This window comes from Vanacampus margaritifer, chromosome 5 (genome assembly GCF_051991255.1).
Source record: "Vanacampus margaritifer isolate UIUO_Vmar chromosome 5, RoL_Vmar_1.0, whole genome shotgun sequence".
NCBI lineage: Eukaryota > Metazoa > Chordata > Actinopteri > Syngnathiformes > Syngnathidae > Vanacampus > Vanacampus margaritifer.
Window position 1 is genome coordinate 17,651,183 of NC_135436.1, and position 245,141 is coordinate 17,896,323.

A 245,141-nucleotide genomic window follows, 5' to 3' on the forward strand; every position below is an offset into this window, starting at 1 on the left:
CCGTGCGCTTCCATGCGGTCTTTGTGAAACGTTAAAAAGATGCATTTTGGAGGGTTGTTTATGCAAGTCTCTTACTTTCTATTGATGCACAGCATGTTCTTCATAACGAGCTGTCTTTCCCACAGCCCTAAGCTTACTAACAAGGTGTTCGTACTCAACTGCGGGTGAAAAGTAGTTCAAATGAGGAGAACCTGGAAAGAATAGAAGTAGGACAGGCCAAACAACACACGCACCTGCCCATTTTCTGCTAACACATTATCTCATTCCTAACTGGTTCTCATTTATTCCTCATTTACTGTCTCTTGTCTTCCCAAGTAAACACTGCCGCACCTGTGAGTCTCGCAGTCTGGTCAGCGGTCACACAAACACACCCACCCCATGATAGTGCTATTGCATTTGTGCTGTGTATCTGTATCTGTTTGTTCATTCATCGGATAAGCATTAGTGACATGAAGATGAGTCATTGAGGCTAGCGCCATAACACGCCGCCATGGGAGTCAGGATCGCTGCCACCCTGCTGCTTGTTGCCTCAAGGCACTACTCATGCCCTCACCAGCATGCCTTGTTACTGTAATGCTACGCACAGGCACGCACACACGCGCGCACATGCCATCTGTGTTTGTTCAGATGCCCACCTGATGCGTTGGTTGCCTCGGAGCAGATGTTGCTGTGGTTGTGGACCGTGAAGCTGTGACTGTCCTCATTAGGGTTGTCTGCGTTAGTGCTTTAGGAGCAATGTCTGCATTTTCTACATGAATGAGGCTCTTAATGTATTTATGTAGAAAGGCCTGCATGTCATTTTGTGTGGCCCGCAAAAGAATAACAAATGGTGTTATTAGTGTTTTTAGAGCGCAGTATTTTCTGCAATCTTCATTTAATTTGACAAAGAGTAAAGAGGTTCGTAGCCCAAAAATGTACAGTATTAAAGACACCTGACAATTTATTGGCTGAAAGTCGACTAAACTTTACACCTGTGGAACCACGTCTAACTATTGGTGCTGGTAGCTTAACCCGATTTTGGCGAATTTGATCAGGGTACACAGGCAGAGAGGTTCTGAGCTCTGCGTAATGGATGTTGTATTTTAGTCATAAATATAACAATAGTGTGCTTCGAACCCTCTGAATCATTGTAGAAATGAATTCATTGAATGCATTATTATTATCATCGTCATATTTATTATTTTACAGTATTATCACCAGCATAGCCGTTGCACAGCTAGAGGGGGAGAGGGCACATAAGGACACTATGTGGAAGGCAGTCTCCAAGCTCCCACTGTGATCTCCTGGCCAATATTACATCATTCGTAAGGACTGCACCTCTCTCCCACAGTTTTTTAAGAGAATGAGAGGAAAGCTTCAATTGGCGGTGAATCAAGTTGCATGTGTTCACGCCCACAACGGCAGAAAATATATTTTTTTATTTTTTATTTATTTATTTATTTTTTAAATCTGTGCCAAGCTGCTTGCGTGTGCGAAAATACCAAAACTTTGTCTAGCCTGTCCTGGCGGATTTCGACTGCGCACGAAAATAATGTCTCACCATACATCTCTGTCACAAAAGCTTACAAACAAAAGAGCCTTGCAATCTGTCGTCCCTTGTGCACTTTCTTTTGAGCTAAGAACGGAATTTTCAGTGTACATTACGACAAAATAGTTTTGGCTTCGTTTTAATTCTTATTTAGTATGATTTGATTTGTGTTTTTTTTCTCAAATTAACTTTAAAATATACAGTGATGTGGCTACGTATTTATTTACTGCGTGTAGCCTATGATTACATTTTAATTACGTTGAGCTCCTTGTGAATTATCTCTGTGAAAAGTGCTATGTAAATAAAATGTACTTAAATGCTTACTCATACTCCCCATCGTGATTTTCGTTTTTTGTTTGGTTTTTTTTTTTCAGTTTTTTTTCTGGAGAGCTCAGTATTATTCATTCAGTAATTTTACCGATTTGACATGTCATCATCATTGCTCTCCCTTTTTTTTTCTTTTTTTTTTTTTGTGATTTTCAGGTGCAACTCCTGGATTTCCCCCCACTCATTGGGACAGAGGCTTCAAGGCAAGGGCAAATTACAGAGGCTGGATCTGGCTCCATAAGGACAAATATCGATAGAAATCCGGTTCATGTCTTACTAGTACTTTCATAAAAACACTCCATTTGGGAGAATGGCTGCAAGAGCTCACCTTGTATATCACAAATCTGTCCTCTCACCAGTTCCACTCTGAAGTAACATTTTTCACCAGGGCTGATTCTTCAACTCACCTTGCAGTGGTACATGGTCTCCTTTGCGCTTGAGTGTTTCCCTCTTTTCTTATACTTATCTATCGGTTTCATGGCACGCGATCTTCATCCTTCTCCTTCCCACGACCACCCACCGGTGCTCTTTCTGTTGTGGTACATATGAATTGTTCAACTGCATAGCACATGGGCATGTTGTGTTTTTAGCAAAAGGCTCAAGTGTGTGAGTCTTGGCCCTCCCTCATAAAAAGAAGTAATAATAATAATAAAAAAAAGAGGGCGCTGGAGGGCAGATAAGAACCAGCATACAGCTGCCATGACAGGGGTAGAGGGGGCTTATTTCGTGGCTAGATGCGCTATGGTGGGGGAGATAAGAGCTTTGAGGGTGGTAGTGTTGTTGGAGGAAAAGCTGCGCAGGAGCTTGAAGGAACGAGGTTCAAGACAAGGCAATGGGGAGGGGGGTTCTTCTTCATACATTTTTATGACCACATAGATAAGGTCAGTATTGTGCTATCGTTACTAGGCAACGCTGCAACCCCGAGTCAGATTGAGTTGTGAAGCCGAGAAGTCCGATATCTTAACGACAACCCTGATTCGATTCTTCAGCTCATGGTGTCGTTCTCATGAGCAAAAGGCTGAAAGATGCGGAAAGGACGGCTATAAAACAATAATGCATTTGGGTTATGACATTGCAGTATGCATAACAGTTCAGAAATGTGATAGTGATAAAATTGATGAAAAATTATGTTTTGGATGTCTTATAATATATTTTAAATGATGCAGTTCATGTGGGAATAGCATTCATAGCACTTATTGATTTTTCTACTTTTCAAGAGACCATACAGAAAATGGAGACCAGGCTTTATATGCAGCTAGAGTGCAAATCACCAAAACCATTTCACTTCTCTTCCTTTCTAAATGTTCTCGCCCTTTCTCTTATCCATCAGCGCTCAAGCCTCCAATCTTCTTTCTGCCACTCCTCCAAACAGCCTTTTGTTATGTTTTTTTCTCTTCCTGCATGCTATTTCTCTTCTCTCCCCTAATGCTGTCCTCTTCAGCATTCTATAGTTTAGCATGTCAAGGTTGGCTACAGATATTCTCCACTGGGCCTCAGGGTTAACCAATGGGAGTCTGACTGGGTTTGCTTGAACAAGGGAGTGCTCCATGGAGAGGGAGGTGGGAAAAGGTTACTGGATGGATGCAGTGTATTTGCCAATTCTATGAAATGGCAGTCATGCGCTACATGGAAGATATGCTTGTGTGGCTTGCCAATGTGGCTCACATTACATCCTGTCATAAATAAGTTGCCTTATTCAGTTTAATATTGTCTTATGTTGTAATTAGATACAAAAATAAATGAATGGTCTTAGACATCTATAATTTATCTCAATATACCTATTTTACGCTGATCGAATCACACAGTAAATTTTGTAGAGTAAATTTTACTCAAAATATTTTTTTTACTGTGTACGAGAGAACTTAATAAGCCCTGGATGCAGAGTGCAGTTCGAGGCATGGCCACACGGGGTAGACTTAAACGTTTGACTCAGCCCACACGGATTTTCAACCTCAAAGCGCCTTCTTATTTCTTTCTTTGTAAATAAACTACTGCCCTGGCGGCTTTGTGTGCTATCTTATGACATCATGCTTACAGTATTGATTGAACACTTTATCAAACAACGAAAATTATGAACGGACCGAAACCCAAATACTAACCTCAACCGTCCAAGGATACGCTATCTGCTGGGGACATGCAGTACTGCACTTCAACCTCTTCCGTCAAACCGTTTAGTTAGCTCTGCCTGACTAACTGAGGGTTGAGTGTCATTTTCGATGCTCCATAATGCGTTTTGAAAAAATAACTTTATGTCATAAGACGGTGTGTCATTAAATCTGCAAATTTTGTTGGGAAAAAAAATAGTTCAAAGCATTTTGTAAAATCCATGTGGGCGGAGTCAAACGTTTAAGTCCACGTCTCAAACTGCACTCTGCATCCAGGGCTACCTAAATAATCCTATCCCATCACTCAGAAATTCTTAGTAAAATTTGCAAGGAGAGATTTTGACTAAATTTGACTACTTTATTTAAAAAAATAAGTCACTCAAGGGTTGAGGAACAAATCTACATAACTTCAGGTTGGGAGACTACTCCGTGAACCACTACTACAGTGTTTTAGTATATTGCTGGAATCTTCTGACCTCCAAAAACATTGTTTTTGGTCTCCTTTTAGATATTAGCAAAAAGTAAGAGTATATGCTAATAGTAATAAGAGAATAGGCTAGTTCAGAGTCTCCCAAGCTGAAGGTTGTTAGTTTGTTCCTCAACTCTTGTGTAAATTTCTTATTATTATTTTTTATTTATTTATTTAAATTAACTAGTAAAATGTACTCAAACATTTCCTTTAAAAAAACAAAAAACCCAAAAAAAACTACTAGGTTTATTTCACGGGATAGGCCAAACAGTAAAGATACTAATATTTTACTTTCTGCCATGTGTAAATTTTACTCTGTTTAGAGTGGGACCAAATAGACTCTTTAGAGTAAAATGTACTCTACAAAATTGACTGTGTACTCAGATTGTCTCTACTCTTTCACACATCATTATTTACAGTAATAATTTAAAGCAGAAAACTAACTAAGGAGAACACAGTACTGTGCAGTAGAAAAATCAACACAAGAGTGTAGTTGTGCTACTGAATTAGAAAGTCATTAAATTGTGTTTCTGGTTGACCAAAAATGTCATACGAGGGAAACGATCCAGGACTGGTGTAACCTTTTTCTACTCTTTGCATCATTTCCCCCTGTATGAATCGATAGATGGATGTGCTAATATATGCAATTTTGTATATTTTTGTCCAAGCTGGATGCATACTGAAATTGCTAAATATTTGCTATTTCCTCTGACCCCAACATGAACCTTGTCTTGAGATTCTATAATTCTGCTGTTGTTACAGTTGGTGCATTCCACCCTTCTGATGAAGCCGTTTAAAGAGCACGCCTGTGTCTTAACGTCGATTGATCCTCAGCTTCTTGCCTACAACTGGGACCAGTCCAAGGTAAGTTAAGTGAGCACCTCACTTCTGTGTAATCAACATGTAATCCTATACATACTTCTATCATAAGCCATGAGCGTGCCTCATCACTTACCAATGTCATTGTCTTAACTAACAAAGGGTGTCATTATACCAGAGCTGAGATTGTTTCTATTCTGAGCTAATGGGTCGCATAGTGTATGGGCAACCTGATCCTCCTTTGGGTGACCAAGAAGTGAGCTGAGGCCTCACCTTTTGCTGCTGATAGGCCAGTCTGTGTTTTGTTGTAAGAGACACCAGGCTTCATAAAAGTTGTCAAAACAAGAGGCTCCATCCTGAGGGATTACTCGCAGCCGGTCAGCACACACGCCAGGGATGGGGTGCGCTGGAGGGACTACAGAAAATGTGGGGTTGCTCGAGCTATGATTGAACATGTGTGACTGCAGAGAAGATGTTTTTTTCAGAACTAAAAAAAAAGTACTCCTTTACTATTTTGCTACATCCAATAGTGGTTAATAGGATTACATGCAGATTTAGCTGCAGCAATAAATAAATAAATGACAGGCAACACTTGATTTGATTCAGCTGATGAAATTAGTATGACCACTGAAGCACACTGTGCATTATTACCAATCTTTTTCAAGGGCCTTACATTTTATGCACGTTACATGCAATCTATTATTAATATAGTAGCAACAGTGAACACCCATATGCCCATATAAGGAAAATGAGGGGGCTACACATTGCAGGTTGTAGAAGTATTGCACAGTGTAAACATTCAAGTGAGCAGAAATACAAAAGTCAAATATTGCAGTGCGATTGACAGATTGATTGATAGATTGTGACGCCATTTGTTCAGGAGGCTGATGGTGTGTGGGTAGATGCTGTTTTTTAATCTCATTTTTCTGGTTGTGATGTTCCTGTCGCATCTGCCAGATGGCTGAGTTGTTTATGTTACCATCAAAACCCATTCCCAACTTGGAAGTATGGTGGCGGGGGCATCATATGGTTGGTCGGGTACTGACGGATCGTTATCACAGACGAAAAAAAAAAAATCACAATTTTATCAAAATTTTTTGGGGAGAATTTACCTATTTGCCAACTGAAGCTAAAAGAAGAAGGACATAAGTAATTCCGCCTGACCATTATGCAGTTTGGTTATTGGTTATTTATAATATTTTTTTCCACACTGTACTGTAAATGTTTATACTTTGTAAGTTGTGTTCAATAATAACTTGAAAAACATAATTGTATGTGATTGGATTATTTGTTACAATAGGAATGGAATATAACGGCCTCTAATGTAATGGCTTCTATGGCGTGTATTTATTTTTGTTTCCTGCCAGTCATGCTATTCAGATAAAAGTGGAACAAATTGTGATATGTGTACCTGGTTTCGACATTGTCTTACATTTGACATCTGTCTGGATAAATCAAATTTTTATTTCATTACAATGACAATTCTCATGCTAGATGACTTCTCACCCGCAGACGTATTACTGATTTAAATTTTGCACGTGATCATATTGATGGATGACAATCGTTGTCATGCCTCATCCTGCTGCAGCATCTGTGATGAATTTGGCAGTGAAATGAAGAGCAACAGAGCCATGCCAATGTATGCTTTACACAACAAGGAGTTGTGGCCTTGTGTGTGTGTGTTAGTTTCATGAATTGTATCATATGTGCTCTACTTCTGCACACGCGTGTGCGCACACACACGACCACACAGCAAGTCCAAGACTGTGCAGTAGCCCAAGGGTCTCATTGTCACATTCACTTATCATGGTTTGGGCATCCTGCTGGGGGGGTAAAATGAACTTCCCTGCCTACCCCTCCCACCCACACAGCAAACTCAAGCCCACCCTAAAATCTATTCTGCTCATGTTTAAAATATGGAGAGAAACTGAATCATTTTTTTTTAAAATTATTATTATTATTCATGCTTGTATCTTGTGAGTGTTTTCATATATTGCAGCACCCATGTTATTTATTATCTATTATCTTTTTTTGTCTGGGATCTGATGTCAAGAAATTACGATTGTAATAATGTGAACAGCATTGCGTTACTGTGTGTGTTATTGTGAGGCACAAAGAAACACTCAGTCTGAGATATTAATGGAATGTAACCAAATTGACGGAAAAGGTGTTAAGCATTTATTTATTTAATATTTTAGAAAAGTGCTGCTTTTTTCCCCAATGAGGATAACAGTCAATGAATCAGAATACAATTTGACCAACGTGGTAAAAAATAATAATAATAAAATAAAAAAATAAAACACATTCTAGGTGACCCCCAAATGTTTGAATGGTAGCGTATTCTGCATATATAACACTGTGTATTCATGGAAAACATGAATCAGTCTGAGCTCAAACTTTTGAAAAGAATTGTATGTAACGTAAAAAGAATCAACTATTTACTCTAAACTTTGACAGTCCATGCCATAATATTGAATGAGAATATAGCTTGTGCCTGTATGAAGAATTTAAAATTTTGGATTTTACATTAATTTTTTCGGCTTTTCTTGTTATTGTTGATTCATCCATATTGAAGGTCTGCTAAGGATATATATATATATATATATATATATATATATATATATATATATATATATATATATATATATATATTTATTTTTATTTTTTTTTTCAAAAACATGAATAGTCTTGGAACGTGTTTCAAACCTAAGGCATCTCTCGTGCATGTCTGAAAATTATCGAATAGGAGTTACCACGGAATACCACCGCCTGCTGTTGACCAGGTCAAAGGTCTTGTTTTAGGTATGGAAAGTGTAAGGTATTGTCTTTCACATCACAAGCACCGGTAGTCTATTGTGTTGTCCAGCTGTCCTCCTGGTGTAATTGATGAACTCAGCACCTGTTTTCCGTAGGGACAGAAGAGCTTGTGTGTGAAGCAATGGATAGTCATGTAATTTTGCGAAGGGATAAGAAAGTAAAATCTTTGCAATGTCAATGACGGGCCTACCATTCTCTTCAATATAGCTCAACCCAGAGAGCAGTCAAACATGCTCTCGTTTGTTCATGGTTACACCATGTTTGTTGTCAAATACACATTGTAAAAGTGTATACCGGGCAACGTATGGCGTGTGTGTACAGTGGCGTAGATGTGTGTATACACTGTACACAAGTACCCCCTTCGAAATGCAACCATTATTGCAGCTTGTACTGAAGTGCAACAAGACTGCATTGCAGCCCACAAATAGCATGCAGCGTAACCGTAAAGGTCACACAAAATCCATTATTTGATGCGTGTCACCCTCCATTATATTAGGATTTTAAAAAACAAACAAACTGAAACGCAATCAATCAGTTTACCTGTACACACAGTGCTGTATCTTTAGAACATTCATAATTGTTATATGTGTAAAACTAAGTAAACCATTATGCTATTAGTAACACTCTTAAACACTCTCTTAACTTTAATGACAAATGACCAAGGTGTCTCATTTCAGTCACACTAGTGTACTAAAAGTTAACAACTGTAAAATCTAAAATCAATACAGTAGTCTACCTTTGGTAGCAGTAAGCTAGACAACTAGACAGCTGCATAGTGAGCATTTAGCTTAAGCAGCTAACATTAGCAGTTTTTTGTTAACATTTAAAATTAAATGTGCTTCGTAGTGCTTGAATTTTGATGTACTGCTTAATTCTGTTCATTTTTCTTCACAGCTTGTCTTGCATTTCAGCGTCTCACATGATTCTGTTTACTGAGCTGGATTATAGCAATGCCTCATGTCCCCCAAAATGTCAGATGGCACCTTGTAATTCCAAAGACGCCTTTTTCAATCCCTTGAATCCACAGTTGGTGTTGTTTTCCCTCGTTGGATTATTATTATTAGCTTATAATGCCACATTCCATAGTTAAAATATATATTTTTTTAAACGACCCAGTCGGTCCCAATTTTAGTTATTTAACCCAAAAAGTTTGTTCAATTTGGTTTATTAGTTAAAAGTTAAAAGTTGGATCAAATTAAACTAATAACCCACAGAGTTCCCTATGTTTTTTGCTGTTGTTTTTTTTTTAAATGGTTTATTCGTTTCAGACCATTTTTTTGGTTAATTGAATAATCCAAGTGAATTGGGTAAACACATTCGTTGACCCAACTAGGAGTTATTTACCCAAAAAGTCAAATTCAATTAATTAAATGAATAACCAATAAAGCAACACAGTTTTCGATTGGATTTGATCAAAAAAGGAATCGACCCAAGTTTTAATTTATTTAACCCAAAACATTGGGTCAAATTAAACGAACCCACAAAACATCCAAATTGTACGTTTTTTTTTGTGGGTTATTCATTTGAACCAAAATAATGGGTCAAGCCAATAGCCCAAAAAGGTCCCTTTTGGATCCAATGTGAGTTATTTTTGACCCAACTGTTTTTAGAGTGAACTGAGGGCTGCTGGTACAAGAGGGCGGGGACTGCAAATGTTATGACGAATGGGGCCTGAATACACGTTACCTTTGGCTTTCATCCATCCATCCATCCAAATTCTATCTATTTTCCTCCATAGGATCAAAGATACGAGAGCCGTGATGCACCAATAACTGGTCACCAGTCAATTGTAGGGAACCAATTGAAAAACAACCACCTTGCCACATACAGACAATGTAGAGGCTTCAGTGGACCTTACATGCATATTTTTCATAATAATATAATTTAGCAATAGAGGGGTTTTTTTTTTGCATTAAATTCAGCGCTCTCTTCCCCCAGTGAATAGCTGCAGTAGTAATAATAGATTTGTTTCTGTCCGTGCTCTTTTTTCATCCAATCCAACTTGTTGTTGTGCAAGTGAATTAGCTTGCAATGCCAAAAATATAGAGCTAAAACAACAGCACTGTGCCTCTAATCTATTCTCAATGATAGGCAGGAGGCAGGATCCTTGACCCACTGCCCTGATTTGCCCAGGTTTCCTTTTTTCTTCTCTACCGGTGGGAATTCAAGCTGTTTGGCTTTATTTAATGGCTTAGGAATAATTTGTATTTTTAAGGTATTCAAAACAGCGGTGGACATAACCTCCACAACACGTCTAAAAAGTCTGGGCAGGAAACATAAATATGAGCTCCTTTAAACCAATGCATATGTTTCTTTGTGTACATCAGAACATGCAAGGATGGGACCAGAATGAGGGCAGACAATGCTGTGAATTTGTTTACTATACATCCTTTGTTTATTTTTCTTTTAGAGCACCCTTGCCTCAGCCTTAAAGTGAGTTCAGACCGTGAATATCCTGCAGTAAATAAACATGACTCTCCGTATATTCTGTCATGTGGAATAGAGAATGAGATGCAAGACTACTACCCTGCTGGTAATATCACATCGAGTGTAACCCAGCTCTGTGGACAGGCCCCGCGGGCTTCTGCGGCTACTACAGCTACACCCTTGACTTCAAGGCAGGCATTAAAATGGAGGGATGGTGGCGTTGCCGATGCTGGCTGGATTATGGGGTTTGAGCGAGGCAGCGTGGAGCATGCATGTGTGCATGATGCGTGTGCCTGACGGGTGGGGGATGCTTCGGTTTAACCCTGCATTTTATGCAACCATTACTACTGTATACATGCTTTCTTTTTGCTAAATTATTTACCACTTTCATTAAATGACTCCAGGATATCATTTTAAATAATTTTATATTCTTCTTCACATTTGTATTAAAATGCACCTCATTGGATATTTGACATTGGATGTCCTTGTAAAATCTCTGCCCAGGATCACGCAATGTTAATATTGCCATTGTGTTAAATATCTTGTAACCTTTAAGAGGACAAAAAAATATATTTATTTGTAATCATAACAAAATGTTTTGGCTATCTGGTCTTTAAATTGTGTTTCGAAGACTAGATTACGTTGGTAGCTCTTGCTTGCTATTAAAATATATTGTTTCTACCTTGAAATCAACCTTAATTCACTTTAGAATTTTCTAATCCAGTGATCCTCAACTAGTCAGACCTAAAACGCAGAGGTGAGTCGATTTAAGACTTACTTCGACTTTGACGTGACATTCATTAGACTCGATTTGACTTGAACTCCATGGGCCCTATTTTCGTGCCCAAGTCTAGCGCAAAGCACAGACTAACTGTGTGTATATGGGCGTGTTCTTTCTTTTGGGATTTTGCTAGACTCACGCAGAAACAGGCAGCGTTCGTGCCATTGTGGGAGGGAACACAGCCGACTCCTGGCCGATCGAAGCGGCTCCTCTCATCAAAGGGGAAGTCAACCCCCCCAAAATTCTTTACAATATGTTATATCGACGCCTTCTTAAAATAATCACCTAAGTCATTTTTTCAGATTTTTCAGGAAACACAACAAATTAAACCAATTGCATCATGAGGAGATGATTTAGGCAAATATATATATATATTTTATTTTTTTTTGCAAAAAAAAAAAGACTTAGGCAATTATTTTAAGGGGGTCTAAATATGCTAATCTGGTTAAAATCTAGCCGTTTTTATCAATATCAGAAGGCATCCATTTTGCCCCTTGCTGTCAACTGAAGATGACATCAGTGTTGCTCCGGTCTCAGGTAACAACCAATCACAGCTCAGCTTCAGACAACAAGTGAGTTGTGCTTGGTTTATCTTCTGTCGACAGCAAGTGGCAAAGCGGCCGCCCCGTGACATGGATAAAAATGGCTGGATTTTGCTTCATAACTCATATTCCACAAATGTAATATTAATCAGAATGTCATGTTTAGACTAGTGAGGTCACTTATGACATATGATTGTCAAGAAATGTATGAGGTTGGCTCCTTTTGTAATCGATTTAGGTTCAGTGCAGAGAGAGGCGTGTGGTCTTGTAGTCCATGCAGGAGAACTATAACAATGTGATACATTTCCTATAGCTATAGGATAAACAAATACATAATAACATCAGCTAACTGCTACCTAACAACGTAAACAATGAGTTGCGATTAAAAGCAACAACAAAAATGAGGAATGATTAGGATTTTAGTGTGTTGCTACTTGGTAGATGTTAATAAATGCTCCACATCCTGTGGATCTTCCACCATGAGCAGGCAGTGATAAAGGTTCAGTCAAATTTGTTTATTTAAACTCTTAATGAACTACAGTAGCCTACAGAAGATCGCGTGATTGACGAGGAGGCTTTTGAAAATATGGGGTTTAATGTCGCCAAATATGATGATTTCATTCATGAATCTACTAATCGCGAGGCACTTTATTCTCGCCTGTAAAAACTTTTCTGTTCTGAGCACAGCGTCAGGTGCAGCCGCCGTCTTTAATGCAAATAAGTGTCGTCTCCAGTGGCGTGTTGCCCTCAGGACGCGACCGGTATCCGCCTCTGCTCCTTTAAGGCAATGAGGAATTAAAGCGTCTGCAGGGGCAGAGCGGGGGAGGGGGGTGGGGGGGACAGAGGGTTTTATTCAATGTAATGCTCCCAGAGTCCGTGCGGTGCGATTACAGAGAGCGGCAACGGGGAAGATGCGCTTGCTCGCCTCTTGCTGGACGCACAGAGGCGATGAAGACGATTTGACTTTGGAATCCCTGCACAAAACAATTATCTCAACACAACACCTTATTCTTTCTAGTTTATTTATAGTCCTTTAATTTCATCCCCAAAACATAACCTGTTAGTTAATTGAGGTAATTAAAGCGTCGGACTTTTTTCCTTTCTTTTTTTTTTTTTTTAGTTAAATTGAGTTTAGGCAGTTGAAGCGTTTGGTGTTAAATGATCTGTTCGTGCACGCCTCTGACTCAGCATCACACGTACACTCTCACACACGCGCGCGCGCACACACACACCTGGGCTTCACCCCCCTCAGCATCCTTTTGAGAAGCAGCAAGGCGCGGAGCAGAGGAGAGTGTTTGCACAGCTCTCCCCGAGACAATCACCGGGCACGTTGATGCTCCAAAAGTGGGGCAAAAACAAAGTAGCAAGGAGAAATTAAAAGTACAAGACTCGGGGCGGCTTGCTTGAAGACAAATGTTTGACATCACCCTAAACGCTCTGAAGAGAACCCCAGGAAGGCACCGGTGTGAGGAAGAAGAGAAAGCATAGCTGTGGGGGGATTGAACGGAGCAGGGCATGTGGATATTGGCTTTTACCTTGTTCCAGAGCATCTTGAATGGTAAGTTTCACCCTTTTCATTTTTATTTTATTTTAAATGTTTGTTTCTATTATTGATGCGTATGACACATTTAGTGAGGCATGATGAATGTGACCCACATGAAATGGATTTTGCATGGCTGTCAAAAGGCTGACACCCTTGATAAAAAGGAAGGTGAAGCAGGCGCAAGATGCAAATAAAACCCTTCAAGCTGGCCACTAAAATGCACCTCTGGCCTATAGATGGCCTAATCAGACAAATTGTATCTATATGGGATCATCATAATCAATAGTTGGGTTTGAATCATGGCGTAATTTTACATTTATGTCTGGTCTTCTTCATGAAAATAATGCATTTTCATGTCTTTCTCTATGGTGAACTGTTGATGCTACATATTTTCTCAGCGCCACTGTGGCCCTTAGTAATAGGTGACGTACACGATATAATGAACATTTGATTTGCCACTGTTCTTTCTAAAGAACATTTACTCAAATTTGCATTTAAACAACAGAGAAAAATGTCAGCACATAAAACAAACAACAACTAATAGATAGTGGCGTTTATAGAACATTTAAATAAGATCCTAATTTACTGTTCCGTTTTTTTCTCCATCAGTGACGTTTGTCAATGTTTATATTTTTCTATTTGAGGGGGGAAAAACAGCCCATTTTATTAGTATTCACAAACTAAAGTGCCTTGTCTTACAAAGGTCACATTCATCTGATTTTTAGGGCAAGTTTGAAACACACACTAAACCTGCATTTTCTATTCAAATGGCCAAAAGTCTCCCTCTCCATTGAAATGCATTCAGCTTTGCTTGTTGTTTTCTTAGACCTGCATATTTGCGTGAGGACACACATGCATGTGGCGGATGCCATGCACACTTATTTGTGTCAGGAATTTTCATTTCTAAAATCAATAGAAAAAAATTGATAGTTTATTGCATTCAGTTATTGGCCAGCGTCCTTTCTACAAGGAAGGGATTATGGCTGCCTGGGTGTGTACGAAAGGCAGGGTCGATGAAGGGGAAGAGCAAGAATGCTAAAATGTCTGCGCGAAAACACATTGAGGCTTAGATTTTCACATAATTGCACACAATCAAAATGGAGGGTCAAGAAAAGCTGAAGGCACAAAGCTGACTTGTGGTGAATGGGGCATTTTACAGGTATGAATACATTTGAGCCGCATTTAGGAGCCGTGGTGTGATATGGTGTGTCCCTAAAATGGATTTTTCCTTCTGCCTGGGACGATAAAATAAGGCTTCGCAATGGATTTTGGTCTCGGCGTTGCCTCTTTTTTTTTTTCATGCAGTGGCGTATATATTGACACTGACAAAAATGGTATTTTGCTTCAGCTTGTACTGAAACTCATAAAAGAACAATAAGGAATCCTCATCAATCATCATCATCGGACTGTGACATTACATCACCTGCTATGCAAGATTCAGGATTTTATTGCATGAGGGATTATTGAACCAGCCTCTGGCAAACAACTGATAGGAATTTGGCTGCCATGTACTTGTCACAGTTTATTATTATTATTATTATTATTATTATTATTATTTTTATTTTTTTTAAAGAAGATCATGTTTCATCATTTGCTGTTGGTGTTGTCATTTTATTAGATTTCACCTTAGAGGAGATCTGCTTTATTGTTGATTAGCTTGAAAATGAGCTGCTCATTGGCTGAGCAGGCGTTGTCAGACTGAATGAATGACCTTGTAGACAGGAGGCAGCACAATGATTGGTTTCTAGACAATTCTTGCTGTTTCACAGTTAGGCCTATCACATGCTCACTGGCCCGTCTCTATGGTAACCTCCTTAATGGCTGTCCAACAACATTCACCATAAAGGGTATAGAAAACCATACTGTGATATATATATATATATATATATATATATATATATATATATATATATCACATTTGTTCCTGTGCACTGATTGTTGACATTTTTTCAGTCTTTCTACATCACAGAACTATACATTTTACAATACAAAACATCTTTATATATGTTAATATGTTCAATGTTTTTTTCAACATTGGATTTTGAGTTCAGTAGGAGGAGCTAATCTGACTTCTAAATGACTTCTCACAACAATGAGGAGCTTTTGTTTTTAGACCAAATTAAGACTATATCATCTCAATCCATTTATTGGATCCCACGCAGTGTACAGTATATGCACCACAAAAAATAAAAATAAAATCAAGTCCACACAGAATACTGTTTTAAAAATATTGCTATCCGCATGAACATTTATTCCCCCACTGTCAAGTGGAATTCAGACAATTACAGTATAAGACCGAAAGAGCGGCATTCTCCCCCCCAAAAATAAATCAGCTATTTTTTGTCCCTCTGATTAAAAACAGCAATGCTAATCGGGGGCACGTGTGACCTCAGGGAACATGTTTGGTTTTCTGTAAAAGAATAAATAATTGCACATCCACTCCAGTAGGTGGCAATGATGCTCTCTGCTCTCATCGTTAGAGAGTGCACAAAGAGTGTTAGTTTTTCTGCATAGGTGTACCTACAAGTATTTCTAGAAAAATGGGATAATAATAGTCAAAATATTTTCTTCTTCCTTGGCGGTAACTTTAGCCACGGGTGCTTCTACTCAACCGGCACCTGGGAGCTCATTTACCTGAGTAGATGCACATGTGGCTAAAGCCAAACTGTGGCAGGGTTTTTACTCTCTGGACCAGGATTTGACACCTCTGATTTTAGGTGAAAAGAAAAATATCTGTATTCATGTAGATGCGGCCTCATTTAATTGATTAATTAATTTTCAGCTTTCAAAAATGAATATGAAGACCTACACTATTTACCACAAAAAAAGTGTATTTCAGTTTTTTCCAGTCTTCTAATGATCTGATTCAGCCATCAATATTCTCCACGAATGAAAACAAATTCCATATTTCCCTGAGAGCTGCCTCAAGGCAAAACAGTATCAAGTTAAAATGCCACATTCACATTCTCGCTGCAAAGACGTAAAGAGGAGCAGCAATGAAATGTAGTCACACGAATGAGGCTTAATCTGACGCTTAAAGATTTAATCACATATGTGTTCGATAAGATAAGTTAGAGAGAGATCAAGGGATCATGCAATCACATTTTTATCTCAATTATCGCTGACCTTTTCTCCGAGCAAAAAAAAATATGAAAGCTCTCGCTGAGCATGCAGCTATCTTATAGTACCACAAGTTAGCCTGCCAATTTTGTCGTGACCTCATATTTGCAAGCCGAATCGCCATCTTGTGCTGGAGTGGATAGATGGAGTCAACTTGGCCAAGCAGCATGGCACTAATCTACAAGTAGCCAGGCAAGGGAGAGTAATGAGAGCCCAATTAGGTAGAACAGTAGAGATGTCTACATTGGTCATAGAGCAATAAAGCAAAACCTGACCGGCTGCACATTAAGGATGTTTACTAGCAAATAATTATGGCTTGATTGCAGACATGAGATCGCTGCCCATGAAATCTAATTACATGTTAAAAACACACAGTCAATTGATAGATCATCTTGAACCGCTTTGCTCCGATATGAATATCTAATGGACTGGACTAAGTATACCAACCCACTTAACTTGTGTGTGTTTTGAGAGGGCCTGTTGAGTTGCATTTTTTTACCACTGTGTGATTCCATCTGAAAAGGCTGCTAATGCTGGGTAATGGAGACCCTGATGTGTGATCATAATTGATATCCCTAGTTCATTGGTACTAGTGGGATAATGAGGGCTACTCTACTGTACGGCGCCTCCTTGAGCCCATCTAGCACTCCAATTAGGTGCAAGCTTTGGCCGCTAGCTTGCGCGCGTGCTTCATCCAGTGCTAAATCTAATTACTGATCATACTGTGTCTGTCCGGATTCCAGCAAATCGGAGGTGTAATTGCACAAGCCGGCGTGTAAATGTCTCTTGCATTAAAATGTTAACGATATCATTTAGCATCTGCGTGGAAAGAAGCTGAGGCAGAAAAGCCCTCAGCAGCCAGATGTAGGTGTTTGATCATGCGTGCAAAGTGAGGTTGTAGTACATCTGGCGGGGGTTCCCCCTCTCAGGCTGGCTTTTCAGCAGAGAGGATGCTTTTCATTCGTTCAGCACCTGTCAAAGTGACATATCATATTAGTGTGCTGCGCTATACTCGCAGGTACTGTAGTGGGGATCGAGAGAAAACGGCAAGAAGTCGGTTATGGGAAGTTGACGAACATTATTCTGCTCGATAAAACACTCCTAGCAAAACAGGAGTTAAGAATATTCAAAGCAAGGGAAGCAGATTGGAGATAAAAAAAATCTATTGAGTTAGATTTTTATGCAGATTAAAACAAAAATTGAGATGCTGATTCTAAAATTGCTGTTTTATCTCTACAGATAAGCAAAATTCTTCAGATAAGCGAAATTCCACTGATAAACTGTAGTAAGACTGTAGTAAGAAGAGCTGATTAACTGGAATTAGCTACGTACGTGGCAACTTGTTTGTGAAGTCACAATCGAGACCCACAAACGAGGTAAGCACTGTCAGTATCTGCAAACAGAAAGCTAGCACAGTACAAATTTAGAGGATTAGTTGTTTTGATTGTGTTTTCAGTTGGGTCACATTACGTTATGATGTAGGTGTTATCATTATGCAGTTACTATGTCCCTTATGAAGATAACGTGCTGCTGCTGCTATCTTGGCCATATTAGCTACTCTTAGTTTATCTAGTCTTATGCAGTTACTATGTCCCCCATGATGACGTTGTCCGTTGCTATGCAGTTGCTAAGGTCCAGTATTAGTTCTGAGTTGCTAGCTGAAGTTTCTTTGTCAAGTGTTTTCTCCAGAGCCGTCTGAATAAAGCCCTGCTTTTTGTTGTCACTTTGTATTTTTTTATATAAGGACTATTTCTCAACTCCTGTGTCTTTTCTGTATTTGGGTCCTAATCCGCACCTTACGTGACATTAGTGCTTGCTTTTCTCTGAACCTTGTAGCGACGCACACACCGTTTGTAAGTTCTATTTCGTCTATGCTTTCTTTTACCCTCAAAGCTAATTTACACACCTACACATTTGTTTCATTTTTAAGAAAACAGGGATCCTATACCTCATAAATTTGACGTGATAGAGAAAAACTGAGAACAGTTCTGGATCCCGCATCAAAAATGTATTAAAAATAGCTGTGAGACCCGATTCAACAAAGATTGTGTTCCCCAGTGTTCATTGTAATCAAATGTGAAAGTCAACCCCAAATGTTTCCTGCTTTAAAATAATATGTTGCTCAGCTTGTGAACGTCACATGACCAACTCAGAAAACTGGTGAACCGTGACTGGTTGAAACCTAAGCTCTGAGCAACTGTGATGTCATATTTAGTTGACAGTAAGCGGCAAAATGGCCGCACCCTGAGATGGATAAAGACAAGTGGATATAAGTCACAATGCCCTGTTTAGACTAGCAATGAACATTTTTGGGTCGTCTTCCAGTTAAGGCTCTAGTAAACTCCAAAATGAAAGTACCTAGATCAATTTACAAAAAGATAGTTATTGAAAACAATAGGTTACATCTTAGCAATAGTTCTCCTAGTTTAAAATGGAAAATCTGAAGAGTGATAATGTGTGCCAGGCCCACAGTCCTTGTGTTGTGTCTACGCACCAGATGAACTTTTGTTCATTATGGAGGACAGGTGGTGGAAGTGTGATGAGTTTGCCATCCATCACCCACCAAGACAAACATTGGAGCCAGACTTCATAAATACTGCCTCTTAATCCAGTCTTGCACGTACCACGGCACGGGCTTTGAACTCGACACACGCCGAGGCCCAAGGCTGAATTGATCTCGGGCCTGTGCGTAACGTGTGTGCCTGGGATGCTGCTACTCGTGCACGTTCACCGTCACATCAACAATTACACATGCACACACGCACGCACGCACGCTGTCCCTCTTTGACCTTCTAGTTTTCCACCAGTTCCAGCTTTGTAGGTTTCACTTTCAAATTCATTTTCGGGAGATATTTGCCTGCTTGGGTGTGTGATGCTCCACAGTTCAAGATAATGGAAGAGGCAAGGCTGGATAGACAGAGTGACACAAAGACAAATGGGTCCAGCTTCGTTTTCCTGACACTGCTTTTTATTTTTAAACCGTGGCACAGATGCTATGACTTAAAACCAAGGTAGTTCTAGCTATTTATAGCCCGTCATTTTTTAAAAAAACACTGGCATCTTATTGGCGTTATAGTGAGGTATGCACTTTTTCTATATGTGGTTGAAGTTAGCATTCTTATGTGCAGGTGTGCTTGTACTGTGAGTTTAATTGAGGAGCTTGGTGGGTGTGACATGCAGTAGCCGGGCGTCGAGGCTTGATTTATGTCCTTTCAGGCAGTCATTGATCCCCTCGCCTGGCGTGAGACTGAGTGCATTGTCAATAATCTTAGCACTTTGTGGTATTCCTCGATTTCACCGAGCTTTTTGCACGTTTCTGTTGTGGTGCTGCAGTAACTTGTCAACGGGTGATCTAATGCCCCGTTTCCACAGCATTGCACCTGCTACGGATCTACTCACATTTACATCTGCAAAAGAAGGTACTATTTCTAGTAGTTTTGTAACACTCGAGACCCATCTTGGGCTTGAGACCATTCTGGAGACCTCATTTTGTAGGTTTAGGAAATGTCTTGGTTACACAGTGGCAAAGCTTGGAATTTTCCGTTAAGACCGGTCAAGACGGGAACGAAACCAGCACTGATCTGCTATTTTTCAACTTCATTAAATGGTTTTATAACCATAATTCCTGTAATTCCTGACTAATGATAATAAATTATATGACATTATATTATATGCTTACTATATAACACTATATTTACTATTGCTTACCTTATATATAATTTTGAGTGAGTTCATTTTTGTGAAAAAATGCACAGAATGCGTTCTTGCACTTATTGTTGGTTTGCTGTTCAAGGTGTTCTGTAAAAGTACCACTGATTGTCACACCCACCTAAGGGTGGTGAAATTAGTTCTCCGCATTTGACCCATCCCCTGAGGGAGCGGTGAGCAGCAGCAGGAGCCGCGCTCGGGAATCATTGATCTAACCCCCCAATTCCAAACCTTATTGCTGAGTGTTAAGCAGGGAGGCAAATAGGTCCCATTTTTATGGTCTTCGGTATGACCTGGCTGGGGACTGAACCTACGACCTCCCAATCTAAGGGCGGACACTCTACCACTAGCCACTGAGCTGGAGTTTTGCACCTTGAATGGTAATTTTATGCACAAGATCTCTTTAAACTGGAAAATGTGTAAGGTGTAATTGTACATCCACTACAGTAGGTGGCAGCGGTGTTCTATGGCGCTTTATTATTTTTATTTTCTGTAACAGACTAAAAAAAAACTATGTGAATAATGTTTTTCTTTGACCTAAGTTGATCTATAGTTTTCTTTTTTGTTTTCTTTAATGTTAATAAGGATACAATGTAATGCAGAGATGCACTTACACTGCTTGTTTAAGTAGATACGTATCACAAGAAGTAAATACCGAAGAACCACAACTCCGGCGCTAGCAATTCAATATGACATGTTTTTTTGTAGTTTCCAGCGGCTCTGTTTTGAAGTGGAAAAGTGAGTGCCCAGAATCGAAGCGAGTAGAGCCACGTAGTGTTAAACCAAGCTGGTGCTGTGCAGCGGAAAAGCGACATAATGGAACAGGGTCATTTAACAGTAGAAGTGAAGAATGTGATGTAGTTAAGGGAGTAATTTGGTCCGAGTGGCGCCCCTGGAAGCATGTCACCATTTACATGGTGCTAAGTGTCCCCATACACTGTTGTCAGACTGTGGTCTATTATGTATTGCTCTGTGCCTCGCTATCTGGTACATCCATCCCCACCAGTGATTATGCTAATTACTATTTGATCAGATGATTAAATTAAGACATGATTCATTCAAGGTATTAAAATGCTCAGAATACATTTGTGTCTCTTTGGTCTCTAAGCGCCCCAATCACTTGAGGAAAGGATGACCGCAGAGCAGGGGAGAGGAAGTGTAGACAAATATTGCTCCTTTTTATTCAGCCCGTGGCACATGGAGAGCCGTAATAAACCAAGACGGGGGGCTGAGGGAGAAATGGAAAGAAATGAGGTAAAGGAGAAAATAAGGCACCGTGCGCACGGGGTGGGGGATTGCTGAAAGGAACCGTGCGGTGGTCCCCTAAGTGTTGAATAAACATGCTTGGTTTAGGGAAAATGGCTGCGATAAATGTTTAATATGAATAGTCCATAAAGACGGTCAAATGAGTCTGGAGTATTAAAATGAGCATGGCACGCAGAAGCAGCTTTGAAGGAGGGGGGGGGGGGGATAATGGCAGACAGAGCTAACAGGATGAGAGCAGCCAGCTGCTGTGACATCGACATTAACACACTCCACCAGCTGCTGGTCACAGACGTCTCTTGGACAAAATAGGGATGGCGGGGTAGCTTCAAAGGCCTGCCATGGCCTGATAATGATGTTATCAATGCAAAAAAAAAAAAGAAGACCTAAATGACAAATAACATGACTAATTGATTCATTTGTAAGGTGGTTTGCTTCAGGGAATGAAAGGGTCGTAAGTTCAAGATCCAAAACATTTGAAAATGGGACTGGTTGCTAGATAGATTTTGCTTTCAGGGCACAACCTTTACGGTCTTCCCCTTTACGAGCCAAATATAGCGATATTAAAGTTAAAAGTATTAAATAATATTACTGTTTGAAGTGCATTGGTTTAAAAAAGCACAAAACTACCTTCATTCCTTTCTAAAAATATTTAAACAAATACATTTAAAACACTATTTTAATGGGGAAGTCAACCCCCCCAAAAATGTTTACCAATAATATGTTCTAAGCAGCCCCACTAATCTAAACACAGCATTCTGATTCATTTTGCGTTTGTGGAATTGGAATTAAGCAGCAAAATCCACTCCTTTATATCCATCACAGGTGGCGGCCATTTTGCTACTTGCTGTCGACTAACAATTTCACCGCAGTTGCTCAGGGATCAGGTAACGAGCAATCACAGCGCAGCTTGATAATGTCACATGACCAAATTCAGAAAACAGCTTCGCCGTGATTGGTTGTTATGCCCTGAACAAACGTGATGTCATTTTCAGTCGACAGCAAGTGGCAAAATGGTCGCCTACTGAGATGGATAAAAATGAGTGGATTTTGCTGTGTAATCCATATTTCATCCATTTACTTAACCTCTAAACCGCCAAACTCAAAGTTTTGGATTGACATTTCCTTTAATAAAAATCACATCAGCATCATAGCAGTTTACATTACAGTCTCAAACAAATTACAACTCTGACAATAAAAGCGCAAGACATTTTTATGGCTCTGATAGGGAGCCTCTCAGCTCTTGTCTTTAGCTAGGGAAATAAGTAAGTGAGATAATTAGGCATGCTCAATAACATTTTAAGAAAGACCGGAGACAAAGATTTCCCTCTATTAGCTGCTGAGAGGGGCAAATAATATTGTGTTTATAAACCAGTTAATGAACGTTGACCGTGCTTGACACACACACACAAGCACGCACACACTCGATAAAGATTTTAAGGTCGCTCCATACAAGTGGCCTAAATAATTAGAGGTTCATTTTGTGTGCTCGTTAAGCACGGTGGTTTCCGTGTCATGTACATAACTGGATCAGGTCTGGTCTGATACCTGGCTTCAAGGGTCAGCGCAACCTGTGCTAACCCACCGTGCGCGTTAGCTCGCTTGCATGCAGGTGGACATTGGGCTAGCACAGCGACTCCTTTGAAGGCCCTTAACCTTAATGAGTGCTGACATAATAAGGTTGGCCGTCCAGGGTGCGCCGTGACCGACTGAAGTCAGGCCTCTGTCAGCAACAATCTGTGCGACGTGAACGCTGCTTTTTAATCATGTTATCAAGAGAGACGATGTACGCTGACCATTAGATTACTTGGGAAAGGATTAGATTATATCCACTCAAGTCTCAATCAGATGTCTTTGAGTATCACAGTGAAAGCACAGAGGTTCACTGTTTACCGGCTCACTAATGGTGACGATGCAGTGGATGAACAGTGGGCTTGGAATACATACTGTAGAAATGTATTATGTTGCATACCATGTTCTGGAATAAAACAATGCGCGAAATATGATCTTCATGTCACACGTGAGACTTTATGCTGAAAATGTTGCACCTCTGTAGACCAAATAAACCATGAATGACATTTACAATTTGTATTCATCCCGTTCTGTCTGTCAAAGGGATTAGCATTTGCATACTATAAATATGTCTATTTCCCCCCTCAAATTCTGGTTAACTAGGTCAAGGAAGGGGAAATACCACAACAAGGCCCTTTGCAGTTCTTGGGGAAATAAGTACATTATTCTAATTATATTAACTGCTAAAAGGCAACACTTTTATCTGCTGCTCAAGCTTTATTATTTTACATTAGAAAAATCACAAGGCACACCACTAAACACAAATTTCCTTTTCCCTTTTACTATCTAATGGAAGAGCGTGTAATTGTTCTGCCTGTCACTATAAGTCGCCGGCATTGATAGTAACATTTTAATTTATGGACCAATAAGTGAAATTGTGTAATTTTCCACGGCACATGGTACATTCATGCCTTCCTGTTTTTCCTTCTGATGAAATCCTTGTTTGTTTTGGCAGTGTACATTTTGCTTGATCAATGATCTCGCATTCATTTTGGTCGCATCTTTATTTAAGTTGGCAGACATAGGCCTGTTAAGTTAACACATTTTCAGGACAATATTATTTTCCCAGAAACTCATGATAAACGATAGTAACATTCTTTTTTTTATTTTAAGCCACTGACCTGGTATAGTAATATTAGAGCAAAAAATATTTAAGTAGGCTACATACTAAAAAAGAAAAGAAAAAGCAATTATCTTTCATTTCTCAAGAATATTGAACATAATCAATGCAATGAAATGTCTTACAAAAATAAAATTATAAAAATGAGCCCTGCTCTGTTAAAAAAAAAAAAAAGCTTCAACAAAACACAATCAACAGCAGAGTAAAATGAGATATTTTATCGGTATCAGAATGTCCTCTTTCATCTGATTGTACAAGAATATGATATATGTAAACAAACGCATTTATCGAGTCCAGAAAAAATCGTGTCCAGTTTATTGATCGAGAGGTAAGTATCGTGACAGGCCTAGGCAGACATGAGTAATTCGAACAAGTGGTGCTACTGTACTTTAGAAATTGTATATCAGATACAGATCTAATGTAGAAAAAAAATGGAAAAAAGATGACATGATCATCTGTTGTCTTATTCATCTTTTGATTTCAAAGCCAAATATTTTCCATCAACAGCAAATATAATGGCCTCACTTCTCCAATACTTTTGGAGGCGAGCGAAAATATGTTTTTTCTCAAACAAGAGCAGCAAAAGAAAAGCTCCTCAGCGTCTTCTCTCTCGTGAGCTCATATGCAGAAGCGGCAAGTGTATAATTTAGACATCATCGCTTAAGCATAGCCCCTTAAACATCACAGGACAGATCTGTCGGTGAGGATCAGCGGCATGCACGCAGCCAACCCTTTCTACTGTCACAGCGCTGCTTAATATTCATGAGAGCAAATTGGAGGACAGTCATTTAGCTTCGCCGCATGGTGTATTGCCTCTAGGCAGATCGCATGAGTGGGAGCGTTTACTCACTTCGGACTGGTTGGCGTCTGCCTGTCTCTGACATATTTTTTTTATTCAGTTGAATCTACAGTAGTGCCTTGAGATATGAGGGACTCGACTTATGAGGTTTTTTTTTTTTTTTTAGATATGAGCCGAGGTTTGGCCGACTTTTTGCTTTGACTTGGCAGGGAACACGACTCAACTCACTTAAAATATGCAACAAACACAGTTCTTCAAAATAGAGGCATCAAACTGTTCACTGCCACTCCCTGTTGAAGTTTAGTGTAAAATAAAACATGTATCAAAGAGAAATGCACATTGCATACTGAAAACAACAACATAATGTAGTTCATTATAAATGCTAACACTAAATAACATACATGCTGCTGTGCTATACTGTATAAAAACCTTTAAGCAATAGATTGGGCACAAACAGTGGCGCAGCCGGGAAATATAGCAGTGCTCACATTGTTTATTCTTTATCCTCTGCGAAGAATGACTGACATTAGTGCCACACTGATACCCTTGAGATGTCTCATTGAACAGTACAACTGTCTGTCTTATAAGGTACCTAAGGCAGGCACACAAGAAAAAACAAAACAGCAAAATAGTCTTTTAATTGATGAAATGCGACAAAAAAAATGAAATTATTTTTAACAATTCGATTTTTTCTATTTCTATGTTTGTATAAAGTACTTTATTATGAAGTGCTTTTTTTCCCTCATTAAAAATATTTTTGTTGTATTTTGGTGAACGTTGGAACGGATTAATTCATTTCAGTGTGACCAAAAGATCTGAGATTTTAAGGTAGCCCTACATTACATTTGCTTTTTAATAATTTTAACTCATTCACTGCCATTAACGGCTATAGACGTAAAAAAATTCATTTGAACTATTTCTATTAGTTTAACATTTTTTCCACTTTTGTTAACAAGAATATGAAAACCTAGAAAAAAGTTTTTATTTTACATTTAGAACAGATATAAAATTTGTGATTAATCATGAGGTAACTATTGAAGTCATGTGATTAATTACAATTAAACAATTTTATCGCCTGACGACCTAATTTTTAATAATCTTTTCTTTTTTTAAATAATCTTTTCTTTTTTAATCTAAAAAAAATAAATAAATCTTTTACTTTAATAAGAAAAGATTAGTACAAATTATTGTACTAATTACAATTATTATAAATTTTATATCTGGTCTAAATGTACAATATTTTTTCTCCTAGGTTTTCATACTCTTGTTAACAAAAGTGGGAAAAAATGTTAAACTAATAGAAATAGTTCAAATGAATTTTTGATGTCTATAGCCGTCAATGGCAGTAAATGAGTTAATATCAGTAATTGATAACATACTTTATTTGATGATTGCTTAATGTCCGTTTTATTTGCTATACACATGAGCTTAATGTACAAGCCTGCGTCTACATATTTTTTCCCCATGACTGTATTACGGACTGCAATGAAAAAAAAAATCATGTCAGTTTCATGTTAATTTTAAATGCCTGGTACAAGTAAAGGTGCTTTTAGGCATTTCATGTTTTATATTCTGTCTGCTAGTTATATAACACACATTTAATTATAAGAAATTAAAATAAACAAGGTGGTGTAAAAACATTTTTTTTCCATGACTATACATATTACCCTGACTGACTTCCTGTTTCTGCCATTTTTTTTGTCAATGCCGCTTGACCTTAGACTATATGCCGATTTTTTCATTGACCTCTGAAGCAGTCAAGTGTAAGCCCTATAAACTCTGCCTAAAACGAATGACTACTCAAATTTGAGACATGATTAGGAAAATCAATCAGTTATAGTTGGGGAAATTTTTGCTGTTGGTGCAAAAACTAGAATATAAAAGAGCACAAAAGAGTAATAGAGTCATGTTTGTATTGAGCCTTCCAAGGTGTTTCTGTTCTCTCCAGCATGTAGTGATGCTTCCATCTACAAACCTAAAGAGTAAAATTTGTAAGGGTGGAACATTGCACTATTGGCTTCTTTATTCTTGTATCTCAACGAGCCTCGTGTGATCTGCCGGTCCCTCACTCACTTGCCCTGAGGGGACAGAAAAGATGCTTTAATTACCCAAGGTTCTTTGCTGTCACAATGTCACTGTAAGGACCCCAGTGCCACACTGCCACGAATCCCCTTGCCGCAGCATACATGACAACGGAATGAACTCAACAGATGCCCTTTGAAAAAGAGGAGATTGAATCCTGCCTGCGGGTTAAAAAACAACAACAAAAAACTAAAACTTTGCTGCCTCTTGCTTGCTTTGTGCAGCTTTTTATTTCATTCTTCTGTCAAAGAATGTGAAATGTAAACATCTATAGGTTGTTTGAAATAAAAACACGCAACAAAAGATGTATAACAATATTGGTGTAAAAAGTAGGTAAACATTTTTTAGCTGTTGAATCAGCTTACGAATATCACATGACCAAACTCAGATTACAGGTGAGCCGTGATTGGTCGTTTACCTGAGCCCTGTCATTAGTGGGGTTTCCATCCACTCATTTATATTTGAATTAGCAAGAAATAGTGAAAATAAAACTGAATGGAAGCACTAGAAATTCAAAAAAGGGCCCAAAATTCGCAAAAAAGTTTTTACGCTTGGAGGGGGTGGATTTTAAAGCATATCGAAAAAAGGAAAATGCGAATTTTGGCTATGGATAGGTTTTGTGAATAAACGCTGACAAAACCGGATACACATCACACGTTTTGACCGGATGCTACGTCACACGTACGTTTGTAGTCACAAAGCAATGGCGGACGATAAAGGAAGGTATGTTTGGGGGGACAACGAAACAGAAATCTTTTTGGAAATAATTAAATAAGCAAATTTTTAGATGGTAAACAGCAAAGAAATGCTACGGTTTATCAAGAATTACAAAAGCAAACTCATATGACATCATTGCACGGCTCAGTTGCTTCCTGTTCTTCTTCTTTGAAATTAGTGGTGGATCACATCTCTATGGTGTATACCGCCACCTACAGTGAAGGAGTCCCCTTTGAATATTTGCAAAAATAAAAACAGATTGAAACGGGCAGCATTTTTTCGTTTTGCGCATTTTCAGTAAATTTGCGTAAAAAATTGAAACACGCTATTTTCAGTCGACAGGAAGTGTCAAAATGGCCGCCCCTGAGATGAATAAAAATGGGTGCAGCTTATGTCATAGTCCACAAATGCAATAATAAAGAACATTTTTTGGATTGACTTCCCCTTTCAAAAGAAAATAAAGCGAGAGCCGCTACATCGTGATAACTTACATTGATGTTTCTGCATTTGGCAATTTATTATTATATTATATTATTAGTATGGGATTTTTTTTAATGGGCTTTAGGTGAACTGATGAATACACACACGCTCGTACGCACGCACGCACACACACACGCACATACACATACTCACCCACATACAATAAATAAATAAATATATATATATATATATATGTGTGTGTATATATATATGTATATATATTTTTTTAAAAAAAATAAAAAAGAAAGAAAAAAAACTTTATTTATTTATTTATTTTTTAAAAAGGAGAGCAATGATGATGTCAAATCGAATGAACAATACTGAGCTCTCCTTAAAAAAAAGAAAAAAAAAAGAAAAAAGAAAATAAAGCTCTGTTTTTAATGAAATAATCAGTGTCACTGTGTTCAATCACTGTGTTTGTTGTTTGCAGTGACACTGAGAAGTACTTCAAATATTTTGCCCCTCCTTGATAAACAGCAAAATGAAGGAGTTATGTTGAGCCTTTTATTCGGTGGCACACACAAATATATTATTGCTTCCTGCACACATAGAATGCCTTATTTGTGGTTTAAACATGCTTTGCATTGTAATACAGTTGAAGATAAAAGAAAAAAAAAAATACAGCACACAGGATTTTTTTTTCATTGCATAGTGTGCCATGGCCTGAGCTGCATATTTGAAACAAAATCACTTTCTTTTGCTCAAAGACATCCTAGCAACCAGAGACGTAAAAAAAAAAAAAAATCATAGTCAATTATAAATGCATATAATACATAATTGAACAGTGTCACTTATTTCACCTTTACAGTTGGGCTCATGAAAAATGATGGCAATTACGCATTTCCTCTCGGGCCAAGTCGTAAGTGGCTGGACGTTTGTTGGGGCGTGACACGGTCCTCTTTGTGAGGTCTGAGCAGGCGATGTACCTGCGCCACTAGACCGTGCGCTCTGGCTGCTGGAAGCGTAGTCAATTAAGAAAACGAGCAGCGCAGTGAAACAGTCAATTTCTCTTTTTTTAATTAAATCAATTTGGCTTTTGCTCTCAGCCTGGCTGAAGTGCGTCACTCTCACATACTTTTCATATGTGAAACACACGAACATGAAAACAGCCAGGACATAAATCCTAATCCAATTTCTCCGATGCTAGAATGGAATAAAAGCTTTCACGGCAATCACATACGTCTTTCATCTACTTCTCTATCACCTCAATTAAGTCAAGTACCTAAATAGTTTTTTTTCTTCCTGAAAACCACTAGTTCTGCCAGTTGCACCTGTCTCAGGTTTTATAGAACAATGGAAATACTGTATGCCACTTGAACAAAATCCATGAGCCACCATCAACTCGCTTGGTACAAAGTGGCCGTGGTTTCAAAGTGCTCAGTACTAGGCAAGGCAGCATTAATAATGTAGCACATTTCATACATAACACAAGACAAATCAATGTGCTTCACACAAGCCAAGATACGGCACCTAAACACATTTACAAACATATCAGCAAGAATGTACATTGACAACATGTAAACACATTAAAAGAACACTTTGAGAACATTTAAAAGTAAAGAAATAAAGTTAGATTTAAAAAAAGAAAAGAAAAAAAAAGGTCTTAATCAAGGGCAAAAGCAAAGTGTTTAACTTAGCATTTAGACTTGGTACTGACTTCACTTCTATTAGCAGTTGATCAATTTGTGTGCAGCATAACAGCCAAGTGCAGCTTTACCATGTTTACTTTGAACTCTACTAACTCGCTTTACTAATTGACCCGAGTCTGAAACCTCAGAGCCCAAATGGGTTTCTATTCAAGCAGCATTTTTTGAATGTATTCAGGTCCCAAACCATTTGGTGATTCATAGACCAATAGTATAATTTTTTTAATTTATTCTACAGCTGACAAGGAGTCATTAACTTTGCTAACAAACTGGTAGTTACTTCTTCCATTTTTACCTCAGCCATATTTGTTAGTTGGTTTATTTTTCCCCTTAGTAAGCGTGCAGGATTAGGTAATTACCAAACAACCGAAACCTTAGCATAAACCCATCATCTAAATACAAATGTCAATAGAAAAAGCTTCTCTCTTGACAACATATTGTCCCATTTCTTGCAATCTTATGACTGTATGAACAAAATCATTATTGTCACAGAGTATCAATTTACAACATTTCGTTTGAACTAGCAATTACCACACATGGAATAACTCCAAATTATTCATCCATCCATCCATTTTCTTGGCCGCTTTTTCCTCACTAGGGTCGCGGGGGTGCTGGAGCCTATCCCAGCTAGCTTCGGGCAGTAGGCGGGGTACACCCTGAACTGGTTGCCAGCCAATCGCAGGGCACACAGAGACGAACAACCACACTCACATTCACACCTAGGGACAATTTGGAGTGTTCAATTAACCTGCCATGCATGTTTTTGGAATGTGGGAGGAAACCGGAGTACCCGGTGAAAACCCACGCAAGCACGGGGAGAACATGCAAACTCCACCCAGGAAGGCCGAAGCCCGGACTCGATCTCACGTCCTCTGCACTGGGAGGCGGACGTGCTAACCAGTCAGCCACCGTGCTGCCCCAACTCCAAATTATTAAATTACAAAATTATATGAATTGGTATTTCTAACCTGGTGGAAGTCTGTGCTCCACTGAGTGCCACAGTCCTTTCCATTAACTTTGAGTCACCATCTGTCTAAAGGTATATTTTTACCCGCTCATTACAGCTCCAGCGAGCATCTTCAACATTCTATCGACCAGAGAAAGATTGAGAGCGATGTCATCTGAGAAACAGAGAATGAATAAGAATAGGAGATGACTTTGATGTATTTGGTGGCTGGTGCCATGTTTTGTGGAAAACACTACTTCACTTTTATATTTTTATGCAGGATCGTGAGTGATCGGCGGCAACAATGAATACACAGAGACTGATATACTGTGCTAGAACAAATGTGCCCTTTTATTCCCCGCAAACAGCAATCAACACACTTCAACGCTAAGCAGCAGAATATAATCATCATCAGCGCTTACCTTGACACGAGACCGGAGAGCCGACGGTCCGGGTAGAACGAGCTGCAAAACGGCTGGGCGATCGTACGTATCCCACAGCTGACTCTACCCACACCGTGTGCCGCTCCGTTTTTTTATTCATTAACAAAAAGGGGTGAGCGTGAGAAACCGGACTGGCCAAGCCCTCTCCCAGGCACCCTCGAAAACATGTTTCCGAAGCAGGGAGGAATGTAGTATGAACAAGGCATTCACTCCCAGGCACCCTCGAAAACATGTTTCCGAAGCAGGGATGACTATAGTATAAACAAGGAAGAGTTCCCAGGTTGATTCCGCCCTTTATTTACAAATTGTTGGGCACCTGGATTTGTACAACAGTTCAGGACAACAACATATCCTTATATAAGAGGTTACATGAGGACATATCAAACCATGGTTATTTTCCCTTCATGCCACCAACCTGCATAGGGACCAGCTCCCCCTGAGATACTTTGACATTACATGCATGGAGCTAGAGTTCTTCTCTGCCATAGTAGACTTTGTTGCTTTTCGTGCCATCAGTCAGACGACTCTTGTTCAAAGTTTCAAATTTGGCAAAAATAATGACTACTGCCAAATGTGACAGTATGAGAGTGAGATATATAATTTTGGTCATTGTTTTTTGACATGCCCCCAGAACACTTCATAATTTAGTGGCTAAAAGTAGACTAAACTTTAGGCCTTTTGGAACCACGTCTAAGTATTGGCACAGGTAGTGTAAAATGATTTTGTTGAATTTCAACGAGCTGCACTCAAGTTAGATTCGGAGTTATGTGTGGTGGATGTCATCATATATATATATATTTTTTTTTATTATTGATTTTTATTTTGTATGTGGGTGAGTATGTGTATGTGCGGGTGTGCGTGCGTATGAGTGTGTATTCATTAGTTCACCTAAAACCTATTAAAAAATCCCATACCGTTCACCTAAACCGAACACTTCAGAACCCAGCCAGAGCCGTGAGGTCGTCAGGAGACCTGAGGAAGGACCAAAGAAAACAAAGGAAAGTGAAATCCAGCACTGACCAGACACCACCCACCACCCACCGGGCCACCAACCAGAGTCCTTCACCAGGATGTCATCATATTTTATTCAGAAATTTAACAGCAAGTGTTCATTGAACCCTCTAATTCATTGTACAAATTCATTAATTGATTCATTACCTGGCCAACTGATATATAAAATATATACATCTTACTGGTTGGGTTTTGTGAGTAAATACAGTGTATACAGCAGACACTAAATGTCCATAATGATGAGCATAAAACATAATTTGACCTCAACCTTTTTCCTTTTCATCTCAATCTGTCCACATTTTGGAAAAAGCTCTCTTATACAGTACATACAATTTAAAATATATACAGTACATAACAGTTTCACTTTGAATAAAGAGTTAATTTGATTTACTGAAATGTGTAGATTTGTTTGTCTGTGAGAGAGTGAAAGAGCAAGACATTTATGTCTGTTTTTTTTGTTGGTTTAAACCTGCACGAGCAGAGAAAAAGATGGGCAAAGTCTGCAATTTGAAACCTTGTTAGGAATTTATGAAGTGCTAAAATGTTTTCTCCCCAGGGAAGGTCCATGCCTGCTGTCAGTGTCACTGTAAGCCATTTAGAGCAGAGCTGTCATGCTCGTAGCCAGACTCAGATGGCAAGCTAGTACTGAATGTACACATATTTTGGTTGTTGCCTGTACTTGTTCACAGCTAATGAAAAATGCCGGCCTCATACAAACTAATGGATCCACGATCGACTCACTTTGGTTGTGTAGCATATTTGTCAAAGTGTATGGCTAGTTAGAGGAGGGTCCAGATTTATATACAAACTAGTGCTTCTGAGTAGAGGAAATGCGCTAAATGTGCGCTATGCTAACAGCTTGCATTTCTTTTCTGCCTCTGCAGTTTTCAGTGACGATCTCCATTCCAGCTTATACTTTGTCAATGCATCGCTTCAAGAGGTAGTATTCGCCAGCACCACGGGGACCTCAGTGCCCTGTCCTGCTGGGGGTGCAGCCCCTGCCTCACTGCGCTGGTACTTAGCCACCGGCGAGGAGATCTACGATGTCCCGGGCATCCGCCACGTCCACCCCAATGGAACGCTCCAGATCTTCAACTTCCTGCCATCCAGCTTCAGCAAGCTGATCCACGACAACACGTACTACTGCACTGCCGAAAACCCCACGGGCAAGATTAGGAGTCAGGATGTCCACATTAAAGCTGGTAAGAACAGAATGAAATGATGGGGATATAAGAAAAGTGTTCTCCGTTAAGGTGTTTTTATTCACTGTTTATCTGATGTAGTTTCACGGGAACCCTACACGGTCAGAGTGGCTGACCAGAAGGCTATGCGAGGCAGCTTAGCCGTCTTCAAGTGCATTATTCCTGCTTCTGTCGAGTCCTACGTCAGCGTTGTATCATGGGAGAAAGACACGGTCTCACTCAGCTCAGGTAAGACCGCCGCTTGTCGTGCATGCAAGTAGGCTTTTAAATAAGGAACGGTAATGTCTGTCTGGATTATGGATTATTAAAATCATCCAGATGGTTCACTGATTGTTAATGAACAGATCACCTACCTCCTCCTTTCAAACTCTGTCACTAGCTAAAATCAAATGTTCATAGTACAAAAAAATGGTTGTCACACACATTTACTGGCTTTGTTTTGCTCCAAATTATGCCTTGACTATGCTGCTGTCTATTCAACTTGCTTTTATTGTAAAGTGGCTTTTCTGTAAATTGGATGTCAGAAGGAATATGCTGTCTGGACTGAAAAGTAAGAAACCAGCCAGAGGCCGATGAAGTTGGAATATTGTGAAAATGAAAATGTAACTTTGTAGGAAAAAAGTTATAAATATACAGCAGTGAACTTAACACATTTATTTGGCACCCTGATATAAAGTGATTTTATGCGAACTGTTTCAGTTTCAGTGAGCTCTCAATATTTAAAATTTTTTGACAGGAATGACTGGTGTTAATTTAGGCACCTGTGATGTAAACCTTACATTACGTGTCCAATTAATTTGTTAAAGACTGTTTATTAAGAGAATAATGTCCTTCTATTACAAAAAGAACAAAGTCAGAAAATTATATACACACTGAGATGGCCTCTTTTTGTCTGTTTGTTCATCTAATGAATGTTAGGGGTTTACACAAATACTTAAAAAGAAAGTCAAGTCAAATCATTTCTTTACCCCAAAAAGTTGTATGCACCGCCGCTGGTGTAAACACGGCATTCTGATTAATATAGCCGTTTGTGGAATCTGAAAAAAAGCCGCCAAATCAACTTGTTTTTACCCATCTCAGGAGGCGGCCATTTTGCTACTTGCTGTCGACGGAAAATGATATCAGAGTTGCTCAGGGCTCAGGTAACGACCAAGCATGGCTCAGCTTGTAAATGTCTCATGTCAAAACGTAGAAAACAGGCGAGTCGTGTTTGGTTGTTATATATGAGCCCTGAACAACTGTGATGTTATTTTCAGTCGACAGAAAGTGGCAAAATGGCCGCCTTCCCCGGATGGATAAAAACAGGTGGATTTTGCTGCTTGACTCATATTCCACAAACTAGACTACTGCGTACTGCATAGAACATATCTTTGGAAACACAATTTTTAATATTACCCAAAAATGACTTCTCTCATAATATTACTTTTCTCCTACTACTACAACATTTTTATTTATTTTTTTACCATCTTGGTGTGTGCCAGTACTGAGACTCAACCGCATGGGATGCTGATAACTGTCTATCCACATTCTCAACCTCAGTTCAACTAGAAAAATTTACATGGCCTAACAGTGCTTAATTAGTAAATCCATGCCATTTAGCATGACAACAGGGCGTTGACTTTTTACTCAAGTTAAAAGCAGTGCTTATCTCCGTGATTGCTCCGTGTTCCGCCTACGGGCTGATTTCGCTTGGTACTGGGGCATTCAGGGACCTGTAAGTGAGCACTTGATGTTTATTTGACTGAGGGCAAAATCTGGGACGGTGTTTTGGTGGCATTTTAAATGTGTCTGCTCGAGCATGAAGATGTGTCCTCTGATCCATGCCGGAGACTTATTTATTCGCGAGCTTGCCTGACTTACTCACTGCAAGCTGCCAGTTAAAAGACATTGCCTAATGTCACAGAGATTTGGTGAAATATGCGGCACGCAGATATGATTTGGATGTGCAAATGGAGTGATTCATGCAGACAACACAAGGGCTGGTGTTCTTTTCATCATCAAAATATCAACTATTTCACATGTCTGAGATTGCTTTAAATAAAATAAATCACCTTTATTTTAGCGGCAGCAAATTTTTTTTTTTCTCCAGCTGATCCGACAGTGTTTATGCAATGAAGTTGAATGATGAATTACATTGTACGTGTGTGTTTCTCTTTTACCTTCTTTTGCAAGAACGACATTATTGGATTGCTTGTGTTTACTCCAATAAGTATTGCAGCAGGCGAGCGCTGTCAAAAGCATGAGCACACGGTCAAAATCACTGCTGCTCTCTGATAAATATTTGATGGTGGATTCTGATGCATGAGCAGATCCACCTCACACTGTTATGGAGAGCTTGTGTTTACTCCAAGGGTGAGGGGGCTGCACAAGGACACCAACAGAGCTTTGACACTGGCAACGTGCTGTAGTTTGACCCAGCCTGTTTTTTTTCCAATTCCTCCAGTTCACTTTTCTCTCTCTCTCTCTCTCTTGCTTTTTTCAATTCTTCATCAAAGAAGACCTGGTCTCAGTGGACATAAAATAAAGCTATCTCACAGCCACGTTGAATTATTAATCACTGTTTTTTGTTGGGGATGGGAACATCAAGCACACTTCTCTTGCATCAGGTGAAGGGAGGAGCAATCAATGCTTGGAGAGACACAAAAAAACTACGATGAGAGGGCTGATCGATCTTTGTTTCAGAATTCAAAAGCATTTTTCATTGTGTATTATGTAAGGCTGGAGCGGATTCGTTTTGATAAAAAACAATTTTAAGATACATTTTTGTAAAAATGTAAGACCCCTTTTTGACACTACTCGATCACTAATTATGAACCACCAACTATTTGATTAACTAGTCAATAGTATTATAAGCTCTGTCGCTGTCCTTATATTTATATTTTACATTTACATATGTCCCTCTGTGTGCAAATTTTTGAACATGATGACAATCCACTTGTTCTTTTTTGTTTCTCTCTCTCTTCGTCTTTGTTCTATTGTATGGGGGAGGGGGGGGGGGGGTCTTACATAATATATATATATATATGAAACATGTTTCATTGAATGTAATTTCAAATTTGACAAATCAGTTCCAGGCTCACATCATTACCATAACGTTATTAATTGTATAACATTTAAAGCAAAAATATTAACTGTCATACAGGTGTTCAATTTCAATACAGAGAGAATAAACCATCCATCCATCCATCCATCCATCCATCCATCCATCCATCCATCCATCCACGTTACGCTTACTGAATTAAATAAATTAATTACAAATTGAAATGGAAATGAGAGTTTTTTAAGTCGAGGTAACATCAGGAAGTTAATGATTAAAAATTGAGTACTTTTTTTAGCGTGACAAAAGTAAAGCGTTAGAGTGTGAGAATAGACAGAAATGCGTGAGTCTCACCCTCACGCCCTGACTGGCGTCTTCAGGTTGAACTTTAAACTATACAATTTAATAGCTTGTGTTGTAATTTGATAAATAGCAACATAACAACCGGAATATACATTGAAAAGCGTTCCAAAAATCATTGAATAACCGCTCATTCTCAATGGGTCTAAAATAGATGCATAATTACCGAGTAGGCCCTGTCTTAATTAATCAGCTGTGATTGAAAAGTTAATTAGAATATGAATTACCTCCTAGAATAAGGACTGCTTAGTAGTCATTTGAAGCGGCCCGTTTTGAATGTGAATGTGCACAACGCTAGTGCACCGGGTCCTAACGTTGCAACTAACATACCATTAACCCGTCATGAATTTTAAAACGGGTCTTGCATGTACACGCTTTCATATGCCCCGCTGCTGTCGTCTGCTGCTTTTGATAAACAATTGACGGAGCTAATGGAGAGATGAAAGAGACAAAGGGAAGAAAGGCACTGGACGAGGAAGGGGATGAGCTGCGCTGTGTTCGGCTGTATTTTACAGTGGAGCCTTGTTTTGAAGTGACGCCGTGTTGCCAAACGCATCGTTGTGTTTCAGCGTCCTGTGCGTTGAGTGGCTTGTTGTGTTTTCACATCTGCCTACTTACTTTTCTTATCATTCAAAATGTCAGCCCGAGCAACACAGTTGGCGGCCTTGGTATCAGGAAGAAGAGCCAACAAAGAATGGATATTGAAAAAGTAGCGTACAAAATGTCAGCGAGACCTTGCACACTTGGCTCGTGAATTTTAGCGAGGAAGAAAACATTCTTTGAGTAACTCGGGTATAATTTATTATCTTATACGTTTTTTTTTGTGTGTTTTTTGTTTGTTTAATGTATTAGTTGTGACCTATCAGCCCAGAGCTGGCACAGATCTGTACAGCTTCCGAACTTTTCTGTTCTCATTGATTTTTCATACTTTTTTTTATTTTTAGGTTTTTTATATTCACCCCGGGCTGCTTTTTTTTTTTCATGAAATGGTTTTCCTTGCCCAAACATTCTGCTGTAATTGTGAACATCTTGTAAAATACATTTTGTATTTAGAGGTAACATGCATTGAAAATAATTGGGCACATGGAAAATCAATGAGATATTTTCTTTACACTGTGCATGTGTCATTTCTGGTGTAACAGGTTCTATTGAAATGAATGCTTTTTACAGTACGTCCTTTGAACAAGCTGCACACTGAGTATACATACTACTTTAAAAATGTAAGAGGGTTAAGTGCATTGAGTTTGTATCCTGTAGAAGTGGTCAAGAGATGTCTAAATAATAGATGTTATTGTAACACGCAAAAAGCATGTAACCTTGTATAAATTGAATTAATAGGAATATTTATCATTAGGAAGCATGTGCCTCTAAATCATGCATCGAGTGAGACCCGATGTTTGATTACATTTTCCTTTATTATGTCTAATAGATTCGCTTAAAGGCTTAATTCATCTTTTCGTCTTTTCTGTTGCACAGAGGAAATCTATAACAGTGTTTCCCAACCTTTATTGAGCCAATGCACATAGTTTACGTTACAAGAGTCACACAGCAGACATTCAAACAAAAACGTCGCAAAAAGTCTGACTGCTAAAATAATGATGATATTGTCTCAATTGATTTGCAAATTGACCTTTTCAGTGTGATGTCTGGCAACAGGTTTCTACCTTCTGCCATCTAATACAAAACATTCATTCTTATGAATTTTTCTATACGTTGCTAGTGTAGATACATTTTGTAGTAAATCATTTTCAGAGAAATGAATTGAAAATGGATGATTTCATCTGGTACTCTTGATGATCTCTCAAGCGCATTAGTGTTGGGAATGACCTGTCTAAATCATAAGAAAACCAATACTGTATGAATATCCTAAGCCACTAGAGTATATACATTGTGTGTACACCAAAATTATCAAAGTTTTGGAATTTTCCTTATAATTAGTTTGTATTTTCTATGTTTATTTTTATGTTCGTTTCAATTAGTTTCTAGGGCGGTTTTGTTTTATTAGTTTTAGCCTTTTCAAAATGCTTCATTTTAGTTGACTTTTTATTGGTTTTAGTGTCAGTTTCAGTATAATAACCATAAGCGCAGAGCATAATGCTGCTTGTAAAGTTGACTGCATCATAATGGATGTGCTGTAACACAGAAATAAATACATTTAAAGTTAAACATAAGCACTCATGTAATGTATTAAATGAATTGCCAATGACGAAAATGAAGGACATTTTCGCTATAGTTGTAGTTAGTTTTGTAAACAATGGACGTTATTTAGTTTTTGCTTTTTTTAAAAAGCATTTTCATTTTTTTTAATGTAGTTAATGAAAATGTTTATTCAAGTATAGTTTTAATAATTTTGTTTGTTTCCTAAAATAACCTTGGCATACACTCATTTAAAGGTGATGAAAACATTACTTACAAGACTATTATCTTATTGAAAAGTAATTCATCATTGCTAGTTGCCTCTTCCCCTTCCACAATTTTCCCTATTTTCTTTTTCCTTATATTTTTCTTGACTCCATCCATCCACCTCCGCTGGCCTTCACCAATGCCCTCTTCTCTTCTCCTTCACATCTCATTGCATAACCTCCTTGGCAAAGCGCCCTAGTCAATTTCCTCTTGTGTGGAAAATGCTGCTTTATGCAAATGACTCCATCCAATACTCAGGGCATCTGTATAAAAAAATAAAAATCTCTTAGTTACAGTCACACTCAAGTCGGCATCTACCCAACTGTTCGTTTTAGCTCTTAAGGGCTGAAAGTGCCTCTTGCATTCCGTGCAGGCCTCCTAATGTCGTTCTTCCTTACAGAGCCTAATAAAACTGCTGGCTAACTAATACAGTCACAGCCTTAACCACACTTAGCAGCAGGGATGTTAAGGATGTCTTCAAATAGGCTACTATAGGTGTTGGGTTGTAAAGGATCACTGCTCCCTGGAATTTATCATGCCAGCGATGTGCCACCGCCTCCATTTTTCACAGAGATTGACAGTGAGGGCACTGAGCGGCAGGCAGAGACGGGGGGCTGTAAATCCAACACGCCCAAAGTCAGGCCAACCTTGAAAGGAGGCCACCGTGACAGAAATGAGCTCAGGAGGGAACAAAATGCAACGAAATGTAACATACACATTAGACGGGAGGAGGCAAGTTGTGGGAGCGAGAGAATAAGAAGGAGATGTGAAAGGTAGAAGGGAGGTGAGTGGGCGAGGCTCTTTGCTCGGTAAACAAGGGGCTGCGTCACGTTGGCCACATGATCTCTTTCTCACTTTCCCTCCCTCCATCTCGCTCTCGCCTTTGTAGACTCCATCTCTCTCCTCCTCGCACAAACATGGCTTGTTGTGCTTGTTGTTAGGAAGGCTGAAAATGGGTCAAGGCTCAAGCAGGAGAGTGCGATCCCTGCATAGAACAACACTGCAATCATGCCGAAACATGCATGCATGCACACAGTACAGATAAACCTGACGGATTTTCATTGCAATGAAAACACGTTTTATTTTTTTATTTTAATTATTTTTGTTTAATGTGGAATAATTGTATGTATGTAGACGCTTTTTCACAATGCAAGGAAAAGGCTTGTAACGCTTGGGCCTAAAGTTCAAATCGTATCGTGGTCCAAAATATTCGACAATTTGTCTGGTTGAGATGCTGGTTTGCTTCCTAAACGTTGCTGAGGTGCCCTTGATCAAGGCAGAAAGCCTCTGGCATCCCTTCAAGACCCGCTTTGTTTTTGTGTGGTATAAAACAGGCTCCGCAAAAGACATACCGTTATATTTTGATGGATAAACATTGAAACAAATAAAACCGAATTATTAAATATACACTAAGTCTTATCACGTTGCTACCCTTTTTGTCTTTGACAACCTGGTCCAATCTCTGGATAAAAAAATCCAAAAGCCTATCTTTTAATGCTGGGTGCTTGGGCTGCATGTGCTGAAGTAGCTGTGATGGCTTCATTGCCTCATTTGCGAGCCTGTCGCCACATATTAGGCAGAGCGAGTTTGGTGTCATGTGAGCAATAAAAGTAGGACTGCTGATATTATCTCATAGAAACAGCTTTCTTTTTTTTTTTTTGAAAGCTTCTTCTGTCTCATTATTATCTCATCACTGACCCATTCCCCTTTTTTGAGCTCCAAACACAAACCCTAACCTTTTGCTAGCTTACTTTTTCTGGTATCGCATGACTGAGACGAACATTGACAGAGACACAGCAGTTGAACCTGATAAAAAAACAAAATAACTTAAGACCTTAATAATCTGTAAACTATTGTTTAGTCTTCTCAGATGATGAAAAGAGTACGAGTGTTAAACAACAACCTGTTAAATTAGCTAGCCAAAATGTTAGCATTAAGCAGTTATAGTAGGCAGCATGGGTTCTGTTACTACTCAATTACAGTGAGAATGTGAGTTTTTGTTTTTCTATATGAGTGACCAATTTTTAGGCTACTCTAAGTCCGCTGGAATAGTTTCCTGTGATTCTGAACAGAATAAGCCGCATAGAGCAAAAATGAAAGGATCCGTATGAACTAGCCGTTAGGGTTCGTTCGAGGGTTAGGGTTTGTATCTTCTGAAAGGCACTCACTCACTCACTCACTGCTCAGGAAGATGGAGTGATTGTGTGTGAAGATGGTGTAGTTCCGCATTTTTGCATATATCATCACATATGTGACGTCATCTACAGTGTATAACCCAAACTGTCATATTGGAAATGCCCTCTGGTTTGTTGGTGGTTGGATGCACTCTACTGAAAGGAATTTAAAAAGGCACAGAAAAAAAATCAATAGCTGTGTGCATTAATTATGTTTCTGCCACAGAGAGTGATGGGAACATGAGCTGAAGGGTGTATTTTTTGCATTTGCAACATACGAGTGCAGTGTGAGGGGAGTTTGGGGAATTGGAAAAGGACGAGCCAAGACCCTTTTAGTGAAAAGTGACGTTCCACGAGCAATAGCGGCTTTCTTCACACGTATGCTTTCGCAGAAGAATAAGACCACCATATTTGAAAAAAAAAAAAAAAACAATAAGAAGCTTTTGATGAAGTTAGATTGATATTTTCATGTCATGGATCGCATATCTTGAGCTGATGTTTGGTTTCACGGTCTGGCCCGTTGAGGTTTAAGGGTTTGGGAAGAAAGAACTCTTTCCTTTGGCTTTCTGTTTGATTTGTTTGAAGTCTCTCTTTTAACTGTGGTGAAGGTTTGAGGACGTGATACATATTTGATAAGGGTCGATAGATAGAAGGGTTACTGAGATGGAGATGGAGGGAAATCGATCCGAGGCTGCCGTTCCCAAAAGCATCTTAAACCTAAGGTCATCTGTAGCTTGCTTCTTTCTTTTTTTCACTTAGCCAAACTAGTTCGAAAATACACCTTCTTATTCACTTTTCTCCTTGAGTATAAACTAATACAACATTAAGAGAGAACAAAATACCACAAAACAAAGCACATTCTTTTGGTAGCTTTACTTGTCTTATTCCAAATGTACAATTCCGAGCTTACGTCGCAAGTCAAAATGGCGTTCTTTTTCGGTGAAACGACCCTCTCCGTCCATTGAAAAGAATTGGACTTTAAATCTTTGTAATTTGAAATATGAAGATTTGACTACTATAATAATCAGCCAAGTTTTTATGATAGTCACAAAACAGTGTTTGTTTTCACAGTGTGAATGAAGCGTTTGCATTGCAGTGCATTGCGGAAATATCTACGCATCTTAATTGATAGCCCAATTTTTTTTAATTTTATTTAATAATTTCTTTTTACACTAATTGAACATAATTTGGCAACATTTATTCCTCCATCCTGTGTTGTGTAACGTTAAACATCCATTTAAAACATTTGCCAATACTGTCTATTATTAGTTCCCTTATTTCTAATGAAAACAAAATTCATTTTGGTATTGAATCAACCAGCAACCCTGAACAGATTGTGTTCAACCTCAGCGGTTCTACTGTATGATTTTTAATGGAGACTGTGTCTTAATCACTGTGCACATAAAACAATAAAGCGGTTTGTTTAGTGACGGGGGATTGAACAACAAGTAATGATCTGGCACGATGGCTGTGATTACCAGCTGATACTCCATACGGATAGACAAATTCAACAACAGTTGAAGCGGGCACTCTTCCATCAGTGTTTACTAATAAACAGTAGCAATATGGCAGCCATTAGACTGTTTGGGCAGGGGATGATTAGGGTGCTGATAGCTGCACGCTTTGGGAGGCTGAGCAGCCTCTCATCTTTAATAGGCAATTTGGCTTCCTGTGATGGGGATGCCCATTTTTTTTTATTTTTACCAGGACTGATGACAGATTTTTAAATGAGTCTTGGCTTTGACAATTTTGAACTATTACATACTGTATCTTCTGTGTGGCTTGGCCAGGAAAGCACGATACTTTACACGCTTAGATGACAGTGATTTTGCCGTCTCCCTGAATCTTTTATGTTTGAATTTGGATATATTGTTTGATGCTCTCTGTTAAAAGAACATTGTCCACCCTGTCGGACTTTATGAATTACTGCAGAGAAACACTGGTGAAAATGGACTGGAGTGGTGCCAGAATTAGCCTGGCGCTAGGCCAAAGCACAGATTAGGAATAGGCATGGTGTTGGCTAATTACAGGCGGAACAAGCAATTAATTTCTGTTTAGAAACTCTCCTGGATGTGGGATTCGGATGGCTGCTTTTTGTATCGGCTCTGTACTTGCTGCGTGCGTTGCTAACAGGTGGCAGGTTTTGAGCTCAAGCCTTCCCATATGCTCCCTACTGGGGGGAATGGAGTCAAACTGGGTCCTTAGTCACATCCCGTATGCAAAAGTGTCTGATCCTATTTTTAAAGCGACTGATTAAAGTTTAAAAAGCCACTTATAATTCAAATCACCCTGCTGACCCAAGACGGATTTTTCACCAGATTTTTATTTCTCTTGGCGTCGTCTTCCATCCAATCAAGGATTAAGACACGGCCTTATTCTGCTCCCAGGGTGGTAAATCTGGAAAAATACACTAAATCGCATTGAGCCTCTTTAAAACTTTCGCACAAAGCCTTGGTGTCTGCGGCCTCACGCTGGGCATCTGTAACACTGATTAGACATGATCCTGCTTTGAGAACACCTGCTGGACACCACTCACAAGAAGAGGACCCGTTCATTTAACTGAGCCCTTTATTTTATTTTAAATCACACTCACTATGATGCCAGAATATTTTTGATCATGTGGAAAAAGCAAGTTACAAGTGAATAGAACGTGCAATGGAAATATAGTGGAAGTCAATATACTGTACAGTAGAGTTCTCAAAGAATGTAATTGAAAAAATAAATAAATAAATAAACTAATAAACAGTCATTTAAATTTTCTGGAGAAATTGCTGGTGAAGGCTGCAAGCTGAACAAAAAACACTGAAGTATGTGGAATATTTTAGATTGATTTGGAATGATATTGAATGACATGGAATAAGATGAGTTGGGAAATGGAATGGGAAAGATTTTAACCGGTCAGTATATGTGGAAACTGGAGGTCAATATTTGGATTTTTGGGCTTTAGTAAATATAGTGAATTTTGTGAATGGGAGTAATAAATGTGATGGCTTGTTTGATCTGCACATTTTGAAGTTAGAATAATTTTAATTAGTTATGTAATGTTGAGGGATGAGTGAATACTGTAATATAGAATATGTCCTATATGGGAATTGTGGGGGGTAAAAATGTGATTTTTTTTTTTGTATGTTCAAGATTTTGGCATGTTGAAAATCATTCATAAGGTGAATTGAATAAGCCTAATGGTTTAAATTTCTAACGAGGACTATCTGAAGCTGTTATTTTGAATGTGCCAATGGAAATAAATGGCAAATCAGTTTTGGGGGAGATTTGGCCTGAATTGGAATGAATGGGGAATTTTTAGGTGAAAAATGTTAAATTATGGAAAAATGTGAATTTGTTGAATTAAATAAAGGCCTTCAGCCTTCACACAAATATAAAGTCAACTTGGTAGCTTAGTGGTCAGCACATCCGCCTTAGAGTCTTCTTTTAAGCACGAACCTTAGTGGTATAATCTTTTATGGGGAAAAAAATATTACAAGATTGTTGGCTTTCAGGCTACAGGACCAAAATAAAGCCCGTTTTCCCCTCTATGTATCCCATACAGTTTTTTTCCTCAGATCAACTTCCCCACCCTACAATCACCTGCCTGCCTCTGTCTCGGAAATGATCGGCTGACTTCACTACAAGGTGACCTTGTATCGTTTACTTGATATACGAGGCGATCGGCATCATTCTTTTTTCTTCAAGGCTCGTTTTCTCTCTTCTTAGCCCTTCTTTGTCGTGAGCCTTGAAAACTCTCACAGTTGACTGTCATTGGCCTCACCTTGCCATGTGCAGCGAGCATCTAAGATCCAACCACCCCAACTCCCCCGCAGGCTGCTGCTTAAGCATTGGTGAAAACAAGAAGCCAGTCAAATCCTGTCACAGTGCCACACACTGCAGACATAATTTCAAAGATGCCGACACCTTTTCTGTGATAGGCTCCTAAATGATGCTTCCGTAAAGGATGCGGTTTTCATTGTGACCCCCACTCGTCAAGTTATTTGCAGCAGCAGCGACGTCACGAGGTGACAGCCAAGGACCGAACGGCCTTTTTGACAGACGCACCCTGCAATCTGCACATCAGCGTAGGAGCAGAGCCAGCCAATCAGAGGCCAGCTCCCATTGCTGCACATGCTTATCACCTGCATGCAGCTGCGGTCGTCCCTCGGAGGAGACGAGGTGGTGAGGGAGGAGGGAGAGGAAAGAGGCAGCGAGAAGGAACGAGGGGGGAGATTTGTCTTGTAGCGTCGCACATCCACACTGGCATCTCTCACTCGCATCGTTTGAGAGGTTTGAATTTGAAGATATATTTTTCATGTGACTATATAATCCTCATTTGTCATTTGGGGGAATGAACAGAGGGAATCATTATTTGCCGAGATGAGAGCAGCGTCGGCCTCGCAATTGTTAAAATGCAATTCGGAGCCGAGACGTGCTTTGTAGCCCTCGTGAAATGAGAGGGGAGCGAGCGAGAAGCAGAGATAAGCTCAGTCGGAATTGATTTTCCCGTTACTTTCTGCTGTACTTGAGTTTCCATGGCAACGTGGTCAGGTTCCCACTGCCTCCTAGGGCAAGTGTAATTGTTGTCTTTCTCACAGCCAAACTCTCAATTTGTCTTTTTCTTACATACAAGTTAATTTTGTTGTGGCTGGGGATGCATTTCTCATTCTAAAAAAAAACATTTTTTAATTTGTTGAACGCCGACCAGTTTCACCAACACCAGACATCTAAATGTACTGCATATGAAGCCTTACTTTTGAAAATTTGTAACGTAAATGATTCATTTCTGCCTGGCTTCAAATCTATCGGCTATCCGTTCATCACTCATTTTCTATAGGCCTACCGCTTATCCTATTTAGCGTCGTAAAGAGCTAAACTTCTCCCAGATGACTTTGAAGGGCAGTAAATCAGCTCATTATTTTGTAACGATGTATAATTATAAATATAATTAATCTTAAAATGATGATTTTATCAAATATTTCAGTGGATTTTTATTTACCAGAGAAATAATATACTCATCACACACACACACAGCCACAGTGATATATATTGTGTTCAATAAATATAAATAACTCTCCAACAATACTTAAGTATTGAGTCTGTAAATCTGGCATGTCCAAGCTATGGCCCGGGGTCCATTTGCGGCCTGCTATCAATTCTTCAGTAGCCCGCGGCATCTTCTAAAAAATAAAATTTTCGAAGCAAAATTTTCTTTAACAGAATGCTGTTATGCACTTGCAGCATTTTTTCCCAAAAACTTAAACAAGATATCATTGTTTGCTTGTTTGATTGATTTCAGTGTGTTTAATAAATTAAGGTAAAAAAAACAACAATGTATGCAAACTTCCCTGCCCTAAAGGCACATTTTCTATGCACTGCAATTGTGTCTCAATAGATTAGGCAGGTGTAGCTAATATTGTTGGACCCGTGAATGTAAATTTTCAGTCATTGTAGACATCCATGCGGTTTCAAAGCTGTTGTCCTGGCCGATTAGCCATGTACAGGATTTGCTCATTACGTATGCAAATCACCGTATAATCATACTGCACCGATGCAATGTGAGCAAAACATAAATCAAACTGATATGTAAGGGAGGATTTGAGATATTTTCTTTGATTTTACAGGCTTCATTTTCACTTCATAGATCATCTAATGCGACAGCTTGTATTTTCCTTGAAAAAAGAGAAACGCGAGAAAGATACGGTGCATCATATATCTATCTTTGGGGGTTAGCAGCCTATGCAAGGAAGCCCGGACTTCTTTCTTCCCGGCTAATTGGTCCATTTTTCCCACAAGCAAAATGAACAATTGGCTTTCAGGAAGAAGAAATAGTCGTCCGGAGGGCCAAAATGAACTTAAACATACATTCTATGGCGTTTTTCCTCATTACGGTCACACGTGATCTGGAGTCGATCACAGCTGACTGTGGGTGAGTGGTGGAGTACCCCCTGGACTGGTCGCAGCCTTGCAGAAGTTCGATACAGTTTTTTCAAGTTATAGTTTTGTGTAAATTTCACAAACAACAAAAAAGTCAAAAGTTTGTCACATCAACTTCATCAACAATATAAGCAGTTGAATGTATCTGTCTGTTCCTGAGAAAAGAGTCACTGTACTGTAACTGAAATTGCCTGTTTTCTTTTTACAATACTTTAATCAGAAGTTAATTTAAAGTACTTCAGATATTGCCACATAATCCATGGCAGCTGCTGCTACCAGATGTTGCTTTTGTCGTTCAGTCATAAAATTCTAATGTTATTGTTTTAGTAAGATTTTGACTTTTCTTTCTGTATTTTTTTAATCTGATGAAAGGATATGACTTTAAAAAAATATATATATTAGTGTGTGTCTACTAACATTCTCAAGGAATGTTTTAAATATGTTGAAAGCAGAATGTGAAATGCATTTCTAAATAGTGTGCCCTCATTAAAAGCAAAGCAAAATATGGCATTGGATGCTCTCCTTTTCAACGGGTTGCCTGAATGATCGAGCGTGATCCATGTAACACGTAAGCTCCCACAGCCGCGATAGCCTTGGACCCGTCCCAATCCGAGTGTGTTTTCTTGCTCCAGATCAATGTTAATTAATACACCATATCGCCCTCAGGGACACTCAGGAGGTCAGGCGGCGAATCAGAAATCGCTGACAATCTAGACTTGAAGTATGACTTTTTTCATGTGAGACAAACCCTCAGCAATATTTTTGAACGCCACAAAGTACCTCACCTTGTGTGTTCCCCCTGACTCTGACACTGAACTATGTGCTGCGTACCAAATCTTATTTCTTCAGCACTTGTCCGGTGCATGATGATTAGCTGGTTTGAAGAAAGCAACACCTCTTCATGCTTCGTTGTGTTAAACTGCACTAGTCGGCATGGATACACTAGACGCACTGTTGCGCTAGTTCCTCCCCATATTCTTGTTAAAACAGTAGAAAAAGGAAATTGGGAGCCACATTTTTGTGCATGCCTGGCGGATAGATAGGCGCTGCATCACTAGCAGTTTCCTCTGAAGTAGGGAGAAATCTATTTGCTTGTAGAAGCTGCTTGCATAATCCTTTAGTTACACTTGCCAGCTGTGAGCAAAGATAGGGCACTGCAGGATTCGGCATGAATATCATTGGGAGGACAAAGAAATGGAACTGATAAGTGTTTGTGCACCGGGTCCTTTGCATAATCCAGGATAACTCATAATCTGATTTTTTAAATCATGCTCAAATGAATGAAATCATTAATGAGAATGTGTTGTTTTTGATATGCTACCTTTAAAAATAACGTCCTTAGAAGCAAAAGTCTGAGGTTTGTTGGATTTCTTTCAAGCCTTTTTAAGGAGGATTTTTTTCCTTTGTTTCAGATTTACAGTCAAAGGGAGGAAGTCTTGCCATGTTCTGTAAAATGTACCATCAGTGTCGAGTTATTTCAAGTTTCGCCATTCTTTGCCTTAGGGGAAGTCAACCTCAAATTTTTCTTTACAATAATATGTTGTATGCTCCCCCCACTAGTCTGAACAGTTTGATAACTATTGTGTTTGTGGAATATGAATTAAGCAGCAAACTCCACCCAGATTTATCCATCCGCGGCCATTTTGTCACTTGCTGTCGACTGAAAATGACATCACAGTTGCTCAGACTCAGGTAACAACCAAACACGGCTCACCTGTTTTCTGAGTTTGGCCATGTGATGTACGCAAACTGAGCTGTGATTGGTCATTTCCTGAGTCCTAAGCAACTGTAATGTCATTTTCAGTTGACAGTAAGTGGCAAAATGGCCGTCGCATGATATTGATAAAATTGGGTGGATTTTGAATTTGGATTGCACAAATATAAGATTAATCTGAATACCGTGTTTAGACTAGTGGGGCTGCATTAAACATATTATTGTAAAGCAGGGGCTGACTAACTCGAAAATGACCAACAGCAGCAGAATGTAAGTGATAAATTCAGAAGACAAATTTTCTTCTTCTTCATAGTTTATTTGAATTGACAGATGACAGTCAGGTTGAAAACTTGAAAAGAAAATAATATTGTCATTGATGAGTTAAATAAATTTAGATTATTATGGCAATCAGTTCCTAAACACACATCAAGGAATAGTACAGGTATTCAACAAACGTTAAACGCAGTCACCACATGGCAGAAGCACATGTTAGGCTAAGGCTAAGGTTAGGCTAGCATGGCTACATATTTCCTTCCTATCCGCCTTGTTGCTGTGTATGGCACATGTGAAAATATCTTTTTTTTTCTGTTAGTCATAAATAATGTAGGTCCTTCACCACACCTTGGTTTTTGTTCTGGAAATTATCCTTTATTGTGGCATGTGAGATTGAATACCATACCAGTGTGCGGTTAAAATTAAGTATTTTAAGAGTCTTGAATGAAACTAATCAAAATCCACTTATTTCAACTTTTTTTTTTTTTAAGATGATCCTCTCAGTCAGACAGCTTCACTTTTCTTGATTTTCACAAAATGTCTGCCATGACTATTTTGGATGAATGTTTACAGCAGGTCCCTCATGCCCAAGTGGCATTAACATTTAATTACGCAGAAGAAACAATAGAGATGTACAAAATAAAAAGGGGGAAGTCTTGACATACAGGCCGACTAAAATATTGATGTGTTTGTGAGGTAAATGGCTGAAAAATCTGAGAAGAAAGGGGTGAAAATGGGAGCTATATGAGGAGAGTGAGCATAGCATGGCGGGGAAGACGCTGCCGGTGTGGCGAGCCTCCGAGGAGCTTGGGCGCATATTCGGCGTAAGTGGCGTGTGTGTTGTATCTGAGGCGTTGAGAGGGCTTTACAGAGGCCAATCCTATTTTTACAGGAGAGACACGTCTTGTTGCTACGCTCGCTGAGAAGGTCTCTTGCAGGTTGAAGCAGACGGCGGCCATCCACTCAGGAATCTTATCACACCTTTAGATTGAACAGAAGACAAAATATTGGTTGGGAAAAAGCGAGGTGTTTCTCCTGTGTGACATATTCAATTGATTATTAATGATTTGATCCATTATACACTTAAAGGGACGTGTTGACACCAGCCAAAATAGGCTCTCGACTTATTCATTGCTTTTTGGGAGAGGTGTGAATGCAGTGTGATGCATACAGTCTGGAAAATAGGAGCAACACAATGAGGGCTCTGTGTTTGGTATACTGTGGAACATCTAAGTTTGGGAGGCTGGAAAGCATTCTGATCATTATGGCAGGACCAAGGGCATTTTCTTGTCATGACAAATTGGTGACAGAAAGAAGACTAGATTTTAGACCAGGTGTAAGTAGGTCTAAATTGTGGTTCAGTTGGTGTCAAAATTAATGCGATAATTTTGAGTTCATTTAAAGTTACTTTAATGCCACAAATTTTTATAACGTGCAATTAATGACCGCCCCGTACTTGGAAAGCCTATACTGGGGGAATTCCAGTGGCAACGCAGCAGACATGCCCGTGTAAAATAATTAGCAGTATTAAATGTAATAATAATGCATATATTTGTGAAGACTGGGGTCAAGTTGTATTCTACAATTTTAAAAATGTGCAGAAATTCACAAGTTACTTCATGTTAAAGATTAGAGAGCTCTTAATATGAAAAGAAAAATGCACTGAGCCGTCACCAATGTCTTACAAATGCAATTATGCCATAATGCTACATAGTGGCAGAAAAATGACCTCAACACAATATCAATATCACATATTATTTTACAGTACAGTACATCTTTTTGAATTGAACTACATTTTAAAAATTATTATGAAATTACTGTATCAATGACTAAAAGATGCAGCCATATTTCTATTATTTTAATCCCCCCTACACACACACACACACACACTTTTATATTAACACGAGTATGAAACTTAGGGGGAAAAAATTATATTTTATTGTACATTTAGAACAGATATAAAATTTGAGATTAATTGTGAGTTAACTATTGAAATCATGGGATTAATTAAAATTAAAAATTGTAATTGTCTGACACACACACACACACACCATATATATATATATATATATATATATATTGTCATCATAATCTGAATCATTGTAGAAATCAATTCAATGATGGTAGTGTGTCAGTTTTGTCTCAAAAAAGTGTTTTATGATGCTACACAGGCATATAAATGACTGCAGTGGACAGACACGATTACGGCGCCTGTGCAAGCCAACCAGATTGTCTTGGGGTCATGTTTTGCATGCCGTCTCATCCAGATGTCGTCAATTAGATGTCAGATTAAGAAGACTGGTGTCGGATTAGCCAATCCTGAGACAGAAACATTCTCGATTAGATTATAGTATATGGACATCTGGGTTGCTGCAATGGCTCTGATGATGCAAAATAGCATTAAGTCAGCGAGACAGTATGCACACTGTAATCAGCCGGCGGGCAGGAGGAGGATAGGGTGGGGGGAACGGGTGGATGAGAAAGTCTTACAGTCATTTTTACAACTTCCAAATTACACTAGCAATTGATGTAAAATAAATACAAAATAAATATTCTGTATAAAGCACCGTAACTGAGGTAAAATGGGTGTTGTGTGTATCTTGTCACTGTACCAATATTTTGTGTGAGTTTGTCTATGCAGGTGATCAGTCCTCGAGTACAGACAACCGTGCCTGCTAATAATAATGGTTATTTTTTTCTCTCTTTGCTCAGCGTTTGTGCACAGGCCTCCCGGCAGATAAATGTACAGAGATTACATTCTAATTGCAGCCTGCAGTCCAGCGTACTCAGTAGAGTTTAGTGCTGTGTTGACTGTTTTTGTAACGAGTGCGCTGTCTCGGATATGGCATAATAAGGCATGGCAAAATGTGATGTGGAACCTTTGCAGATGAGGGAAACCAATACAACATTTCAGTTTTTTTTTTCATTATATATTGTCAAAACATTGGTCAAAACACCAAACAATTAAACAAACAACTAAATAAATAAATACAATATTTAGACTCTATTTACCGCAGATGTTGGGTAGGCCTTTATTTGTAGAAACACATTATTAAACACACACAATGTTAAACTGTGTTTCTGATATATCACAATTTATATCAATTTAAACAAGAGTTTATAATAAAATACAAAGGACAATTATGGAGAAATGCAGAGAAACAGAAAAAAAACAGAGGCAGATAGGATGGGAAAATATGTTTGTAATACACCAAACTTATTACAACCGAGAGCTTAATGCGAAAGCTTTCCAGTTTGATACATACTTCTTAAATAACAAAATTGATCACATGAATTATTTGGTAAATCATCTCCCATTGCTATTTTGCCTGTAACATTTGCATTATACAAATTTTGTCATTTCCAAATAAACACCAATGCAAAAAAAAAAAAAAAAATAGCAGCCAAATGGTGTTTTTCAAACAGCTCCACCAGCTCAACGCACCATAAAGGCAACCTCTGCTCTAGAGCATAAACATGGATGCACACAACATTACATGTAAGAGTCGACATAAACTGTCTTTTTTTTTTTTTAAGACAAGTCTTTACATAACGTTGTTTAATTCATGTCAAATATTGGTTATGTGCCCTGATTGGTGCTGCTCTTTAAATCGCAAAAGAGTTCAAACGAGCTCAGAAGTAGCCAGTGTGAACGTTTATGAACTGAGAAAATTACGCCCATGGGAAAAGGGAGGCGTCTATTTATGGTAGGCATTTATTTGTGTTAAGTGGATGACGCATCCAACGTCTATTAGAGGGACGGCTCCTATATGAGCAAATGCAGTCAGTGGACATTAACTACTGTTCCTGTCAATTGTTTAAGCGCGTCAGCACATTTTGCATGTGGATGATTCAAGCCTAACAAACCCGCGCCACACCTCTTATGATGAGTGATGAGGATCCTAATGTGTGACATCATTGAAGGTGACAGTGTGATTTGCTGCGGATCGATGCAGGAGGCCCGGCTTGGCGACGTCGTCCCTGTTTCAGTCATTGATGGCTTCTCCGGCTTTTCATCCATTTGTAGTCATCAACAATCCAATCCCAAAACAAAAGTGCATACAGTACACGCTTGTGTGATTGTAGTTGCATTTGTCACAATTTTTCCCGAGGCGTGTGCATGTGTGCCACTGCTGATTCAAGTTAACCCCTATGAGGTGTCTGGTGCCCCTCTATGCGCCATCCCCCCCACTCCCTCCACCCTTCAATCACTCCATTTCTTTTCTCCTTCCTGCTGGCGTGCTGACAGAACAGGAGAATGCTCCCTCAAGGTCTCACATCCACCCCCCACCCCACCCGTTCCCACTCCCGAGGGTGGCGTTTCCTTGGAAACAGTGTCAGAGTTGACTGGGTGGTTGCAGATAGATGGCTGCCCTTTATCGGACTCAACCACTAGCTTATTTGAAAGCAAGCAGACTGGACCTGTGCAAACATACGCACCCCTCGGTTCTCACTCCGAATGGACTGTTCCACCCGACACAGCCTGACAGTCAGCCTGTTTGTATGCATTTCTTTCTTTTATGTATCCGAGTCCATTACAGTAGTTCATTGAAATGGACATTTTGGGGAGTTTCGCCGTGCAAAATCTCTACACGTCTTTGACAGAGAAACAAAATGGAGACGGAGCTTTTCTTTGCATTGTCTCCTGCCTCTTTGAAGGTACCATGCTCCAGTGAGACTGAATTTGATCTGTCATTTTCAACGACTGTATTACACCAGCCAGATATACGACTTCAGTAACTGCCTGTTAAATAATTGAAATGCAAACAGTCGCAGTGTGGTATTGAGGCCACACAGCAGCACAAGGCAAACCTGATGCTGTGGGATCAAAGTCAAGCTTCCTTATTGGTGGATCTGGTAATAATAATCATCCATCCATTAATCATGTCACATAAAAACACAAATACTCTAATTGTGTTCCGAAATCCAGATCCAATTTTTTCCATTTCAAATACCTTATGATAACAAGATCAATTTCATTTCACATAAATTAAGTCAGATTTTTGACATTGCTATTGAATGGGAAACTATCATATTTCTACTATGGGTGGGCGAGTAGCGATACCCGGCCTTATTTCAAAGTATCAATACTATTTGGCCGTTTTACGATCAAGAATATAAAATTTCATGGAATTCTAAGAAAAAAATGCTATATTGAGATACATACAGTCTTTCTTCAAAATGATCTGTCATTGTTTTGTTATGTATGAAAAGTACTTTTAGTATCCGAACTTGTTGCTGGGGGACGGGAATTATTAAGCTTCGGCTTCATCCCGTCAGCCCTTTTTCTTTTCGGGTGTTGTCCGAAAGGAAAAATTAACAAATAAAACAAACGTATTACTAGTACTCAAGAGTTGATACAAGAGTTGCTAGTATACAAACAAAACTGTATATTTTTTGTATTTGTCGTCCTTAATGAGACATATGAAAAGATTACGACACGTGTATCAATGGGCTGAACAAAGAGTGAGTCAAAACTGTCAAACTAAATCATATTATATGACTTCACTCAAAGCCATTATAGTGAAAATGCCCTGGAAAGGTTGAAGGTTTGATCTTGTCTATAAAACATCATTGCAGCAGGCCAGTACGCCAAAAGCACGCACATTCAAACACACATATGCAGCATTATATACAGTAAGTGATTACCTCAAGCTGATCCAGACTGACTTTAGTAGTATGCAATAATCCATCTAAGCAGCATATGGGCTTGCCAGGGGAGCAGGATTAGACATCCAGAATAAAATTAAGAGACGACAAGGATCTGCAGTTTTGCGGGGGAATTAAGGGGTGCTGTTTGTATGAGTGTCTTCTAAATGTTAATGATGTGGCAAAACATCAAAGGTCAAGTTTAGGTAAGTGGTTATGGTCATGTGTATTGTGCCACAGCTACACTAAAAAAGTAACTTAGTTACTTTACTAATTACTTGCTTTAAAAAGTAACCTCAGTTACTTTACTGATTACTTTATTTGAAAAGTAACTAAGTTAGATTACAAGTTACTTTAATAGCTAAACTGACCGACACAGTGTTATTGAAGCACAACAATGTGCAATGACGGAAGGAAAAAAAAAAGTATATATATATATATATATATATATATATATATATATATATATAGTGATTGCTCACTTTTCGCACTTTTCGCAGGCATCACTGGTCATGTGTCATTGAGTAACAGTGGTCTGAAGTGGTCACAATAATAGCATCAGCTGTTTGATAATGAGTGTATACAGATTGTCAGAGCCATTCCCTAATTTGGATCACACCCTTGCCTCAGAAGGACTTTTCGACAATTTTGTCAACATTTCATCTCTTCTTTGGCAGCGGGGTATTTTTTCCTGCTTGATTTACATCAATAAACCTCAGTAAGCAAGGCATTGTAATGCCTAATTGGGCGGTAATGAGCTGTCGCATTATGCAGAGTGCTGAGGTTCAAGCTTATTAGTTGCTTGGTTGCCCATAACATTTTCCTGTCTTCTTTCTGTTACTTCAGTGTTGCATGTTGTCAATGAAATCTCTCCCCTCTCTTCCCGGGCTGCTTCATCCCTTTTCTTCTCAGCCGTACCCTCTCACACCCGCACCCTCTCGCTCCAGGCTAAAAATAGTGTCCTATTATCCGTGAGGCCGAGGCCGCGTACAGTGAGGCGGCAATCAGCATGGCGGCCATCGCACATCAAGATTCGCAGTAGCTGTCAAGCCGCTAATGGCATTCTCTCTACTTTACGCAGAGCCCTGCGCGCCGAGAGGAGGCTTCTATTCCAGGATCATCGAAATCAAAAGTTATTACAACGAAACACTGCAATTGTTCTGCTGAAAATTGCTCACACAATCAGAATATGTGATCATTTGCAATCATTCATAAATGGTAGCGCCCGTGTCTTTAAATATGCAAATGCCCTCAGATTTCCCCCAAAGGACATCGTGTTTCACTTGTTTCAAGTTAAATGCGCCCATATCCTTTATAGACAAGTCTGCAATGTAAATATATTTGTCTGCGGCGCCTGTGTGCCAAGTAGCACCACGCCAGCGCCACATGACCTTCAGGCCTCCTTGTGATATCACATTTTCATGTGGCAGTCAAAGGCGGCGGCGGCGGCGGCGGCGGCGGCGCTGGCGCCGGGCTGCTCCCTACAACAAATGACTCTCAGCAGATAAAAGCGAACCTTTTCTGTGTCTGATTTGCAATGCTCAGCGTGGATGTGATCTAAGGGGCGTCACATTGCCGCTCTTCTCTTTTCTTCGCGGAATTATGCGCTTTGTTTCGGTCCCCCTGCACACGCACATTGTCAAAGGAATCCCCCCCACATTAGACAAAAGCAAACAGTTAGCAGCTGCTTGCTGTTTGATATTTTTGCCTGCAGGTGTTTTCCAGGAAAATTATGACTTGCAACACTGATGCTGCCAGAGGGTAAACACACTGTATTTGTACTAGAACCTTTCCCTTCGAATCATCTGAATTGATGACATAGGAATATTCACACTCCCTTTGAAAGTGTCAGTGTGATGATTCTTTTCACATGTTGTCACATTCTCAAACACGCCATAAAGGAACATCTGGAAGCGTGAGCCTGGCTGTCATTACCCTGCGTGAACGGGCGCTCCATCATTATCTTGTTGACTGACTGACTGACAGCAGTGTCTGATTAACATATTGACTGTAATTGACTGTCCGGCTGGCCTTCTAAATGACTGAATTAAGTGGAGACTTATGGCCTGGCTGGCTGGTTGGCTGGCCGGATGACCGGCCTGCTAGCTTAACACAGCCACAATGTCTGTGCACTGACTTAATCATTAACGACTGACCCACTGAATTTTTCGACTCTCTACTCCCGAACTGATTGACTCATCACAGCTCAAAGGAAGCACGTCACTGATATCAGCAATGACTACATTTCCATTTTTTTCCCATTAACTTTGATATCAAAGGAAATTGGGAAATATTAAAATTGCATGGGCCTAAGTTTGAAATGATATGCACTCTATTCCCAGAAATGTCCTTTCTAAAAGAGGTGCATTAATTCCTGTTGCCTCTTCTATTAATAACTGTAGCAAATAAAATATTTTACCTTTTATATTGTGATATTTGAATTGCACATATTTAACTTTTGGCTAAAATATAATTTTAATTGTATTTTAGCATAATTAAGATGGATTTGAACAAATATATCCGCTATAAATATTCTACAATATTTATTTGCTATGTTTGAGACCAACCATCCATGATTCTTTTCATTGTATTTTTTGTTCTTGTTCACTTTCAAGTATCTACTATTTTTCATCATCTACACTGCATAAAAAGGCCGTTATGACGGTGAAACCAAATAAATGTTTAACCGTCTCATCGTATTTTTACACACAACAGGTTGATGGAGTACTAGTTTTGAAAATTAGAAGTCAAGGAAAATAGTTTGTAAAATTTAAAAAAGGGTAAAAAAAAATAAATTCTTTGAAAATATCAGCATTTTTTACACATGACAGATTTTAGCAAGGATGGAAGTTGACACACATAATTTGCTTTCATGTTTCACATAAAATAATGTGGCGGACCGGACCTGCTCTATAACATTACATTGACCTGGCAAGGACACTGTCTATAATGTACAGTGGAACCTCGGAGTTCGAACGTCTCGGAACTCAACAAATCGGACTTTGACCCAAAAATCGGACTAAAAAATGCCTCGGAGTTTGACCTCATTCTCGGAGTTTGAACAAGCAAGCAAACCAAGCAAAGCCGAACGTACCTTAATCGCTTAGCCGAGTGAAGCCGAGTGAAGCCGAGTGAAGCCGAGTGAAGCCGAGTGAAGCCGAGTGAATGCTTACGTTGCGGCGGTGGAGACGAAGCGCTGCTCATTTCCAGTCAAAGTGAGTGAATACATTCGCGAGTGCATTTTGATTTTTCCACGACAATTTTCTTCAACGTGGGCCCAAAGAAAGACAGCAGTTCCAGTGGCAGAAAAGAAAAACATACAGTGTTACGAACCACTAGGATTTAGGAAGGAGATTACCGCGTCGTTGTAACTACTGTGACTACTTCTCTAAATACTGCACAAGGACCCCCCTTAGCTGTTCAACAATGTGCCTGACGCTAAACAGCGCACAAGAACAATAGGCCCAATGTAAAATACACTAACAAACTAAAGAATGCATTAACACAGTATTTTCCACTGATGCCATCACACCACAACAAAAAAGGTCAGGTATTTTTTTATTGTTTAAAATACTGTACATGTTTTTTACATAAATAGAAATTAAAATAGGAATTTTCTGTTTTTGGAGCTTGGGAACGGATCAATTGCATTTAGATTATTTCCTAAGGGGAAAAAAGTTTCGGAGGTTGAACAATTGGGACTTTAAACACTTCACAGGAACGAATTGTGTTCAAACTCCGAGGTACCACTGTATTACCGTAACCATATTAATTTGGGTTCTGAGTGGATCTCATGCTGTTGTTTTGGTGTTTTCCCACATTTTAATTAGCTTATTTCACTATATGAGAGATTAGAAATACCTCAGTAGGATGCATTACAGATTTACTTCGCTGCACCCAACAAACACATAATAACCCTGTACAAACTATTTATAAAAGCATTTTAGCACAAATCTGTTCTGTTGTTGATTGGTACTGCAGTCATGGTCAATTCAATTGTGAAAATACATTACGTTTTCATTTGTTAGTGGAATTTAGAAGTGAAAAGTAGTGATATTGGTGTTCAGTGATTTGCGTGACATGCCCCAGTGGGGACATTTGGTGGCAGTAGAGCACGGAGTGTAAATGTCCACTGCATCCCATTACTGTGTCTTGTCTCCAACAAGACATGGTCATCTCCAATCTTTCAAGTACTGAAGATGTTTCACAAAGTGTCCTAAGAAATGAGTTAATCAGTATTTCGATTCATGGTGACTTCACTGTGGTGGTGGTCTCCCAAGCGTGTTTGAGCATATGGAGCCATGTGGCTACATTTGTGTATGGATGTAACCATGCATGTGCATGCGCGTGGTGACTCATAAACCACAATACTGAAGGCTGTCTGTGGCAGCTGCTACATAATCAGATTAGTGTTTCAATTTGGGTGCGTTGTAGTTTTGTGTGTGTGCGTGTTAATGTCTGGTCATTTCCACTTAGAAAAGCTCTGCCATGTTAATAAAAAGAACCATTTAGCATTTTCAGGGTCAGACTGTTGTTGTCGTTAAAACTTATTATATATATATATATATATATAAATATATATACTGTATATATATATATGTGTGTGTGTACATTTACACACTCGATAATCTGAGGCCAATACAGATAAATTTAAGAGACTTTTTTTTTTTTTTACATATTCTGCTCCATTTCATAGACCCAGCATGTGCATCTGTTCCTTTCTGATACATCTGTCACTTTTCACCTTCCTCCACTCCCGTTTTACGCAAATGAATGTTCACAAGGACTTTGCATACTTTCTAGCTTTCCCCTGAGGCCATCTTATCACAAGGTGATTTTCTCTCTTTATTTCTTAATGCAAAAATGCCATCCTTTCATCGCCACTCCTTCAGGAGAGATAAAAGTATGATACATTCAGCCGACATACTTATGAAAATGACACTAGTATGTATTCAGGGCTAATACCTGCTTTCTGCCAGCTGCCATGTTTGACCTGCAGTCACACACCCCGCTGTTTGAAACGGAAATTGAACCCGTGACCTGAACCAAATGATATTTGGAGGCCAGTTGGTTGCCCCTGCGTGTATGTCTGTGTGCATGTGTGCGTGTGTGTTTTATGCTTCCCGTGTGGCCAGTGTGTCCACCACAAGGGCATTGTGTCACCTCCCAGCTGCTCTTTATCAAAGTCTTGCAGAGCTATGTGGCATTGCAAAAGGTCATCCACACCACAGGAGGCAGCGTCCACTTCCCACAGCAGTGTTTGCGTACTGCCTTTTTATAATGGCTTTTGGAGGTAAGCTCTGTTCCTTTTGTTTTTGCTTCATTTAATTTTTTTTCTTTAAGTTGTAACACTCAGACATTTAAAGTCAGAGGTCAATGTCACAAATGCAAAGCTTCAAAAACAGTTTTTTTTTGGTTGATTATGCCCTCATATAGTTGGCACTTCTTTACTGTAAGTAGACTATCGAAGGGCACAATTCCAATTGCCTCTACGAGAATGTCACTCACTCGGGTCTAATCTTAACTCCCCTCTAACAGTAAGCACATTTTGTGTGTCCAGTTCTCCTGAAATAGATGAGAGCTTTAATGGATGACCAACTCAATTATGTTCCGCTGTCTGTTTTCCACTTTGTTCATCTCTGGTCTGTCCAGTTGTGTTTGTTCTCTTCTTTTTATATTCTTGCATTTCCCCCTTTATGCAAACACCCATGACTCAGAATGCTTCAGAGTTTCTTGTCAAATTTTCTTGTCAAATTTAGCCACATTCAACACCGACAAACTACAAACAAACTTTAAGGGCCCTGTTAAGTCTAGCACAAAGCACAGTCTAACTGTGTGCATGTGTGTGATTTTCTTTCTTTTGGTCTTTTGCTTGATTAGCGCACAGAAGAGGGCATTTGCTCTGTTGTGAGAAAGAACTCAGCTGACTCCCGGCCAGTCGAACTGGCTCCCCTCATTAATCCATTTAAATTCAGCAGAGAAAGGTGTGCGCACAGTTTACATAGCGAAAGCACTAGCTCGAGTCGAGATTGTCGCAGGCAAAGTGCATTGACAATTAAATGGTCATGGTCAGGTGGTGTTACTTAAAATTATTTTATAATATATAATGATAATATAATTATATAAAATTGATAATAATTCATTTATTGAATAGATTTTTACAATGAGTCAGAGGGTTCAATGCACAAATCTCAGAATCTATCTGGGCCGCAATCAAATCTAACAAAATTGCGTTACATCATCTGCATCACCACTTAGACCGTTTATTTTTTTGCAAGTCTGAAACGTACTCTACTTTTTGACACCAAATTGCCAGCTGTACTGGGCCCATGCAAAATAATGTGCCGGAATGCCTATCGAGCCATAGTGTGGGCTACCAAATTCACAAAAAATAATGTTATAAGACTCAATTGAAAAACGGCATAAAACACCTTCAGGGGCAGCTATCATGAATGCGGTCGATCTCAAACACACACACACACACACACACACACACACACACACACACACACACACACACACACACACACACACACACACACACACACACACACACACACACAGGCGCATACAGCTCTCTGCCACTCCGTCAGTCATTCTCTGCTGTTGTCACAGTAACCATCTCACCTTCCCTTCACAGTCCCGCCCTAATGAGACCACTGGAGGACAGAGAAGGAGAGAGTAGCAAGGCAATGGAAGGGAAATGCCGGGTCTGGGAAAAGAAGAGCTATATCACAGGGGAGATAAGCAGGATGGAGGCAGCCATTGTCTTGTTTCTCATCAATTGACCAAAAAAACAAAAGCAACTGCCCTGAATACAACATTGCATGATTACCTTGTCCCCCGCGTGACCACGCTACTTTACTGCTATTCAGTTTCCTAATCTATTTGCGACATGACATTAAACATCTCTTGCTGATGCTCAAACTGAGTCATGGTTACGCAACTTTTTGAGTGCTTGTAAATACAATTTCATCAGCTTTCACGCCCACATTTATCGTGTCCAAGTCAAATTCGAGTCACCAAGGTTTGAGTCCAAGTCAAGAACGAGTTCACAAGGTCTAAGTCCAGATGAGATCAAGAGTAAACCTTAAGAGAGGAAAATAAAATAGAAATAGCTAACACTGGCTCTGTTGTTTGTTAGCAAACTGTGCTAAAGTTGTTGCGGCGAAGCTAGCGATATTCAGACAAGAAAATGATTGGTTCTCTGATACATTGAAAAACTAATGTTACCGATCTCCAAAAAAAGTCAGAGGAAAACAGGTAGGAACCGTATTATTTTCTTTCCCTAATAAAAAAAAAAAAAGGGAAGACCTAGAGCTTGCCTCTTTAAGAAAGAATACCAGAAGGTTGGGGCTCAGCTTTTTTTTGCTGTGCCTCTGCAAGTGTCAAACAAAGTTCGACGTGGTGCTTTATGTGTCAGAAATTGTCGATTGTTACAGAATCCGCAGGTTGTGTCATGTTTGTTTTTTTAAGACATTAATTGTGGCTAACGCTAGTTCTCGTTGATTGGTAAAAACAATTTTTTCAATCCTGCTGTTGGCTGACATGACTGAAAAAAAAAGACTGTGCTTTGGCGCTCACACTCAGGTTAACCAATCAGATGGCTTGGTCCCAGGTAGCAAAAACATACAGTAGTTGGACTCAGTTGAGTCGATAAAAATATTTTCCGAGTCCAACGGCCAAGTCCGAGACAACAAAAAACGTGTCGAGTCCAGACTGGAGTGCTACACCCCTGCAATTAGCTGGTGTGCACCAAATCTAATTAAAATCCATTTTCTACTATTTGTGTTAGCTTTAAAAACAAATAGATGCACCTTGCCAGCCAGGTCATTAACGAATTAATGGACACAGGATTGTGTGGACCTCACTTCGCTACCCGATGATCACCATACTGATGAAAAAGTAAGATACACTGGGAAGTTGAGGGAGACCAATCTGGTTAAGTGATTTTAACATCTGTTCTTTTATGTACTGGAAAAGACTCTCCGTCTGTCGCGCCGCCATAAAAGGCCTAAACGAAGTGAATGAGGCCTCAGGGCTTAGCACAGATTGGCAATTATACACCTCAACATTTCAGAAGACCTTTAGCTATGCAGGTATTTCATGTGGGAGCAGCACATCTGCCAAATGTTAATAGGCCGGGCTCTTAGCTTGGAATACGAGGCCGTGAAACAGGTGATAAGAGGCTCTCGAGTGTACATAATGTATGTGTACTTTGACATGGATGTACTGTAGTGTAGTCCGAGTCAATTCAATGCTGATGAATTATTAGAGATAGATACAGATATCAATACCAGAAGAGAAGAGTTTTCATTTGACATGAAAAAAACGTTGGACTTTCTACTGTATTGTCAATTCCCAACCACACTGTGGGGCGGCAGGGCTCAGTGGTAGAGTGGTTATCTCCCAACCCAGAGGTTGTTGGTTTTATCCCAGGCCATTGTTTTTTTGTTTTGTTTTTCCTGGAGAGCTCAGTATTGTTCATTCGGTAATTTTACCGATTTGACATGTCATCATCATTGCTCTCTCTTTTTTTTTTTGTATGTGGATGATCCCATGCCATTGTGATGACATTGAAGTATCCTTGAGCAAGATACTGAACCCCAAGTTTCTCCTGATGCTGCGTCATCAGTATGTGAATAGTCAATTGTAAAGCGCTTTGAGGGCCTCGTAAGGATGAAGTAACATTTAGTCATTCTGTTTGCAAAGTGCTGATTTTGTTGTTTGTATCATTTTCATATTCTGTTATTCATGGTTGTAAATTAATTCATACACAACACGTGCAGCCACTGTGCTCGCTACACGACAAAACGAAACACACCATTATCTGCGTAATGAATGACGAACACCCTGAAACGGCGCCAGACCCAACAGTCTTTCACCCCGCGATTCTGTTGGCTGCTCAACCAATAAACTTCCTTTGTCAATATTTACCATCGTCTGCCTCTGCCGTTTCATCTGCTGCCTTTGACGTGCTTGTGCTTCTCACCGTCAACTTAATTAGTCACATCTCTCCGCCTAATTAAATCAAGTGGAAGGAAGTTGCAATCTCAAGTAGATCAAATTAAGATCCATGCAAATCCTGGAGGGTGTCACTCGCGGTCTCTGTGGCAACCGCATTCCTGCCTGCCATAGTCATGTGCTGAGGAGTCAATTGAGACTTGTCATCATTTGTTAAATGAAATATTATGCTGAAAATCAACCCTATTAGACTGCTTAAGTGGGTGACTGTCTAAGTTACCAGTGAAAGTGTCTAATGAACACACACCTTCAGGCAAGTGCTCTTATGAGACTATACAAGGGAATTGTGTGTAAAAAGTATTTTTACGAAATCGATGGGAATTGGGTCCTGATCCAATCTGGAACACAGTTGAGCCACCGCCGCCCCAAGCAGTCATAGGAATCCCTCACAGTAACCTCATCTCCAGTCTCTGCATCATAACACCTGCGGTTGTTCTGTGAAAGATCTGTTGTAAATACCTGTATGGCCTGCATGCGCAAAGTTTTTCTCCAGGCTCCTACTATGCTCCCCTTCTGGAGCAAGGCTCGAGCCTTGTCTTTAGTTTCCTCCACCTACCTAGCATCTTTCTTCCTTATCTAAGATCTTGGGGTTCTGAAAAGCAAGTACCTGCAGTTCTTTCTGTCCTGTCTCCCACTGTTGGGTCCTTGTTTTTCATGTTTTGAGGACGGGTTTTTGCCTAAGTCAATTTCGCTGGTCTGTACATTAAAATTTGGTTTTTCCGTGTTGACTATTATCTACTGGAGCAGTCCAGAAAACATTGTCAATAGAAACTAAATATTTTGGTTGTTGCCTATACAGTATACAGTATAAGATTTTATTTTTGTGACAGTTTGATCCTGAATTTCAAATTTCCATTATTTCCTGTGTGAAAACACAAACAAATCTGAGGCTAACCAGCATCCCAGAACAGATTTTGTTTGACATTTCGATGTTACACTGTAAAGCATAAGTATAGATCATTAAGTGAACCTTAAATTGTTGCGTTAAACTACAGCTACTGTCACGTGAGGTGCGCAGCTTGGATCCCAAAGCAGACAAGACATAGAAGTTGAAAAACGTAGTCTTTGTAGACAAAAATACAAAGTAAGCGGGGCTGGATTCAGATGTCCTCAAAGAAAACACTTAACATGGAGAAACCTCGACTAAGAAACCTTGAACGTGCCTCAATGTACTGACAAAAGTGTCACTCAACTCCAGCTAGGACTGTGCTCAATTCCATATGACAGAATAAAGGCCTATATGACAAAATAAGAGTGACACATTTTTCACGTTCATTTTAACATATCTCAACTGACAAAAACTTAAAGAAAAGTACATGTTAAATGTCGAAAACAAGATGCCTGAAAGGGAGTGGGAAGAAGAAAACAGTTACAAATACATGACCATAGCAACTGCTTAGCCACTGACATCATCATCACAAGGGACACATCCACGACCATGACAACACAATGACCCAAACCAAAATAAAGCCACAACAGGCACAACCGTTTCACATGATGACAATCTCTCAATCATTGGAAAAACAGAATGTTCTACCTGCGCTTTCTAATGCATACCTCTTTTCTCTTTGCACTCATCTGTTTTCTCTCCATACTTGTGAGAAAGAAATGCATAAAGCATGCGATGGCGCGAGCACACAAAGCTCTGCTTGAAATGTGAATTTGGAAAGGGCAATAGCTTTGAAGAGCTTTCCTCGCCACAAGCTGCTGCTCTTTTGAACAACACCCTACCCTGCCTGTTTGTTTTCTCCATCCTTAGCGTTGCATTGTTACAGATGTGCATTTATCTTTGTGACGAATCTCACCTTTACAATGTGATATCTCAACTCCCTTTTCCCGTGTCTGCAAATAAAGATCATTGGAACATAAAAGGGCAACCACAATCATCATCCAAAATGATGGTTCGTCTGTGCAGTAAATATGCTCTTATGTTGAAAAGATCTTGCTTACATGAGCCGACTGTGTGCCACATAAAGGATTTCTAATCTTTAACATAACATGGTCTTTTAATCTGCTCCACTTACTTTGCATTCACAAGGAGATTTTCACGTTTATTCTTATATGTTAAGTCTATGTGGTCCTACTTCAATCCAATTTCCTGACAAGGCTTGGCTATTGTTCACCGTTGACCCGAATGATCCTCAAATATTAAATCATACATGATGAGGCCAGCTGTACAAAGCACCGCAGGGGTGCGGCAGTCTTTTTGTAAAGCACACAGACAGTACAAAGAGAGTTTTACTATTCTGCAAAATAAGGAAACAACAATCCCAATTCCAAGAATAATAATAATCCCAATACAAAACACTCATACTAAACATATTTCTTTAACGTGTCTTAAGAAATACTGAAAGAAACATTTAGACGTAGCTGCCAAGATGCAAAAAATAACACTCATGTAACATAATGACTTAGTAATTCTAACAAAACATAACAACAAAATTATACTAAAAAATACATATATTGTCACACAATTTATTTTTACATAAACCTACATCTGGGGAAAAAAAGATTTATTTATAAAAAAAAAAAATGTAAACCTAAGAAATTTACAGTAATCCAAAAATAGTGATAAACCTCCGATATGTGTTTTCCATTAAAATAATGGGGGTTGTCTCCCCCCCAAAAAACACACAAAAAATAAATAAAAAATATGTTAAAAATCATTAAATAGGTTTACCCCAGATTATCATAACAGTCTGGGTTTTGAAACTATTAAGGCAAAATGAAGTGTGTTTCTTCAGTCTCACCAAGTTTCAAAGTCTAGTTTAAAATAACCTGATCAGTTCAACTATATTAAATCCACAATATGGCACAGCTTCTTTTGTAGAGCATTAATCTACTCAGTACAACACTAGCATTGAATCAGGTGTTCAGAACAGTCAACAAACACGTCTTCCATCATTGTAAATAATTCAGATGAAAAACATTTGATAAATTGAACAATACATTTTCCCGTGCCAATAGATACATAAAGGAAATAAATGAATTATTGTTGCCCAGGTTCTTTGTTGTTCTTCAGTGTAGATGATGGGAATCCAAAAAAAGGGCTTTTCTGTGTGATTTCAGTGTGAAGTGTGTGTAGCAGTGCGTGTTTGGTTGACACATTAATGGCTTCCATTAATGATCAAAAAGAGGTAATTTGTGTCATGAGTCTGACATGAATGACGGGCTGCGTCTGGCTGCTCCCCACTCTGTGTATTCAGACAAGGCAGGAGGAGCAAAAGGGAGGACTTTGATGGAAGGAAAGGGAGTATGTTATGCTTCCTACTACAGCTGGTGATGTGCAGCTGTCTAGGAGGGTGGAGTTCGTCCTAAAGTCTCTGCTATGAGGTTGAGGCCAGGGGGAGAAGAAAAGACGAGGAGGTGTGGGGGTGCAGCGGATGTAACGACTGAAATGGGGACAGAGGCGGGAAGAAACAATGCCTGTAAAGAACAATAAAGGACTCAATATTGCGAAGGATAGAACAGCAAGGGAGGTTGCATGATGGAAAGTATCACACGGGATAAACGCAAGCAGCGTCGAGATCAAAACAAGCTTGTGTTCATCCCACGCACTTTGTCTGCATCTGCTGCTGACATGCACGCCGCATGAGCATATTGTTGCTGTCCATAGAAAATCAGGCATCTCCACTCTCCATTGATTTTTACAAATCACAAGATTCGGAGATGCATGCTTTACCAGCAGACATTTCCTGATTGTAAAGGAAGTACAGACGCAGGTCTACTCCACATTTGTGGCTGCTTGCCGCTGTTTTAAAGCGACACGAAGGAACTTTCAGTTTACATTGATTGTGGCGACACCGTATGGACAAAAGCGGTATTGTTATGCCTGAAGGAAAACCACATTTCCCATAAGGACAAGTGCATTGCGTCGTGAGCGAAAAGCCAAGCCAATGTTGATCCTTGACCGTCCATTTATTCGGGTAGCTTCCCTTTTTCTTTTTTCTTTTTGGTCTCCTCAGACAAAACTTTTCAGTTGTTTTGCAGCTTCTGCCAGGAAAGCACTAATCATGCGTCGACATTCAAATTCACTTCCATCTTTCTAACGAATGGGGAAAGGGTGGAGTGTTGTATGCCATAAAGTAGTCAGCACATTTGCAGTTTTCTGTAGTGTTTTGTGTTCCTACCATCCTCCTAAAAGTTGCTTAGAGCCAGAAAAAATGATACAGACCATGGCAAAGGTTTCATTCAACTATTTTTAAGTCGATGTTTCATCAAAAGAGTTATGAAAATATTTTATTAAGGTTGAAAAGTCCCTTAGTGCTATTTTAACTCCTAAAACGTAAAAAAAAAAAAAAAAAAGTTTAAAATGGCTTACTTTAACCAGGTACCTGCTCCACATTGTGGCCAAAGGCACAATCCAAGTTGGTTATTATTACGCCTATTGATATCGTACAAAAAAAAAAACTCCACACTGGCTAAGGCATAAACGGCATCTTAAAGCTACGCTAACTAGTTGAGGAGACATTCTAATTTAAGTTGCCACGAGTGACGGAGAGAGTGAGAGAGAAAAAAATGGTAGGAGCATTGTGTAGAGAGTGAGCTCAGCTCAATTCACAAGTAGCAGTTTGGCAGATAGGGAACATTTCAATTTCAACACAAATTGTGCATCAACATAAAGTAGACAGACAAAATAACAATACCTAGAGGCATATTTTGTTTATCCTTTGTGAAAATCGACTAATCTTAATGCAGTTTACTTCATATAGTTGTGAAAGTCTTCTTTTTTGTTTTCACGACTGTATTTAATTGCCTCCCCGATGGCCAAATTGCACATACCAGAATAAGTCACAATTAATTAATCATGATGCACATACTGTTTTAAATTTTTACATTCTATTTAAAGATGCTAATACTAAATGTTCAATATATAGGCTAAATATATAATAATATATAGGGTTTTTTTTACGGGGATGGCTGGACTGGAATAATCAAATTTTAATTAATTTCAATGGGGAAGGATGATTTGAGATATTTGTGATTTGAATTACAAGACATGGATGGAAGAAAATTACATTTGTTTTCTAGAGCACGTATTCAGACTAGTTAGGTGAAATTGGACATTGCACATTAGAGTTTTTTTTATTTATTTGAACTTCTGACACCATTCTGTATATCAGCATGTGACTCATGAACATAAAAAAAACCCTCTAAAGCTCAGAGGTGATAGCTAAGTGTGCAAAGCAGTAAAGCACGATGTTCGAGAACAGTTGCTGGGCGGACGGCTAATCATCACAATCTCTTGTGTTCCCCTCAGACCGGCCTAATATAGTTTGTGGTAGGCAACGATGCTGAGATGCAAGCTCACATTCCCCAGTAATTGATTCCGCGGCTACCGCCGTGCGCTAACGAGCTAAATGAGGAGGACAACTGGCGGGGAGAGAGTTAGAGAGGAATAGAGTCTTAACCAAGCAAATAGATGCATGTGGCTCCAACGAGGGCAAAGTGTGGGGAAAATCCTCTAAAACAAAGACAGTGGGGATGTCGATCTGTCATGGCGGCAGCGTGCCGTAAGGAGATCAAAGCAGGTGGTGTAAAATGGTTGAAGAGCGCCAGAGCTGCTTGAGTAATCACTTCCCTTTTATTTTGGTGGTGTTGCGTAGAGAACAAGTAGCGGTCGAAAGCACGAGTGAGCACGGCGCGCACTGCCTCTTTCATCTCTGACAACATCTGGGGGGGCTGTTGTGAATTCAGAGTGAAATGCTAAAATTGTTCAAAGGCCCGTTGGTCCGGCCCGGCTGGGCTCGGCTCGGTCTTCTCGCTTGTGTTTTGAGAGATGAAACGCACCTGGTTCTGAGACTTGCTCTTATTTGACAGCGGTTTGAAGCCGACGCCTCGGGCACTCACTCATGATGCTGGTCTTCATAGTAGTTACAGTATTCTCCTGAAAACTTTACTTTTAAAGGCAAACTCTACGGAGAAAGCCGAGACTCGAAGCCAGAACCTTTGACTGTGAGGCATACATCTTGCATTCTGTCCTGTAAATAAAATGTTACACCTGAAATCAATGCGATGCTCAATCAAATCCCAAACCCAAAAAGATGAGTTTAGCATTTGTTGTCTTTTCTCGGGAACAAACGCAAAATGCAGTGGCACACTGAGATACGATTTTAATTCATTTCTTGACCATGCTCGTAACTCAAAACACTCCTGTCTCAAATCATCTTCCCCATTGAAACAAATGTAAATGTCATGAATCCATTCCCTCCTCCAGAAAAAAACAACCCAAAATGACAATATAGTATTACAATTTTAAAAGAATGAAAATGTCTCTGTCACACTTTCTCCTTTAATTGTGCTGCTCATTCTTTTCTTTTTCTTTTTTGTGAGAGAGCTCAGTATTGTTCATTCGGTAATTTTACCGATTCGACATGTCATCATCATTGCTCTCTCTCTTTTTTTTTTTTATGTAAGTGTGTATGTGCATGTACGTGTGTGTGTGTGCATGTGTGCGTGCGTGTGAGTGTGTACTCATTAATTCACCTAAAACCTATTAAAAATCCCATACCGTTCACCTAAACAAAATACTTCAGAATCCAGCTAGAGTTGCGAAGTTGTCAGGAGACCCGAGGAAGGATCAAAGAAAAGAAAGGAAAGTGAAATCCAGCACCGACCAGACATCACCTACTACCCACCGGTTTACCAACTAGAGTCTTTCACCAACCCCAGAAACATCTAAATTCCAACAAATTAGGGAGACCTCAAGAGACCTGCTCATTCTGATGTGTGCACCTTGACCACGGCAACAAACATACAGCTATACTGTACGAGATATTCAGCTCCTCTCTCGTTGTCTCTGTTCAGCAGTGATATTAGTTGTTCTTTGCAGAGGAAAAAGAATATATGCCCACGCATTTTGTTGTATGGTCTGTGTACATGTGCTAATTTGATATTGTTTGCTAATTATACCTGCCAAACTGATGCTTGTTGTGAAGTGACCTGCCATCCATCCAACAGAATTTGTATCTCAAGTTGGCACTCACAAGCAAAAGAAAATCTGCAATTCAGGTCCATCATATCTCAAAAGCATCTCTTTATTTACACGCTAACATGGAACTGTTAGTGCAAATGGTGGAACACTTGACTGTGAGACATGCTAGCCGCATGTGGCACTTTTTTTGGTCTGTCTTTAATTGATATGTGGAAATGCAATTTTTGACAGATTTGAGTCAAAGTTGTATTTTCTGAAGAATACAGTCATCTGAAATCCATGTGATTACAATGTCTTGCTAAACAAATTTAAAAATAGAATCTAATAATTTATCTCCTTAATTGGTAAGGAACTAAGGATTTAAAAAAAAGCATTTTAAGCTTAAACTCATGCAGACAAATACTACAAAAATGTAGTTTTTGTTCTTGCTTTCTTGTGAATGGCCTTCCTTGTCTTTCTCCTCCATGCAGGTAAGTCTCATAAATAGCATGCACACTATACACCAGAAGTTTGAAAACTGCACTGCTGATTGCACTTTGGCATTAAATCAATATTTCTCATATATATGTTCTTTGCACTGCAGCAAAAGAGACAAATTAGCAAAACCCAGCAGAGCATAAACAATCCCAGGGAATGAGAAAAGGCATTTTCGACGTGTACGTGTATATGTGTGTGTGTGTGCAAGTAAATGTGTGGGCCTACTTTTCGTCCAGGGGAAGCCAATTCATGGTGTCTGCGTTTAGGCAGTGGCTGAGAGATAAGGCCTTTGTTGCTGGCTGGTGTGTGTGTTGCAGCGCGCGTGTGTTTTGTGTCAGCATAGCGGAGATGTGTCGACATCAGTGGTTTAATGGTTTGAATCTAACTTGGACCAATTAAAAGGCATGCCGCATGCGCCGGGGTGGGCTCCCATTCATTTCAGGGGAAATCGAGGTTGAAATGAGCCATTGTCAGGCCACACGGCTGCTGTGCATACTGAGAGGTAGGCCTGCAGCGGCTCCGCTAAACACTGGATAGAGCACAGAGGAGAGTCTATGTCCGAGGCAGGAGGCCGTGGACAAGGAGCGGCAGTGTTCACTTTGAGATGGAGAGGAAGGAGAGAGGCAGACAGATGCAGGCAGAGGAGAAGAGGAAGAAGATGGCAGTGAATGGCAAGAGGCCCGAGATGAAGGTGCAAGGAGAATGTTTAGAAGTGGCAAAGACAAAGGAGGTTAGGACTAACAAAAATTTGACCTAGAATAGCACCCAGTAGTCTGCTGGCCTCCGCCAAGGTGGAGCTGTTAAAAGAAGTGAAACCAATGCAGTATGGTTGCTGTTTTTATCCTGGCAAGATGTTATTTCTGTTCGGGTGTCAAAATTAGTGCACTCATTTTGAGTTAATTTAAAATTCCTTTAATGCCACTATTTTTTTAATCGCGCGATTAAAGACCACCCCTTATTTGGAAAGCCTGTACTGGGGGAAGCATGTCAAAATTTAGCGGTAGTAAATGTAATAATAATAATGCACATATTTGTGGAGATGGAGTCAAGTTGTATTTTACAATTTAAAAAATGTTACTTCATGTTAAAGATTAGATAGCTCTTAATATGAGAAGAAAAAAGATGTCACCAATGTCTTACAAATGCAATTATGCCATCTAGTGGCAGAATAATGACCTCAACACAAATCTATATCACACTCGTTTCTTTAACTAAATTTTCTGAATTATTAGGAAATTAATGTATCAATGAGTAAAAGCCATAGTTCTTTTAGTTTAACATTTTTTTCTCCACTTTAATTTTAACAAGAGTGTGAAAACTTTTTTTTATTGTACATTTAGAATAGATATAAAATTTGTGATTAATCATGAGTTAACTATTGAAACCATGTGATTAACTACGATGAAAATGTTTAATTCGACTGACACCCCTAATTTCTGCAAACAGCAGTGTGTGTTCTGGCAAGAATAACTTATTAGGATACCAATAAATAATGTATTTGCATGAAATATATAACAATCTAAAAATCTATTGTTTCAAATTTTGTTGGTCAATCATGGAGTGGTTTTACTTTCATATATCATATCAACTGCAACAACTACCATCAAACCTTTAGAAATATGTACTCTTTCCTTTTGACTTGAAAATAAGAGTAAATAGCAATTATTCGTTTAAATTAACTTATATTGAAGGTGAATTTTCACTTGAGTTTCGGCACCTCCAGAGTCCACAGCACCCTCAGCATCTGCCTATCTTGCCTAGTGGGCAAGCCGTTCTTAGTTGCAAAGCTGGGGTTAAGTGTGAGACTCAAACGGCACAAAGTTCATTCCTGTAATTCTTTTGAAACATTTTTGAAACACTTTCCATGTTTTACAGTAGATACAGTGTTCTTTTTCTTGCAGGCTTCATTTTTGCATTTGTAAACAAGGAGCTAGTGTGTCTTAGTTTTGTATCATCTTTCCCAAAATAAAGCATCATGGCTTCTGGAGAATGGCTATTGTGAGTTTTTCTTTCTTCAATGGAAGGGTCAACTACTACTACTACAACATCTGAATTTGCACCAGAATGTAGTTCCTCGGAATAGTGTACGTGCTACCCTGCCATAAGGTTTCAGCATGTAGTAAACAAAACAATACCTTGAGCTTTTGTGCTTGGCTTAGGTAAAAGATTCCGGAGAATATGTGCTGATGTGAAATGAAATTGCAAGAGCATGAAGCGATCCATATGGATGCGTAGAACCCTCATAAGGCGGGCTGGGGATTGCCTGCTACAGTAGCTCCCGCACCCCTGACGTCAGCTGGAAAGCACAGTGTGTAAGTGCTGACTTGGCCTCTAGACACACGCACGCACACACACACACACACACACACACACACACACACACACACACGTACACACAAAATGCCTGCCAAGACAATGCCTTCAAATTGTACACACAGCACATCATGCAAATGTGTGTGTGTGTTTCATAGACAAGAAGTAACTTTTAGCACATTAGATTCAAGTGCCTGCATTTTAATGACCGTCATCACATTCCCTTGTTTTGCTGACTGCTTCCTTATTATTCATTTTTGGGAGTCGTCAGCCTCTGCAACTTTGGAAGCCCGAGGCATTTGTGTGACGTTATCCAATGCGGACACTGATCCTGTGCGCTTTGGAGTGTATCACTTCCTGTTGGGCTCTCGCCTGCCGTGATCGGAAAATGGCATGTATCCCGAAGAGACTCAAAAGCAATGGCGCCCGTGGAAGGAGTCCACACGCGACCTTTGGTTAATGTCACATGTCACAAGCTTTTATGTCTGCTGATGACAACGTGACATGACAGCTATCTTCAGTGACTCCTTTTTGTTTTTTATTCTGGAGTGGGGTCTCCTTCACAGAGGGCCTCATCAAGGATATCTGAGAAATGAATTATTACTGTGGGGTTTGCTTTGATGGGAGGAGGGCGGTATCGTGAGGCCCAAGGTTTGGCCAGTGAGAACACTGACAGGCTAAGTACGGCACTGACGCACAACTTTCTCCACTTCAGAGGTCTTTGTCTTTTGTATTCATAAAAAAAAAATAAAAAAATGGATCAGTGAAAAAAAGTCTTATAAACACAAAGAAAGGATTTTCATTAAAACCATGGCAGATTTTTTTTCTAATCAAAGCAGAGCACATTCAAGAGTACTGACAATCACAAAAAGACATCATCAATATTTCAAACCTGAAAACTTTGCGAGAAAAGACTGAGTGGCCAACAAAAATGGCATACAAGGGCGAATGAAAAACTGTGTTAAATATTAAAAGGGAACATCCCTATCCCCATCCCTTCACAGGGCACAGGGCGAAGCAAGCTGACTCACTACCAGAATGTCAAATTTTGACTTTAAGTTACTGCTCAGGCAATTTCTGCAAATAGTCGCGCCCACTCAAACAGATGCCGTATCTCAGTCAATCGGTGTGTATGTCGCCCACTTCAAATAAATAAGTGCCTTCTACTTCTTTCTAACAGATTCCAACATGAAATTGAGTCTATTGAGCGGATCAGTGTATGAATTAATCCCACTTCTTCCCAAAAATTGTATATATATATATATATATATATATATGTGTGTGGGGTGTCAAAATTAGTGTGTTAAATTGGAGTTCATTTAAAGTTCCTTTAAGGCTACAAATGTTTTAAATGTGCGATTAATGACCGCCCCAGCCTGGGGGAATTCCATGTCAAAATTTAGCAGTAATAAATTTAATAATAATGCATATATTTGTGGAGACTCAGGGTATTTTACAATTTTAAAAATGTGCAGTATATATCACAAGTTATTTCATGTTAAAGAACAGATGGTTCTTAATATGAAAGGAAAAATGCAATTGTGCCATCCAGTGGCAGAAAAATGGCCTCAACACAAATCAATATCACCCTCATTTTTTACAGTACTCAATTTTATGAATTATTATGAAATTACTATATCAATGACTAAAAGATGCAGCCATATTTCTATGAGTTCAATATATTTTTTAAAACTTTTATGTTAACAAGAGTATGTAAACTACAATATATATATATATATATATATATATATATATATATATATATATATATATATATATATATATATATATAATTTAAAAATATATATATCGATAAAAATGAATGAGAGCAAACAAAAACGGCATAATAGCAACCATATTGCTTTTGGCATAAAAAAAATCCCAAAAAAATAAGTTCCCAACAAACTCATTTGTTCAATGTTGTCTTGCTCACTGGTTGATTGGCCTCAACTTGAAGGCAACATTGTAAGTATTATCGTGTTTTGGGCATAATCAGACTTTGCCCTTGAGCAGAACAGTTTAAAAACCCAAATACGTCAGTGTGTGTGGAATACATTTAAAATGTGAAAATTCATAAACTGTAAACTTGATGTTGGTGAGTTGAAGAGAAGCTAAGACTAGATGAGAATGTGATATTCCTGTGAAAATCTAGGAAAAATTGGAAGGAAAAGACTGGGCCGAACTTTATGGTTTATGTGTTTATAAGTTTGTGGCCGTTTACCATCAGTATTTGCGTGTGCGCGTTTGTGGTGAATGTATTTATGTAGCATGTCGTGTACATGAGTTTGAAAGGCTGCTTGGCATTCAGCCTCGGTGTGTTTATGATACTGTATATCAGCGTGTCATCCTACGTGTGCCTCTGCCGGTTGCAGAGCAACCCGAGGCATCGATTATTGAGGGGGCTGACAGCTCGACTCGCCGGATGCAGCAGAATACACACTGTCGCCAGGGAGCACCATCAGTTGCCCTGACAACACCGGCGCCTGTCAACACCTCTCTCTTAATAGTGACAAATTGTACTTATTACATCAGCGTTAATCCCCACCACCACGAACCCCCACCTCAGATGAAGATACTTAGCCATGTGCTGATCAAATTGTGTCAGCATAATTAGTGGGAAGTTGGAAGAGAGCCCTATTAAAAAGCATGCAGGGCCTCAGATGCATTGTACAGTCTCATCATGCTTATGGGTGGCGGTTGTGGGGTGTTTGTGGAGGTCACTGGAGGGTTGGTGAAGTGGGAGGGGCAAAGGTCTTCAGTATGCCTCGACTACTGTATAAATACTCAGTGACATGCATTGAGTATTTTAATTTAGAATGAATGTTGTGTTAAGATGTGATACAATCAAAGTGATATAGTATCCATCCTGCAGGGGACTTTTAGACAAAACACTGTTTTAAAATGTGGACAAAATACATGCAAATGTGCAAAAATGCTTGCTCCTAATATATTTCATTATAGATCATACAGTTCTCACTGCTTTCATTATAGATAATACAGTTCTCATTGCACGTACAGTATAAAAGATCCATTAATTGTCCTTACCAAACAACAAAATAAATAACCACATACTGTGATGCACTCCTCCCCCCCCAAGTGCAAAGGCCTCTCTTGCATCAAAATGACCAAGTTTAAAACTGCTGAGCAACTAACTAACATGTGCAAGAACTCATTTAGTACTCCCCCCCCCCTCTTTTTTTTCTTTTCTTTTTTACAAAAATAACTCCCTCAAAATTTTGGGATATTTTTTATTATTATATTTTAATATTATGCCTGCTTATATAGGTATAGGGCAGTGTATAACCCACTGTAAGTGCAACTCAGAAATATCTGCCATGTAGTAGTAAATAGTGATATTATAACTTTAAATTATTATTTTTTTCTTTAAAAAAAATTATTTCATGTTTTGAATTTTTCCCATATTATTCTGGAATTTTTATCCCTATTTCCTCCCACTTCCTCATGGAAAACATATACCAACTGTTTTGATTAAATGCTTATCAGCATTTTTTGAAGAAAAAAAAAATCGGGAAAAAAATAAGCAATGCTAGTTGCCCATCTCTGCCTCAGACTGACACCCTCTATATTTATGACAAGTTATTTTATTTTTTACTTTTATTTTCGATTTTCATCTTTTTCCTGTAAATCAGTGTTTCCCAGCCTTTTTTTTTATGAAGTTGCATATTTTACATGAGAAAAAATATCTCACTGCACATCACCAAACAAATATGTCCCAAAAAGTTGATACACAGGTTAATTACTATCTAGTAAAGGAATATATAAATGTTATGCCCTTCACTATATGTTACTGTAATAAATAAATGAACAAAGATCCAAAGACTTCAAATTAATAATAGAAGCACCAAATGTAATGTCTTGTAAATTTTTAGGGTGTTAAAGAACTTTAGAATGTAATTGAAAATATTATTATTATTATTATTATTATTATTATTATTATTATTATTATTATTATTATTATTATTATTAATATTATTATTATTAATATTATTATTATTATTATTATCTGTGCTGTGGTTACACAGTTCATGATGGTGACAGTTTGCTCATTATTTTCTATGGGAAAATAAAAATGTTTTGCACAAATGGAACGTTGGCGAACATCCAACCAGAATTAATTCTAGCATTAAAACTATATTTTGGTTAAAGAGCGAACAAATACTGTACTTTATTAAACAGAAACGGGAATTTGGTAATACCAATGGTTGTAATTTAGAAACGGGTGAGGAAAGAAACAAAATGAATGCAATTTTATTTATGCCTCATTTTAACAATAACAGCAATTAAGATATGCAATTTTCACAGCTCTGTAGATATGATTGACAATTACTAGCAACTACCCTCTGAACTAAGTCTCACACACACACACACGCACACAATTCACAAATTAGTGTCGTCTGATGGAAATGTGCTAATTGCTGTTGTTAAGATGTTGCAATAATTAGGTTATGATGGCACATTACTACAAGCAAGCGCACACACAGCCGCGTTCATTGACGAGCCAAAGCCAACATCCTCCCTCCCCTTTGGTGGAAATAGAAGGCTTATTCATTTCTGAGTACAATTTTCTAGACATGAAGTGCAACAGCTGACAATATCATCATTATTATCATTTTCTTTATTTATTTATTTGTTTGTTGGTTTATTTGTTTACAATTGTAGACTGAAACAGTCGTTTAAAAATACACAAAAATATCAAGGGGTGCCTCCAAATAATTGCATATTAATATAGTCACCATTTTGCTCGGGGAAAGTGCCGAGCAAATTTGAGAGTTAGGAGGAGGTGCATGTGGAATATTCTCCTCTGGATAGTTGCTGTGCGCATGTTGCAGCATTAAAATGCGCTAAGCATCCTGTGAACTGCTTACTCGGCAGTAAATGTATTAACATTGTTGCCATGACCACACATTCATGGGTTGTTTTTGGCCATTTTGGATCAGACAGGATTCTAAGATAAAAGCAAAACAAAAGATTCTCCCTTTTTTTTTTTTTATCAGTCTTCTTTGTAAGATATTATCTCCTTACTTGAAACAATTGAAATATTTTTTGTTTGTTGACAAAAGTGACATTGCTTAAATGTCAAGAATACAAATCCCCTTTTTCTCCTCCCCTTCTCCTGATTCTTCTTCTTTTTCTTCTCCTTCTTTTTCTTTTTCTTCTTAGATGCATACCGCCACCTAGTGTACAAGAGTGTGTTCCACTCATGTCCCCATCCCTTTTCCTCAATTTGCTATTGTAGCTTTTCCAGAATAAATTCAAGCTTCCAATTGGTCAAAATGTACACTTAGTTAGGGGTTATAGCGCCCCCTGTTGCTTTGGCATGAGAGGAGAGCCAATGATGTAGAGATTTGTTAAAAAATTGCTCATTTATGATGTTGTTTTACTTTTTCGTATACTTTTTTGTTGAACTTTTTGACCTGCATAGCAACACACTGTTTAACGGCAGCGGGTTTGAGCGGAGATTACTGGGTTGCTGACCTCATTAAAGACATAAACAACCCCATGACTCTTTAACCTGGGAGACTCAACTTTCCCTTTCAGCAGTTTTCGGAGCTAAGAGCGCGTGTTTGTGTGTGCTCAGCAAAGTGCTATACATTAGTGTGAAATTAATCCTTTCTCCGGTTGCTCTCATATTAGGTCGCTCCCTCTATGACATAAATCCGCAAGACTTGTCTTCTGGGATGCCAGAAAACACAGTGTACCCTATTTTAATGCCATAATACGAACACGACTGCTGCTTAATAAACAATATTACAAGTGCATTAGATTAGTGCAGTAGATCAAGGCTGCTTGGAAGCAAAGCTTGTTTATCTGCGGTCATTTGATCAAGACAGCATGTTTCCAGAAGTGCACCGAGGGTAGCTTCAATGAATCTTTAATTGATAGTAAATACACTTCCGTGTTTCTTTGCTTGGGTTTGACTAAAGAATGAAAAAGCCATGCCAAAAAGCATTTAAATGTTCTCACTCAGATGTTACAGTAATCCCATTACTGACGTGAAGCCAATCTGAGCGACCAGTACCCGTTTAAATCCGATGCGGTGGAGGGACGGTCTCATGATTTATTCACAATGACATCCCTCACTTGCTCTCTTGTTTATTAAATATGAATCGTTCATGGCAGTTGGACATTTTTTGCATGGATTACAATACAGCAATAATTTATGATAAATGAGAGCCCATTTTCAATATAAAAAAGTGGTTCTATAACACCACTTGTCACAATAGTTTCCGCTCTGAATTGTGTCTGCGTGTGTGAGTGTGGTCTTGTTTTTGTTACATAGTGGGGTCAACATTTCGGGTTGTGGGGCCCTCCCATCCATGTGGGGCCATTTTGTTAGGCCCCACAAGTTTAGACCTCTTTTTGAGGGTCAAGACTTGGTTTTAGAGTTTAGGTTTGAATTGGGTTATGGTTGAGGTTAGGGTAAGGAATGGTGGTAGGCAATCATTTTTGATGGTTGTTGTTAGGGGAAGAGGCTAGGAAATGCATTATGTCAATGAGATGGCCCCACAAAGATAGTAAAACAAACCTGTGTGTGTGTGTGCGTGCATGAGGAAGAATGAAATATTTGAATTCTTATCTGCTATTAAAACCTTATTTTATAGATTGAAGCAACACTATGTAGCGATGTTCAATAACTTTCTTGGTTCAAAACAAATTTGCTAAGAATCTGAATTTGCAATAGAACATTTGATTCTTGAAGTCGATGTCAGTTAAATTCAATGTTGATCACCAAAGCAAGCAAACAAAAGAAGTCGTCATTTTGTCATACCATCCACACACAGTCATGTCAAGTCTCTAATAATCATGAAATGCACATTTCAAAACACCAATATTTTGGTACAGCTGATACTATCAGTCCTTTGTTGAAAATCACTTCAGCTTTCAAAATATTTCATATTCTCTCATTCCCCATCACATGTATAAAAAGGAAGGTGTTTATGTGGGCATCTTGTAGATATCTTAGCAAACTAAACACGGCTTTAGCATTCAGGACACACACACAGCTGGATAGAACATGCAGGAGGCAGGAGAGGAAGTAGAATGAGCCAAACAGGAACACAGAGGTTTTTGAGGGTAAATAAGACACAGAGACTCTCTAAGCATTCCAGCATTAATGCCAAAACCCTCGCTTCAAACCAAGGACGCCTTCTTCAATGGGGTGTCAATGGCGGCTCTGTCATTCTCTTGCATTGCGAAAATCTATTCACGCAGCAGGTGCATTCACAGAAAGACACTTTTATAGGTGCAGGAGGCTTTTTTCAATAACGATTTCAAATTGTCGTAGGCATCCATTTGATACCGTTTTAATGAACGTTAATCTTGAGGATGGATCATGCCTCAAGGCAAATCTTTTCAGTACATTATTATTATTCCATTTCGTGCTTAATTAATGTTATTGATTCACATCATGATTTTCTATTATTATATTCAAACTCTGTTAATGGTTACTGACCTTCGTTTTGTCTGGGGGGAGGGGGGGTGTTTAGGGAATAATGAAAATCAAATTTTTAAAAATCCCAGAGTAAAACTATAATCACCATACAGACATTCATAACCGTTCAAGGGCCCTCACTAATCGTCTACTTACTGTTTTCCATTTATACCCTTGCCAATAGTAGTAGAGAAACAGCAAACATCACAGCTTAAAAAATTGTTAGTTTTTAGTTAGTAATGTTACTGATGACATATCGCATTACTTTGCTTTTCATTTTCTCATGTTCACTATTTATTTAAGGTATGTGGTACACCATTTTATTTTTACCTTTACACAGCCTTTGATTCCTAAACCTACTTATGTGCCTTATGGCATAAAGTGCCGTTTATGTCATCATGAAAATATAGCACAGTAATGAAACTCTATGGTATTATCATAGGTGGACAAACATTGAATTTATGGTTAAATAATATTAAAACATGTGACATGTTTTTACTGTCCGCAACAAGTTATTTGATAAAACGAGTCGTTTTCATCATGTTTATTCTGTTACATGATAATTGATCACTTTGAACAATTAATGTGGCTCTGAAGCAACATTTTATTCAATTAATCAATCAATCAATCTTTTTTTTTTTTTTTATTCAATAGAGGCTAACTGGCATGTTGCAGAGTGAATATTTACTGTTTCATAACTTTTCTTCATACTATGTGTAGTAGTTGGCTGTTGTCAAGCTTAACACATGTCCACCCTGTCAACGTGATACACTATCAAAACATTTCAGAAATTCTAAATATATTTCTTAAATGGGAATTAACCCCCGCAACATTTTTTTACAATAATATGTTCTATACAGCCCACTAGTCTAAATATGGTATTCTAGTTAATATTGCGTTAGTGGAATATGAGTTAAGCAGTACAATCCAGCAGTTTTTATCAATATCACAAGAGGGCCATTTTGTGAGTAAAAATGACATCAATGTTGCTCTGGTTTCAAGTAACAACCAATCACAGCTCAGCTTCAGAAAAAAGGTGAGCTGTGATTGGTCGTTGCCTGAGCCCTGAGCAACTGTGATGTCATCTTCAGTCGACAGCAAGTAGCAAAATGGCCGCCCCCTGAGATGGATAAAGAAGGGCTGGATTTTGCTTCATGTTTAGCCTAGTGAGGTCACGTGTAACATATTATTGTCAAGAAATGTTTAAGCTTGACTTCCACTTTAAACAATACACATTCAGCTTCTTGACTGCGTCATGTTTCTAAATGAAGGTCGACCATGTTTTAAAGATTTTCAAGATTTTCAACCTGTCAACGTCCGCCTTGTCAACAAGCTCACATCATTTGATGTGTTTGCAGTTCATTTATAAAAACAAAAGAGTGGGGACTTGACCAATATCCGTATCCAATTGCATAGCATCTACTTTAATACACAGAATATTAAGTTATGTGGGAAATCTTTTGGCTGAAATAGTGATGTCTCGTAACGACATTGACTCACAACTGACAGTCGCTTTAATTATGTTGACACAGTTAAGTAGCTTTCATGCGTAACACAATTTATAGTGAACAAAAGCATACAGTACTGTAGTGTCAAATTAAAGGTGCTTTGGCGGACATTATAGTAATAGTTATTTTTAAGTATCTCTGCATGTAGCTACCCTCCCCCAGAGATCTTGGCAGTCCTGCGTTCTGACCTCAATCAGCTCAGATTAAAGCTGCCATCCAAATGCCCGGCCCTTTGCGCCCCCGTTCAAGATACACCGCGGCAACACGATGAGCAGACAGAAATTAGCCTGCGAACACAACAGTCACTCCTCCGCGGGAGTCCGAGCAGACTTGTCATCATTGTCTGCTCTCTGAATGTGGCTGTGCTGATTTTATGCGAGAAAGATTTCAATCCAGTTCAACTGAATGACCACTTTATCTCAGTTTCAACTGAAAGCATTTGGCGTGGCGATTCATTTTTCTCAGCTGATGGATCTGGACTAGACAGATAGACTGTTTTTAATTTTAATGACTTGCTACACAGACATTCATAGGCCCATTTATCATGTCTGTCTCTGCTCACCTGACTAGAAATGTGGGCTGCGACAAACAACAAACTGCTCCTAAGAAGCTCCCATGATCAGACACATTTTAGTTTAGTCATGACTAATAGTTTACTACCTTGACTTAGACAGGAAGATCGGCATCATGGATAGCTAGCTGACATATGGAATTGACTGATTTCAAGGTCAAACTTTTGCCACGCTATAACCTCTTTTAAAGGGGAAGTCAAGCCCAAACTGAAATACACCCATTTTTAACCATCTCAGGAGACGGCCATTTTGTCATTTACTGTCACTTACTGTCGACTGAAAATGGCATCATAATTGCTCAGGGCTCAAGTAATGACCAATCGGGGGCTCACCTGCTTTCTGAGTTTGAGTCATGTGACAAGCCGCAAGCCGAGTCGTGATTGGTCGGTACCTGAGCCTTGAGCAACTGTGATGTCATTTTCTTCACTCAAAAGCAAATGGCAAAATGGCTGCCCTCACAGACGGATAAAAACGGGTGGCTTTTGCAGCTTAATTCATATCTCACAAACGTAATAATAATCATAATACTGTGTTTAAGATAGTGGGCCTGCATAGAATTTTTTTTTAGGGGGGGCCGAATTTCACTATGAGTCTCATTTAAGTGTAAAGTTAGTGGTAATGTAATTACAATACAAATCTAAACAATAATAATAATTTTAATATAATAATAATAATAATAATAATAATTCTCATGTTCTTCTCTTAGCACTGACAAAGATCTAAAGAAAAAGAAAAACATGTGTAAAGTGTATTCTTTGTTTAGCCTTCTGTTGTGCCCAAAATCAACATCACCTTTCAAATTGTCCTACCTCAAAGGAATGCAATTGTATTTTGTTGAGAAGGAGTGTCTGCTTCTTATTGGCAAAGGGTTGATGATTAGATAAAGTGCCTCCAGTGTAGTGGAGCTGCCATAATAATACCTGTGACCTGATTTATTAGAGCTCAGGTGGACGTTAATGATCACATTTATTAGTATGTATCTTCTTTTTTTTTTATGATGAAGCAGCAGCGTGAGCAGGAATTAGTAATGCGAGTTGTTGACAAAATCCATCTGACCACAATGCGCCTTATTTGGAAGCCCCATCCCCCTCTCATTCTGTCATAACACAATAAACTGAGCTCTGATGTCTTAAAAAGGCTGCAGTTGCATGGAGGTGCTTGAGGAGAAAATTGCGGTGGCTGGCAGCGGCGAAATACAATTTCGTCTCGCTCAAGATGGATTCCACTGTGAGATTTCCGAGGACCAGTACAGAATCAAAATGGAGAAGCCGGGAGGGAGGAGAGAAAAGAGGGAGAGAAGCAGCGGGGAGTGAACAGCTTCGGAATAGACGCTTGTCTTTTGTTGTGGCCGCTACATTATAGTTGAAATGTGTTTACCTTGTCGCCCTTATAACTGTCTTGCTAAATAATGTGAGGCATACACTAATTTAAATGAAATAATACACACAGCCAGCAAGTCTCCCAAATGGATATTTTGTTGTCTTTTTGCTTTTGCCCCTCCCCGCCTCCTCATGCCCTGAGAAGATGTCCTCCCACTATTGTCAAGCACGCTCACATGCACACACGCTGCCGGCACCTAAACACACACACACACACTTGCTCACGGTCACACCCTCCCTACACTTCCCCTCCACCTTCATAAATTTCACTTGCTCCGAGGATATTCCACAGCATGTAAACCAGTAAAAGCCCTTCAGGACATCAAATCCGAGGGATCTGTTGTCTATTCTATCTAGGTCAACGCTTACAATAGCTTTGCCGTTCCTTCGCCTCTGCCACTTTGCTCTTTATCCTCCCCACAAGGTCTCTTATCATCAAAAATGTAAGCATATTAAACATGTTTTGCTTTTCTTCCATACAAATGAGTCTCCAGTGGAATATTTAAGAAAAACTTGAGCCGTTTGATATAATTACTGTGGATTTGAATGCATCTTATTAACATTTTATAGCTAATTGCTGTGGACTTTGTTGTTGTTAACGTGCTGGTGTTGCATATGAAAATCTGAGCAGCAGCACAGCCATTTAGTGTGTGATAGTTTCATGTGTAAGGTATCGGGGTTGACATTATGTGACCTTAGGGAGGTGGCATCTAATTTGTTAAGCCACACAGAAAACAGAGCTCCATGCAACTGCTTGCACATGCATTTTTCATGGAAGCTTGAAGCAGCTTTAGCCATTTTGTCCAAAAATCACAATAGTAAATTTTCAAGCTGCACCAATTTGCAATCCAAATAACCGTATCTGTATTTTGGAGGCATTTTAGTTACTGTATCCACATAGTGCTCAGTATGCATACACAGTACGTCCTTTTTTTTTTTGCTAGACAAAATAACAAGAACACCCACTGTTCAATTTAATCAACTAAATTGAATCACCCCATTTTTATCTTTTTTCGCCCACAGAAAGCCTCCGTTTGTTCTACTTTTGTATAAATCACCCTCACTGCCTTCAGCCTTTGAGTGCAATCAAAACAACTCACTCAGTGGAATATAATCTACAGACGGAAACCTTGCATACTTCACAAATCACAATCAAAAATCGTTTGCAGGATAAGTACAGAAAACTCCTGTTTTTTGGACAAATTTTTGAGGGGCTTTGTTTTTTGGAGTATTTTTTTTTTCATTTTCAGTTTTTCTGAATATTTTTTTTCTGTCAAAAAAAATTCCGAAAAACAGGCTGAAAAAAAAAAATTCAGAAAAACACGAGGAAAAATTACTAAAAAAAACAGGGATTTTTTTTTTAACAGGAAAAAAAATTATTCCGAAAAACAAGAAAATATTTTTTTTTAAACAGAAAAAAATACTCAAAAAATAAGGGAAAAAATATTCAATAAAACAAAAAAAATACTCTAAAAAACAAAGCTCCCCCACCAAAAAAAATTAGTCAGAAAAACAGGAGGAAAAATTACTCAGAAAAACAGGGATTTTTTTTTAAACAGGAAAAAAATAATCTGAAAAATAGGAAAATATTTTTTTTAAACAGAAAAAAAATACTCAAAAAAATAGGGGAAAAAATATCAAATAAAACAGAAAAAAATACTCTAAAAAACAAAGCTCCCCCCCAAAATTATTCAGAAAAACAAGGATTTTTTTTTAAAACAGGAAAAAAAAATATTCAGAAAAACAGGACTTTTTTTTCTTCCTAGTACGCTCGCGTAGAACATAATATACAGTCTGACGATTCGGCATTTAGTGCAGTGGGAAAACTGACAGGCATTACACTCATTTTCACAGTCTAACTGTGCACATCAAGTGAGTTCTCTATCTTTCGGTATTGTGGTAGACGAGCACAGATAGAAAGGAGCATTTGCCTCGTGTGCTGTTGTGGGAGGGAACAGAGCCGACTTGTTTTGACATCCAGTGAAAGGGGTTCCCATCATCAATCCCTTTAAATTCAGCACACAAGACTCTGTGTAAGTATGGACGTAGATGACTCCATTCAGTCAAGTTGCACTTGAGGAATTATCATTTTATTATTTCACATTAGTGGTAAAAAGAACAGTCAGTCATAACCAACCATTCACACCAAAGGGCATTTGATCATAGCAGTACTAGTTATTATTTGATATATCAACTCTGATCACTTGGTTTTGCTTTCTTTGTTGGTGTGTTTGTTGCAGGACAAAGATATCTCATCACACCTACAGGAGCCTTGTACATTTTGGACGTCCTGCCTGAGGATGGGCTGAATAACTACCGCTGCACCACACGTCACCGCTACACTGGGGAGACTCGACAGAGCAACAGCGCACGTCTCATTGTGGCAGGTCTGTAATAAGTCACACTACAATAATTACGTATATATTGTAGTAGAAATGCGTTGAGACATAATGATTATACTGGCATATATTCTGTGCCAATATCATTAGTGGGTCGCTAGACTTTTTTAAACATTATGGTCAAGAACCAAGGTGGTCATTGCAATCCGTTTAACTTTGACCCTTTGTTCTTCAGTCCATTTTGGGTACAATTACAGTGCTTACGTTCTAGTTTTTGGTGACATGAGAGACAAACTCACAAATATTCATATTATATGAATGTTTAGACAAACAAACTTCAGTTGGTGTCAACCAGATTTGTACATTCTCTATTCTTTCCTCCCATGTAGCCCCACCCTGCGCCAAGTATTGAGAAAATCAGCTTGTAGTTTGGGTGTAATCCTGCGAACCGATAAGGGGACAAAGCAAGGCGTGTAAAAACAAAGTGTCCTTTGCCTAATATGCAAGATTTGTGTGTGGTACAAGTGAAGCTTAAGCAGTTTATATGGCTGTCCTCTGTATGATGATAGTTCGACAACTCAAAAAAGTCCCATTTAGGGTGGCCAGATTTTCCAAATTAAAAGCGGGACACTACAATTTTGCTGAAAATCAAGTATACACTACATTTTCAACAGGAATGATTGATAACAAATTTAAGTCAATCTGGTGACCAGTGGTTGTGATATTAATTTAGCTAATGCTACATGTTGTAACATTGGAAATATGCCGCCAGAAAAGCTCAGTTTACATTGGATCTAGCCAGTGACTGAAGTAGGAGTGTTAGAAAAAATCGATTCGGCAATATATCGCGATATTACAGCGCACAATTCTCAAATCGATTCGATATGCGGCCGAATCGATTTTTAAACATAATTTTTTTATGGGACTATTCAACAAAACGTCTTAGGGTTAGGATTCACACATTAAGCGTGGAAGAATGTTATATTAATGGAACATTAAGCCTTAATATTTTATTTCAGTGCTTTTCAAACATGATACAGTCTACAACCTGTTTGTTAAATGCAGTGGCTCAGTTATAAGCCTGAATTTTGAGAGAAATAAACACATTTCCGTACAAATCTTACAGTGTACATGTACAAGTTTACTGATTAGTATTTTCAAAATTTGAGTTAAAAAAATCGCAATAATCAATTTGTAGATTCATATCGTGATTAATCGGTATCGAATCCAATCGTGAGCTATGAATTGTGATACGAATTGAATCGCCAGGTACTAGGCAATTCACACCCCTAGACTGAAGCATTGGGCTAGTAGGACTATATTTCCCATGATTCTTAGGCATGGAAGCAGGAAGTATGCTGCATTCAAGGAGGGTCGGAAGTCGGACTTTCTAATCTCAGTTCCGACTTTAAATTTTGGTCCTCAAAACACATTTTGATGTCCAGCAAACTTGCCTTCTCGCAATTGTGGTAAATGTATGTATTTATCTTATTTAATAAACATTCCACACAGTTCTGTAGTTCACGGTATCATTTCAAGCAGGAAGATCGCGGCATACACGTACGTTGTGTTACGTGAAGTTATGTCGAATATTTATGAATGAAGAAAGCGATCTAGTTTTACACTCGAGTAAATTGTGTTTTACCATTCACAAAGGGGTCGCCATTGTAAAGTGACATCACAAAGTTCAAGGGGGCGTTCACGTACACGCTTCCTGGTTTGAAGTCGGATGCAACAGTAGTTCTAGTATGTCTAAAACTAGTGATTAGATGCGGAGGAGAATGAGAACACAAAGTGAATGTGAAAGTAAATAGGAATGGATTTAACAGTTAAATTCCATTTTAAGTGGTTTAATCTTATTTTTAGCTATGTCAACTGTGATTGACATACACATGGCCCAAACAACTGGCTTGCTGACGGGCTTAAAAAATAAACAAAAAATCGGGACACCGGGACGGGACATGCATGAAAGTGTAACGGGGTTGTCGGAATCCGCTGGGACTCGGGACACAAGGCTCAAAACGTGTCTGGTCACCCTAGTACTAATCCATGGTGCTTTCTTGAAGTTGATTGTCACACACATTGTCTTCCTCACAAAGAAACAGTTCACTTTTAAGCACAATATTCACCCACACAATCAACATTGTATCACTAATGAACTTTAACACTGTTTCCAGACCCCACCAATGCCGAGCCATCCATCTTGGACGGCTTTGACCACCGGGACGTGATGATTAATCACCGGGTGGAGCTGCCCTGCAAGGCGTCCGGCTACCCGTTCCCCAAATACCGTTGGCTCAAGGACAACAGCCCGCTGGAGCCCGACAGTCGTTTCCGCCAGACCATCACCGGTTTACTGATAGAGAGCACGCAACCCAGTGACTCTGGGACGTACGTTTGTGAAGTTTGGAACAGCTATGGCAACGCTGAGGTCATGGGTCACCTGCATGTCAGACGTGAGGCTTTTGATTCTTTCGAAAGTTGCGTTGGGCAAAAAGTTTGAAGTTGACCGTAAACCTCCGTTGTATCCTCAGAAACCTTGAAGGCGATGGTCAGTCCCCGGAAGGTGAAAGGCAGCGTGGGTAGCAAAGTGTCTCTGTCCTGTAGCGTGAGCGGCTCCGACGAGTACGAGTTGTCGTGGTACCGTAATGGAGAGATCATCTACCCCGGCAACAACGTCCGTTTCACCGGTCTCAACCGGGAGAATCTCATCATGGAAGGAATGTCAAAGAGCGATGGCGGGGCCTATCAGTGCTTTGCCAGCAAAGGCAAAATGTCCGCTCAGGACTTTGTGCAAGTCATCCTTGAAGGTACCCAATGCGCACACACACAACAAATTCACATTATAGCAATCAATGCAAGGTTTACATGTTAATGGCATCCTGCTGTGACTCTCTGCTACTGGCCACCATTAGTATCATTATCCCTGACTACACTAAGACACACAAAAAACACATGCACGTAATTTGGAGGTTAGCTCGGCAGTGTTGCTCAGGCAACAACAGTCTCCTGTGGCCATGGAACTGCAAAAAGAAGATATTGATCATCTATAATCATGTGCAGCAGAACCAGATTATCTGAGAATAATGGGTGGCAGATATTCCAAAAGGCAGTTACGCTTTTTGTTTGCCAACGGAATGAAAATGTAAAAGGTGTGGGCGTCATCATGTTAAAATTTAATAAATACAGAAAAAAAATGCTGCTCATATGTATCATTGTATTTGTATTAGTATTGCATTGAGTTATCTAAAATCAAGTTTAAGGGCCCCATTTTGGTCTAATTGTGCACATTTTTGGTGTTTTCTTAGTTTTGGTATTTTGCTTGACTATTTTTGCACCATTGAGCGCCGTTGTGGGATGGAACTCAGCCAACTCCCGGCCATTCAAAGCGGCTCCCCGCATTTACATTTAAAATCAGGGTGGTTGAAGTGCACACAGGCCTTGACGGTGGGGCAGCATGAATCAGTGGGTAGTGTTGTCCTCTCCCAACCCTGAGGTTAAGGGTTCGATCCCTGGCCCTTGTGACCATGTCGATGTGCCCTTGAGAAAGATACTGAACCCACCCCCATTTGCTCCTGATGCTTTGTCAGCAATAAGTAAATTAGGATGCCTTGTAGGTGGAAAAGCACTACATAAGTAAAAGCCCATTCAAGCCCATTTGATATTGTGGAAGCAGAAATTGATTCTCTGGGTTCCATGCATGAGCAATGAATTGATTTTTACAATAATTCAGAGGAATTGTTCCATGCTGTTGTCATGTTTCTGAATGAAATACAATGACATGCACCACACACGTCTGCAGAACGCTGAATCAGTCTGCCCTCACCTCGATCAAATCCAAATCCAAATGACACCACCTGCGCCACAAGTTAGACCTTGATCTAGCGAGTCTAAAATTAAGTCTACTTTTTACCACCCAATTGTCAGATCCGCAAGGGGCACGGCGGTCTACTTAATTAACAAACATGTTAAATTAGTCTTGCCCCAACATGAAATTGTAGATGTGCCTGTTTTTACGCTGAGCGTACCAAAATAGGGCCCTCGGATTTTGTTTTGTTCCAGCTTGAAAGTGTATCGGTTGAGTTTGGTATGAACAAAATATTGTAGTTTTGTCCAATTTTGCCTGCAGTATGATTTTTTTTATAAGAAAAACAATACCCACTGTGTGCTCTGTGGTAAATATTAACACATTCTAAAAATAATCAATGGAATATTTTTTTTAATATTTTCTATCAGCAAGAGTTACAGGTGGTGATTATTTCTATCCACCCAGTACCCTGGTAATTGTGCCCTGCAACTAACGGATAGCCTGCCTCCATGTTTTATTCATCAGCGCATCCCCATTTCGCCTTGTCATCCTCCGCAGATGGTACGCCAAAGATCCTCTCCTCCTTCAGCGAAAAGGTGGTGAACCCGAACGAGCCCGTCTTCCTGGCGTGCAACGTCAAGGGCACGCCGCCGCCCCGCTGCATGTGGTCGCTGGACGAGGACCCGGTTATCAAAGACAGCCACCATCACCTGGGACACTACGAGAGCCACGAGGGTCACGTGGTCAGCCAGCTCAACGTGACGCACACGCAGGTGCAGGACGGCGGCGTGTACCGGTGCACGTGCAGCAACTCGGCCGGCCTCGTGTACCACCAGGCTCGAATAAACGTAAGAGGTGCTTGTCAAATCAGCTCCTCCAAGAACAACAATACACATACTTGTCTGTCTTTCTGTATATATGTCTGGCTGGCTGAATGCTGCACACGTCTGAATGCTGTGAGAGAGACGTGAATTTAGTTTGTTTGCATTTGGTTTCACTTTTTTTTTTTTTTAGTCCAATGTAGCTTAACAACATTCGTTCATTCGTTTTAGTTGTAATTTTTTTCTGCTCTTGACATAATTTTTTCATTAGCTTTTATTGTGCTCGTTCGTATCTTCGGGTCAAATGGATTTTCCTGGTTTGCTGCACATAATCTGGATATTGCTTTCCAAAATGGGCGACTTAGCAAATAGCCAAAGGACATTTCGTCTCCTTACATGAATGTATCTGTTGTGTGCTTTTGTGTGTGTTTACAAGGGCGTTCATTTCTACAGTTTAAGTTCAGATACTCCACTTTAAAGCGACACAGAATGTATTATTGTTCTGTGGCCGAACAGCAGAAGCAGAATTAGAAGAATGATTTCAATTCTCCCCTCAGATGTTGAACACTTTAATCTGCATGTCATTCGGCTGCCTTCTGCTAAGAGGAAAAAATTGAGAGCTAAGTAAAACAAACCCCAATAATTCCACAATATGTTAATGGCAAGAATCACATGTGAAGCTGTTCTTTGTTTTATTAGCACTTCATTTTGTTGTTTAATATCCCGACAATGAAAATTTGACTGTTTTGTGTGCACATCACTGCAGCAAGCGTCACAGCTCTTGCAGCCTAACACCATGACTAGTAAATGTCCTCATAAGGAGTTCTTTCTGAACCACTCTCATTCTCAGGCCGCGCCAGCATCCGTTCGATGAAAAACGTCACCGCCATCGCAGGACGGGATGCCTTCATTCACTGCCGGGTGATTGGCTATCCTTACTATTCCATCAAGTGGTACAAGAACTCCGCATTGTTGCCGTTCAACCATCGACAGCGAGCCTTCGAAAATAACGGCACGCTGAGGCTCACCAATGTGCAGCAGGGAGACGCCGGAGAGTATAACTGCAAAGTGATGGTGCAACCCAACAAGATGGACTCCCAAAGTGTCCACCTACGTGTGAGAGGTAAGTTCGCCTAGTGTTTTCATGTTTTTTCTTGTTGTAAGCAACTTTTGAACAAGAAATTTGAACATGTTTCAAAACTTTTAAAGAATGTTCGCGAACCCTGACATGAAATCAACATTTTCTAGTGTTGCAAACGTTCGCCCCTCAGTGGGATACAGGCTTTAAAAAACAATTAATACAGAATTAAACTGCCAAATAACCTGGCATACAGAGGCGGTTCTGGCTAGATTTGCACCCTGGGCAAACAATCCCTTTTCTTAAGTTAAAATGAGAAACATGTAGGCTACTGTACTGTAAAAAACGAGTGTGAGATTGATTTGTGTTGAGGTCATTTTTCTGCCACTAGATGGCATAATTGCATTTGTAAGACATTGGTGACAGCTCAGATCATTTTTCTTTTCATATTAAGAGCTATCTAACCTTTAACATGAAGTAACTTATTTGTTAATTTAATTTTAAAAGTGTAAAAAACAACTTGACCCCAGTTTCCACAAGTATATGCATTATTATTACGGCTAAATTTTGACGTGGACGTGTCTGCTGCCTTGCGACTGGAATTCCCCCACAGGCTTTCCAAGTAAGGGGCGGTCATTAATCACGGGTTAATAAAATTAGTGGCGCTAAAGGAAGTTTAAATTAACTAAAAATGAACGCACTAACTTTGACACCCCTAGTTATTACTTTAGCTAATGTTAGATGATACCTTGGTTGACAGGTCAACAGCGCTAAACAAGTCAATGCACTCACCAATATCCAACCCTTTTTGTTCTTTCACGGTAGCTATTCGAAGCCGACTGTGCCGCTACCTTGCGCCGGTCTGCATTGTAACACTGAAAATATGCCGCCAGAAAAGCTCAGCGAGTATTAGGCCCGAGTGACCGACGACCGCAGCGTTCGGCTAGTAGGAATACATTTCCCATGATTCTTAGACACAGAAGCAGGATGTAGTTCTAGATGGGGTATGACAAAAACAGGCCTGCTAGAGATTAGATGCGGATGAGAATGAGAACACAAACGTGAATGTGATAGTGAATAGGAAAGAATGTAACAGTTAAATTCCTTTTCAATTAGTTTATTGTATGAATCACTATGACAACTGTGTGATTGCCGAAACTGGTTTGCTGACGGGACTTGAATGATTAATTAATTAATTAATTAATTAACATAAAATAAAAATAAAAATAAAAATAAAAATAAAAATAAAAATAAAAATAAAAATAAAAATAAAAATAAAAATAAAAATGGAGCACAACTTGGGACACAAGACTCAAACGGAACTGTCTCGGTTAACAGTGGATATCTGGTCACCGTGTCCAAAGTGCATCACAGAGAAAGGTAAAAGCAGACAGATAAACAATTAAGCTCACACAGGAAGGAAAGCAGCTGTAAAAAGATTGCATATTCATCTCAAACTAATAAATGAGTCTACCTGCTATTCGTCAGTTCATCAGGCTAGCTGATGAAGACTGTATCTGTGCTAATGATATCACGGAGCTGATCTCCACCGAGATCTCACAAGCTGTAATTGGAAAGACGAAAGAGGGCTTCCCCATTATGCTCCATTTCCTTCCGTCTGATCAGTACGCGAGGATGCCACCGCCACATTACACTTTGTCATGAAGCGATGGGAGCAGAGGGAGAGAGAGAAGAGTGAGAACGCAAGAGAGACCGATGATATAAAACAACGCTTCCCAGCAGTGCCATGCTGAGCGAATGCATTTGTTAATTTCAAACCGCTCGTGCTTAAAATACGCGGCGGTCTTCGGGGATCCTGGGGGTCCATTATCTCCACTTTGTTGAGAATTAAATAAGCAGCTAAAGTGCTGCTTATTTTCACCGTTATTTGATCTTACTGGACACTCAACCACAGATGACTTGTGCGATTGCTGATGGTTTCCAAGAGACAAGTTAAATACAGTTTATTGCATAACGCTGGCCTATTATGTTGGCGGGTTGCCTTTCTACCCTTGATTTCATGTGCTATTCTTGCCATTGTTGATCAATTTGCTAACCACCCACATAAGAGTGTGGGATAAAGTAATTATGGTCCAGATTGGTCCTCCTTAATCACTATAATCATTTAAATAAGCAGGCCATTTGGGAACATATGCTATGAAAGCATATTGTACAGATGAGATAATATATGCTGTAGATCAGGGGTGTCAAACATACGGCCCGCTGGCCGGATCAGGCCCACAAAGGGGTTTAATCAGGCCCGCGAGATGATTTTGTAAAGTAAAAATTTTGGGGGAACATCGGACCAATTGATCAGCCGGCCAGAATCAAAACATATAAATTTGTATTTTCACAAGCAGTCCTCAGATGAGCAATGCAACTTGATGTCAATATTTTACACACAAGTTAAAGTTACGGTTTGTTTAAAAAAATCAAAAAATCAAATAAAATAGACCGACATAAACGTGTTAAATACGACACAAATACATATGACAAGGATTAACCTCCTTATAACTTCATTAACTGCGCCACACAATGCATTCTGGGAACAATATACATGCAAAACAGGTAGATTTAGTATGCTCGGAACTGATACAGGCAAAGTGTTGCCGCGTTCCATTTGCATTTCTGTTATTTTTTGGAACAATATAATTATAGTTGAGCCCCATAATGTAGGGCTAACCCACAAATAGCGAAAATCTGCGTATAATTGACGCCAATTGTTTTTAAGTTATCAACCATGATTCTACCGATCCGGCCCGCTTGCTAATATATTTTCCTCCACGTGGCCCTTGAGCTAATATGAGTTTGACACCCCTACTGTATATGATTATCAGGAAGCTACACGTTAAGAAATAGTGTCACAGCATGAGTCAATTTCTAAAGTACCCCACAAGGCCAAAAGATGAAACCTCTCCTTCAACAACTTCAACATAACTATTTGTACAATTGCCTCAAAAGATCTTAAATGCAAAGTGAATGTCAACATTTCAAATGCATATTGAGTGCTTTATTTGAAATCTGTTACGTTAACGTGTAAAGGCAAAATCATACAAACTCTGTCCATGTCCATATCTCTTTGACTGCCAAAAACGTTAAATAACGTTTCGTAAAATCCTATGGAGGAGTGCCAAAGACGTTAAAAGACGTTTTTTTTTTTTTCAAAACAGGTGAAACTAACCATTTTCTATTGTTGATTACTCAAAAACGGAATAAGGTAGAAACAAACTTTTTTTTTTCTGATGGAAGATGAGAGTCCAATCTTGTTTTGGCAGTATGTGTGTTAGTCCAAACACATAATTTTCTATGGACCTTGAAAGATCAGTCAAAATGCTTAAAATCGGCTGGCACCCACGGCATCCCTTTTCTGAAAACGTCTGGCAGTCAAAGAGTTAAGAATCTAACGGCAAAGGCAGTGCTTTGGGCACACCTTAAACCTAAAGACTGCTCTCTTTTAAGACCCTGAAGGTAAGTACTGTATGTAATAGGTAGCTAAGGAGGTGTGTTAAATGCAACAATCCAAAGTTCCTTGATGTCATGTTTTTGTGTCGTCTTGCGGGTCCAAAGACATAATGTTCCACATTGAGAATTAAAAGCAATTATTGCGGTATTCTTTGCTTTTCAGGTTCTTTATGTTCCTTAAAAGACCTTTTCCAAAGCATTGTAGTTAGAAAATTACAGGATGTCATTGAATGTAAAGGAAAATGCTCTCTGGCAGCTGAAATTATATCTAATTTTAGATTCTCTTCCTTTGTGTGCCCTCTCTCTCCACTCCTTTCCACTCATCTTTCTTTAGTCCCTCCCTACATTCAGCCCTTTGAGTTCCAGCGATTCACCATCGGTCAACGTGTCTTCATCCCCTGCGTGGTCATGTCAGGCGACCGGCCTCTGGACATCACCTGGCAGAAAGATGGCCGACCTATCCCGACTAGCCTGGGCGTGACTGTGGATAACATCGATTTCACCAGTTCTCTGAGAATCTCCAACCTGACGCCTGACCATAACGGCAACTATACGTGCATTGCTCGCAATGAAGCGGCCGCTGTGGAGCACCAGAGTCAGCTCATTGTTCGAGGTCAGGCCAGTGGGGACTTTGCACTTGGGGCAGTCCACCACCAGATACTATTGTGTTATTTTATATTTAATACAGAGCAGAGATTTGATTATTATTTTTATTTTTTTTATAAATATTACTCACTATACTTACTCGGCTGACCATGGCTCCATTATCTAGACAAGGTCCCACAAGATCCAAGTATCTGGTCAGCCCGGGTTCCAACCACGCAAAGCCTAACCCTAATGGGTGACCTACACCATGGTTGCTCACTGGTCGAGTTGAATCATCATTGCCAAGTCATTGTACCATTTAAGGATACACAGCTAGAAATGACAAATATAAACATGCTAACATTAGCTTGCAAGCTAACGCCCAATTCACACTGACTGCGGAACGACCGCCGCAAGGAATGGAAAGCATTCGAGTCTGCGTGTCAATTCACAACAGCTGCAGTTCGGCGCATATGTGGGATGCGGCGCTGCGGCAACCGTTCTATTTTTCCTGGAAGCCGCATGCAAATTTTTATGAAGCTAAAGAAATTACACCAGTCGGACAGGAAGTGGAGCGTCGGCATCAAGGTAGATCTGGTATATTTCAAAATAAAAACGTTTGCGAACTAATTTTTGGGGGGAGGGAAGCTACTGTAGCTAACTACATAGCATGACATGAGTTGGACAAAACAACCTATTGGTAGAAGAGCCATGGTAGAAATCTCAGAAATAATGTCCAAAAGTTTGACTATTGTTTACCACGCCGCGTCGGTTCCGCAGTCAGTGTGAATTGGATGTAATGTTAAAAGTTAAAGCAATGTTGCTGTGTTTTAGCGCTGGACACTGCAATTTTATAATACACAATCTCCATTTTGCTGCCGTCAATCTTCTCTCCAATAAAATTGTTCTAATGCCATGGCCAAAAGCCACATGCAAGTAAATACAGGAGACACTTCTGTTCGTTCTCCTCGGTGTTGAATGTTTAGCATCCTATGCTAAGACTGCTATGTTCAATGTACTGTGGTTTTCCCAGTTTCACTTTGTTGAGATGAAATACGGCAAAGCGAGTGGTGAGCCGGTACTGTGTAGTGGAGAAGCCATTAGCCTGTGTCTGTCTGTTTCTACCTGCTCGGTACCCAGGAGCATAAATGGTAAATTAAATACACAACCCAGATATCCGATAGGGCAGTTTGGTCTTTGAACAGACATTAGAATTAAAAAAAAAATAGTATGAATGAACCACTTCATTTACTATATGATGTGTGTGCCTGTGCAGTTCCTCCTCAGTTTGTGGTTCAGCCCGAGGACCAAGATGGGATCTATGGGAAAACGGTCACTCTCAACTGTTCTGCTGAAGGATACCCACCACCCACCATTGTATGGGAGCACTCCAAAGGTACGATGGATGCCATAAAAGTCACCTCAAATACCCGACAGATGATTCATTGGTGGGGATTTGTATTTGTTTTTTTTTTGTTGTTTTTTTACAGATGAGTAGGTTCAGTTGTGTTTAGCTGGGTGGTGCACACGGGTGCGTGCACTTACACACATGGAGTGCTTTGGGCATATTCATACACTGATGCTTGCACAAGCGCACACATCCATCTGCTCCATCTAACACGGTCTTGCAAGGTGCCACCCCCCGAATCCTAAGAGCGTTATCGCTGAGAAAGACCCCATTATAGAAAAACAGACAACGCATTCAGATGCAGAAGAACAATAAGGCATCCTGGCGTACAGACAGGAAGGCAGCAGGTGAGTTCAGCCACTTAAGCAGAGCACATGAAGCGAGGTCCCAGGTGTTTGCTACCTCATCCATATAACCAGGGTTGAAAGCTTCGTCAACAGAAGGACGGCAACCAATGGGGATTCGTGCAACTGTGCGTGTGACCGTGACCATGTGTGCGCATGCACTTGGTGCCATGATCAAACGAATGAAATGTCTGTTTTTCAACCTTTGATGGGATTTGTGTCTGTGTGAAAGAAAGAGAGAGATAGAGACAGACAGACAGACATTCCTATAGGTTTGAGGCCTTTGTCACATTTTCTACAAACGTAGTTTGTTCAGGGAATGGCGGCGTGGCTTCCTTTTACAGCAACCTTAGTAGCTGAGAGCCAGATGAATGTCGGTGGGAAATATGGAAGTGTAAGTAAAGGTCAGCTGCTATTAGCATAACAACCAGCTCTGATTAGGTATGCAAAATCCATAATTCAAGGAGGAACACGTGGCTTTGCGCTCAGAGCCAGGGGAACAGAAACAGAGTCACCACTTGACCCTGTGCTCTCCAGGCCACCTGACTGCCTTTTAATTAAAAAGAAAAACACACACACACACACACAGCTCACTAAATGGTCTGATCTTTACATGCTAACGTCAAGCATCGTCTTTAATGTCTGACTCGGTTCAAACGCCTTTTACCGTAAATGAATGTTTCCGGGGGCTCTACTGTTCTATCTGCTCTACATTTAATACTACTCTTAGATAATTATATAAATCTAAGGCGAGCAATTTGTGACATTTACGTCAGCAAGACTTCCAAACATTGTTTGTTGTCAAGACAAATCCATGTTATTGTGTCTGCTAAAGGGACATGACGTCATTTTAAAGTCATTAACAACAATAATTGTCCTCCTGTTCCATCTTAGATACAAACAATAAATCCCGGGAGTTGTCCACTCACACATGCATATTATTAATCCTCGTCTAAATACAGTCAATCTGACTGGCAAAGCCTCACGTTGAGACTCTCCCTCTGCCACCAATCTGCCGCCTTGTTCAACATGAGCATTACGTCCGCTCTGATTGCATCGCGTCGGCAGCTCAGCTCTCGACACTGCGCTCGGCAGCTGTTGGCCGGTTTATGGGTTTAGACCCGGTGTTAAGAAACATGTTTACAATCCTCCCAAAAGCTGACAGGCTTTTGTCGTCAAATCTGTAAACACATGTGCTCAAATGAAAGCACACACAGCGGGCATCATGATCATCTAGGTTCGGCTCATGCCAATATCTGACATGTACCGGTATTTAGGAACTCCCTGGACAATTCATTAGGTTTGCAAATACGACCAAGTACAAAATCTGTAGGCTATATAAAATCAAACTGATTTAGGTTTGAATCGGTACTTAACTCACTCACTGCATGCCAGCCAAGTGAAAATAGATCGTTGACGTCTATAGTCGTCAATGGCAGTGAATGATTTAATTTGTCTCTGTTAACTAACTAACTAACTAACTAAAAAGGAAAATGGTAGCTAGCTACTTTGTATTTTTGCAGGTGTACGAAAAAAATCCGCTTGTAGCCTGGTCCACCATATTTAAAAGATCAAGATTTAAAATGTTTGTTGCATTATTTTGCCAAATTTTTTGCTTAAATTAGTTAATTGAAATTTGATTTTGTAAATAGAAAAACATTAAGAAAATTTACAATTTAATTTATATTTACTACACAAAATATTTGTAATTTTGTGTTTTTACAATAATATTAAATAATAATTTAATTTATATTTACTACAAAAAATATTTGTAATTTTCTGTTTTTACAATAATATTAAATAATAATTAATTTAAATGAATTTAATAATTCAATTTAATATGAGGATGGAATACACTTTTATCATATAAAATAATCCGTTTTACATATTCTATATCCACATCCTAAAATGACCTGGTCAGTGGTTCAGTTTAAAAAATCAAATATAGCCCTTGAGCACAACATTCCTGGCTGCAGACTGTACAGTACCTCTTTCCATGTTCCAGGTGCAGGCGTGCCGCTGTTTCAGCCCATCCTCCTGAACAGCGGCTCTCGCATCCAGCAGCTGAGTAACGGTTCCTTGCTGATCAAACACGTGCTGGAGGACGACAACGGCTTTTACCTGTGTAAGGTCAGCAACGACGTGGGTGCTGACGTCAGCAAGTCCATGTACCTCACTGTCAAAAGTAAGACTCTCTTACCTCACATCAGATGATGCACATTTCTTTTTATAATTTTATGACATGAGGGTTATCGATTTTTAAGTCGTCTTGACTTATTCCCATTCACTCACTTTTTACAATTTGTGAACAAAAGTGAAAAAGTGAGGGGTAAGTTATCCATGTCCTGAAGTAACAAAGCAGCCCCAGACCATTACACTTTCACCACCATGTTCGACTGTTGTTATGATGTTCTTTTTCTGAAATGCTGTATTGCATTTACGCCAGACGTAACGAGAAACATAACTTCCAAAAAGTTCCGCTTTCTTTTTGTCTAACCATTGAATATTCTCCCAAAAGGTCTTGGGAATCATTCAGATGCTTTCTCAATTTGTGGATAATGGCTCTCGCCATGGTTTGCTGGCATACTTGAAGCTGTATGAAGGACTGATATATGTCAGTTACTTTATTTCTCATCTTCGCTTGCATTTCTTTGGATCATGGCATTTTGCTGCAGCTTCCTGAGATATTTTGAAAAAAAGATGTTTGTGTGTATTTGTTTAGCATCTTTGACCTTGGAGACCCGCTAGTTAGAACATCTGCCTCACACTTCTGAGGTTCATGGTTCGAGTCTCGGCTCTCTCTATCCTTCCTATAGGGTGTTTACTCGATGTCCACATACTCCAGCTGACTCCCACATCCCAAAAACTTGCATGTCAGCTTAATCGAAAACCCTAATTTGTCCTGTACAACTGCCCTCGATGGACTGGTGACCAGAAGCCAAGCAACATATCAAGTGATTTTGCGCTCATTTGTGAGTGACAGGATTTAAAAAAAACAACAACATATCTTTCTTTCGTTTGCGCCTTGGCAAGATAGTAACTTCATTACATCAGAAAATCTTCTAAATAGGATGTGAAAAATGTTCTGTAAAGTAGCTGAGCCTCACCCTCCCCTGTTAGCTCCAAAGATAATAATCTGTGTAGAGATACCCTGCGAGAGAAATATTTGACTATTAATACTGCCTGGCATGTTATGGATATTCATGTGTCAGTGTAATTACGCCTTGCAGTGCACAAAGGTTCCGATCCGCTATGCTGCTTGTGCCTCAGCTGCAGGCGCTTACACAAACATGCGCTCTGACTATCCATAGGTCACTTTCATGACTACAGCAGCCAGTTGCTATGCAGCAAGTGGACCTGTGCCTCTGACCCTGTTTCTTCCACTTTTCACTACCCACTGAACAAACACTGGCAGCAACTGTTTTTTTTGTTATATATATATATATATATTTTTTTTTTAATGCATTACAATTTTACCGTGTAGTATGTTTAGTCCACGCACTCAAAAGTGATTGTCGGAAGAATAAAATGAGCTTAGTGTATCTATAAGTTAAAGTGATTAAATTGTTGAAAAATAAAATGTTTTTGTCGGGGGAATAAAAAAAAAAAGTGTTTCAATACGTTATTTTTTTCAAGCGAATTTATGGATTTTTTGTGTCTCATATGGCACATGCAGTGCACCTAGTGCACGCGCGTGTGAGTGTGTTATAAGAACGTGGCATTCTGTGCATCTCTCTCTCTCTCATTTAAATCTGTCAATACATCAATTAGAGGTTGACAAGGTGCTCCGGGGAAGAACAGACTGCATGTTTATCTGCTTAAGCTGCGATCTCCGGCTGCCTTTCCTTCCACCAATAAGAGAAAGATGAAAATGAAAAACAAGACATTATTTTACAATTTGCCCTTGTTCCGTTGCTGGCACCTGTTCAAAGTGGACAAACCCAACAAGCCACTGTTTATTTGGCGCTCGCAAATCATTGTTTTAGCGCTTATTGGCAAAGACAAGACTAACAAAATGGTTTTACTCTTAAATGAGTATGAGTGTGATGCATGGCATGACTGTGTGCCTCTGAGAATGCTCAAGTGTTTGTCATGGTTTTAAATAACAGTGAGTCCTCCAAAGAGACACAAGTGTTATTGTGGTTCTGCTGATAATATATTATTTTATAAAGCATAAAATGTTGTGAGCTAGTGAGTGGCTAGCATGTCTGCCTGACAGTGGATAGGTACCCAGGTTTAAATCTCAGCTAAGACCTTCTTTGTCTAGTTGGCATAATATCTCTGTGCTTATAGGCTGTAACTGAGGATTCAAAATTGGGGACGGCAATCTTTTGTATTCCTGCGGAACCTTGAAACAGCCAATGTGGAATAAAGTTTTGACTGGGCTTTGTCCTTGGAACATGCCGCAATGTAACATATTGATAAAGTTGTTGGAACGTATTAGCTAAGCTAAATGCTAAAAAGGGGAAAACTATACAAATTACAAATAAACAATGTTTATTTGTATAATTTTCACTGTGAGTCAGTTTCCTGTCCATCTGCTATGCCATGAGTGCCTGTGCTACATAATTGCACATGCGCATGTCAATACCCTGTGGCATTATGGGAAAAAATGCTTTTCGCGTCTAGTTTATGTTTTACCAATATATTCAAACCACTTTTGCAAGACAGTGGAATGGCTTTCTTCCATCTCTTGCTTTTTAACGCATTCACTCCCAGCCATTTTCACTGAAGCAACCCCCTTCACTCCCGGCTGTTTTACTAGATTTTGACTGATTTTACAAGGCCAACAGAATATTCTGTTCTATTGCTATAAAATTATGGAACCTACCGAAAAATGATAAGAGCCTCTTCTTTCATCAGGAAAAAAAAGTATGTTTGTATCTATTTCAGTTTTGCAGCAATTAGCATTAGAAAATAGCTAAGTTTCATCATTATTCACATTTGTGATAACTACTATTGCTTTAAGCAACCTATTCATGTCAGAAGCTGTATCAAAGCCTCCTGTATGCTCTAGTATAAAAAAAAACACTGTAAAAAGAAAAAAGAAGAAGGTATAAATACGTTTTAGGGAGTGCAGGACAAAGTACTAAAAAACGTATTCATACGTTTTTGGGGTTGAACGGGCTAAAAGTGAAATATCGAGACATTTAGTTGACTGATTAAAGATGTTCTATGTCTTTGTCTTCAAATAATTCCATACAATATATGAGAAGAATTGTGTCTTTTCTGCTTGGTCCTCTCTCACAGCTGAATCATTTCTCATTCACTTTTAATGGCTATTTAATATCCCCAAATCAATATCAAGTTTTTGGATTAAGGAGAATGATAAACAGTTAAGGAGCAACACAAACCACAACCACAATAATAAACATGATGTTGAATTAATACCCATCTTACAGTGCCAGTCAATACTGAGCATTTATATCTTTGTAAAGGCGACAGTTTTAGACGTCTCCTTCATGTAAATTAAGTGGTTAGTGCAGATTTACCAATTAAGTTTCAACACAATGGTAAAAGATTGCCAAGAAATTATCATGTCCAAGTCCCTCAAATAGACACGGAGCAAACACCAGCCTCATCAGTTTGAACTCGCTTTGCCAAGACTTCAGATTTAGATGGCAAAAATAGCCATTAAGAAGCAATAACATTTAGAGAGCAAGCTCTTTTAATAAAACTTAAAATTCATAGTTGCTATGCAAAATAAATCGGCAATTTCCTTCACGGGGGCGTTGGAAGGGAGATGATGGTGTGGGGCGGCAAAGAGGAAGAAGGAGGGGCCGCCAGTGAATAAGAGATGAGCTTTAAACGTCAGCCGTCTTAAGCCTGACACGTTCCATCATCATATGCACACACAAACCCACACATTCATCATCCGCTTCAGAGGGATTTGAAATCAAGATATTTTAAATTGAATAATACATTACAGTACTTACAGTACATCTGAAAATATAAATACTTTTTGATTTTATATACTTAGTAGTCGTTCAACGTTTATAACAATATTATTAACAATTTATTACACGTTATGGGTTTACCCCTGTTCTGAATTGGTTTGCAATCATTTTCCTTTTTTATCCGGTGTGCAAACATGCATGTCATACACAATGTGTGCGGGCGTCCATTTCCTGCCAAAGTCTTTATTCGGGCCTTTCTAAAAGAACACCGGCGTGTGTGTCTGTCTTCATACACACATACGCATGCGTATTCAAATGTGTGCGTGTGACACCAGCACGCCCAGCGGACTTATCTGCTGCGTATGAATAATCAAAGCGGTCTCTCTCATCATTAAATCATGGCTGTCCCGGTGAGAGCCTGAGGAGGCGCATGGAGCGAGGGAGCGAGAGGGATCATAGTTAGCGCTGCAGGGGTACACGCTCTCTCGCCATCCTCCATCGTGTAGTGTGGCTGAGATGTGTCATGAGCGCAAGTCGCTCTGCTTGCCCACTCAGCCCCACAATGCTACTGCTCACACACACTCATGCATTTGTACATGCAGTGTAACAGACAGGCACTTGCACACAGAAGCATTTATTCAGGAACTTCAGAGGTATAGACCAATTCAGAGTGTATGGAAATTGTTGCTTGTTTATTTTGGGTGCAATTCCATTGTCAGCCACTAGATGGCAGCACACTATTATATATGAATGAGAGTGAAAACAGGAAGTACTTGAAGCCTACCCTAGTTTTTGCTGACAGTGACGACTGTAGGTTCATTTTATAATGTACATCTTTTGGCATGACTACTGATGTATACTGTGAGATGTTAATTAAGGTAGTTCTGTGAGTGGGTGGGGCATTAGATTTTTTTACTGGCATGGCTACACTGTTGTTATTACAAAGACCAAGATTCCTTGCGAATACAAATAAGCGAAGAAGAGGAAAAGGAGACGAAGAAGAGCTTGTGAGCATGCGCACAACGAAAAGCAATCCCCTGTTGATTCGAGGCATTCCAATTGCATTTATATGAACCAGTATTCCGGTTATAAAAGGGGTAACCCAAGGGGCTTATTCGGATTTTAAAAAACCCGATTAAGAGCATATTCCGGTTATTGCGCGTGTTTACATGGCCTTTCAAAACCTAATAATATGGCAATATGACAATATTTGGGTTTTAAAAGGGTTATTACCTGCAAGTAAACATAGTCACTGTTAGTCAAACATGCTAACTGCATTCCACCGTGCTGCCTCAGGACAACAAAAAAAACATAGATAATTCAAAAATATCATAAAAGATCATTTTCAAAGATTATATTCAATTGGTTTATTAAAACAAAGTAATGGTGACTGACTCTCACCATGGCTGAATGGAATCCAATTGGTTTGGGATGAAAACCATACAGTAACAGGAAGTATCTGAAGTCAGTGTTTGTAAATTAACTCATTCACTGCCATTGACGTCAAAAAATCATTTGAACTATTTCTATTAGTTTAACATTTTTTTCCCACTTTTGTTAACAAGAGTATGAAAACCTAAAAAAAAAATAGATTGTACATATAGAACAGATATAAAATTTGTGATTAATTGTGAGTTAACTAGTGAAGTCATGCGATTAATTCTGAAACATTTGAATCGCCTGCGCCCCTCATTTTTAATCATCATCTTTTTTTTAAGTATTATTTTTATTTTGAATAATCTTTTCTTTTAAAAAAAGAAAATATAACAAATTAGGGGCGTTAGGCGATTACATTTTTTTAATCATAATTAATCCCATGAGTTCAATAGTTAACTCACGATTATTCACAAATTTTATATCTGTTCTAAATGTGCAATAAAAAAAATCCTACGTTTTCATACTCTCGTTAACAAAAGTGGGAAAAAATGTTAAACTAATAGAAATAGTTCAAATGAATTTTTGACGTCTATAGCCATCAATGGCAGTGAATGCAGTGCGTTAATTGCCTTCAAACCTTTAGCAATCGTAATTCAAAGTAGATTTGAAAGAATATTGCGATATTTTTAGTGCGTGTGCTTTTTTATTCATCCAATTCCAGATTGTTTTGTGGGCGATACAATGTTGCCTCGGTTTTGTCCTCCGAGATGATGGTGAGATCGAGATTATATTATAATTTCACCAGTGTAGTACTGGCACAGTCCAGACATATTTTGGATATTTTTATAAGAAGCAGAAGGACAATACCTATAATGTGCTCGGAGATAAAGATTAGCACATGCACGCTCTGTGCTCAGAGCTTCAGAACTAATATGGTGTAATCCAATTCAGCAGCTTCACACTTTTTGCCTGATCATTATAGCCCAAAGTCTCTGGACTAATCGGCCTCGTGTGAGAAATATGAAAGAAGGTGTGAGAATGAGTAAAAAGACTCTGAGCAGTCTGGGTGAGAGACATTAACAACAGATACTCATTCTGCTGAATCACACACGCACATGCACACGCACGAGCACACACAGACGAGATGTGTTGATAATGAGTCCGGTGTGTGGTTACGGCACTCCGCCAGACAGACTCCACGCTCAGACCGATGGGAGTTCAGTCAGGAGTCACGGCTTTCTTCTTCGTCTCGGCAGCGTCTTCCTCAAAAAGCTGCACGTTACCGCTCACTGTCATCATCAAAGCAGGCGGAGAGAATTTAGACGAAGTTAGATGCTCGCTGTGCTGAGCAGGAAATACATTTCTTTCTTTCTTTTTTTTAAGTATGTATTTACAAATGATGATACCAAATCAGATCCTCTCAACAAATTGTGTACCAAAAGACTAGCAAATAAATAAATATCGTTCTGCAGAAATTGCGTAGGAATGCTGAAAAGCTGAATGATAAGATTTGAATGCATGTGCTTGTAAAGTAAATTGAAAGATAAATCATTTGAAAATTACACATTTTTAAGTGTAGTTAAATGACATATAAATAAAAAGAAAATGTGAACTGCAATCTGTTAAAGGTTGGGATTTAGTCATTTCAGAGAAATTTTAATCCGTTTCCTGATATGATAGTTAGCTGGTATCAAACCATCAAATGTACTAAATGCGGTCCAAGCGGGGTTTAAATTGAATTGGCTTGTTCAAATTCATGGCAAATGGCGTATTTTTTTTGAAAAGTGTCGTCTGATGCTGAAAGATAACATCATTCCAGTGAGATTATAATCAATTTCCTGATATGATATGTATACATGTATATCAGTTAGCATAACGGCCATCAATAAATTTGCAATGTACAGTCGGAGGTGGGATTCAAACCTGCAACTTCCTGGTTACTGGACGATGTACTTTACCAACTGTGCCACGGAGCAGAATCAGACACACCTGGCAATAGTGATCAGTTGTATGTAAGGCAGTGGGCGTGGAAAGGGGTACTTAGAAAAAGTTCAATGTCAGTCCCATTGAAAATGAATGGGGAAAAGTGGATATTTAACATAAAATTGTGTGAATACTGTAAGTAATGTGGAATCAAACGATATATAGCCTGGGAGTATTACGTGGGAGTTGTTTCACGGCAAAAAAGTGAGGAGAATAAAAATCACAATAACATATGTGGGAATGCTTCAGCAATAAAAAAAAAGAAATACAAAGTAACAACAGAGAGCAGGGCTGGATTTAGATGGCTTTAAAGAAACCTTTATAAGAACCTTGAGCGGGCTGGATGCAGAACTCAAGGAAGACAGCTTGCATGGAAGAAACTTCTGTGCTGAGAGAAATCTACACCAAGGAAACTCGACATAATGTCAAAAATGTCATTCAGTAACTCTCGCTTTAGGGCAATTCTCAATTCTATATGACAGAATAAAGGTCTATATCATAAAATAAAATAATAGTGGCTAGACAAATTAAATGTGACTAATATAGGACCAAAGCAACTGACAACATTATCATATTGTCATCTTAAGGGACATTGTAACAACATAAGACCAGACAAACTAAGAGTGGCTGTTAATTCATCGTCAAACATTATCATAAGAACAGAAAGCACCAACATCATAACCCAATGACCCCATGACCCAACCCAAACCACAGTCATATTAAATTACTTATGTCCCTTTATTTTGTGTCTTTTTTTGTGTGTCTCTAAATGAAAACTCTCATTCAAACGTATGACATGACTCGATTGCTATCATGATCCCAGTCGGTCGCTTTCTCCTTACCAATTGATATTCCCTCTGTGTCTTCCATTTTTAGTCCCGGCCATGATCACGTCCTATCCCAACACTACCCTGGCCACACAGGGGGAAGAGAAGAAGATGAGCTGCATAGCACATGGAGAGAAGCCCATCATGGTGCGCTGGGAGAAAGAAGAACGCATCATCAACCCTGAGACCAGCCGATACATAGTCGCCGTCAAGGAGGTGGCCGACGAAGTCATCTCAACGCTGGTGGTGAGTGTTACAGTCCCAAAGAGTCGGGCCCAAATACAGTTACATCTGGCTAATTCTATTACTAAATTAGTACATTGCCTCCAGATGATCATGGTCATTATTAGCGACTCTCTTCCTTAATCACAGGAATGTGTGTTTTCCCTCTCCAGATTATGCCCACGGTACGCGAGGACTCTGGTTTCTTCTCCTGCCACGCCATCAACTCCTTTGGAGAAGATCGAGGAATCATACAGCTCACTGTGCAAGGTAAAAACACTTCAAATGGGATGATTTTAAAATGTTCCGTTAAACTACAGCACTTGCAAGTATGTATACAGATGTTTTAAAATTGTGCATATAAATATCTTACATGTAAAGCTCTAGTTATTAAATACCTAATTAATTATTTTCCCTCCGTGTTGTTTGTTTTTCCATACGGATAAAGATAAACATAAACAAAATAATTGCTCTGTCCTGTCTGTTTTTGACTCTATTTAGAGTGGGACCAAATATACTCAGTTTTAAAGTAATATTTACACTTGGAAGAGAGTAAAATAAAGATTTGAAAAGGAAAAAAATGAATGAAAGTCACTCAATGGTTGAGGAACGAACTCACAATTTGGGAGACAGCTGATCTACTCCCTGAGCCACGCAGCTCCTGCTGAGTGTTAGTATATCCCTCGTGTCAGCTGGAATCTTCTATGACTCCAACCAAAAACATAATTTTTGGTCTTGTCTTGGATACAAGCAAACAGTAGGAGGGGCATAGCTCAGGTGGTAGTGTGGCAGTCTCCCAAGCTGAAGGTCGTGAGTTCGTTCCTCAACCCTTGAGCAGGGTTATTATAGTTTAGGAATTTTTCATTTTAGTTAGTTTTTATTTCGTTTTGAGTTTAGTTTTTCAAATTTAGTTAGTTTGAATTAGTTTTTAGGGTGGTTCTGTTAGTTTGTATTGGTTTTAGTTATTTCATAAATGCTTACTTTTAGTTTAGTTTTAGTTAGTTGCAGTATTAGTTTTAGTTTTTTTGTTTTTTTAGTCTGTATTACTTGTGCGAAATATTAAAAAAAAAAAAACATGGGAGCAACATCATCTGAAGGTGCTTTACTATTGGCTGCTGCTAGATGACGTCACTTTTGTGTGACACACTTTCAAATGTCCTTATTCCGGTTAATATCAAAATAAATCAACTCCAAAGGCTCATGCATTAAATTGATTACCAAAGTAAAAGACTAAAATGAATTATGGTTAGTTCTAATTAGTTTTGTAAACATAAAATGTAGTTTCAGTTAATTTTTGTGTTTTAAAAAGCATTTTCGTTTTTAATGTTGTTATTGTTTTTTGAATTTTAGTTTTAGTTTTTTTCGTTAGTTTTACTAAAATAACCTCACCCTTGAGTGACTTTTATTTATTTATTTCAATTCTTTATTTTACTCTTTTTCAAGTGTAAACATCTCTGTTCAAAGCAAATGTTGTGTCATTTTATTTGTTTTCTTCACATTTTTCCCCCAGAGCCTCCTGACCCTCCTGAGGTGGAGATCCGGGAAGTCAAAGACAGGACCATAGCTCTTCGCTGGACCATGGGTTTCGATGGCAACAGCCCCATTACAGGATATGACATAGAGTGCAAGAACAAATCAGGTAATTATCATATTCAATCTTGATGTGGATGGAAAATGTAAAAATAAAAAAATAAAAAAAGTTAAGACAATTGGGTCAGAGCACACACAAAAAACATAGTCTTTTTTTTAAATTTTATTTTCATTTGATGTTCTAATTTGGCTTATGTCCACAATATGACAAGATAACATTTCTGGTTGCTTGTCTTTCTGTCTTATCCTTCTCAGCTTCATGGCTATCAGCCCAAGTTACCAAAGATGTGTCACCGCAGCTCAACCAGGCCACCATCATTGACCTCCACCCTTCGTCCACTTACAACATCCGCATGGTTGCCAAGAACATCATCGGCAACAGCAACCCGAGCAACGAACTCACCATTACTACCGATGAAGCTGGTTAGAGAGTGACTCACTCTATTTTGCCATATCGTGGCCTGAGGCATTTGTGTGGCATATTCAAGACAAATAATTCCGTGATTAGTTGGGACACTGCGTCTCAGCAGAGGTCACTTGAGGAAAACTGTTTTGTTAAAAGACAGTGCCAAAAAGTGGTGTTTATTAGAGGTGTGGCTTTTATTAATTTAAGTAGACAATGATATGACTAATTTTATGATACCATAGAAAAATGCATGCATGAATATGTGCGAGGAAAGTTTGTCATGAAATAACTGTTTATAAATGTGAGGGCTTTTTCTTACCCATCATCCTGGCGTGTTAGCCACCTCAATAAATGTTAATTTATTTTGTACTTGTACTGATTCCCCTTTGAGCACATTAAATTAACTTAATGAGATAAAACATGAAATTCAAAGTAAGTAAAGCATTTGTCACATTTAAATAATATTGTTTTTATTATGCACATTAAGCTAAAAGGTACATTAAGGATAGTGAGCTCTCAGAGCCTTTATTTTTAACTCGACAGCACCCTCTAGTGAAATTAAAGTGTAAAGTAAATTGCCCTTTATGGCTGATAATCTGTCCCATTTAAGACTCAAGTGCTTGGTAATGCTGACTGATGGATTTCATTCCGCAGCTCCTGACGGTCCTCCACAAGATGTCACTCTGGAGCCCACCTCCCCACAGAGCATCAAAGTTTCCTGGAAGGTACCAAAATCTACTGCATGTTTTTTTTTTTTTTTTTTTCCCAGCCTGATACTTATATTAATGAATTGGGGGAAAAAAACATGACCTGGATCAGGTTACCAGAAGTTAATAGAACTTTGAAAAATACCTTGTTTGTTTGTTTTTTTTTTTTTTTTAAAAAGGAGAGCAATGATGATGTCAAATCGAATGAACAATACTGAGCTCTCCTGAAAAAGAAAAAGAAAAAAAAAAAAAGAACTTTGAAAAATACCTAAATATTTTCTCAAATTTAAAAGAAATGGGTAAAGAAAAAATTTGAATGTTATAAAATATCACACTTTTTATTTTCAATTGCTTTAAAAAAATGTTTATTGAAAATTGGTTACACTATTTTTTTTAATTGTAATTTTTTATTTTTTTATTTTTCATTTTATTTTATTATGATCTTTTTCTTTTGTAATTGTATTTTTTTACAAGATAGCACACTGTTTTTTATTAAACTAAAAAATAAAAATGTTATATGGCTGAAAAAAACCATCAATAACGTCAACACACAGTAATTCATATCACTTTTTATTTTAAGTTGCTTTAAAAAAATAATGTGTGTTGAAAATTGTTTTTTATTTTTTTATTTTATTATTAACTTTTTATTTTGTAATTCTATTTTTTTTACAAGATATCACACTGTTTTGTTTTTTTTAATAAAACTTTTTGTAAAAAAAATTTACAAACGTTTTTTACAAGATATCACACTGTGTGTGTGTGTGTGTGTGTGTGTGCGTGTGTGTGTGTGTGTGTGTGTGTGTGTGTGTGTGTTTTAATGAAACTAAAAAGTAAATGTTATATGGTTGAAAAAAAAACATCAACAACGTCAACACACCACAGCCTTTTCATTCATATCAATTGAGGTCATACAGAGAAAAAAAACAATACATGGCATGGTCTCTTCAAGCTTCATCACATGTTGCTTTTTTGGTCCAATTTGAATGTTGCATTGTGCCATCTATACAAGACATTCATTCATATTATCAAATGGTTGAAGACGTCACATGTTTTGCGGGGCATCAGATATTTTAGGATTAGCCTTGGGAATTAAAATTAAAAAAAAAACTGTCAAAGCAGCCTGCCTGAAATGAAAAGAATAAGAAAAGCATCCATGTGAGAAGAACTCTGCCGAAGGGTTTTGATAATTGAAAGAGAATCTGTCGATCTTACGGATAGAAAGACTATTTTGTTATCCTAAACCAAGCAAGTAATTGTGATGCCTAAATCGAATCACTGAAACAGTAAAAAAAGCAGATTCAAACATAATTTTAAAACTTTGGTCTCCTCGGGGAAGCTCGGTCGTCTTCTACAAACCGGAGAATACAAATGCACCCTCACTGGCCTCAATATGAGTATTAATGCTCAATAAAATGACATACATGTATGCAAATTCAGTTTATTAATTTCATTTTTTTTTTTATTCCCTCTATTTTACACCCATAAATGCTTACATGCTAATGAATTATTTCTCATCTCCGGCAGCCTCCCCACAAGCACTTGCAGAACGGCGTGATCCGAGGATACCAGGTGGGCTACCGGGAGTACAGCCCCGGCGGAGGTCACCAGTTCACCATCATCAGCGTGGACACCACAGGAGACACAATGGAGAGCATTGTGCTGGACAACCTCAAAAAGTTCACGCAGTACAGCGTGGTGGTCCAAGCGGCTAACCGGGCAGGGACCGGACCGTCCTCGCAGCAGGTGGTCACCAAAACCTTAGAGGATGGTAAGCGTGGTATTCAAAATGCTGTTTTCAATTTTCATACCACAATTGGTCTAAGCTAAGATGAACTACCCAGTTCATAAGTCTTGACGATGGACTTTCAAAATTCATTAGCTTTTTTTTTTTTTTATGGTTTCCACAAAAATTCAATTTCAGACAGCCAACAGTTGAATTTGAACTTATTTATTTATCTATTTATTTTATTTAGAGCGCCTTTGTGATAAGTACAGTTAATTTATCTAGCCACCTAAATAGAACATTTAAAATTGCCATTCCTTTCCAAATCTATTTAATTTCAAACTTTTCTTTCTGCGTTCAAGCACACAGTAAGACGAGTGCCAATGTTTTTCTCTCAGTGCCATCTCGGCCTCCTGAAAATGTGCTGGCTGTGGCCAAGTCCCCCGAGGTAATCTCGCTCTCCTGGATTCAGCTTCCGAGAGAGGCTCTCAATGGAAACCTGCAGGGCTACAGAGTCATCTATTGGGCAAACCTGCCTGATGGAGGTATTTATTTAACATGGAAGTCCTAACGGTATGCATTGAATTGCTGTTGAAGTCAACATTAAATTCTAAATACAGTACGTGTTCTCCAATGCTAGTTTTTTTACAAGTGTTGCACTAGGGGGCACTGTTGCATCATTATACTCTACTAGAATGCCTGTAATGATTTGGAAGTATTTCTCAACTGGTGTATTTTAACGTTATGTCGTCTTTCAAATTGCATAATGGGTTTAATAATAATAAGAGATAGTATCCCTAAACACATTTTTGACATTCATTTCAAAAAATGTCTTTCCTTTTCTAGCACATCGGGTTTTTGAGATATTCTCATTTTTGATTTTAAGTTTGACCTATGAAAGCTTGTGCAATACGGATTTGCCATGTATTGCAATTTTATCGCTATGATGTTCCAGAAAAAAAATCCATCGGTTGCAGAACCTAACTAACCCTTCCATCCTTCCATTATCCAAACCGCTTAGCCTATAATAAATAAAAAAATATTGCTAAATATATTACCATACTATATTTCATATTATTATTATTATTATTATTATTATTATTATCATGATTATTATTATTATTATTATTACTATAGCACTACCTAAAGTGCTATAGAAAAAAACAAGGGCAGATTCAGAATCAGTGCAAACAAATCATCTAGAAAACACACACACACGCAGTTATTGCAAATATTTAACTCATTCACTGCTATTGACGCCTATAAATGCAAAAAAATCGTTTTAACTATTTCTACTAGTTTAACTTTTTTTTTCAACTTTTGTTAACAAGAGTATGAAAGCCTACATTTAAAAATGTTTTTTTTTATAGAAAAGATTATTAAAAATTAGGAGCTTCAGGCGATTACATATTTTAATTGTAATTAATCGCATGACTTAAATAGTTAACTCACAATTAATCACAAATGTTATATCTGTTCTTAATGTACAATTTTTTTCTAGGTTTTCATACTCTTGTGAACAAAAGTGGATTTTCTTTAAATAGGAATAGTTAAAATGATTTTTTGACGTCTATAGCCGTCAATGGCAGTGAATGAGTTGATAAATGTGCTATGTAGTTATTACAAAATTACATTACTATTTATGACATAAACTCTATTTTTAAATAAATTCTAATTGTAATTTCTTTCCTTATAGTGGTTATATCAATCATAAAAATAAAAACTTCAATGAGTATTATGCATATTAGGCTCATAAATTCATTTCCCCCCGTGTATTAGAACTTGGAGAAATCAGGAACGTAACCACCAGTCAGCCATCTCTGGAACTGGATGGTCTGGAGAAGTACACAAACTACAGCATTCAGGTGTTAGCCTTCACTAATGCTGGAGATGGCGTACGCAGTGAACAGATCTACGTGCGCACCAAAGAGGATGGTAAGACGCTGCAGTGGAAAACAAACGTATGTGAAACTTTGATGTTTTCGTTCTTGTTTTCTGTAACCCTTTGGTGGTTTAACTGTATTGCATAATGCTAAGAAGTCAAACAAGGTTTTCATTTAAAAAAAAACAGAATTCTGAGAGATCACTTTTCAAACAGAGTTATTGGTATCCTCCCTACTAAATGTGTGTTTATTTACTTTTCTGACTTAGCATTTTTTTTTCTGTCCGTCGTAGTTCCTGGTCCCCCAGCAGGTGTGAAGGCCGCTGCTTCCAGCAGCTCTGTGGTGTTTGTCTCCTGGCTGCCACCTCTCAAGCTCAACGGCATCATCAGGAAATACATCGTCTTCTGCTCGAACCTGCATCCGATGGTAATAGTGTTTGTTTGCCACAGGATTGTCTCTCTCCTTTTTTTTTTTACATTGGTGTTGTATGACTCCAATCACAATGCTGTAGAAAGACCGTGGCTCCACAGTGATACAGTAATCACCTCTCCTCTCCAATTTGCAGGTGATGAGCGAGTTTGAGGCCTCTCCCGACGCATATTTCTACAGGATCACTAATTTGGCCCGGAACAGGCAGTACAGCATTTGGGTGGTGGCTGTGACTGCCGCCGGTCATGGCAACAACAGTGAGAAGATCACAGTGGAGCCTCTGGCCAAAGGTACAGTGGGCCAAGGATAGATTTGGGGGACTTCCCGTTGCATCTTTCTCCTGTTTTGACATTGCGTGTCACTGCTTGTGTGTTGTGTTTAGCTCCAGCCAGAATTCTAACCTTTAATGGAACAGTGACCACTCCTTGGATGAAGGACATTGTCTTGCCGTGCAAAGCTGTTGGGGATCCTCCTCCCACAATCAAGTGGCTCAAGGGAAAGTAAGTCACACGTCGATAAACGTTCCACCAAAAATTTAAGGAGGGTACGTTACAGAAAACTGTATGTTACATTAAATTGTTGTGACTACTCAAGAGTTGAGTTTAAAAAAAATATAAAAAAAGTGTATTATAATTCCTAGTTATAATCCAACCAATTTTTCCGCAGCACCAATGGGACTCCCACGCCTGTCCTGGTGGATGGCCGACGGAGCGTCCACGCCAACGGCAGCTTCATCATCCGCACAGTGAAAGCAGAGGACTCCGGCAACTACAGCTGCGTGGCCAGCAACAACTGGGGCTCAGACGAGATCACGCTTAACCTGCAGGTTCAAGGCAAGTCATCATGGACATGAATTTTTTTTAAATTATGCATATATATTTTGGAAACTCGTTTTTTTTAATTTTACATTTTTCAGACATTACAAACAAGATGTTCCATTCTTAATTAACTCATATTTAACTCATTGATGGTTCTAGACGTCAAAAATTTATTTGCACTATTTTTTGTTAGTTAAACCTATTTTTCCACTCTTGTTAACAAGAGTATGAAAACCTAGAATTTTTTTATTGTACATTTAAAACAGATATAAAATTTGTGATTAATTGTGAGTTAACTCGTGAAGTCATGAAATTAATTGCGATTAAAAATTCGCTCCTAATTTTTAATAATCTTTTCTTTTTTTTAAATCGCGTCAGGCGATTACATTTTTTACTTGTAATTAATCGCATCACTTCAAAAGTTAACCCACAATTAATCATAATTTTTTTTATCTGTTCTAAATGTACAATAAAAAAATCTAGGTTTTCATACTCTTGTTAACAAAAGTGGAAAAAAATGTTAAACAAATTAAAATAGTTCAAATGAATTTTTGACGTCAATAGCCGTCAATGGCAGTGAATGAGTTAATCACACATTAAAATACCAATGTATAAGCTACATTAGTTCCCACAACAACATAAAAAAGACACGATTTCATTTTTTTTTTCATTTAAAAACAGAACAGAACAAGAAAAATCTGCAACAAAAAAAAAGAATCTGACCAACAGTCTTTACCAAAGACTATCTAGCCAAGAGAAATACAATTCATCACAACGCAAAAAACAAACGTCACAAACATAACCAACAAACCCCGAGACAGAAAAAAGACCCAATTTTCATTAAAAAAAAAAAATCTGTAAAAGAAAAAAAAAATTCTGATCAACAGTCTTTGCCAAAGACTATCTAGCCAAGAGAAATACAATTCGTCACAACGCAAAAAACAAACGTCACAAACATAACCAACAAACCCAGAGAAACACAAAAAACAAAAAAAATCTGACAGACAAGCTAAACCAAGGTCTATGTAAACAAAACAAATATAATTCCGTCACAACACAAAAAAACAGACATCACAGACATGACCAAACAACTCAGAACATACGGTACTTATTAGAAATGTACATATTCACATAACCTATAGATATATACACGTACACATATCCTACTCCACACTCACACATTTACACACAAACACAAAATATTCCTGGTGCTGCTTTCAACATACAGTCATTATGGAAGAAAGAGAAGAAAGAAAAAAAAAGACAATAATTTCTATAAATGGTAAGTAAATAATATATCTAACACATTAATTTAACACAATTATACTAATAAAAATGATATTTTTACTATGAGAAAAAAAAATCCACGTTACGATGGAGAGTATCCCGATATAATGCATTAAAGTGGCTTTATCTTTACATCCTCAGTACCTCCTGATCAGCCGCGTCTCACAGTGACCAAGACCACCACAACTTCAATCACGTTGTCATGGATACCAGGAGACAATGGCGGCAGCTCCATCAGAGGTGAGACATAATGGCATATCAATTTGCAACCTATAATTTAGATTCATTTTTTTGTTTTTAGAGCTCAGTATTAAAATAATAATAATAATAATAATAATAATAATAATAATGTCGATTCAGCAAGCACATTATACAACTTTATCCAGAGTGCCTGCAGATCCTTATTCGATTTTAACCAGGCAATGCATATTTAGAAGAACAATATTTTCATTATTATGAGAATGCTGAAACATTCCCACGTTATTTGTATTCTCCACACTTTTTTTGCCGTGTAACAACTCCCACATAATACTTTCGATTTACACTGTACAAATTTCTTCAAAAATTCAGGAGGAGGCCATCATTTCATAATTTATCTCTCAATTTACTTCAAAAGCATTCTACATGCATTCAAATCATAGCATTCAGCTTTCAGCATTCCCACGCAATTTCTCCAGAAATTACACTTAGGCTACTCGCCAAATAGAATTCAAAATATTTTCATGACATATTCTGTCATCTTTTCATTGGCAGGATACATACTGCAATATTCAGAAGACAACAGCGAGCAGTGGGGCAGTTTTCCCATCAGCCCCAGTGAGCGTTTTTACCGTCTGGAGAACTTAAAGTGTGGCACGTGGTATAAATTCACCTTGACGGCCCAGAACGCTGTTGGGCCGGGCAGAATCAGTGAGATAATTGAAGCTAAAACCCATGGGAAAGGTAGGATGGATTGACAGGTGGATGGATGTTTTGAAATATGCTGAGTCAAATAACCCAGCTGCTGCTTGACCATCTGTGTGCGCGCTCCTCAGAACCGCAGTTTGCCAAAGAACATGAACTCTTCACCAGCATCAACTCCACTCGGGCCAGACTCAATCTGGTTGGCTGGAACAACGGCGGCTGCCCAATCACCTCCTTCGTACTCGAGTACAAAGCCGTGGACTCGGCCACCTGGACCACGGCTCAGCGAACGTCGCTGACCAAGAGCTACATCCTGTACGACCTGCAGGAGGCCACCTGGTACGACTTGCAAATGAAGGTCATCAACAGTGCTGGCTCAGCAGAAAAGAAGCTCACCTTTGCCACTCTCACTGCAGATGGAAGTGAGTTTGACATTTTGAACTATTTATTTCTAGTAGTAATGTTTTTTTTTTTTTTTTACTATAGAAAAATGCAAAAGTGATGCTGTTTCAGTAACAATTATGCAATTTTTTTAACGCACTATTAATGACCGCGCCTTACTTAGGAAGCCGGTACTGGGAGAATTCCAGTCGCAACGCAGCATACACGTCCACGTCAAAATTTAGCAGTAATAAATTTAAGAATGATGCAGATGTTTGTGAAGACTGGGGTCAAGTTGTATTTTACCATTTTAAAAACATGCAGAATTTCACAAGTTAGTTCATGTTAAAGATTAGATAGCATTTAATATGAAAAGAAAAATGCATTGAGCTATCACCACCTTACAAATACAATTATGCCATCTAGTGGCAGAATTATTACCTCAACACAAATCAATATCACAGTACGGTACATGTTTTTAATTTTAACTCAATTTTATGATTATGAAATTACTGCATCAATGACAAAAGATGCAGCCTTATTTCTCTTAGTTTACCTTTTTTTCAACTTCTATAGAGTATGTAACTTATTGTACATTTTATTGTACATTTTATTGTACATTTTATTGTACATTTTATTGTACATTTTATTGTACATTTTATTGTACATTTAGAACAGATATAACATTTGCGATTAATTGTGAGTTAACTATTGAAGTTAATCACCTGACACCCCTAATATATATATATATATATATATATATATATATATATATATATATATATATATATATATATATATATATATATAATTTATTTATGTATTTTTTTTCTAGTATTGTTGAATCTCATTAATTACCAAGTCAATTAACAAATATAAAGTTGATATTCCTAAAAATCCCCTGACAAACTTTTCACAGAGGGCTTCTGGACACTTACGGTAGTTTTGCCCTCATTAAATCGATTTTGCGTTTGTGAGCTGCTACTCAGTCGCTATGCCAACACAACATTGTCTCTGAATACAATTCCACCGTCACGCTTCCAGTGAAGTATGAACGCGTCTCTTCATATTTAATTGTATAGCTTTATTGTGCAACTACAGATTGTGCCATTCACACTGAAAGGACGCTTTTAAGGCGGACAGACAGGAGGCGATGAGAGCGCCACACTCCACACTGCTCATTAATTTACTTTGAGGGCTTTTGCTTGAGGAGTTTAAGCTGCCTGTCAGGATGGCGTAAGTGTGCGTGGATGTGCTTTTCGCTATGTGTGGGCAAACATGATTTTTTTTGGCGGGGGCTGTCAATTTGACAGCTCAGCTGCTGGAATAAAAAGCAAACATTCGACACGAGCCTCACGCGGATCAAGGCAACATTTCTTCTCTCACTGGAGAAATTGTAGACAAATGCCTGATCATTCTGAGATGCTGTAAACGTATAAATACATTTTATTTCATTATATTTTTTGGAATTTAAAAACACGATAAACGCAAAGCTTTTTAAAGAATTATTGAACATATAACAAAATTGCACAAATTTATACTATGCATGTTTTTGTTTGTACCCTGTACTTTATGATATTACACACTAAAAGGAGTGTTCATTAAAAAGTCATTAACCCCCTTTAAATGTGTCTAAATGTGTTTCTTTCAAGGTACCATCCCTCCATTACTGAAAACAGGCGATCCCATCTCTGACAACATGTCAGGCAGCGGAGGTTTGAAGATGGTGGTGACCATCACGTCCATCCTGGTGGTGGCCGTCCTGGTGTTCATTATGCTTATGGTGCTAAAGAGGAGACGCAGGGAGCAGAGACTCAAAAGACTCAGAGGTTAGTCTAATCACTTTGAATGTGTGTGTGTGTGTTTTTTCTCAACAATTCCAGGCCTTTCTGTGTAGTGTTTGTCTGATGTTGTCATTGCAAAACATTAACTAATAGTTTGTGAGTATGTTTGCATGTGTGAAAGTAAGTTTTGTAGGTAATAAATATTGTGAAATGAATCAAGTTACATTCATACACAAACACACAGAAGTCATGTGACAATTTACTGTGAATAATTCTGAACCATCAAATCTACATTAACTCATTCACTGCCATTGACGGCTATAGACGTCAAATATTCATTTGAACTATTTCTATTAGTTTAACATTTTTTCTACTGTTGTCAACAAGAGTATGAAAACGTATATATTTTTTATTGTACATTAAGAACAGATATAAAATTTGTGATGAATTGTGAGTTAACTAGTGAAGCCATGCAATTAATTACGATAAAAAATTGTAATCGCCTGATGCCCCGAATTTTTAATAACCTTGAAGTCGCGTCAGGTGATTAAATTTTTTAATTGTAATTAATTGCATGACTTCAATAGTTAACTCACGCTTAATCACACATTTTATATCCGTATGTCTAAAAAAAAAAAGAAATCTAGGTTTTCATACTCTTGTTAACAAAAGTGGAAAAAAATTTTCATGTTTAAATGAATTTTTGACGTCTATAGCCGTCAATGGCAGTGAATGAGTTAAAGACCAACATGACTGTCTCCTTCAACAACGGTCCAGAACATTCCGTGCTAGTTATCCGTTTTGGCAGCTTGATATTCCTATTAACTCAAGTCTCATTGTTGACTTCACAGATGCTAAAAGCCTGGCAGAAATGCTAATGAGGTGAGTATTTTTCATCCTAATATAAGCCTTATACAATGCAAGGTAACAGGAAAAAATTGCATGCATTTTTTTTTTCTCATGAATGTGCACAGTAAGAACACGCGGACGCCAGAAAATGTGAACAAGCAGCAACAGACGCTAAGGATGCACATCGATATTCCGAGAGCGCAGCTGCTCATCGAGGAGAGGGACACCATGGAGACAATCGGTACGACCTCGATTATGATCATTTAAAGAAAAGCCATTTGCCCACATGTTCTTATTTTTGCTTTACATCTATCATTTAACCGCGCAGATGACCGCTCCACAGTGCTGTTGACTGATAACGACTTTGGCGACACAAACAAGCAGAAGTCATCCACAGTGACGCATACGGTCCACTACCAGTCTCTTTCCCAGGCCACTGGACCACTGGTGGACGTTTCCGATGCCAGGCCCGGAACCAGTGAGTCCCACCATTGTTAGTGCCCATTTCTATTTCCTTTTTCAAAAAGATTCCATGTTGTTGTAGTGCTTGTTGTTGTGAGCGTTTTCATGAAATAAGACATTCACTGCCATTGACAAGAATTAATTTGAACTATTTCGATTAGTTTAACAATTTTTCCACTTTTATTAACAAGTATGAAAACCTAGATTTTTTTGTACATCTAGAACAGATATTAAATTTGTGATTATTCATAAGTTAACTGTTGAAGTTATGCAATTAATTAATTACAAAATGTAATCGCCTGACGCGATTAAAAAAAAAGACGAAGAAAAAAATACATAAATTAGGGCCGTCAGGCGCAAAAAAAAAATTCATCGTAATTAATACCATGACTTCACAAGTTAGCTCACAATTAATCACAAATTTGGTATCTGTTCTAAATGTACAATAAAAAAAATCTAAGTTTTCATACTCTTGTTAACAAAAGTGTGAAAAAATGTTAAACTAATAGAAATAGTTCAAATGAATTTTTGACGTTAATAGCCGTCAACGGCAGTGAATGAATAAAAAAAAAAGATTACAAATTAAGGGCATCATTCAATATTTTTTTTTAACTGTAATTAATCGCATGATTTCAATAGTTAACTCATGATTCACTGCCATGAATTCATAAAAAAAAAAAAAGATTATTAAGAATTAGGGGCGACATGCGATTAAAATTTTTAATTGTAACTAATCGCATGACTTCACTAGTTCACTCCCGATTAATCACAAATTTTATATCTGTTCTAAATGTAGAATAAAAAAAATTCAATTTTTCATACTCTTGTCAATAAAAGTGGGAAAAAAAATGTTTAAATGAATTGTTGACATTTATAGCCGTCAATGGCATTGAATGAGTTAATATCCATTTAGCAACAGAAACGGATTGTGATTTACCACAAGCGTGTCATCTAGTCAATGAGGCGACTTCCAGCTGTGAACATGACGACTCAGAAATAGTGCTGTAGAGTAACTTTTTGTGCTCCGCCGAAGCAGAACTGATGAAGAGTAGTGGTCTCTGTACTTGCCCTTGGCACATTCTCACCCAAGTGTCCTCGTCCTTCTTTGTTAAATCCCAAAAATAAATCTTTAATTCTAACAGTAAGGTCACACGAAGGTCAAGTTTCACTGTTGTAATTGTTCGGTCAACGCCCCATTTTGTCCCCAGTGTAAGTGGTCAGTAAAGGCAAAACCAAAACTAAATACACCATCCTAAAACCTTTATTCATAGTTACATGTCCTTACCAAAAGTTAGTTTACTGAATGGAAAATTAGTTTTTATTTTCGCACAGTGTGCACACACTGTATAGAAATTAAATGAGTCAATATGCAGGACTTAATTTGGTGGATCTCTTAAAAAAAATAGTAGAAATGAATGTATAATGTACATATTTATTTGTAATTTTTACATAAAATATTCTTTAAATGATTAAATGAAAAAAAAAATTATAACAATGTCAGGGTCCAATTTTTTAAGTTGTCAGACAAAGAGAAATGAAAGGTAGATGAAAAAGTTTTTAAAATGACCTAAACATGTCCAAAACATGACCATAAAATGTCCATGAAGTTGCCAAAAATGTCCGACCTTAAACATGATTTTCAAAAAAGCAGAAAAGAAAACCATAAAATGTCCAGAAAACTAAAGAAGAAAGACAGAAAATTACCATTAAATGCCTTTGGAATTGTCATAAAAAGTCAGAAAATTGATTTAAAAAAAAGAAAAGGCAACAAAGAAAACGTTCAAAAAGTAACTGTAAAATGTTCAAAAATAGAAATAAATAAAAATCCCGAAAATTAGCATAAAATGGCCCAAAAATTGTTGTTGTCAGAAAATGACCTTAATAAGTTCATAAAATTGGCAAAAATGTCAGAAATTTGATAGAAAGGCAAAAAAAAAAAAGAATCTAAAAATGTATGACAAATTAAGTATGAAAATCCCCCCCAAAAAAGAAAGAAAATAAATTGAATCTGTTCATATTGGATGCTGCATATTTTTGGGTTATGGTGCAGCTCTAATTAGCTCTTGGACCTTCAGAACTGTAGACTAACACACTGTTTCCATCATTACAACCTTCAAATGTTTTGCGGCTGCAGACACACTTTTTGTTATTTGGCCTAAAATGGCTCTTTTGACTGGAAAAGTTGTTGACTTCAACAGCAACCTTGGTAGTATTTAATCTTTTGAAAAAAAAAAGTTCACATTAACACTATATACTGTATTACTCTAGTAATTTTGCACCCTCCTCTTCTCCTCAAGATCCCACCGCCAGACGCACTGCCAAAGCTGGCCCGGCAGCCGCACGAAGCCGCTACGCTAGCCAGTGGACTCTGAACAGGCCACACCCCACCAGCTCTTCACACACGCTGACCACGGACTGGCGACTCCCCACGCCACGCGCTACCGGATCCGTGGACAAGGAGAGCGACAGTTACAGTGTCAGCCCGTCACAGGACACAGGTGGGCGTGTTGATAATATCAAGACAGAATGGAATATCGGGTGCTGTTGCCTTAACATGTAACTTACTGTCATCAGATCGAGCACGAAGCAGCATGGTGTCCACCGAGAGCGCCTCCTCCACCTACGAGGAGTTGGCCAGAGCCTACGAGCACGCCAAGATGGAGGAGCAGCTCCGCCATGCAAAGTTCACCATCACCGAGTGCTTCATCTCCGACACCTCGTCCGAGCAGATGACAGCGGGGACCAACGATTACACCGACAGCGTGGCCTCCAGCACGCCGTCCGAGTCGGGCATCTGCCGCTTCACCGCCTCGCCGCCCAAACCTCAGGACGTCAGCCGCGTTATGAATATGGCCGTGCCCAAGGCGCACAGACCTGGTAAGGCTTGGTTTCCACATTAGGGTGCTGGTCACTGAGTTCAACTTAGCAAAGTGTCATCAGTAGCAGTGTTAAAAATATATATATATTTTCCTGCGATATATTGCGATATTACTCGATTCAATATCCGGCCAAATCAATTTTGAAACATCAATTTTTTAATTTATTTTTTAATAATTTTTTCTTATACAATTATTTTGCTTTGATTTTATTTTTAAAAAGAATCGATTATTACAAATTAAGGGTGTCAATTAATTACAAAATGTAATTGCCAGACGCGATAAAAAAAAGACGAGGAAAAAACTATTTAAAAAAAACTATTAAAAATTTAATTAAATGATTTTTTTTTAATCGTAATTAATCGCATGACTTCACTAGTTAGCTCACAATTAATCACAAATTTGATATCTGTTCTAAACGTACAATAAAAAAATTCTAGGTTTTCATACTCTTGTTAACAAAAGTGGGAAAAATGTTAATCTAATAGAAATAGGTCAAATGAATTTTTGACGTTAATAGCCGTCAACGGCAGTGAATGAATAAAAAAAAGGGTGTCATTCAATTACATTTTTTAAATGTAATTAATCGCATGATTTCAATAGTTAACTCACGATTAACTCATTCACTGCCATGAATTCATAAAAAAAAAAAGATTATTAAAAATTAGGGGCGACAGGCGATTACAATTTTTAATTGTAACTAATCGCATGACTTCAATAGTTAACTCACGATTAATCACAAATTTTATATCTGTTCTAAATGTACAAAAAACTAAATCTAAGTTTTCATACTCTTGTTAACAAAAGTTAACTAATAGAAATAGTTCAAATGAATTTATGACGTCTATAGCCGTCAATGGCAGTGAATGAGTTTTGTGAAGATTTGTGTTCAACCGATTTACCATTGGTCAATTAGCAGGCTGCAGTGTGTCTAGGCCCCACCCTGTATACAAGTGTGCTTAATAACCCTTAGAGGATGCCAAAAAGACGTATCGTACCCATTACAACTTTTGGTATTGGCAAGGCAAGAAATTACACAGACACTGATCTGTTAATGGGGAGATCTGGAAATTGAGCTTCAGGTGAAAAGCAAATCAATCTGCCTACAGATCATCCTTCATCATCCTGTGTGTGTGTGTGTGCAGCACCACAGAGTGTTGAGACAAAACGGAATGTTTGAATGTGAGTATTACATTATTGATATGCAGAAAAAAAACATCGTTATATATCACTGGTCCAAGGGTTTTATATCGCTATTTTCCTCTGAATGGCTCTTTAATTGAGCTTGATTTCCATTCAAATTCATTCTGCTGAACTTTGCTCATCAAGTTTAACCTCAACAGCTGTTGTGACACACAAATCACAGAAGTGAAGAGTGGCAGCAGATTAACAGCTTGTTATATTCTCTTTCACATCTCATCACGTAGCAATTTGCCGCCTGGTGGATAGCGCAGCTATTTTTCAAAGAGCAAAATACTTCCGTTTTTATTTAAGTCCATTATCCTATTGGGAGATTCATCATTATTATAAGCATTAATAGGGATGTAACTGCAATATGTGTGAGTTCATTAACCAATCCATCAAGGTCATTTTTTGACCGGTTGCGAGGAGACTGCGGCATAAGTGTGAGCTTGTGTGTTCTTTTTTTGTGTAGCATGTGCTTCGTACTGCACTGCGTCTTATCGGACACCATGAATGTTACAGTATAAACGTTTTTAAATATAGTACAGTATATTTGTATTTACAACGTATGGTACAGTTGTATTTAACTTTTAAATGCATTTGCATTAATCATTTTTAAACTGATTTTTTTCTTATTATTTAATTCAATTTATGTGTGTTATAAAACCCCAATTCCGTTGAAGTTGGGACGTTGAAAACAGAATGTGATTATTTGCAAATCTTTTTCAACCTTTTTTCAATTGAATACACTACAAAGAAAATATATTTACTATTCAAACGGATTGGGATTTTTGGTTGGGATTGGGAAGTATTCGCTCGCTCATTTTGAATTTGTTGGGATACAGGCAACAAAAGAATAAAATTAATTAATTAATTAATTAATGCATTTATTTATTAACTCATTCACTGCCATTGACGACTATAGACATCAAAAATTCATGTGAACTATTTCTATTAGTTTAACAATTTTTTTTCCATTTCATTTAATTTTTTATGAAAACCTAGAAAAAAATTGTATTGTACATTTATAACAGATATCAAATTTGTGATTAATTGTGAGTCAAACATTGAACTCATGCGATTAATTACGATTACAATTTTTTTTCGTCTGACGCCCCTTATTTTTATTTTATTTTTTTTTAATTAGGGGCATCAGGCGATTGACATTTTTAATTGTAATTAATCACATGACTTCACTAGTTAACTAACGATTAATCACAAATTGTATATCTGTTCTGAATGTACAATAAAAAAAATTCTAGGTTTTCATACTTTTGTTAGCAAAAGTGGAAAAAAATGTTAAACTAATAGAAATAGTTCAAATGACATTTTGACGTCTATAGCCGTCAATGGCAGTGACTGAGTTAATGATTTACTTTTTTTTTTTATTAACACTAACGCCTACTATGGTACCATACTGTATTTGAATGTTAGTCATGATGGCAGCACTTTGAGAGCTAAGTATTTCCTTAGTTGTTAAAGCTGGATGCTATAGCAAAAAGTGTAATAGTCAAAGGAAAAAAAAACACATTGAATCATTAACATGCGCATTGTCATGGAAGATTATATTGTGACATCAGTCTTCCATTTCCATACGTACTTCTATTACTTATTAAATCAGATAGACTCACACTGGGTGAAGATTGTTATAAGATTAGAATAATAGTAATGTGAACCACAATCCCTTAAACCCAGGGGTGAACCCGTGTCACAGTGTGAACACGACATTAATGAGATTTCCAGCTCTCGGTGTGTTATCGATTTAAGCAGAAGAATTCTAAAAATGGAGAAAAGATGTCAGAACCCTGACCTGCTTGAGCGTGCACATCCGCAGAGGGAACAATGAAGAATGAAGAGAATGCGAGGGCAGCGGGATCTCCTCAATGTCATCATTAGCCCAATTTGTGAACGCTACAGTGGACATGAAACCTCAGTGGCTTGACAGTAAGATGGATTGTGTGGCTTGTCTGATCTGATTTGAAAATCGGATTATTTTAGGAGGTGTGATTGATTGGAATTATTGTTTGAACTCTAATCTAATTCCGAAATTCTTATTGGCTAGTTTAAAAGTTAAGGGAGGCTTTTGAAATTGAATACATTTGTAAAGGGGATAAAAAAACTGAATTTGGAATAATTGCTTGCAATCCTTGGAATGTGTCAACGAAAGTCAAACACCATTTCTGCATGTAAATGTTATTGGAGTAATATGAGTAGTTATTCCAAGAGGTAGTAAAACCCTGCAGCGCTGATCAAATCTGACTGGAACTTTTTTGTGCAACTAAACTATTGAGAAATATATCTTTGGTCTTACATTATTGTAGATTTTCTCCTGGTTCACACTTACTTTGCATAAATTTGCTTATCTGTTGCAAATTATAGACATTAAAATTATGATTTCAGATGCATTACATTAACTCATTCGCTGCCATTGACGGCTATAGACGTCAAAAATTAATTTGAACAATTTATATTAGTTTAGCATTTTTTTCCACTTTTGCTAACAAGAGTATGAAAAATTTGTTTTTTTTTATTGTACATTTAGAACAGATATAACATTTAGGATTAATTGTGAGTTAACTAGTGAAGTCATGCGATTAATTACAATTAAAAATGTTAATCGCCTGTCGCCCCTAATTTTTAATAATCTTTTTTTTGGGGGGGGGGGGGGATTTATGGCAGTGAATGAGTTAAAAGCTCCTGTAATGCATCAATAGGCAATTAATGACTTCTGAATCTGACAATTTTGTAATATTGTAGCACAAGTTTCTATTCAAGTTTCCCTTCACTAATTAGCCACATTCCAGAGCTCCGGTACTCTTTTGAACACTTTCTTAACCTTCCTAAACAACCAGCTAAGCACTTTTTGTGAGACACACAAAGAACAACCTCTAAAGTCTCACAGAGCCACCTGGCGTGGTGAGCTTTAAAAAAAATAGATGGTGTGTTCTTTATGGGCACATCGAAGTGGATGACTGTGTGAATATATCTGGAAAGAGCCAAGTGGCAAAATCGAGGGAGACTAAGTTCAAGGATTCCAAACTTTCTTGGACCATGTTTAACTCATTCACTGCCATTGACGGCTATAGACGTCAAAAATTCATTTGAATTATTTCTATTAGTTTCACATTTTTTGGAGTGCGACAACCTATAATTTTTTTTATTGTACATTTAGAACGGATATAAAATTTGGGATTAATCGTGAGTAAACTATTGAAGTCATGCGATTAATTACAATTAAAAAATGTAATCGTCTGACGCCCCTAATTTTTAATAATAATTTTAATAACCTAAACTTTAATAAATTTAATAATTTTACATTTAATAATAATAAAATGTAATAATAAATTTTAATAAAAATAATTTCCTTTTCTTTTTTTTTATTAGGGGCATCATTTTTTTTAATTTTAATTAATCAAATGGCTTCACTAGTTAACTCAAGATTAATCACAAATTTTATATCTGTTCTAAATGTACAATACATTTTTTTCTAAGTTTTTATACTCTCTTGTTGCTCGTGGCCCTCACGCCTACGTTGGGCCAGAGCGAGCCCAGGACATGATGTAAAACACCACGGCAGTTGATTGGGCGGTCGTTCCTGTGATGTCATCAGTAAAGGACATCGGCGAGGAAAAAAAAAAAACTTTCCGTCGATAAAACATCGTCCTTTTCTTCGCGGCGGCGATCCTCCTTGCGTTGCGAGCTCTGAAAAAGTGCCACATCTGAAGCACCACAAAAAACAGAACGAGCAACCGATAACGGGCAGCGTCGTCCTCCATGGCCTCCGTGTGTGCTCCAGTGGAAATACGCTAGCAATAACCAATCACAGCTCAGCTTCAGCAAACAGGTGAGCTGTGATTGGTTGTTGCCTTAGCAACTGTGATGTCATCTTCAGTCGACAGCAAGTGGCAAAATGGCCGCCCACAGATATGGATAAAAACGGCTGGATTTTGCTGCATAACTTTAAATTCTTCAAATTCATTATTAATCAGAACATCACGTTTTATGTTTATATAACATTATGTCAACAAATATTTAAGGTTGACTTCCCCTTTAAGTGTAACAGTTCACTGGTCTCAGATTGATTGATTGATTCAGTAGTCATCAACTGTCTTTTTTCTTCAATTTTTTTGTGTTACCACTTAGGAGGAGAACTGGTACACTTGCCGCCATACCTCCGCATGGACTTCCTTTTGAACCGCAGCGTGCCCCGAGGCGGCGGGGCGGGCAGCAACGGCGCAGGTGGAGGAGGGGGTCCCGGAGTGGTCGGAGGTTCTGCCGGTGCTACGGGAGAAACAAGAGGAGGCCCAGGAGGAGGAGGAGCCATGGGCCAGACCTGCCTGGAGCCCCAGAGGAGCCGTACCCTGAAGAGGCCCCCTCCGATGGAGCCCACCCCCATGGAAGTGCCCTCACCAAGGGAGGTGCAGCAGTGGCAGCCGGGAACGGCGTCCACCCTCCCGCACAGAGATGTCCGGGAACGTGGAGAGGCTCGGGGTGAGGTCCGAGCAGAAGTCCCGCCCACTGGGGACCTGGCCCAAGCACAGGCTGCTAAGCTCAGCACCTCGCAGGAGTCCCTGCTGGACTCCAGAGGACACCTGAAACAAAGCAACAACCCCTATGCCAAGTCGTACACTCTGGTATAACACTGGCATGACTCTGCAGAAACATTGTTGGACGACCAAGGATGGTTTATCGCAACACACTTTGTTGTATATAGAACCGTTTCTGACATGCGTCTGATGGTGATGCTTTTCCTTCTTTCTTTCTTTCTCTGAGTCTGTCTCTTTTTCTTTCATTTCTTTCCTCTCTCACTCTTCAGTGTTGCTTTGAGACTTTTCATTCTCTCGCACCTCTTTGAGATCTCGCAGCTTTTATTTTCTACTCGACTATTCTTTTATTCTAAAGTGACGACACGAGGATTGCCAAAATGATTTATTTAATAATTGAGATAGAGAAAAAATGCTATTGAATTTATATCAAGGACAGTTATAGTCATTATTATGATTACTATTATTATATATAAAAAAAGAAAATATAAAAAAATAAAGTGTAATGGAGGAGGATCACAAAGTACTCTGAAGGTGTAGAATGCTTTCATAATTTATTTTCATTGACAAAGTTGATGATTGGCCGGCCGCGGAAGTTTTCGCACTCTAAAGAGCCAATAGAGAAGAGTGACGCCAATGTCGATCAATCATGATGTTTATCAACCTTTCCTGGCGACTGCATGGCGGGAAATCACAAGAAAGGTTGTTTTTTTTTGTTTTTCCGGGGGTCACGATGAAAAAAAAATATACAATGTGAATATATATAAAGAGATCACTTTTATTTGTGGATATTACGGGGAAAATGATTTGATTAATAAAGTCCTTAGTCATGTTTGCACACATCTGTTTTGGAGTCCTTTGGCTTGAACCCAACATTACTGATTGTTTTTTTGTGATTATGTCCTGGCCGAGTTATTTTCTGATTTTGTATTTTAGAATTGTTTAAAAATAATAATAATTGTTTCAAATGCTGCCATTCAATGAAATGGCGAAGCCAAATTATATGGAACGGCACAATTATGGAAGCGGTGGAACTGTCAGTGCGGACTAAACTGTTTTAACTAGACTATGTCGTTCAAACCTTTTGGTAAAGTCATTTGAAGCGTGTTGGTAAAAAATTAGACTAAATGCTCGTTACATAGCATTTTTTCCCATAATGCCGCAGGCGCAGGGTATTTTCCCATAACACCACAGGATGTCACAATTGTCCATGTGCAAGTCAATAACCCAAAAATAATGTCTTTAGCATTTAACCCACATTTAACCAATACGTTCGAACGACTTCATAGCCCAATCAAAACTGTTTACCCTACATTGGCAATTCCACACTTCTGTAATAACTATACAGGCACGATAAAGCAAAAAATAATGATAATAATATATTGTATGTTGTATTTAAGTTTTAACAATGGTATGTCATAATCAAAGCAGTCACAATTGGACTGAACACATAGATGCACCAACATACTGTAAATAAATACATGAAGGGACTAATAGATTTAAATAAAATAATAACGTTGACAACATGCAAAATATATATTTTGCCGTACTATTTAAATTTTTTATTTTATGTTGTTAGATTAGGTTTTACTCTAAATTTGCATGTTTTCACCAAAGCCAGCTTTTAAGCAAACTATTTTCTGTAGCGCTTGTCCTCATCAAGGTCACATGTGAAATCAAGCCTATCACATATGACACCTGGTCCCTGCCAATCGCAGGTATTGCACACTCATATTCACACCCATGGGCAATTTCTGGAATGTGAGCGGAGGCCCGGGTGCTGGGAAAAACCCGCTAAGGATATTTCAATATTTCTGTCTTCATGCGAAATATCAAATGTAGTTTGTTAATCCTGTATGCAAATTTGAGGATCTAACATAAAGAAGTAGTCCGCATGAATCACCTCAAATAGAGTTATACAATTTTATTAACAAAAATAAGTTATACAAGAAGACATTTTCTTCCTGCTTATCTCCTTGCTTTGGTCAACAGATGGCGCTATGGCGTCACGTCATTTAAAAAAAAAAAAAGAGATGGTGGAGAGAGGGTGGAAGCTTGTGCAGCAAAGTCTGTGACAATCTGAAGTGAGACATCATCAGGGGTGACCCCGCAGCCTGTAGCAATGTGTACTTTTGTCACTTGCAGGCACACACCTCCTAGAACACTGTGAATAATTCATGCCAGAGCGCACACCAGGGGACGAAGATCAGGTGTGCACTGTCACCATGAACAACACTCTATAGAAGCAAAGAATGCGGATGTAAAATCACTGCACGCTTGCACTTACAGTAAATGGTCAAAAGTGATCACATCTTTTTGGGAAATGAATGTTGTGAAATGGAATCTGACGGTTTAACACGGCTTTTGCCTTGCTGAAGATAATGAAAATAAAAAACACAGGGTTCCCCCCCCCCCCTTTTTTTTTTTCAAATTGGGGCCTGTGCTCACTGAATTGTGAAGGTGTGATGAATATAGATGGCCTACCCGTATTCTGAGAATATTTCATGACCTTATACATGAAGGCAGAACAGTGCAGCAGACCATTATCACTTTCTCCAGTCACCAGGGAGGGAAAACTCACAGAAGGATAACAGGAAGAATTCATGTCACTTTAAATCAGACCATTAGAGGTGCCCAACTCCTTTTAGTTGACTTGGAAAAACCATGTTGGATGACACGTTGGAACACAAAATTTCACGATCAGCTTTGACGTTGTGTTTGTCATAAATTTTCAATACTGCAAAATCTAAAATTTTGAACCCAAAATATTTTGTTTTGTTTGTTTTTGTTTTTATTTGTTCATTTTTTCCTTTCGGACAATCATAGAGACAATTTACAACAATCACTTTTCACATACAATTGTACCCGAAAAGAAAAAGGGCTGACGGGATGAAGCCGAATCTTATAAATTCCCGTTCCCAGAATGCAAAAGGACGCCGAAAATCAGAGCGGTAATTCGTCACACATAGTTGTGTGGATTATCAAGTTGTTGATTGGTGCAAATATTCGTCATCCCAATAGTCTTTGTTGATCAAAACATTGATCAGTTTTGTAGACAACAATACCATTATTTTCAGGGAAAATGCGTTGCCTCTAAATGTACACAATCTTAAGCAATCATCGTTGCAGACTTCAGCTCTGAGAAAATCTGAGACCTAAGGGTTCATCAAAATAAAGGCAGTGGTTTTCAGGAAAATGAAAGAAAACCATACTTATAAATTATTTATGTATATATGTATAAAAGCAAACTAGGCTTTTTTACACGATCAGGACTTTTCGGCCGATCAGCGCTCAGCATGTTTGAATGAAACGATAACCGATCACCAATTTAATGAGAAGATGGTGCGATATATCTATTTAAACAACTTTTATATTTACCCGGCATTTGATCACCACCATTTCTGATCCCGATCTAACCGATCAGAAAGCAAACAGTAAAATTAAATACGGTACATTAAAAAAAAATGAATTCCACTAGTGCTACAAACTTACAATCACTAATATTAACAAGACAATTGTACTTTTTTGTAATAGCGCCACAGAAACGGTGCCATTAACAGGAAACATGCGGTGATAAGTGATAACCTGAGAGCTTTGACCTACATGCCAGTAGTTCCTAATTTATTTCATAATATTTTATGTTTTAATTGCTCAATGGCTATGGTAAAATTTCAAAATCAATGATAAAGAAGTTCTCTGGCTGTAAAAAAGCAAAAAAAAAACAAAAAAAACAGGAGAACAACATTTTTGTCCTTGTTTTATTAGTTGCAAAATCCAGTGTGACATCTTACCCCATTTCATAATATTTTATGTTAAAGTTTGCTCAATGACTATGGTAAATTTTCAATATCAATGATAAACAATGTCTCTGGCTGTAAAAACAAACAAACAAACAAAGAAAACTAGGAAAACCTTTTCCTTGTTTTATTAGTTGCAAAATCCAATGTGACATCTTACTCCAAATAGTGTGACAACTTACCCATTGGTGGGGCAACGTGTCACGTCCCTCTATTTGATGGCATATAACTCTGCACCGACACAAAGTATGAAAATGACATGAATGCAAAAAATATACCTAAGACTTTGGTCTTTCATCTGGTATACATTTTCTTTATATATGATGTATTGATTCCAAGAAATATGTAAAAGTATAAAAAGTGAAACAAATAGCCCCGGTCTCCCCACTGTATTTATTTTCAAAATGATAATATTGGTATTAGTAGCATTTGTTCTGCCTTATTATGTGTTAAATTATCATTTCCCACAGTCACTCTTCAAAACACTCCTTGGAATCATCCTGTGCTAGCCGACTAATTCTCTTGATGTGAAATTTCCCCCTTATGGTGCCTTTGTTCTCCGTTGAGACAAATTGTATGTTAGAAAGAGCGACGTGTGCGCCCAACTGGGCTTTGTGATGAGGTGCCCGAGGGGGAGTCAGAAGCAACAGGGGGTTGGTTTGAAGAACAACGAAACAGAAGGACCTTCCCCTTGAGTGCACACACTGCCCTCCACTCCTCACATACGGTACATGTGAGACCACATCGTCTTCCCTTCTTTTGCGCTCTTCATCTGTTAGTCGTGTTGTCATGAGGAAGGAAAGGATCTTCCTTGTGATAAATGACAAGAAGTCTGCTACTGTAGTCCGTAACTGTCGGAGGACATTTTAAAGCAGACAAATAACTGTAATGGAGTGAGCAGTCCTTGAAGTGGTAATAGCCTGTCAAATATCTCAGGTTTTGCTTTCTTGTACCAGTGCTTGCATTTACAACACTTTATGGACTGACTTGAACTTTCTTCACTCTATGAACACAAAATACTGTGTAGTTTCTTTACAGTCTCCGTTAGCAATGCAGAAGGTTCTGAGCAACAAGCAAAGCAGCCAGAAACTAGCTAGCTATTAGCATCATTTTTCACCCTAACAGTGATAACAATGATATGTTAGTACAGTACATTTATATTATGTTAACATTCTTTATTTTCGTCTCGTTCTGCATCATCTGGTTGGTCCTGCAGGCTTTGACCCTTTCCCCCCTGTTCATTCAGTGTGTAGTGGAGCCACCGCAGCCGCAGTCAACCCTGCATCACCTCTTAAGGTTCGCTGGTTATCAGCCGCCTCTCAACATTACCTTTGTCCAAAGGATCCTCCTAAGCAGACGCGTGGAAACGCCAAAAGCCATTAGCAGGCTTATTACGCCATGTCGCTTCAATATGGCATTACTGGATGCTCCACCTCAATGGTTCAGTCATATCACCACCACTTTGGCTTCTATTTTTGTGTGCAATCATCTCTAGTGTATTTTTTTCTTTTTTATACTGCAGTTAACTCATTCACTCCCACTGACGGCTATAGACGTCAAAAATTATTTTGAACGATTTCCATTAGCTTCACATTTTTTTCCACTTTTGTTAACAAGGGTATGAAAACCTAGAAACATTTTTTATTGTACGTTTAGAACAAATGTAAAATTTGTGATTAATCGTGAGTTAACTAGTGAAGTCATGTGATTAATTACAATTAAAAAATTTAATCGCCAGATGACCCTAAATAAAAAAGAAAAGAAAAGAAAAGATTATTTTTATTTTTAATTTTTTTTAAATTTTAATCAATCGCATGACTTCAGTAGTTAACTCACGATTAATCACAAATTGTATATCTGTTCTGAATGTAGAAATTAAAAAAAATCTGTGTCTTCATATTCTTGTTAACAAAAGTGGAAAAAAATCTTAAACTAATAGAAATAATATTCATATTGAATTTTTGACGTCAATGGCAGTGAATGAGTTAAAGGGGACGTCAACCCAAAAAAATGTCTTGAAAATAATATTATCTATCCAGCCTCACTAGTCCAAATGGGTATTTTGGTTAATATTGTGTTAGTGGAATATGAGTTGAGCAGCAAAATCCAGCAGTTTTTATCAATATCAGAAGGCGGCCATTTTGCCACTTGCTGTCCACTGAAGTTGACTTCCCCTTCAAGCCGGTATTTATTTATTTTTTTTAAGGGTTAGGCTTCAGTCCTGACATTTTAGTCATTTTACATACATGTGAATGAACTTTCAGTACTGTAAATGTGCCATTACCTTCTGAGATACACTTCTTCAGATTAGCTACACATCTCGGTATATTTTATAATTCTCTTAAACCAAATATGATTTTCCTATTGAAATCTATTTTATTACATCCCTAGTAATTATTTCTATAAAGTATGTGTTTTACATAACAGGGCAAATTCATCATGCATATCAAAAATACACCACCTCAGTTATGTGACAAAATTCCTACAAACTGTGCACACAAAATCTTGTATAAAGTCTTCCGAGATGCAGCAAAAGCAAGTCTATCTCCTTATTGTCCTCCATTTTCAATAATTTGAACCCTAGCCATTATCTTATCTCATGTGCGCAAACAGAGCTCATGTAAAATGCTAAATGGTCCTGCCCAATTGTCAAAACAGAACTTTTTGTGAGTTACTGGGATTTATGTAAAGCATAATTAAAGACATTACATAATCTTGCCACTGAATTAGTGTGGAAGTCAGTTTTTGGGAGTGAAGGAACGTGTGTGTGTGTGTGTGTGTGTTTGTCCTAAATTGAGAATGCAAATGAGATGAATTTATCAGTCTTTTGGAGTTATTTTTGTTTTTGTCTGTACTAAGAAGTTCCAAGTCTCATCACAGTCGGCGACTTATCAGAATAACAACTCTGTTATGCAAACGTCAAATAAATGGACTTTTGGAGGCACAACACTGAGAGACAGATAACGTCTGCGGCGCATAAAAGCAAATCCATTTTGAGAGTTTTCACAGTAAGAGGATGATGAAATGAATTTGACTAATTCCATCTTTCAAGCGCACACAAGCAGGCGCTGAATGATTTCACACTGCATGCTCTTTTTATTAGTTTAATTTCACCAAACTGTTGTAGCATGTGACAAGCCACAAATGACTCATGTAAATGTAATGAGTGAAAGTAAGTAGATGTCAATGACGTGATGCAAGATGAGTGCATAAAAAACTAAACACTTCTTTGATTTTTGTGTAACTATGTGTGACACAATCAGGAAAATGACTTTTTTTGTTTTTAAACCTACACAGATGATTAAATATTAATCTACCCGCATGGTGTGAAATTGATTCCTGCAGCATCAAGACATTACCAAAATTTAATTTCCATCATTTCCGCCTTTATCTCTGCCCTCTTATCAGGCAACCTTCATTTGATAAGCTCCACATTTATGGCCCATCCACATGAAATGTTGCATTCACTTAATTGTGAGCAGAAAAGGAAATTGCCCCATCAGCCATCACCAGCGTCCGATATCTTCTCGTTAAGTAGAACAGAAGGCATGCTATGAATTTTGCAGTCTCATCCTCAGTGCAAATGCTCCCATTGCGTTGCATATATCAACATGTAATTACACCCACAATAGTCCTCATTAAATCCCTGCTGGTTTTCCTCAGGACGCTTCAAACTGCTACAACCGCATGTTGTGAAATTTCAGCATGAAAAGTTCACACTTGCTCTTAAGTTTATGTAAACAATACATTTTCTTTATAGGAAATAAACCATCTGTATACCATAATTGGTTACAGACCTCACACTAAACCTCATAAAGCCCGAACCGTGAAATAAATGTATAAAAGTATTTATTGGTCCTTTTGAACAAACAAAAAAATATATATTTTTTAACTTCCCCATATGACTTTTGATTTGTGTCATATTTGATACATCCGGTCACAATGCTTTAAATGTGTACATTTATGACTGTCAAAAATATAATAATAAACAGACATATCACACATATTGGTATTTCCAAAAATCAGAAAGAACATTTCCCACTATTAATAAGTACAGGTGTCTCTTCTTTCTCAATTGGGGTGATCTTGCAAGGTCGCTGGAAAAGCCATACTGCCCTCTAATGGATTATCTGTGCAATGCAAGTGTCAGATCATATATGTCAGGGTTTTAATGGGAATAAATATATTATACTCATGAAATAGAGGGCTCAAAATGTCTTGTATTTAATATGATAATTTGAGTAGCACTTGTGCTGCCAGTCAGTATTCTTGAATGGTGCTCTCTTCGACAACCACCTTCAAGGATTACCATTGACAATATTTACAGTACATATACACATATATACGCCATCTTGAGTATGTCGACGCCACAGCTTTATTGGACGGATGTGCTGACAAATCGCTTCAAACGAGCCACCCAGTTCAACGGGTGTCTAAAGCAGAAAAATGTCCAAAGGATTTGTGGCTCCCGTGGTTTCTTTTATGAACTGTTTACGACACCAGTGTAATATGTCCCTCTTCTCTTGCCGTACTGGGATTCCCCAAGGGGCTGTCTAAATGCGTAAACTCGCCTATTGTCTGAAAACTGTGGTCGGTCGTCACCAATTTACGTATGTTGACATCTCTACTGATACGCATATGAACCTCTGAAAACATTAGATCAATCACCAATATTATTAATTTTATCCTTATGGTGCTCTCCATATACAGAAGCTTACATGACTTAACTCATTCACTGCCATTGACGGCTATAGACGTCAAAAATTCATTTTAACAATTTCTATTAGTTTAACATTTTTTTCCACTTTTGTTAACAAGAGTATGAAAACCTAAACAAAAATGTATTGTACATTTAGAACAGATATAAAAGTTGGGATTAATTGAGTTAACTACAGAAGTCATGCGAAAAAACGATATATATATTTTTTAAGAATTAAAGAAAATACTAATAATAATTATTTTTATTTTTTTTAAAGAAAAGATTATTAAAAATTAGGGGCGTCAGGCTATTAATTTTTTTAAATGTGATTAATCGCATGACTTCACGATTAATCACAAATTTTATCTGTTCTAAATGTACAATCTTTTTTTCTAGGTTTTTTCTTTTTACAAAAGTGGAAAAAAAATTGTAAAAATTGTTCAAATGAAATTTTGACGTTTATAGCCGTCAATGGCAGTGAATGAGTTAATGAGGAAAATGCTTCGTCCATAAAATACAAACTATTGGGGCAGTCATTGTGTTATTTTTAGAGGTTGGTGTGGGCATAAGTAGAAATGTCCACATACATTCCGGTGATGAGCGATTGCAGTTTTCTGACATGTTAAGTAAGCTTTTTTTTTTTTTTTTTTTACGCTTACGTTGACTTTTCGACTGGCCCATGTACCATTCGACCGTAGTGTCCTTGGCTCTGGTTTATTGTCAAATACGTACAGACATGTCATGCCATTACACAGCGCCACACACACACACACACACACACACACACACACACAAATGCAGATTCATTTCGAAAAACATTATTTTCAGTAAGGCTGTGATAGGCTGCCATCAATCAAACAAAATCACACCATTAGTTCTTTAGATGTTTAATGTCTTACTGATAAACAACCCAAGATCAATATTTCACAAATTCCTTTTATTGATAGCACTTTTCATTTTCTCTTCCCAGGAGGCATCTCAAAAACAACCGGAAAAAAAATAATTACATGTTCACTGAGCTTTTATAGAAAGCTGAATCAGTTTCCAAATCTGTAATGGTAGAAGTCCATAGGTTAATATTACATGTATGATGATGAACACATCCTTGTTTGAAATGATGCAAGCCTTTCTGATGACTTTCCAGAATCTCTATTTTAAAACATCCTCAGATTTGCTGCTGTGACTGCAGCATATTATTCCCTTGAGATTGTGACTTCCGCTGTAAGTCTGAATGTCTTGAAGTGGACAAGAACAAGCATTCTTTTTTATCGTTCTGTTTAAACCACCATATAGACCCAAAAATATGGTGCAGTCATTTTTTTCTTTTTAAAAAAAAATCTTGGCAGGCTTGCACTCTGAGCTGACGGTAGAATCAGTGATCCACTCGCCCTCTGCAACGTCATGAGCTCAAATTTAAAGAATAGCTCTACAGCTTCTTTAGCAGTTTAAACTCTTGGTGACCCTCCAGATTCCTCTGAGGCGTATAACCTTGTAGACATGATATATAGCGCAATATGTTGGATCATAATTCCCAATATGACACATGAAACAACTTTTTCGTGAGACCATGAGGAAATTCTTACTATATTGTAGACTCTCATGGAAGAATTTGGATTTATGACTACAAATACTAATTTTTCACAGTACACAATATGATTTCTTAACTAATAGGACATTGCAGATTTACACAAATAAATGCAAAACTGATGTACACACTAAACCCTTAGCGCACAAAAATATGAAACATAATAGCATAAATAAAAATGAATATACTGTAATATTAGAAACAGCGAGAGCACATCAAGTGACAGTGAACTCTCCATCACTTGGAAGCTGTATGCCGCGATCAACTTTAATAGGCTGCTTTCTTGACAGCTATAGCCTGCCTCATTTAAACACAAGCCAAGTGCACTCAAACGCAGGTAAAAGCCTCGACAATAATGTATATGGCTCACGATATCAGAGAAATCCATTTCAACTGAGCGTGAGCTAAATATGCACGACCTTTATGAAAGTGTATGCTAGCCTGCGGTGCAGCTTTTAAAGTGCCTCCAGCTAAAGAGCTCAATGGGAATCAGACGGTGGTTCTGCATAGAGAAGGTCAGCAAATTTTCGGTTAGGTAAGTTTAAGTTTAAGAGCTTTTCTATTTGTATCGTCGGTTGAAATGAGGGAAAGCTTTACTGGTGGTTTGAAGTTTCTTTAAAAAATATTTTTGGGCTCGTACATATACCTCTTGACTCCCAGCTATTTTCACTGAAGCAATCCCATTCACTCCCGGCTGTTTTACTGGATTCTGACTGATTTTGCAAGGCCCACAGAATATTTTGTTCTATTGCTATAAAAACATGGAACCTACCAAAAGAAAGATTAGAGTCTCTTCTTTCCTCAGAAAAAAGTATATTTCTATCTGTTTCCGTTTTGCAGCAATTAGCATTAGAATATAGCTACGTTTCATCATTATTCACAAATCTATTAAGAAATGTGAGTAAATTAGCTTTTTTTTCCCCAACATGGCCCAGGTTGATCTATTTTACTCTGCTGCCACCTGCTGGCCGTTTGTGTAATAAATACAATTTCTCCAATCGTTATTTGCAGTTGAGAGGCTGCATGAAAGCCTTGCTAGCTTGCGCAAAAAAACCCATCTAAAACGTATAAATACGTCTTTGGGACACTTAAAACATTTAAAATAGAACACATGTATACGTTTTTGGGAGCAAATGAGTAAACAGATTGTTGCTACTTTCTAACGGGATAAGTATCCTAACTGTTTAATTTGTCGTGTGTGAATATGAATCAGTTTTACTCAAAGTAACGTCTAATCTCTTTACCTCTTTTTGTATTCCTTCAAAATAATACTTCCACCCTACAGGAAGTTAGAAATTAAGGGGGCGGGTCACCTTGGGTGGAGAGAGAGAAGGACGTAAGAAGCCATCTTGTGACCTCAGAGAACTTTTTGTTTTTGTTTTTTGACCATACTAAAATAATGTAATTGCTCCTCCACTACACTGGGTGGCAGCGTCACTCTCATTGTCAGAGAGTGTACAAAGTGTAACTTCTCTGCACAGGTGTACTTACAAGAATTTTGTAGACAAATCATACTATTTATAGTCGTGGTGGAAAGTTGGGGGGTGGGGGGGGGTATTTTCTTCTTCCTGGGGGGCTTAACAAAAACAAACTGAGAAGCGTATTGAGAAACGACATGCATACATACTGCAGCTTGTCATTTTTTTCCCACCTAGAACAAAAGTAAGGTTTTGTTTTATTCAACATGATTGCTTGTCTGTGAGTTAATTTTTAGGATTAGGCACACTCACACAAAAAGATTAGCATCTAATTTCCATAAATTGTTTTAAAGGGGAGGCACCAGCCAAGGACGAACCAAGAGCACTTTGGTATTAGAAAAAAAAGGTGTACCTGGAGGAGTTTATAGTCTCCTTGTAAAGGAGCCAGTTTTGCTTGATACAGCATGTTTGAAAACACTGTTATGCCACTGACAGTGGTTGGGAATGAAACCTGCACCTTCGTTCTATTAGAATTTTAGTACATACAATACAAAAGCTAGGCAATTGTTCCACAAACAGTCTTTATTCATTCAATGTGTACATGCGGGTATAGTGAAATCATCTGCTAGAATGGGATGCAGGCTAATTTGACTAAAAAAAACATCGTGACACACCTTTTGCTCCATCAACAAACACAATATTGATTTATTTGGGAACTATTGATGTTGGGACGAGAACAAAAACATATCCCATCACACTACTTCATGAGCTAAGAGACAAATACGACAAGGAAAAAAAACATTTCTCATGTTTTCTTCTAAATACAGCAGTTGATTAATAATAAATATGAGCGTAATAATAGAATGTATTTTTTTCTTTCACAGACATATGTTTCACAGGCTATTGCATTCCTTCACTTTCCCCCAAACCCCATTACAACCAGTGGAGTTCAAACAGGTAGGACTCATGCAAAGGTCACCGTGTGCCCACAGTGGCCGCCAACTAGGACTTCTCATCACGCTTCTTCTTCTGGAACTTCCTGAATTGCGACTGGATGGCTACGGCCGCCTTCTCAGTATCTGGGTTTTCCATGTCGATGTCAAAGTCTTCCGGGACGTCCGTCTTGGAAGCGTCTGGAGGGGAAAGGGAAGGAGAAATGTGACACAACAGCGTGGCTACGATCACCAACACGTTAGCTTGTTTTATATGGACTACCACTGTTGTAATGCCCCCATAAAGTGATCAAGGAGAGACGCAACCGTCGGTGTACTTTCAATCGCTTTGCTGAGCAAACTGTAACACAACAAACACATAATACGAACAGAAACACATACTAAGGCCAGTTAGATAGTTTACATCCAGCTGTTAACCTGAGCTCACAATAGCCAACTCTCCTCTCTCATTCGCTGACTCCCACATCACTCACCAGGCCAGGCCCCACCTTTTGAAGCCACACACATTCAAAGTTACAGATATTATAGAATGGATGGTGAGAAAGGTGACCGCAAGTGGATAGAAATAATACCTGAACCTCATATGCACATTTTTATGTTTAACCCATTAAGCCCTAAAGCTTATTTTGAATATCACATATTAATTTCCATCACAAATGATGCATTCTCTCATTATTATGCTTTACACTAAACCAAGAAGCATCACTTCCATGTTCAATTAATGCAATCAATTTGCTCTGTGGAATATTTGTGTTTATGTACAGTAAAATGAATTTCAAATATAAATGACAATTATTAGAAACAGCAACCACAGCAATTATACAAATGTATATACAGTTACAATCACAATATTGTTAAATTAATATGTCACTGACAGTGTTAATCAAAACAGAGCCTGAACATTCTATGCTAATATAACTACTAGGATCAATGTAAGGTAAAAACTTTTTTTTTTAAAGAGAGCGAGAGCGAGAGAGAGAGAGAGAGAGAGAGAGAGAGAGAGAGAGAGAGAGAAGCTACAATATGAAAAAAAGAGAAAAGCTACAATATAAAAAAAGTATGCTGTGGTGTATTCTATATTTGGGCTACTTTACGTTTTATGGACTGTTAGCATAATATACGAATTGTGAATACATAAGGCAGAAAGCATGTTATGAATCATTTAACAGTGCTGTCATGCAGCACAGCCTTCAACTCATTCCACGTTAATGTATGTAATCATTAATTTCTTATTAAAGATTTCCTGAAGTGTGACAAAAATGTTGACAAAAAATTTATTTTTAATGAACTAAAGTATATGAGGTTGCGTACTGTATATGAGCTCCCTTCCTTTCATTAATATAAACATACACAATCACTGTAAGAAAACCCACAACAATAACAAACCACACAAACCTACTTTGTGACTTTGATAAGAAAACAATTAAAAAGCGCCACAAAAAAAAAAAGGTCCATCACCTGTTCATTACAATGGCAGTTGTTTCTCAGATCAAAGGACACATGATGAAAAACATTTAATCAACTGAAAAATCTGACCAAGACAGCTGTGGTCCAAATAAATCCAAAAATAATATATAAAATATAATATGTATTCTTATTGTCTATTTAGAGGTATAGTGCAAAACAATGAATAAAATGAGCTGTATCACACAGAGTATATTTCTCTAATATAAGAGATTATATAAAATGCTCTGTATGTATTTTAAAGCTGGCTTTAATAATTCATAAAAATGAACGGATGTGTAAATAAATTCGTTAAAGTTTAGCTGTACGTTAATGTGTGTGTTTGTCCAAAGAATACTATTCAGAAGCCACACACATTCGGTATCGGGCCGATACTAGTCCTTATTTCAAGATACCATAAATGTTTTTTTTTTTCAGGTACTAGAAATTAGAAGAATAGACAATTGCCATTAATTTCATGCAATTTTAAAGAAATTTGTTATATTGGGATATAAACAAGCAGGTGCTCGTACTGTTATCGGTCAAAAAAAAAAAGTGGTGTTAAATGTCTTTAATATATACAAACTGATGATGTCAAATTTTTTGTCCATATTTACTCACAAAAATTGACTGAGAAAACTTTTGCGAATTGTGTAAACATTCAACACCAACACAAAATTGATTTGACATCCTCACATCTGAATGTGACTGCAATCCACAATTGCTTCAGCACCAATTAAATGTCATCAATTCCCATTATTGCGCAAGCAGAGCGCATATGTCAGTGTAACTGGGATCTCTGGGGCTTTAAAGGTCACGGCACACTAACATTTACACTGTGAATGCCACTGAGGTTTTAACATCTGTCAGTTTGTAGCTCCACCAAGCAGAACCAGGGAGAAATGTGCCTCCATCTACAATATTTGTCCCACAATGATCATGCTGCATGTGTTTTATAAAATCCTGGCTGACTAATTAAGGAGCAACAAACAGCGGAAAACGCCGAAGTCCATAGAGGGCGAACCTGCTTGCGCATCAACAATGTAGCTAATCCTCCATGATCCCTCGTGGCTGCTCCCGATTCTTTCTTTCTTGCTGCTCAAAGGGTGACTCACTAATCAATGTGTCAGGACAAGATTCGAATGCTACATTAATTGCTATTGAATTTTCCACTGTTCCAATGATGGCTGTTTGGAGCCCCAGAAGGAAGCACTGACTATTGAGTCGTGCTCTTCACTGTGACAACACCAAACATACTGTACTTACTTACTTCTCATTTGGAATGCAAACTGGAAATGACCTGCACCTTCAACTAAAACAAAACAAACAAACAAACAAACAAAAATCTCTTTCCTGACAATGACTGACTTCTCAAAAACAACATTTCCATAAGAAATAATGCAGAGACATAATTTATTGCAAGTTCAACTATTAAATGCTTTCAATCAGATTTTAACATTACAATCTCTACAAGTATAAAGTTCAATTATGCACTCTGCAAGAACACTAAAGTTAAGTGAAACTACAAAAAAAAAAATGGTTGTTGTACAAGCTATTAAGTTAGGATATTTTTATTTTATTTTTTAATTTTTTTACTTCTCTAGATGGCATTCTAGGTTTAAAGATGCAGTGGAAATGTAACAAAGTTCCACAGCACTACTAACCTTTATCTTTAGCACCATCTAGAGGTGTAAAAAAATATATATCGCAAGTGCTTCATGAAGCTTCATTTGCTCATCATTAGCTGCAGCTCATTCAGAACACTGCAGCTCAACTTCTAATCATTCCAGTCCTGAAGGCTTCACGCTGGCTCCCAGTCAGCTGTAGAATAGATTTTAAAATTCTGCTACTGGTCGATAAATCACTGAATGGTTTGGGTCCTGAATACATCAAATAAAGTCTGATTGAATATAGACCCAATACGGCTCTGAGATCTGCACTTAGTGGAGCCAATAGTTCGAAGTAAACAAGGTGAAGCAGCATTTAGCTGTTATGCTGCACACAAATTGAATAGCATGCCAACAGAACTGAAGTGTAATGACGAGTGTAAATGTTTTTAAATCCAGATTAAAAACTTTGCTTTCTTCCCATAACTTTAATTTAGGTCTTCTAATCATGATTTAAATTGATTTTTTTTTTCCCCTTAGAAATTTTAGAAAGCCTCTGAATGACGTTAACTATTATTTTTGTAAGGTGTTTTTTGTTGTCTTGTGTATAAAATATGTGCTATTTAAATAAAGCTGCCTTGCTTTTCCAAAGTAAATATTCTCATTTCCTGTAATTTTCATGGTTTTACTGATAATATGCAGCCATTCATCCCCAAATCAAAATGTCCTGTATTTTTTCCCGGAATTATTGTTTCTACATAAAAAGACATTATCAGGATTTGTCTTTTGGCACAAACATTTATTGCGGCGAAAGTCAGCACTGATAGTCCCATTTGCCATTTTTCATTGTTTTCCAGAGTTACCTGAAACCTGAAGATGTGCCCAATAACTCCAAGCTCCACCTCTTTTCATATATCAGCCAATCACAGTGGCCATTCGCCTCCCTGCTCTCACGCACAGGTGTTTGTCTACTTTTAAAGGGTTAGGATCACATTTGATTTGCAAAATTGTTTGATTTTTGGGGCATATTTTTCATGACATTTTGAATAGAATTTGAATTTTCGTGGCATTGGATGTTCCTCTGTACTTCGACTTTCATGTGCATCATGTTGACGAAGGCCTGAGGTAAGTTCTCACTCAGTGACAATGATAGATCGCTCTCACTCTGAGGATGTGCGATTCTCCCCCAACTCAGACGATCAGCTTATTACCTCTGGCAGCACCATCAGTGTCCCTGTCTTCACCTAACGAACGTGTAAAATCGGCTGTCAGAGGGCCATTTGGATCCATCTCCACTTTTCTATAAATGGGGATGTACAGTATGTATGCATAGTGTCGTTTAACCGCCTGAACGTATGCGCCAGGAGATGCACGGCTTTAAGGATTTACTTCAGACATGACTCCCCCTGCATGGCGCCAATTTTTCTACCGAGTTGTGCAGATGGAACGGGTTCACAAAGTGACATGATAAGGCCGCGCTCACTTGGCTGTCTTTCAGAATGTCTTTTAAAAGTGTCTCTGGAGAGGCGTGAAATGTGGGACTTCTTATTGATTTCACCGCTTTAAAAGCAGTTGAGCCATGAGAGGAAGAACAGGGTGAGGGTGGGGGTGGGGGTGTCGGGGGGAGATGCATAAAAGAAAGACTTACAGACCTTGACACAAGTGAGGCAGATTTGGAAAGTCAAAACTCATCTTCAAGCCATATAATGCAAGGTTTGAGACGGCGAGAGGACATTTTTTTTATGTGATTTATTCTTAGTTCCCGTAATGTTGAGCCAATTGCAATGTTAAAGATGACCATTTATACGCAGTATATTTACAGGACCGTACCAGGCCATCGAGTGTACTTTACAGGGGAACCTCTTTCCAGAGATGTTGGTCTTTTTTGTGCGTGTGTTTGTGTATTTGGAAACTATTCTACCCGTAGAAAAAATAAATAAATATATTGCTACCTTGACTTATCAACGGAATTTGTTTTATGGCCACAGTTGTAACTCAAATCACTCTTTTTTTTTTCAAATCTTCTTTCCCAAATGAAGGGAAAAGACAAAATATTGCCAATTATTTAAAAAATAAAAACAGCTCTCTACTTGTACTGTGTAAAAACATACAATGACATAATGCACCTTCTGGTGTTTATACATTAGCCACCAGGGGGCAATATAACACATAAAGACATGTTGATGAACACGAAGAATACAACGCTGCAGTAATATTAGTCATTTAGAATGATAGCCTGTGACTATTATAGTAATAGCAATTATCTGTCTGTATGTGTTGTGTTGTACTAATAAAGTTTGATTTCATTTGCACAATTGCGTTTTGGACTGGACTGGTTTGAACACCAACATTTTGACACATACACACGTCAGTGTAGTTTCATAGCTAAAGCAACTGATGGTTTATTCTAAAAAATACAATATAAAAATAAATAACATCCAATAGGATGCAAGAGTTGACCTCCAAGAAAATAGTAGAATTTCTGGGTATTCCCACACGTTAAAAAAAGGCATTGCATGCACAGATGCGTTTGTATATGTAATGCAGGCAGCCAATTTTTGTGTTTCAAGTTGAAAGTCAACATGAGCAAACACCGACGCCCTCCAAAATCCTTGAAGTGCCAGTGTGTGTGTGTGTGAGAGAGACCTGCATCGATCAATACGCACATACACACGAAGAAGCGTATTGATTACTACTGGGGGCTCGGTTGCTCACATTGTGTCAACCTTTACTTTGCTTTCGGGTGGATGCACATGTGTAACCTATGCACTAAATGTGGTGTGTTCAAAGACTCAAAAGCGACTGATGCGGATGGATCTTAGAGTCCCTCCGAAGTTGTGAAGATGTGATGAATTCAGCACAGCAACAACTGAGTACAGTAAAGCTAATTAAAAAAGGATGCAGGAATTGGGTCATCATCACTGAGAGCCCACTGCAATCTATTTATAAAAAGAATAACTTTGATCTCTAAAGGTGAGCTAAGTTGAATCAATCCTGGGCCTTTTCAAAAGCGTGGAGGAGGAGCACTTACTCAAGTCGATTTTTGCTGAGACTGTAAAGGCAAAAAATACTGACAAGAAAAACTTCTCGTCTCCCATCTCCTGCATGAATTAACAGGGATCATACTATTATCATATGCTGCGGTATCAGTGGCGTTTAAGTACAAACGCTCCCTGTACTTATATAGATTTTTAAGATATCTGTACTGAAGTGTTTAGTTTTCTTTTTTTCTGCATTCCCTCCCTACATTTGAAAACTACGACGGCCAGGAAAAAAACACAAAAAAAAATAAAAATAAAAATGAAAACTACGACGGCGTATTAGGGCCATGTATTTATTTTTTATTTTTTTAGAGGGCGGGGGCAATATTCTGAGAAAAAAAAAAACGCAAATTTGCCACTTTTTTGTTAAAATTGCAATGTGACAACTTACCCGAGATACAACTAGCCCCGGTCTCCCCTAATCTTAAAAAAAACATATTTGCGCCACCCGGAAGATGCCGGAACCAATATTTTGTGTTTCCGCGTGGACATTCATTACTGACGAACGGCAAAGCAGAGCTAATGGAGACTTAAACACGGAAATGTGACGCGATGGATGCCCATTGCTGGAGGTAACAGCAACACAAGTTTACATAACTTTAAAATGGTGTGATTACTGTGGGAAATTAACAAAAAAGAAGGCATTTCAACAAACACATTTTGTTAGCATGAAAATGTTGAGCCAATGCAAGCCAGGTCTTAAAAAAATATATTTTTGTGCAAGTTTTTCCATTGTGTCAAGTTATCTTTTCACTTTCATACTAGATTACATTAAAGTCTCTACTTTTATTTTTTGAATCGGCATCTCTTTTACGTTTTACACATTTTTATAAAAGTATCTTTATTTCAACTTTAAAGAACACAGATTACAGTAAACCCTTACAGTATTGTCTCTGTTAGTGTCATGAGTTTTAAACACAACATCTGGACAGTGCTTGAGATCACCAAAGTCAAAGAAAACAACTAAAGTCTTTTGTGTACATAAAGTAGAATAATCAAAGCATTGGCTTTGCAAGTTTTGCATTGTTTTCTTTGGCTTTTGGTGTCTTGTTTGTTGCAGTAATTCTTCCAAATCTAAAACGGGAGTGTTAAGAGAAGACTGGTCTGACCCTTCACCCCTTCACTCAAATGCAGTATAATTTTCCAGTGTCTTCTGTGTCAGTGACCAATCACAGTATTATCTTTTTGTACTTGCAATACAATTAATAATCATTTGTTGTAACAATCAATGACTAACAGGAGGAATCTTTTTTTTTAAAATGATGGTGGCAATACTGAACCATTTTTTTGTGTTTTCATGATTTCCTAAAGGGATTAAAAAAAAAACTTTACACTATTAGTAATATGAGCCACAATTGTAATTGCGTGTAGACGGGGGCATTTGTATGTGACATTAAATTTTTGCGGTAAGTAGTTCAGTTAATAAAATAATTATTTGGCAAAGCCCATTTCTGTCAGTATTTCTATGTGTTTTATTTTAAGAAGCCAATGCACCATTGGTTTAAATGCAAGCTGTCAGGTGTTTAGCAGTATGTAAGAGGCCTTCACACCGTTAACCATGATGGAATGTTAAATGCATAGTTACAGTTTATTACGTTATATTTGGAATGTGAGATAAAATTTTGTATTTTTATGCAATTCTATGAGCTTGATTACTATCGTTGAAGTAAGATGCAAAGAATATCTCGCACATCCTCAGCCGATACAAGCGTTTGGATTTAAATAGCGCGTCTTGCGGCAGCGATGATGCAGCAAAGTGATAGAGGTTCAATTCCACTGCAACCACTGGATCAATATTCACTTTTGCAAAGTAATCTTCTCCATCCCGGTGATTCCCAGTACTTTCGTAATGAGGCAAACAGCCTTGCTGTGTAACGGCGGGTCATGCGCTGTGATTGTCTCCTCTCACTTGAATGCTTCCTGTTAAAATAAATATGAATACATTTATATGTGCTACTGTCCTTGAGCCTGCAAGAGGTGATATGGGGTCGATTTTGGAATGAAAAACACATTGTTAATACTTTTCTCCTCACTTCCCACAAGCATCTCTTTATTAAAAAACAGGGCCAGGCATTCGGATGAAGTGGTCTTTCCAGACGTTGAATGAACTGTCAAGGTCAGACAAGAAGAGTCTCATGTATACTGGATACTAAATAGTATACTTTTCCTTTTATTTTCTTCATTCAGTGAACATTAACCCTATAAAGCCTGAACCATGACATATATAAGAGAAAATTCAGATTCTTTGCAAATAGAGTAGTCATTGGTCCTTTCGAACAATTTTTTATTTATTTATTTAATAACTATTGATTTGTGTCATATTTGATACATCCGGTGCTTTAAATTTGTCATTCAAAACTGTCAAAAATATAATAATAAACAAACATATCAAACATATTTCCAAAAATCAGAAAGATCATTTCCCACTATTAATAAGTCCAGGTGTCTCTCCTTTCTCAATTTTTCTTTGGTCCTTCCTCGGGTTTCCCGACGGCCTCACGACTCTGGCTGGAAGTGTTCGGTTTAGGTGAACGGTATGGGATTTTTTAATAGGATTTAGGTGAACTAATGAATACACACTCACACGCACGCACACACACACACACACACGCACATGCACATACACGTTCTCACCCACATACAAAATAAATAAAAAAAATTAAAATCAATTTTTAAAAATTAAAATACATTTTAAAAAGTTTAAAAAAATAAACTAAAATAAATAAAAAAGGAGAGAGCAATGATGATGACAATACTGAGCACTCCAGAAAAAAAAAAGTCTAGGTGTCTCTCCTTTCTCAATTGGGGCGATCTTGCAAGGTCGCTGGAAAAGCCATCAGCTGCGTGAGACTGCCCTCTAATGGATTATCCGTGCAATGCATGCGTGTCAGATCATATACGTAAGGGTTTTAATGGGGGGAAAATATTATACGCATGAAATAGAGGGCTCAAAATGTCTTGTATTTAATATAATACGGTTGGTGTTATGGGGTTAAAGTTTTCAAAAATCTAAGTTTCTGTTTGAAATAGGAAACCATTCTATGGTCGTTTTTTGCAATTCTGCCTTACAGCTCTGAGGTTCTGGGTTTGAATCTTCTAATGATGTTGTAAGCACACGCCAAATAGCACTGCCTTACAGATTGTTTTGCCCTCTTTGCATAAAATGATTATCTGTCTTATTGTACAAATGGAATAGCAGCACATTCCAAATCACTGCTGCAATCAGCAGTACGCTAAATTACAAACGATATTACCAGTCCATGTCTTAGTTTGCTTTGCTTCTGCTTTGTATTGACAGAGAGATTAACAGTAAACATGATTGGTGAAGTAATTTATTTTTTTTCGCTCCCCAAGGCTTGAGGAAATAGAGTAAATCTCTGTCTAATGGTGCATATTCTCATTAGAGGATTTAAAGCTGAGGGCCATCTCATCATTGTCTCGTGGTGTTTGCGTTATTTAACCCGACTGAGTCACAGCATTATAGCGTATAGCGCGATTTATGACGAAACCTTAAAACCCGGCAACGTACACTAACAAAGGTTACTTCAGAGCAAAATTGACTTTTGTATGCGGCAGCAGCAGAATACGGGCTGAAAGGTCCCACAGATGCAAAATTTATTTTGCTGAACAATGTGTCATTTGAAATAACTAACAGCGCTCACAGTAGCCTGCTGACGGATGGCCCGGCTCTCCCCCGACTTCAGGGGACAACATATTACCAGCGAGTGACAGATGGGCTCTTTTTCAAATGTGTGTACTGTGTGTCGCTGACATGTCGACAATGATGTGACACTCTGCTGTGGTCGGTTTGTAATCAGATCTGATGGCAAGCCCGCAGGTCCCGCAGTGTGTGTGTGTGTGTGTGTGTGTGTGTGGGTGCGTGTGTGTGTGTGTGTGTGCGCGCGTGATGACAGCTGTCCTTCAGCCTGTGTTACAGTCAATCATTGGATGTGTGCCTTTAAAAGCTCATCATGAATACATGAGCCATCATGTTCTATAAACTCTGCCGGACTTATCCTTCTTCCCACTCTATCCGCTCCCTTCATTCAATCATTGCCTGACGTTCCTCTTCCTGCAATCTTCCAGTTATTGCTTTGATTTTGAAAAATGTTGTTAGATATGAGCTCTTTATTGTTAATATCCCCGATTTTCAAAATGGAACTTTTAGCATTTTTCACTGATGAAGCATTTCAGACTTGGGAAATCGATTTGAACTAGTCGCTAGAGGGATGCCAATCTGCCCGCAAGCAAGATAGAACACCCCAAGATTGCTCAGGGATGTGCCCTGTCACTCTGACATGAGGCAAGCTGCACTAGTGCACAAGGATTATACGAGCTGGAACAAATTCTGGTTCAACTTCTCTGCTACTGTGACTCGTATTGAGACCCTCCTTTACCATATGTGAACATATTTATTTTAACTATATAAAAATACATGCTGGGATTGAATGCCTAGATTCTTAAAAGACATAAAAATATGTCACTGGGATTGTCTCGACACATTCGCAAATATAACACCATATAAGACCAATGGCAACGGACTAGTTTTAAACTGAAAGTGACTGTTTTGTAATCAAGAGCAGAGAGCTATTGGGAGTTGGGTTGTTTCTGACTCGGGTGCAGCTGCTACGAGCTAAATGATCGGTCAATGCCAAAAGCGACCATAAAGGCCTTGCAATTACTAGTAATCAGTCACCTTAAGTCAGCTGTGATAGGCTCCTTCTCCCCTATGACCATGAACGGAGTGGGGCAGTAAAGAAAATTGATGGATGATGCGAACCATAAGACATTCATTTAGCTGTTCACAAGAATTGGTTGTATTTTTTATTTCATTTATCTCATTAAATAATGTGTTAATTGATTTATAGTAAAGCAGAAGATTCCGATTAGTAGTCAAAAAAATAGTTTTAGATTTTTGTATGCATTTTTAAAATATTTTTTATGTATTAATGTTTTCTTTCGAACATGTTATTATAACAGATTTAACACAACATACTGCATACTACATTGCAACATCCGAAAAGAAAAAAAAACTGCCGGGATGAAGCAGGTCAGCTCAGTTCATGAGTTCATTGATTACAAATAAATAAATTATAATAAAATAATAGTTTTTAATGGCAGAATTTTTTTTTTATTATTAAGGCAAACAATTTTACATATTCGTTTTGACAGATTGTATTTATTTTGATCTGATAGATTTGTGTTTTTTGATGTATTAACTTTTTAATGTAAAATGTGATCCTGCATTTTATACATGTATGACAGGACATGTTTGCATGATATATGTATAAGTATTTTAACCATGTGACGCACTCTGTGAGCCCTTTCTATCAAAAGTGTGAAATAAATTTTATTTAAAACTTTTCTTCTTCTTTTTTTTTATCTCATCTACAAATAACCTGGCCCATCTGGGGGAGGGGGGGATTGCCCATCCCTGCTTTAGCTAATTAAAAACAAACTAAAATCTGCCACCATCTTCAAAGAGCATTCCCGCAGAACTTGCTTCAACCACCACAACACTTCTCACTTCTGCATACCCACCAATAACACACAATATATTCTCTTTTCCTCACCGTTTATTCCAAATGCAACACAATTTACTGCTTAAGTGAATCGCCATCTTTAACTGTTTTGTTCTACTTTTCAAACTGTCAGGGCGGGAATCAAGGTTGTGGAGAGTGTTTCAATAACCTGTTTAACCTCTTGTCGCCTACATTACGTTATACGTAAAGTAACAACATCTAAAGTGTGCCCATCGATGTTGCCCACATGCATTTTATTATTAGATGCTGGTAAGAGTTTGTTGTGTGTGACTTGTTATTTGACCTCATGAATGGGAATGCAGCTTACCTTGTCCTCCGGAGGTTTTGTTGTTGCCAGCAGCAGGCCCAGATCCTTGCCTCTGCGGAGAACAAGCAATCATTTGGTTAGCATTAGTGTTTGACCTCAACAAGTATACAATAGCTGTAATAAAGCACATTCAACCAACATGTTAGTTGGCGTATTTCCTTTAGCCGGAAAATAAAACCTACCTGAAGATTGAGATGCTTTACAGCCAAGTTATGTTATGCAATTCTGCAGAATTACATTGAAGTTTAACTAGATTGCTAGAAATTGAATTGTATTTAAATTATGCAAAAAATGGCAACTTTAATTTAGAGCCTAATTTTGCACAATGTCCATTTCTTGAAAAAATTCTCAACACCATGTTAGAAGACCATCTTTGTCTTCCGCGTGTTCGTTGTTGTTCGGGTAGAGAGAATGTTGATTTTCTGAATACAGACTGGAGATCGGTGAACAGGTCCTTCGAAGGATTTATTTTACAGAATATTCCGGACACAAGTAAGTTTACAGACAAATGGCTGCAGTCCTCTCGCAAGTGTGTAGTTACAGCGGACTCACAGCATTTTTATACTATCTTGAAAAGCAATATTCCAAAAAAACCAAACCACAGGAAACAGCCCCCAGCCATGAGTTCAATGCACATGACGACAGCCGGAAGTAGATAAGACTTTTACAGCATATCATCCAATACACATTGACTTCAACCACAGACACTGGCCCATTGATGTGGAAACAGATGAGAAAAACAGTTATGACTAAACTAAAACAGTTATAACTAAATCTGGGCAAAAGACCCTCAACAACCAATAGGTTATGCTATTTGTTTTGCAGGCCAAGCACTCCATAGTACAGTATATACCTGATTGCATCACATTCCGCCCTGTTTGCTTCTCCTTCGCATCTGCTACTTGTTAAATAATTCAGCATCAGTTATCCATCTCTCACAAGTGATGTCCCTGAGCATGTGTTTACAAATGCTGTGATCGTCCATCTGTCTTCCCGAACACAACTCATAAACAAATTTACCCTGCAAGCCACACATTTTTCAACAAAATTACAATCGTCATGTAAAATTCACTACAACTCAACCAACAATACAGCTGACGGTGTTAGCTGCCAACGAATGAATGATCGGTCAAGTCGAAGAAAGCTTTCACGCAATCAAATTAAAGTTTCTCTCTACTTATCACCAACGTGGCCAATTTTATAGCAGTCTGGCCGGCTTGGTTGTCAGTCCGGGTGGGATCAGCAATGAGAGCAGGATTAATACTGTCCCCACTCTTAAAACTTGCTCATAATTGGCACTGGGAAATTGATGACTAAAAACATTTCAATTAGAGAGAAAAGAAAATAGCAAAGGAGGCAAAGAGCGGCAGGAAGAACAAACAGTGGATATTTCAATTCTTTAGTCAAACACATCTGTAGGCAATGATGTTTGTGACAATTTTTTTTTTCCAGATCTTCAAATGCCTTTCAGACAGAAAGAAATATTCCAAAGTGTAGAAGTATCAGTTTAAGATATCTTTGCCACATAAGAAGTACACACATGGACATGAACCATCATTGAGGAAGGGAGTTTCCAATTACCCACTTCACAGTCATGATCTGTGATCGCATCCACCCATGCAGGCCTGTTTGCATCCTTCCATCCATCCATTCCCTTATAAATGAACTTCTACTTACGCAATATCAAAGACTGCGCCTCTCGCTGGACGAATTTAAAGGGAATGAGAGGAGCCGCTTCCGTTGGTTGTGAAGCTAGTTGACTGTGTTCACACCCACAACGGCGCTAACCAGCCATTTCAAACTGCTGAACCTTCACAGTTAATAAAGGTTTTATGAAAGCGGACAGTTTGACTTCCATCTTACTGTTATTTGAAAAATGTGGTAAACTGCATGCAAAGTCGGTAACATTAAGTCTACAGTAGTTATGAGTTTTTATTTATTTATTTTTTATTTTTTTTCTTAAGAGCTCAGTATTGTTCATTCGGTAATTTTACCGATTTGACATTGCTCTTTTTTTTCTTCTTCTTTTTATTATTTTTTTATTTTGTGCGTGTGTGTGCATGTGTGCGTGCGTGTGAGTGTGTACTCATTAGTTCACCTAAAACCTATTAAAAATCCCATACCGTTCCCCTAAACCGAATACTTCAGAATCCAGCTAGAGTCGTGAGGTTGTCAGGAGACCCGAGGAAGGATTAAAGAAAAGAAAGGAAAGTGAAATCCAGCACCGACCAGACATTACCTACTACCCACCGGGTTACCAACCAGAGTCTTTCACCAACCCCAGAAACATCTAAATTCCAACAAATTAGGAAGACCTCAAGAGACCAAAGGAGAGACTGAGGAAAGGAAGGAAGTAGTTATGAGTTTGATGTCTAAGATATGTATTATGATCTGCTGAATACACTTCTTCTAAATAAAAACATAGAATTGTTTATTTGACTAATATTGCCGATGTTCCGAACTAGGAACACACTGGGGGGATGTGTAAGGTAACCAAATAAAGACGGGGAATGATTCAATTTGAGCTCAATGTATGTGCTTTCACCCTTGGCTGTCACTGCAACCACGTCGTTGTGATCCCCCATTCGCTCTAACGTTTCCTATTTGTTCATGTCAAGGCTTTAATAGCAGAGGAAACGAGAAGGCGTCATAGTATTTGTCCTCTTTTCTCAGCTTGTCTCCCGACATTATTAATTCAACACTTTCAATGCATTTAAAACAGCTTGTGCTGCACTTTGATGCTCGGGGGGAAAGGGCGGGGATGAGCTTGGAAGCTTCCTCTTTTTTGTGAGGATTTGATTTTTGTCTTCCTTTTTTTTTTTACTTTTTACCTGTCAACCATCATTCTTACCAGCTTACTATTTATGAGAGTAAATGAAAGGTGACTTTAATGAATGTTTTTGTCAATCAGGTCATGATAACTGTATAACTGATATTATTAGTCTCCTTCCTGAGCCATCACTTTAGCTTTGTGTGATCCCATGAGCTAAGTTTTCAGGAGCTCAATCCCAATGGAAGGGTCCCCCTGGAAGGCCAGGAGGAACGGTAAAGCCTGAAGAGACAATGTGGGCTCGCCATCTGCGGAGGAGCCAAGGGGGGTGGGTGCATGGTGACCTGACAGGAGCCTGATTTTTTCTTTTCGATAGCTGGGCTCATCTCGACACACAGGTTGTGCTCTTTTACCAGACCTCTTGACTTTTTTGTTTTGTCATTGGACTCGCAGAATGCGTTCAGTGTTTTCACTTAGATTCACTTTAGATTAATTTCATTAATTATAATTCAAGGTAATTTGATCAAATTTCAGAAGTGCGTATCAAACCGGCAGCACTTCACATTAATCAATGCCCAAGTAGCTTACAGTTAGGGCTGGGTTTAAAATATCGATATATCAATATCAAATTCATATTGCTTTTCATAGCCCAATATTTAAAACCATGTGTCGATAATTTTAATACGGCTTTTTCCGGTAAATGAATGTGCCCTAGGCGAGCACGTACTTGTTCAAAATCTTGTGTGAGTGTTGTTCAAATGCGCCCTTCTGTTATTCAGAGTACCCCCGAAAGGAGCCCATTGCTTACAAAGAAAGGGAACAGCTCAAGCATGAGCTGCTGATTGCTATATAACTTTAAAAAATGGGCTGCGTTTTAATGGGTTAGTTAAATACACACATGCAAACACACACAGTTTAGACAGAAGCACTATAGAAAAGCTTTTCTTTTTGCAGTAGTTTTAAATGGCTTACCTTAACTAAAATTCTGCGTCACATTGGAGCCTAATGTAGGATCCTGACCGTTAACTGCGCATTTTGCTGCTCTAAATAGTAAATAAGTCATATTACACTATAACTTACACAAAACTACAGACTATTTCTTCTACTTCCATTTGATGGTTGTCAAATATTTTTGGTTCATTAGCGCCCCCTTCTTTAGCACAGATACCTATGGCTATGAAGAAGGCCACTGGTGGCAATGCATGACTTTTTCTTCTTTCTTATCGCACAATGAACAATTAATGGAGACGTGGATTCTAGAGTGAAGGCCAATATTTGCGCTGAACTGGAAAACACAAAAGTCACTGACAGTTTTGAGACAGTTTACTTGAGGGCTGTTTCAAAAACCAATTCCTTTGCGTATTGGTATTTATTGAAGCATGAGCGGATTGTAGCGGAGGTTAAAATGTTGCAACTAAGCTTAACTACAAGCCATAACTTGAGGTCATTTAGTTTACTGAACATACTCCGTGCATTGAGGTGTTGAGTGAGGACTTCTCGCGCTTATCGAGGCAGGAGGGAGGAAGAAGCGTTCTGCCTCACCAGCTCTGGGACTGAGCCAAGTGTAAATTGCTATAACAGCGCAAGATTACTGAGCCCACACAAACATACACATTGGCCAACAAATCAGCTCACCTGTCAGAAGAATACACACACACACACACACATAAGCCGTGAGAAGAACAAATAAGTACGTGGATGCGAAACCAATCAAGTGGAAGAAAAACCTGTAATTACACTGATGAGGGTGATGGAGAGCGGTGAAATTCAACTTGAACCTCTCGTTTGTCATGAATGGCATCGAGGGACACAAGGTGCTTTGAGGTAATATCCACACGCACACACATTCGTAGCATGAGACTGGCATGCAGTACAAGCCTGCATGAGAACTTGCGCCTCGGGGCTGTCAATTAAAGGAAATATGAAACCACACAAATAAAGGAAATAAATGTGCGCACACAAACAAAGGATGAGTCAAGCACATTTGAAAGAAAAGATGCACTCTGCATGTACTGAAAGCACGCAGCACATCAGAGAATATGTGCGTATATCTTACCTGACATTCAGCCATTCATCCGATGACAACAACATCCACCTCCATTTTTTTTTTTACTTTACTATTTGTCCCTTTCTTACTGGATGAAAGCTGCCATCCGCAAATCACCTTGTTTGTTTGTTTGTTTGTATGTTTGGTTAAGTGCACAGACTGTTCCGGTGCAATTCCGCTTCAATGAATGTCAAGTACTGTATATGAGCTCATGTCCACCTATCACGCATGAGTTTTGTATTGTAAACAAAAGGAGCAGATGAAGCTAACGACATTTATTTGACCGGAAATTTTAGGAATCAAAAGTACGGCAGCATATCTGCAGTTATCATCAAATCCAATTTAATGCTTTTTATGCCCCCCCCCCCCCCAATTTAACTTAAAACTAATTTAATGCCCACTCTGTACTACACACATATATATCCATACAGGCATATACTTAGATATTAAGGCTGTCAGTCAATTACATTTAATCGTAAATTAATCGCACGGTATATCTGCTCTTAATGTACAGTAAATTATATTTTTCAAGTTTTTCATACTCTTGTTAATTAACAAAACAGTGAGCAAATATACCAAATACAAATGTGGTTGTATTTTTTAGTTCTTTGATACAGTAATTTTATAGTCAGTAATTCATAAAGTTACAGTTTACATTTACAGTTAAAAGGAAAGCATTGAGTCATAGATTTGTGTTGAGATAATTTTCTGCCACTAGGTGGCATTAGTGTTTCATGTTTGATGTTGGTGACAAGAACACTACATGTTTCTTTTCAAATTCAGAGCAATTGGTTTTTGGAACATGAAGCCGCTTGTAGACTCCAGGCCATTTGGTTTATTGTAAATTACAACTAGTCACCAGTCCCCAGAGATACATCATTTTAGCACAATTATAACAGTTGTATTTAAATTGTTCATGCTTCTTGACATCATATTCAATTTACTGCATTAATGCAGTTGAGTACTCGTTTTGGTATCAGTCTGAAAAAAAGTGTCATCAAACAGCCCTAATTCTTTTTATATATGAAAAAAATGTGTAAAAACAATCTTATGTGTAATTATGTAATCATATATATAACCTATTAGATTAAGGCTGTGTGCTGTTGTATTTTAAATTCATTGTGCTGGTGTATAAAGGCAAAATAAATAAAAAATGTCACTAACTGCAAAATTGAAAAGAAGGACTACGGATGTAAAAAGAAAAAAGAAAAAAAGAAACTGTCCTTGGTTTCATAGCAACATAGTGAATGCATGCTGGTGTGCTTCCCAATGTCTTGTTTCCATGACAGTGACATATTGCATCATACACCATGATGTGTCACTCACCCGACTCAAAAAGAGGACGTCCAGAATATGACGGGCGCACGAAAAGCCGCCGTGTTACAACTTCCTTCACTCCCCTGCTGCCTCCATTTACTCAGCAGCAGATCACCACAGTGCGAGTGAGTCTGTATGCAGCCCTTCACTACAAGCATTTTGTGTGTAAAACCTTCAACACACATTTATCTGCGTGAGCTGCATTGGCGGTTACATAAAGCATACTGCCATAAAGGCCACAGGGCATCGTGAAACACTGCTAAATCAGTGCTGGATCAATAAGTCCACACTGCATTTTTTATTTTTATTTTTTTTTACATCCTCTTCTATTTGTTAAACTCAAGAACAGGAAGTAGTGTAGGTGAGTTCTTATTGTAGTACTGCAATGAGGTGCAACACTGAATTTCCTCTTACATCTTTATCCTCAACAAGAGGTTTTCAATGTTACGGGAAAATGGACTGAATTAAACCATGATGTAATGTTAGCTACTCACAGTCAAAAAGGAGACTTTTCATCTACGAATGACTTTAGTAGTCAAAAATGTGTGCGGTCATTCCTAAAAGGTTCAGGCTGAGGAGAATTGTGGGTAAAATTTTGGGGAAATGAGCATACTGTAACAATACGTAGTGTGTAGCTATAGTGTCTAAGGGATGTGTAACAGTGTTGATATTTGACTTTAATTTAATCTCACTTGAAGCATAAATCATAAAGTGGACATTTGTGGTGATAGTAATAATTCTGCCACACAGAAGTCTTCATCTAATGATGACATCGAGGATCAATCGTCTGATTTTCCCAAAACATTTCTACTTCCTTCCATTTCGCTCCTTTGTCAATCTCCTCGCTCCTTGATGGAATTCTCTGCTAGCATGTAAATAGAGGAGCGGGGACCTAGGAAAGTGAAATTAGAGAGATGACATGAGCCCCATAATTGGAACTTTCGTCTTCAAGAGCTGCTTTCTGGCAGTCTGAATGTGGCCTCTTACAGGTCAGTCTTGGTACATTGACATACATGTATCGTTATGAATGTAATATGCTGTGTAGGTCATCTCAAGTCCACTATACACACCGTTCGAGCAGCAAGATCACGCCTCTCACATTTAAAAAAGCAGTTCAGATGTGGGAATTTGCTAGGGAGACCGGGGCTAGTTGTATCACTTTTTATATTTTTACATATTTCTTACACATCATTCATACATTATATAGAAACAAAATGTATACCAGATGAAAGACCAGTCTTAGGTATATTTTTTGTATTCATGTTATTTTTATATTTTGTGTCAGTGCCGAGTTATAAGCCATTAAATAGAGGAAGTGAACATGTGGCATGTTGCCCCACCAATGGATAAGTTGTCACACTATATGGGGTAAGATGTCACATTGGATTTTGCAACTAATAAAACAAGGATTACATTTTCATGGTTTTCTTTGTTTGTTTGTTTGTTTGTTTTTACAGCCAGAGACATTGTTTATCATTGATATTGAAAATTTACCATAGTCATTGAGCAAACTTTAACATAAAATATTAAAATAAATAAATTAAAGTCCTTAGGAACTGCTGGCAGATAGGTCTTAGCTCTCAGCCTCAATAGCCTGTTTTGCTTCCCTTAAACTGGAAATTTGAGATTAAATTGAATTTAAAAAATAAATAAAAAATTTAAGCATTTTGGTTAATGGATGGATGGTTCATCATGAAACTTAAACCAGTCCTGAGATGTGGGCATACTGTAGTTCCAGCAACTGGAAAATCCATTTTTAAACAACAAAACAAAACCTGGCAAACTAATTTCCTCACTCTTCAGACTCATCATCTGAAGAACAATTCTGGAATATGTAAACAGAGTTGCCAGAGGTGCATTTTTCATTGGCCCATTCTTTGCATATGTGACAAACCCCCAAATGACTGAGACAAGTTGCCCCAAACTACCATTGTGACTAATACTTGCTCTAGTTTAAAGTTAGCTTAAAACAGAGCAGTGACTGAGGCATGACAAGATGCCTGAATCTCTCCTCTAACAAGTCCACATGATTTTACTGCTAGAATTGGTCTATGTATGACGCCTGTTTCAAAGTATATTAAGTTGACATTTTTTACTTTGAGTTGTGCAAAACAGATAACTGGCACTCATCTCAGCTCACAAAGTGCTATTCTCTTCTCAGACAGTACATAACTCCTGACCATTTATACGAAGAAAACTGGTATTCCACTTTTTCGTTCCGCCCTCTGGTGGAGAAAAAAATTGCGATGTGACAACTTACCCGTGATAAAACTAGCCCCGGTCTCCCTATGTGTGCACCCCGCTCATCAAAGTAAGTCAACCACTGTCGTGCAACCATGAAGATTGGTCAAAGTGCCTGAACTGAGTCATACAAACTGTGCTCGTTCAATAAAATAAATATTATTTTTCTTTAAATACAGCCGCAACTAAGTGGAAAACATTTTTTAATTCACAACAATTCCCACTGAGAAAAGAGAAGAGGAGGAGAGAAGCAGCGAAAACACATTACATCGCCTCGTCAAATTATTTTTTCAAACTCCCCGTCTGTTACACAACTTAATGAGCCTTGAAATTGACGAGATTACATTTTATGGTGTTTCTTTCATTAGTGCAAGCTTTGCTAGAGTCTGGGGATTACTTTGCCCCATTTGGGATTGCGGCGATGTTGGGACCTAACAAAGCAGAAGGCGAAGGAGAGATGAAGTTCTGCATGGTCAGGAATCACGATGGCTTCAGGTTCAATCAACCAGTCAATTTACAGAAGCCAGTTACCGTGATTCTCACTGACACACTTTTAATCACGAGGTCATTCACTGGGTTTTTATTTAAGGAACAATAAAACCAATCTGCGGAGAAGCACTGCACATGCTTGTTTGTAGTGATTAAAGGAATAGGAATAGGAATTTGGGTGAAGTAAAGTTGGAAGTGGAAACTACAGTCAACAGTTCATCCCTGGTGGGTGGCGGGTGTGAGCAGGGGGCGGGAGCAGGGGCTGTGGGCTGGTGGGGTGCCTGGTGGGCCTGCCGTGCCCTGTTCTCCTGCAATGAGAAGCGGGCCGTGTTGGGGTGAGGGGCGCTCCGGGCTCCTGGGTATGCTCTCCGGCCGGTGGCCCCCGTGGGGCTCTGGGGGGTTGTGCTTGCCCTGTCCGGGCAGGGGTCGACGGCTTCCTTCTTTGGTGGAGGTTTTCATGCATGCCAGATCCACCACCTATAGATCTCACTCTGCTTCATCTATCCTTCCTTCCTTTCTTCAGTCTTTCCTTTGGTCTCTTGAGGTCTTCCTAATTTGTGCTAATTTAGATGTTTCTGGGGTTGGTGAAAGATTCTGGTTTGTAACCCAGTCAGTAGTAGGTGGTGTCTGGTCGGTGCTGGATTTCACTTTTGTTTCTTTTCTTTGATCCTTCCTCAGGTCTCTTGACAACCTCACAACTCTAGCTGGATTCCGAAGTATTCGGTTTAGGTGAACGGTATGGAATTTTTAATAGGTTTTAGGTGAATTAATGAGCACAAACATATGTACACACACACACACATATTCACGTACACACAAAAAAAAGAGAGCAAGAGAGCAATGATGATGACATGTTGAATCGGTAATATTACCGAATGAACAATACTTAGCTCTTTCAGAAAAAAAGCCATGAAATTCATGTCACACATCAATAAAGTAGTCGATTTCCTTTTGTGTGCTGCTTTACTCGTTTGCCATGTTTCGCCATTTGTGTTTACCTCTGTTTGTGTATTTCTGTTGGCTTGCATGCCAGACGCACGGACTTATATGCACGTAAATATATGTGTGTACCTGTATACAGTGTGGCATTTTCGCTGGAGAGACAGAAAATAATGTGAAGTCGAAATCACTATTTAGTTTATTCAAGTTAGGCTCGTTTAGCGAGTGGCAACGTAAGATGGCCAGACAGTCAAAGTGGAAGTGTCTTTTAAAAGCTGATCTGTGAAACAATGTTACTAAATTATATTTGTATTTTTTTTATTTAGCGACATTTCCAACCGCTCTTGTGACTGTTTTTCCATTATTTCCTTCTGACTCAAAGATGGTTGCAGTGGACATTAAATATTCGCGTGACTAAACCAATAAAACGTATCATTTGGATGATGTCAACACTTCTGGTTCATGATCGTAACTAACCAATCACAATTGCTAGTTGATTTGCATGATGTTCAGGTTAAAAATGTTGCATATAAGCTTGGTAAGGTTACAACACGTTACAGCCATATTATCCTGACGTCCACTTTAACAACTAAAAGCATGGCATACCCCCCCATCCCCACCCACCCAAAAAAAAATCCATGTTGTTCTTTTGTGGGAAAAGAGTCAAAATCAGCAACAACAACAAATAACTAATTTTGCCCAGCAGAACTAATGCGTGTCTAGAGCGGCTAAAAAAACAAAAAAGCAACGAATGACATAATCAAGCCCTTCTTTTTTAATTTTTTTTTTTTATTATTACTATTATTTTAATTTTTTCTGGAGAGCTCAGTATTGTTCATTCGGTAATTTTACCGCTTTTGACATGTCATCATCATTGCTCTCTTTTTTTTTTATTTAAAAAAAAAAAAAATCAAGCCCTGAGTTAGCCTTTTCACCAGGTAACCCCCACCCGCCATCATTGACATCTGAAGTCTCATCATATTTGGCTGATTAAGGAGAGCTATTGTTGTCACGTTATCTGGCGAAAACCAACGTTAATGATCCGTCTCACCTCCAGCTCTGGCTCGCCAAGGTGGCCCCTTTTCAACAGCCACAAATATGACCACTTCTCTCTTCCTTCTCGGTGTTGCCATGGCAACAACTTCAGGTGGACGCAATCTGATGAGTGATGACACCATGATGCTGCTTTTATGTCAAAATTATGCAGTAAAAATATGACCAATAACGAGAAAGAACAGAATGCACATTTTGTTGCCATTCTGCCAAAAAGATTATGTTCTTACAGTGTCCAAACTAATTTCGCATATACTCACTTCCTGTTTATAAGAAGATGAGAGCATTAAAGAATCAATAGGCTTTGAAAGCTTCTTAGTTGGTTAATCTGCAATATCTGATTCATAAGCAATGTTGGCATCAAGCAATGATAGATGTTTTGGCTTCAGCTACTCCATCTGGATCAGCGATGTTGACCTTTTGGAGAGGTCGGCCTGTTGGCGGTTGAACTCTTGCTACTTGCTGCCATTTAGTTCCAGGCGGACATCAGCTGTGAGTAGATCCACGTGACATCATGCTATGTAACAATGCGACCCAGATAACACTCCCGTCTGCTTTTGTGGGCCAAGCAGCAGGAGAGCCCAGGAAGTGAACTGTAAGGAGCAAGGTGTTCAAATTAGGGGACTAATTATGAGAAGTGATGATGAATCTGTCCTCTGCCTGTCCTTCCGCGCCATGTTCACACGTGCTGGAGGACCCCCACAGAAAAGCGTCACACGGAAGAAGAAATAGGAATTCAAATAGATACCATAATTCATCTCATCTGTGTATTTTTTAAATGGAGTGTAATTTGGCAGTATACCAAAGCAGTAGCAGACCATAATCATTCTTCTCCTCAACACCCATTTGCTCAAAAGAGGTCGTCAGACTGTGTCACAAGACCGATTCCTCAAAAGCTGCAAAGAAGTGCCACTGTCAAGTCATGTCGAGGTCAAACTTGGCCCATGACAAGAATAACAATGACAGCAAATATCTGCTGGACATGGGAGTCTAGAAGAATTAACCAAGGAATAAGACTCATTCCACCAGATTCAGTTTTTTCTAGCCTGCCAGGTTCCAGTAGTTTGGGGAATTTGACGTCCATTAATGACCAGAGATTAAAAGAACTGCCAGTAATCAACATAAGAATAATATTGATACTGGTCAAATATTTTATTTTTTAATGGGTGAGCTCAAATAAAAACCCACAATAAATACCTACAGTCTAGTGGTTCTTATTGTCATTGCAAATCTCTGTTTATTCAATTTTCATCAACTGATGGGAGAAAATCATGAAATAAAAAAGTTAAATGCACTTAAACAAGTTAATAGCATTTACAGTCACTCTGCTTCTCCATTTAGTTTTCTACAGTAAAAAGTTTTACAAAATTTCTCAACAACTTTAATGTTAAACTTACTTCATTTATCCACATTTAAATTCAACCCAAAAACTAACTGGCACACAAAAAAAATTGGGGGGGGGGGGGGGTGTAAATATTGAACACGTTCATTATTTAGGATTGCCGGCCCGACTCGTTTTAGACACTATTCTTGGGACAAACCATTCAACACACCTCGGCTATAAGGATAATCTCATAAGACTACAGATTTCATTCACATATTGAAAGACGGAAGAAAATCTTGTAAATTTCACACGTGTATTGTGCTCATCTGCATTTCTAGTTTTAACTTACAGTATGTTATGTACACAGTTTACAATGCCATATTTACAGTCCCACTTTTCCATTACATTAAGTATGTGGTGGACTTCTTTCTTTTGTTTTATGTTCCTGCATGTTCTCTTTGTCTAATGACTTTGATTGCCCCTGCCATCCAATTAGCCTTGACTAGCCCTCATGTAGGGTTTGATTACCCCGTTAGCCCCACCCTGATCATTCTAGGCCACCCAATCAGTTGGGAGCTTATCCTTGGGTTTCCGTCTATGCAAGCTGTTGTGAACTTTCACAATTCTGACTATTTTTGACTAATATGTAAACAGTTGTTTCAAAGGTTGTTGGTTGTTTTTTTTGGGGGGGGGGGGGGGCATCGCGTGCGCTCAAAAGCATCACATTAGAATGAATCAATGTTGACTATTTACCAAAACAAAATTCTTATTACATCATCACAGTAGCAGCTCCACTCTAACCTTCTTTGTATGTATTCTGGCCACAAATCCCCAAAACAAATCTTTCTCCGGCTTACATCATAAGAATCTATTTTTCTGTGCCAGCATCTGTGCATTGAAGTTACTCTTACATAACCAAACTCACTATGAGAGTTAAGAAGGAAAAGGTTGCACATAATTATTTGACATAATCTTGGGATTTACTGGGGCAGAGTTGGTGATGACTGAAGGTATGCAAATGCTTCCACTGACATCTTTCCACTTGTTCTCACGTTCAAACCCTCTTAGGCTCAAACCTGTTTCTGCAACCTTCCTACTTATTAGCTTGCCCTGCAGTCCCCCGCAGTCTCTGAAGTGCTATTTTCAGCCTCCAATCTCTGGGGTGTGATGCTGTAATGATTTTGTGGTGGGTAAATTTGCAGCATGCAGCAGGAACGTCGCTTGGCTAATTCAGCCGCTTGCAGACTCCTCAACTTGTAAGGTACATGACTGAAACATGTACACTGGCTGCTCTGTTGCTGAGCTTGCTTGAAATGTGTGATTTACATCGAGTGCGATACGCACTGTGAGCAGAGAAGAGATTTTTAAGGGTGTTAGGAGGAGACACGATTTAAATACTAATATTCGACTGCGTTCTGTAATCATTTAGCTTTTTATTGCCAATTTGACACTATTACCTTTCTAGATCAATTTATGTTTGCGTGCTTGCTGCTTCCCTATGATATGGATTAATTTATCAGCCGCGGCAAGGGAAGCACTCCCAAAGCACTTCACCTGAGTAACAGGCTTAATAGATATGCCTATTTATTTTATTGATTCACTATACATTGTGGATTGCCTGTGCAAGTTGCCGTCCAAGCTGACCAAGAACAGCATGTTGCACCCCCCCCCCATCACCCACCCCCCAGCGTGTGCACAGCTTGTGAATTTATGGCTCTATAATAGTAATCAGACTCAGATGCATTATGAAAAAAAAAAGCCCAAGTCGCTTAACCAGCCAAGTGTGTAATAGAGGCAATTTCAGTGATGCGCAGTTGCAGGTGAGTTTGTCCTCTTCTTTGCTGTGTTGGCTGATGGCGTGATTGGTAATTAGACTCAACCTAATGGGAGTCAATGTTAAGGAACACCAATGAGCTCATGCAGATTGTTTGATCATGGAAAATGGGAGACTCAAGCTTGACAGTAGGCATCTTAAAGGGGAAGTCAACCCAAAAAAACATTCTGCTTAATATCACATTTGTGGAATTAGAATTAAGCAGCAAAACCCAGCCCTTTTTATCCATCTCAGGGGGCAGCCATTTTGCCACTTACTGTCGACTGACGATGACATCACAGTTGCTCAGGTCTCAGGTAACAACCAATCACAGCTCAGGTTCAGAAAACAGGTGAGCTGTGATTGGTCATTGCCTGAGCCCTGAGCAGCATTGATGTCATCTTCAGTCGACAGCAAGTGGCAAAATGGCCGCCCCCCTGAGATGGACATAAAAGGATGGATTTTGCTGCATAACTAATTTTTCACAAATGTAATATTAATCAGAATGTCATGTTTAGACTAGTGAGGTTACATATAGCATATTATTATCAAGGAATGTTTTTTGGGTTGACTTTCACTTTAAACTTGCAGCCCGGGGGGCCATTTACTAACCTTGCTCTGCAAAATGAATTCTCGCGGTATTTGTGAGTTCACAAACTCCGGAGAATACATCTTGTACCGAGCCTGTTAATTCCCACCGATCTGAACCACTGGTGGTTCGGACCAATCACAGAGCGACATTGCAGCTGTGACGAAACCAGGAAGTCAGCGCCGACGCCGGGGAAAACAAACAAACCTAACATGGACGAATGGATGCTGAAATTCAGATTCAGAATCTGAATCTGAATTGGTTAAAACAAACGTGCACAATGCCGCATTTGCCAATCAGCTTGAAGTATTGTACAGAATGTCCCGCCTTTCCCGAGCAAATCAACATGGAGCAGTCCCAGATTGATATTGTGGTTTAGAACTCCCTTCAGTGAATCACAATATCAAGCATATCAAGTGGAGTATGCAAAGTACCAGGGAGATGAGAAAGATGTCACCAATCTTGCTCACGGGTTAAAGAACTTTTCATGTTTAATAAAGATTGGATTGGTTGTACTTTTTTTGTAATAGTTTTTTTTCCCCTGCATACTCGAAATTTGACACCCATTTATTAGAGCTGTCAAACGATTACATTTTTAATCAGATTAATCACATCTAAGAATTTTGATTAATCACGATTAATCGCTTAATTAAAAAGGCTTTTTTTTATCAACATTTTTTGCCCGCCAAATTTAAAGAGCACCTGTCACACGCAATGTCATACACAAACATTTATTAAAATCTTTACTTTCATGCATGTAGTTATCTTCATTGCTCAAACACTGTCAGGGTCATCTGTGGTCAAAATTAATAGTGCGATTAATCTGTGTTAATAAATGACTTATGCGATAATTTTTTGTGAATTAATTAATTAGCTAACGCTTTAACTTTGACAGCACTAATATTTAAGGATTTTTTCCCCCCAGGTTTCTTTTTAAAATACATTTTGTGTTCTGTTTTACTTCCGGGAGACCCAGTTTATCATGAAAAACGTTTTTCCAAGAATAAAGGATTTTCACTTTAGCAAATATCTGGGGTTGACTGTAAGTGAACCCCTTTTTGTGGAATACTTGATGCGGCCCAGAATCATCCAGACTTTTATCTCCAGCGGACCCCACATAGTTCCAGTATGAAAGCTTTACAGCATGTGCATAGTGTCCATAAATGTAATATGTTAAATAATTTAGGGCGTTATTAAAACACCATAAATGGCATTAAAAAGAACCAAAGACAACTCAATGAAATGCAAACAAGTCTCTGTCCAAAGAGAGCCTCTTGACTGGTGACCAGTCCAGAGTGTTTTGAATTGAATTGACTTCCTGGACAGGAAAAGCAGTATGCAAAATGTTTGGATGGATGAATCTCACATTGTGAAGATCATTATTGCTAAACAATAATGGCTGTAGCTCAAATCAAATGCAGTCTGCACATTTGATTCATGAATGCCAACAGTCCACTAAAACAAGTTTTGGTGCTTTTAAGAAGTCAAGCGGTCTCTCCGGGAGGGATCCATCTGCGTGTTCAATGGCAAATGAAAACGCAACCAGCAACGTGGGAGGCCACGACACATCAGAATGACACAATCCACAAAAGTCCCCTAATCCTGCAGAACAGGCTCGAAAGCTGCTTAGCATCTGAACATAGTGACACACCAGTTTCTCTTGGGGCTTTGCCAGTCAGAGACGAGGGCAGAATTATCTTGTGGCCTCCACGGGGACATAAATGCAGATTTTCACCCTCAGATACAATTGGTGGATTAAACGCTTCATGACGCTGATGGTGAAAGCCATTAATGTCACTCTTTTAATGGGATGGCGAGCAAGTGCTTGAACCCACAGATGAGAAGAGGCCCAAACAAGAAAGGAAAACAATGGGATGATTAATGCCCTAAATGTACACTTGTTGAATAATGAGCCAAACCCACATGCATTTTTTTCCGGTAAAAAAAAATAAAAATAACCTACACTAATCCAAAAAAGTCACGTCGATGTGTGCACGTTGGTGTTTTTGTTATCTGCTATTTTGCACATCATTTAAAAAAAAACATTCTGGCTGCGCAGCGACCTTTATGTCAGGGAATTCCGTCAAGAAATTCTAGCCACTTTCACCTCTGAGTAAAAGTAAAAAGTATTGTGTGTTAAAACTACTCTTAGAAGTAAAAAAATTTTGTCAAAAAGTTACTCAAATAAATGTAACTACTCAAGTAAATGTAACTACTTCCCACCTCTGGTACTGAGTAGCCTTCATCATACTGAGAGTTTGTAATATTTCTCCCACTCACGTATTTACAGTTAGTACTGTAAAGAGATTTTTTTTTTTTTAATAGATTAATTTATTATGATCTCTAATTAATGCATTGTTTTAATCTCACCTAAAAAATACTGAGAAAAGACCTCAACTAGAGGTATTTTTATTTGTTCTTTACGTCTAACCAGAACAGAACGCAACAGAAGTGCGTCCCTATTTTCCTTCTCCGTTAGTGTCTCAAGTGTGAATGGAGAGCAGGTATGTTGAATTTTGTCTCGTCAATCTCACACACTCTCATATACTGCTCACTGGAAGTTCAATTTTGCACCTCACTTGCATTTCACCTTTTTGGATACTGTATCTAAGGTAACCAGACCATTAAAAAAAAAAGTGAGCATTAGACTCTTTGTAAAAAAAGCATTTTTATACTGCGCATGAAATGTGTGTACATCTTTAAATGTACACTGTTAATTAGTGAAGAGTACCGTATGGACGGAAGTTAAAATGTTTAGCATCATCTTGAACATTATTTACTCTTCATTGATTGTCGTTCCACTCACAGTCACTGGTGATAATGATTCGAAACTGCAGGAATCATCATTCATTGCAATGTTATGTGAACATAACATACTCAAAAGGATTAAATGTTATTTCCAGTAATGTTATTCCGAGTAACATATTTTATAGTGAAAGCCCTTGATGAGTGCAACAGTGTTATTATGATGTCTAGTAACGGTGTCAGTAGCTTAACCTCTTGTCTGTGCAGAGGGGGGGAAAGGGATTAAAACATCCCAGTCAGCCATTTTCCACTATCTGGAGCAACTGACATTTTTTTCTGTTGTCAGCTCGTTCATTTCTCTTTGACGTGCACACGCTGACAGAAGCTTTAGGGACTTGTTCTGTTGGATTTTTAATCGTTTTTGAAGTTGTTGACTTGCTTCTCTGGTAGACACAAACTGGGGGCCTGGGGGGGGGGGGGGGGTAGTCTAATAAAAATTAAAGAATGCACCTTGGGGTAGCTGCACCCCTAGACATTTGATTCGGCACAACAGCAAAATCTTATGATGCTCATTATGAGAGCTGGACGTTTTTTTAGAAGACGATGAGGTATTCCTTTAACTATATTCCATTAATGATAACTGTACTACATCATATGGAGGGTGCTTTCTCTTTGATTACCTTATTTAGTTAGTTGAGCGGGGCAAAATACTGTAGACGCCTCTGAGCATGATACAGTAAGGGGTAGTCTGAAGTACTCGAAAGTTGAGCCAACCTTTGTTGCTAAGAAACCATTTTCAATGACCATGTGGCTGTGTGAGGTGTTTAGGGAGAAGACTCCATTTTGTGCAACTTGGAAAGCTAAGAGGCACAAAAAAAAAAAAACATTTTTCAAGCGTGCAAGCAAAGTCAAATTTAGTACATAATTTGTTTTATACATCAGTACTGTACTGCACTGCAAAATTGGGCGCTAAAGCTAGCATGAAGGTGCATCATATTAGCGGTGGTGGATAAAAAATTAAACATGGTGGTAGCCATGTGGTAAGCTAACCCGGTGGAACAGTTTATCCCATCTACTGTAATTTATTAGTGTACTTTGACTGTATAACAACATAATAAATGTAAGTTCCAACACAGCTCCAGCATCATTGTACATCAAATGTCCAGCAGAGATCTACAACCTCTTATTATGACATGTATCCAGACTAAAGGTCCTCAATGCTAATTCAGAATTGGGTATTTTTATGACTAACCTACAAACTGGATATCAGGCTAAAAAAGAAAAAAAAAGGGAAAAAAAGAAAAATGTGTCTTATATTATTGGTGAATTGTGGTGAATCATTAACTCATTCACTACCATTGACAGCTATAGACATCAAAAATTAATTTTAACTATTTCTATTAGTTTAACATTTTTTTTCCATTTTTGTTAACGAGAGTATGAAAACCTAGAAATTATTATTTTTTGTACATTTAGAACAGATATAAAATTTGAGATTAATCCTGAGTTAACTAGTGAAGTCATGCGATTAATTACGATTAAAAATTCGCTTGATGCCCCTAATTTAAAAAAAAAAAAATCTTAATTTTTTAATAATCTTTTATTTTTTTTAAGAAAAGATTATTAAAAATAAGGGGCGTCAGGCGATTACAATTTTTAATCGTAATTAATCGCATGATTTCACTAGTTTACTCAGGATTAATCACAAATTTTATATCTATTCTAAATGTACAAAAAAATATATTTCCAGGTTTTCATTCTTCACTAGTTAACTCACGATTAATCACAAATGTTATATCTGTTCTAATATAATTTAAAAAATTCTAGGCTTTCATACTCTTGTTATAACTAAAGTGGGAAAAGATGTTAAACTAATAGAAATAGTTCAAATGAATTTTTGACGTCTATAGCCGTCAATGGCAGTGAATGAGTTAAATATATAAGTATTTGAGGAAATTAGGGATTTCATTCAGTACAGACAAGTGCTACTATAGAACATTTTAATAATCCAGCAAGGGAGAGGAGGAAGAGAGAGTTGGAAGGAGCAGGGAAAGGTGGAGGAGGTAGAGGTAAAGATGGTTGGAGAATTTCCTGAGTGGGGTTAGGGGAAGTAAATTGTGCCACAAAACAACTTGTTTTTGGCAATCTGTATCACTAAAACTATTATGTTCCCACAACGTCTTGAAATATATTATCATACATTAGTTTGCAAAGAAAACGTAAACTATCCTTACTGTGGTGATCCTGAAAAAGAAAAGAGGCAAAAACCTACTCCAGTCGTCCCGACATGGATGCATGGATGTAATTCCATTGAAAAAGAAACAACAAAGGAAAATATTGAAATATTAAAACAATCCATAAGTGTGTTGTTGGGGCCATTTTGATGAACCGGTCATTTGAAAAATACTACCTAAAATAATAAAAATAAAAATAATACCTAATGTTGCTTGTTTTATGAAAGAGAGCGAAGCGGGCCAGATAGGCTGGCGGTGACTCATTCATCTCCAAATTAGTTGCGATTCCTTCTGGTCATGTTTGGAGACTAAACATATTTCAGCCATTCATTCAGCATTACTCTGCTCTTCACTGCTGTGACAAACATAATCATCTCATTCTCAGCCTCAGCCTCATCCTGCTTGTATTCACACTACATCCACTCTATATGTAACACCTATATTAATCAACAGGAAGTGGCAGCGTCTCTTTACTTTGCATGTTAACGACAAATCAAAGGCTGGCGATTTTGCTGCGGGTGAAAAGGATTCAATTATTCAAACAGCTCCTGTTGTGTGTGTGTGCACACCCAGTATGCATCTTTTATTACACTGCCCAGTGAACAATTTGTTACAAACAGCTTGCGGCGAAGTGTGCTGATGTCTACATTTGCCATTTCAGGTAATGACGGACATACATTCTAATGGAGTTGTGCACCGAAAGTAAAAGTGACTTTATTCCGAAGGTTGCTATCCGTGTTAAGGCACTTTTCCCCTGACCTGATCCTTTCTTTTTCTTTTTTCTTTGAATTGCACCAAAAAAAATCCATGAGGTTACAAAATGCTTCCAAAAACATTTCTACATGAGGAAAGTCTGCAAATTGGATGCAAAAGCATTTTCCGCTTGCAAGCTTCACTTCACTGTATTCCTTCCATCCAAACCCCCAGAAGATTTTCTTGCAATGTATGACTATAATCACATTGCTGCCTCTTTTCTGCAGTAGCTCGCAGGCATCTGGCTCTTTGGCTGTAATGAGGGAACACATTTCAAAAGCAAAGTTTGGGTTTTTGCAGCTGTGTTGACATACTATGCCAGCATCATGTGTTATCAAACACAGACTCAAAAATGACATACTTTCATTTTTTGAATTTACCTGCATGTTAAAATATGCCCAGTAAAATAGGGTTTTCTAAAAGGGATGTACATTTTCATAATCAACAATGGAAACTATTAACGACAATTTTTTAAAATACGGTTTCTAATAATATGTGCGGATCTCTTTCTCTGTTCCGAATTCATATTTCAACATCAGTGTTTAATTGCATAGATTAATGATGCCCAGAGAACTGATGACATCGAACTTCCAATGTCGTTATGCTGTACTTTAGACAGCAAATTAGATGAGATGGAATCACTGTCAGCTCCACTGGTTGCTTAAAGCCAGATAGTGCACTCCATTTTGTCTCAATTGTTCCAACACCCAAATTATCAATGATTAATTCTACATAATTGTCAACATGATCAAATAATTGACAAAGAAAACATTGTCCAGTGTAACAATGTAAATGAAAAGCATCATTTTCTTTATAGCATAGGCTATTTATTTGAGCTATATAATATTGAAGTCCCTTAGATTTAACAAATGTAGTAACATAGCCAATGTATGTTTCCCTCATATAACCTTGTGTAGGAGAATTTGTGCAGTAAAATGACGCACGCACACACACGTTCATGTATATACAGTATACACAAACAAGATTATTCCCTCACGTAAAACTCCCATTAAAAAAATATTCCATGATTATGTTGACGGTTCTGCTTTGTGCAACTCGAGACACTCCTCTCCCCTGAAACCATTCACAGCCAACATTTTCACACATCACTAGAATGCACAGCAACAGCACAAGATGTTCTCAAATGTCCCCAAAACATTTTTTTTTTATTAAAATACACCCAATTTGGTGTCAGCAGATACTTGTATAAACAATATTCTAATTCCGTACTGAATGGTATTGTTGCTCAAAAAAAAAAATAATAATAAAATAAAAATAACTAACTGGTTATACAGTATTTCAGGATGAAGGGGAAACTCGGTAACTGAAAAGTTCTGGTGTCTGATAGACCTTCTTAGACCATCTTGTGACATTGTATTTCCAAAAATAATATTCAGAATAAAAACAGCCTGGAAGCAGCATCAATTGTTTAAGTCACCTTGATTCATATAGTGCAGTTCTACACTGCACTTATTCAACTTGCAATGGTTTCCAGCATCGTCCAAAACAGCTCCCAATAAAGCCCATTGTATCACTTTTTCCGGGTCAACATGGATCGGCAAAAGAAGCAGCCATGAGATCTGTGCGTAAATCCGATTGAGGAGAGCACACGCGAATGATGCGTCCTAAATAATGTTCCACATGTGAGTAAAACATTAAAAGTGGCAGCATACGACCGCTGAGAGAAATCGACAATCGCAACAGAAACGCTCAATAATTCCTCCCTAATGATGCTTCCACCGCGCGCGCATTACGTCAAAGCCGTGCGTCATAATCACTCAAAACGCGTCAAATAGTCTTACCTCGCTCATGGTGCACCTTCAGGTGGAGGTTGGCGGTTCTTTAAAACAGGCTTGGTTTCGTCGAGAGTGGCTCGCCGCGCGCACGGAAGCTTTTATAAAGTCCTCAAGCCGACTCCTCCGTGTCATGACGTCACGGATAAACCAATAGCAGCGCCGCGGGCGAGCGGGTCTCCCCCAAGTTGCCACCCAACTTCTTCAACTGTTCGTCATGTGGCCGCGGTGGAAGCCCCTTTGCCTAAGGGGGAGGCAAATTGTCATGAATCAGTTGGAAATATGTCATGATAACATTTTCACGCCCACAGCTTTCATTTGTAACAAAAGCTCATTTGTCCTTCCTTTGCAACCGTACTGTTATTAAGATACATATTTCTCTCTCAGTCTAATGAGATCCAAGTATGCGACGAGCTGTGTCAAATATGAAGCTTTTACAAAAATAATGGTTCCATTTTGGTTGAGGGGTAATTTGACAAAAAGTCTGTTATTATGGTGGTTTTGCTATTAGCCCGGGTCGGCAAAGTGTACTCTGCTGGACTAAATACTTATGAGAAACATGAACTTACATTTAAAAACCTAAATTCAAATATTTTAACCATAAAATAATAGTATTAATTTAATCCCAGCAGTTTATTTTCTTCATTTTCTTATCTGTTCTCGTAACCGCACTGCTTCCAAGCAAAAATGGTGATGCAGCATTTAGCTGTTATGCTACACACAAATGGAATAAGTTGCCAAAAGAAATGAGGTCAGACCCAAGTATGAATGCTTTTAAATCCAGAACATTAAAACTTTTTTCCCCTCATACCTTTGATTTAGTTTTTAAATCAACTACAATATATGTTTTTTATGTATTTATTTCCTTTGCTTTTAAATGTCTATAAATCTGTTGTTTTTATATGCGTTTAAATGTTGTCAATGCACATTCTTTCAGTAATGTTAACAAGCTACCTTTGTTCTCTCTGCTTTGCGAATGTATTCAGTTGTTGTGTTGCCTTGTGTTAGGGTTAAGGTGACTCCAGTAGTGGATGTGGGCTTGTAAAAAAAAAAAAATTTTGGTGGGTCTATTCAGATTTCTCTATGCTAAACTGCCAAGGACCAATAGAATCAGTATTGATGGCCAATCTAGTTTAAGCTATTAACAATGAGTATATTTCTTTAACCAATCAAATCATTACATTTGTCATCATAGGGCCCACAAATTAGCCCTCAATGATGTCAGCATTTTTGTCCTCATATTGATTGGTTAAAGCAAAACATTTTTTATTTTATTTTTTAATTTTTTCCTGGAGAGCTCAATATTGTTCATTCGGTAATTTTACCGATTTGACATGTCATCATCATTGCTCTCTCTTTTTTTTTTTTTTTTTTTTGTAAATGGGTGAGTATGTGTATGTGCGTGCGTGTGAGTGTGTATTCATTAGTTCACCTAAAACCTATTAAAAAATCCCATACCGTTCACCTAAACCGAACACTTCCAGCCAGAGTCGTGAGGCCGTCAGGAGACCCGAGGAAGGACCAAAGAAAAGAAAGGAAAGTTAAAGCATAACTTGTTACAGCCAGCTTCGACTAGCAGCACACTTCTGCTGTGATCTGTGCACAAATTCACAGTGAAGCGAAATCATATATGGTTTTAAATATCTTATCCATGTTGGAAGAGGAAGATAATTGCTGGAAATGTACAAAGATTGATTGTAGAGATATAGCTTTAAACTGTTTTTCACCATTTCAGTTATACAGATTTTTTTGTGTTTATGTGGGCACGACCCACTCGGCATGAGTTGCCCCACCTTCACTACAGTTTAAGAACCTCATCTGCCCAGTGACTTAGTTGGGCCATCAGTTTGGAGTCACATTATATAGTATAGCCCACATTATCTATTCCATTTTGAAGGTGAGCCTCCTAATGTGATTTTACATTGTGTAAAGTACTATTGTTTCAAATGTGTATTCATTGTACTTTACATTGTATTGCACTGTGTTCCATTCCATTGAGAAATGACATACAGATTGTTCCCTACAATCTAAACCGAGATATCGATAGGAGAGCAGGACCACTGATGCAGAGGTGACTTGCACTGCAGACCAGGTGACATCCCAATGGACTATTGAGGGAGTCAGTCGATTAGAAGTGAGGTTCGAGCGCACCAGCATATCCCTGACTTGTCAATGCGTCTGACAAGCTGGACTTGCTCCTAAAAAAGGCTTTGGGCTCTCCATACTACAGAAATATTCTTCAAAATTGTTCTCCGGAAATAGTTGAAAGACAGAAGTTGTTTATTCTTTGCCAAATGTAACAGATGGTAGCAGAGCTTCTATAGTTACCAATGCACAGTACATTTTGTGGCACTTGCAATGATGGTTTATAACTGTGAAAATGTCCTTCACAGTACACATCTCATATACTAGCTGCAAATATGAAGAACATGTGAAGAGATTGTGTAATCACTCCTAAATCGTACTGTACGTTTCTGCAACCTCTGAAATATTTTTAAATCATGAAGATGACAGAATTAAAGAGAGGATTGAAACATATGCCATTACCCAATGGGTGCTTTGAAGTAACACGCACTGGATGCACTGTATAGCGTTTATCTTAAAACAGAATACTGTCCATCTAGCCATGTATCTAACCTATACAATATGTGCCGAGCAACATAAGCAGAGCTTGTGTAACAGTAGCCATTAGGGGAGAAGAAATCGAGACGTGAAGAGGGGGGGGAAAAAAGAAATATTGATTTTGTCTTCAGGGAGGCAAACAGCGAAATATTTCAAAACAGGCAGCATTGGTAAGCAAGTGGATTAACGTTTTGGGAAACAGCAGACAGTCCCACAGCAGAGGAGATCGCCATGAGGCAGGTCTCAGCGCAGGATTGTATAGCGTGCCAAGTGGGAAGACACAAGAGGGGGCACTTCAAGGGAAAAGCGCACAAGCGTTTCTTTCTGCTCTACCTGGTAACTGCCTGATTAAAATAGCTACGTGAACAAAACACACTGCTTATACACTGCAGAGGGAGGAAGCGCTGCTCGGGTCTCTAATGTGATGGAAAATGTTGCATCATTCATCTGATTATTGTTAACAGCAATTGTTTCACTGAAATACGCTCAATGGTAAACAAAGACAATGTCTCTTTTCATATGTTACCATATAAACTAGGTGAAAAATCCGGGTGACGTGATTTAAAGGCTTTTATGAAAAAAGGGAACATAAGCCATTTGTTCTGTTTCAACAACAACATTCACAAAGAAAAGTGTGAACTGTCAGAGTTGTCTGGACTACGGCGGAGCTAGCTGCTAGCCCGCTGCACTGCTAACGTAAGAATTTCACCCCCGTCACAAATTACCCACAGAATTACTATGAAACACCAACAAAAACATGAATAAAAGTGTTTTTTTTTTTTTTATTATCATCATCACTGTATCATAATTTCAGTGAGTGTGCACATGCATGTGTGTGTGACGGGGTTGGGTGGGGTTTAAGCTACCGCTAATTGCAAATGTTGCTACTTTGTTGTGTATCCATCCATCTATCCATCTATCTATTGAAAGAGGAATAAAATTATTTGTCCTCTTTGCGTGTTCCAAAACTTGAAGACAGATTTAATGTAAGAAAAAACACCGTTGCAAAAATGATTTAAAACATACTCTCTGGGTACTTTTCCATGAGCGATGGCGAAAACAGAGTCAGGGGTGCGTGTTCGAAACAGATTCTGTTCTCAAGGACCAAATGTGTTTTCCCACAGAGAAGGAACTTCTAGACCAAATAATATGTCCCAGCTTAAGGTCAAATTATACTGAGTTCAACACTACTTGCTTTACACGTCTATAAAACCTTTCAACATAATTCAACTTATAAAGAATTAAGATGTTAATAATGTATAACAATGGTTAATATATGAAAATAAAGAATTTAAATGTTAATAGTATCTAACACTATCTATCTATCTATCTATCTATCTATCTATCTATCTATCTATCTATCTATCTATCTATCTATCTATCTATCTATCTATCTATCTATCTATCTATCTATCCATCCATCCATCCATCCATCCATCCATCCATCCATCTATCTATCTATCTATCTATCTATCTATCTATCTATCTACTGTATCATGTTCCCATAAGAGACGTTTCAATGTGTTTATACTGTATCGCAATGGTAAACTCGTTAGAACATACCGTTATTAAATGTTTAATGATGGTTTGGAGTTTCCCTTATTCCTTAGGGAACAAATTATATATTTATTTTTTTAACCCTGTTCATGCAATGCAACGCATGCTTGAATATTCGTACTGTGAAGGTATATTTGTGTCATACCAGTCGCAGCAACCATGTTTTATTTACAGTGTCATACAGCCAGTAAATATTTGATGACTTAACACTATATGTTTTTATGACTGGTCAAGGCAGAAAGTATTACACCAAGTACTACAGTATATGTGTATGTTTGCAAGCATGTTCATAGTGAGTACATACTATAAGTGCATTCTATGCAGGGTAAAGCAACATTAGCATATGAGAACTATTGTGTGGCACCCTTTGCATGAATAGCATGACAGTCTACAATACTGCCTGGTGAAAACAGATTTGTGCTCAATGCGTGTCTTCTATCTGCTGATGTCCCCTACAGTGCACATTATTCTTTACACTCAGCTCCTGTCGCCCAAACTGTGCACGCTGACATTAAATCTGCATCCTTCTCAGCAAATCTGTGTGTAATTACGGCAATAAGTGATGTTAAGGGCTGTGAAGTGTCTTACAATTTAGACTAATCTGAGCTGAGATGCATGGAAACACTAATTCGTTTGAAAGGCCTGAGTATAACCTCGGCTGGGTGGTTTAGAAACTGCTACATTAAGCATTGAAATTGCAGGTTTAAATTATACAGAACAGTTTATTATGTCTCATTATAATTATCATGTATGATATACTGTACAGTAATACATACAGTATTGGATGGTGGGTAGTGTGAAATTATATTTTGAGGTTGGTGGGGTTTGATGCACACACAAACACTTGGAACTGAAAAAAATGGAAAATATTAGTGGCATACACACAATGTGTGATAAAGTACTGTAATGTTTTGCTTTGGTAAATGAAGCATGGGTCATACGGAAATATATCATATACATATCATTTAATTGGATCAATAATATATTATATACATATAATTGAATCGGATCAATAACAATACGGACACTTGTAAAAAAATTAATAAAATAAAGTGCTTATCAACCCTTTAGCACACAATCCATCCCAGATGTATTGCATAAGACAATAATGTCAATGTCAAGTTTATCAGCACATTTCATATGGCAAGCATAAACTCAATGTGATTTTGGATTAAAAGAAAAGATGGCAATACATTTAAAATGCATATTAAAACAAACAATACAATACACTAACCAAACAACAACTAAAAGCTAGAGAAATGAGATAAGCATTTCGATTACATTTTAAGGGAGATATTATTGGAGATGAGCAGAGTTCCACAGTGTTGGATCAAAATAAGTAAAAGCACCTTCAGCTGCATTGCTGGATTGGTCTTGTATGCCAGACAGTCAACTCATGCTTTAATCATTGAAGTGTAGATTGTAAAGTTTCAACATGTCTTTTGAAACACGTCCCACAGTAAAGCAACAAGCTTCAGAAGAGAGTCAGCCTCATTTCCCCTCATATCAAGTTGCTCATTTTGCAAGCCTTGGAGCATTTTATGGCTCAATTGAACATTTCACATCTTCACGCGTTTGATTAAAGTACAACCGTGCAGCGCTCACCACAGGCCCATTCCAAATGCAGCTTTTATAATTCAGTGTTATTTTTTTTTTAAAGTCTGCTGCCTTGGCTGAAATACTGCAGAAGAATGAGCTAGCTAGAATATGCTTTGATGATACAGTCAATGTAGCAGCAATAATTTGCTCTTCTTTATGCTTGTTTGTGAGTTGGAAAAAAATTGTTATATGATCATGCTGTAGGAATGTTAACATAAAGTTAGTAGAGGTTCTATTAAATATACAGTATTTGTATGTATTGAGTTATGAATGATAACATTGCCTGAACAGTTCTACGATGGCAAAAATTTGACTCCAAAACTATTTTTGGAGTTTCCAAATTTGAATATATGAAACCGACATCCCAGAGTGTTCACCAATGGCACTGCCATTGTATTTCAACTTTAATAGTCCTAGGACAGAGTGTCAGATCTTGCAGACTTTCCGCGTTTAATCTTCTCCCGCACGCAATCACCAGTGGAAAGGCAGCAACATAATGAAATCTCACACTGGGACAAGCTGACAGCTCCGCCTGCCTGTGATCATCTTCATCATGATCCACTGTCATTGAAAGCCCCCTCCCTTCTGACTCCCCTCCTTATTGGTTGGTGTCATCTCTCCTTTGTCTTCCCAAACTTCCTGCTCCTGTCACTCACCTCATCACTGTTCGTTTCCTCAGCATCCCAGGGATGCGCTGCCTCCAGTGGTCATGCGGTCCAACTGCGTGATATAAACACAGCCAATGAGAGTGAGATATTAAGCGGTGCCCCGACATTACAATAAGACAGAAATTGTTAAATGAATAGCACTCTACGCTAATCTTTATGGCTTTTAGTCAGATGGATGCAAGGTAGGGAGTGGAATAAAATGATAAGTGCTCTGAGCTAACAGTCAAGGCATGATCAGATACAATTACATTAAATAAAATAAATTATAAAATGCATTACTAAAATAGCTCAACATGATGAGATTGACCTTGCTAAATGAGATTTAGTTGGGCGATTTAAAAAAAAAAACATATATATATATATATATATATACAACAACGTGTGTGTGATTGGAATAACAGTGCATACACAAAAGATGCAGACTGCCATATACAATATGGAATAATATATGAAGCCATTTTTGATGAGGAAAAATTTTTTTGAAAAATGCCTCAGGTCAGTATTTACATTTACATACCAGGCCACTTGTTGATCAGCAGAAATTGTAGATCAAACTCATTTGTGGCCAAAAAGCCTCGCCTAGCTATTCAATAAACACAGATGACAGAAACCAGAAGTCAGATGACAAAGGAAATTGCTCCAAAGATTTCACCTTTGAACCCTGTTACCTTAAGCATTCTTTAATTTTATATCATTCTTGATTCGAGAAGTACAGGTACTGACCTTTTTGGTAGCTTACACAGTTCAATCTGATATTGTTTAAAGAGGAAGTCAACGCAAAAATGTTATCTACAATCATGTATTGTAAAGTTAATCTTAACACTGCATTTTGATGAATATTGCGTTAGTGTAATATGAATTAAACAGCAAAATCCATCCAATTTTAACCCTTTCAGACGGCGGCCATTTTGCCCCATGTTGTCGATTGAAATCATAGTTGTTCAGGGCTCAGGTAATGATCAATTGGTGAGCCATGATTGGTCATACACATTCTTGCTGCGCCATTAAATACCACAAATTATATAAAATATGGATTGAGAATTAACAAATATTTGAGATTAACTGCTGACAAAGAGAAATCTATTGAGCTGGTGGGCGGAGCTAATATAGTTTAAAAAAAAAAGATAAACACTAATGCAATAAAAACACAAGGATTATGCACCACCATTTTCAGCATCTTTCATGCAGTAGCAGACAAGTCAAGACAATTCACATCATGTCTCCTCCGCTCCCCACGCACAAGCTAATTAGCAGGAATGATGCCAGACAAAGAAAAGTGAGGATCCTCGGTCTTGATGTCTCACACCAGATGAATGTCTTCCAGTCAAAGACAGGCAGCAACAAATGAAGTGGCGTCAATCAGCCTGATTCGCTGTGAGTGAAATTAGTCCTCTTTGGATTCACTTCATCATTCCTCGGCTTGGCTCCTGATCAATGCCACTTGTCTTACAAATGTGCTAAGTCATGGAAAAAGAAAAGAATGATTGAAGCTGAATCCATCCTAAACCAATCTTAATTAGCACTTACCTCATGGCCAAAGTAGGGTGGTGCTTCTAAGGTTGAACATAATATGTCCGCAGACAAACGAACATTATTAATCATACAGGCAAAGTCATATTTTAACATTCTTAACTGGAAAAAAAAAGGTGTAAATTCAAGATGCTCAAGAAGATGCCCAGAAAATGTGTGCGTGCAATTACGCTGCCCTTGACTCGCCCGAAAGTGCGGAGGCGATCGAGTTTGCCATTTACAGAAAAATTATGTATTTCACGCAAAGAGCAGAGCGCAGGCACGTATAAAAGATAGAACCAGGAACGTCCACAGTAAAGAGCAGACATGATGAGTCAGTGCTTGATTAGAGCCCAACCAGGAGACCTCTGTCAGCCCCGCAACTTCCAAATCATAAATTAAGGCACTGTTGTTGTTTTTTTTCACCAAACAAAGCGAAGGACGTCCTGAGCTGTGACACAAAAGACTGCAGCAGAGCACAAGGGAACAACATCAGTTGATCAATACCCAGGAGCATGGAGACTAATGCATGATTAGTCTTTTTACTATACTGACATGAAAGGCAGCATAAAGTCTCAATGTGAAATCAGTTCAAGTACAGAGCATTAAGCATATGAATAAAATACACCTCTTAGATTGACAACAGTATGCACGCAATGGAAGTGCCCCCCACTCCAAAAATTGTTCCGCCGCCTCTGTCCGATGCACTTTCAGCCATTTATCTTTTATTTTAATTTTTTTCTTCTTCTTTTTCTCTTTTTTTCCTGGAGAGCTCAGTATTGTTCATTCGGCAATTTTACCGATTTGACATGTCATCATCATTGCTCTCTCTTTTTTTAAAAAAAAAAATATTTTATTTTTTTGTATGTGGGTGAGTATGTGCGTGTGTGCGTGCGTGCGAGTGTGTGTGTGTGTATTCATTAGTTCACCTAAAACCTATTTAAAAAATCCCATACCGTTCACCTAAACCAAACACTTCCAGCCAGAGTCGTGAGGCCGTCAGGAGACCCGAGGAAGGACCAAAGAAAAGAAAGGAAAGTGAAATCCAGCACCGACCAGACACCACCCACCAGGCCACCAACCAGAGTCCTTCACCAACCCCAGAGACATCTAAATTCCAACAAATCAGGGAGACCTCAAGAGACCAAAGGAGAGACTGAGGAAAGGAAGGACAGACGAAGCCATTTATCTAATGGAGTAAACAGTCAAACACATAAATACCAAATGAAAACACTAGCAAATAGAAAATGCTAATGCTAAATTTGTGGTAAACAGCCATTCATTGGAACATCAACACATGAATATTACTGTCACAGTGTTTGTGTGTGACTTTCAGCTTAATGACACAGCCATGTGTTTTTTTTTTATTCTTATTTATGAAAATCATGTAAATTGTATTGGGTTTTTTTCAGTTTTCACGGTATGATGAACATTTGATGGCTTCATTCAACCCATTTCAAGAAAACTACTTTGTTTGTTTGTCATGCCAGTGGGGGAATTACAGAACGGTGGACCCCAGGCATGAGTGTGGAATGTACTGAAAACAAAGAGTATTTATTTAGTCAACAACAACAATAGAAGAAAAAAAAAGCTAAACCAGGCAGTTTGACACGGTCAAAGATACAAGATACGAAGTAACAGGTAACAATATTAGGAATAGCATGACCATAAGTGGGAATATCACATGACTCAGGGACATGGCAGAAGACAGCAACAGAAACAATAAACTTAAAAAAAAAAACATACACAAAAACGGCAAACTAAACACAAGCAAACTGATGAGGAACACCTGGACAAGTGGACAAGTGAGAACAAGTGGAAACAAAAACGATATGAAAAAAAAAGGGACACGGGAAAACCATGAAACAAAACTAAATCCAATCAAAACAAAACCAACAAAAACACAGATCAAGACAGGTTCAATTTTCTCAGAATCACTCACAGAGATGCTTTGCAGGCATACATAAGAAAAGTGTGAGAGCATGTAACAAGTGCATGTTGTGTTTTCATTCCCAGTTTTTTTTCCCTTGGTAAGTCAAGGGGGGGAGGGGGGGGGGGTTGTCTTGTTCAGTACACCGTAACTGTTTTTTTTTCTTTCTGGCAAGTATAAATGACCGAATGTGAACTGACATAACATAGTGAGTCACAAACCGAGTGGCGGAAACGAAGACAGCATGGGATTGGAAATGGCTCTGAGGCAGTAGAATTACTCCACTCAGCCAGGCAGCAGAATTCGGTCAGTGATGATACCCGTTGCACTGTCGCCAAGGCCACGAAATCCGCCCCATAGGAAAAAAAAGAAAAAAACTTATATCTAGATTTCCTTTTTTTTTTTTGCTCCACAATGAACTGCCCTTATAATGTGCCCGTGTTATGTGATGGATTCTTGTTGTATGGATGTTGTCATTCACATTGTTGACAGGTTGCATCAAGGATTTTAGCCCAATCAATGCTAATTGCAGTTAATGACCCCGGACGTATGACACAGTGGTACAGAGTTCCTTTCACTGAGTGTGAGCTTGAAAGCCGAGGCTGACGCTTGAGAGGATTTGCTAAGTTATTCATCTGTGCTGCTGTTTCGCTTCTAGCCTGGGAGCCCAAACAAAGCAACGGTCACCTAATTGGCCCTGACCGAGGCTAAGTCATCCACAATAGAAGTGGCAGAGCTTTTTACACATTACTAGGCACTGTTAGGCACCATTATGCATAAAGCTGACAATGCTCCCTCAGAGTTTGTTTCAAAGTCAAGTTGGTGGACGAGCATTCTCAAGTTAGGGCTAGCACTTTCAGCTGGGTATGATTCAAATCTGTAATATCACCTGATCAGACATGCGGAATAGTTATGTCAGCTAGTAAATTGGATGTTGTCATAGCAGCATGACAGCAATCAATTTAATAATAAAGATAAATGTGACATTTGTCGGGGGCGCTCCGGGCTCCTGGGTTTGCTCTCTGGCTGGGGTCGACGGCTCCCCTCTTTGGTGGAGGTTCTCATGCATGCCAGATCCACCACACCAGCATCTACTGAAATTATATATTTTTTTAATTTAATTTTATTTTTTTCTTTCTGGAGAGCTCAGTATTGTTCATTCGGTAATTTTACCGATTTGACATGTCATCATCATTGCTCTCTCTTTTTTAAAATTTATTAATTTTTAATTTTTAAATTTTTTAATTTTTAAATTTTTTAATTTTTTAATTTTTTAATTTTTTATTTTTTATTTTTTATTTTTTATTTTTTATTTTTTATTTTTTATTTTTTATTTTTTATTTTTTATTTTTTATTTTGTATGTGGGTGAGTAAGTGTATGTGCATGTGCATGTGCGTGTGTGTGTGTGTGTGTGTGTGTGTGTGTGTGTGTGTGTGTGTGTGTGTGCGTGTGTGTGCGTGTGTGTGTGTGTGTGTGTGTGTGTGTGTGTGTGTGTGTGTGTGTGTGCGTGCGTGTGAGTGTGTGTGTCTTCATTAGTTCACCTAAAACCTATTAAAAAATCCCATACCGTTCACCTAAGCCGAACACTTCCAGCCAGAGTCGTGAGGCTGTCAGGAGACCCGAGGAAGGACCAAAGAAAAGAAAGCATCTACTGAAATTCTAACAGAATTTACTTCTCCCTCTGGTCGTTGAATCTGTGGAGGCTGGTGTTTGTCGATGTCACTTTGCTTTCTCTATCCTTCCTTCCTCTCTTCAGTCTTTCCTTTGGTCTCTCGAGGTCTCCCTGATTTGTTGGAATTTAGATGGGTCTGGGGTTGGTGAAAGATTCTGGCTTGTTACTCTGTGGGTAGTGGGGTGGTGTCTGATCGGTGCTGGATTTTCACTTTGCTTCATCTTTCTTTTCTTTGATTCTTCCTCTGGTCTCTTGGCAACTTCACAACTCTAGCGGTATTCTGAAGTATTCGGTTAAGGTGAAGGGTATGGGATTTCTAACAGGTTTCAGGTGAATTAATGAGCACAAACTTAAGCGCACACGCATGTACGCGCACACACACGCAAAATTTATATAGATATACATATAAAAAAAAAAGAGAGCAACGATGATGACATGTTGACTCGATACTGAACTGAGATAAATGTGACATGCTACAACACTCTCCGATGTCATGTACAGTAATTTAGTTTTCTTAGTGTAGTACTTCTCAAACTAATTTATAAAACACCACAGATACAAACATTTTATGTTTTCTTTTCATTTTTTTTTTGCTTTTTTTTGTTTGTTTACCGTTTAAAAGTAAAAACAATCTCCCTTCTCTCCACTCCTCTTTCATTTCTCCCACACTTTAATTTCCCTTGGCTCACTCCGCTCCACTCCTCTTTCATTTCTATCACTCCGCTCCACTCCTCTCTTTTCTCTCCACTCCACCCTACAACAGTCTCCTATTTCCCTTCGCAAAAACTATCACAAACTCATCCATGTCATGTCAGACAGTCTGACCGACAGCGATATGCAGTCACTGAGTGCCCCCTCCACACACACACACACACAGGTTTGTTTTACTATCTTTGTGGGGCCATCTCATTGGCATAATGCATTTTCTAGCCCCTTCCCCTAACCCCAACCATCAAAAATCGGTTGCCTACCCCTATTCCTTACCCTAACCTCAACTATAACCCAATTCAAACCTAAACTCTAGATTCAAGTCTTGACCCTCAAAAAGAGGTCTAAACTTTTGGGGCCCAGCAAAATGGCCCCACATGGACGGGACCCCAACCCCACATAATGCCGCAACTCCCAAACCCCCACAAAAAAATGGACCAACGCATTATTTCATTGCATATAATCATAATACAAAAACGTAACTAAAATAAAGAAAAAAACTGAATCAATAAATAAAATACAATAAATAAAAAATAAATTGCTGATGAACCCGTGAATCCCTGAAGAAAGCATGATAATAACAATAATAATACTAATAATAATAATAATAATAATAATAATAATAATAATAATAATAATAATAAGGTAACTCTATGGAACATAAAACAACATTTGTCCAAAAAATAAACACAGAAATAAATTGATTTTCACATGTGTTTTTCAGATCCACAAATATTTTCTTGATTTTTACGTGTTTTTCAGATCCACAAATATATCCGCGATTTTCAATGTCTTTTTTAATTTTGTGTGTGCATTTTCCATGACTTTAGCTTGCAAGTTGTCAAAAGCGCGTTTGTGAATCGTTGCGCACGCGCATTTATTTTTGAAATAAATGAGCGGTAGAAGAAAACTACCGAGATTTTTTTCGTTCACATTAACTGTGCGGTCAGCCATTGCTCGTAGCAAAAACCGCTGCTGCACGTATATTAAAAATGTGATTTTATCAACTTTCTGATTTGAGGGGGCAAGACATTTATTTAAGAGAGCGGTGCCCCCTCTTTGAAATAAATGTGCTAAACTTGTTTTGAATCACCAACATCCTGCTGCCATTAATGTCCTCCTCTGCATTATGGAATTATATTAGTGGCCCAATTCCATTTTGTCTATAACTGGTCTTCTTGTGGCATTTGTACATTAAGACAAAATTATGAAATTAAAACAAAGCTAGGCAATGGTGCACTAAACACTTTCATATGGTTTGATTATCACTTTTTGACTGTGCACCGTTTACAGCTATGCTGTGGACACTAATGAGCAGGAACTGGAAAGTAGACTATAACAAGCCACTTGAGATAGCATGCTGGGCCTCCAGAGAGCCATTACCCAAAGTTTCCATTTTAAACATGGACCAAAGAGTGTGGTGACGTAGCCTAAAGCTAATTGCTAACAGGAAGTTGTTATGGTGTCTTGGGAATTGCATTCCTCTTTCATTGTCTCTGATGGTTTGATCCTATTTTAGGCATTTCTATAATTCATGTACAGTGTGAGGTAGGTACCTTGCCGGTTATATTTGACCAATTCCATGTTGCTTTGACACCGATGGTTGTAGCATAGCTATGCAGTATCCAGTAGACTTAGCAAGAATGCTAACTGTAGCTGTGGATGAAATATTATTGAGAGATAAGTTATAAAAATGTTCTCTTTTTTTTTTCACTTTTACAGTCCGTTTCTGCCACTAGTAGGTGCAACGTGGAAAATTGTTGGTAGTTTTATCTGCAGTCAGCCTTTATCCTGCCTAGCTTAAATGATGACAGCTCTTAGCCGCCAATAGCAGTAAGAGCAAGACAATAAAGCAGGACAATAATAACCAAAAATGTAAATACCCTAAGTGCTTTGTGTTCATTATTGATGTGAGATTTAGACAAGAAAAGATAGATAATGAGGACAAGTGGTAAGAAATGGAGAAAATAAATGGCAGCCAATGCACACATGATCAGTACGTGTAGTGACTCAAAGTGCTAAAATAAATAAATAAATACAAAGGAAATAAATCATTTATCTGCATTTTTTTAAATCCACATTTGCGCCAAAATGTAATGGTTTCCCTTTAGCTTGTGCGTCTGCCACACCTTTAAAATTGTGTGGAAACATGCCATGCAGGTTTTTGTTTTAACAAACAGACAAACCAATCAACAAACATTGTTTATAAACAAAACAAAAAATGTATACACATTTGCCAATGCCAATTAAAACTGACAGCGCACATAAGTTTTGCTGCCCCAAAAATTCTAATTGACTTTCTCTTTTTTGATCAGCGTAAACGACACCTATCGAGTGCCCTGAGTAAGCCCCAGGGAGGTTTAATGTTAAGCACAAGCAGGTCATATAAGAGGCATCTCAGCTTCTGCCTATCTCTGTTAGGCCCACTGGAGGAAATCTAATTTGTTTAATAGCCTGCCGCTTCGACGCCAAGCGTTTGGGTGCGAGGAAACAGAAGGTAGCGATGATGAAAGCTTTGCAGTACAGAGAGAGAGAGAGACAGACAGGGAGGGAGAGAGAGGGAGTGAGAGAGAGAGAGAGAGAGAGAGAGAGAGAGAGAGCAAACACTCTCTTCTCACATTCACTGATGAGTTGTGATTTCCAAAGTCAAGATCTGTGTCAGCCATCTGGTGACAAAGAACAGCACAGAACTATGCCAGGATTCTATTTTCTGTTGTCCATAATTCAAGCATGGATTCCGCATTAGTGTCACAGCTTCATAGATTTACATTTAAATAAGTGCTCTTATCCGGTTTCTGAAAATTTCTCAGAGCCAATTTGCTACAAGATAACCTGTTGGGAACACTTTCTTCTAAAAGCTTTTTTTATATTAATACACAATTTATTCATTTTTTATTATTCTTTAAATAAATTCATCCACGAATAGACCGTACACCAGGCTTGCCCAATTCTGGACCTAGAGGGCCAGAGTCCTGCTGAAAATTCCTCAGAGCCCATTTGCTACAAGAAAACCTGTTGGGAACAATTCTTCTCAAAAAAAAAAAAAATTAAATACATTTTTAAACATTTTAAAAATGTTTATTATTATTATTATTATTATTATTATTATTTTAAAAAATAATCCACAAATATCGAGGGTCTGAGTCCTGCAGTGTTTAGATGCTTCCACACTCCAACACACCTGATTCCTATAGTCAGCTCATCAGCAAGCTCTGCAGAAGCCTGATAACGATCCTGATCTTTTGAATCAGTTGCGTTGGAGGACGCAAACATCTAAAACCTGGAGGACTCCGGCCCACTGTCATGTTTGGGTTCTGTTTTTTCCTTGTGCGTCTCCCTCGGTCTTGTTAAGTGTAATCCTGCCCTTCCTCGTGTCAACCAATCAGTGCCACTCATGTTTGGCCCAGGTGTGTCTTGTTGTGTCGTTAGTGTGTGTGTGTATTTAGTCTCCTGTCTTCCCGCTGTTTGTGTCGATTCATTGTTGTTTTCCTCCCATTATTGCTGCCAGTTTTTTGCCCTGTTGTCCCCCCATGTTTTGCATTGTTTGCCTTCTTGGAGTTTGTTGTTTTTGTTTCTGGACAGTACATCGTTTACCTCCTTGTTTTTGGTTTAATTAAATCCCTCTTTTGACTGAACCTCTGCCTCCTCGTTCTGCCTTCCCGCATTTGTGTCCTCAAACTCCCCCATCCGGACACCCTCAAGGACCAGGACTGGGCAAGCTTGCTGTACACCAACCAGACACCAGATTATTGCACGTTCTAATAAAATCCAAAACAAGTTTTCACTATGATTTCATTCATGTGTTACCTGCCTTCCATCCATATTGAAAGATCTTTTCACTTATTGAATGGATTGAGTTATTGCCTATAAAGGTAATGAATTCAAATAGATTTGCTGATCCCCTGACGTTTTGTCATTTACATTTTTCCCCCCTGTTATATGATATGCATATGAGCTTGTAGCTTCCACGGAGAACGTGTATCAAGTTCCGCCAAGAGGTTTGACCGTTAAATATTTATGTATCTGCTTTGGGTTGCTGCCCGGTTGATCCTGACCCAGCACCCACTACGCCTCTCCCTGATAGGCTGAGACGTATGCAGCTAATCAATGTTGCCAGAAGAGATCAATCAAATGCGGAAGCGGAGCTCCAATCAGCATATGCATCGGCCTTCAAAGAAATGAAAGTGTATTCTCCATTCAACAAAACACACGCCGATGATTGCTTTTTTCTTTCAAGCACTTCCAGGAGGTGACAGATGACGACAAGGCGTTTCAATAAGGTCGCAGCGTTTTCTCTCATCATTCCGTTTTACCCTCTTGGATAATCATATGTCATGCATAATCAAATAAACTTGGACCTTTGAAATAAATAGAAGAAATATGAAAAATGATGTATGGTTCTCAGTGGGAAAACTGCTTGTTTATGTGAGATGCAAGTCATTTCCCCTGATGAAACTATGTGAAGAATGTCTGGAAGATTCATAGACCTTCATCACCAACACTCCACTCTTCATCCTTTGCCATTATGAAATGCAAATGTTATGTCACCCTCTTCATGCCCAGATAAATCTGTTGTTGTGTACGGAGATACTCACGACCCTGCAACCGCTCAAACAATCACACTGTGTTCATTTGCACTCCACTGACAGCTTCTCCTCAAGTCCTGCGTGACTTGAACAATGAGTTGGAGGCACATAAAAGAGCGAGAAGCTCATATTTGCTTATGGCTGTCCTGAAAACGTACTTAAACACTGGAACAGTCTTTCCTCTCTGGATTAAATGATGGTGAGATTTACAGTTCAGATGCTGAAATGTGTCTTTGTCTGCCTCAGCATGCTTATAATCAATCCAAGCTAAGAGTAGCACAGAGAGACATGCTCGCCTCCATCAGGGCATCAATCAATGTGTAGCAGAGCCCCCCCCCCCCCCCCTGCAGTGGCACAGTGATATTCTTAGAAGCCAATTATTGAGCAAGTGAAGACAAGAAAGGAAGAAGGAGCTCCACACGCACACATTTGCAGCAAGATTGTTGTTTCAATAAATTGGCCAGTTTGCTTGTTTCTTTTACTCCTCATTAGCAAGAGGAACGCTGCTGCAAAATCGGTACATCCACCGTTAACCCGGCAGGGGATATGCTTTAAAATATATAGTTTTAAAGACACCATTAAAAGCAAGATTAGTCATACTCTATTTGCTGTTGTTTTTTTGTTTTTATTTTATGACAAATGTTACATGTACAAAATTATTCACACCCTTTTTCAATACTTGTATAGCCAAGGTTCTAAATTTATATTGGATTTGAAAACTCTATATTGTGAGTACAGGAATTCTTTAGAATTGTGCAAAGGTTTTCATCAACATTGTCATAAATTATTTATTTTAATATATTGCTCACTTTAAAATATATATTTAAAAAAAAAAACATTAAAATATCCTTGCTTGTGAGTATTTAAAGCTTTCTCTTCTATTTTTCCATTATTCCTTGTCAAAAATAAAATTCAAAATGGTGGTCAACCAGCATTCCGAAACAAATTGTTCCACTGTCATTAAGAACTCTTGTGCTTCACGACAAAGTTGTACACCTACGTACTTCACATCCAAATTCAGACAGATCACCAAATGATTCCTGAGCGCGGCTCCTGCTGCTGCTCACCGCTCCCTCGGGGGATGGGTCAAATGCGGAGAAAGAATTTCGCCCCGTTTAGGTGGGTGCGACAATCAGTGGTACTTTAACATGAAATATGTTCAAACTGTCGTAACTCTCCGGATGTTCTTAGAGTTCCCATCTGAAAGGCCGACTTGGGCGTGACCGCCGCTATGTAAGGACAGACTGCTTGACGTTACGACATCAGGGACCTGAGGGACACAAAAAGGTGGCTTTAGTAGAGAAGGGAAGTATACAAAGGAAACTCCCTGTCTTGGTTGGTATTTTGTAAAATGTTGAGAGCAGCAGTGAGTCTGTAGATGTTTGAGTTTGTACATCCAGGATAGGTCAACCCTACTCATGAAATCAGTGGTCCAGTTTTTTCAACACTAGCAAACTTAAAAATCGTTCTGTCTCCCTGTTGTGATGTTGTCTTTCTCTAGCTTACCTTATCAACGCTGACAAAATCCATCTGGCTATGAATTCCCTTCATTAACTCTTTGTAAACTGCATCTGGAGGGTGGGAGAAAAAGTCATTTAGTCTCCTCTAACCTTCCAGCCGCAGATCAGTTACTTTTATTTTAGGTTTAATGCTTCAGAGGACTCCAGTGTGAACACAGTATCCTAAAGTTGCTATCATGGATAGATGTGAATTATTTAGTGTAGATTAATTGGGCCTGTATTATGTCACTGCTGCTCATGCCACAATGCTTTGAACTAGGGGTGTCAAAATTAGTGCGTTAATTTTGAGTTAATTTAGAGTTCCTTTAACGCCACTGTTTTTTGTTTTGTTTTTTTCGTGCGATGACTGCCCCTTATTTGGAAAGCCTTTACTGGGGGGGATTATAGTCGCAACGCAGCAGACATGTCCACGTCAAAATTTAGCAGTAATAAACTTAATAATAATGCATATATTTGTTGAGAGTGGGGTCAAGTCATTTTACAATTTTAAAAATGTGCAGAATTTCACAAGTTACTTGATGTTAAAGATTAGATAGCCCTTAGTATGAACTGAAAAATGCACTGAGCTGTCACCAACATCTTACAAATGCAATTATGCCACCTAGTGGCAAAAAAATGACCTCAACACAAATCAATATCACACTCTTCAATCTTTTTAATTTTAACTCAATTCTATGATTATGAAATTACTTGTTTTGATCATTAGAAGATGCAGCCATATTTTTATTAGTTCAGCATTTTTTCCACTTTTTATGTTAATTTTTATGTTAGAACAGAGATAAAACTATTGAAGTTTTGGTCTTAATTACGATCAAAAATTTTAATCGCCTGACACCTCTACTTTTAACACTTCGAAGCATAGAAGATAGAACAAACAAAAATGGTCAAGGACAACAATTGAATCTGGTTTCCACGTGTAATGCAGCAAGTTTGTGCTGGTGCCAGACTTGGGAATAAATACTGCTTTACTTATTTCTATCGTGTCATTTTAGTCTGCCTATGTTGCCTCTCATAAAATGCAGGTCAAATCTTTATGTGTATACCAGGATTAAAAACTAAACAGAAGAAATATAGAAAGAGACTCAGCTAATCCTAATTGTTTTCTGGAAATCCGCCTCATTGAGCTGATGATAATTAACAAGATGTGAATTTGTGACAAGAACTCATTATCAGAGGTGGGTAGTAATCTTTAAGTCAGTTTTGGATTAATTGTACTTTGTCAAAGTAGGTTCAATATTACACACTTTCTACCTTTACGTGAGTATTTATTTTAATTTTCATTACATTGACCCACATATGGCTCACTAATTTTATTCTTTATTATTACTTCTGTGCTATCGATTTACTTTGGTTTGGCAGAGAGATTTCAGCTCTACAATCCAATGTGACCACAAGTAGCAGTTGACTCCATTTCACTAATTAAATGGAGCCAGGCAGTCACATGACCACACACAGAGGGTCCTATTTTCATGCAAAATGCAAGTCTAATCAAAGTGCATCTAACTGCGCATGGATGGAGTTTTCTTTCTTTTGGTATGGGTACAATTAGGAAGAACGCCGTTGTGAGAGTGAACACAGCCAACTTCTTTTCTGGCCAAAGAAAGCAATTCCACTCATTCCCTTTAAATTCAGCAACAGGGGGGGGGGGGGGGCACCCTTGGTTCACTGGAACGCCCGGCATGTTGCAACAAGGTCCAAATTACCAAGCGTCTAAATTAGACTTGCACTGGCATGAAAATGAAGATGTTTGTACACCAAGAGACCAAAGTCTCCAACCTGAAAAGTTTGAAAACGGACATATTAACATGAAGCGTGGCAGAAAACAATGGAGGAAACGTTTTTTCTTTAATTTGTATTATTTAGTTAAAATACTGTATGTATATATATATATATATATATATATTAGTATCTTTATTATTATAGTTCGATTTGAATTTGCCGGATTTTATATTTTTGTCTGATATAAATGAGCTGATTTAAAAAAGCAATAAATCTAAACTTGCTCATCACTTGAGCAGTGTTTTTTTTTTCACTGAATACTTTCAGTCTTACTCAAGTAATTATCTGGAGAACTACTTTTTCACTTGACTTGAGCCTTATTATATTATTAAGGAACTGCAAGTCTTACTTGAGTGCCTTTTTTGATACTCACCTGTTGTGCTCACATATCCCAAGTTGACCCTGCCACCTGTGGACTCAGCAGCCAAACTTTGTCCATTGTTTGATTCCGCACACCTGCAATTATCCAAATGCTTAAGCAAAGGTCACGTTTAGCGCAGTGTCAAAAGCTTTTGATGCTCCACAACTAAGGTAGTTTACTATCACATGCAACTCCAATGGCCAGTGTACTCCTGGCCAATCAAGTCCAGCTTTGTTTTGTTTTTTTATTAGACCCTTATTCCTGTATAACAGATTTGTGTTGCATATACAAACATCCCTCCTTGGTTAGAGAGAACAGTTGCCATGGGTTACCACCTCCACTCACCGTAAACAGTGCTTACTGAAAGGGCCATACTGCTTCGGCATGTCAAATAGTTGATGCTTCGGCAATTGCTCACAGAAATCTGTCCAGGAAATTGTTTTTTTACTACGGTCTCCACACAATCTTCACGTCCTGTTTTCTCAGAGCCACTCATGTTCCAGGTCACTTGATCCCCGATGCAGGCCTTCTTTCCGAGAGACGCCAACTTGGGGCATGGCGACATCAAGGGCTATATTTAAAAGGGTGCCTGTGAATAATATCTGGCGAGCCTCACCGCACACATTGGTTGAGTCCTATTGATTGAATGTAACTTCTGCTCCCTGAAGCAGAAGAATGAGGTGAAACACGTGATTGCCCCTCAGTGTATGTGAAGTGCAGCAATCAGACTGAGAGATGAGCGTGATTGCAGATCATCTACCAATTGGTGGTTATAGGGAAATCTTGAGTCAGGCCATCGGAGGGCTTTTACGGTATCTCATACCACGGCTGCATCTTCTAGTGTTTAAAACAAGCAATTTCATAATCATAAAATTGAGTTAAAATTAAAAAGATTGAAGAGTGTGATATTGATTTGTGTGGAGGTCATTTTTCTGCCACTAGGTGGCATAATTGCATTTGTAAGATGTTGGTGACAGCTCAGTGCATTTTTCAGTTCATACTAAGGGCTATCTAATCTTTAACATCAAGTAACTTGTGAAATTCTGCACATTTTTAAAATTGTAAAATATGACTTGACCCCACTCTCAACAAATATATGCATTATTATTATAAGTTTATTACTTGTTCCTCTCATTCAGGGAACAAAGGTGATACTAATAATGTTCACGTTTAGCAACTTTATATGTGAATTTTCCCAGAAATTTTCAGTTTAATTTTGAGGTTCCACTGTATTCTGGGAGAATGGATAAAACTGTTTATTTTACGAATAAACCGAGTTCAAATTTCACATCATTAGCATTACCGTTTCAAATTATAATCATCGCTATTTCATTATTTAGCACTAAGTAATAATTTTCCGACTTCCGCCATCCAATGTGTGCCACAACAGCAAACCGATGGAGAAAAAAAGAAGACACAAACCGTGGACGTAGTAGCCAAACAAGAAAGGGGACATTAATCTGATGGCAAATAAGAATAACAAGACCTCAACTTAACAAATTTGATGCAATATTTATTGAGCAACTTTCCCGACCCATGTAACGACTGTTGTTCCGACGACAACAACAAATTGAGCAATTCTGAACTCTCGTTATAGACTTATGTTGATTTTAGGAATATTGTGATTGAGCTGATAACAGTGATTTTCAAATAGATTCATCTCTAGTTGTGAAGAAACAATTGCCTCACTTGCAGTCATTTATCATGGGCCTTGTTTTTATCATTAAGTGCACTGTCAGTAAGGAACGTGTTTTACGAGACTTGGTCCTCTCCCTGAAAACACTATAAAATGTCAGCAGTGGAGAAAAATGCTGACATATATAATGTGCGCTTTATCTGCCTCTTAAAGAAGTCAAAGGCATTCGTGTTTATTTAGTGCAAGCTATTTTAAAATCATAATTTATTTGCTTGAGCAACAATAAAAGCCCCTTCACTTTTAAGGAGGCTTTATTGAAAATTGTTTGCTGCCGCACCTGTTTAAGGAAATGCCCAAAGACATTTAAGTTCTTACCTTATTGCGTCTTGTGTGCTTCTCTCTGAAAGACAAAGAGAGAGATTTTGTTTTGTTTTGGGGTTGTTGTTTTTTTAGCACAGAAACTACCGTTACATTGACCATAGAGACACTATGCCATTTCAATGCGTTGAAAAAAGAAACAGGGCCTCCATAAAAGACTTCAGAAATTATTAGTTTTGGATTCTGCTCAATAGCCTCCAGTTAGCTGAGTGTTAATGAGTTTTGTAACAAGGCTTGAACATCATATAACAAGGCTGTAGACAATGTTAGCCCCATGAGACATATAAAACCGTTACTGTTGAGGGGAGAGAAACTGCCTTTGCCGTTATATAATAAATCCGGCCCCCCACAGCCCCTTTGCTCAAGTCTCTGAGGGGAACCGGAGCAGCTTGTTGTATTTTTCCAATAATTGCAAAGCACACATTACTCTCGCGTATGGCTCGATTAAATAGAGCGGCAAAGCACCTTCATTGAGATGCAAAACATTCCTCTTGCATTTCTCCAGCTCAAGCTTTAAAATGTAAGAATCAGAGTAATGGTAAACGGAGCACTCGGGAACAGCATCAGCTGCTGGAGATAATCCCTTAGCCTTGAACCACAGCCGTGAGTCCGTTACACTGCTTTCCAATCAGTTACAGGGATTACGACAACTCTTAAATGTGTGACTCAAGGCAATTTTTGTTGTTGTTGTGCTGTGGAGAGACAAGCTTCCCCCGCCTTCAATGATTCCCTGAGAGTGGACGGACGATCCACAACCGATTCTGCAACACCCCTTACTTCTTGGCCACACTGCTGTATATAAACTCTGCAGCCTTATTAGATAGACACTTCCTAAGTATTGACCACCATGTCTGACCACATCACAAATCAGATTTGAAGTTACAGTAGAAGTGTCAAACTGAACAGTGACTTAAAATATCAGTAATGGGGCTTGTAGACTTTCTGTTACAAATTACTTTTTTATACAGTATAGTGTTTTTGTAGTAAAGTGGAATGTATTCAATCATTTACCAGTGGTTCTTAACCTGCGTTCAATCGAACCCGTGAGGTTCGGCAGAGGTTAAGACACACACCCGACGCAAATGATGAAAACGCCCCGCTTGGTCCTCATTGGCTGCAGGTAATCACGTAACATTGCTTCTTGGCCTAATTTGGTGGGCTCGGAATTCAACTAGTGGTTGTTTTGATGGTACGACGTGTGATATCTTTATTATTGAAATCTTTTCATACTATGTCGAGCAAAAATGAAAGTGGTCGGATGAAAACGTGCAATATGAATTCACATGTATAATGGAACATATGGTGTTCCACAGGGTTCAATTCTGGGACCTCTGCTGTTTTCATTGTATGTGTCCCCAGAATATTTTCACCGTTTGAAACTTACATCTACAGTTTAAACCATTCATATATTGTCCCCATCTTAACTCTTTGACTGCCAAAAACGTTAAATGGCGTTTAGTAAAAACCTACGGAGGGCCGCCAAGGACGTTAAAAGACGTTCTCAAATGTTTTTATTTTTTTGGGGGGGAAACGGGTGGAGGAAAGCCTTGGCCAGCTGTGGTGAAAGTTTCAAGCAGATCTAGTTAGCCTAATGACTATTTTTGGCCCCTAGATGGCAGCAATGACTCTCTTTTGACAAGATTGGGTAGGCGTCAATAGAAGACGTGAGGCGGAGCTAGAGGGGACAATGGCTGGGGAAGGGAAGAGAACATGGCGACCGGTTGCAAGCAGCTCACGCTTGGGAATTTTTTTCAAAGACGAAAGGCATCGACCAACGCTAAAGAGCACATTGATGACGACGATGATCATCATCGATGATGGTGACTCCGAGGTTGGAAGCATTGACGCGGCAGTAGAAGACGTGAGGCGGAGCTAGATGGCTGAAGAAGCGAACAATGGCGACCGGTTGCAAGCAGCTCACACTTGGGAATTTTTTTCAAAGACGAAAGGCATCGACCAATGCTAAAGAGCACATTGATGACGACGATGATCATCATCAATGATGATGATGATGATGGTGACTCCGAGGGTGACGCCGAAGTTGGAAGAGCTGACGCGGCGGCTATGACGACGTCATAAAGGTTCACGGGCTAGCGATGCTAACACCGGAAAACGCGGAGCACAACCGAGCACGCTCAGGCGGACGTTCAATCGGACGACGAAGAGTGCCCCGAGTCCAATGCATATTCATCGGAGGAGTGGGTACAGTCTGCTACTTGCTATTCCCCGGAAAAAAAGGCCGTCAAGAAAGTGTAACGTCTGCACGCGAAACGGACAATCGAAGTGAAACTACTCTGTTGTGCAAATCCTGCTCCCTCTCCTTGCACGCAGGGCAGTGTTACAAAAAGAAAAACTGTATTTGAAACATCCACATAATTGTAAATAGTACCACAGTTGCACACATTTGTAAATATTTTGTGAAATTCTTTTGTCAAATTGTTACACTGTTGAATGGAAATAAACGTATTTTGAAATCTAAAAACACTTTTTCATTGTTGGTGGTGGTGGTGTATTACAGAAGTAAAGCACTATTTAGGTGTTTGTGGCATCATTCATGGACAAAAAGAAGTGTAGAATTCACTAGAGTGCATGAAATAACATCGTTTCACAAAAAGCTCTTTTTCTCCGCTTTTTGTTTCAAAACAGAGCATTTCGGTGAAACTAACCATTTTCTATTGTTGATTACTGAAGAACGGAATAAGGTAGAAACAAACTTTTCTTTCTGATGAAAGATGAGAGTTCAATCTTTCATTTGGTAGTATGTGTGTTTCCATAGTCCAAACACAACATTTTCTGTGGACCTTGAAAGATCAGTCAAAATGCTTAAATCGGCTGGCACTGGCGACATCCCGTTTCTGAAAACGTCTGGCAGTCAAAGAGTTAAAATATATATTTTTTTTGCCTAAATCATCTCCACATCATGCAAATGGTTACTTTTGTGTTACCTGAAAAATCTGAGGGGGAAAATACTTAGGCGATTATTTTAAGAAGGCGTCGATATGGGGATCTATGAAGAGACTTCAAATCGCTCTTTGTTGCATCTTGCCCAAAAGTCTTTTGTGTTGATCTTGTGTGGAACTTTGTCAAAAATGTTCATGGAAAAGTATACAGTTCTGCTGACAACTAATGTTCTTTATACAGTCAGAAAAAAAAATTACGCGTCCTTGGTGAAGGCCAACATCACAGAGTGTGACCGCCTTGCTTCTTCATTATACTTTAATCATAGTCTGTGTACAGAAATGAGAAGGGGAGAGGCGATACTTTTTTCTTCCACTCTAAGCAATTCAAAGAAAAGTGCATACTTGCTTGTCTCCTTCTGTACCAGAGGACAAAGCAGATGCAGAGCAGGAGGAGCAGGAGAAGAGCAGTGAGGGAGGACGTTACCGCCAACGGGACTGTGCAGTTATCTTCATCTTGCACCACCTCTGCAACTGAGGAGGGAAAGTCACATTGGGAAAGAGATGGTAACTTGTTATTGAGTAAGTTTGATAAACTGGATATGAGGATAAAAATGGTGTTGCAGCACTGTACAACTGTACAAACCAGAAAAAAATATTATGCTCTTCCTTGCTGTCTAATTGCCATTTAATTGTAAAAGAAGAAGAAGAAAAAAAGTGCTTTTTCTGGTTTGTTTACTTTTTTGCGACTTGTTGCTAGGCAGAATTCACGCAGCTTGAGCCTACCAGACTCACAAATTTTCACCTATTACAGACAGGGCTGGAACATATCCCCCAAGTTTTACTGTAATGACTCTGCCGGTGTCTCACCGACGGTCAGACGGATGCCGCCCATCAGTGGCATGGGGAGGGCGGACACCGAGGCCAGACAGTCAACACGTGAGCTTTTTGTCGCAGTCATGCTGAGGTTGCTGCTCACAGTGAAGAGGCTCTTTCCCGTCTCTTCACTGATGAGGTTGTATTCGCTCTGGCTCAACTTCACGCCACACAGACAGACAAACACATGATTATTTGCTGCATAGTACCATACTGGAAACATTTTCCTGAACAAATGGCCATGTTCTTATTGAGGCTAATTCTTAATGCTTGTAAACAAACGTTTAGCACCAAGACACTTCTGGGTGGCGAAATGCGAGAGATCCACCCGGTTACTGTAGGTCAATAAACAATGTTGGACTTTTAAAACTGCAACAATGACAAAAAATGTTTGGGGTTGCAGGCCTTATTATCAATCACCAAAATAACAAATTAATGTTAAGTTAGGCCCATTTACAAATTATGCTAGCATGCTAGTCTTTAGGCTACACCATGACCAATGTTTTGTTGACAGTCTTCTGCCCAGATTTAGTTATAACTGTTTAGATTTAGTCATAACTGTTTTAATTTCCTCAGCAGAGGGGGCGGGTGGGTGTTGAAAGGGGCTTGGGGAAAAAGTAGGCGTTGTAATACTTTTTCAAGATAGTATAAGAATGATATGGGTCCGCTGAAAAGATACACTAGCAAGAAGAACTGCAGCCATTTGTCTGTAAACTTGCTTGTGTCCAGAATATTCTGTAAAATAAATCCTTCGAAGGACCTGTTCACCGATCTCCAGTCTGTATTCAGAAAATCAGGATTCTCTCAACCCGCACAACAACGAACACGCGGAAGACAAAGATAGTCTTCTAACAACTTTTAAAACTGCAACAATGACAAAAATGTGTTTGGGGTTACAGGCCTTATTATCAATCACCAAAATAACTACTCAATGTTAAGTTAGGGCCATTTACAAATTATGCTAGCATGCTAGTCTTTAGGCTACACCATGACTAATGTTTTAGTATTTCATTTTTTGCTGTCTCTTGAATTAATAAGCTATTTAGGCTACTTTGTTTTCTCAATGGCTCTGCCTTTTTTTATTTCTTTTTTTACCAGAGGCGCCACCGGAGAACGGTTCCGCTTTTTACCATCCAAAAATAGTGATGTCATTGACCCATTGAGTGTTTGTCGCCTTCATCCTTCAATCCAGCAAGAGGCAATGCTGCTGGGATCAGTTCATCTGCCACGCTGCCGTTAATCGACTTAATTCTGTGGCCAGTGGATGTTGAGACGCAGCAGCAAGGCGGCTGGGCCCATCTGCAGCACCCACAGAATCACCGGCTACTTCCTAAAGGCTAGTTAGGGCCAACATCCAATCTTGCTTCTTGACATAAATATTCATGCGGTGTAGTTAAGGAGTTATGCAATCAATAGCCACATCCACACAATGGAATCAAAGCGGAATTAGACATTTAAAGATAACTAGAATCACACTCAAAAATATATATATGGCTAACTGAATGTTTGTAAAAATCCAGACTTGCTTGTTACTTATTGCATTTCTCCATAATTTGTGTTTCACCACACTCAACAGGTATGTGAGCCGTGTTGTTGCAAAATGTTACTCAGACTTTAGTATGATATCTCATTTTAACTGATAGTGGTGGTATCACAAAAATACATAATTCTTTTTATTTGTTTACCTTTTTACCATTGACTTCCCAATCCAAAGAAGGTTCAGGGTACCATCCCACGGCGTCACACTTAAACTGGACCAACTGCCCTTTTAAGGCTACCACATTGTCTTCAAAGACGTTCACAGTGCCCCTTTCTGAAATGAAGCAGAAAAAGGCAGTCACGCTCACACATTTGCATACTTGCAGGTGTCATGGTTGTATTTATTTAATTAATTATTTGCCATGATTGGTAATTTGGCAACTCCAATATTGCAAGTGTGATATGCGATTTCTCTCAGAATGTAGAAATATTTTCAGAAATACTTTATTATAGCTAGTGATTTCATATATTGTACCGTAATTTAACCTTGGGTGTAAAATTACTTTTTACACATCTGATTAAAATCTGTGATGATTCAAGCAAGAATTTGTTATATCATTATTACCCACTGAAGCAAATCAAAAGTCACAATACTAGATTACGAAAGCATCCAGTATAAAATCTATATAGCAGTATTAAACTTGCAATAATGATGTGCCCTAAAAAGTGTTTATCACTGACAAAATGATGAGCAGCAGCACCTCGGTTGGCCTGTTCACTTATAGGAAAAAACTGATGTAGTTGATTGATTGAGCACCTTAAAGTGTCAAAAGCCTGACAAATGCTCCTCATCTTTTCCCCCTCATCTAGTACCCTGCCAGCCAAATAAGCCTCTATGGAGTACAGAGGTACAGCGTGTTGTCAGGCAATATGAGTGGCGGAGCCAAATACTATTTGATTGCTGAATTTGGAGCCACAAAGAAAAACATACTCTCCAGCTGTAAAACTGTACATTTTCAGTGTGGACTCCAGATGTATTTAGAGGTTGGTGAGAGCAAATGTTGGCACGCGACCAGCAGCTTTTTTCCTAATGACTGATGAGAGGCTGGGGGGCCATTATAACTGAATAAGTCTATATTGCGGTTCATCGTTTGTGCCACTGCTAAATCATAGATTTTTAAGCAATTATGTTGTTGTTGTTTTATAGGTTTTTACTAGGGGTGGGAATCTTTGAATGTCTCACGATTCGATTTGATTCCGATTTTTGGGTCTGCGATTCGATTCGGAATCGATTTTCGATTAAGAACTATTTTTGATTCAAAATGATTTGATTGACAATGATTTTTGCTTCAATCCATAGATGTGCAAGGAATTCTAATGATCTACTCCAGTCTTACTCGCTAATGCTAATTAGCGCGCTACTCACGGTACTTTTATCACTCAAAAGAACTCTAATGTGGCTACAACTTAACAGTGTATTAGACCGCGTGGAACCACACTGCCCCTCAGTGGCCAAACCGGGTACAACATAAACAGCGCTCCAAATAAAGGCACACACAGACAAAGGCAAGACAGTATAAAATAATTTAAATAAAATGATTTTGGGACATTTAAAATCGATTCTGGATCGTACTAAATGAGGATTGCGATTCTTATGAGAATCAATTTTTTGGGCACACCCCTAGTTTTTATCATGTACATACATGTCCAAATTTGATTCATTTCATATATTCAGATATTGTCTATATAGTGCAAAATTACCACAGAAATTGTCTTTACTTTTGGAGTATTGAGGTTTATAACAACATTCCTCACACAATGGGGTCTGATTTCGTGATCTGCGCAGGGGCAGGTTAGACTTTATTTTGGTATTTAAATACACGGAACTTGGCGCAGTCAAAAACAGGCGTTTTGCGCTGTTGTGGGATTGAACAGAGCTGACTTGAAAGGACGCTTCTCATTCTCTTTAAAATCTGAGTGTGAGAGGCGCACAGTCAAATTAGAAGGAAAAACTGAACTTTCCTTTGGTCTCTTGAGGTCTCCCTAATTTAATGGAATTCAGATATTTCTGGGGTTGGTGAAAGATTCTGGTTGGTAACCCGGTGGGTAGTAGGTGATGTCTGGTCGGTGCTGGATTTCACTTTTCTTTCTTTTCTTTGATCCTTCCTCGGGTCTCCTGACAACTAAACAAATCTAGCTGGATTCTGAAGTATTCGGTTTAGGTAAACGGTATGGGATTTTTAATAAGTTGTAGGTGAATTAATGAGCACACACGCACGCACATATGCACACACATTTAAAAAAAAAAAAAAAGGTGGGGGAAAGTAGGAAAAACTGATTTGATGGAATCCCTTTAAAAGGATGTTTTAATAGGTCTGACTTTGAACAAGGTTAAACATGTTAAAAGTGTGTGGGAGGGCTAAAACCTTTTTTTTTTATGATGATCTCAATACATAGCAGACGATCACCTATCGCAGGTGGGTCAGGAATATACCCCCATGATAAACAGCAGCTCGCTATAACACATTGGAAAAGCGATCCATGAGGTTTGTTAATCACTGTCTGCGGAGGATTTTTGTGTCGATATGGTGGGCTGTAATTAGAGAGCGTTGAGGTCTACATTGAGAGAAGTCAACAGCACTGATTAGTTCACATAAGCATTATTAAGATAAAAATAAAAGAAATAAAACATCCTCCCTATCTGGACAATTAAAGGCATAGAGATGGTCTGCAGCAGATTTGTGGCTTCCTTCCAACGTTCTATGTGAGGCTGCAGTACACAAATCACAGACTTGCTGACTGTTAAGTGGACGTGCCAGGATGCACCGTTAATTCCAAGGCTGTGTCAGGTCAGAGCAATCGTCTGCTTCCAGCCAGCCGGAGGGGTGTGTGGTGTGTGGCATGGAGGGCGGAGTGCCGTTTCACTAACAGTACTATTAATGAGTGAACATGTCAGCGGGGATTTGCAGTTCTGGCAGGCGATGGAAGCTGTCTTTATAATATATTGGAAAATGTGATGGTTCATTGGCTTCCTCTTGCTTTTTTTTTTTTTTTCAGCAGCAGCAGGGTATTTTTCGCACAGTTTTTTTTTTTGTATTTATTTTGCTGAGTTCTCAATTTAAGGGCAAGGATGCAAACAAGCAGAAGGATAAGGTCACTGGAGCAAAAGTCCATACAAATCTTGTGGCTTTTAATGACTTGTCAACTCATCTGAGATATGCCATTTCCATCAGGCTGAATAATGCTGTGTCAGCAACAATAGTCACTATATGTTTCAGGACATCATTTATTTGTGATTAGAGGAAATATGGTGTCTTTTAATCAAGTAGCCGATGTGACTGGACATACAGTATGTAATGATCTATGCATGAGTGTTGTATCATTTTATACTGTATTTAAAAAAAAAGAAAAAGAAAAGGTCACCATTATCACATGGAAAGCAAAACTATTAATAGTATAATAGTCCTTATCTTACAAAACTGTCAATTTACTGTGAGAAAACATTCAGTTGTATTTGCTTGCAGTGAGTTGTGCAATTTTCTAAAAAAAAAAAAAAAAGAAGAAAAAAAAGTAAAGTACACCATTATTAAATTGAATGTACACATTTGACAACTATTTCATAGCTTTATATTTAAAGTGCAAATATTTCGTATAAAAAAAAGCCATTAAAAAAACTGTCCCCATAAAATACTGCTACCAGTTTTGCTTTTAAAAGGAACACTATTATAACGCTAACTACATATTATGACCATTATTGGTAGCTTTAATAGTCTTCAAATATAGAATCATTTTATTGGAAAATTATATTTCCCTTGAGTAAAAATGTGTAAAAAAAAAAAAAAAAAAGTGTACTATAATCCAAGAAAACGATTCATCTAATATATATATATACATATAACAATCATTAAAAGGTATTAAAATAGATAGAAAAACAAATAGATTATTAAGATAAAATATTGCTACCAGTGTTATAAGCTGCAACACAATTATCAGTATGTTTCTAAACATTTAATTAATTAATTAATTATAACCATCGGCATGGAAAAAAAGCTTGTTCCTACAATCAAGCAATATCAAAACAAAAGGAATGTTTAAAATACATATTCTAAACAGGACACCATTAATACTGCATGTTCAGTTGTCATCAAAGCCCATTTATATGCTGTACTGTATTCAAATGCTGAATGTATCAGTTATAATGTTGGGTGGTTGACTTCTTTAAACAAATCTTTAAACAAATGTTATATTTGCTGGAGGAACATTATTTTTTTAAGCCAACGGACTACAAAATTGAGACATTGTGAACATGTTCTGTGTGGCACGGTGGACGATTGGCGAGCACATCTGCCTCATAGTTCAGAAGTCAAGTGTGGTGTTTCCTGTGTGCATTCGGCATGTTGTCCCCTAGCCTGAATGTTTTTTTTTTCAGGTATTACGGTTTGATCCCACGTTCCAAAAACGTGCATGGTAGGTTAAGTGATAACTGCATTGGCATGATATTTTTTCATTTCATTAACTTCATTCACGTTACGATAAAAAAATGAGTTACTTTTTAGTTCTACTTAACCTCACCTGTATTCCATTTGTTCTATTTAAATGTCTTTTTTTTTGTTATTCCCAACATACCTCTCTTTCCGTCTACAAAACGGTTATAATTACATGTAATTCTTCAGTTCCGTTCAAATAAAACTAGAGACAAAGCAGCTTGAAAGGCAAAATGCATGTTTTTCTCTGGTTGAGCTCATATGTTGAAGCAGCAGGAGTGTGTGGGTGGCTACAATCAAAGCAACATTTGCTACTTTCTTTTTTTCTTATCAAGGTTATATTCAGTGTGTTTTGCAACCACTAGCGGTGCAGCAGATTTTTGTGCTTGCAATTTATTCTATACGCAAGAAGACGAGAAGCTGAGGGGAAACCTTTTTATTTTTGTTCATTGAATTACTTTTTATGTCATGGAGTTCAAGACTGAGTCTTTTGTAAATTTTTGCAAAGCAAGTCGTAAAATTATGGACTTAAGTCTACTCGAGTCTTGTTGTCATGAGACTCGAGTAACGACATCAAAATTGGTCCGTTAATGTAAACATGAAAAATACAACATTAAAAATATATACAGACGCTCCCCACCTTACGAACGAGTTACGTTCCGGACGATCGTTTGTAAGGTGAATTTGTTCGTAAGTTGCTTCAGTGTTATATTTTGTATTATAATTTATGTTTAAAGCCTATATAAGTATATTGAAGGTTTATATAAGTATGTTTAAGGCTTGTACAAGTAACCTGCATTGGTTTGTACTGAAAAAAACTTAATAAAATGGAGAGAATACATACAGTACTGTACTGTACTACGTATGTTAGAGAGAGAGAGCGAGACACACACACACAGTATGTACATGTACGTAATAAGATAAATAAAATGAAGTTTAACTTACTTTTGGAAGATGTACTCGATGCTTAAGGAGATGATGGAGGAGGAGGAAGAGGAAGATTTTATATCATGAGAGATTCTTCGTCGTCGCTGGAATCGGCTTCATGGGGACCGGCGTTTCTTCCTCCTCCTCCTCGACACGTTGCTCAGCCTCCAATGAGCTCTCACAGCGCCAAGCATCGGTATTAGCGGCGGAAAGAAGCACTACGCGCAATACAAAATCTAACTTACAGCATCTCTTTCCGAACATTTTTCGACATACTGTACGCGCAGAAATGTTCGTATGTACCGTTGTTCGTAACTCGAATGTTCGTAAGTAGGGGAGCGTCTGTATCACAAACTGGGGCACAAATCTGATACTGACCTTGAACAAAGAGGATTGCTGTTTTCTTGTCATTGCCTTCGAGGTTACAGCTAACTTGACCCTCATGGAGCCTCTCCACACTCTTAAGAACAAACACCCAACCATCTCCATCCCGGCTTTTTTCTGCAGTTACATTAGGGTTGGGGGAGGAGAGCACGCCGTGAATTCTGGAGATGGTGACCACCACTGTGTTGTTCAGCTCCCACAGCATAACATCCCACTTTGCACTCTGGACGCTGCAGGTAAAGCGGGCCTCGTCCCCACTGAGGACAGTCAAGCCGGCGGGCGACAGCTTTATAAGAGCGGAAACTGCAGAAGATTCAAAGGAGAATGCTGAAGTTATTGTTTTGCCACTTTTAAGAAAAAGGAAAGTAGCTCACTTCTTAAGTATTGAATGTTTTACATGTTACTATTAACTAACTTCTTCACGAGTTCACATGCTAGCAAAATAAGATGTACTGTTGAAGGGAAAATAACCATGGTTTGATATGTCCTCATGTAACCTCTTATATAAGGATATGTTGTTGTCCTGAACTGTTGTACGAGTCCAGGTGCCCAACAATTTGTAAATAAAGGGCGGAATCAGCCTGGGAGTGAATGCCTTGTTTATACTGTAGTCCTCCCTGCTTCGCAAACATGTTTTCGAGGGTGCCTGGGAGAGGGCTTGGCCGGCCCGGTTTCTCACGCTCACAACTTTTTGTTAACGAATAAAAGACGGAGCGGCACACGGTGTGGGTAGAGTCAGCTGTGGGATAAGTACGATCGCCCAGCCGTTTTGCAGCTCGTTCTACCCGGACCGTCGGCTCTCCGGTCTAGTGTCAAGGTAAGCGCTGATGATGATCATATTATGCTGCTTAGCGTTGAAGTGTGTTGATTGCTGTTTGCGGGGAATAAGAGGCACCATTATTCTAGCAAAGTGAGGTGTGTTTATTGCTGTTTGCTGGGAATAAAAGGTACAATTATTCTAGCACAGCACAGGTGTTGATTGCTGATTGCGGGGAATAAAAGGCACAATTATTCTAGCACAGCACAGGTGTTGATTGCTGTTTGCGGGGAATAAAAGGCACAATTATTCTAGCACAGCACAGGTGTTGATTGCTGTTTGCGGGGAATAAAAGGCACAATTATTCTAGCACAGTATATAAGTCTCTGTGTATTCATTGTTACTGCCGACCACTCACGATCCTGCATAAAAATATAAAGGTGAAGTAGTGTTTTCCACAAAACAACTGTTAATAAAGGTCTCATGATTCTTTTCCATTTGTTCCTATGGGGAAATGGTTTCATCAATCTGTAACGGGCAAGAATTCTCGAATGGATGAGGAGTCTGAACGCAAGCTCATATGAACGTGCAAAGAGATGTGGACTAATTGGTTTACACCACCATACTCAGGGTGATGTATAACTCCTTTGCGGTGAACTTGGCCTACGGGATCATAAATTATGCATCCATTTAGGAAATGAGGCCTGAGAAAGAAAAAAATATATCTGGGCCAAACAAACAGTTAGCAATCAGAGAATGGCACACTAATGAGCATCATTTTAACGTACTTCTATTGGGAATTGCAATGACTACGAATTCCCATGGTCACATGGTTCCATCTTACTGATAATATTTGCGAGAAAATTCATAAAGTGCCACAGGATCATTAGGGGCTCTTCTAACTGGATGGTCTGTGGGTGTAAACAGAAGTAGTGCCGCACTTCAACACAAGCACTCTGGCTATTAATGCATACGGTATTTTACTGGCCTCCGTGACATCATCATCAACATCACCAGTCAGAGAAGCAGCAGTTTGCTTTATGCTCAACTCTCACCTTGAGTGCCGCACAACAGAAGAACCACAGACAGAACAAAATTGTCCATCGTTATGCATTTGAATGGAGGTAATCCATTAATCATAGCAGAAGGGACCTGGAAAGAAAACAATCAATGACTGCATAAAAGCATGAAAAGGCATCATATGATTATTTTCATAATAATAATAAAAAAAAAAGTCAAACTACACTCTCCAGCCAAAACATTAGGTATGCATATTTACACATTAATGAGATCTATTCCGAGAGATGCACAAACATTTCTGACTTAAAAAAAATATTTCTCAGTTATTATTATGCTAATGTAGTTGTTGTTGGCTTTGTCTCTCATAGGAGACAAAATAAACATTTCATTTCTAGAAATGCAAACTGCAAGCACACTATCTGAGAGCATCACTCAAAACTGAGCAATATAATCAGCACAAAGACAGAATTTCTGATCAACACTATGTATTGGGTCATATTAGAAACATTTACAGTACTAACTGAAGACTTCCAATAGCATAAAGGTAAATCCAATCAGGCAGAAAGTATTACACCATTTAAAGACAGAATAATTACTCAACAAGAATAAACCTGGCTATAAAACAATGCATTAAAATAGCGGGTAAACCTGAAGGTTTAATTAAAGCAATGGGAAAATGTGGCCACTTAAAGGACTGTACAGCAAGTCTTATGGGAAAAGTAAGATGAAATGGCGGTTCTCATAAAATTTGGTTCATCTTAAAAGTAAATTCCATTGTGCTAATGAGAACGCAGTAAATGACATACACAGCATATAATAATTTGTCACTCGGAGAAAGTTTTGGTATTTACTTTTTAATTATAACTATAATTATTTCACATTTGTATAGCCTACATCATTGTTCTATATTTCTTTTCTTTTTTGTATTCTATACTTTTAGACTTTGGTGTAATACAAAGATCAATTAATACAATCTAAACACATTGAAATTTTATTTTACAAAGCTTGACCCAAGGAGAAACTCATTTAAATTCGAATGTGCCTGTACAAATGGTGATAAGTCAACATTTTCTTCTCTTCTAAAGTAAGATTAAATGTGATGACTTACCGCATTGTCATTATGGAACAGAAGTGATAATCCCACATATTTCAATGGTACCGGAACTTCTTTATGTGCGGGGGGCTCCGCGACATCACCCAAAAAAGTCCTGTTAAATATTAGCAAAATGAACTTTGCCCAGCAACCCAAACTGATGTAGATACACACACACATACGCAGTGTGATTCAAACAGCAAACAGTGGCCCTTGTATAGACACACTTCCCACGGTGAACAAAAATAAAACTCAATAAATGAATGGAACACTACAGTGAATAATGATGCCTGTGTATTTTGTACACAATGCTAAAAAAAAGTTGAATTAAAAATCCTGATTTGTCAATTTTGCGACATCTCTCATATGGGATCTTACGAGATTGGGAAATGCGAAAGAACAAAGGTTTCTTTGCAGAAGTGAGGAAACGGCCTTCCGCTGTCAAAGAGCACAAACATTGTTCCGCTCAGTGAAGGTCAGTCGGCAAAGTAATATTTACAGCAGAGATGGAGGGTGTGGCTTAGTTTGCTGTGACTTTCGGCTTGTCCCATCAAAGGTGATTTCTCAAGTAGATTTCATACACTTTGAGGACACTTTGTGTGAGCTAACACTTGAGGGAAAATACAAGTGAATTGCTCCCAACAGATGCAGTGTGCAGCATTTTGCCCAATGTGCTAGAATGATGCATGTATATATTAAAACTATGACCAGATATCGATCCCCTCCAAAATAAATGTATTGTACTTTGCATAAATTAACTACAATTTCTTCATCATAATGAATTTAATGAAACCCCCCCGGCATTACATATTGATTGTTGTATTTCACATCTATCCAGCCGTCCATTTTTTATACAGCTTGTCCTCAATGTCGGGGGCAACATGGAGGCTATACAAGCTCAATTTGGGCAAATGATGGAGTGCACCTTGGATTGGTCGCCAGTCAATTGCAGAAAACTCAAATTTATGGTCACATTCACAATTTGGAGGCTTCTGTTCACCTAAAGTGTTGTTATAATTCAGGAAGAAGCCTGCATATCCTTAACTCATTCACTGCCATTGATGGCTATAGACGTCAAAAATTCATTTAAACTATATCTATTAGTTTTTCCAAAAAAAAATCCACTTTTGCTAAAAAGAGTATGAAAACCTAAAAAAAAAAATTTTTTTTTAATTTAGAACAGATAAAATTTGTGATTAATCGTTAATTAACTAGTGAAGTCATGTGATTAATTACAATTAAAAAATGTAATGGCCTGGCGAGCCTAATCAAAAAATATATATATTAAAAATAAGGGGCGTTTAATCGTAATTAATCGCATGATAATTTTATATCTCTCATAAATGTACAATAAAAAAATTCTAGGTTTTCATAAAAAATGTTAAACTAATAGAAATAGTTCACATTATTTTTTTACGTCTATAGTCGTCAATGGCAGTGAATGAGTGAAATTCTGCACATTTTTAATTGTATGTGAAAGTGGTGTCTGGATATATATATATATATATATATATATATATATATATATATATATATATATATATATATATATATATATATGTGCAAATTCCACACAGGAAGGCCGCAAGTGAGATTCTTAACAAGAAGCTTGTGGCAGACATGCTAACCACCGTCACATCCATTTCATTCAAATGTGTCATTGCGTTATTACTTCCTTTTAAAACCAAAGCAGCTGTTTAGTTGCATTCAGACAGCATTAAAATAATATTTAATTGTCTTCGCTATGAATTCAAATTTAATATTTTTTTTAGGGCAGGGCCTAGAGACAACATAGCTACGAATGATGATAAAGATAATGAAAACTGCATGGTCCCATCATTCTTGCCAGGCTCTGAATAGTGTTCCATTGATCTATAAATATGCAAATACTTACTAAATACAGCCACTAAATCATGATCTTTTTTTAAAACCACTTTTACTTTATTGCAATTTCCATTTGCATCCATGCCTTAGTCACATTTTTCTTTTAAGAAAGTGCATTGTTTCGACAACAGTTTTGTCAGAGGTCACTGTACATGGTGTCCACAAAGTCTGGGTACATAAGGGATTTCACGATTTTATGTATTCATATTAGTTTTCCTCCACAGACTGAAGATGGCTGTCTAAAGAACAAAACGACTTGGCACTCTTAAATAGACGACAAGGATGATCTTACCGCAAAATTGCTTAAGAATTTAACTTTCGACCTATTCCATCGAGTTCACCTGAATTTTGCAAAGCACATCAAATTATGCATTGAAAATGATGTCAAACATGTTGAAAATATTTGCCAACATTACAATTGAATACAATTGTTATGTTTTAAGAAATATGTGGGTTTTTTACTATGTACCCAGACTTTATGGGCACCCGGAGCTTGTAGTCTTTCAAGATGTGCTCATTAGAAATCATAGCTTGTAGTATCCATGCAGCTGTCTGTTTGCATTGTGTCGCTATAACAACTGGAAAAAAAAAATTAAGAGAGGGAGAATCTCTAACCCCGAAACAGAGTTTGAGGTAACAAGAAATTGTATAGCAGGGTCATTTCTTTGTCTTTGAATGTAAAACATGCTAAATTTGTTAGTCACAATAACATTAAAGACATTATTTGCAACACTATGCTACTCTGCACGTATTTGTTTGTCCTGTAGTAAGTGTCTAAATGTAAAATATAAAAATTCAATCCATCATTGCAGTCAAAAGAGAAGAAAAGGCGATGATGACTTTTCACTTGACATCTTCAAGCACATGACCAGTGTTTTGTTTTTTGTTTTTTGGGGGGGAGGGGTTCAAGGCGGGTGCAGCGCTGCCTTGGGGGAGGAGTCAAGATGCTGCCCGAAGGAGCCAAAGTGGCCAATGGTCAGGGGTCAGGGACAGATGTCACAGGAGGATCCTTCAGGCTGGACAAACAGAGCAAAACAAAAAGGAGGTCACTCATTTCCCAAGTGGATGTGACGGTGGAGGCAGCCGCCACCACTCTGCCAGTGTGCCACCCAATCCAGCCACTCCTCCGCGAGCGCATCCGAATCTCACTTGGCAGCTTCCGCTAACGCACTGTGACAGGGGCTCGCAGGGCTCGGGAGGGATTGCAATTTCTGCAAAGCTCGCTCTTCCAGAACCTGCGTATTTCCTCGAGTGGGTCACAACAGCCCAACATGCAAAGACTGACGAAAAAGAGAAGCTCTGCAGAGTGGGATTATGTGGGATTGTTAGCATCACTGCCTGACAGGAGCCAAAATTGAGACTTTGGTATTTTCAATGTTACGATAGATAATCCGAAAGGCGTGTTTGGGCTCAATGAATCTGCTAGCATGTGAACTTTAGTTTGGTTCCACTAAGCAAACTGATCAATGCTAAGTGAGACAAATATTAAACAACAATGGCATGTGCCGCAAATAAAATGCAAAAATGAACACCCAACAGTCACGTAATTTGGAGTTCAAACATTTTCCGAAAAAATACAAAATACACGCGAGCGGTGAAACAAGTTCTCGAGTAATTTAAGTGCCTCAATTTTTAAAAAATGCTCAGGGATTGTTTTTTCTTACTGGTTAATTAGGTGTGCATGGTCAGGAAGAGTCAAGCTAGCTTTAATAATGTTATGCATGACTGTAACACAGCTTCAAAATAAAATCTTCCCAAATGCACTAATACGCAGACAACAATGCCTTGGTAGGCTTTTATTTTGAAGGTGTTCATTGAAGCGTGTGGGGACATGAAAGCTAACCTGACTCGTCTTCCCGACTACAAATTGGATAGTTTAACCCGTGGGCAGTATTTTATTTTGAAATGGCTTGGTCAGAACCAACAAAAAGCCAAAAAATGGTCACAATAACGCCTAGGGGTTAAATTACCATCGCAAACTGTACCACCAACTTCAACATGTCATCCTGAAATGATGTTTAAATCGTTAATTAGGACGTTCACTATTTTATTTTTAATTACACAGACATTGTTGCATACGGCACCTGTTCAAATCGTTAGCGCACTTATTGGCTAGCAGCTCGAGCCGCTGGGCGAATGCCCCATATAGGCTGGCAGGATCCGTCTGACTTGTTTTCAAAGGCTGTTTAATATGCGAAAATTATTAGCCCAAAATCTCACTTAATAAAGTTTCTCAAGAAGAAAATACTGCTTTGAGCAGTTTAAATTGGGGGGCGGGGGGTAGTTGATTACCTAAAAATTTAAACCAATAGGTCGTCATTATAAAATAGTTTTTTAACGAATCGACACACCTGCAAGCCTAACCCAAGGCCTTTGCACATTCGTCACTCTATTAATGATGCAGTTTTACATCTAAATATTAACACTGCTTAACTTTTTTCTTCTTTTTTTTTTTTATCAGGCTTAATAGTAGCTCCATCGCTCAGTGGATTGCATCTCAGTCAAGATGTAAACAGTGTGACCTGTTTGTTCAGGTTCCACTATAACAAAATTAACTATGAGGTCATGGGTAGAAAAAAAATAAAGAGGCAATTACAGTAGGCTATGTCATGGTAACACATTAAACCCCTGATTATGCATCCAATCAGATTGCTCTGAAGTCACCCATATTATACTCAAAGGTAGGGGCACATTTTGCAAAGGCAGAATTTTTTATCTATATCATGGGATCAGATGTGTAACTTGTGAAGTGTAGTGGCTCGTGATGGTAAATAAAACTCTACTGCCACCCAGTGGTAGGGAACGGGAGATGACGTTTACCTAAAATGGGAGGGCGTCAGTGTGTTCCCTTGACTCAACTACTCAGCCTCTTCTTCCTGTTGAGAGAAACACACTGTTAGATTAATGACAAAGTGGTTAGTGAATTAACAGCCTACTACTGTTAGTCAGAAACTACCTGTGTTTCTTCCAAGTATTCTCCCTTGTTGGACACATAGAAGGAGAGCGAAGGGGAAAAAATAAATACAATGTGATGGTAGCACAGGATTGCATGTTAGTGGTTATTCAATTAATATGTACAAAAAATTGAGGTATGTAAAAGGCAACATATTTCCACTTGTCTGGTCCACATGCGCTATGTTTGTGTCAACAGTCAAGAGCAGCACAACAAAATGTTGCCACCTGCTTTTAAGGAAATAGAAAGAAAAAAAAACATTGTCCTGGCAGTAAAAACCTTCAACAGATAGGCCTTTGTATGAATTGGAGCCTTGGGGGAAAACAAAAAATAAAAAAGATTTAGTAGTAGGAGTAAGGTATAATTTCATTAATGGACACCAGGATAACTACACTTTTACAACCAAAAGGTGAAAAACTCAAAGGTACGAAAGCAACATTATTAAGGACACCATCTGACAATAACAGATACTCCTGAAGGTACAACTTTTTGGAATACGCATTGAACACAACCACAGCAAACAAATATCTACAGTACAGGTACCTCTTCGTCAATGTCAGCCTCTTCTTCCTCCTATCAAAAATAAAACCACGCGATGTTAAAAAATAAATATATATGTGCATGTTAAAAAGGTCACATTTTCAAAAGCATGAAATGTTACAATCCTGAATAAAAGATACAAAATGTATTGTTTTAATGATGCTTGTAGGAATTTATGAATCCAGGTCATGCAGCATCCACACCGACACAGAGGGAAGAATAAAGGACATGATGACTTTTTTTTAAAAACTTTTTCTTCGTCAACCTGCAATAAAAAAAAGAGACGAGACTAGAGGAAAGCAGCCAAGCAAAGCGGGGAAGCGTGCGGCCAAAAAAAAAACAGGCAAGAATTTGGAATGTCTCAGGAAAGCACACAACCTTTTTTCACTTTTGTGACTAGTTCAACTTGGATTTGTGAATTTCGATGCATCACAAAGTTGTTGCTTTTTCAAGAGTTGATTTGGGCCTTGCTGTGTAAAAAGATGTTGGGCTGATGACTTTTTCAATATTGACACAGCAACTTTCCGGAGTGTCTGATGTGTTTGTGTTCAGCAAATTGTCAATCAACATTTAGTATGAAATCCTAAATAGGTTATAGAGTGTAATGTTTGAACTTGAAGTGGAGGACGAGCACCACTTTGTCTGCAAAAACTTTTCAAACCACGAAGTACAGTACTTAAAACAAGTGATGTTCGATACCACTTTTTTTCTGACCGATACCAGTACGAGTACTCAACTCTTCGAGTAGTCACTGATACTGATATCAAGTAACGATACTGATGGTACTTTTGATGGATACAATTTCTCACCTCAAAAGATGATAGATAATTTTAAAGAAAGACTTATATAAACCAATATAGCACTTATCCTTAAAATTGCGTGAAATTAATGACAATTTTCTGTTCTTGTAATTTCTAGTTCCTGATTGTAAAACAGCCACAAGGGGGCAGACGATTGTGAGTATCAATACTGTGAAATAAGTCCTGGTACAAAACATATCATATATATGTCAAATGCAGTTGCAGTTTACTTCATTAAATTTCCTAATTAAGAAACTGTTTATATTTTTTGTTCTATTAAATGCTTGAGCCCTTCTGTATGGAAACAAACCGTGTTTTAAAATAGTTATTGTATTTGTCATATTACTGCTCACAAATACAATATTAGTAAATTGCAATATAATGCAAGTATATGAAATTATCAAATTACAAAATAAAAAATAAGTAATGAAGTCATTATCTTGTAAATGGTAAGTTGTGCGATTTATATGTTATCGCTTTTGACAATGATGTCAGATTACAGGTTTTAATAAGATGAGGCATGGTGGAGACATTTTGGGAATTTCTGATCAACTGGAAAACGGGGACAGTGATGGAAAGTGAAGGGCGATCGAGAATAAGTAAGATATGAATTAAAGAAGTTGTGTTTCTACCTCAAGCTGCTGTAGCTCCTCCTCCTCCTATAAGGAATGATAACAGATTGCAGGTTAGCAGACTTTGGGGAGCAAAAGAGCAGAGGCATGTACTATCGATAAGTCGTCTACTTAAAAAAAAAAAAAAAGATAGGATAGTTGTAGTTGTCAGGAGGACTGAAATGAAGAAGATGATGTTAAAGGGAAAAAGAGGGGAAAAACACAAGTTAACTAAAGTAACGTATAAAGATGAATGGGAGGAAGAGAGCAAGACCAAAATGCTCTTAGCCTCAAAGACTGCCAAGAATTCTGTGGCATCAAACTCAGATGTGTGATGACTAGTTCACAGGGATGATGGCCAATGGACAATTACCTCCGACCGCAAATCCTCTTCCTCCTGGGGCAAGCAAACCAAGAGTTGGACATGAGGCCACACACAGCGTGCATGAAGAGGCAGAAACAGGTTGAGTCAATAAAGTTATGAAAGATACGAGCGCTGTAAAATCTGCTTCGAGTACATGCGTTAATTCAGACCTATCGGCCCTTGCGTGTCAATGATGTCATTTTAATAGCTATATGATTATCTGTGATGTGTAGCTTGTTTAAACGGGCCGTGACAATCTGGGAAATAATTTGTGTAACCTCTAAAGATGAAAACCTATGATGTTGAACAATTTGGAATTCAACCAAATGTTTGAGGAAAATAGGGATGCACCATAGGAAGTAGAAGGCGGTAAAATATATTTAAAAAAATAAAATAAAAAAGTGAGAGCAATGATGATGACATGTAAAATCGGTAAAATTACCGAATGAACAATACTGAGCTCTCCAGAAAAAAAAAAAAGGAAGTAGAAGGCGGTCTGCTGTGTTCCCTCCCACGAGGGCGCAAACGCCCCCTTCAACTTGCACCCATCTAACAAAATACCAAAAGATGGACAACTCCACCCATGCGCACAGTTGGACTATACGCTTTGCACTGGGCACAAAAATAGGCCTCTGAGTGTTTTTATTTGCTATACATTTTATCAATAATAGTTGTTGGCATCTTTTTAAACTTGTATGAGTTAAATGTTAAAATTTTGCATAAAATATTCCCTGTTAAACGTTGGCAATGGGAAGATAATTATTACCATTGCCCAATCTATCGGGAGGGAATCAAAATCTAAACAAGTCCAGCACCTACACATAAAGGTTGTGTCCAACCTTAGAGGTTCCACCACAAAAAAAGTGAGAAACTAAAAGTTGCAGCCAAAATTGAGTATTGGAAGACCAAAAATAAGAGCACAAAATGTAGATACTAAACTGTATTTTTTTTCAGCTGTGAATTTCTCCACACATTAAAGTGGGTATTTACATATATATATATTTTTTTATAAATAAATAAATGTCTTACTGTCATATTGGTTAAAACTGACCTGACAGTAAGCAGAGAACAACTAAAAATATCTGTGGCGAAAAACAAACAAAAAAACAGTAATCTCTGGCCCCATCTAGTGCCTCTAATTTGAACTGCAAGAAATCACCACACCTGAGGAAAGACAGAAAACGGATCTGACTAGGTAACCATCATTTCACGGGCACGAACGACTGGAGTGGAAGGCGATCTCCAAGTACCCACTTCACAGCAGTGATCTGTGATCGCCCTGCGGGCCAACTTTGCATCATCTGCCCATGGAGGTCTGCTTGCGCTTCCTTATAAATGTTTACGTACTTTGATCTTCTGCATGGACACCAGAGAGCCTATTTCTGCTTCCATCATGTCAACGATTGTGCACTTCTCACACAAATACGGAGCCCCTAATGTTTTTTGTTTTGATATTCTAATATTTTCCATAATGGAGAGTAACGGCCATGCTAGAATATGTTAGAATGTCTTTCATCAGCTTATAGGTTAAAAGTAGAACATGCTGCACAATAAAATAGCACAAAGAGGAAGACATTCAGCACGTTATCATTTTGTGCAATGGAATCAGGGGACTGTTACTTTTTTTTTAACAGAATTGTGACTGAATCACAGAATTAATGTTCTTTCTCTGCTATGCAGGGCAGTCAAATGCCCCCCACCCTCCGAAATGTGACCAAGTAGAGGACAAGCAAATTGGAATTGCATTTCCAGCAACTATGGAAAAAAAGAAAAAAAACATACCTGTTCTTCATCTTCCTCTGCATGACCCTGTTAACAGAAAGACAACATGGACTTAGAGACTGAACATTGACCTAACAGAATCACACACAACACGGGATTTGTGATGACCTTATGAGACGGATGGACAAGGACACAAGGATTTTTTTGATACGACATTATCATCAACTGATTGACAATAAGACATTGAGGAGGAAAAACAAAAGTGAAACAGCGAGAAATCCTGCCACTTTGACTGAAAGAGTAAGAATGTTTGAGGATTAGTTTAAAAAAAAAGAAAAAAAAAGAAAGAGAATTGCTGCAGAGACGTAGTCACCAGGAACCAGGAAACAACAGCTTAGTAAAGAAAAAAAGGACGTTAAAGGGATTTTTGGGATACTGAAAGTGAAGAACATCTTCGGAATGTTTGGTTGAAAAGCAAAATAAAGTTAGAGGCCATCAGTTACTGTATCTTCGGGTTCTTCATCTTCTCCTCCTTCCGTGACTTCGTTTTCCATAAGCTCTGCTCCAGCTTCCTCCTCGAGACCTTCGCCTTCCTCTGTCTCTCCATGTGGGTCCCCGTTCCGGTCTGCTTCTGGAACCTCCTTTGTTTTTTTGTAGGTGAAAACAACAAACTGGTGATCAGGGTAAATACATTAGGTTTGTTAGACAGTAAATGCAAAGTGAGTGGCACACACGTCAACTGGAGACATTCTGGAAATTTAAAAAGAGGCTTTAGTGCACACTAACAAAGAATACAAAACAAAGTAGAAGCAGATCACGTGAGTACGGCAGATGGTCAGCTTACTTTTAGAACCTTGACAATAACATAAAACATTCGTGCATTAAATTACATTTTTTTTATCATGGTTAGCTGTCACTCACATCCCCAAAGGACAACATCGCATGTCATTGCCAACTTGTAGCAATCAAAACAAGTTGATGTGGGTGAAGGGTGTTGGAAAAACAACTCTGCATCATTGTGAGTACAGTGATGGTGTAGTTAGTGTTAATGTGAAGACTTGACAGGTGCACCTGAAGGAACGTGAGAGTGTGATCAAGCTGACGAGACATGAAAGTAAAATGCATCAATAAAACATTACTATTGAGTCATCCTGGGTTTCCTCTTCATTGGTTTCTTCCGTGTGAGTGCCATTCTCCACAATGTGTTCTTTGTCAGCCTGCAGTGCTTCCTGTGTTGAGGAAAGGATTCATATAAACAGAAAGGCAACATGCTGACTGTTTGGAAAGTTTGGGAGGAACAGTCCAGTGATTTCAGTCCAGTTCATGAATATGGATACCTCATATTGATACACTAGAAAAATTCCTGCGGAAATTTGGAATGGGACTGCTGACTCTTGCAGCTAAGTGAAATTTTAGCCATTTAGAAAGAACATCATTACGTCACTAACCCTATAACGCCAAACGTATTATATTAAATACAAGACATTTTGATAATGTTTTTTTCCCATTAAAACCTTGACGTATATGAACTCACACATGCATTGCACGGATAATCCATTAGAGGGCAGTATCACCCAGTTGATGGCTTTTCCAGCGACCTAACAAGATAGCCCCAATTGAGAAAGAAGAGACACCTGGACTTATTAATAGTGGGAAATTATTTTTCAGATTTTTTTTAAATACTAATATGTTTGATATGTCTGTTTATTATAATATTTTTGACAGCTATAAATGTATGAATTTAAAGCACTGTGGCCGGATGTATCAAATATGACACAAATCAAAAGTCATATGTTGAAGTTGATTTTCAAAAAATAAAAAAAATTGTTTGTTCAACAGGACTAATAACGACTCTATTTTCAAAGAATCAGAATTTTCTCTCATATATTTCAATTTCATGGTTCAGGCTTTAAAGGGTTAAAAGCGAAAAGTACAGCAGATTTAATTATTTCTTTATTCCAATTTGCTTAACTTGTCAGATGTCTGAAATGAGACTTCATATTTCGCTAAATGTTTCTGTAAATATGTGCATTTCTAAAAAACACTTAAGAATTTGTCTCCGGAAGTAAAGTGGTGTAATATTCTGGTAGTTGTCACGGGAAGCTAACGTGAAGCTAGCATCATGTAACAATAATAAATAATGTCTGCAGTATTTAAATATTTCAATGTGGAAAACGGAAACAGTGCACCGGTGACTTGCAATGTCTGCAAATTGAGCATTTCGTGTGGCAGAAATTATAAAACCTTGTTAAAGACAGGGGAGGGGGAGGGGAAGTTTTTTGCTCATGTGACTTGGACTCGGGTAAATGTGATCAAGACATCCCTATTCAAAACTGTTTCAAAATATTATAAACAGCTCTCTGCATAATGAGGTATGTCAAAAGCGATGCAAACTGCAGTAATCTGACAGGGTCAATTAAAATTGATTATCTGATGTCAATACTTTTTGTAAAGGTAGACTCCTTGTTACAGCCCAAACCTAGATAGTGCTGGTTGACGTAATGTTGTGGTGTATAGTTAAACATTAAACAAAATGACCATTTTAGGGACCACCAAGGTGTTGAGAGAACAATTGAATACAGAGAGCATGGGGAGAAAAATGAACTGATGAAAAGAATTAAGAGTCTTGACCTTTGAACCAGGAGGAGGGGCCAATCCCAGGAAGGCATATACAGAGTTATCTTCCTTGGCATCAAAGAATGTCTCATAGTCCTGAATAAAAACATCAAATTATTTATCAACAATTTATCTCATAAATGTACAACGTGAGTATGAATGAATGACATAATTATCACATTGTTGTTGCTATTTTACACTGACCCCACAGTAGCTCTCTTCATTGAAGATCTGAGGGGGCAGTGGGATGCCGTTGGAGGGTTTCTTCTCCTCTGGTACATTCTGTCTCATCCACTTGCGGTTCTCCTCATTGCAGGCGATGTCCAGCTGAGTGTAGTCCACCTTCAATGCTTCCAAGAAGCCCACCACATCTTGTTGCTTCTTCTTGATCTGGAATTACAGGGAACAACTTTGTTTTCTAGGACAAGAGGTCCAGCGCGATATTAAAACAAAGAAAATAATGTAGTGATAAAGTTTTAGAGTGGTAACTAGAAGTAAGTCAAGTCAAGTCAAGTTTATTTATACAGCCCTGAATCACAAAAGAGTCTTAAAGGGCTTTACATGCCCAGAGTTGACAAATATTAACGACAAGTAAGGTACAGGTACAGGCGTCACCAACTTTTTTTTTTGGGGGGGAAAATTGGGAGCTATTAGTACTGATTAATGCACATACATAACCCTAAAATAACAAATGTACTTTAGAATAATTAATGGTAATCAAACATCTATGTTTTAAGAGCAGTGATTCCCCACTAATGTGCATGGCGCATTAGTGTGACATGAGCCCAACACGTGTACTACAAGAAATTATTCAATGTCACTTTTTTTCATTTTTAATTTCTAGCAAAGTCTTATTCTTTCACTTTAAATAATATTTTTTTATTATTTATAGTATTTTGGTTAATGTATCGATGTATCATAAAATGCACTTGATGGCAAACGATAGGCCTACATATTGTAATGTATCCAGTTGTATTTATGTTGGGTGGGTTACCTGAGATGTGTTTTTTTTTTTTTCTCTAATGTGTCTTGGCTCGATAAAAGTTGGGAAATGCTGGTTGGGAAGCCCCACCGCAGGCTCTCCCCACTCATGCAAATAGGCCTGTGCACGAGAAGGGATCGGGCAACACAGCAGCGCTTTCCAACAGTGGGGGGGTTTCAGCCGCTTCACCCCACAAACTGAAATTATTGCCAAAAGTGACCCATTCACCACTGTGGACATTCGGTCCGGCACGGTTCGTAATGAGAACTTGCCTTGCGGGCCTTTGGTCTAGTCAGTGGGCTTCGCTTGCAAATGTGTTACCAAACATAGATCCATGCCAAATCGTTGAAAGGCGACTGGCGTTGCATTGCGTTTGGGAGAATACAAGCAAAGAAACATCGCTGCAATGAGAATAAAACAATAATAAAAGGTCCAAACTTACCGCCGTGGATCCCGATGAGGTGGCGAGAAACACTTTGATAACCATGATGTTGCTATTTTCTTATTAGAGTAAGCAACAAGTATGTTCTTAAGGGAGAAGGTAGCCCTCCCTCCTCTATTATTAGAAGTAGCAGCGCCACATGCACGCACGCACACAATCGCGCGCGCGCGCGCGCACCGCTGAGGCTATTTTTTGCCACCGGGCTCCATCAGTGCACGATTGGTGACTTGTCCCCTGGAGGAGCAGCACTGATTGGCAAATTCAGCTGTCAGTCGGCCGCAGGACAGTGAAGTTAGCCTCCAGCTCCTTGCTGAACATACATGGACAGAAATAGCAACGACGAATAGGAAGTCCCTGTTTTTGTTTCTTTGCTTTTTCTTGCCCGTGTAAGTCAACTCGAATTTTCTTTCTTTGCTTTTTCTGCCCGTGCAAGTCACTCGAATACAAAATGGTAAAATGGTGGCCTTTTACGTGTAGCCTGAAGTGCTTTTCTATCTGTTGTGGCCCTCATAACGCTTCACACTGATGACGCAGCATCAGCAGCAACTGGGGGTTCAGTATCTTCCTCAAGGTCACAATTAGGGATGGGGATCAAACCCTCAACCGCTGGGTTGGGACATATCACTCTACTACTGAGCCAAGACAGATTTATTGATTTTTTCAACACATCCTCATAACAACCCTGTTTGGTGAGCCGTCAAGCCAAGCAAATAACTTAACCATTAGCATCAGCAATGACTAAATTTTAATATTTGTTCTATGAAATTGTATTCATTTATTCCAATCCCAGCAGTCTATTCTCTTCTACCAGGCCCGAGCAGTGGCGGACTGCACAGCTGACAGAATAAAAAATTTATTGCACTTTTGGTTTGTTTATTATCCAACGCTAAACAAATATGCCATATATATCTAAAAAAAAATTTAAAAAAAACCCCACTCTGAAAGTGAATTCTAATTAACTGAATTTTAAAAAAAAAAAGTCAAAATGAAACAATAACTAATGAAATATCCAAAGCTATATTTCATTGAAATTCTTTACTGCTTAATTTGGTCGTGCATGACCATCAACTCTCCTGCCAGTGCTATTTTTCCATGAACAGCTCTGATTGGTCAATCACCGGATGGAGTCCCGCACTGGGCGTGGTTCCTGCCTCACTTCACCCAGTTCTATGTCTTTTCACCAAGTTTAATTTTGGTTTGCCACCGAAGATAGGCTGCTATAAGGCATTACCAGCCGAACCTTAACCACAACTCTCAGAGCCTATAGGCTGATGTTAAAAAATTGTAGTAAATTATTTTTTAAAACAACATACCAAGCAGGATTCAAACCCATTTTCACACTCACCGGCACAGAATTCTTACTTAGTTCTCGCACGACAAAATAGCACTAGGTGGTGAATTGCCGGTCATTTTTGTTTTTCCTGAGAAGTGCAATGGAAACTGGAAGCAGCAGCAGTCAGATAAAGCAAGTTCATGCCAAAATGTTATTCATATCATTGTGTGTGTAAGTGCAGTTACTTCTGCCACATCAGCAGCTTTATTAAAGAAAAATAGCAGTCCTTGAATTTAAATTCTTTCATTCCTTTACTGTAATTTACTACATACACATATACCAGAATACACACATGCATTTACAAAGGGAGTGATTAGACAGTGAAGGGGCTGCGTAAACAGTCAAACCCTAAACAGTTGGAGGTTGGTTCCTTGCTCAAGGCTCCTGGGCAGTGCCAAGCACATCGTGTTTCCATTGATCCATAGCAAGTCTTCTGCTCTTCCGTATTTTTTTCTCCTTTAATTTTAAACCTACATCTTTAAATCCCCAACCCAACAAGTCAAGTCCTTGGTTATACTATGTCCTACAAAGGAGTTGGCAAAAGTTTGCCATGGTATTTTAGCTATCAGTTCCCCATTCACAACCAAGAGTCAAACTTAAAAGTGCTCTTGGACAGAGAAAGAAACTTATCGACACAAGAAAGCTGAGGTAGATGAGGTCAATGGTCAAATTAGACTAGCACTAATTTTAACCACTTTTTTTTTTTTTACATGCCAAATGAGTCCTATATGTTTTTAATGTAGGACTCAAAATGGCTGAGGTAGCAAAGTAAAAAGGGAAGATTGTCACGATGATACAATCCATGTCAAAATAATTTTTAAATAAGCTTAAAACATTCAAGGATCATTTTCTTATATCCAAGCTTTACTGTGCTAACAGATGAAGACTGAGGTAGCAGGTGTTATCATTAGTACATTTTTCAGCGCCCTACCAAGATTCAACTGATTTTCTTATTTTTAATAGTAATCAATGCTCCATTGATAGAGACGATACATGAACACCTTCTCAGGTTCATTAAATGATACCTTGAATACTTGACTTTTTTCGTTGTCCGTGGTGAGGCGATAACAACATCACAGAATGTCCAATAGTGTTTGTCAAGCTAAATCTTAGCTTTTATTAACCCCTCCAGAGAGTGATTGTGTGTAGGCGTATTCGCATCTAATTTGAAATTGGGTGTGTGCATTTATCATGCTTAGGTTCAGTTTTGATCCCAAGTGAGTAAAAAAGAATAAATCCTGATCCTTAAGAATGAACTGCTGTTAAAACCAGCTGGTACAAATTGGTAGCAGGGCAAATACTCAACGGAGTTGAGTAAAAATAGAGCTCAGGTTTGTGAGTCAGCACGGTTTGACGCCAAATCTGAGCCTGGAGGTGGCACTAAAGGGGTCACTTGAGACCGGGGTGTATGGGTCAATTGAGACCGGGGTGTATGGGTCACTTGAGACCGGGGTGTATGGGTCACACGCGGGGAGCCACTGTCTACGGATTCCGATTTCCAAGCTGGTGATTTTGAAGAACGTGGTCGACTCAAACTGACCCCTTTCCTCTGTCTCAGTAATTTTCTGTATTGATTTAGGGTCAGCCCGGGGTAGGCTGGTTTCCCCCTATGCAAGTTCTCAACCACTGGTGAGAAAATGTATTTACGTTTTTGGAGTTTGCGTTTCACCACTTTCTTTACAGGTGGCGTTGGGAACCAAACCACCGTATTCTCTTCTTTTTTCACTGGCTGCTCCGGGACCACCTCTGATTTCTTCTCTTCTGACACCTCTTCTTCAGTAATTAACTTACTAACCTCGGGTGGCTCAGTGGTGACCTCGGTAACCTCTGAAACTAACAAACATTCATGCATGGTCTCATGTTATTGTGATATGGATTGTGCAAATTGTTGATTGTTTTCGTAATGATGTTGGTTTACACTGAGAGACATTAGTAGCTCACCTGGAGTATCGGCCAAGTCACTCCTTGGACCTTCAATTGTGTATGATTCCTGAGGTCCACTCTCCTGGTAAACGCGTCGCTCAGTGGAAACATTTCCGGCAGATTTGCCACAGGTTTGCAGCTTGTCTTCAGAATCCGAAAGTTCTGACTTATCATGACTCTCAGACTCACTGCGTGGCGAGGAGACGACTACCTCAGTCTGGACCAACTTGTTCAGTTTGCCTGTGAATGAGAAATGAATCTTGAGATATCACTGACAATATCAACTAACTTGAGTTTTTGGCTTAGTGTACCTCTCTTTTTTGGTTGGTTCTGGAGTCTCAAGGCATAAATATTGTGTATCTCCAGCTCTCTTTTTATGTCCTGTTTGAAAAAACAGTGTATTCTTAATCATCAAATAGATATATTTACTTTTTTAATCTTCCATTTCTGTGGTATTCAATGAATTCTGTCTGAATAGGAACAACAAAAATCAATTTACTCGAGTTTCCTTGGATAACTCATAAACTTGTGTTTGTAGACAGAAAGATGTCTTTCTGGCCGTGTTGATTTTTTTGTGTTCTGTTGCTGCTTGGCGATTGATGGAGCCTCGTAGCAATTTGTTACACCTCTCCAAATCCTGTAACATATCAAAGAGAATAATTAATAGAAAGTAATCAAACTAAGTAGTGTTAACATGAGTCATTTTACACGCAACAAAACCAGATATGGTATAAGGGGGTTGCACATGAAAAACACTAAATAGCAAAGGGGTTTAGTGTCTTGCTCATGAAAACAAATCCAGATTTCCAATTTACTGGTTGGCTGGCGCAAACCACCCTTAAATCACCTTCCATGCTGCCCTATTCCCGTATGCTCTGTTCTCAATAACTTCATTGCTGGTGAAGTTTTCCAGTATCTGGTACAGCGGTGGTTTTGCATTAGAAGTGCTCCACCAGACTCCGCAGTTGACAGTATGGTACATTTCAAAATATATAGTGCTTCTTAACTCATTCACTGCCATTGAAGGCTTTAGACGTGAAAAATTCCTTTGAACTATTTCTGTTAGTTTAACATTTTTTCCAATTTTTGACAAAAGTATGAAAATCTAGAAAAAAAAGTTTTTACTGTACATTTAGAACACATAAAAATTGTGATTAATTAATTAAAATTTAATTGCCTGACGACCTAATTTCTAATATATTTTTTCTTTTTTTAAATTATCTTTTTTCAAAAACTTCATTTTTAATAATCTTTTTTTTTCATTTTTAAAATTCTTTCCCCCCCCCCAAATTTTTTTAATTAAAATTAGGGCGTCAGGCGATTACAATTTTTAATTGTAATTAATCGCATTACTTCAATAGTTAACTCATTAATCACAAATTTTATATCTGGTCTAAATGTACAAAAAAATGTTTTACTCTTAACAAAAGTGGAAAAAAATTTAACTAATAGAAATAGTTAAAAATGAATTTTTGACTTCTATAGCCGTCAATGGCAGTGAATGAGTTAACCTGGGCTTAATCGAACCGCAGGGCTTGGCAAAGGTCAAGGCTCACACCCAAGTCATGATTCATGACGACACGCCCCGCTTGGCTGTCCTTGACAACAGGGAATTTGGTGCGATCAATCGTCGACTTGTGCCTGTTGTGATGGTACGTCGCGTGATTTCTTTATTATTGTAATGTTGAGCAAAAATGGAGCCTGTTGTTTTCATGGTATCTGATGCCCCATCTTAAGAAATCAGTGGTGATTGTTTTAAAAATGCTCTAAAAATGTAGTTAAAGGTGAAGTCAACCCAAAAAAAAATTATTCTTAATATGTTCTATGCAGCCCCACTAGTCTAAATACGGTACTCTGGTTAATATTGTGTTTGTGAAATGTGAGTTAAGCAGCAAAATCCAACAGTTTTTATCAATTTCAGAAGGCGGCCATTTTTCCACTCACAGCTCAGCCTCAGAAAACAGGTGATCTGTGATTGGTCGTTGCCTGAGCACTGAGCAACTGTGATGTCATCTTCACTCGACAGTATGTAGCAAAATGTCTGCCATGCTTCAAAACTCATATACCACAAATGTAATATTAATCAGATTGTTTAGACTAGTGAGGTCTCATATAACATATTATTGTCAAGAAATGTTTAAGGTTGACTTCCCCCCGTCATTGTCCAAACTGCATGATTTGCAATGTCAAGTTGAGCAATTCTGGCCCAGCACAACTAGCAAAACTAAAGTGACACTTCCTTGAGTTGCATGGAGCTGGACCACACTCCTAACTCAAAACACTCATATCTCAAATTGTTTTTCCCCCATTGAAATAAATAAATGGAAATGCAAATAATCCATTCCTGCTTTTCGTGGAAGCCGTGTGGTTGCACTACTCTTTGTGTGCTGTTTAGTTTGGCAGTAACCAGGGGCGGACCGGCCATTGTGAATTTCGTGATTTTCCGGAACCTCCATTTTCGGGCCGTTACCCCCCACCCCTGTCTATCTGTGCGTGTCACTGGCCGCCCTTCTTCTGGCAACAAAAGACGAATAGTAATGGCTGTATGTAGGCCGGCATCCCCCACATGGTGTGAAGTGAGTTGAGTCACCAGACACCACCAAGCAGCGCTCGTATTTCAAATTAAAGGGATACTTGACTCATTAAGCCATTTTCAGCAGTAATAAAAAAGTTATTGAATTAATTCTGGACAAAATATTAACTTTTTATTGCGGAAAATGCCTCAATGAGTCAAGTCATAGCAAACAAAAATGGGCCGATCAATGGGTCTTATCTCAAAAAAAAAAATTGTAACTCATGTCACTCGTCTCATGTTAGTACTGTACATGTAAATTAGGAGTCTAATTCTCTAAAAGTTGTCTGAATTTAGTTATTGCCAAATCTTCGTTTCCTTTCTCTCCTGGATGAAGCAGCAGAGACCTTTGCCCCCAATTGCCCCTAGAATCCGCATTGTGACCTTGACAGGCATATGGCAGCTTGTTTGGTGACCTTAAGGGCACATATGGTTGCCTCCTGTGAATTCTGTCTGGCAACAAGCAGTCACTCAAATAGGACCTGACCAAACTACACTTGAACACCTGAAAATGATACAATCCAAGCAATGTGTCTGCACCTGCAAGCTAAAAATGAAAAATAGCTTCATTAGACAATCTGATATTCATCTTCAATGTTGGTGCGGTTAATGGGGCTGGTACTACCTTCACCTGTTTCTTAACATACATTTATTCGCTTGTCCTTCTCCTGCAGCTCTATGGAGACTTCATTTAGCTTGCGTGAGAGTTCATCTTTCGCCGGCAAGGCCTGCTCCTTGACGACCCTATGCTGGAGGTGTTGGATCCTGTCTTTAACATTGGTCAGCTCCTTCTCGGTAACCTGTAGCTTCCAGGCTAGGTTGTTACGGCAGGTGCGCGTTCCACAAAGCAACTTTTGCAAGTCTCGGACCTCGCCGTCGTTCTGATTTAGTACCTGCGAGGAACAGTTTGTTGCGCAACAATTACTTTTTGCTTCTTTTTTTTTAAGACAATATGGTTTTGTGGTTAACAGTTACGTTCCAATGAAAATACTTGTAACCAAACTCTTCCAATTATTCCCCCCCCCCCTAGATGTGACAGATTTCCATCACCAACCTCAGAAACTCCCTCCTCAGAATCCTGGAATTGCTGCAGTGCCACTGTGTGGCGATGTTGAACTTTCTTCAACAGCTTGGTCTCTGTCTTGACCTCGACCAGTTGCAGCTTCAGGTCATAGTTCTGGTTTTTCAGCTCGTTTATGCTGTTTGAGTACGATGAATGGATCCTGGCCTTTGTGCCACTATTGATTGGAGGCAACTTCAGCTTTATTTCTGAAAAGCATTCAAGTTGTTGATTTGGATTGGGCCTCTTGCAATACAGTATATAAAAAACTTTTTATTTTTTATTATATTTTTAAAGTATTGCTCTTCATACATTACATTCATTATCAAATCAAGAATGTATTAAAAAAAATGTTAATGCTCTTTCCACAAATGTTCACGGGTACTTAGATGAGGGCTTCTAGTGCAATGTTTTTTTCCCCCACCTTAGCCATTCTTGGGGTATTTTTACAATCTTGTTGTAGAACCCTTTCAAATTCAAAACTCCTTGTGTCAAACAGCCCCCGAACATACTTTAATTGAGCCTCCTCCAAGTTTCCACAGGTTTGTATGGTTGTTTGTATGGTTTGGTTTTGCATCTATAGACAAACTAAGCTAACTTGCCCATTTTTTTTTCCCGCAAACTGATGTGAGATTTTCTCTCATGAGCAAAACAATACCAGAACAGAACGCTGTACCTACTGTGGAACATGGAATGGGCTCTTTTGTTTTGAGGCTGCTTTGCTACACCCTGCACAGGGTGCCTTGAACTTGTGGACGGTATAATGACATCTGAAACTATCAAGCCATCCTGGAGAAAAATGACCCAAAACACTTGAGACACATAAGAATGTCTAAGAAAAAAAACACTGGACTTCGAAAGTGTCTTTGTATGAGCACTGATGTAAATCTTATCGAACATCTGTCAGAGGAGCGTTAACATTAATCAGGACAAGGTACTGTTCAAACCTGAGACAGCTGGAGCAGTTAATCCACAATGATTGGGCAAAAATACTAGTCGATAGGTGCATCAGGGTCATTGAGATAGAGATGCAGTGATTGCCTCAAAAGGTTGTGCAACACCATCCATTCAAGGGTACCTCATTTCACAGGTAAATTTTGATTACCTACTTAAATCAGTTTGTAAGATATTTCAGTGACCATTGTGGCCTTCTCTTTCTTTAAGGGTACCCACAAATTGAGACGCCTGTTGGATGGATGGTATTTATTTACATTATAATAAAAAAAATTCAAATAAATCAAAATTTTCATTTTCAGTTCAAAATGGTTCCACAGAGTGTTTCTTTTTTATTATGCTGACTATGTGGCTAGAACACAAGGCAGTCTTCTTGTCCCCTAGAAGAAACACAATAATTGCCTCATCACACCTGCATTAGATTATTATAATTTGCATTGCTAGTTTTGAATGGAAGTCAATGAAAATGATGTGGAAGGCAAGATATGGGTCGTGGACCTTGAGTTTGACATGTTTTAAGTTATATTACATTATAACAGCATGCATGTATGTTTTACATTATTACAACAAATGTCCACAATTTGGGTAATTCCGGAATTTGGTGATATTTTCTGTAACTGGTCATATTTTTATTGGTTATGTATAATAGAGACAGTCCTAGGACTTGTTGGTATTATGCATCAGTGCTATGCAGTTATAGTTTAGAATTAGCCAAACTATGTATTGTGGAGTCAATACAACCTAATATCTTCATATTGTGTGAGTGTTTTCAGTATTGTGTCACTCAAGCCAACATAACAGTGGTTACAAATGTCATCAGAAAAAGACATACCAAACTTTCTTTTTATTATTATATAGCTAAATTTGTTTTTGACCAGTTGCCAGACACAAACATTGATTTGCTACTCTGATACTTGAAAATTGAATTGAAATAAAGTGCAACCTTATTTTAATTTCAAAGGTTTCACCTAAGATTTTTTTTTGTTTAATGTTTTTCAGACGCTTGAATGTGTGTAACACAGGAAAAAAATTGTGATGTGAAAAATAAATGTCTAACGCTGATGGTTGAGATGGACGATTCAAATTAAATTGGGTGTTACCTAAAAATGTTGGTGCCTAAATTATCCATCAATTTTGGAATGACCCGTTCATCACACTATAGGCAACAACGTGTAAAATTAACATACCTTCGGTTTTTTTATATGGATTATATTTCTTGTCCGGAGTGCCTTTGTGCGTCTGTGTTTTGGTTTGGAAGACGACGGTGCGTGGCTGTGTGTTGAGTTTGGGCAGAGAAACCGTTTGCGTGTTGCTTTTGCCTCCTACAGCGTCTACCCGTGTCTTGATTGAAAAGGCCCTCTGACTCATCCTCAACGCCTTGTTGCAGACCTCCTCACACCGGGAAAGGGCACGTCGAAGCCGAGAAAAGCGGCCCGAACACGGCATCGCATCTAGCGGAGCACTCGTCAAGCTGTCACAGGCCGAATGCGACTTGGGTGCCGCTTTCATTGTCGCCAATGATGACGCCACGATCCTCATATCAGAGCACAGAGACAGATGACACCGACAGACATACAGCTGGACGACAGGCGTGACGTCAAGGTAGGTGGACAGAGCTAATGCCGTCCAAAAGTTTGTGAGCGGATGTGCAGTTCAAATGCAGGCTGGTGGGTGGAAGCATAACAATACGGCTTTAAAGACGAAGTAAACCCAAAAGTATTCTCTACAATATATTCGATACACCTTCACGAGATGTTGCTTTTGTGGACTATGACTTAAGCAGCAAAATCTACCCGTTTTTATCCATCTCTGGTGACAGCCATTTTGGCACTTGCTGTCAACTGAAAATGACATCACTGTTGCTTAGAGCTCAGGTAACTACCACACAGCTTAACATGTTTACTGAGTTTGGTCATGTGACGTTCGTAAATTGTGCGGTAAATGGTTGTTACCTGAGCAAATTGTGTCACTTTCAGTCGACAGCAAATGGCAAAATGAAAATGGCCGTCCCGAGATCGGACTTATATATGAATGGACTGTCCCAAACATGTGGATGGGACTGGACCCTAGCGGCTTAAGCCAGAGGATAGCCATCTTACGTTGCCACTTTTACTGACAACATGTTTTTTGGGGGGCTGAAAACACTGCAATATGTGTTTTACACTCCTGAAAGCCTTGCAAATAAGAGAGCGGACTTGACTGTTTGCACCAACCATTCCAAGTTTGTTATCTCAATATCAGCAACAACAACAAAAAGTTGATTTGGTGTGGTGAATTTCACTTTAAGTAGATTTTTCAGGTAGGCTATCTATTTTAATTGAGCATTATTTATTTTTCCAATGACTATTTATTCCCTGCTTCTGAACTCATATCCATGGAGGACCAAAACTGCCAAAATTATAAATAAATAAATGACTAAAATAAATAAATAAAAACAGATAAGGATGAATGCAAATCAAAATGGTTTAATTCCAAATTTGCAAATTAGGGGGCAGTGTATTATGCACTCAGCCCTTTTCCTGATTCATGTGCAACAAATGGGTGAATTTCCATTTCCAAAATGGCCACGCCCATGAAACCAGGCTTCTGCTCCCACAAAAACATCCAAGTTGGTGAGTTTCGGAGATTTGTAGAAGACTCACATAGTGTTGAGCTTGGATGGAAATCCATATTGGTATAAACACATTCATCATCATCATCATGAAATATTGTTAGATTTGATGTGATGTTTAAAATTACTAATAAAAAAACAAATCAGTAAAACAGAAGAAGTCATTGTTGCCATAAAAAAACACCAAGATATACACCCTCAGATTTCATTGCAGCTATAAATTTAAAAGGCTGTCCTGCAAAATTACAAAAATTGAGTTAGCCAGTTATCAGTGACTCAATTATCATTAGCTATGATTAGCATGGGAACATATTGTTTAAATAGATGTAAATATGTAGATGTAATTTGATATAAAAGGTTAGCTCCTACAGAAGAACATCATCCATCCACTGTAACACTTTTTCTCACTAGGGTTGTGATTATGCTGCAGCCTAGTTCAGGGTATACACTGGGTATACACTTTATACTATACAGTATATGGGTATATGCGGGTATACGGTATATACCCACTTCTTTTTCAGTCAGCATTGCGTATACCCACTTCTAAATCCCCCCCAATACACACCATTCAGTTATATACTATATGCGAGCCAGATGACACATTTTTTACTCAAGGATGGTGAACTCATAGCCCGCCCTCCTCTGCCTCTTAATTCGCTGGTAACCCGCATCCTTCACTAATTAGATTGGCTAACTTTAGGCATGTGGACTGATGAGTCATGCAGAGGAAAATTCAAATAGTAACTTCAAAGAATGTCCTGACCTGTGACTGAGGACCAGTGTTTTGTCTCAATGGTAGTGCATCGTGCCCATACACCGAAGACTTGTTCATCAATGTTCAAAGCCACTTGGCGGTGAGTGACAATTTTTTCGGGGGTAGCAACCACATTGGCACACCACCGGCTCTACAGGTGTCATTTCTTCTAATAAAAATGATCAGTCATATGCCTAATAGTTATTGCAGCAGTGTTACACTACAAGAGCAGATTGTGTTTTTTATAATTTATTTATTTTACATTTTGAGTGATAAAGCATCAAGATACTTATCACAACATCGGCGCTCCAAATTTGACACCAAGTATCATAAATGCTTAGCTGGATAGGTTTGGCATACTGTAAGCCATTGTAACGTGTATTTTGAAGATTGGCACTGTACTTGGAAGGGGAAGGGGAAGTAATCACAATAACAATTAGTGACATTTATTGCACATAAAAGTTAAATACAAATTGTACCATAATACGTGTAAAAAATATATAAAGATGAAAATATATTGAATTTAAGTACAACTGAGCAGTCATTCTTTTGCACACCATAACAGGAAGCCTGTATTTCAAAGTCACTGATCTAGGTTGACTAAGTAACAATGACAAACCAACAAAATATGAAAAGCTGTGCTTTATTATTTGTTTAAAAAAAAACTGCAACAGCAATGTGAAAAAATAATTTGTGCAAGCAAAAATACAATTATATATATATATATATATATATATATATATATATATATATATATATATATATATATATATATATATATATATATATATATATATATATATATATAACCTAAAATGTACAAAAACAGTATTTGGGGGGTAAATAAACCAAGCAAATAATTGTCACTTACCAGACAAAAGGTGAAAAAATGGTTTTAAAAATGTACTTTAGAGCTATGTAAAAATGTGCAAAACTGCCTAAATAGAAATATTTTTGTTTCTTTGTTCCACTCTAGATTGATGTCTTTAAAAAAAATACATAAATTAAAATGAAAAAATCTGAATACAAACAGACTGTTGTCTTCAATTGTTCTTGGAGTTGCTTAGTTCACGTATGTCTTAGGACAACTTTGTTATAATCTTAGAAAGTACATGGTCAGTTAGCTTCCTACAGCGATTTTGCTGTTCACCAATATGTATTCTCTATACCTGTGCGTTACGTATCTTTTTGTATGTGTTGCGACTCAAGTGGAAAAACAATAAGAACAGACAGCTATCATTTTTAATCTAGTAGCTTTTAACTTTACTTTTAAAATAATTGTCACAGCTGGGCTGGAACATATCCGCCACAACAAACAGGAGGTCACTTAATTATTGTTATTCATTTGATTGCTTTATATTTATGGCCTAGAAGTTGTTTTGTATTTTTACTTAACTTTTTACTCCTCTGGAACCTTCCACTCCAGTGCTGAAGGTAGTAGCAATTCAATTCGCAATACAAATTGATTTGCTTCCTTGGTCCATGTCATACCTCTCCACAGTTTCATTGAAATTAATTAGGTAGATTTTGCATTATCCTGCTCTCAAACAAACCAGGAAGTTAAAAGGGAAGTCAACCCAAAAATATTCTTTGCAATGTTTTATGCGCCTTCACTAATCTGAACATGGCATTCTGATTACTATTGCGTTGAATATGAATTAAGCAGCAAAATCCACCTGTTTTTAATCCATCTCAGGGGTCGGCCATTTTGCCACTTGCTGTCGAGTGAATACGGCATCACAGTTGCTCATGGATCAGGTAGCGACCAATCAAGGCGCATCTGTTTTCTGAGTTTGGTTGACAGCAAGTGGCAAAATGGCCGCCCCTGACGTGTAAAAACAGGTGGATTTTGCTGCTTAATTCATATTCCACAAACACAATTTTCATCAGAATGCTGTGTTTTGACTAGTGGGAGCGTATACAACACTACTGTAAAGATTTTTTTTGGGGGGGGTGGGGGGTTGACTTCCCTTTAATGAAGTAATAATAATATACATATATACAATAAAATGGCTTGTGCCCTAAAGTGTCTTTACACATCCCAGATAAGCAACGGAGTTCAATTGTCTGTTACTGTTGCTCTAAGTCCATGTAGCGGAATCATTTTGTGTTAAATCCAAATCCGAGCAGTCACTGGCGGCATCTGGTTGGCTTGGCTGTTCGTCACTCAGATAGAATTCGTCTACCATTTCAGCAGAACGTCTCCGATTGCGACAGTAGAGTGTTTCCTCTTTGACAGGCACGCTTGTGCCTTTGTGATACCTCACGTGCACGCCGCTGTGGGCTGGCTTGCCCAAATGTAGGTTCTTAGTAATCGGGGTGAAGTTGTATTTACGTCGAGCTTTGGGCCGTGAGCATCGTTTTGATTCACGTTGAGAGATACCCTTAGGCTCGTTAAGAATGCTCGACAAAGAGCATTTTTTGAATGTCCTAATGTCTTTCTGATCTCCTTTCTCCTTTCTCTTTTGTTGTTTTACCTCAACAATCAACACCGACTCATCCTCTTCCTCATCCGCCTCATCCACCTTCTCTTCTACCTCTTCGTCTTCCCTCTCCTCTACCTCCAAACTCTCCTCTACCTCGTCCCTCTCTTCTACCGCTTCTGTCTCCTCAACCTCTCCGTCCTCCTCTACTTCTATGTTCTCCTCTTCTTCTATGTTCTCCTCCTCTTCTTCCACCTCATTCTCCTCCTCCAGTTCCTCTCCCACCTGCTTTTCATCCTTCTTCTGGTGCATCCTCACTGAATCCTCCTCCTCACACACTTCCTCCTCCTCCTCGTACTTCTTCTCCACATGCTCCTTCTCCTCATTCTCCTCCTCCTTCTCATCCCCCTTTTGGTAGTTCTTCTCATCCTCCTTCTTGTAGTTCTTGTCCCCCTTCTTGTAGTTCTTCTCATCCCCCTTCGTGTAGTTCTTCTCAGCATCCGCCTCCTCCCACACCTTCGCCTCGTTGTTGTCATCCCCCTCTTCTTCCTCATAGTCCTGCTCCTCCTCTTCTTCCTCTGTCATCTCCTCAAATGTTTCTTCTAACCTCGTACCCACTGACTTCTCTTCTTTTCCTTCAGTTTCATCCTCCTCCTCCGCCTCCTGATTTTGGCCCTGGTCCATTCCCTCATCCTCATGATCTTCCTCATCATGTTCCTCCCATCCCTCATTCCTTCCACTGTTGTTCTCTTCTGACCTCTGGCCCCCGCCTCCATTATTATTCTCCCCGTGATCCTCGTCCTCATCATTTTCATCCCTACGCTTTTGGTTGTACTCATCCTCTTCCTCCTCACCCTCCTCTGACTCCTGTGTATCCTCTGATGAGTCCAGTCTTTCCTCTTGGCGATAATTGGTATCCTCAAAGGCTGAAATAAAAAATATATATTTTTGTGAATGCACAGATTTTTGTGACCTTTTCTAAATTCATCATAATTAAAATGACATCTGTTAGGCTCACCTGCACCTTGCTCAGAATGCCTCCGGTTCTTTCTCCTTTGTTCACTTGAACGAGACTTGCGTGGTACATAATCCTGGAAAACACAAACAGCACTTTCATTATTACTTTCTTGATATGACTTGCCAATTATGGTTATTAATACATGCATACACATAAAATATTAATGAGCCAAAAATCAAGCACTAGTTATTTAAATGGCGTACTGGGCTGCCAGGGCTCTGCCACGTCCGAAACTTCTCATCAGTGTCCGAAATGTCCGACCTGAGTCGACTGCCCGCCTCACTGGTGGATGAGACAATTTCCTCCGTCTGGATCATCTTGCTTTGTTTGCCTGCCAATCACAAATTTGTATCAAACAACACTGGCAACTAATAAGGTAACAAAAATGACGAAACCGAGTCTTTATTGAACATTACCTCTTGTTCCATGTTTTCGTGATCGGATAATATTAATATTATTAGTCTCTTCTTCGTTTGGTCTGTCCATCTTGAATAAAGAATTAAAGGAGAAAATACAAATAAATATTGTATGACAACCCAATGTTGTTATCAGTAGTTAAACTATACATTGCCACTCTTCTTTCAACTTACTTGAGTTTTCTTGGATAATTCAGAAACTGTGCATTGTAGACCAAGCGACATCTCATTGGTCTTGGACATTTTTTTGCTTTCTGTTGCTACATGGCGATTGAGTGAGCCTTGAAGCAACACATTACTCTTCTCCAAGAACTATCATGCATAATGGAAAAAAAGAAAACAAATAAAGAAAAACTAAATCATGCAACCATCTCTTAGATTGTTGTAATTTATACTGACCAGAAATTCTAAAGGTTACATCTGCTACCACTCAGCACAAACAAAGTGTGGTGGCTACTAGATGTACTATCATCAGGAATTTATGGGATTCTCATCATTGCAGTTACACACATTAAGACAATGATAGATGAAGACTAGGCATCTACAGTGAGTCAAAAAAGTATTTAGACAGCCATCGAGTGTGGAAGTTCTCACACTTAAAATGATGACAGACGTCTGTAATTTTCATCACAATTCAACTGTGAGAGACAGAAAGTAGTGGGGAAAAAAATCCCGGAAATCACATTGTAGAGTTTTTAACAATGTATTTTTAAATTATGGTGGAAAATAAGTATTGGATCAGTAACAAAAGTTCAACTCAATACTTTGTAATATTACTAACCTATGTTAGCATTTTGGTTGTATCTGACCACATGACATTCTCCCGATCCTCTTCTAGATCATCCATACGCTGTCTGGCAAACTTCAGACAGGCATGGACATTTACTGGCTTAAGCAGGGAGACACGTCGGGCTCTGCAGAATTTGATTCCCTGTTGGCGTAGTGTGATACACTAATGGTAACCTTTGTTACTTTGGTCCCAGTTCTCTGCAGGTCACCAGATCCCCTTTGTGTGGTTTTGGGATTTTTACTCACCATTCTCATGATCATTTTGACCCCATGGGATGAGACCTTGTGTGAAGCACCAAACCATCCCTTGCGTGTTTATTTACCACCATAATTTACAAATATTCTTTAAAAATCCTATAATGTGATTTCTATTATTTTTCCCCACGTTCTGTCTCATAGTTGAAGTGAACCATGATGACAATTACACCTCCATCATCATTTTAAGTAACAGAACTTGCAATATCGGTGACTAAATGCTTTTTTTTCCCCACTGGACGGTGCCAGTCTGCTGAAGAGGAACAAAAAAATAAATAAAAACATGTCCAGGATCAAGTTGAAGGACATTTTGGTACACTCTGCGGTAGAGTTGTTTGAACAATGCTCGACTCAATAGCCACAACTTTAGGTACATTTGCATAATCTACGGTAATGAAATACAGGAAGGTAAATCATGGTACAAATGATAATGAAATAAATTGAAATACCAATTCTCAGCTGTTAGTGATGCAAGTATATATATCTGTTTGAGACTACACCAAACATTAAAGTAAGATATTTCCTCTGTAAGTACATTGTAAATAAAAGTAAAGAAAAATCCCCCCCTCCCCTAACAGAAAATTTGCATTTTCCGAGTAGTTGCCTAAATAACAGTAATCTCAAAAAGGTCAATTATAAGTTAGGCAAGCAAATCAAATGAAAGCAAGACAGTATTATAATTGTAAAGTCACACCGCTCTTGTAGATCGTATTAGATAGTGCAGGTGTACCTAATGTTGTGGCAGGTAGCGTATGTTGGTCATTTCTCCCCCAACCTCCCGAGCCATGTTGCTCTTTAAACATACCTGTATCCTCCTGTCTTTCTCTTCCAGCAGGATAGTAAACTCAAGGAGCCTGCGGGTGAGTTCCTCCTTCTCCAGAAGGTTAGGGTTCTGGTTGACCCTCCACTGGAGGTGAGTGATCCTATCTTTGTTGTCCAGCAACTCCCTCTCTGTGCATTGCAGCTTCCTTGCCAGCTTATCGCGGCTGGAACGTGTCTCAGTGAGCAACTTTCGCAGAGCTTTCACTTCATTTCTGTGCTGTTCTTGTATCTAGAAAATCAAAGGAGACGTCTGGGAATATAGACAATCAATGCACACACATCGGCATACCTGAAGCAATGCTGACTTTTGGGAAACGGAGACTCATACCATGGAGTGATCGCCAGTCAATCACAGGCACATACCAAGTGAGAGAACCATTCTCAAATCGCCATAAGTGAGAACTAAATCCATGTGGCCTGCACGGAAGCCTGGCAAGTGAACCACTATCAGTGGCCATTTTATTTTTACAATAATACTGGCTTTGTACTTCTCTATATGCACTAACACTAGGCATATTGTAGTACAAATACTTTGCTATTGTACCAAAGTAGACATTTTTCAAGTATCTGTAACTAACTTGAGTATTAATTTTTCTGAGAACTTTTCTACTCAAAGCGCTTTAACATTGTCTCCTCATTTTACCTACTGATGGCGCAGCATCAAGAGCAAGTGCGGGTTCAGTATCTTGCTCCAGGGCAATTCAACATGGCCACAAAGGTTTTAAGATCAAATCCACAACCTGAGGGTTGGAAGACGGCCACTCTACCATTGGAGCCATGCCGCCCTTGTAGATCATACCTCTTTGCAAAAAAAACTGAAATGGGGCATTGATGACGGCAAGATTCAGAGACGCAAGATATTGCCCATCCATAAGAGATATTTATTTTAATGTTAGCTCAGGTAAAAAAAAAAGAAAAAAATGCCTGATTAAAAATTACGAGTGACTAGCTTTCAGAAAATCGTCATTGTAAAAAACAAAACACTGTTAAGGCTTATTTTAGCTTTTGCTTTTATGGTGCTATAGCCGCATTAGAAAAGAAAGCTGTGGAGCACCACTTAAGCCCCTCCAGCATTTTTTTTTCATATTCTAAAATATGTTGAAAAGTTTTATCCTGGGCCCCCCGTGTATCTTTTTTTAATTTACTTAACAGTTATGGGTTGTTGTTTTTTTTTAACTTAAAGTTGCAATATGGAACTTTTTTTCCCCAAAATAACTTTACAATAAGCTTTTTATTTGACCATTTATGACTGAAATGCCTTCTAATTAGTAGATTAACACCTTAGCTGTTCACAATGAGTACTCCTGCAAGCCTCTGGCCAATATTTCTCAGACTGGATTCGGGTTAGAATTTCCCACGCCCTGTCTGCGAATGTGATGTGAAGTGCGTGGTGGGTATGTGAAAAACGGTATGTGCGGTTTCATTTTTCGTCAGCAGGTGGCAATAGCGATTTGAAATTGAATATTCTACGTCCAGTAGCTTTGAGTAAAATGAGTTGAATTCTTACACCTAATTTTATCATGGTATTTTTCCACACATATATAGTTTACTTCTACTTAAATACAGAGTGTGGGTACTTTTGCCCCCTGTGGTGCATGATGTTTTGTGCCGGGAGCAATTCCCAGCATCATGTGTGTGTAAATATGAAGAAAACGCCACCCACCTGAGCAATGCTCCCATCTAAATCTTGGTACTGCTGTAGCGCCACAGTGTGGCGATG

At 38.5% G+C, this 245,141-nt stretch overlaps 6 protein-coding genes across 24 annotated transcripts in view; 1 reads left to right on the forward strand and 5 right to left on the reverse strand.

Moving 5' to 3' along the window:
- Positions 1 to 12,704: 12,704 nt before the first annotated feature.
- dscamb (Down syndrome cell adhesion molecule b) lies at positions 12,705 to 131,474 on the forward strand. 8 transcript variants are annotated; one of them, XM_077566619.1, is made up of 33 exons: positions 12,705 to 13,373; positions 33,150 to 33,467; positions 33,549 to 33,695; positions 86,900 to 87,046; positions 89,176 to 89,454; positions 89,533 to 89,808; positions 91,332 to 91,661; positions 92,478 to 92,750; positions 96,502 to 96,780; positions 98,029 to 98,148; positions 100,510 to 100,689; positions 108,638 to 108,834; positions 108,984 to 109,080; positions 110,321 to 110,449; positions 110,656 to 110,823; positions 111,461 to 111,531; positions 113,038 to 113,281; positions 113,635 to 113,781; positions 115,016 to 115,171; positions 115,412 to 115,551; positions 115,685 to 115,838; positions 115,931 to 116,048; positions 116,215 to 116,381; positions 117,795 to 117,893; positions 118,407 to 118,595; positions 118,688 to 118,978; positions 120,590 to 120,766; positions 121,573 to 121,603; positions 121,696 to 121,811; positions 121,899 to 122,063; positions 124,330 to 124,530; positions 124,607 to 124,909; positions 130,234 to 131,474. In XM_077566619.1, the coding sequence occupies exons 1-33, from the start codon at positions 13,331 to 13,333 to the stop codon at positions 130,728 to 130,730; spliced, it is 6,249 nt and encodes a 2,082-aa protein (XP_077422745.1). In that variant the 5' UTR covers positions 12,705 to 13,330; the 3' UTR covers positions 130,731 to 131,474. The 8 variants fall into 8 exon arrangements, with proteins under 8 accessions (XP_077422745.1, XP_077422747.1, XP_077422746.1 ...); XM_077566621.1 differs by having other exon boundaries at positions 121,899 to 122,048; XM_077566620.1 differs by having other exon boundaries at positions 115,412 to 115,545.
- Positions 131,475 to 142,697: 11,223 nt separating this feature from the next.
- On the reverse strand, positions 142,698 to 177,291 carry pcp4b (Purkinje cell protein 4b). Its single transcript, XM_077566843.1, has 3 exons — positions 177,144 to 177,291; positions 155,028 to 155,079; positions 142,698 to 143,266 (listed from the first exon to the last, which is right to left on the reverse strand). Exons 1-3 carry the CDS (start codon positions 177,150 to 177,152, stop codon positions 143,136 to 143,138), a joined length of 192 nt encoding a protein of 63 aa, XP_077422969.1. The 5' UTR covers positions 177,153 to 177,291; the 3' UTR covers positions 142,698 to 143,135.
- A 17,295-nt stretch (positions 177,292 to 194,586) lies between these two features.
- Positions 194,587 to 213,704, reverse strand: igsf5b (immunoglobulin superfamily, member 5b). 2 transcript variants are annotated; one of them, XM_077565541.1, is made up of 10 exons: positions 213,593 to 213,704; positions 212,520 to 212,616; positions 210,702 to 211,010; positions 205,119 to 205,246; positions 203,428 to 203,593; positions 202,963 to 203,091; positions 199,658 to 199,682; positions 197,659 to 197,741; positions 195,493 to 195,557; positions 194,587 to 195,256 (listed from the first exon to the last, which is right to left on the reverse strand). In XM_077565541.1, the coding sequence occupies exons 2-10, from the start codon at positions 212,602 to 212,604 to the stop codon at positions 195,146 to 195,148; spliced, it is 1,101 nt and encodes a 366-aa protein (XP_077421667.1). In that variant the 5' UTR covers positions 212,605 to 212,616; positions 213,593 to 213,704; the 3' UTR covers positions 194,587 to 195,145. The 2 variants fall into 2 exon arrangements, with proteins under 2 accessions (XP_077421667.1, XP_077421668.1); XM_077565542.1 differs by lacking the exon at positions 195,493 to 195,557.
- A 1,809-nt stretch (positions 213,705 to 215,513) lies between these two features.
- On the reverse strand, positions 215,514 to 226,640 carry sh3bgr (SH3 domain binding glutamate-rich protein). 10 transcript variants are annotated; one of them, XM_077566159.1, is made up of 12 exons: positions 226,492 to 226,640; positions 225,272 to 225,457; positions 225,083 to 225,163; positions 223,591 to 223,680; positions 222,955 to 223,092; positions 222,512 to 222,538; positions 220,739 to 220,762; positions 220,387 to 220,413; positions 218,958 to 218,987; positions 218,418 to 218,441; positions 218,282 to 218,337; positions 215,514 to 216,477 (listed from the first exon to the last, which is right to left on the reverse strand). In XM_077566159.1, exons 1-11 carry the CDS (start codon positions 226,534 to 226,536, stop codon positions 218,320 to 218,322), a joined length of 690 nt encoding a protein of 229 aa, XP_077422285.1. In that variant the 5' UTR covers positions 226,537 to 226,640; the 3' UTR covers positions 215,514 to 216,477; positions 218,282 to 218,319. The 10 variants fall into 10 exon arrangements, with proteins under 10 accessions (XP_077422285.1, XP_077422289.1, XP_077422290.1 ...); XM_077566163.1 differs by lacking the exon at positions 223,591 to 223,680; XM_077566164.1 differs by lacking the exon at positions 222,955 to 223,092.
- Positions 226,641 to 228,108: 1,468 nt separating this feature from the next.
- Positions 228,109 to 235,944, reverse strand: LOC144052387 (uncharacterized). Its single transcript, XM_077566393.1, has 7 exons — positions 235,521 to 235,944; positions 233,374 to 233,588; positions 232,967 to 233,212; positions 230,247 to 230,384; positions 230,059 to 230,128; positions 229,766 to 229,987; positions 228,109 to 229,657 (listed from the first exon to the last, which is right to left on the reverse strand). Exons 1-7 carry the CDS (start codon positions 235,870 to 235,872, stop codon positions 229,152 to 229,154), a joined length of 1,749 nt encoding a protein of 582 aa, XP_077422519.1. The 5' UTR covers positions 235,873 to 235,944; the 3' UTR covers positions 228,109 to 229,151.
- A 3,706-nt stretch (positions 235,945 to 239,650) lies between these two features.
- The window catches only part of LOC144052668 (uncharacterized), a 6,728-nt gene continuing 1,237 nt past the window's right edge, over positions 239,651 to 245,141 (reverse strand). Inside the window, exons 2-8 of one of the 2 annotated variants that reach the window (XM_077566941.1) lie at positions 245,085 to 245,141; positions 243,405 to 243,650; positions 241,730 to 241,867; positions 241,556 to 241,625; positions 241,343 to 241,470; positions 241,140 to 241,212; positions 239,651 to 241,047 (exon numbers count right to left, since the gene is read on the reverse strand). The exon at positions 245,085 to 245,141 is cut by the window's right edge and continues 152 nt beyond it. In XM_077566941.1, coding sequence (XP_077423067.1) covers positions 239,780 to 241,047; positions 241,140 to 241,212; positions 241,343 to 241,470; positions 241,556 to 241,625; positions 241,730 to 241,867; positions 243,405 to 243,650; positions 245,085 to 245,141 — 1,980 coding nt within the window. In that variant the 3' untranslated portion in view covers positions 239,651 to 239,779. The remainder of the gene's footprint in view (positions 241,048 to 241,139; positions 241,213 to 241,342; positions 241,471 to 241,555; positions 241,626 to 241,729; positions 241,868 to 243,404; positions 243,651 to 245,084) is intronic. The other variant, XM_077566942.1, reaches the window with a different exon arrangement.

Bases quoted from the DNA above. Each gene is read 5' to 3' on its own strand.
- dscamb (XM_077566619.1), top strand. From the start codon at position 13,331: ATGTGGATATTGGCTTTTACCTTGTTCCAGAGCATCTTGAATG. The intron at 33,468-33,548 runs GTAAGAACAGAA...TATCTGATGTAG, and splicing joins GGATGTCCACATTAAAGCTG to TTTCACGGGAACCCTACACG. The intron at 33,696-86,899 runs GTAAGACCGCCG...TGTTTGTTGCAG, and splicing joins CACGGTCTCACTCAGCTCAG to GACAAAGATATCTCATCACA.
- pcp4b (XM_077566843.1), bottom strand. The intron at 143,267-155,027 runs GTAAGCTGCATT...TTTCCCCTCCAG, and splicing joins CAAAACCTCCGGAGGACAAG to ACGCTTCCAAGACGGACGTC.
- igsf5b (XM_077565541.1), bottom strand. From the start codon at position 212,604: ATGATTAATGGATTACCTCCATTCAAATGCATAACGATGGACAATTTT. The intron at 197,742-199,657 runs GTAAGAACTTAA...GGATAATTGCAG, and splicing joins AGCACACAAGACGCAATAAG to GTGTGCGGAATCAAACAATG. The intron at 195,257-195,492 runs GTAAGCTAGAGA...TGTGTCCCTCAG, and splicing joins ATTTTGTCAGCGTTGATAAG to GTCCCTGATGTCGTAACGTC.
- sh3bgr (XM_077566159.1), bottom strand. From the start codon at position 226,536: ATGGTTATCAAAGTGTTTCTCGCCACCTCATCGGGATCCACGGCG. The intron at 225,164-225,271 runs GTCAGTGTAAAA...GTTTTTATTCAG, and splicing joins ATGAAGAGAGCTACTGTGGG to GACTATGAGACATTCTTTGA. The intron at 223,681-225,082 runs GTCAAGACTCTT...TCCTCAACACAG, and splicing joins CCCCTCCTCCTGGTTCAAAG to GAAGCACTGCAGGCTGACAA.
- LOC144052387 (XM_077566393.1), bottom strand. From the start codon at position 235,872: ATGAGGATCGTGGCGTCATCATTGGCGACAATGAAAGCGGCACCCAAG. The intron at 233,589-235,520 runs GTATGTTAATTT...AATGCTTTTCAG, and splicing joins TCCATATAAAAAAACCGAAG to AAATAAAGCTGAAGTTGCCT. The intron at 230,129-230,246 runs GTAAATTGATTT...TTTTTCAAACAG, and splicing joins AGTTATCCAAGGAAACTCGA to GACATAAAAAGAGAGCTGGA.